Here is a 275,410-nt window from a genome sequence, read left to right as displayed (position 1 = left end):
GGGTAGGCTTTGTGTTGATTTAGATTGCCAGGATCAGCGAACTAGATTCCATCTGACTTTGGATCAAGGAGTTTTATTTGGTTTGAAGTTTGTTCTCAAGGTGAGAAAAAGCAAGAATGAGAACAGGAGAAACCATTCATAATAAGGGGATGTTCTCTCAAGGTAGTCTCACAAAGTACGTATCCATATATATTTTGGCCCAGCCAGGGGTGAAGAACCACAATCAGCCACTCAAGCACTCACTCCTCCCTCTCCTGACAGGATGAAAAAAGAAAAGTACTGAGGGCCTTTGGAAAATCCCTAAGGACAGGGAGCGCTCACTCACCACTTATGGTCCCAGGTAAAACAAAATGATTTGGGGAAGAAAACAAAGATTCCTTTAATCCACCATAAACAAAAACCATAACAAACAGAAAGCATACCCAACCAAAACCAATACAGAGTAGGACAATGATGAAGAGAATGACCAGCCCTTTAAGATCCCCTTACTGCAAACCCTCCCCTCTTCCTGGGCTCAGATACCTGCTCCTGGTGTCTTTACCTCCTCCCCTCCTCAGCGGCACAAGGGTGCAGGAAATGGGAGTTTCACTCAGTCCTGTTCCAATGGCTCCTGCTGTTTGTCTCTCCTCAGGGCAGACAGGTTCCTTGCTGGCCCTTCCTGCTCCAGTGCAGGGTCTCTCACAGGCTGGGCAGCCCTACACAGGCTGCTCCAATATGTGTTCATCCCTAGGGCTGCAGCTCCTCTCCACCTCCTGTGGCAAGAAGCTGTCAACAATTGGTTCTTTGGCACAGAGCCCTCCTGGAGCTGTGTGCAACTCTCAGTCCTGCCATTGTCTTCCATGGTTTTCAGGGAGACATCCTGCTCTGTCGCCATGAGTTGCAGGGGGTTGTCCAGTCTGGAGCACCTCCTTCCTTCCTTCCATTGACTGTGGGTTCTGCATGATCATCCCAAACTTGTCCCATCCTTCCACCTCCTCCCACGCACTACAAATTTCCCTTCTTAAATAATGATAGTAGCGGCACCAGATTGCTTGCTTGGGATGGAGGTGCGTCCAACTCAGAGCCAGGGGAAGTTTCAGGAACTGTTTACAGGGGCAGCACTGCAGACCCCTCCCCCTTTTACCAAGCAAAAGCAGCTTCACACAAACACATCACAATCTTTCATGTGCATATTTGAATATAAAATTTTTTTAGGATTAATCATTCCAAAACACACCAGACATGAGGGCTGAGTAGGATTTTCTCACGCTGATTGTGTGTCTATGTGTGGTTATGTGGGTGTAAAGAAATGCAAAGGACAGGAGTCTATGCTTCATTTCCACATCAAAAACAATTCACAGTTTTGGCACATAAGATTACAAACCTTTGCAGTCTTCAGGGTTAAAGGTGATGTGCTTTGGATATTTCCTGACCACAACTCCCTAAAATTTCCCTAAAATTTCCCTAAAATTTTAGTAGCAATTCTTGATGCTTCTATCCATAATTTCCCCTGTCATCAGCTTCATATTTTAACATCTGAGCCTGATCTGAATAACTACAGGAGGTTATTACATATTCAGTTCTAGCCAGGGGAGGAAGTATCAACTCCCTAGTGCATAATACAGGAGGGATCAAAGAAGGTGTGTTTTAGGTGGGGAAATTTCATTACTCATCACAACACTCCCTCCAAGATCCTCGAGAAGGAAGAATGAAAGAGCAAAACGGGAGAGACAATTCGTCTCTGAGAAAATCTTCTGAATTCTCAGAGGAATCATTTCTTCACATATACTTTATGTCATATACAGTGTACTGGTGCAACCATTAGAACTCACCTTTATAGAACTGTCTGAATGATGATGTTGCAAAATGATGAATATTCTAGTTGCATTAAAAAAAAAATCCTACATTTATTCTTGGGCCAAAAATGAGAGTTGCTCTTTGGCAAATACTAGATTAATTTTTTTTCTGACATATAGGGCAAATTCTTGTAGTGCATCACACTTTTTTTGCCTGGTCCCTGACCACTTGTAAATGCAATAGGATAACACCTGGCAGTTGAGGAAGTACAGGCATAGTCTAGAAGCCAGCCATGTAAATCCCCTCACAGAAAATCTACTGCACGCAAAATTGTTGCTCAGACATTTGCAGAACTAGCACCCAGTTAAATATATGCTACAAACAAGCATCCCTGAAAAGGGATATTGCAAGCTTGTGTCTTATAGCCAGAGACAGAGCAGGGCACAAGGTATGAAGCCATCTAGCCCACGGCTCTTCCTCCAGAGAAGACAAGGGATGATATTTGAAGAGTAAGTAGAGCCTTCATAACTAGACATCTTGTCACAAGAAGGACAGCACAGAAATGATTGAGGCATGTGTCATCCTGCCCTCATGTGCTGCACAGGTAAGGCGTTAGCTCAGGCTGAGGCATTAGTTCCAAAGCTGCAAGACTGACCATGTGGTTACTAAGACAAAAAAACTCCTTCTTATAGTCCTTAGATCTCCTTGGCTTTTACTATTCTTTAGATTTTCATTTTAATCATCTTCCAAATTGTGAGAGGCATTGTAGGACTTCTGTCTTCCCTATGTGGGACACTGGTCTGTTTGTAGCAGTTTTTTTAAGTAGATTTAGGGAAAAAATGCAAGATAATTTTTATTCATGTTTGTAATATAAAAAAAGCAGCCTGCTGGTGTGGATTTTCTCAGCACTGAACAACATGTTTATGTGTGTAATCTTTAAACTATTTTACCTTTCCCTTTCTGAAATCCATTTTAATAAAACCAATATCAAAACAAAGTGCCTTGAGAACAAATGTATGGCCAGAGATATGCTGAAAAGTATACAATAGGTGTTACTGCTTATCTGGAGAGCTCCATTTAATTGGCACAACCTCCACAGTTGGGTCATTGTGACCTACAGATGAAATTTGGCTGATGAGAAATGCAGCAAAGAAAATCCTCCTGTAGCCTCCAGAGAGTTAACAAAGCACAGAAAGATATGTTTGAAACCTCTTAAACAGGTAACTTACTAGCACTGACCTATCTTTGTTTTAACCGATCTCTTCTATTAACTCACATTTCTTATTAAATACAATATAAACCTTTGGAAGAACTTTGACAGGTATTTTTTTTCCTTTCTTATATATATATATATATATATATATATATATCTACATATAAATGGCTCTTCTTATGTGATGCACTCTCACATTCTTTCCTTTTTTTATTATAGCCAGTGCTTGGAGCTCTATTTTGTGAGTCTTCTGTTCAGACAAATCAGACAATAAGTGTGTGTGTGTTTGTACACATGTGTACACATGTGGGTAAGAGAGACAGGCCACAGGTAACAAGGAAATTGATCCAAAGCCTATCTCTTAGAGAAAAAACTTTGTTGTTCTAACTTGGAACCCATTGCTAGCTCAGTCTAAAGATCATCCAACAGTCAACAATATTGTAAAACTTTCTGGTTTTCCTCCCTACTCTTACATGGTGCTTGCATTTCATTATGCCCCAGAAAATGCACAGTTTATTATTGTCTTTGTCCTTATGATGCCATCATCAGAGTGACATAAAGAGACGGTGCTGGCAGTGAGAACACAGTAACTTCTTCATCTACTTGATAGAAGCATCATTAATTCAGGCATATGCCTTGTGGAAACTTCATACCTGACATCCTTGAGAAACATATACCTAGTGTTGTGATGGGAAGTAAGAAATGGGGTCACTTTGGCTTGGCAGACTAAAGGCCACATCACAAAAATTGCCACCACTGGTAAAGGTGATGGGAACAGCTAATCAAAAGCACCAATAAAAGCAAAACCCCGACTCAGTAGAGAAAATGAACCATGAACCATTCTCTTTGCAATGTTGCTGTGGGTTTGCACAGATATGCCAGGCAGGGTTTACTCATTAGAAGGCAGGGCTACATTTGAGCTTGTTGAGAATGCAAGATGAGGCTTTGCATCCCATTTAGCAAGTCTTCAAATCATTTGACAACATTTCTTTCCTGTAGATTCCCTCCTAATCATTCCACTGAGGACACAGCAGATAATCTTACATTTAATTTATGCAGCTTTGTTGTTAAGAACAGTTAATAATGCAAAATGATTTATCCTTGAGGAATAATTTAACCATCCCTCCCGCTTTCTGAATGAAAAAATGGGAAAAAAAAATGTAGATATGGTTCAAACTGTCAATTAAGCACATACAAACCTCCTTACAGATTTGCATCTTTAAAATGGGCATGTGTAATCTCCCATTGTGTATGCAAATGTGAATTGCACTTAGACACTCTTCTTCAGAGTGAGTTTTTGGTCGAAGTATTTGGTTACAAGCACGTATTGAAAATCTGAGCCGTGTTGCTTTAAAAGATCCAAGCAAAGGAGTAGGATTTTATAGCTGTCATCTGGATAATTAAGCTCTTCATTAACAGTTGTTCTCGAACCAGTAGGTGACCTTTAATTAGAGATGAAAGTACTCAAGAATGGATTTCAAGCATTAAGAAACTGCAGAGAACTCTTTGCTCCCCAATCTCCCCAAGCCCATTGAAAACCTTTTGTAAAGCATTGGCTTTCCAAGACAAATTATGCTGGGTGAGACAAAAATGTGTTTCCAGGTCCAACACAGCAGACAAATTCTTCACTTTAGTTACAACTAAAATACTGTATTTTCTTTTTTCTGTTTCACAAAGACTTTGCAATGTGTTACATACATCTTTGTTAACCCAACACGGACACCTGCACCAAGTTGTACCCACACCAAACAAAAGAAGAGGAAAAATCAGTGAGTTCACAATGAGATTTGTGCACAGATGGGAACGTGCTGTATTTATGAGTGGGTGGAAGACTGCATGACAGGACTGAGCAATATGGGCTTTTCTGTTGAGTCATTCAAATATCCAGCGCTAAAATTCTGTATTAAAGGGGCTATTTTGGCTGAAGTATAGTTCCCAGGGAATAAGCAATATCAATTTGCTTGGCAACATCCTATGAAGAGATAAACACGAGAGGAAGTTAAAGTCATGGGGTTTCACTTCATTGTTCAAGAACTATGATAAAGAAAAAAAAAATAAAAAGATTGATATAAATACCACATATATGTTCTCTCTGGAAGAGCAGCTTCTTTAGGGGCCATTCAGGCTCCACACTGCACCACCACCAGTTATCTTTGCATTGCAGTTCTATGTATCACATGTGCACTACAAATGCTTAATTAACTTTAAATGCTCCAAGTTTCTTCTTTTCTTATCTATGCTGTATAGACAAGCATGTGCCTCATGAACATTCATACTCTCATCTTTTTATTGCCTCAGCTTTATCACATCTTGGTCCTTTCCATGTTGATGATTCATGCTGCTTCTGCCTAGAAGTGCTCTGATTTTACCTGCAGTCATATATGAACAGAATCCATGTCCTTTAGAAATACTACTTTAGAAACAGTTAGAAAATCTGAAGTCTGCTCATTGCACCCTGTATACTGAGGTGCACATGCTTGCTTCCATGGCCTTCCAGTTTCTGACTCCCATTGTAGTTTATTCTTCAAGTGACTATTCTAAGGATAACTGGCCCTTTCACAATCTTAAAACATTGTGCTTTGAAAAAGTCAGAGTTTGAGCTAACCAACTTCAATAAATCATGGTGAAACACACAGATCCCTTCTCATTGCATCTGCACATTCTCTGGATTTTGTTGGTAAAAAAAATCCTTATTTTGACATGGGAGATTCAGAATTTTTCTTCCCCACATTGCCAGCTGCATCTTTGCCTTGTGGTACGGGTGTCATTGTGCCATAAGATATCCATAAGTGCCCTAGGGTAAGGCTGGGGAAGAGAAGAGAGGAAGAACAGCTGTGATACATTGGGGCCTTCAAAATTTAGAGAAGCACAGACAAATTATGGAAGTTTTAAAGTAATTCCCACATGCTCCAAGGACTGCCTAAATCCATATCAAGGAAAAAATGAAAACCTGTCTCTTTTTTTAAAGTCCTATGCCAAAGTCTGCACTAAGACAGGATTCATTCAATCGTGCGATCACTGTGTATGTCTGTATTGCATAAGGCCATGCCAAAATACCAAATTAACAAGGGCACCAGAAACAGTGTTTTTTCTCAATGCTGTTCCTGTGGTAATATACTCTGTTTCTCAGCAGAGGTAACTTGCTTGGACTAGGCAAAAATTGAGTTGAACTCGTCTTTTTTTGTAGAGGTTCCATATCCATAGCAGTGCATTTTTGACAATGTTAATTTAACAAAGGTTTGGGGTGTTTTTTCCAGCAACTTCAACTTCTCTTGCTACCTGGCATTACCTTTCTCCTGGACTACTTGTTCTCTCTTCTTTCAACAACTGCCGCTGTCCACACCACTGCTTTTAATATCTTTAGTGTATTTCTTTCCTTGCCTGGACAGTGGCATCTTTTTGCACGATTTCAACGAGTCACAGCTGAAACACTTATTAGTCATTGAAAAAGCTTTCAAGGCTTCAGTATTCTATTTTTTCACATAAAGGTGTTGTTTACCTCATTTTAACACTCTTCCTACTGAAAAATTTTCCACGCATTTAACACTATCTTAACTAGTGCTCAGCTTCAGCACCTGTCCTGCAGCATGTTGTTAATGAAGGCACTAGCCCTGAAAGTGCCTTTGGTCTCAGTTCCTTCTGCACCTGTGTTAACTACATAAGTGTTATCATTATCAGATCCTCAAAAGAGACTTCCCATTTTGACCATTGATTGTAGGTGATAGTCCTGTTTTGATGTTCATCAGTGCCATCAGAAGAGATCTGCTTTTGCCTAGGAGGAGAGCCCTCTGTGATGGGAAACTGGGGGGATGGAGAACAGGCAACCTGCGTTCAGAACAATCTCGTTGTTGCTTAAAGACCTCAAAGAGCATGTGGAGGGCAGGTAAATCACAACATATTTAATTACAATCTGGTTTCTCTCCTTAAAACTTTAGATAAACCTCTATGTATGACATAGCATGATGGGGTAACATCACCATTGCTAATCTGTGTCCCAGAACTCATGGTCTCAGAGCTGCAGTCTGTAAAGCACTGCAGGATCTCTCCTGTGAAAAAGGAATGCTTGCATTTGTTAATACAAGTTTAAAGAGGTCACTAAGATTTAACTAGTTAGGTAATCAGGAAACTAATTATGCAACTAATTAGTTCTGACCTAATTTCTGGAAAACAACCATCCAAGAATTCTTTAGTTTGTTTCCTCTTTAGGAATAATTCATTAACAAATACATATATTTTCTTTCTGTAAAGGGTCCCATGTGAGTTGTAGCCCAAGTGGTTTCTGATTACTTCTTTCATAATTAAAGATCCCTTGTCACTTTTTTCAAAAGGTGAGAGACAACAACAGTGTTCTGTCTGGCATCCTCTTGCCTACCAGACACAGATGGCAATGCCTAAGGCTGTGAGCAAGCTGAGGCTGTTTGCATAATGCAAGCTTCCTTTGTTCATCGGGTTACTGCAGTCCCCACACTTTCCTCACTTTCACAAAGCTCTGGTTGACAGTTGCATGTAGATAGTAGTGAAAAATGTAGGCAGAGATCTTCAGGGTGATCTAGGGAATTAAGTAGTCAGGATTCATGGACAATCATGGGGAGATCTCCTTTGAAAACTTGAGTATTTAGCATCCTTTTGCTCTGGAAAACCATTTGAGGAAGAGGTTCTGGTTTTACACGAGACAGGATGATCATTTGCACTATTTTAATTAATACTTACTTACATAAAGGCTGTTCTTCAGCCAGCAGTGCCCTTATCCTCCTGGATTTCTCCCTCTCCAAAAACATCACAAGAATAAAAAAGCTTTTGAGGGATAAGTCTGGAGAAGCACCCACTGCTAGCAGAGTGAGGAGAATCACAAATGAGAGAGGGAGGGAGAGAGGGATAACATCTCAGAAAACAAGATGCACTTAACAGGAGCTTTTGCCATATGTCAGAAGCAGAATGATTTTCATGAGGCTGCACCCAGAAACCAGACAGTCTTGGGGCAAAATCTTCCATGTTCTGTGCTCTTCAGCCAGCAAAGAGAAAATGGCTGCCTGAGGAGAGAGTCCTGGTGACATTTTCAAAGGCTTTATTCATTTTTTTAATGTTAGAAATCTCTGAAGAAACAGAGTTGAGGAAGGAGGCAGGAGGGAGACAGAGAAAATGAAATTTCTCTTACTTAAATCTATACAAATAATTCTTATGAGGGGAGTGAAAAGATTTGCACTGAGGAGGATCATAAAAAAACAATGTTTAATTTTTTTTAAGCTAGGCCTCCCACAAGCAATGGTCTGCACTGAAACTAATATTCACCCCTGTTTAGAGAACTAGCATAAGGAGTTTTTCCACAATAAATGACCTTTAAAATGGGGCTGACATGACGTGTGTAAGTTTTGTGCTGGCCTTCTGCACTGTAGCAAATTGCATCTTAGAGGAGAGAACACTTGACTTTTAGCTATGAAAAATTGTTCACACCTGCCCCAAAGCCCACAGCCACTCCTAACACACATTTGCTTATGTGCCCTGTTGGCTCTGACACTCTGCATCTCAAAATAATACCAGAGAAACACACTTTTTCAAAAATAAAGTGTAGTAAAATTCTTCCCAAAAGATAGGTCACTCTTGCCTAGTACCTGAGATCAGGATTTTGGAAATTAAAGTCCCAGAAAGGAGGCAAATAAGCCACAGGAGTGCCTCAGATCCTGTCTGGTCTAACTACATGGTGAAAAAAAACAGAGAAGAAAGTCTGGGCAAAGGGATAGTGCATTGGAGTTGGTTGCCTCAGCTCCTAGCCTCTCCAAATGAATACTTTTCCCTTTGCAGAGGTTGGTTGAAGAGCTGGAAGGTGGTGAAAGGGCAGGAGAGAGACAACAAAGTATTTTGTCCTCTCAACAGCCAAGCAGTTGGACTGGTCAGTGTTTCTGGCAAGAGTTTATATGTATTCTTAGATAGAAATAAACCAAATGGCTGTCAAATTACAGCCAAATATACACAAAAACCTTTGTTTCATTACCAAGCACCACTTTTACCACTGCTGAATGCAAGTTTCACACTGTCCCATCAGCTCCAGGCTCTACCTCCATCATGCTGCCTGGAGATGCACTAATGACAGAGTAAACTCTTCCCACCTCATGTCTGCAGAGCAACAAGCATGCTGGCATCCCATCCCAAAATGCTCCTTGGATGATAATGTCAAAATCAACAACCACGGCAGTGCCTGCAGACTGACTCAAGACTCTCCTTCACTCCTCTGAGGTCATCAGAGCTGCACAGTCTGACAGACATGCATGTATATGCAAGGCATGCTTTCCCCAGTCAGCATGTTAGGTGTTGTAAAACTAGAGCAAGCCCTCAGTGCTTTTGTAGAATTGCTTTTGATCACGTGCTGCATTAGAGTAACTTGCAGAGAATGGCATGTGAAATAACTGAGCATATATTGTCCCCCCTGTGCACACATTAAAGCAAAACAGATAGTAGGAGCTGCATGGAGGAGAGCAGACAGTGGGCTGGGGAGCCCCTGCCTTCCTCTTTCATACAAGTCCTTCATTCTAGTGCAAAAATGTTTTATGTAAATGTGTATGAGGGAGCAAGAACAGAGCTGAGGAAATAAATTTTCTGTGCTTTGCTACTACATTGTTCCTGGTATTTGTTAAGAGCCAGTACACAAAAATAAGATAAAGCCTGAACACCTGAGTTAACTACTCAACCACATAATTTGAGGGCATTGGGGGAGCAGGTTGAGCCTGACAGCTACTCAAGGCTAACCCCTGTCTCTTTGAGAGGTGAGAGAGCTAGACTCTCTACTTCTCCTCCAAGGCTACATATTCTCTATGTGTAGCATTTTTAAAAACCAGTGCATCTACCTGTTCAGAGGAGAAATCATCCAGTCCTGCTAGTTACAAGGGTCAGGAGGCACTTGCAGTGCCTATGGCTCTGCCATTGTTACAGCTCCTTCTTGTCATGCCTCATTCCTTACTTACCAAGTTGCACCACATTTCTCTTCTGTAATCCACTTCCATGTTTTCCTCCACAACCTCTGAAGGCATATGTGTCACCTTTCTCTTTCTCTCTTTTTGCTTAACTGATTTTCTGTTTCTGCCTTTCCCTCCCTGTTACATTTCTTTCAATGAACGAAGGAGTTTTACTTCTAATGGGAATATCTGGTACTCATTAAACACACAAACAGCTCAGGAGGGAGATTTGAGAGACTCGAGGCAGGAAGCCTGAGCTCGGTCAATTGTCGTGAGACAATTTTTTTGAGAGATTTAGTAGAAGAAATGGAAGGAGAAGACTTGGCCAAGCCCAAAGGATCCCCAAGAGCATATGGGCTGGACTTATGCAATCAAAGACTAAACCCTCCAGAAGAGCTAGGTTTAGATAGATTGAGATGGAGAGGTAGAGATGCTAGCAATTATTAAAACTGTTTGTCACATAATTTAGAGGACATTGGCTGGCATTTACCAGCTAGTAAGAGCAATAGCAGAGTAAAGAATTTTGCTGTGCTTTGAAAACGCTGACAGAGGGAAAAAAACTCAAACCAAAACAACCAAAACCAAAAACCAAACAACTGCTAAGCAATCTCTAGCCATAAAATCAGACTGTCTGGATGCATGCGTCCCACATTCTGCAGGCAGTCTGGCCAAGATCCTAGCACCTATCAGCTGCTTCAGAAAGCAGAAATGCCAATTGTTGGGCAATTGTTGTCAACGTGTATTTGTCTCTCTTCACATTCCCTAGCTCTTTGCACGTTTTCTCTCCACTTAGTAAGCCCAGTAGGCAGAGAGGAAGGGTACAGCATCTGCAAATGGAGACCTGGCAATGGGTTGTCCTTGCTGCTCATCAGCTCACACCAGCTGGGCTTAGAGGGGTGAGAGGATAAAGGAAGCTTGTACAGGGCACCCACACCCTCCCAGCCCAGGGATTTTGCAACCACCTATTTTTTTGTACTTATGATGCTTCTTCACAGTTTCCTAGCCATTCTCTTTAACGAGATTAACTCACAGTTCCAGGGAATATCCAGTCTCCACTCATCCATATTAATAATTCAGAAGCTTCTCTTTCCTCTTAAAGAAGAAAGCAGCTGTCCAGGATTTCTACAGCATCTAGTGTTTAGCATATGAATGGGATGGCATTAACTACCACTGATGCTAAATGCTGAAAGATATGACAGAAACAGCCCTGCTTTCTAGATTTGACTCATCCTTCTGCCAGGAATGGACTTCCTGCTTTTTTTCTCAGAGCAGTAAGTATTGCTTTCTCCTTTCTCACACCTGCTGCCTCACCAACTTTTTCTGGACAGCTCAGCTAACCCTTTCTCTTGCCATGACTGAGGGTGAAGAGACCATTATCCTATTCCTTCAAACTTTTTCCATTAGATCAAAACTGTTCTTCTTATTTCTTTTTCTGGTTTGTCTAGTAGAAGAATGTCAGATTTAATGAAGCATCATGAAAATATGTACATAGTATTAAAAACAAAACAAAAAAAAAAACAAACAAAAAACCCAGGACAGATATGTTGCTTTCAGTTTAGAAAGTAGTAGTCTTCACATTTTAGCACACATTCTATAAGTCAAGTCAAGCTTTTCTTGACCTCTAAGCCATTTTGGACAAATGGTATACATTTTTCTGCAGAGGATTAAGGTCTTGATGTGATGGAGATTGTTTTGAAGTAAAATTTAGTAGCTCATGCGGCTGTTCAATCCAGAGACCCTTTTTTCTTCTTGGAAAGTAAGATACTGTGGACATACAGGGAAGTTTTTGTTTAATTGGAAAAAAAATATACAATGGATTAGCAAATCCCATGCTTTCACACCTCAGGAAAACATGCTCATTATTCTGGAGAACGTCAGACTTTGCAAAGCTTTTAGGTACGGCAGTAAAAAAAAAAAACTCACCACAATCTCTTTTCCATAGTAACGCCCACACGCTGGCTGCTGTCAGGACACTGCTGGACGCCTCTTGTTCTCCTCCACATCAGTCCCTGGAGGTGTCAGCACTCCTGGCATACATACACCAGCTGGAAGCGCTCTCTCACCGCTCTGCTTCCCCAACATCTTTGATCAGGTTTAGGCCATCGTGTCCCAGAAGAATTTATCATGATGGACTCTCACAGCAGTCACTTTGTGATAGCAAAATAATAAAAATACTAATAAATTCTGATCTGGCTTTGTAGCAATACAATAGGTTTTTATGCTGTAGGCTTGGGCTCAGAGAAGGACATGAAAACCAGGGCTGAACAGCAGGAGATGACAGAAGTTTCTGAGTGACCAATAACTTTTGAGCCATCACAAAACCAGACATTTTGCCTATGGGAACACAGCAGACCTTGTGGCCAGGAAAGGTGGTGTACAAATGATGGGCATGCCCTGAGGCAGCATCAGGCTCTTGAGGTAATCCATACATAAATGGTGCACAGTCACAAAGAAGTGGGTGAGAAGCACCTCAAAGGACATGTTTAAAGTGCTTGGAAACATCAGGGTGCATAGACAGCTCACCCATGCTCTAGTCTATGGAAAATCTGTCCACATAATTTTCCACATCTGGGACGGTACATCTGTAGCTTCTGGCTCAGGAGAGAGCTATGGAGCCAAAAGCAAGAATGAGACACGTGAGACAAGTGAGACAGGGCCACAATGCTCAGGTCTGCCTCAGTTCACAGTATGCTCTGTGGAGAGGTTTAGCCTGGATTAGCCATCACTCCCAGATGGCAAACAGCAGGCCAAGCAGCCTCCAGCATGGCACTGTCTCTTAGCTGCTTCCTCCATCCAAGGTCAGTCCTGTGCCAGGAAGTCTTCTCATCACTGCTGCTCCTGAAAAATGAGTTACTTTGAGACTGACATTGCAACATGCTCCTACACAGCTGCAGAGTGAATTATTTAACTGTGTAATATTGTTGAAGTACAGAGAGCAATGCCTGTTTTCTTTCCAAAGAAAAAAAAAAAAAACAAACCAAAAAGGAGCATTACATCATGCCTATACTGAGAAATATTCCTTCCTTAAGGACAACAGAAAGCTTATCTGCAACAGCACTGGCAGATAGGGATGGGAAAGGCTGGCTCCTTGCATCCCAGTGCCTGTGACCTTGTCCATATTGTTCCTCTGCTTCCCACCCATGGGACATAGGTCATTAGACAGAGGATGAGTTGTGCAAGAGAAGTTTTGTAGTGCCTCCAGCTTCTCTGCTGCCAGTTCAGGAATCATACTGTGCCATAGAAATTTGCAGAATCTCCAGAGGGAGTTCAGCATGATGGAGACATTGAGTCCTGCCTGCATAAAAGGACCAAAGATGCCCAGCAACTCTGAGAGTTGTGAGGACAGCAAAGGGATATGAATCTCCTTACAATGCACATTCAAGTTTGACATGGAAAGATAAGATGGGACCTGAGGTGATGCTCACATAGCTGGCCTTGACCCACAACTAGTCCTGCTAGCCCATCAGATGGACCTTAGCAGGTGATATTGAATTTATAAGCAGAGTTACCAGCCTTCTGGAAGTCAACAGCATCTGAAAGGTACATTAAAAAAAAAAAGCTATAAACAGGCTGAGTCAGGTCCCTGACCATAACTGGGGTTGTAGTTTTTCCTGTGCTATGTAAAAGATCCCCAGATTTCATTTGTACTGTCCGTGCTGTTGAATCTGACAGGAGTTAGCCTGCATTAATACCAGGTGTAAAGTTGAAGACAGTACTGCACACATGGGTGAATCCTTACAGGAGTCTGACAGAAGAGATTCGCTCACAGCAAAAAAGGCAGACATTTGTCTTGTTATATCTTCTGTCACCTACTGCAAATATGTCATTTTGTTCCTCTTCCTCCTCCCTCCCAAATAAGCATTTCACCTAGAAGGCAATTCAGAAAAATAGATTAGTTTCTTTCCAGACCTATAATAGATGCACATTCACTTCTCTCTGTGTATTGCTAAAGATTTACAATATAATTTCAAGGATTTTTTTAAATGCATTTCCCTATTTTTTCATGTATGAGACAAAAGACTAATTATATCAATAAAACAACAATTATATGCATTGGTGGGTCAAGTCTGATATACTGGGGCAACAACTCCTGTATAGCGGCTGGGTCTCTAAGGGTCTCAGTGTCTCTTGCAAAATGTTCCACAGCTTAACTTCCTCCTCAGGAGGAAGATGTCTGAGTTGCCTTGGAAGGACCAATGAAATAAGTATTTTCCATGTGTTCTTGGACAAAAGTTGATGCCCAGATTTTGCTGATGCCAGAGTTTTGCTTTCAGATAGTTTAAAAAGGCTGCAGTGGTGGTGCTCACAGAAGATTTATGCCTGATTTAATGACATTTTTGAAAAAATTGAGAAAAGTCTGGAAATTAAACCTGCAGTAGCAAAACCCCCACAAAATGAAACTTTAAAAACCACCATGTTCCCAGAGCTATTCTTGGAAAGGTTGTCATATTTGTGTGAAATCTAAGGGAGGGAATGTATGCAAGCATTCTGCTCAGCATGAACCCCAAACACCCACCACACTGCTAGATTAGATGTAATAATGTATTCCAAAAGGAAGATACACTGCAAAGCAAATTACACAACCCTTCAGTGCATTTTGACACCCAGAAGGGAAGGGGGCCAGGAATGGGTTTTTTTCCACCAAACACACCAGATCCACAGCAATGAACCATGAGATTCCAAGAAAAATGTGCAGCCAGGTTGCCATAAAATATGACCACAGAAGGAAGAAGTCAGTCTCTGAGGAAGAAGGGGTTATCCATGGACCAGTTGCTCCCACCAGACCTGTAGCTGTCATCCCTGGAACTACAAGCTAAGGCTCTGCCTTTCAAAAATGTTTACTTCTTCTAAAAAACGATGTTATTGAGTATATGTTTGTTGAGAAATGAACTTATTTGTACGTATGATAGGAAAATCTGGATGCAAAATGGAATTACTGCAGTTAACTGCCTTTCTTACAGTAAACTGGAGTCTCATTTCCATGGGAGTGCCTGAATTTCGTTAAATAATGTGAAAGAGAATATCTGCAACATACAGTGTTCTTTGTTCATGTGCTCTTAGCATATGTGGTTTTATTTCTTAATATTTCTTTCCTGTCACTGATCTTGCAAGAGTAATGAAGTCTTGTAAATAAAGGACATCCTCTGTCATTGAAGATTTCATGGTAGATTTAATTTATGGTATGAACATACAAAGTATCACACTAGCAGTATGATCAGAGTAGGGAGGTAATCTTAACCCTGCAAAGGAACAAAACTCTGCAACTCTGCCTAAATCACAATGTAAATCATGACAAAACAATCTAATGCTCCATTAGGTATGTACAAAGTGCATTCCAGGTCCCTAGAAGACTATATTCTTCCTAGGCCTACTCAAGGCTCCTCAGTTGCTTTGTTGCCTCAAGGATGAGGACAAAAATAACCAATGTAGGCACAAAGCAGTACTGCAGTGAGAGCTGTTCAGCTCCACCCAGCACTGTTCCTCCTGGCTAAACCAAGCCCATATGATTCCGAAAAAACTCTTTCTTCTTTAATATCTGTTTGATTGAGGGATCATAGGCAAAATTAGTCTTTTAAAAAACATTGCTAGACATTAAATTATTGCTTTTTTTTTCTAGAATCTGAAGTGACTGGCCTGTCTTTATCAGAAAAGAATAACTAATTGTATCCCTACAGTTAATCAGCATGTCCTTTCCTGTAGGCAGGTTGGGGAACTGTGGTTTCCAGACCCAGGCAGCCTTCTACATTCAGCTCATGGAGGGACTAAAAACTACAAGGAAATAAAGAATCTGCTACATAACAAATATCTTAACAGGAACTGGCATCAAGACTATTTCTACCAACTCCTGTATGTGAGCTCAGAGAAATGAAGGCCCAGAATACTTGCCATGTGGCTTTTATTAATGATCTTGAAACAAATCAATGAGATTCTGACACCAAAAATTTGTGCTGCTCTGGAGGCAGCTGAATTATTCCATTTGCAATTTCTGCTGAAGATTTGCAGTCTGTAATACATCTCAAAGAAAATCCTGTTGGAGCTGGTCAGGAACCAGGAACCAGTTGAGTTTCACATGACTTTTGAGTATGATGGAAAGTCTTTCTCACTGCTGGGTAGAATGGAGTTACTGAATTTAATTACTTCAAGCTGTAATCAAAAAAAGAAAAAACGATCAGATATATTTGTCTTTGCTTCAACACACAGGGGGAGAGAAAGAAAAAAGGAAAATACTTAATTTGGAACTATTTCCAAACTGCACTAAAAGTTTTCATTAATGTTGTTAACTAAGTCTAAGTCAGGGTAAAGAGGAGTGCTCTAAATGTGTGCATAGATTCAGCACATCTTCATACGAGACCCAGTCATTTACGGTGACTTCACTGTAAGGACAGATACTTGGATGAGCTCGAGTTACATTAAGATCCAAAACCTTCTTTCCCAGGATGTGCACATCTTGTAGTCTCAAGGAGAGACGCTCAGCAGAGGTGCTCTGCCAGCTCAGAGGCAAAGGCAGACACATTAATGATGTATTAGTGAACCAAAGTCTGTTTTTCTAGGATTCAAAGACACACTCCAGAGCTGTGGTACAACCATAGGAGTTGAATATTTAGCTTATGCAAAGAGTTTTCTTTTAAAAATAATCTCACTCTCTATTTTTTTTTTCCTTATCTTCAGTGTTTTGTTGGATAGCTTTGGAAATAACAGATTTATTTTTTTCTTCTCAATTTCATAATTGGTCTGAAAATTTCTATTAAATTTGTTTCAGGTCAGTTCAGAAAGTTCATACTTTTACCTGAAAAATGACAAAGGAAAACTCTAAAAAAACATATAATCTGGATGAAATTTTTTAAAAAGCAATATTTGACCTAAAAATTGAATGCTTTGAATATAGTTTTCTGTTACATAATCAGGTCATATACTTTAAAATGTACTTTATATTCATTTTAAATGAAAAAAAAAAAATCTTGTGGAATTTTTAATAAGTAAAAGATTGAAATAAAACCTTTCAATTCCAAAATAGTTAATAAATTTAAATCAAATATTTAAATGGGTTTAGTTCTTCAAAACTATGGGGTTTTTTTCAGTAAACTTATTGTCAGGTTTTTTTCTTTTTTTTCACCTTTGCTCAGTTGCCTACCAATTAACAGCTACAGGAAATTTTTGGTGCTGCAAAAAGGAAGCGGTTATAAAAATTGCTGTGCCCTCTGTGGTAAGCACACAGCACAAGTCACTGGTAATTCTAATAATCTTAAGAAAAAAAACCACAAATTAGCCATTTCTTACAAATGGCAAATATGGGGCACAGATCCTTGAAATCACTTGCTGTGGTTGTGAATGACATCTAAGGCTTATCAGGTAGCACAGTCCAGGAGGAGGGGAGCTGTACAGAGGAATATATGAAGACTGGAGGTCCATGATATTTGCGTGCAGTTCACAACACCCATATGAGTAGTTCTTTCTATTTATTTCTTTCCAGTCTGGTTCCATAAAGCTGAACCCACATTCACAGACAGTGCACTATCTGCATGTCTCCAGTTTGCTTTGGAAAGGCCATGTGGTCCAAGACTACTCTGCAGTGGGAAGCAGAAGTAGAGTGAGGAGTGATGGTCAGGAAATTCATTTCAAAACACACTCTAGTTCTGTTGAAAAACACTAATGCAAATACTACACTGTCTGTACCAAGAGAGCCTAGGTCTCTGGAATGCTAATCTTGGCCCCGTTTATATCATCATCTCACTTCTAACTTGAAAGAGGTTGATTGTAAGATGATTTGAGTGTTTCAACAGTACTAGCCAAAAAATGTAAGCTCCTAAAGTACTTGCGGTCACAGTCAGTCAACAGTTACTACTCATTGCCAGAGGATGTGGGCTGTCCCACTTCCATTTTTTCAAATGTACAGGTTTTTTGATGATACCACAATTATAATGACTATAAATGGTTTTAAAACTGCATACCAAGAAAATAATAACTGCTTAAGAATAATATTGATACAAAATCAACTAGTTATGAGTGAATGAAGAACAGATTTTAATACATACAGTGTAGTGGTAGTTAAACAGGAACCTCCCATTGTTTTAAAATGAGGATCATAGAATAGTAGGGGTTGGAAGGGACCTTTAGAGAACATCTAGTCCAACCTCCCTACCAAAGCAGGTCCACCTAGATCTGGTCACACAGGAACACATCCAGGAGGGTCTTAAAGACCTCCAGAGAAGGAGACTCCACACCCTCCCTGGGCAGCCTGTGCCAGGGCTCCCTCACCTGAACAGTGAAATAGGTTTTTCTCATGTTTAAATGGAACTTTTTTGTGTTCCAGCTTCATCTCATTACCCCTTGTCTTGTCAGTAGATACAACAGAATAAAGGGATGCCCCAACCTCCTGACATCCACCATTTATATACTTACAAATATTAATGAGATCCCCCCTCAGTCTTCTCCAGACTGAACAGCCTTTCCTCATAAGGAAGATGCTCCATTCCCCTGATCATCTTGGTGCCCGTGCGCTAGACTCTCTCCAGAAGTTCTCTGTCCCTCTTGAGCTGGGGAGCCCAGAACTGGACACAGGACTCCAGATGAGGCCTCACCAGGGCAGAGGAGAGGGGGAACAGAACCTCCCTCGACCTACTAGCCACAATCTTCTTGATGCATCCCAGGATGCCATTGGCCTTCTTGGCCACAAGGGCACATTGCTGGCTCATGGTTAGTTTATTATCAACCAGGACTCCCAGGTCCCTCTCCACAGAGCTGCTCTCCAGCAGGTCAATCCCCAGTCTGTACTGGTGCAGACTGCTTCCTCCTCCTGACCAGGTGGCCTGTAACAAACTCCCACAACAGCATCACCTACATTACCCTGCCCCTTGACATAGCTTCTGAATGGCTGGGCTTTTTCCATTTTCTTCTGAAGTACAACAGCTTTTCCACAGGTGACAGTATAGTATGTTCTCAGTGATATAACCCCCACCTCCCCAGGTGCCCAGCTGTGGTGTTTCTCTCATTTGTTCAGGTTTAAATTAATTTTCTGGTTTGGAGTAAAAACTGGTTTTGTCCAGATAAGTTTGAGATTATCATTGTTTCTCGGCTGACTGGTTTTACTTTCTCTGCTTTCTATCTTTTTTGTTGCTTGGTACAGTCTACTTCATGACAGACAACTAAAAATCTCACTCTTGCAAGTCTTGGAACACTGGAAACATCCTCAGCTGTCCTGTGGTACACTGTATTTGGAGCCTTTGGTCTTTGCCACATTTCTTCAGTTTGATTTTTACCCGATGAGGAAAGGAACGGTACATAAGGAGATGTCCAATGGTTCTTTACAATAAAGCATCTAAAACATGGTTGTCTGTGATGGGAAGGGACTGGTCACACAGCTGGTTCCTTGCAGTCCCACCTTCCTGTATGGCAGCACTGACTCATTGTGCACTATTTCAGGCTAAGTAAGCAACAAACGTCAGAGCCAAAGGAGATGTAAGGACCAAAGGAGATGCTGGGACAAGTACTTACAGTTTCAATCTTGACTTTATGTCTGTGATGAGTGGAGATGAAAGACAAGATCCAAACAGTATTGAACTCTGGACAAAACCACTCTGACAGCAGATTTGTGATAAAGTGCAAGGGTTGGGTTTTTTCCTGTTAGAGCTATAGTTTATTCTTCATGCACCACTGCATGATACATTTCTCCTGAAAGATACTTGTACAATTTAAAGGCAAAGCCAATGAGGACTATGCACTATGACTGATGTTATGAGGTCATGCTACCTGAGCAAAAGGGACCTTCTTTACATTTCCCATGGATTCTGCCAGTGGTGGATAATATCAAAGTATCACAGAGCAATTTGTGCACATGCATTATTCAAGACATGCACTTTTTTTGTAATAACTTTTACATGTAGGAATCAGGGACTGGTAAGATGTACTATATAAACAATATGTGGAGAAATTATCAGTATGTACACAGTGATGATACTAGGCAATAAAGGTGCTACCAAAATTGATTGATATAACTTAATAATGTCTTTCCACTGTCCTAAGGGAGGAAGAATAAAATGGAACTGAGAATTTCCTCTGTCAGAGATTATATTTTCCAAGTTCATATTTCTTTTCAATCACTTTCTAGGAAAGGATTTTTCACCAAGAGTGTAATCTTCTCTTCAAGAACTCTCCTAGTGTGCTTCCCTTTATGAACTGACATTAACTGTTATTAAAGCACATATTTATTCATATGGAATTGAAAACACTCTTGTTTCATTTGGCTTCTACAAGTATATAGTAATAGTAAACAGTAAATGTATCGGGTCACTGCCCTCTTTGCATGATATTATCTCCTTCTAGATTCTGCTTGCAAATATAGGAATAGATTAGAGCAAAATATATTTTAATATGTAGCAAAACACAAAGTACTTCAAAATAAAATCATTCTTTTCCAACTGCTTTTTTTATGAGTTTTGCCTAAGGGTTTGGTTTCATAAAATCTAGATGGGTGTTCTGCAGTTTTTTGCCACTGAGAGACTTTTATTGCAGGGAGAGAGATTGTAAAGGTGGTTTGAGATTTCCAAGCTGAGCGTTTGTGTTCATAAGAAAGAACCACTTTCCCGTAATGGCAAGGTTAAATCTGTACAGGATCATTAAAATTCTGGAGGAGGAAAAAAACAATTAATGTGATTCTGTCAGTGTAGACAGCAGTACAAATGAACTGCTTTGTCAGAAAAACCCAGTCCTTCATTGTAGGGACACCTTCAATTGCCCTTAAACCCAAGCCTTCTAGCAGATCCCCACTATTTTGCCAACTGGGCTTACTCACCTCTTCAGGCTGAAGCCCCTGCTCATTTAAACCACTGAGACATTTCTCACTTCTAAGATTTTAAGGCTAGAAAGGCAATTTTGACAGTGGTGCCTGCATGTCACAGACAACCTCACCCAGCATCCTCTGCAGCAAATTTACAGCTTTGTTGAACTCATGTTGAGTCCCCTGGAAAGGTAACTTTAAAAAAAAATAATTGCAGTTGAAGCTGTCTGCACAGTGAATGATTGGGCCCTTCTGATTAGAAGCTCGCTTGTACTGCAGGTTTACTATCTTCAGGGCATGTTTTCAGACTTGCACATAATCTAGTCACTCTTTTCCAAACCTTTGCCAATTTCTCAGAGTTTCACAGTGAGGATATCAGGACGAGATGTGGTGCAGTGTTAACCACATCACTGCTGCTCCACAGAGAGCTACTGCCACTTCCCCATCCACTCACCTGTATACCTAACTGCATCCACCTGCTCTGCCTCAACAACTCAGCTGACATATATGTTCAACACACCTTCCACTACAAGCCCTGAGCAGATCTTGGTGTTATTGCATTGGAAGATACAATGCTCCTATATGAGACACCCATTATGCTTCCTCCCTAGATTCATCAGCTTGCATGACTACTGGTCTTCTTTCTAATATTATTGACTACTCCACCAGTTTCACCACTACTGCAACCTCTACAGATGGTAATTATTCCAAATCATTCATAAAGTTACTAAATAGTAATTGCTGAATAGTACTAGATTTAGTTGCTAAAATGTTAAACCAGTACTAGAATGAGTTCTTGTGGTGAGTCAAGAGATATACCCTCCTTTGGATAACAGTTTTCCATTCACAGTTACATTCTGCAGTTTAGCAGATTAATTAGCATATGATCCACCTGGTAAGGGCCCACCATGTCATTTGCAGACTGCCAATGTTTTCATCAAGACAGCAGATTTCAATTGTTTTTCAGAAATCCAGATATACAGATTGACATCATTAAGCTCTGATGCTTCATAAACCTAGAGCAATACTTCTGCTTTTATTTTTAATTCATCACTTATGGATTCTCTTCTATTTTTACATGATATCTCCTCCAGAGAGTTGCTAGATTAATTGGTCTATAATTTGCTGGGTCATTCAATTTACCCTTTTAAATTGTGGCATAATATTAGTTCTGGCATCCATCAGCCCCTATGATCCGAGACTTGCTAGAAATCAGTGCAAGGGGTTCATAAATCTCCTCAGGCAATCCTTTCAATGCTTTTGGATACAAGCCCTATAGTTCTGAGATTTTAAATGTTTTACTTCAATGATTCCTGTTTAACATCCTCCCTAATTAAGAATTGAAAAGAAAGTGTTTGTTACCATACTGACACAAAACCATCATTCTACTTCTTTCAGACCACAGAACAAAAAATTACTGAAAAATTCTGAGCCAAGGGTTTCAGAGAGAGATAATATCTTTATTAGACTAAAGCTTTGATCATACTGATAGCAAAGTCTAATAAAAGATTATATCACTTCCTGCAAAATTTGCTTTATCTACATGTTTAAACTATCATGGATTTAGCAGCACAATTATGAAAAAAACCTATTTTTTTTAGTATCAAAACTGATAATTTTATTATGCTTGTCTGCCGCTACACCAATGCAAGTAGCCTGGTGAATAAGCAGGAGGAACTGTAGATGTGGGTGCAGATGCAGGGCTACAACCTCACTGAGGTCACAGAGACGTGGTGGGACAACTGCCATGACTGGAGCACAGCCATGGAGGGCTGTGTATTGTTCAGGAAAGACAGGCCAACAAGGCAAGGAGGTGGAATTGCTCTCTATGTGAGGGAGCAATTACTGTGCATTGAGCTCTGCCTGGATGGGAATGAGGGGGTGGGTTGGATGCTTGTAGGTGAAAATTAAGGGGCAGGATAAGGTAGGTGATACTTTTGTAGGAGTTTGCTACAGGACACATGATCAGGAGGAGGACGTGGATGAGGCCTTCTACAAACAGCTGAAAGGTACCTCACAATCACAATCCCTGGTCCTCATGAGGAACTTCAACCACCCTGATATTTTCTAGCAAAGCCACTCAGCCAAGCACACACAGTCCAGAAGGTTCCTACAGAATATTAATAAAAACTTCCTGTCACAGGTGATTGAGGAACCAACAAGGATGGGTGTGATGCTGGACCTGGTACTGACAAATAAGGAGGATCTGGTTGGGAACGTGAAGGTTGGAGCAACCTTGGCTGCAGTGACCATGGGATGATAGAGTTCAAGATCCTGTGTGTGGAAGAGGCAGGACACCAAGCAGGACTGTGCCTCTGGATTTTAAACGAGTAGACTTTGACCTCTTCAAAGACCTGCTTGGATGAATCTCCTGGGATAAGGTCCTAGATGGTAGAAGTGCCCAAGAGAGCTGGTCAATTTTCAAGTGCCCTTTCCTCCAAGCCCAGGATCAGTGTGTCCCCACATGTAGGAAAATGGGAAAAGGAGGCAGGAGGCCTCCATGGATGAGCAAAGACCTACTGGGACAACTCAGAGAGAAAGCAGCCATCTATGAGAGGTTGAAAAAGGGCCTGATGTCTTGGGAAGAGTATAGGAGCTTTGCCAGAGCATGCAGGGGTGAAACCAGGAAGGCTAAAGCCCTTCTAAAATTAAACCTGGCCAAGAAACTAAAGGAAAACAAGAAGGATTTTTCAGGTACATCAGCAGCACAAGGAAGATGAGGGGGAATGTAGGCCTGCTGCAGAACACAGAGGGTGCCCTGGTGACAGAGGATGCAGAGAAGGCTGAACTACTGAACGCCTTCTTTGCCTTGATCTTTACAGCCAACACCAGCCCTCAGGAAGCCCAGTCCAGCAAGGATAGTAGCATGGCCTGGACAGTAGAGGACTTGCCCTGGGTGGAAGAGGAAGAAGTTAAAGACTTGTTGGCCAAGCTTAACACTCATAAGTTAATGGATCCTAATGTGCTGCATCCAAGAGTGCTGAGAGAGCTGGCTGATGTGATTGCTAAGCCTCTCTCCATCATTTTTGAACAATTGTGGAGGATAGGTGAGGTGCCTGAGGACTGGAGAAAGGCCAATGTCACTCTAGTCTTCAAAAAGGGCAGGAAGGAGGACCCAGGAAACTACAGGCCGGTCAGCCTCACCTCCATCCCTGGAAAAGAGATGGAACAACCCATTCTGAATGTTGTTAATAAACATATGAAGTAAAAGATGGTTATCAGAGGGAGTTAACATAGATTCACAAAGGGGATATCCTGTTTGACCGACCTGATAGCTTACTATGAGTGATGGTTAGATGAGGGGAGAGCAGCAGACGTCATCTACCTTGACTTCAGCAAGGCTTTTGACACTGTCTCCCATAACACCCTCACCAGAAAGCTCAGATATTGTGGTTTGGATGAGTGGATGGTGAAGTGGATCGAGAACTGGCCAAATGACAGAACCCAGAGGGTGGTGATCAATGGCACAGAATTGAGTTGGAGGTCTGTGGCCAGTGGAGTTCCACAGGGATCGGTTCTGGGGCCAGTCTTGTTCAACATCTTCATCAACAACCTGGATGAGGGGACAGAGTGTACCCTCAGCAAGTTCCCTGATGACACCAAACTGGGAGGACTGACTGATTCACCAGAAGGCTGTGCTGCCATTCAGTGGGATCTTGACTGGCTTGACAGTTGGGTGGAGAGGAACCTTGTGAGGTTCAACAAAGATAAGTGCAAAGTACTGCATCTGGGGAGGAACAACCCCATGTACCAGGGGATTGACCTACTGGAGAACAGCTCTGCAGAGAGAGACCTGAGAGTCCTGACATGAGTCAGCAATGTGCCCTCATGGCCAAGAAGGCCAATGACATCCTGGGATGCATCAAGAAGAGTGTGGCCAGCAGGTCAAGAGAGGTTCTGTTTCCCCTCTCCTCTGCGCTGGTGAGGCCTCATCTGGAGTACTGTACTGGAGTACTCATCTGGGCTCCCCATCTCAAGAGGGACAAGGAACTTCTGGAGAGAGTCCAGCACAGGCACCAAGATGATCCAGGGACTGAAGCATCTTCCTTATGAGGAAAGGCTGTTCAGTCTGGAGAAGACTGAGGGGGGATCTCATTAATATTTATAAGTATATAAATGGTGGATGTCAGGAAGTTGGGGCATCCCTTTATTCTGTTGTATCTACTGACAAGACAAGGGTTAATGAGATGAAGCTGGAACACAAAAAGTTCAATTTAAACATGAGAAAAACCTATTTTACTGTTCAGATGAGGGAGCCCACACACAGGCTGCCCAGGGAAGGTATGGAGTCTCCTTCTCTGGAGGTCTTCAAGACCCCGTCTGGACTCATTCCTGTGTGACTCGATTTAGGTGGACCTACTTTGACGTGTTGGTTGAACTAGATGATCTCTAAAGGTCCCTTCCAACCCCTATGATTCTGTTTGTATGAAAGAGGTTTAGGCTGTTCAGCACTGTCTTTATTCTCTTTTAGCAATATTCTCAATTATGTTATAATTTACAAGCCTGATATTCTAATTTTTTCTTCAGGAATATTCATGGACATGTATACATATGTTTGATTTCACATCTAATCAGTGCTCTCACTCCTAATCTGCAGCAGGCCATAGTCTGTTTTGCTCCTATTGCTGAATTGCACAGGTTTAGAATTTAAAAAGCCTTTCTTGAAGAGTCTTTTATTATCATTTGTAGTCTGGTGTTTCAATTTTTCTCATTATGATTATGTCTTTTGAGAATCATCCCTTATGAGGGTGGAGAAGAAGCAAGAGAAAAAGACTGATGGACAGATATATCTGTCTTCCAGTTAGGATCAGTAAATGCAATTGGGTTTTATCACTTACATTTCAATAATGCTTTGTACTTTCTTCTGGAGTAACCAAGTCGCCTTATCTAACAGAATAATATCTAATACAGCATTTTCTCAATGATATATAAAACATATTTTTCTATTGTTCTTATAAAACTACCATTTTTAGAAATTCTAAGGTCATGGTGTGAGTGGAATAATGTACGTGTGCTCTAAAATTTGACCTCCTCTGCTTATGCCCTCTACTTACCTCATTTAGACTATAAAGGGATGTTCTTGGTGACCTTAAAATGTCTTTCATTTTCACTGTCTCCTCCATTCAGTCACTGCTTCCCAGTCATTCTATATGCAGCCCTGTAACCGTCCGCATATAAGAGCTCTTAGCCTTTTAGAAATAAATCACTGTGGAGTAAAAATGGCATCTTTGATGGCGAGAGCTCCTCCCAGCCTACTGCAAGCACACAAAATATACAGACACCTCTACTGCCCGATTTTATGTTCCTGCAGAGGCTATGGCCAGTGTTTGGGCCCTCCAGCTGTCTTGGCCTTCCAACCAGCTCTTACTATTCCTGAAAATATCCAATTTCTTTTTACAAATAGGAGTGTGTAATTCCTTTTGTTTATTGCCTGAGCTTTTTGTGTTGGTAGAAAGGCTGTTAAATGATTGCTTTTCTTTAAATGCCTCAGTGCTTTGGTTCTTTATATTGCTATATCCTTGAGTTTAAGTAAATATCTAAGACAAACACACAGCATTACTATCTCTTAATTCAGTCTCATTTGTACGCTAGTTTAAAATCTTTGAGGTCACTTTAGTCAGGCAATTCCCCAGAAGACAGATAGCTTTCTTAGATCGAAGACAACTCACATGCTGTTCAGCCCTCCCACTGTATGCATGTCCCTGTCACCCACCTCTGGCGTGTCATCATCCACAGCTCTGCCATGCCAACATACATAGGTATAGAATGCTTCTTTCTTGCTTAACAGATGCTTAAAAGTAATGGTTTGGAGACTCATGCCCAAAACCTTTCTTAAATGTACTTCTTGCTGTATCTTCTTGTCTCTACATTCTCTGATGCTTAAACTCAGAGGTCCTCTCCTCCTCCCAAGCACATTCATGCAGAAAGCTCATCTGTATGTCCATATAGCATGGTGACATTACACCAAAATTATTATCCATGCAGGTTTTGCGGACTGCTATTTATGCAATTCACTGCTGTAGAACATAAGAAGTGTCTCCAGCCTCATTAATCACATAATTTCGCTAGGATGTTAGGCATTATGACCACTGAGTTATGACCTGCTGCTCCTCTGTTTATCTGCAGGTTATGAGTAAGCCACCTTATCACAATGTGAACTTACAGCATCAAGAGAGGCCTGAAAGACTAAATATTCTTCTCTAATACACAAATACACATGGAGAGCTCTACCCTCCCCCAAGCACTGCTCCTCCAGGTCCTGCTGCTGTTATAAATAAACTGCATGCTGGCTATTTTGCTTTCACAAACCGGTGTTCCTCAGGGGGTTCTGCACAGCCTGGGGATGAGCTGTAGAGATTAGCTCTGGGCGTGCAGCCCTTAGGGATGTATTGTTGTCAACTCTCCTCATTTTTTTTCTGCAAGGAAGAGGAAATTTGACAAGTGCATCTAGTCCTGATAACAAAGTTACTGTGGGAAATCGAGAGCGGTGCTAGTTGCTGTGTTGTGTGTCTCTCTCTGTTCCCTTGACACTTACAAGTCTATTTAAATTCTTTCTTGTGTCCATAGAGCAAGTATGGGGGACATCACACTTGCAGAAAACAGATTCCTTTTCTTTACGTGGTAAAGCATGACCAAGTCTCTGCAGAACATTAGCTGTGCTAGAGAGTGGTTCTCTGAGGGGAATGGTGTCTTGCATGTTTTAGCAGAGCCACCTGAAAATATATTTGCATTTTAGACAGCAGCAGGATAAATCTTCCCCTGACTCTCAACAGTAAACATACATTATCTTCAGCAGGACAGATTTGCAGATAATCAGTTCAATGTGAGCTCTTAGTACAGCACTGTGGCCCTGGACAAACACAGTCATTAAGAGCATAATTAAAGAGTACTGATAGAAGCAGGGAGCTAGGATTTTCTCTGCCTATGAGACTTACCCATCTGTGACAGAAATGCTGCATCTGTCATTCAAAAAGCTCTGAAAATTTAGAAAAGATTCCAAGAAATTTCCTGAGAATGATTGAGGAATTTGAAAGCATGTTTAAGAACAACCAGTTCCAGGGGTTAAGCTATCTATCCCATCAGCTCTGAGGGATTACTTGGATAGGTTCTAAAAATTCCTACCTGGAGAAAAGAATTTGGGCAGATCTCAGGCAGTTACCTAGCAGTAAAATGCATGAAAGATCAAATGGCTAGAATCTAAAGCCAGAAAAAGTAAGACTCAAAATCCAGTGCAGTTTTTAAACAGTGTTTGTACTTAATCACTGGACCACTTTATGAAGGGTAAATTGGATTCTCCATCATACAAAAGTGTTGCATTAAAGGAAAGGTTTGATTTGGTTCCACTAATAATTCAAATAAGAATTAACTCAGGGCAGTCTTGTGGCCTTGTTGGTTGCTTTCAGCTTTTCAGTCCCTCCGTGGGAAACCTCAGTAGACACAGAAAGGGATCACAGTCACAGTATCCCCTTCTCCTGCCACTGCAGGCAGTGAGCCACTCCAGATCATGACATTCAAGTCTATTCATGCCCTCATTCCCCTTTATTTCTTTTCCTACTGCACATAGCTCTCAGTCACTTCTGAACTTAAACTCCCATGGGATTCAGTTCCTTCTACACCTACCTCACACTGACATATTTTTTCTTGAAGTGGGTAATACAGACCTTTTGTCACTCAGTATCCCTGCTTATAGCAACAGCCTTGAGCTTATAGCTTCAATAAGAAAACTGGGCAACGTAAAGAGGCAAACAGCAAAAGTGCCTTTTAATTCCCACATGACTCTTCCTGAAGTAACCCTGGGTGGGAGAAATGCTCAGCTATCCTCCTTCTCTTGTTCACCTGGGTAGGACAGTAGCCCCTTTTTAGGGCCCTGTTTACACACAGACATACTCAGGAAGGTTAAGGCAACCCTGCTTCAGGCAGGAGGTGATACACGTAATTCAAAGTGCATTCAGTCTGCATTGTATATAATTTGAGACACGTTCAGTCTCAAGAAGAAGCTAAGATGGCTTCAGGGTCCTAACATATAGGTTCTGCAAGATTTAGCTGATGTTACAGAGGACACTGCCTTTTCCACCTGCCTGTCCTCCCTGCTTATTCTTGTCACCAAAGCAAGAGTACAGGAGATGGGGAAGGTCTAATTCCTAGTGCCATGGTTCATCGACTTGAGAGTTAATCCAAACTGCAATTGATTGTGCAAGCAATTAATAAGATAGAGTGATAACTGCAGCACTGTGGAGAGGCCAAATTATGACCCTGCTGGAAGAAGTCTCCAGCTAGAGGAGGGAGCAGACTCCTAATCGGTTAAATCTTCCCAACATGAATCACCTGAGTTTGTACAGCAGAGTCTTTAATTCACTCTAATTTAATTCTCTGGGGCATAAACTACAGAGATCTACAGCCACTTAAAACTCCCAAGTGAGAGCATCCAGGCATGCTATGAATTTTCCTCTGTCTTCACACCTTCAGTTCAATTTCTAGCTCTCATGCAGTTGCAGACCAAGAGCCATATAAGTGCTTTTCAGGCTCAGACTAATGCAGGCTACCAAGGAAAGGTTTGACCACACAGTGTCTCAATGCTTTGAAGAGCAACAGGGTTTTATAAAAGCTATGTATGCAACTTCTGACCTGCTTCACTGATTACATCTTTTACCAGTCTTGCTGTGAGAGAGGCATTTTTCACTTAACATTGGTTTTGTGATTAGGTCTGAAGTGCTTACCAGTCTCATTTGGACTTGATATTGTCTTCTGCAGAGAATTCTTTTATTAGATATAACAGAATTATTTTTATATCTATATCTATATATATCTCAGAGTTCCAGCTGACATAAAAACTCCAGCTCCTTGTATCTGAGAAGTGTATAAATTTTCAATGCATAAGGTCTTAAAAAATGAGCATCCTTAATGAGCTATGGGTCATCAGTTCTTCTGCTGTTTCTACATATCACTAAAAACTACTGTGAAGATTAAGGCAGCAAGGTTCAGAAATGTATTTTAATCATTATAGTTACTTTATGTAAGGATGGTTATTTGAAATGTATACTGCTGAATACATATCTAAAGCCTAGCTGGGTTTTAAGAATAGCATTTATTTTGTCCAAAACCAATTCTTTTATAGAAGGCTAAAACTCAAATTTAAGATCAGTTAAATCTTTTATATTTAAAATGTTAACTGCCAAAATTATCCTTATCTTGTCCCAGAATGTTGTTTCTTCCAAACTGTAAGATTGGTTCTCCCCTATACACTCATTTATAGAGACACAGTAAGGAAATGTTTAACTCCAGTAGAATTTCATCAAGCATATGAATGTTATGCTTTTATATTTACTTCAGAGATTTAGGCTGGGTATTGGGCTGCTTATTTTTAAGAATTTTTTTTTCAGACATCACCAGAATAGCATTCTGAGTTTGTAGAAATTACCACAGTTCAAAAGTGGCTGATTTGTACCAGTCAGGAATTTACACTCATAGACATAAATCAGCTGCTGCACTAATGTTATGAGCAATTCTCTCTACTCTTACTTGATCCTTTATTAACGAGATAAAGTTGAACGTGAACCAGAAATATCACATTAGAAATGTCAGATGTGATTGGAAGGCAATCAGCAGGCCAAGTTAATCAACTATTTCCTTCAACTGATACCTTTTTTGCAAAAACTTGATTGTGTACTCCAAGAAGAGGAAAAACAGTTTGGCCCATAATCTCACCAAAACCTGATGAGCTTATATGCTCCAACTCTTCGTAGTAGCTTTGGTGTCACATCAACTTCCACTTTTTCCACAGAAAAACCTGCAACACAGCTGTCCTAGTTGCTGCTAGAGAGCTAGAGAGAGGATCTGTACCACATTCACACTTCTGCAGCATCCACCCCTGTCCATGCTTTTGACACTTGCCTCTTTATAGCTGAGGACCCACTAACTTACATTTTCAATAGGGTGGGAGCATAGGTGCAGCAGTTACTAAAGTACAAACTAGAGCAACATAGGCTCGTCCTTCCTCTCCTTGAATTTATCTAGTCTTGCTGTTAACAAGCCTTCAGTAGCTCAACAAAAAAACATCTTTGGAAACAAAGATTCAGTCTTTGTCCTGATTTTGCTCCAGCTCCCTGCTGACAGATGCTGTGAACAAGCTCTTACAACTTGTCTCACTTTTCTGATTAAAAGCATTATCTTTATGTGAGGCTAGAATTTAAGACATCAGATTGGACTCCAGCCGTACCTAAGTGACAATGTTTGCTAGATAAGTATCCTGAAAGCTTTGCAGAGGGTTTGCTCTTCTGAAACAAACTGTAATGATACCATAAATAAAGAGTGGCACACAGGAGGGCTCAAATTGGATTTCAGCCTTAGTCAAGTGATAAAAGGGCAGCACCTTTTAACTAGGATACAAAAAACCTTTCTGTAAGGGGTCCTCCAGAAATGAAATCCAATAAACACTCACAATTACAAGAGAAAGAAAACAAGAGGCCATGCAAGGACAGTCAGTTTTCCCAGGTAAATTGGAGAAAGTAAGAGAATATGCAAAGAAACAAATACATAGGAGCTCATCGATCACTTCAAACCATAATCCTCAAGCAAATGCTAGTCTCTTTCTTACCTATAAAAATACAATGGGATCTTTAACCATGTCAGAGGAGTAGATAATAACCATCAGGAACCCACAGAGACTTGACTACCAGCATGGAGATTTTCCTCCGTATGAGAAACAGCACAATTTTAGCCTTCCAAACATAAATGAGAAATGGCATAGAGGAAATCGCAGTCTGCTGAGGGGAATACTTTTTCTGGGTGGGATAATAATAGTTTTTTCAGTCTATGTCACACATGTAACTGTTTCTCTTTTTTCATTAATGAATTTCTATCTCTGGCTTTACACTAAATTGGACCTCATGAACAAACAATTCTGAACTTTACGCTAGTAAAATCATCCATTCAAATGAATGCGTGTGAGAGAAAAAGCAGATCTGAGGAAAAAGGAGCTATTCACTCATACATCCATTTAAATGAATGTTTTTATTAATGTAAAGAGAGGTCTAACCACTGTTAAGCCTTGTCAATGAGATCAGAGACAGAGCCTTGCTGTCTGCTCCTTCAAGTATATTATTTTTTGTTAGATCACCTTTGTTCATAACATGGCCATTGAAAATTTAATGTCCTTACATATATCACTGTCAGACTTTATTGCACATTCACGACTGAAAGTAATTTCATCAAGTGATAGACAATGAAGGATACTAAATATAGATTTGTTGGAAATTCCTGTCAAAAGTGAGTGAATTCTTTCTGCCAGCTGGAATTGAGAGCTACAGTCAAGCTATTTTCTTACCTGTCTGTCATTCTCAGTATAGAAAAAACGATCACAGATGAGCTCTAAAATCAGATTACCACAGCAGTGCCCATAAGCTTATTTTTCAGTACCTAGTGTTTGTCTTGCCTCTGAAAGGAAAGCAGTTTTAGTTTCCAGACTAAATGCTTGGCCAGAAACTACCAATTAGAATGAATCGTTAGGAAAAAAATCCTCTTTGCACTGAGGTCCAGTTCCTACATCTCTAATCAACAGATAGTTCCCAAGGACAAACTCAAGTGTTGGTAATCAGCAAAGTGGTGGAGGACAGACTATAGCTCTGCACAATTAAAAGGCAAGAAAATCTCCCTACCAGTGAAGGCACCTCAGATTTCAGTCTGGGCATCTGTGGTAGAAATTGAATGGCCCACACACCCGTGATGCCATTCTATGAAAGGAAGACATGCACCAACTGACCAGAACAAGGCTATCAATGAGACATCTGGGATGTCACAAGTTGCTTTTGTTTCTGTTTCTCATTGCAAACCAGAAAGACTAGAAGGAGACACGTGGAGGCTGTAGCAGGCAGAGGCCATCCAAAGCAGACCTGTTGCTGGGAGCTGGTGGTCAGAGGAAGGGTTGCTCTTGCAGCCTGCTTGCCATGTTACTCCCGAATTCTGACTTTTTACCAAAAATAAGTGCATATATAGTGATATTCTTCTTGGAGCTCAAGGTGCCTACCACTGTCTGTGTAGTTGTCTCTCTTGCAAATAGTTCAGTTGTCACTGATGATTGTTCTCAGCAGCATTTATAATGAAGATTGGATGGACTTCAACAGATTAGATATTAAATTTGATAACTGTAATATTTTCCTTCTATGGTGCACCATGAGTTTCCTTTAAAATACTCACCAGCATATTTTTCTTCCTTACTTTTCTGCTGTTCATTTCTCATTATTCCCACTTTTCTTCAGCCAATGCCATATAGACTTAGATGTTTGCATCCATGACCTGCAGGTTTACTGTCCATGGGCAACTCCTGTAACAAGACACAGCAATGTACGCTGCACTGTAACCAGTGACACATCTGTGACTCCCAGGCATAGGAAAAGACATGAATAAAGAAGCCAAGTGTTTCATAGTGCTCTGACAAAGAGTTAACCAACAAAAAAGTGCAGCACCATGCTCATCTTCCTCTCCATCTGATCAGATAGCTGAACACAGTGCTGTCACCCACTCATTGCTGCTAGGGCTAGGGCTGAACAGCCTTGAGCAAAGCAACTTAACGCATCCAAGCCCAGAACCAGGGCTGCTGATGGGGAAAGACTGTCTTGCAATTGATTAGCAAGCACAAACAGAGGCAGTCTGAGTTTAGATTTTTGGAATCTGATTAGAGGATTGTGCTATTAATTTTGTTTTTTCATTATCTTTTTGTGTGTGTGTGTGTGTGTGTGTGTGTGTGTGTATGTGTGTTTGGTAGGGACAATTGTCCCTCTAATCTGAAAAAAAGCTGCAAGACTCAGCCATCCACTTGAAATTTTGCCTGTGTGTCTGCAGTTGAAAATCCTTGTGCAAATCCCCAGAAGCTCAGAATCTGACCCTTCCTGCCACTATGGAAGAAGTAACATGATTTATTGAAAGCTTGAGACCTCTCCAGCAGAGAGGATGCCCTTGCCTGAGCACTCTTGATAGCACAGCTCTGTTGCCCACTCGCAGGCAGTCCTGAGCCTAGCTTTGCTAGGGCCAACCAGAGGGCCATCCAGCTCATTATCTCTGGCAGTGGCCAAGAGCAAGTGCTTACAGAGGAATACAGAAACACAGAAAAGCAGAAAACACTGTTTCCCAGTCTCCAGGGATGTCTGGAGGAGAACTTTCTGAGCTGGCCACTTCCCAGTCAGTCAGCCTACCCATCTCCATCCCACCAGAGTAGCTGGTTGACTGATCAGCAAGCAAAGGAATATCCCATGCTCCCTTGTATGCCTCTATTTCTTCTAACATCTTTCCTGGAGACCTCGTGCAGAGGGAGAGGGTGGCTGGTATCCATTACTATCCTGTGGATGACAAAGAGAAGGTGAAGAATCACAAGAGAACAGATGTGCAGAGGAAAGGTAACCTGGAACTGAGCCACAGGGGACACAGGTAGTGAAATGTCATGTATGACAACAAAAAAACTCCCCTATAAAGCCAAAAAAAAAAAGGAGAAGAACAAAGAAAATCATGAAGAGCAAGAAATTAAGCTGCACAGAATGGGGTAAAAAGAATAAAAACCGGTATGAATGCAAAAGGACAGCATAAAATAATGAAGACTAGAGCTGTATTTGAAGAGAGAAGGTGGTGAAAGAGGAAGAACTGGTAACAGCTTTATTTAAATTGACAAAATTGCTGTCCTTAAACAGTTTGATAAAGTGATACTCCCAAGCAATTCCAGTCAAGGCACACTTATTGAGTGCTGGCTTTAATTTCAGTGTTTTCTTATTTGCATGGAAGACACGCAAAATTCTGTGGAGCAGCAGGCATACAGCGGCATCCAGCCAGCCTTTTCCCATGCTTACACACATCCAGTCCTGAAGCTGGACTCTGGCCAGAAGCTCAACCCACAGGTACCAATTTCCTCCCACTGAGTTTGGAGGGAGCCAAAGGTGCTTCTGTTCCTCCAAATCAGCCACCATAAAAACATGGTGTCATTGTTTACTGTGGAGCCAAATGTTGGAGCTGGAAGAGTATCTCATTGTCAGCAGTATCACACTCACATGTTTTGGTATCAAAATCTGTTATGTTCAATCATCAACCCTTTTACTGGTTGTTACTCAGATCAAGATCATGGAACTGAGGTTATAAGCTGATACATATAATAGGGAAGTCATTTTAAAGCTTTTTTTTGCTCGGGAATATGATTTTTTTTCCTCCCCTATTCTTCACACCTTTAGGTTTGATAAATGTCTTCATTTTGGCTGGGATAGAGTTAATTTTCTTCCTAGTAGACAGTATAGTGCTCTGTTTTGGATTTAGGATAAGACAATGTTAACACCCTGATGTTTTGGCTGTTCCTCAGCAGTGCTTACACTAAATCAAGGACTTTTCAGCTTCTCATGCTGCCCTGACAGCAAGCAAGCTGGGAGTGCACAAAAGCTGGGAGGAGAAACAGTTGGGACAGCTAACTCAACCTGGCCAAAGGGATATTCCATGCCATATGACATCATGCTCAGCATATAAACTAGAGGGAAAGTTGTCTGAGGGCCACTGCTCAGGAACAGGCTGGCCATTGGTCACTTGGGGGTGAGCAGTTACTTTTCATTTGCATCACTTATTTTTCTTGGAGTTTATTTCTTTCTTTTTGTTATTTGCCTTTTCATTGCATTTTGTTTTTTATTATTTTATTTCAATTATTAAACTGTTCCTATTTCAACACACGAGTTTTCTTACTTTTGTCATTCTAATTCTCTTTCTCATCCCACCACAGGGGGAGTGAGAGAGTGGCTGTGTGTTGTTTGGTTGCCAACTGGTGTTAAACCATGATGATAAAGAAACTTGCTACTTTTGACATACAAAGAGGAAACGTTTTGATTACTGATTTGGGTTTTATTGATGACACTCATTATCAGGTCTGCTGCCCCACAGTTCTTATTATCTGCTATTATCTAGTTTGAAAAAACTATAAAGTAGGATTAATTTTGCTTAACTTCTAAGAGCTAAAATAATTAAGTTCTTTATTTCACTCCATTTTCATCGACAGTGAGGAATATTGTCTGAGTGCATCTACCTCAGATTTTATTGCTTGAGTTAATTGGCTTAATTAAAGGCCTAGGCATAGCCTCTAAATATTTTTTTCACATCAGCAAAGCTAGTGGTTTATCCTAATGCTGCACCTTGGGTAACAGATGTCCCCACCCAACCACTCCATTTAAAAAACAAACTCTTTCACCATTGCAGTTGGCTCCAGATACCCTTTGATGGCTCAGTGTTATCTGCCCTTTTCATTGCACCAAATTCAGCTTTATCACAAGCTGTTGTCTTTCCATGGAGATGGTAAATCCATCCCAAACTCAGTACCTTTATTTTAACCACAGTTGCTGCAGCAAAAGGATCTCCAGAAGCTCATAAGTCCTAACACAGCTCACTGACTAAGCCTAAGTGGCATCACTACAGTAAAACATCAATTACAAGAGATAAGCAACATGCATTAACCACGTTAAGGCAATAAGTTCTTCTGTTTAAAAGTCAGTATTCAGAGTGCTCAACTTTACCCACAGGCTGTACAAGGAAGGAGTTCAGCTCCATCTGGACTTGTTAGGGCACAATTGAAATGAATGACAGGTTGACAGATAACCACACTGTCCTGCTAATACCAAGCCAAGTCTGAAAAAGGTTGTGATAATGTCCAAAGTGGTCTAATTACTCAGTGGTATAGAGCCATCCTTTCATCACAGCTCTCTTAAGTAGGCCCAAGAATAATATTTAAAGCATGCAAGAACAATAGATGCAGATAGTTTAGCTACCATATAGCTTTCATAGGTAAAATAGGAAAAGAATATGTGTCAGTTTAGCATGCAGTAACACAGCAGTCAGACTGTGTCAGTGTAGCACCAGACAGGCTAATTGGAGTTTGGATGAACAGGGAATACTAGAATATCCAAGCAGAGATGAGCTGGGGGAATTAGGTCAGTAAATAAGGAAAGGATTGACTACTTTTGGACAGGAGCCAAGAGAAATCATTTTTGCCTTATTTAGATTTATTTTAAATGGTGTGATCATATCTGATTACTTTAAGATACCTTCATAGTATTAATCAAGGAACCTAAGGAAGGGCCAGGGAATATCATTCAATTACTCTTAGGCTATTTATCCAGAGGTTCCCATGTGAAGAAGCTCAAGACATAATTGCTGCAGTTGTTAAGATTTCCAGCCTGCCGGGTGAATATTAGTGTTCTTCAGGATAATCTTTCCTATGGATTTTAAGTATCTATCCCTCATCCCTTTTACATTTATTTTCCTTCTCATTTAGTATCCCTGGCATCACTTACTGGAGAGGAGACACTCCTCTTCACAGCAGTATGGGATGATGCCATGTTGTGCAGTATGGCCACTGCTCGCTACTTACCCTGTGGGCTGCATGATTAGGCAGCCAAAGACCATCCTTTCTATCTGTTACCATGACAGCCCAGATATCTTGGGGAGGCATCCTGGAATTCTTGTATTTCCCACAAAATGAGGTCAAATAAGAATTACTTCAGCTAATGGCATCTACAATATACCTAGAGACCATTTCCAGCAGCACCCAGGGAAGAGTTAAGGTCTGCACAGAGATAAAAATAGAGCCTAAAATTCATAGACCAAATAAATTGCATAGTGCATCTGTAGGCCAAGTAGCTGAGAGGCTGTCTAGCCTGCCAGATTTCACATCCACTGGGTAGCTCACGGGGACATGCAGTAGCCACCAAATCTGACCTACACCCAGTCAGTGTCAGCTCGGATCGGGGAGCTGGCAGGAGCCTGGAAAAGAAGAACAAATGTTGCTGCTGCCTGACTCTGTCAAAATGAATTTTTGTCTCAGGGAGATGCGATCTGAGAACAGAAGATGCTTAGAAGTATTTTCAAAGAGAAAGTGACAGACACATGCAAATGCTCGCAGGAAGGAATTACGGAAGGGGACATGGGATGGGGACAGGGAGGAAATGGGACATGTGAGACATAGAATAGATGAGAGGACTCACAAAAAGGACAGAGGTGCAGATAAGGGTAATAGGTTAAAAATAACGTGAGGATAGGTAGCCGGGCAAGATAGGAAGAGGCACAGCAACTTTCATGCTCTATTTTTCTCTAACGGGTGAGCTAAAGGATGGAATTTTTTTGCATCATCTGAGACCTCAGTGTCCTTAAATCCCAGGAGGTTTCCTTTTCATGAAAAAGTTTCTGTTCTTGTTCCCTTTTTCCTGGCTTGGAAAAGCTAAGCCGTGTGACACTGCCTTTTCCTACATCCTATATGTGTGCTGGATGTGTTGTGTCCCCATGCTTAGAAGGTCCCTGAGCCTCATCCTTGTAGCCCCATAGACTTAGATTTGAAAAAGCTTTTCCCATGTGTGCAGGAGTTGAGTTACACTCCAAAGCCTCCACCAACCCCAGCAGCCTGAAATGAGAGTCTTGAAGACCTCCAAGGAGGGAGACTCCACAGCCCCTCTGGGCAGCCTGTTCCACTGCTCCATCACTCTCACAGTGAAATAGTTTTTTCTTATATTTAAGTGGAACATTTTGTGTTCCAGCTTCATCCCATTACCCCTTGTCCTGTTACTAGCTACAATAGAAAAAAGGGATGTCCCAGCCTCCTGACACCCACCCTTTAGATATTTGTAAATGTTAATAAGATCTCCCCTCAGTCTCCTCCAGACTAAACAGCCCCAGTTCCCACAGCCTTTCCTCATATGAAAGATATTCCAGTCCCCTGATCATCTTGGTGGCCCTGCGCTGGACTGTCTCCAGCACTTCTCTGTCCCTCTTGAGCTGAGGAGCCCAGAACTGGACACAGGAGTCCAGATGAGGCCTCACCAGGACACAGTAGAGGGGGAGAAGAACATCCCTTGACCTGCTGGCCACACTGTTCTTGACGCATTCCAGGATGCCATTGGCCTTCTTGGCCACGAGGGCACATTGCTGGCTCATATTTAGCTTATTATCAATCAGGACTCCCAGGTGTCTCTCTCTGTAGAGCTGCTCTTCAGCATTTTGACCCCCAGCATGTACTGGTGCATGGGGTTGCCCCTTCCCAGGTGCAGGACTCTGCACTTGTCCTAGTTGAACCTCATGAGGTTCCTCTCTGCCCAACTGTCAAGCCGGTCGAGATCCCGCTGAATGGCAGCACAGGTTTCTGGGGAATCAGCCAGTCCTCCCAGTTTGCAGCACAACATGTACATGGAGCTGCAAGAGGCAAGGAGGGAGGGAATTGCATCAAATACTCAAAGATTTACCACTGCCTCCTCATAGTAAAACAGGCAGAGCTGTCTGACACTGCACTGGAGAAACAGGTCTGTGGAGGACTGTGGCACCCTTTTCACTACCAGTAGAGTACAAACAGAAGAGGCGGGGAAACACTTGCAAATTACATGCATCTCTCATCCATGCCATAACGTGAACTGAAAATAAGAATGGCAATTACAGCTCCCTGTATAATCCTAACTCTTACAAATAATGCTTTCATTCCTGCCAGAGAGAAGGAGGGCTTGAATTGCAAAGTCAAGAGCTAAGGCTGGTTGATGGAACTTTCCAATTCAGAAAAAGCAGCATCTTGAAAATCAGAAACTGGTAAATAAATGTAAATCCACATAAAATCTTAATTCCACTCTGTCTGAATGACATCTCTGCATTCCCTTATAACTTTACTGTGACTCTGCTTTTAAACTGAACCAATCTGGAGCCAACAGCTCCAATCCTGTAGGCTACCACTTAACTTTCAACACAGAACAGCACAGCTGCTGAACTGTATAGTTCTCAATGCCTTTTACAGCCCTGCAGCTCTCTGCACACAAGGCCGCTTACTGCTACATTTTCCTCTGCTGTAATTACACTGGCAGCCCATGATCACCTCCCACCAAACTGCTGGCAGTCCCTCAGCTAGGAAAGCGCTGTGGCCTTTCATTGACACAACCCATATGGTTCAGTGGAGAAATTGGAAAAGGCACACCAGGTTCTCTCCATCGACATACCGACATCTTAATTTGCACAGAGGTCACGCAGAGGGCTGTGGCATTCCAGGGTCTTTTGAAATGGGACTGTTCCAAAATATCTACTCGATACGCAACACAACTGCTTCTGATGCTGTGAATGCAGCTGTGCTTGCCTCCTGCCAGGTTCAGGGAGGCCAACTCACATTTACATGTCTACGTGCCTTAATGCTTTGCTACTTAGCTTACAGAAATGTGATATTTGCAGGAATGGACCTTCTGGGAGAACCCAAGCTGGCTGAAACATTGATCAGTGTCAATGCAGTTCCGTATTTGTTCTAATTTGAAACCTGCTGTAAAAAAGTGTTGTCAAAAGTTTTATTCACACGTTAAGCTTTGTGAGTTTGTAGTCTGTGCAGGACTTAATATATGGGGGAAAAGAAGTAGAGAAGGGAAGTGTAAGATAAATTACAATGAAGTCTGATATACAGTCAGATATTTCATACACAAAGGCAGCAGTTGTGCTAAACTAACTTTCTGGGCACAGTCTTTTCCTGACACAGCAAATGCAGTTCTGATCACCTGGGGAGAAAGATGAGATTTATGTTATTTCCAAATTAAATTAGGAAGAAGAGATGAAGTGCAATTTACATTGGTATTGCAGAAGAAAGGGCTAGAGGCATGTCTTGCTTTGAAAGCCATGTGAACCTGGGTTGAGAATCCCTCACTGCTCTTGCAAAGTGCTCCGTCTGTGATGCCCCAGAAGCTGCCACAGAGGCAGAGGATGTCGATGTGCTACCAAAAGGCAAGAAAGGGATTGGGTCACTGAATGTCCCACTGTCCCAAATGTCATCCGTGTTGGAGGATGCTGGTGATAGTAGCTTTTACATTAGAAGCACATGCCCAAATTCCTGAGCAAAAGCGGGGGGAATCAGAGACTAATATCTCCATCCCGAGTTTCTGTGAATAAAGACTCATCTTTCCCTATAAAACCTTTGAAAAGGTTTTCTTTCCCCAGGATCACCTCTTTCTCTCTTCAGATGCACTGTGTGATGTCTTGTGTTGTGACACACAATGTTGGGTACTGTCTGTCAGGTCATGTTAAGCTAAAGGAGTGGCCTGCAGCAGACACTCAGTGCAATTCCCAATAAATTGTCAGCAGAGTGGAAAGCAATAGTTGCCCATAATTTGAATTTCATGCCAGCTCGTCACGGAAATCTTATGTGACAGTTTGATGTGCCCGAGAGCTTGCTCAAATAGATGCCTGCATCCTTAGAAAGTCTGTCCACTGGTTTGTGTTGCCCACACAGCTTGCTGGACACTCATCGCACAGCATAACATTGCGCCACTAGCATCACAAATGCCTACAACAAAAGCTTCATCAGTACAGGGCCCAGGTTCTAATTGTAACAGCTGTGTGGAAATGAAAACCTGGAAACCACTGAAATTGACTTTTAACTTGGCTACAGAAAAGAAACAAATTTAGACACTTTTGTCTTGGCTCGAACAAGGCATTTATACACATGCCATCCTTCTGGGCTGCCACTCTATTTTAGGCTCTTGTGCTGCCCAGGAGAGCTTCCTCTGACCTTTCCATAAGGTAAATAACGTAGGAGAAAATGTAGCGTTTCCTCAAGGAGGAACAGGAGCTCTGCCCAGCCCCAGCAATATCAAAATTCCACTATTCACACAGGAAAAGAAATGAAGTCAATACAAAACTATGTCATCTGACGGGAGAAAACACCGAGGTTCTCTCAGTCATTGCAGGGAGCAGCAGTCTCTACACCCAGTGGTCTGTTATCAAGGGGTTTCTCATAGGTATCATAGCCTGGGAGAGTTTTTAAAAGGGATTTGAAGGAAAATAATGAGGGGTTTTGTGAGGTTTTCTGAGAAGTTTATTCAAGCATGAAAGGCAGCATTGGGAGAAGATGGGAAACTGTTTGCAGAGTTAACAAGGCAAAGGTGTTGGAGGCTGCTGCCTTGGGCAGGAAAGAAGCAAGAGCAACATCTTAATGAGAGATAATATGGTAAGATACGTCATATATTTACTGTTTGACAGAAAATAGAGAGCTGTAGATAAGTACAAAATGAGAAACATAGTTGAAGGGAATGGTTAGGAAAATTCTCTCTGCAACATCATTCGGGACTGATACCTGTAAGTTGGAAGTAAAAGGTACTGTTTGCCCATCTCGCATACTTTGCAAGGACGTGAATGAAACCAAATATCTTTCCCTTGTAAAAATCCTTGATGAGTTCTGTCATTTCACAGGATAGATAAGAAACCTTCAGGACACTGGTTTGTTCTCCACACCTTTAGAATAGCATTTGTTGAAGCTTTTAATTCTAGCATTAGAGAATTCAGCAAGTTTCCTGCAGTGCGTTTTCTACACAGGAGGTACTAATGGCTTGTTTCAGCCAACATTTGTAGTATTAGGGTGTCCTCTCTAGTCTAAACTCCTTTGGCCACCAGTTGATAAGCTATTTGAGGGAGAAAGCAAATCCCCAAAACACCAAGAACCCATTCTCAAAACACCCACAAAATCTTTAAGCTTTGTATGAATACCACTGTAAGTTTAATTCACAAGTCAAAGTAAGTAACGAGGAACTACCACACCTCTTCTGGCACCTTTTCTGAAGTTTTACTTACAGAAAACTCCGGCAGCCTTGTGAACAGATCTGAGACTGGGTTTCCAGGCACAAATACAGTGCCACTGTTACTGTTGTGATGATTGCTTCTACTACTAATTGTTCAGAAAAAAATGAAACATCGTATGCATCTAAAGGTGTCTCAAATAAATGGCAATCTCTGATCTCTACTGCTGATACAAGGCAGAAAGCACATGCCAGCTCTTTGCTGATGACAATAAACAGAGGGCAAGTGGTATCTCCACATTTTGCCAGGGAATACAGAAGGTATTTTTCTCCAACATTGCCAATGAACAGGTTGAATCTGTTTATAATGCCTGGTACTAGGCAGGTGGTATCTGCTTAAGGTGCCAGTGAACAGGTAAATGGCATCTGCTCATCATGCTACTCAATTGTGAGTCAAATAACATTAGGGTTGGTGTTTAAAATGTTCTAAAACAATGAAATTTGAAGTTAATTGTTAAAATAAAAATAAAGCTACATTTTTATCCCAAATAGTTTCTCTAACACTTTGGAGACTATCTCTGACTCTTCTCAAGTTACCACAGGTAACTGTCTAAACCAAATTCCTTTAGGGTCACGTCCCATGAAGTTTTGTTTGCACAAGTGCACTGATGCACTCAAGAAATTGAACAATAGAGCAGTATCTATAGAAGCAAAATAGTGTAGGATTTGCACAGGGTAAGATAGCACCAAAGGAAGAAAAGTCAGCCTAGTCTGGTCCCTCTCTGCACCTTCCTTTTATTCCTAGTTCTGACATATGAAAGCCTGAAATGTTAATTGAACCTCATGCTTTTCCCCCTTTTTAGTAAAAAGTTGTAGTCTATAAAGAGAGAACTCAGTACTTTTCTAGCTACGTGTCCTTGCATTAAGTGGCTTTCTGACAAGCTCATACCCTAGGACAGAATGTAGTTTTCCCACTTATCCTCCTCTAAGAGCAGAAGCAGTGTGAGAATACTTCAGACAAAATTATACCAAGTAGCAATTATTTTTTTAAAAGCAAGATTGAACATTTCACTTTGCAGCCAAAGCTGCAGGTCTAGGTTATTTTGATCATTTATATCTGGACCAGTTCCCTTTACCAGCCTCCCAGGCTGTTTTCAAGAGGATGAATACACATATTCAGCCTGTCTCCTGGAAAGTGATTGCTGTTGTGAACACCTTGCAGTGCCCACCAAATCTTCTCTCCAAGTGTTTCAGTTCTGGCCAGGACTCACTTCAACATCTCCATGGGCTCATTTAGGAAGGATTTCCTTGTCCTAGTCCCAGTACAAACTGGCTCACAATAGAAGAAGTATTTAAAGGTATCTAAATAGAGGTCAAAAGTGAGTTGCACAAATACCATGGCAGTGATTCACATAGTCAGATACTATTCACGGCGCAATAAATCCTTTGGAGGGAGCAGGAGGCTTCAGTCAGTGCTAACAGATACTTGTTGAGGAGGGAAGATTAAGCCCAGTCATAAATGTATTGCTCTTAAAAGCTCACATATAGTCAGTGCTGAGACCCTATGGGAGCCCACTCAGTTTCTAAGTCCCTAGAACAAACATCCAGGAGAAATATTTATTTCAGTGAAAATAGACTCCCGTGGAGTATCTCATTACTACTTCATTGTATCGATTAAAAACTAGAAGCAGTCTCTTGATTTGAGAATTGTATAAGCCCCCAGCCTTTTCATTAAATGTTTTAGGTGTTAGCAAAACCACAGTTATTGCAGGAGATGGTTAAAGCCTTGACTTGTAATATTAGCTCAGGTCACCATCTTTTCTGGTCTATAAGTATAGACAAAAAGGATAGACTGCTTAAATTTGATAAAATCTAAAAATAGGTTAATTTAACCTGAACCTTCAGGTTCTGAGAAAGCTTCCTGCCTGACCTGTTCTCACACCTCTACCTCAAGCCAAACCAAATCTACATTTAATAAGGAAAGACATGTTAAATTATATAGGCTCAGTCTGCTATGAGACAGACATTCAATATAAGGCTGAATATAGCTGATAAAATCAAGTAGAAGTAGCATCAGCACTTCCTTTTCACGAAACATCAGTATGCACAAGCTATGCTTGTCTGTGATTTACAGTATAGCTGAATATTACCTGTATTTGACAAACGTGCATTCAAGTTTATCAGCTCAAATTAATTTCAATACCTTGAGAGGAACAACTTCATTTATTGTTCTTTTAATCTTTGGATATACATATTCTCGTAAGCTGAGCTACACCAAGTGCTCTTGAATATGCTGTTTCCTCGTGATTGTGCAGCAATAATTATTGCTGTGGAGTGCAAGTATTTCTGAAAGATGTTTTGATGTTTTAAGGTGCCGATTATAATTATGTGTTCCCAGCAGTTTAGCCAGATAACGGATACTTCAGCCTGCCATCGTCTCCCTTTGTCCCTTGCTCCCAGCCCCAATTCTCTAAACACATACAGTCACACTCAAATAAGCAGAAAACAAATCTTATTATGCTAGCAGGAGGTCTAGGGGGTTCTGATTTTTAGAACTCTAAGATGGTATTTAGGGCCTGAAGCAATATGTGAAGAGAATTGCAAGTTGGAATAGTAGTTAAAAATTCCCAAAGGCATTTAAAGGCCCTTTTACTGTTTAGGTTCTTTGAGCAAGGGCGACATTTTACTTCCTTTTTCAAGGTTTGCTTGTTTGTTTTACTGTAAGGTATTCTGCGCACTTCGGTGGAGTGGAGTACAACTTGAATTCTTCCCCAGAGCTGTTCAGAGCCATCGTTGCCTCCCATCAGTGAGGCTGATGGTAACATTGCCAGGATCACAGGGTACGAGAAAGTCCTTGGCCTCCCTGCCCTGTTCATACAGTGTTCTTCAGGTTTTCTCTCTTTTTCAGGGGTGTATGGAGAGAACAGGATACCAGAGGCTGAATCACAGTTCAAGCTCTGTGGCAGAAATCACCGCATGAGGCAAGCTCTCCCACCACTCCCAGAATTACATCCCTGCTTGTAAAGGCACAGGCAATAATATGCTTCCACACCTCTCATATACCAGAAAAATAAGCTCAAGGAATCCAAAGCTAAACAGAAATAAAATGCAGACTTTGTGCATGCAGTGAATTATTTATAAAAATATCATTATTTGAGGGTTGGTGCTGCATTCAGCTTGAAGTTTTAAGCACGCTCATTTATATTCTTAACAGCTATTCGTTGCAGCCATGTTGATTTCCCATGATGTTTAATATTGGCTGCAGCAAAGTTTTGTCTGTGCAGATTTGTGCAAAAGGATTGTTCTTCATGCAAGTCTCCATTTATCCTCACAAGAAAAAAAAAAAACCCTCCTGCAAACAAGAGTATATGTGATTAATTATTTAGCAAATGCTATCTCCCAATCTCCCATTTAAGAATTTTAAATTACCCGACAAGAAGCCAGAAACAATGCCGTTTAAGGTAGGTATTCTGTTACACAAAGGTAGCAGGAAACAGTGAGGCTGAAATGTCTGAAATCAACACAAAACCTACAGTCAGTTAACTCAGACTGGCAAATATGTATAAATGAATAATACATTCACATAAAAACTCTTTCATTTCAACTGTGTCATGGCTGCAAAAATCCAGGGACGCTAATACCACGTAGATTTTTCCAACAATAGAGGCACAACACACTTTTCAGCAAATCTTTATGATAGAACAGGATTTTCATCCAGACATTTATCCACCTATCTTGACCGAAAGTATCATGCCTCATGTTTTCATATGCATACCCACTGACACTGACTGTGGCTTGAAGTGCATGTAGAGCCACTTGATAAGCTCATCTGGCATAGAAGGCACTTATTTACCCACCATGCAGTTGGGCTGTAACAACACAAGAAGAACCACATCTCTGATCTCCTCTCTGTTAGCTGCCTGCTAGATACCTTTCCAGACGCTGCCTGCACTCATCATACTGGGAGGCCAGCTTGTTGTAACAGTTTGTACTACATCTGTACTGATATCTGTACTACAGGATGATCCCACTTTAACACACCCTGAGAAAGATCGATCTTGCTGCCCCAAGGCTGAAAGTCACCGGGATTTTCTTGGTGATGGACAAGCCCTCAAACACATTCCTGATTGGACCACTTGGCAGAGTTGATCCTCATTAATATTCCTTCCCTTTTCTTAATCTAATCAATCTTCCTGAATTGTAACTTGCTAAAAAAGTCATTAAAGATGAAAAGCCTCCTCCACATTAATGCATGTAAGAGCCCAGTTATCACCTTTGTGGTAGGAAGCACCTCTAACTCGGAAAAATGAAAGGAAGGAATTAGGTGCAGAACACTTTTATAGTAACAGGATAAGGCTGACAGTCTCAGAGTCTCAAAAACTCAGTTTTGACATTTATTATTTCTGTTTTAGCAATAATTTCCTTTTGTTAGAAATACTGATTGGTTGCCATCCTTATGCTGATCTCCCCTACCCTTTTAGTTTAACAGATAATGATGTGTCCTTATAGAAACAGTTCCTGTTCACAACTTCAGTCTAAAGTCTTGTTGATAACTATAAAAATTAAATGTTTCTTGAGAGACTATCCATGATTTTCTGGGACTTTCCCAGAAACCAACTCACCAACCACTTGACTCATTTCTTTGTCACTGACAGAAACATCTGTTCCTTCCATTGGTTAGAGTCAAAGCTTAGTAAAAGCCTATTCATGGGGGAAATAATGTATACTTCTTAAAAGATGATATCTGAGACAGAGGTTCTCATAATATCTTCAGACCTACCAGTCAATATCCTGAGGCATCTTAATCCCTCATCCATCTTATTTCTTTGGAGAAGGAATAGTCATAGAATTTTTTGAGGTTTTAAATCTCTTTAGCAAGCAGTCTTGCCACCTTCTGCAAAATATTGCTGTCCAGGTAGTTTTCCTCCTTCTTCTAAGCTGAGAAAATCATTTCCCTGCATAGGAGTGAAAGGTACTGTTAGTCAATGCCTGAGACACATGCACTGTGATCTACTTTTCTGGTTCTATTCAGGTAACCAGACCACACCTTAGACATTTGAATATTATTTCTGCAGGCCTCAGAATAATTCACCCTTTTGCCTTTCCTCCTCTAAGGCATATTTAATGTATTCTCCATGTAAGGTGTTCTAAATCTCCCAAAATGGCTTAGAGTCTGTAGGAGGCTTGCTGGACTGCAGAAACTGGCCTGAGGCCATCCATTTGGTGCTGTGATTTTGCCTGATTTCACAGATGAAACCCACATTGTGTTGGTGGCTGGTGGGAATACATATTGGTATATATATGCATCGATTATCAAGGAAACTCCTATAAGCAGCAGAACCTAGGGCAAAGTGTATCTCTAATATGAGTCTTATTTTTGTTACTTTTATTCTGTAATGGAACATTCAAAGCCTTCTCTAGGGTCTGGTGCACATGTATGTGAAATTTGCAGACATGAATTTTATGCTATATGAATTTTATTATACCGATGGGGAAGTTTCCTCTGGCAGGGTATCAATCCTTTGAGAATCCAGTCTCTGGATTTTCTGCAGACCGTGGTCCTGCAATAACCATATTAGCTTTCAGCTTTATGATTTCAGCAGTGTTCAGGGTGTTTATTTGGGAATGGTTTTTGCAGTGGTTTTGAGGGATCTAGCCATCAGGATATACTCATTGAGCTCTGAATACAGTATGACAAGAAGAGACATAGCAAGAGGCACTTTTGTCCTTCAAATTTGCTGCTTCAAAGAGCTGATCTATCATCGAGATGTGCCTAAATACAGAAACTATTTGCATGGTCTCCAAGGTCACATGCAAGGATCACCTTGATCCACGTCACACCAAATGTAGGCACTCCATGAGCCCAGTATATTTATTTCCATTCCTCTCAAGTATTCTCAGATTACCCCAGTCTTATCTGGAACTGGGCTACAAATCTGAGATGAAAACCAAGTGGCTAAACAGTATTGCAACATTGAGGCATCAAAGTAATGAGAGTCACCACAGACAGTTAATCTCTTGTTCTCCTGCAGAAGGGATGGTGACCCATGAAGTTGCAAGATCATCATCACATACATACTTCAGCTATGGCTGTATGCAGATGTACTGCGTTTACACCTGTGTTCCTCAGCCTCACCAACCCTGAGAGCCTCAAACAGAGCAATCTTCCTGTGCTCAAAGCACAGTTGTACAGATGTGACAGGATTGCTGGCATGGACCCTTGCGCAGCCCAGTCCCTCAGAAGTGTTCAAAGCAATTTTGAGCTCATGTCCTACTTGGAGAAATGTATTCAAAGCCACAAATCACATCCGACTATCTAAATAGCTGAGACATCCAATTATTAATTAACAGCTCTTTTTATACCCAGAGGGTGAAACCTTGCTGCTTCTGTGCATCTGTGAGTCTTCAGAAAAATCACAACTGGTTGGTTGTACAGATTAATTGAGATAGTCTAAAGTGCTGCAAGGCAGTGAGCTGACTGTGTGTTATGGCAAGCAACGTTGTCTTGTGGAAAAAAGAGAGCTGGGCTATCTTTGGACTGTGCCAAAAGTCGTGACTCATGGCAGAAGTCATGGTCAGACGATATGAGCCCAGGGCAGCTCAACACTCAGTTTCAGAGCCAGCACTGCTAGTCTCCCTGTCCCTGAAAGACTACACTCCCTCCCACCTCTGCCAAACAGGACTTCAGTGAGACTGGCAATGTGAGCACTGCCAGGTACTTAGCAAAGCTCAGGAGTCATGCTTGTAGGAGGTTGGAGCTTTTGCAGCAATGTACTGAATAGTCCTGGATGTGCTGGAAATCAGACCTCTATGCCTCTATCTGGGTTTGCAGACAGGGATATTTTTAACCTCTATCACTGTGTCATAGTTCCTGATCAGTAAAATGGAGTTAATACATGTCCAGGTAAGTGGTATAAAATTAAGTGCATTAATATTTGTGAAGCATTTAAGTACTGTAGCAATGAACATCAAAGGAGAGCCTGGGAGAAAATGAATGGTGTGTGAAAACAATTCATAGGACTGCACAGGGAACAACTAGGAAAACTGGACTATTGAACACCTGCTTATTTCTTGAGCATCTCACTTCTGTGCACTGAAGCTGTCAACAAGCTGGTGGGGAAAGAGTATGCAGGCATGTACATATTGCAAAAAAAAAGGCAATTCTCTAGATTTGGACAGGTAACTTAGTTCTCCAACTTTGCCTTCTGCAGAAGGGGCACTTATAAGTAGTATGATAAGCAGGAGAACAGGAAGAAATTATATTAGACTTACAATTCCATCACGCCTAAAACTGTTTGTGCTCATTCAAATCACCTACATGGCTTGCAGTACAGTGGTCTCCAAGAGTGCAGAACTAAGGTTGTTGCAGGTCCAGTTGTCTGGTACAACTGAATATGATACTATCCTCAAACTAGAAGAAATTAGGAAGAAAACAGATTTGAATCTAAAAAGGCACATGTCAGAATCTCTACTGACAACAGAGATTAGCCAAGGCCCTAAGATTTTTGATCAAGCAATTCAACACAGAGGAAACAGCTCAACATACATTAAGACTTTTCTTTGCCTTTCTAACTGGACACATCACCTATTTTAGAAAATATTTGAAGTGCCACTTCTTTTATTTGCTGATTAAGTAATATAATTCTATCAGTCTAGGCATCCTTAATTCAAGTAATTCTATTGAAAAAAAATAATAGATTTGCTAAAATATTTTACTACCAAGCAAGTAACACATGCTGTAGTAGGAAATCCAAACTAGGTATCAGTGCAGCAGACAGACCTGAAGGGTCATGGCTTGTTCTGTTTCATTAAAATCAATGGAAGCACTGGGATTGATTTCAACAGGAGCAGGCATGAACATTCATAGAGAGCAAAGAGGGCTTTATGCAACAGGCACTTGTAGGTCTGTTCTCTATTTTTAGCCCTGACACAGTCTCATTGCAATCCTGATTTAAGTCACTTAATCTGTGGAGAAGTGGTATTATTCTTGTTATTTATAAACTCACCTGGCTCCTGCACAAATTGCTCTAAGTGCTTTTACAAGTTTTAACATGTTTCTGGATATCAGTGATCACAGGCCAGGAAAAAATACACATAATTGAAAAATCTAAAATTTCAACTGACATGAGGGAAAAGAAAACATGTTGCAGGAAGAAATGCCAACTACAAATGTTTGTCGAGAGAAGCACTCAATTTTCTTCCTTTGGGACCTCTCTGCATCCAAACTTTGCCACCTCCCTCACTCAGCACATCTTTTGCTGTGCAGTTCTTGTTGGCCCAGGCCAGACACAGCATCTACCAATCTAATACCCACTGTATTTTTGTAGAACAAGGCAATAGCACAGCCCTGGAAGTATGATGTGAGCTAACACACTCTCTGAGTGCGTGCTAGAGTGTAAGGTCTAGTCTTAAACCAGCCTCACAGCCTTGAACTGTATTGATATCAATGAGAGGAACAGGTCATATTGAAATTCTCATTCAACATGTAAACCCACAGCACCTTCTCACTTACGGTTTGGTTTTATTTTTTTTTTAATACCACTTGATTTTACTGCATTTATCCACCGTTCCTTGTGCATGTAAGGTCCTGGCCAGGTAACACTCTCACATGTGACTTATGTCATGAGTCATTATTTCGACAAAGTGATGAAAAATGATCCTTACCTTTAGTCCTTAGCATCAGAAGCTCTGGAGTTGTTCTAGCATGGCACTTGTTGCTTTATAGACAGGCTTTATAGATAGGCACTCTAGTTTGTTTTATAGACTTAACATGAAATCACTCCTTCCAAGATACTCCAGATTGTCACATATTCCTCTACTCTTTTACCTTCCAGCTCTGAATGACTTAAATACAACTTTATAGGGAATGTAAACCAGTTTACTGGTTGTTACCCATTGCACAACATACAACTGGGATTTTCCTAGCAGGTTCACAGTCAAAGGATGCTCTCAGAAACACTTTGTTGAAGTAGATGAGGCTCATCTCATTTCCACCAAAAGAGCTGGTTCCTAAACGGCATTTATTTGTTGTTTTGGTTATGAACAGTTTGAATTTAAATATTTTGCTATCTAGGCAGTATATATGAAATCTATTCTTTTGTGCACAGTAAAATTATAAAGACCTTATTTAAACTTATAATGATGGTGGCTGTGCTAAAGAGAAGTAGATAATTAAACAAAGGCAACAATATATCTGCCAAAATAAATGGCAAAACCCATGACCATAGAGTGGCAAAATGACTGTACACTGACTGTTGTTTCAGTATAACAGCTACCATTAAACTGCAGTTTTATCACCAGCATTATTTATTTATTTTGCTGAACTTCCACAATACAGCCCTGTTAAAATCTTAATTGAAAGTGTATTTCTTTTTGTATTGGATTTGTGTGGCAGTTTTGGTAGCTTATTTAAGAAGCTTGGAGCAGAAGGATTGGGATGGGAGAGAAACAACCATGCAGACACCAAGGCCAGTGAAGAAAGAGTGGAGATATGTTGGAGCAGAGATCCCCTACATCCTGTGGCAAGATGGCAGTTGTTCCCCTGTAACTCATGGAGAGTAATGGTGGAGTCGAGATCCATGGAGGACCCCACACAATAGCAGAAGTCTGCACTGGAAGAAGGCTGTGACTCTGTGGGTAGCCTGCATTGGGTCAGTTTCTGAAGGACTGCAGGCCATGAAAGGCACGCACCTTGGAGTAGTTCATTAAGAACTTCAACCTGTGAGAAAGACTCATGTCAGAGAAGTTTGTCGAGGAATGTCTCCTGTGAGAGGGACCCCACACTTGAGCAGGATAAAAATGTGAGGAGTCCTCCCCTTGAGAGGGAAGGAGCCGCAGAGATCATATGTGCTGAACTGACCACAACCTCCATTCCTTGTCCTTCTGCACTGCTGGAGGGGAGGAGATAGAGAAACTGGGAGCAGGGAGCTGAGCCCAGGAGGAAGATAGGGGCAAGGGAGGAAAGGTTATTTTAAGAATTGGTTTTATTTCTCATTATCCTATTATGATTTGACTGGTAGTAAGTTGTGGGTTTTTTCCCCCAGGTGAAGTCTGGTTTTCCCATGGCCATGATTGGTGTCCTTGTCTCTAACTACACGCTTTTTGTTATATTTTCTCTTGCCTGTCCCACAAGGAGGGGTAAAGAATGAGCAAGCAGCTGCGTGGTGCTTTGTTGCTGGCTAGGCTTAAAACCACAACACTCTTTTGCTACTGCTGAAAAGAGGAGAATATTAGGAATTTCCATTTAGATCAGAGTCTGTGTCAATCACGCTGCAATGCAAAGAGTCCATGAATATAATTTTTGAGCTTTCACCTGTAGGTCGAACACTGGCCAGGAATTAGCCCCTTAGTTGATACAGAAAGTGAGAGGTACATGTGCAGGCTGAGCAGGTTCTCGTGAATGGCTTTGGCAGTAACCAGGGACTGCACTGTGAGCCCAAAGGAGCTCAGTCCTCCTAGATCCCCTGGTTGAGGTGCCCAGCCTGTAGACCTCCTGGCCAAGCTGACCAGAAGCATGATACAAGCCAGGACACCTGGAGCTGTCCAAAACGTGCAATGAGAAATGGCCAGTGACCCTTCCAGCAAAGGCTTTCAATAGACTTGACACCTTGGTGGGGGGGAGGTTCTTGAAGGTTTTTTGGTTTAACTAGTTAGAGTGGAAATGGATATTCAGTTCCTAGGGTCAATAGATGCTTAACTTTTGCAAAAACTCAGACATTCACAAACAAGGTTAATTTTGGTTGTGGATTCCTAAGGCTTATCATGCCTAAGCTTTGCATAGCTGTAGACGGAGCAATTATATCAAAGCAAAGAAAACAGAAAATTAGCTGAATCTATCATAAGCCCTACTTTTATATAAATACTGAGGGGGGAGGGACAAATCTTGCTCTATTTATCCCTGAGCATCTTACAGAAATCTGTCTCATTTAAACCACCCTAAATTTTCTATTAATAACGACAAAGCCAACAGTGTACCTATACAAACAGAAAAATTAATGAGTAAAAAACCTAACAGCAGCAGCAGCAGATGATAGATCTCTGCTGTTGTTATAAAAGCCAAAAAAAAAAAGGTAGCTAGCTAGGTAGGGCAGATGACTGCTCTGCCTTTGCTAGTCTTTCCATTGCAGTGCCCTTTATATATGCAGGCTGAGTGGAATGTATCATAAAAGGTGACATTTTATAACAGCAGTTTGTAAATTTTACAGAAGCTTACTGCCTGTAAATCACACAGCTTATTCCCTCACTGACTTTATTACTGCAAAACCAACCATGGATAAACTCCATGCCAGTTTACTTGAAATTTATCTTTTTTATTCAGACAGAACTGAGGTCTTTTAATATTCCTTTTCTAATGATAAAGCCATCCTGATAATCTTATATCCTCTACAGACATTTTAAAGGACTCTAATGTATCTTGAAAACGCAATTCCTGGTTTTGGTAGTTCCTGTATTGCTCCTATTTTTACATATATTTCTGCTGTCAAAAGATGTGCTTTCCCCCTTTATTTCAATTATGTGCATTTATTTTTATTACAAATCCTCCCCAGACACCTAGCCCTTTTTAGATCTAAACTATCTCCCTTTGACTTGCCTTGCTGTGCTTTGACATACTTCACAGCCAGACATCACAGACTGGGTTTACAGGATCTATGCACAAACTTGTTCTTTATTTGGTAACATCCACATTTATTTCATAGCAGAGTTACACAATTTACTCTCCCATCTGTGCAGAGATTTTTTTTCTTGGTATATTCACAGGCATTAATGGAAATTGATGGCATAAATTCCTTGTGCATCGGTGAGAGTTTTGTGAACAAGGTGGTTAGTGAATTAACTTGCTTTTCCAAAGATCTTCATGGAGCAGAGTGGCCCAACTAATGAGTTTCCCTCTGTTTTCAGCAGTTCTTATGGTCTGCTTATGGCCCTGCTAGTACTTCAACATTGATTGAAGCAAGCCTAGATTCTGCTGAAAACCCTGTTTCAAGGGTAGAGAAGACCATTTGGAAACCAGTGTGGAAAGCTGTTTCTTCGAGATGGTTCTTAATGCAATTGTTGGAAAGTTCAGCCTTATTTTCCTTGGCAAGCAAAACAAGATTTGTAGTCAGGTTAGACTTAGCTCAACACACTCACATCTGGAGCTCAGGAAGGTGTTATATGTGTGAAGGTGTTGATTGCAGTGGAAATCTGCCAGTGTAGAGTGTGATACGACCCAGCCCTTCTTCATACTCCACTGCTGGCAGCATTCCTGTTTGGAGTTCACATCATTTTTAACAAGGATGGTATGAAGTTTCATCAATATACCTTGATTTCCATCCACTGCTTGGCACCAGAATCTAGAAAGTGTCTGAAGACCCTCAAGACTCTAAAGAGTGGCTCATAGTCCAGGCCTCTTTTTGGCTTGCAACACACTTCACTCCTTAGCTGCGGAACATCTACAGTGTTGGGGGAAACGACACAATCTCCATTTGAGGCTATTCTAGCCAGTGACATCAAACTCAAAATTAAACTCTGTAGTGGCTTACAGTCAACTGGGAGGTAAGTTGACCAAAAAAACCCTTTGACTCACATTTGTTCCAAGACAACAAGCAGTTTCAGCATGCTATGTTTTGTAGTTCTATGGCTCAGTACAAATGGGTCTGTGAGACAGTTGAAACAATAAAAATGATTTGCTTAGCTACTTGAGAAGTCTGCTACAACTTTGGAGTGTAATGGGTTAAAGATAGCTTAATGTGAGATTTAAGTATTTTTATAGAACCTTTTGGTCCTACATATAGAGGCAAATGCTTACTGGGATATTGTAAATTCCTAGGAGTTGGGGAATTTTTGTGCTAACAGACTGAGACATGCAGATGATTTGCTAGGCTAGTGTGGGAGTGACCTATCTCTCTGCCCTCTCATCCATTGACCAATAACCTCAATATCTTGAAACGATGTCTAGCAAACACAGGAATCTCCATTTATTTAGTCCTCATCCACAGGGATGAGCAATCTCTTTGAACACACCACAGAGGACTTTGTAGACATACACATGGGTGTCCCTGCTGCAGCCTTATGTTACCAGTGAAAACACAAAGGTGTTCTGCAAGCATTTACTGCTGATTCTGAAATGGAGATTTCATTTCCCAGCAGAATCCCTCAACGTATCCACAAACAAAATCCATTTACTTCATCTTTGGTCCACAGAGATGCATCAACATATAAAGGCATTTAATTGCTGCATTTTAAATGCTCTGCTCAGAGATTAAATATTGCAGAGAAAAATGGATTCAATAAAATGGCATACAAATCATTACAATTCCAAACCAAAAATCTCTTTGTTACTTTGCATTACTCCTTGCTGCTGCTAATTGTTGGCATGTTTCATTGGAGCTCTTCTTATTTTTGCTTTAAAGCATTGTCCTGGTTTGAGCTAGGATAGGGTTAACTCCTGTGAGGAACCAGGAAGGAGTTCCTGTACCCTACCCTAGCTCAAACCAGGACAAGTATGTGCACAGAAAAGCACCTAGAAATCAGGTGGAGAGTGAGGGCATTTCTTCAGCTGGCCACAGTGAGTTGAGGAAATATACTTGCTTAACAAAATCAGATTTTTGCAGGGTCTTAGCTCCAAATGGGAAAAAGTAGGCATTGCATCATTTGGAAAGGAGTTTCTAAAGACATTCCAAAAGAATGAACTTTCGAGATTATCCATTCCATGTACCCAAGACATCTTCCTTTATATGAAATTTAATCAGCATTGTGTAATGACATTACATTTTGTATTGCAAATTACATATTGTAATTACCTAATTACACATTGTAAATATATGATTACATGAATTTGCACCAAAATTCATAATTACACTTAATTACACTAATTGCATCAATCTAAACTAATCAACTACAAAATACAAGGAAAAGTCATGCAAACAAAACCTACAGAAAAGAACATTTTGAGAGTCAGCCCACATTCCCAGAGTACCCAGAGACATAATGCTGCATTATATCTGGAAAATAATCCATAAGTAAAGCTGTCTGGGAAAGAATTTCTCTGACCTAAAGGTGCTTTTATGCTTTAAAAAAACTGCTTCTGCTCTGCACTGGGGCAAACACACCTTTATACCTTAAAAAGTTTGGAAGGTTATGTTTTTCTTTTTCTTTCTGCATAAAAATACAGGAGACTTCTCATTCACCATAGTCTACCAGTGAGTTGTACACCACTTGGGACAGGAATGAGATACAGCTGGCAGGAAACCTCAGATCAGCCCTGATCAAATGTCCCCCTGAGATACAAGGAGACCAAAATTTTCTTCTGAACTACAACAGAGCAGCTGCTTGAAGCAGAGCTGACTATATCAGTGATGGAGCCTGCAGTGCTGACTGTGTATCCCTCTGAATATCATCCTTGCTGAAGGTCCTACATTTGCTGCCAGGGAAGGATTTGGCTTCAGCAAGTTGCATGTTTCCATGCTGGAGTGTCTTCACTGGCAGTAACAGGTGCTTCACATTTCTTAAAATCTAGCCCTAAATCTCCACTTTAGGAACAGGACAAGATTTACTTCTGCTATGCTGTGGGCAATGGTCTGAGTAGCTGATTTAGCTCTGGACCACAGCCTTTGTCATAAGTTCAGGGCTTTTGGTCCAGCACCTTTACTTTCTTGTGGTCTGTCTTGCAGCCTTAGTCCTTAACACTTTCTTGCAGTACTTTCTAACTGCATTAGAGTGGCTATTGCCATGAATGATTATAATTTACTTTCTTTACTAATTAGTGGCCTATTTTTCTGTCAGATGGTTATGATGACTCTGGGGAAGGTTTCAATCATGGAAACACACAGTGCTTTTGATGCACTTCCAGTAATTAAATCTCATCTTACATATTTATATATGCACCCTTCCTTTGAGGAGCAGTTCTGAGGAAACTGATGGAAGTCCTGCTGATCAGAGATAAAGACAGGTATTTATGGAGTATCCCCTTCTTTCCTTTCCTTTTATCACTGCAGTATGTATAATTAAAACTGTTGTACTTTAAATATTGTTTTACACATCTCAAATGAAGAGGAACTGTTGCCAATGAAGCACACAGAGTGGACAGATAGTGTCATCATGAGGGAAACGAACAGAGATACAGTGTATTTCCCCATGGATGCAGTCTTGTGAATTCCATTAATGCTCATAATTTAGTGATGGGGTGGGTGAGAGAAGGCATTTAGAAGTGACATGACTCAACTGTGGTGTAGTAGATGTGCTTTAAAATGTTACATCCTTTCTCAGGTGCTCTGTTTGACAGGAAAATAATCTTTCTGGCAGTTTTTCTTATTTCCTGATAGATTTAAAAAAGAAAAGAGCCTTTCTGCTGCAAACAGCCAGAGGTGAACCTATGCCTCTTGCCGTGAGTGTCCTTTTCAAAATGTCTCCTTCTGAACAAAGACAGGGTTTCCCAGATGATGTATTGTGACTCCAGGAGTGACCCAGATGGCAAGTGGGGGGTGAAAACCAGCCTCTCAGTCTAGAGCAAAGAAAACCTCATGTTCCCATACCCATTATGTACTGTCATCTTTAAAGGCTTCTGTCAGACTCTTAAAATGCATCAAGTTGTACAATGTTATCCTTATTCTCAGTGATATAATCGTACCTCCATGTTTAATGAAAAAATGAAGGAATGGCATGATGCTTGCTATTCAACCAGAATACTACTGGTATTCTGAAAGGACTATACTGAAAGGACTCTACTCATACAAAATCGTTATAATAAATAGTGCTTATATTCAAAACTAGCAACATTTGTTTGTCTACTGCTTTCTAAATGGCATCAATCACACAAAATATTTCCAAATAGCTAAAATTTATCTTAATGTTTCTATTCAAGCATATCAATGCTAGGCTGTCCTGCAGTTAAACTTATATATGTAAGCTCAGTTCTTGCTGTGTGCAACACAGTCTTTAAGCATCCAGTTACACATTATATTTTCCAATTGATCAATCTCCTTGGAGGCCTTCAGCAAGGCACCACTGATTAGCTCCAAATCCACAAAAGGACTTAGTCTCACAGAGCAAAACATCACAATGTCTTCAAAATCCCCTCTCTGAGTCCACTTGGTTTGGGAGATGTCTCAGGTTTCCAGGACTTATTATACCATATCTGTCAGTAGATATCGTTAAAGCACTCGAAGCACTCCCTGAGGGATACGTTCATTCTGAAACCCCACTGGGATGAGAAAACTCATCACTCCCCAACCTGCTTCCCTGAAGATAGCTGGAGCACATTTACAATGGTCAATCTCTTCATGAATAAGCAGCAGAAGGGAAGCACGTTATTTACCCATGTATGCAACAGCCCTGGGCTGAGGTCTCACCCAAGGTACACATGGAGCAACTTCTCTGCCCAAAACCAATTTATTGTCTCCTTTCCCTATCATACAAACATTGAAAGTGAATGATGCAAGGGAACAAGTCATAGCTGGGCTTGCCCACTCTGTTTTATTTAAGCTCTTCCACTTTAAGTAGCCTAGTTTAAGATACATCAAAGCACACACAAAGTAACATCAAGTTTCAGCCTGTCTCACAGTGACACCTCCAAATGGGAATGGCAGGCAGCACCAGGCATTGTAAGTTGCAAGCCATTCCCAAGCTCTAGCTCTAGTGCTTCCAGCCTGATGAATTTTCTCACCACTTGAATGGAGTGAAAGGATGTTATTTCACTTTGCAAAGATGAGCAGTGAGACACAGAGATTAAATTATCCAAAGTGTCAATCAAATTCAGGTGCCTGATTTGCTCCTCTGAGTGTTGCCCTGTTAAGTCTAATCTGGGTTAATCATTTTAGGTCTCTCAAACCACCCAAGGTAGAATTATGTACAGACAAAATAAGGGAATATTTCTAGAAGTGACTTATTCTGCCTACCTTGGGATGCTCTTTACCTGTTCCACACACAACACACTAGAGTGGGCTTTTAAATATTGCTGACAGTGACTTTGTACAGAAGTGAAAACGTGATCTTTGCCTTTCCTTCACCTGGCACTTTTTACAATGTTAGCTTAAAGACCTCCTGAGTTCTGCCTCATAGATCAAAATGTATTGTGAGGTCAGGAGTGAAGCTGATGACTCTTGCTGAAGAAAAGGTTTCTGCAATATTCTGTTCTCATAGCATCACATTTCAAGCTGGGTAAATACAAATTGACTTTCATTTTAATATCTCTTCCTGAAAGAAATGTATTTATATACTCAATCAAATGAAACCCCTCATTGTGATTTTAAGCTAGCATAAATACTTTTAATAAGAAATTAAAGGGTTTTTCAAACAAATAGCTATTTATATTGAGAAATGGATACGCTTCCACTGTTTTCTCAGGTTAATTTAAAAATGACCAAAATATAAAAGTATTTTAGAAAAAGGTCTTTAATCACACTGCTAATCATGGTGAACCTTCAGACAGGTTTACAGTGCCTGTCACCCTCAGGTCTGGGAGTGATGGTCTCAGACATTTGCTTTATGCTATGGCCACTCCACGTCCTTCATTCCTCCTGAGAAACCCACTGGTAGAAAGCTAAGCACTCAGAAAAATCTCAGCAGCCATTTTTGTGTACAATCCTGTAGCAGTCTGATAATATTGTTATGAGATATGTAAAGTTATGTACATAGAGAAAACTACTCCAAGGATGCATGCAAAACAGTAGGGTATTAGCTAATTCTACTTCAGACTGTTGGCATTGTTCTCTGAAAACATCAACTCAGTTGTCAGCAGGAATCAAAAAGGCAGGTATAATATTGGGAAAGAAAATAGGAAGAAAGTAAACCCCAGCATTATGCCAAATGATATTGCTTCGTACTGTGCCTGTATATTGGATATCATACAGTGCTGCTATCCCCTTTGCTCTCTAAGGAAGACATATAAAGAACATAAAAGCTCATGGCTGTGACCAATGGCTCCACAAAGGAGATGTAAAACAGGTCAGACTTCTGCAGAGATATGGAATGACAGAGGAAGCATGTAGAGGAGGTTAAGCTTGGTAATTATGTTTGGCTGTAAGAGAGCCAATATGGAAATATTAACTATTGCTCATAATCCAGGAACTGGAAAGCAATGGGCTTAAAACACAGAGAAGGCAGTACTATCTTCACATAATGTAAAATTAAAGCACAGACCTCATTGCCACAGGATGTTAAAAAAGCTGAAGGTATAAATGGATCTGACCAGACAAATCCATGGTAGAAATTTTATCTGAGAGTATTAAATCTGAGGATTGAGAGCAGCCTATGTCTCTAGCTTGCTAGTTGATTAAATTTGGATAGGTATAGATATGTACTTTTTCTCAAAATGTTTTCTTAAGTCTCTGCTGTAGTCAGAGGAAGGGTGTCGGATTGAACTGGTCTGAATGTGTCCAAAAGGCGACACGTGGGGTGAAGGATGGTGACAGAGACAAGGTGCAACCAGCACAGCAAAGATTAAGTTAAAGAAGATATCAAGTGTCTGCTAATGCTAAGGGCATACCATAGCAGTGTTGAGCTGCAATGTGGTTAAAGATGGTCTGAAAGCCTTTTGTCTCCATGAGAAGGCAGCCTACTTTCATACACTCACATGCCCAGCCCACTGTATATGTCTCCAGAGACAGTCTTTCCAACCTCAGGGAGCTTTTATTCCTACAGTGAAGCTCACTCTCATTTTCTTTGTCACAACAAAGGCAGACGGCTTAATTTGCAGCCAGGTGTAATAAACAATCTGCCTTTCGGGAGAGCCAGGAGAGGAAGCACCTTAATTCTTCTCGGCAAGTGCTGAAAAACCCTGGCACCAAGGATGAAAGCCGCAGGAATGCAAAAGCACTCTCAGAACTTCATCTGATTAAACAGAGACATCCATGTACACTGCTCTCCATAACAAGCAGCAAAAAATGATTAGCCTACCAGTTAATGGGAGTGCACATGGCTCACTTCTCTGGCTCAGCCACAAAGGAGCCAACAGCAATTGCTGTGTTTGAATAGTTTCCTTGCAATCGCAGCTGGGCAATTAGACTCCTGCCTTCATTTGATGGCTAAGTTAGGAAACTGGGGAAGGAGGCAAAAAGGATTATTTTGGGACAGGGGAAGCATTTACTACAGAGTATTTGGGTTAAGCCAATGTTTGCTTTATGATTTTTAAATTGCATTAAGCCACATTTCTAAATGAAATGTTTAAATAAAGGTTCAAAATTCTTTTTCTAACACATTTTTTAAACAAATACCTCCCCCCCCCCCCCAATTACGTCATCCAGCCTATTTTTCACATTCACCACATATTTGTGAATAGCTTTAGTCAACCTAAAACTGTGAGTTTGGATTAATAAAATATTTTTCCAATTTTTTAAATCTGAATTTTCTCTAAGCTTCTTTACTCTCTTTATCTCATCATAGCTGGGTTGGGAATAATATGTCCATGCCCTTATTCTTTAGATTTATATATATATATCTATATATATTTAAAGCAAGTTAGTGTATTCTTTTTAACCCAGTGAAAAATCATGCCTTTGCACAGTGGCTTTGATCCAAAACTGATCAAAACAATGAGAATCCTTCCCTTGACTTCAATGGGTTGGGAACTTGGCCCTTATGCTTTTGCTGAAGAATAAGCAAAAGCTATTGTTTTGGCACTGTGAGATAATTGTTTCCTTCTTCTGTTGCTGTGCCCCAGCACATCAAGCCAGCAAAGCCAAGAGCACATCTCGTCTGACACAGTCTGAGATGCATTTCAGAGAGGCCTTTGCTAGGGCTTTCTCCAATCAAAACAACACACGTGAGACAAATGTCATTACTAGCTATATTCAGCCATACCAAACTCCACATTATTAGTACATGTCCAAGGCTGAAAAACTCCAGGGGCTTGAAAGTCAGTGTTGGTTTTAATGTACAATGCAGTGCAGAAATCGTGGAGCCACTGCCAGATGCAAAATAGAAACAGAAGTGCTTTTCGAGGCTGCTGGGGAACAAGTGGCGCAAGGGAGCACAGTAGGTTCATCATGGCTTGGGACCAGGAGTATGATAATGCTGCAGAAGCCAAACACTAGAAATGTGTGAGAACACAATAAAAATTTGCATTGTAGCAGATAGCAGGTGTTGTTACAGTGACTGGCACTCATGAGGCAGACATGGGCTCCATTTTACAACTTTGATTTGTTTTACTTACTCATGCAGCTCATTGTTTTAAAGAGGCTGTTAGTTTGATCAAGGCAGGGAGACTTAGGTCTGTACCAAAGCATTATCATAGTAGGGTTAAAAGAAATAATATGTCAGCTAAACAATTACTTCCTGGGGAAATAAAAGAAAACAAGAATTAAATCCTCATTTTAGAAAACATTAAAAACCACAAAAAAAAAGTTTTTGCAACAAACCCCTCATTATGAATATTAAGGTTCTGCGTGAGGCAACATACTGCTGTGTGATTGCACGTTTCTGCAGTTTGCTGCTCACATCAGGGTCTAGGCAGGTTTCATCTCTGCTCCTGGAAAATGTTGGTTGTAGGTAGCATATAGAAACCAGTGGGTATAAATCTGAAGTGAAATGTCAGTGAATCCATACCCCTCCATAAGTCTTCTGCTTGACTGGGGCATAATATTATTTGCTAACAGAAATGCTCTAAATCAGTATAAATGTTATCTTTGAGAAATGAATTTAGAGGTAACTTGGAAATGAGATGGTGAAAAGTAAATATGAAAGGTCTGGTCTGGCTCCAGCAATGATTTCACTTTTGGAACAGTTACATCAGAAGAAAGGTAGGGAAACTGAGCATCCAGGACAACGTCTTTAATAAAGAGGTCAAACAGAAATTAAACCACATTTCAGCTTTTGCATTCAGGTTGAGTTCTTTGACTCAGAAATTGTCCACAGCTATGTTTCTCAGTGTTGGTCATAGTACAACTAGAACAAAGCAGCCCTCTGACAAATTGGAACACTAAAGGCCTTTCCTCATATTTTTTTATATGAAAGAATAGATAAAAATTTCCAAGTATGTACACAGAAAGTACATACAAGCACATTTTCATCAATAATAAATATGCCCATTTTCTTTTTATTATAAGTCCTTAAATATTCTGACATTTTTCATCAGACTTCATGATCTAGAGGATTTTTTGAGGTCATAGGCATTACCTTTCCAGGAGATTTCCACATCTCTTGGAATCAAGCTTAAGCAGGGTATTTTTCGGTTTCAGAAGGTCCTGTTCCCCTTCCCATTTTCTCCTTTGGACAAATCCTGCCTTGAGGTAAAATAATATCAATAGCTTAGGTTCATGTATTAGGAAGAAAATGCTAACCTGCAGTTTATGCATACAGATTCTGTGCATCTTCTGAAACATCAATGACTGATCAGTATCTAAAACATTATTTTCTTCTACAGCCAGGTGAAGACATCACGCTTTGTCATTCATTAAGTAGGAGATAAGGATAGCCAGTAATTCCAGGAAAGTTCTCTCCATCTTTGTTTAAAATACACAAAATCCAAAATATACTTTTTTTCCCCCCAGTATGGCCCGTTTTTTCTTGCAATGAGGTTTGGAGCCCCTTGCTAGGACAGCAGATGTGCAGGATGTGAAGTAACTTGCAAAGTATAAAGATGAAGTTGCAGAAGGAAATACGAGCTAGAGGGAGGCAAGTGTCCACAGAGCAGGTGATCATAGAATCATTTGGGTTGGAAGGGACCTTTAAACCTTCCTACAATAAACAGTGGAACATCTTCTATTAGATCAAGTTGCTCAGAGTCCTGTTCAGCCTGACCCTGAATGTTTCCTGGGATAAAGCATCTACTACCTCTCAGCATCCTGTTCCAGTGTTTCACCACCCTCATTGTAAAACATTTCTTTGTTATATGTAGTCTGAATCTACCGTCTTTAATTTAAAACCATGACTTATCACTACAGACCCTTCTAAAAAGTCTGTCTTCATGTTTCTTGTATTCTCCCTCTAGGTACTGAGAGGCCACAATAAGACCTTCCTGGAGCCTTCTCCAGGCTGAATAACCCCAACACTCTGTATTTCCCCACAGGAGAGGTACTCCTGGCCTCTGATCATCTTTGTGGCCCTCCTCCGGACCCATTCCAACAGGACCATGTCTTTCCTGTGCTGAGGACTCCAGAGCTGGATGCAGTACTCTGTGCTGGATCTCATCAGCACAGATTAGAGGGGATTAAAGAGGTAGAATCACATCCCTTGACCTGCTGGACATGCTTCTTTTTGTGCAGCCCAGTGTTACAACTGGCTTTCTGGGCTGCAAACTCATATTACTGGCTCATGTCCAGCTTTTTATCCACCAGTACCTCAAAGTCCTTCTTGTCAGGGTTTCTCTCAATTTTTCCTGCCTTTGTTAATATCCGGTGTTACCCTGACCTTGCCCTTGGCCTTGTTGAACCTCATGAAGTTCACATGGGCCTGCTCCTCAAGCTTGTCCAGGTCCCTCTGAATCCCATCCCTCAGCTATACCAACCACGCCACTCAGCTTGGTGTCATCTGCAAGTTTGCTGAGGGTGCACTCGTAGCTAACAGAAAAATGTAGTTCAGTGTTCATTAGAGGAGAATAACTAACTCAGAATATATAAATCATAGGAAATAATAGAATCAAAAACATCATTATGCTGTTTTCTAAATATTTGGTCTCCCTATGTCTTGAACACTACACGCATTTCTAGGCCATCTGTTAAGAAAAAGTCCACAGCAAACCCTCAGAGAAGGGCAGCAAGGCTGACCACAGTCACAGAATGGCTCCCAAGTACAGACCAATGGCACTACAGTAGCACCGTAAGCCTGGAAAAGAGGAGACTGAGAAGGAATATGGCAGGAGTTCATGGAATCATAAATTGCATAGGAGATGGTAAAGAGGGAATGAGGGCTAAACAGACATCAGTCCAAATCAGTACAACCTTCCTATGTGCTCCATCTTCAAGGGGCAAATGAGGCATTACTGGCTCTTGCTTATCCTAAGAAAGCAGTTGAAGGGAAGAAAGATAGAAAAAAAGCAGTAAGACTTCTGGTGAGGCTACTGATAATGAATAGCATGTTAACATCAAGATACTTCCATAATGTATTCCATCCACATCTCAATCTGCTCAGCCTGAGGTGCCTCCATGACAGGTATTGCAGTCATCACTTTATAAAAGGAAAAATTGATACACAGAGATTTATTAATTGGCCCAAGGTTACATGGCAAGTCTGAGGTAGAAACAGGTCTGCACTCAGATCTTCAGCTTCTACCTACAACCCAATGTGAAATGCTGAGAAAAGGAAAATGTTCCCAGAGTGGTACAAATTAGGGGAGGGCACATACAGTGTGCTTCATTGTAAGTCTGTAAATGAATGTTAAACATGGATTTTGAATGCAATTATTCTGCCCTAGTCACAGAATATATTTGAAAAGACTAACTGGCCAATGTCAGCTTTCATCACTGAAGACCTCTGCAACCAGCTCACAAATCCAGGAATCTACTTAAGTGTTTAAAGGAACCTGGGGGGAAAAAACCAAAAAGAACCCAGAAACAAAACAAACAAACAAAAAAACAAACAAAAAACCAATCAAAAAACAATAAAAAAAAAATACCCCAAAACCAAACCAAACAAAAAAGAAAGAAAACTTAAAAATTCTACTCTTGGTCTCTCATAGGGCTCACAATTAATCAGAGCACTTTCACAATTTGACAAATGTGAGACAGAATGAATAAGCAGGAAAAGATCGTAGACTGCAAGACAAATCCTGCACTGTCACACACAAGAAGGACTGCATTGAAATTGATGGGATTGTACTGGTGAAGCCACAGGGAAAAAAACAACCTGACATCTCTACAAAATACTCTTTTTCTTGCAAAATACCAAGATATTCATGTAGCTTAGAGATGACGAATAAACACACAAACAAAATATTGCAATCAGTTCTTTACTGTTAAACCATAAGTGCTTTATATATCCCTACTATTCAATGCCTTCTCGTGTAGCAGTTTCAAAGTGGAAAGTGGGTACTCAAGTTGGGAAAAAAAAAAAGCAGCAGCAGGTATCATCATTGTTCATGCCAATGTCTGAAAGATCAGCTGTAATGTTTGCAAGAAGGCTGCTGTGGAATATCCTGATCCTTAACTCCACCCAGCAAAAGCCTTGCAGAGATTGCTCTGAAGTGCTTCCTATGGAGATCACGAGGTTTTGCAAAGGATAAACACAGTTTGGCAAATAGATTTGAAATTACTGATTTACTCATATTTCCATGTTTACTGGTTTGCCATCGCTATAATTTGTACCTGTTGTCATATCTCATCTGGCCGCATTCTGCACATTTTGTAAGAGTGGGTCCGGGAGGATTCATATTTTGTAGCTTTAGCACCACCATATGGTTTGCTGTGTTTAAAACTCCAGTTAGGAAACAGGGATGGGTTTTTTCCCCTTTCTTTTCCTTTTCAGTATTTTTCACAGACAAATACCTCCTTGAAACTGTTTGCTGCATGAAGCAGGTGCAAGATGAAATATTTCATTCCTGAGCAATCAAAATCTGAATTCTCTCTTAGGGTTGTAGCATTCCCATTATTCCCTACAAAGCCCTTAAAAGCAAATGTCATTCTGTGCTTAAATGTACTGGCCAAAAACATTTGTAATCTGACAGCAAAAACACCAGTTCCTTCCTGCTTTGCATATTTCTTGCAGAGCATTTTCAAAAGAAACAGGGTAATATTGTAATACACAAGAACTCTCCCCTTTTAAAGAAAAGAAGAAAGTTACCCATGCTGATGGCAGTAGTGGATGCTAAAGGGAAGAGGTATAGAGTTCACATCTCTAAACACAGTGAAGAATTTCCTTCCTTCCTGTTCCTAGCCAGGTATATGTGTGCACGATGAGACAATGAAAACCAAGGATTTCCTAACACGAACAAATACGATGAAGTTTTTCCAGTGTTCACATTGATGAGGCTATTTAACTACATTGTTTTTCTAGATACATGCCTGTAGCACTGGAAAGTGTCTATGTTCCTCTCCCTATCATTACATGAATAGAATGATCAATCAGCTCTGACTTAGCTGATGAGATGACATCTCAAACATCTAACATAAATTTCAAAAGAAAGAAAAGAAACGAGGTGAAAATCAGAGAAGCTGCACCAGGGAAATATTGATATAGCGGCCACAGGAAAATTTACAGAGCAGATTTTCTTTAGGGGAAGAAACAAAGATAGATAGGACTTACATTCTGCCTCTTTTGAATAATTAAAAGCCATCTCAAGCTGCAGAGTAGATGCAAATGGCAAAGTCAATGTATCATTTATCTCCAAAGTTTATTCCTTACTGGACCTATCTTTCCCAAGGACTTTTTTTCAGTCTTCAAAGGCAAAATGGATGATTGTGCTACAGAACCAACCCTGCATTGTAACAGGGATTTACAGCTATTAAGTGCCATAGAATGCTCCAAATCTGGCCAAGTTGTCATCCTCTGCAGATTTGAAACGAGGTGCCCTCATAGGTCAAGTAGAGCTACATCCTCAAACGAAAAGGCACTGAATGGAGTCTCCAGTTCGAAATTACCTGTGAAGTTTAATTTACCACCTCATTGTGTTTATTTTTGTTACATGATCCAAAAATAGAATGTCAGTGTCTAAAATCACCTGAGAAAGACCAGCACTGGGACCAAACACTACACGCAGAACAGTGAAATATGAAAAAAAACAACAAAAAAAGCCAAAAAAAAAAAAAAAAACCCCAAACCCTTCAACCTTGTATCATTTGAGGTTAAGGGGTTTTTTTTAAAATCAAAATGTATGAAAAACTACTATGACAATGTGTAGTACGAATCCAAGCCTCCAAACCCCTAGCTGCACCAGTCCATCCAGAACCACAAAGTGCTATTGAAATCAAAGGGGTTCAGGCTGACAGAAAGATCTACCCAGAGGGATTTGAATTAAAGATCAAGACCTTGTGTTTTAAGCTGACATCTCTCAGGAGAAAATTCTTTTTACTGAGGACCATAATGACTAACAGTGGTGTTTAGACCACGTTTTAGCATATCAAGTTAGCATAGTAGGTCATGTCTGCTGTTTCACAATCTATAATTCTTTTATTGGAGCATTTTCCCTCTATTCCTTGCAGAGCAGAGATGAGAGGCAACTTACATTTTATTCTACACTGTAATATTACAAGACTTAGCCAAAATCCTATTGTCTTTACTCTTTCTGCCAGCACAATTTGGACAAGCAAGTCAGCTTTGATTGATCCCCTGCTTGTCTCACAATATTCCTTCAGGTTTCATTTTCTTTATTTCTCCTCCATGCTTAATTTAGCATGGATCCATCCAGCTCCACTGAGGCAGACAGAGACATTGTGGTGTAGCAGACACATGACCAGATCCCACAAGAAGCTGTGCCCCTGGCTGAGACAAGGGGTCTGCAGAACAGCCAGAGCCCGCAACACAAAAAACTGCCAGTAGCTTGGAGACCCTGTTTCTAGCCTTTCTGATTTCAGACTCTTCAAAATACCACAGACCCAGCTCTCTTGCCCAGGATAAGCAACTTTAGTGTTTCCACATCCAGTTCATTACACGATGTTGCATCAATTTATGAAAAGACAACAAAGACATCATCCCAAGCATTTACTCTACTGGAGCATGGAGCATATCTGATATCTGTCTTCCTGTCCATACTGAGTCAGTACTGTGCTGGAGTAAATACATCTTTACTTATCACCTTTTTATTTGGATTTTTAAAAAAAAAACAAAAAAACCCCAAAAAACTCCACATATTAAATGTGCCATAATTTTCTGCTCAAAGTAGAAATGAGATCATCTGGATGATTATATCCAATATTTATTCCAAAGATTTTGCTAATTTCTAATGGAGAATGCAGGACTGAGTGCGTGTTTCAAGGAGAAAGGTGATATCACTAAGAAAATGAGCATGTCTGCAAATCCAGCATTTCTTTTGGTTAGATGTTTAGAAGTAACAAAGAAGGTTTCATATTTGAGTTCTTGAATGCTCAGTTGGAAACAGGCTATAGGGCATTGATACTTGGAGACTGAGTGATAAAACACATCACAAATATTGCTCCTCTAACACATCTCTTCATCTGCAATCAGCTCCTGCCCTTGGAAAAGCCTGAGCTTTATGTCTCATATAATAACTGCAAATTCCCATCATTGCATTTCTACCTTTAGATCTGAACCGTGGTGATGATGTCTACGACTATATACAAACACTGGACACCTTGGTGCTCAACAGAAGGCAGCCCTGCAGTTCCATGCCTTCCCAGCAGGCACACAGAGTAGCTGTCCCTCCAGGCCAGCATCTACCTAATCTGTCCTGGAAGCTAAATGAGGTGGTTAAAAACACTTATTCTAACTTCCCTCTGATTTTCCACAAAGCCTCTCAGAAGTTGTAATTCACTCCATTAAACACGCTATAATAGAAGAGATCTCTAGCTATAGGCAGCAGGATGAGGCATATAAATACCATCTCTAAAACATACATAGTAAATATGTCCATCAGGAAACAGGCTGTGGAAAGTCAAGGTTACTAACCATACAAAACCTGGGACAACAGCAGCAAACTGATGGACCAACTACAAAAAAGTGAGGAAAGAATAACTTTCCAGCACTTCAAAGTCTGCTTTGGTTCATTTCAACGAGAGAAGTCTGAAAAGAAGAAATAATAAAGAAAAAAAAACCTACACAAAAAAAAACCCTAAGAGTTTTACCCCTTTCCACTAAATAGTATAGTGATTTAAATAAAACTCTATAACCCATTACCGAAACTATTATTTCTCTGCAAAGCTTCATCATGAGATGGGCCTAAAAGCCATCTGCTTGATTTTCCTTTCAAATCATTTATCAAAAGACATTTTTAATGTTTTAGCCTAACTAGTAAAGACTTTTGAGTTTCAGCCAATCAGCGAACTCAGCCGAGTAATGAGGTGTCAGTGCCATGCATAATCCTTCCTCATGCAAAAAAAAATGCTTTTAAAGTTAATAGCGGCTGAAAATAGAGCAAGGAAATGAAAGTTTGGGAGTTAAACCCTTGGGGCATTCTAGAAGTAGCACAGCTGATTCAGACATACCTCCTTACCTGTGAAGGAGACACTGGGTGGATAATGATTATCTTATTGCCGTCGACATATGCACACTGAGGTCCATCCTCAGCAGGCTATGCAAATAAGGCAAAACCAATTGTTCCCGTTTAAGACTTCCACAGACATATACAAGCACGCTTTATATGCCTTCTGTTCAAATCAGAGAAGAAATAATTAAATTCAAGTAGCACACAGAATATCTGACAATTATTTTCTTGTTATGTATTACTGCAGAAAAGCTGGTGGAAGGAAGGCTTTAGGGAACTGCAATGCTATATTTTGCAGCCCACAGAGACCAAGATCGCTGGACTAATGTCCAGCAGTTGTGTGCAGTTTGGCCCTCTAACAAGCACTAGCATTGTCCTTCAATTAAAAGGAATGGGCTTTGATTCCTCTAATAATTAAACTAATCGTAGCAGTGCACGATACTATGAATAAACAGGATTAATATGTAGCTCTTCTGCACTGTTTTCCATACGAGCCTCTCAAAGCATATACATAAACATTTAATTAAACCTCACAGTACTCACACAACATAAACAGATACAATTAAACCAATGCAAAGCTTCATACCTGAACCCAGATATAGAGGGCACAGCTAAATGTTTTCTCCTGAAGATTGAATGGCAAGTACCAAATATGCTGCCACTCCTTGCAGCTCCCATACCTTCACTGGTGACCATCATTCCCTGGCAAAAACATCCAGCTGGGATTGTGAGCATGAGGAGTGACATCTCTTGCTACCCATACTGTCCAGAGACCATGCCTCTACTCATCCAAGTTCAGTATAAAACAGCAACTGTATGGTCAACAGAAGGTAGAAAGAGCAAATAATTTTATATCAGCATCAAAAGTCCAATCGTCTGCGTTTCTCGGATGACAGCTGAAGGCCCTATGACCAGGCTAACACTGCACATTTATCAACTAAATTGAAAGAAAGGTGTATCAGCCAGATAAAAAGTCACTTGACTGTAACTAATCACATTTTACACTCAAATAGGGTCTTAAATCCCAAGCAGGTCTGATGAATTTAGCAAACCTCACAAATGGTGCAGCAAGTCAAAGCACCATTATTTTGTAACTTGGCAAAGCAAGAGTGAAACCAGCAGACCCAGAACAGTTTATGACAGATTTATATACATTTATGTATTTATAGGTCCATGCACACTTATGGACTTCATTCAGCTGCTGTTTAGTAAGATTGAAGACAAATAGAATAGAACAAACCCAAAGAAAACCCCCATCCCTACCCAAGGATTTAGAGACACACCCCAAGTAGGGATCTGGCCAGCAGATCCTCGGAGCAGACACACTCAAAACCTCAGCTTCTCTGTCACCAGCGCTCTTTAAGGATTAGTTACATGCAACTATTCAGTTCCCACACTGGAAAAAGATTTTTAACCAAAATCTTTTCCTAAAAAACACATTTTAGGAAACACATTTTCCCACTGCCTGGGAATCTCAGGGATCACAAGCACAGGTAGTGTTCTCATCTATCCCTTTGGCTGCAGGAGAAGATGAGGTAAGTAACAGGAAGAGATAACAAATCAATACCTGGCTCCAAACCGTGTGCTTTTTGATCATGTGGTGGCTTACATGGCACCAGGGCTACTTCACAGAGATGGGTTACACCAGTCATCAAGCAAGAAAAGTACCATGAGACAAGACTGAGAGAGCTTTAAACTAAATGGAAAGGGGCAAAACCAGACTTGACAGAGATAAATCTCGGTGCAGCACACTGGTGTTTGAGGGATAATCTGCTGCCAGAATCCTTCAGTCTGCCATTTCAGTGGAAGCAGAAAATGGAGATCCTTGCAGCAACAGGGAGGCAAGAGTTAATGTGTTGAAAGCCATGGAAAACCCTGAAAATGGTCATGTGGGAGTCAGGAATTCTCCTCCCTAAAAGATGTCTGGATCAGTAAACCACCTGAGGTTCATCAACATCAACACAGGCAGTATGAGCACTGGATGGCTACAGGCTCTTCAGAAGGGACAGGCAAGGGAGGAAAGGAGGAGGGGTAGCCCTCTATGTTATAAAATGTCTTGACTGTTTAGAAGTCAATGATGGTGATGACTGGATTGAGTGTTTATGGGTAAAAATCAGGGGGAAGGACAGAAAGGATGCTGTCATGGTAGGAATCTGTTACAGATCACCCACCCAGAAGGAGATAGATGAAATATTCTAAAGGCAGTTGGGAAAAGAAGAGGAGGCTGGGGTATGACCTGATCCCTCCACACAACTACCTGAAAGGAAGCTGTGGTAAGGTGGGGGTCAGTCTCTCCTCCCAAGTAATGAATGTGTTGAAAGCCATGGAAAACCCTGAAAATGGTCATGTGGGAGTCAGGAATTCTCCTCCCTAAAAGATGTCTGGATCAGTAAACCACCCGAGGTTCATCAACATCAACACAGGCAGTATGAGCACTGGATGGCTCATACAGGCTCTTCAGAAGGGACAGGCAAGGGAGGAAATGGCTTCAAGCTGAACCAGAGGAGGTTGAGAATGGAGATTAGGAAGAACTTTTTCACCAAGATGGTTGTTAGACATTGGAACAGGCTGCCAAGGGAGGTGATAGGGTCACTCTCCCTGAAGATATTTAAAAGACATGTAGAAGAGGTGCTGAGGGACATGGTTTAGCGGTGGGCTTAGCAGTGCTGGGTTAATAGTTGGAATCAATGATCTTAAGGGGCTTTTCCAACCAAACAATTCTATGATTCTACAACTAGCAAATATGTCCTTTGATTATTTTTTTCTTAGCATGTGATTACCAGGTTTCTCACTGAGTGAAGGCTGGATAAGTTCTCAAATATCTGGCAACAGTTCAGTATCCAAAGACGTTGGCACCACGATTTTTTTACAGTCTGGTTGATTACCACTTAACATAAACGCTGGACACCGTGTCATGTTTAGTCAAAGAAGCAGATAGTTGGTTGTTTGAAGCTGTAATTTTTGCTTTCAAGGATGTCCTTTCGTATCTTTGCAGGATTGAAGGGATCTTAGTGTCTGAGGAAGAATCTCTACTCCCTCTGACCTGACAGCTAATTAATCTTTGAAGAAAGCTACCCCCTCACATGCCAAGAAAGAGCCAAGAGTTGACAAGAGAAAAGCTTTGAAACCAGGGGCCTCCTGGTGGGTGAGGAAATGCAAAGTATTCCTAGGTGACGGGTATAGGAACAAGCCAGTTTTTATATGGTGTTTGAGATAAGGTATTGCATTTTATTATTGGACAAACTACAAATCATTTATCTCATTTACCTTTACAGAGGTGGAGAATTATGCCTGTTCAAATTAAAAAAAAAAAAAACAAACTACACCATAGTTTGATAAGAGTATGTACATCCCCACCACAGTGAGTCTTGCAGTCATTTTGTTCAACGAATAAAATATCAGCCTTTTATTAAATCTATTACATTTCTTAATTTGGTTTAGACTGTGTTCACTTCCTTGTTATTGTTTTAAATTCACAAGGGATAATTTTAAACTAATCTTCTCATCTTTTGCAGCAAACCCTCATCAATAAGCAGTGAAAGGATGATTAAAATATCACTCCATGTAGAACAAACTAAGTCAAAATTACTATGGGGAGTAAATTACCCTAACAGAGATGTAATGTCAATGCCTTAATTTTATGAAAGATTTATTATTGGGGGTGGGAAGGAAAAAAAATCATGCCTAGCACTGTAAGCAGATCTTTGTCAAGATAGGTTTTTTAAACAGATAAATGGTACACTTTGGTCTAGTACTTCTTCATCCACAGTGAAAGAAGTGGGAAATAGCCTTATCAACATACTAGGGATTTACATCCAAGTGTCCATAACACATATTTTTCTCTCCTGGCCAGTCGTTTACTCTCCAGGCACCCACAGGGCTTGATGGACTTTCTGCTTGCTGCTCACCATTGACTTGCACCTTAACACATGAAGTTGCAGCACTGTCCATAAAGGAAAAAGCTCTTGTGGCTGAGAGACAGATCGTTCCCCTCACAACCAAGCAGTAAGGGGTTGAGAGTATGTGCAAGGCAAGTATTTAGTGAGGTTGAAGTTCACTTTCTCAGTGGGATGAACTCGCCTGGCCCTGCAGACAGAGCTGCTGCCTCTATCAGCTGCAGAAGAGGACTGCAAGTCCAGAGCTTCATGTGGGGCTTGAGTCTGCCTCTATTGGGAAGGCAGATTTCAAATGGACAGATGGACAGAACTTAACATGTCTGATTGAATCAGAGTCCCAGGTTACAAACATGTACCACTGCCTTTCTCTGTACTTCTTAACTATATCCTTGTAAGCAAGCTAAATCTTTACCCTAAATCGACAATTGCTTTAATTACAGCACAGACTTCCAAGTTGAATTTCCCTAGTTCTTTTATTATTTGTCATGGGCTTTTTTGAGGTGGGGGAGATTGTAAGCAGTGGGATGACAGCAGCTGAATTAAATGCAAAGCAAATAAGCTGCAAGAGATGGCTGGCTTTTTTTTCAGGTTCATTTCTACCCAAGGTTGGATTACATATAGTGCCACTAGTCACTACACAAGATTAAAATGCAAAAATTAGGCTAAAATCAGCACTGGCATTTAGAATTACCTCCTTTAGGAAGGCATGAAGCTTTTAACATGTCAGTAAAAGGTGATCAAACCAGGCTTGTATTTATGCACTCAAATTAAGCCTGCAGTGATGTTGAATCCTTTCATCATTTTATTTTGCTTTGATTTTGCTTTGCCATGTCCAGATCTGATATCTCTGTCCAGAAGCATCCCCGTTCCCACAGTCAGCTGTGCTCCTGGGGAGCACCATCCGACCCCATCTCATGGGAACCACAGCATCTTAGGTTCATTCCATTCAGCATGCCTTGCTTGCCTGGCTTGAGCCCAAAGTGGTCCATGATCAGCTACTGTGAGATGGGGTTGGCTTGTAAGTTAAACTTCTCACATTAACACAGGTGAAAAAGAGGGTAATGTGGTTCTAAAATATTCTGGCAACCAGGCTCTAAAGCTGAATGTTTTCTGGGCTCATCTTCCATTAATATCGTTGTACTGTGTTTTCCCTCCAGCTACAAGCAGGAGCCTATAAAGCTTAGATTTTTTTTCCTTTTCTGTTTTGTTATTGTTGTTTCTGCCTTTATTGTCTTTCTTTTCATTCCCTTCCAACAAATGTTCATGTATTCTCTTGAAATGCATCCAGAATATGCCTGCCTAGTTATTCACCTTTGATTTATATGGAATCAGAGGTACTCAGTCTGTATGCTTGTCAAATTAATTTTTGGCACTTGCTATATTAACCTATCAGCTTTAAGGATATTTTTAATCTTCTAATCTAGATATTAATATGTTTGAACTCTAAAGCTATTAAAGAATCACACAGAATCACAGAATCATTACAATTGGAAAAGAACTTTAAGATCATCATGTCCAACCACTATTATGGAATCATAGAATCACAGAATGGCAGAATGGTAAGGATTGGAAGGGACCTCTAAATGTCATCTAGTCCAACCCCCTGCTAAAGTGGGTCCACCTAGATCTAGTGGCACAGGAACACATCCAGGTGGGTTTTAAAACCTGCAGAGAAGGAGACTCCACACCCTCCCTGGGCAGCCTGTGCCAGGGCTCCCTCACAGGAAAGAAGTTTTTCCTTGTGTTAAAGTGGAACTTTCTGTGTTCCAGCTTATATCCATTACTCCTTGTCCTGTCACTGGACACCACAGAAAAAGTGTTGCCCCATCCTCTTGGCATACACCTTTCAAACACTTGCAAGTATTAACGAGGTCACCCCTCAGTCTCCTCTTCTCCAGGCTGAACAGTTCTAGATCGAACAGCCTTTCCACATTACATCAAAGTGTAGCTAACATTCTTTGAAGGTGCCTCACATTCTCACATTTCTTCCTGGTACTAACTAGGTGGCAAAGAGCTCCTTGACTGATACAAAAGAGCACACTTGGATGTTTAGCATTACAATCTCTTTGAGTTAAATTGTTTCAGTCATTGAGAGCTCATGCATTCATCTTTATTCTGCTTCATTTAACATGTATTCATAAACAGAGAAAGTCAAATGACCAGTGTATTTCTGAATCCTGACAGCCCCTGTGTTCATAAACTGACCAAGTACTAATTTAGCCCATTAAAGCAATTCTCAGCAGACCTTTCTTTTGCTATTATACAGTCAGTTTCCTGTGATGAACAGTTCAAAGACACCTAGGCCTGGTCTGACTCAAACACTGTGAAATATCCATTGTGGCTAATTCTTCTACAGGAGAAGCAAAATACATATCTGCCAAAAAAAAATTATTTTCTTTTGGTCTAAACTTCCTGCCCTTTCAGTTATTCTTGCAGTGCAAGAATGATAGTTGTCTAGCAGCTTCTTGGTGGTGTAGTCCTGCAAAAGCAGAAGTCCTCAGGCTGATCCTGCCTCACACCAGACCACTGAAAAAAAAAAAAGATAAATCTTGTCCCAGAAGACCACCATCACCTTGGCTACAGCACAGAGAAATAAGCAGAGCAATTAAATATCACAGAGCAAACTCCCAGGAGAAACAGAAATGAAGATACTGCATACAGTGCTCATACCTTGGTGGTAGGCTTAGTCCTGTTCTCCCCACCTTCCTCTACATGGATGGCCCTCGCCTTACCCCAGGAATATTCTTGATTCTGATATATTGAATTTCTCCTGTTCCCCTCTGTGAAAACAGACACATAATTCATTTATTTATTCAAGAATGTCTGCTGCTTCAGTTACAAAATTACCCTTTCCATTTTGCAGAATCCCCATTGCCTCATTCACTTCTTATTCTTTATCCACTTGAAGTCTCTCATTTATTTTTACCTCTTGTCCAATTTTCATTTTACCTTCTATCTTTGCTACTCTTATGCCTCCTTTAATATTTTCTAGTTTATTCTGTAATCTTTTCAGATCCCCTTTGAGTTTGATCTTTCATAATTCACTTGTCCTTTGCTGCCCCTCTTCCCACTTGAAAGTCCCTGTTAACTGCATCTGCCTTATTTTACTTTTACAGTAAAGTCTTGCTCTCACCACAGAACAATGGCAAAACTCCTGTTGATTTCAATGGAAAAGGGGCTCTTGGAGTATTTATGGCTTTGCACAATACACCTAAGCCCTGGGTGGGGAAAGACAACACAATTAAGCAATACAGCATGACAGACCGAGTCACACTGCCGATTAATGGCTGCACAGCGTGTGTAACAAACATGAGCCTCCAGAACACCTGAGGTACACATTAATCAGCCCAATTGTACAACCTGAAAACTTTGATCATCATGAAACAGGTATTTAAAACATTAAAATGCCCTTTTTTTTGTGATAGAAATCATTAATCAGAGTGGAAAAGTACTCTTATGTCTGTGACTCCATCAGGCAGCAGTGACTTTCCATCATTGTTCCTTATTTTGTTGCAGGAATAAAGACAAGATCCAGAATTTAGTTTAAACGGACAACTTATTTATCTCTATGCCTTTGTGACCATGTTGGCAGTAACATGGCACCATGGGGATCAGGCAACAAGTGCACCAGTAGGGCATAACCTTGTGCTGCCATTCTCTTCAGTGATGAGCATCACGTGTGAGGGAAGACAGTCTAAGAAGCCTATGGTATACAAAAGTTACTACAATTTTCAGGACATATGTGCCTGCAGGCGACTCTCCACTTGCCTGTAAGTATAATGGGGCATTATTCTTATGGCAGTGCAGTCAAGCCAGGCTGTGTAGGGTGGTATCCTGGGTGGCTTCTATCAGAAAAGATATTTGGCTGCATTACTGAGCAGATAAGGCCTGTTTGCTCTTGTATTTTACATCTCCTGACAACCTTAGTCATAGCTCCTCCACTTCTTGTGGCAACAAGGAACAGATAATGTATGAGCTGCTTGCCACCTCAAGTCACCTGAGAAGGGGCCCGCCTGAGCCCAGGGTGGACTGACTTACCCAATTAGCATCCCCCTGAATGCTATAGGAGCTCCTGCCTTGTACCACCACCAAAAGCAGATGTGGCCATGTCATACCTATAAGATGCTCTGGTCTGAAGTACACTGAGTGTGACCACGTTGCAACTCAGGTGCTGCCTGCACTGTACTCTGCGCAGGAGAGTACTGATAGCTAACTTCAGAGTCAACTACCAGGGGTCTTAAATCCATTAAGCTGGAAATCACAAAGCTGCTGAAACAGTATCAAACACATTTTGCTCTAAGGATTATGTGGGGTACTTCATCCCATTACCAATCCCCAGCACTGCATGATCCCGCTGATGCCCCACTCTTTCCCACATAGCCCTGGGCTCACGTATAGCCTCTGGTGCTTTTCTGAGCAGATGCCTTCAGATTCAGAATTTAATATCATTTTCCTGTAGCCTTAGCCTCCCAAATGCCTTTGATGGCCAGACCTCCCACCATCTGTGTGCTTTCCTGCAGAGAGGGGGTGATCTGTGGAGGGGGTGAGGAGGAGGAAATCCAATAACAGGTAACGATGAAACTGCAGGCACAGCTCTGCCATAACAGTCCTCCACTCCTGGCTGCACTTTGTAATGTTTTATGACAAACCCTCTCTAACCCTTTTTTCCCCTCCTGCTTTTCTTCCCTCTCCCATCAGACAGGCTGCACTCGGACAGCAAGAGAAGCTGAAATCCACATGCCCTCATTGGGGGCTGCATTGCACTAGCTGATGTCCTGATAATTCTGCTTTAAGTTATCAGACCTCCCTCTGTGAATCAGCTTTTGAGTACTGGAAAACATAAATAAGAAACGAGCAATAACAGCAACATCAGAAACAAGTCAGGAAGCATATCTCACTCAACAGACCGAAGTTTTCTGTTGTGTGGTGATTTTTTCCAAATACAGAGAGTGATGTAAAAGACCTGGTCCTCCAAATTCACCCCCCTTACTAAATAATTTCATTTTCTCTATTCGCATTGAGAAGGGCAGCTTGATGTTTATGTTTGTTTTCCAATTTAGGGCCCACACCAACATGTTCCAAAAGTGTTGGTACTTTCAGTTTTTTCAACCTAATAGAGGGTGACTAAAACCTTAAGCTGTTTGATTTTGTAAGCAAATCAACTACACACTGCAGCAGAGGGTGAGGCGTTCTCAAGATCTATACCAAAAACATATTTAAAAGCAAATTTCTATTTTTCCTTTCCAAAACAACCCAATTCCTTTTCAGTTGTGTTTTGTCTGCCCATTTCCTTTCTGAAGAGACCAGCCACAACCTCCAGACATCTAGTAGCTTCACATATCTTCTATTTCTTTTCTTTTCCTTCTTCTATTTTTCTTTTTGATTATTATTTCTTTTTTTGAATCACTGCTGCTTTCTTCAAACTCTCTCAAAGCCAAACTGGCATGGGTCTCTATATACTTTCTATGGCTGCTGTGTAAGCATAGTCAGAACAGCCACAGAGCACAACAAGAAGTCTAAGGCTTTCACATATCCAGTGGCATTTCTCCTCAGTGCTGCACAAGGAGCACAAAGCCTCGCTTGAGGCCCAAGACCTTTTGCATACACAGCAGGTTTTCTGCAAGTTCGGCAATGACATATCCCACTCCATCAGCCCCTTTGCTGTCATACCATAGAGTGTGGGCACACCAGTAAGTTGCAGATGATGGTGGTTTTTTTTTCAGTACCAATTGGCTCTGCAAATCTGTAGCACATTTAACCATGCTGGACCTCAGTAAAGATTTTTGGGTTTCTCTTTTTTCCCCATGTGCAAACTGCAATGTTCAGGGGAGGCAGTGGAACAGCAGAGACAGGCATCAGACATTTTGCAGCCAAATCAATGCTCTCCTCTCTCATCAGGAGGAGGAATATTCTACAAGAAGCTTATGTGCTGCAATCAGAAGCTAGAATCTAAGCAATTGCTTGTTAGAGCTGAATTTAGTAATATAGAAGAAAAAATAGTGTATTTATACAGAATACAACCTGAAATAATGGGTTTCTAGGCCTCATCAGAACTTTATAATTCCTAAATCGCATAACCAGCTGGTAGCTCAGTAGTTGTGCAATGCAAGTTGTGCAGTATTGCAAGAGCAAAATTCACTGCCATGCATATGATATTGGAACCTTCTTTGGAGACTCTGCTTTCAGCACAAAGGGAGCTGCACACCCTAAACAGAATCTGGGGTGCTACTGTAAACCACAGCAAACTATTAAAACCACTGTGACAGAATTAATATAAATCATCACAGGTCCACAATTTAAACGGCAGCAGAGGAGCAAATAAAGGCTCAGGCAAGTGACTTTAGCTAGAATTAGATCTGGAGGGATTAAAGGAGAAGCCCCACTGAAGACAACAATTTCTGGCTGTCTCTTTGTTCAGCCTCTACTCATCTAATCTGAAACACTCAAACCTTTTTCAAAGTATTAAATTTTGGTGGGTTTTTTTTTTTTTAGAACATAAGTGAATCACTCTTTTGGCTGTGACTCTCTGCTCTCCAGCTAGTAAGAAAATTTCTGAAGTTTTTGTAGTAAATAGCTTCCAGCAGAGAATGATTAGCATGAAGATTGATTGTGTGATTTGCCATAGTATATGGTAAATGTTTTCTGCAACTAAATGAGAAGAGCACGATCTTACTCTGTGGGAGGGCTGGTTTAACTGCTCAGAACATCCCAGGGAAAAAAAAAAAGATGCTGTTAAGAAACTGGGAAAAAAAGTACTAAACAGCATTTTCTCTTTCCACCGCCGAAGGTCAGAACGACCTAGCACTGTTGTGGTAACATTTTTAACTTGGACAACGATAATTACAGGTACAATACGTTTCCACCTTTCATACTGACAGAAAATACCAAACTTGACATTAATCACACCTTCAGGACCAAACCGTTGCGCATAGCTATTAGTGCCCTTCAGCCATCCATGGGACTAGCTGATGGGGCACAGTGTCTCCACCCGACCTGAGGCAGTGGTGAAGACAGCTCTTTCCTGAGCTCTCAGCCTTGTACAGCCAGGTTGTGCTTCCAGGTTCACCAGAGCTAAAAGAGGTTTATCTCATAAAACTGTGGATATCCTCAGAAGCACAATAAGCTGTTATATTCCAGACTCTACTTCTCACAGTTGCAGTCAATCACTAAAATGATGAAAAACACACCCTTTTCTTACTAAATACACAACCAGATACCCCCATCATACATCAGCTCAGACTACTCTCTTTACTAAAGAGAAGACATTTTAGAGGAATGGCTTCCATATTGTCATTTGGGACAAATACGCAAAATTACAGCATATTTCAAGATCTTTGCAGACATGATCCCATTTTCTGTGATTTTCAGAAGAAAGCATGCAGGGCACTTGTCTGAGACCCCCAGGGAAATAGGAAAACTTTCCAGACTGTCCCCAGGAGAAGAAAAAGATCCATCAGGCTCAGGTGTCCAGTTTTCAAAGAGCACACATAACATGATTTCAAACACTCCTGCAAGCAGCCTTGAATAATCTGAGCTGCTTGTTTCCGTCATCAATACTGCACCACTGCCAAGGAGAAAAGTGGGGAAAGGCAGACCCGTCCATAACTGAACACCTTCAGAGCAGGGGAAAAAAACTGGACTAAAGAGCTCTTGACTTTCTCCTCCATCTTCCTACCACACAAAAGGGGGTTCTTCATACCTGAGAGAGGACAGGAGATGAGATGTGGGCAGATGTTGGAATTTAAGACTGCTATTTGGCAGCAGGCTGCTTTTCACAGAACACTCCATTATTCAGTCTCATCTAGGGCTTTGCAAGCAGAGCTCCAGCCAACATGAGCTGGTGATACTGTAATTTCCTTTCATATGGTGCAGGTGTTGAGGAGGGAGAGGGATGGGTTAAAGGGACAGAGTGCAGACTGACAAAATACAGCATGTGCACAAGAACCCACATACGTGAGCGGAGGGGGAAATCAATCTCCCAACGTTTTCTTTTAAAGTTGGGGTGGATGACCTCAGCAGCACATCTTTTTGGTTGGCCATGCAAACTTCAGTCTATTTTGGCATGCTGTAACAGGTACCAGAGCTAATTACTGCATAGGCAATAATTCACCTGGAAAGGTCATAAAAAGCTCCAGTTTAATTAGCAAAAGCCAAGTGGGAAAGATCAGACTCAAGAGCACTTCAATCAACACTTTTGTCCCACCATTTTTCAGACAGCATTTCCACACGTACCAAAAAAAAAAAAAAGAAAAACCCCAAATCACCAACCAAAAAATCAGAATCAGTGCTGCAGAGACCCTGTGGGAAATCCTGGTTATGATTTCCCTACACGGTTTTTCATTTCTCTCACCCTTCAATAGCTGGTGGTATCGATGCACTAACATTGTTCTCTTTTCTGCTTTAATTTGGGCTTGGAGCCTTCTTAAACTGATTTTATGCTTACTTAAGAAACTGTGTTACTTCCAGCAAGAAATGGCTTTTATGGAGAGCATTTCCCTCAATGGCTTTTTAAGCTTCTTACCCTTGACCTTTCAGTTCAAAACATTAAACAAATCACAAGCTATTACTTGCATTTATTAGACCATTAAAAACCAACCCCCCTCCCCCCCCCCCCCCGCCTTGTGCCAAAGTTATATAGGAAAAGAGAAGCCCAAAGCAAGAAGGACTAGATAATGATAGTATAAAAGACCAAACATAAGTGAATTATTCTTGTGACATTTTCCATTCTTGTTACCATCTTCGTAATGAAAATGAAGTGTCAGAAGCTTCATTCCTCATACCCAAACTTTATGTGACTTCAGTTACGTGCTACATTACTTCGTGGTTTTTCACTATTTTCAAATTGGGCCAGCTAGCCATTCCTTTAAATTTCTGATTACAGACTCAACAATCCGTGGAAGAGGAACAGAAAGCCCAGCTAATCAATGCGTATTTCTTGAGCAGAGCTGGCTGCTGAGGAACGCATCTTAAGACCTAAGTCAGAGTCCTCAGATTTTATAAACCCACAGATATGGAAAATCTCGTGCCATAGCTCTTCTTGCACCGTGCCCATTAAAAGGCAGTGCACAGAGAAATGCCACGGGTTGAAGGTTTAGAAAGAAATTTTAGTGAAATAGAAATTCTCAGTTAAAAGAAAAAAACACCAGCTTCCAGGAGCCAGAGGTTTAAGAGCAACACCACAATGGCTAGTTTTTCTTTGCAGTGGAAGAACCTTGAACTTTCTCAGAGCTCCTGCAAAAGCTCAAGGTGATGAACAGCAGATGCACAGGCAGCGGCTGTGTATTTCACCCTTCCCTGGCAGAGGAAGGTCAGCTAATGTCCTGGCACAGCTTACATTACAGCTGGAAAGTGAAAACTCTTCTTTTGGCATGGTTCTCAGCCCAAAGAAATTTTGCTGTTATTACTTGTGTTATTGCTGCTGATATCTGGACAAAGATATTAAAAGATGATGAAAGGACTCACGCGTTTACAGGCAGAGAGCTTCCAAGCAACACTTTCACCTGACCTTTGGCTGTGTGCAACCCATTCTTATGAGACCTATTGGCATTTTGACATTACAAAGTTTTAGAGCCAGTCCCCTGTAATAAGGTGAGGACAATGAAGAATTTGCTTCTAAAACAGCAATCTCAATATTATTTTCACACCACTCTGTTAAGCACACATTACAGGACTGTCTTGGTCTCTGTTAATGATCATAAAGAGATATCTGACATTTCCTAAGAATCAAGTTACAAAAATGTAGCTGAGAGACATGCAAGGACATAAAAATTCCAATGAGATAAAAGCATCCCTGTTTACATAGCAATTCTGCTTCATTAGACTCAATGTTGTTTCATTATATTCAATGCCATTTAGTTTTGATGTTCGTTTCAAGGCTGTGTATTTATACTGAGGCAGAGCAGGGGAAACACAGTAAAAATTCTGAGTTGAATGCAATGTTAAAATGGGGTTTAATATGCAATAAAATGTATATATCGTGTTCTAGTTAAGGAAGTATCACTGTTTGCTCACATATGTTACTATATAAACTATATCCTAAAATCAAATTGGCCTTCAGATATCAGATGCTGAATCCTGCAAGGACAGATTGAGATTTCTCAGAGACTATTCTGAATAGAGAGAGAAATTTTTCCCCTATTTATGCATACTTTCTGTTAGGTGAGATTCCTTCATATTTGGGGCTTTAAAGAAGGGATTTTTTTCTCAGAGATGTATTTCGCTTATTAATATTAACGCATACATCCATATGGGGTCTTTTGCCGGTGGCAAAAACTCCAGGGGACATGGGCTGGTACCTTTGAGGCAGAACACACTAGCTGCTACATTTCAAAATTGCCTACATTCTTGAAATATTTTCTATCAAAATTTCTTGTATGTAGCAGCTCAAACTCACTAAGAGTTTAATTTTTCTTTTTATTGTATGCTATTTTGCACATCTTGCTATAGGGTTTCACTGAAAGTGCATAGACTTATTTTAATTGTTCCCAGTGCTGACACTCATTTAATTACTATAAGTACTATGGCAAGATTTATTATACAGAAGCAGAGACTTTTTTAAGGCAGTAATGGAACATATAATAGATGTGTCACATTTTAAAAGCCTAATTAAATCTATTGTTTCTCTATGTCCTCAGCATGTCTCTCTCAAGTGTAAGATACAATTTTAAATGGCTGAGATGTTTATTTTGATGATCGTATGAGCCAGATCCACATTTATGATGGTTGCTCTTGGCAAAGTGAAAGGAGTATTCAGCAAGAGCGTGTGAGGTATGGGGTGCTGAATGTAACTCAGATAAGTGAAAGGAGTAAAAACAAGAGGATGTGCTTTCCTCTTTGCAGTTCTCCTCTGATGTCCTTGGATGGGAAAAGGATCTGAATCAGGCTTAAGGAGGCAGGTGGAAATTTAGTCCCTTTCCCTCCCAACAGACACAGCTTTTCGAGGTTTCTCCCACAGCTCCAAATTGAGCCTGACCCCTTCACAGATGAATGGGCAGAGCTGGAAGACAAATGATCTTTCTAACCACACCAAAGACCCTTCACAAACCAGCAAAACACATGACTAGGGTGGTGCAGGGTCTGAGCAATACCTGCCTTTGGGCAGGGAGTAAGAGTGGCTCTTGGCTCAGCCAGTAGAACAGCAACGGGTGCAACAATGGCCGTGTTAGCAGAGGAGCAAGAGCAGGCACACAAAGGCTTTCCTTCAGCCATCCCTCATAGGACAGGCTGTTCTGCACTGCCCCTTCCTCCAAGATGTGCCCTATAAATAAAAGTAATTTATCTGGAGCTGACTGGGATAGCAGCTCTGCATGAGCTTCCCTCTCAGCTCACAGGTTTTGGTGTTTTGTTTTTAACCACCTCACGTGCTAGCTTTCAGATGCAAAGAGAAAAATTGCAGTGATTATTAGGACAGATTCAGACAGAATTTTCCAAAGAGCCCGGCATTAAGCAGAGTCTGTTCCCAAAATGGAAGCTCCCAGCACTTGCAGAGGTAATTAGGCTACAGCCTGCCATTATTAGAGAATTCCCTCCCTTGTTTGTGATCTCGAGACAGAAGAAACATGCAACATTTTAGAGACAAGCTGAATTCCAGTCGAGAGGAAAGGTTTCAGCCCATGAGGCCAAGCTCCTTGGCCCCAGTGCTGTTTCAGCAGCAGAGCAGACCCCAGGGCTTTGCTCAGAGCTGTTACTGCTGTGATCGGAATCATTGCATTTCATCCTTTCTGCACAGTTAATACAATCACAACTGATTTTAGAGCAATCAAATACTGCAGGTCCCTAAAAATGAGAATAATAAGAGGCATCGAGGGAGGCAAATTCCCTTAGAGATCATTGGAGATTATCTTAAAGAAGAAAATTCGGTACAAGCTAGACACCAAATATAATAACTCATGCAAAATACCCTTTTATGGAGAATCAGAAGCGTAGTGACTATTTAGTCTTTGGCGTTTATAACCCTTTATAGTGAAGAATACATTGTAATTATTTAGTCTTAAATAAGTAATCACTTTTTTCCTGCTTTAATATTCTGAAAATAATTATATTACTTAAGGTTCATTAACTGTTTCCAGCAGAATAACCAGCTTTATTTAATTAGCTAGATGAAGCTTTTTAGTTACTTTCTTTCTTTCCATCACTGATTAAACATTAGTTTCAGAAGATTAGCAGCTTCCAGTCAATATGCTTTTTAGTTTATAATCTCTTTTGGGGAAAAAAATAAAGAATTACAATAAATCAAACTGAAATTCTGTGATTACTTAGAGAAGACATCAATGAGAAATAGGGTTTGCTGAACTCTTTCATCTACTATCCTTCCTTAAGCGTTAGAAAAATTAAAATGCTCAAAAGTAAAGTGAATATCACTTGCAAGGGACAAGGTTCTTTTGGTACACCCTTTGCTATTCAGCAAGAACTGTTCTCTGGGTATCCTCAAAGGGACACTGCCATGAAATAAGCATAAACCTGACATAATACATCAACTGTGTGTTCCACTCACCTAGCTTTGCTGCCAAAGCACATCACTACAGGTTGAAATATGAACTGTAACTCACCCAATCAAATTCCAGCATGCAGAAATGACTGTCACATTATGGGCATCAACTATTCACGATTTATACTCTTTCTTAAATCTGACTTCAGGCACTTCCTGCAGCAGTGAATTCTACATGTCTTCTACACAAGTGATATGTAAGTCCTGTACATGTGAGACCATTCTGCAAAGCACAGCTCCATGTATGCTGCCCTAAAAGAAAAGGATGATGAATGGGAAGGAAATGATGAAAGTAAGGCAGAAAGCAGCTTGGAAACAGATGCTCTCCATATCTTTACTAAAACCATCAGCCATGAAGAAAACAGCCGTGCCACCCTCCATCCTACCAAGCGGATGGGGCAAAGGGTTGCAGACAGTAGTCCTTGGGCAGGAGCTGGGAGCAGTGTGAAGACAGCACAGGGAAGTATCTTGCTTACTCAGCAAGCAAGGAATGTTTTTCTTGAAAATTTACAGTCCTATCTGACCGGTCACTACAGTCATTAGCCACTCACCTTGACAATGTCAAAGATCTGGACTAGCAGAAACAAATGACCATGGGATGATAACACACATTTTACCGCATTAAGAAAATCAACAACTTTGTAGAAACAAGGTCCAACTACGTTATCTCTCAACTACTGTCTTATCTTTCTTAAATTTCAGCAAACAAAACCTCCACACCTAGAAAGCATACAGACAAGCATGAAATTTTACATTCCTCCTTTCAGTAGGGAAAGAAGCATCATCTCAACCTGCTTTACCGGTTAATTTTTGTGCCCTTCACAAATTGTATTTGCCTGCAGCAGTAAAAACAGAACTTTCTCATCTATCCCTGCAGCACACTCCCTTGGAAGCAAGCACAGTAAAACAAATGCATGTGGCTACTGCAGACACCAAAATGATGCACTGTTTTGATATGCTGTGAGTTTCAGGTAGCAGGGTTTTAACAGGAGGATCACGATCACTGAATGGATCTTTAGCAAGGATATACATCTATATATTTAATTACAAATAATAAACATCCAAAATTAAAATGTAATTGCTTTTAACTTAAAATTAATTTCTATAGATTATAATTTTTAATGATTATTCATTGTTACCTGTTCTGTGCTTAAGGCTTTCTTTGGCACGTCATACAAACACAGATCTAAACTGCTAGTTGCATCAGAAGATCTCTTTATGTTTGACAACATAAAATGTGAACTACAACTACACTTCTCAGGAGGTCTTTTAGGACTCAGGCATAAGGAGTCAAGTTTTAAGGTAGACCTCTGCCTGTCTCTATATTGACAATATATACTTGACTTGCAAGAAAGCTGCAGATGTGCCAAACAGTCAAAACCAAAACAGGGAGTAAAATTCTTGCTATTAACGTTTCTGCTTCTGAGTTGTTGCCATGCTATTTTTTTTGCTTATTTTCATGCTGACAGCTAATGTGAAGGCCACCTCTGATCTGCTCCGGTGCAGAAAAGGATGAGGGCAAGCCCTGCTCATAGCATCCAAATAAAGCAACTCACTCCTAACACAGAATCGATTATATGCCTTCATATAAATAAGGAAAACAAATGTGATAGGAATAGCTTATCTGAATTCCTACATGGCATATGCAATGGTTGTCCACATAATAACCCGTACAACAGAGGGAACTCTGCACTATAGATGACTGGCAAATCCTTCTATTTATTTACACAAAGCCCCCAACCGGACAACAGTCAGAATTCAGGCACCATTTAACACAGCTGTCAGTATAGTTGTTTACAGGATCTCTTTGGGCATTACATACATTTTCACAGTGGGTAAAATCTGTCCAGAACTCAACAGAATATGCTCATCTATTGTCTGGGTATTGCAAGAAGGAGGATGAAAGAGAGACACCAAACCATTTTTCTTTCTTTTTCATCAATTGATAGGGTCAAGAAGCAAGAAAATATTTCAGCATCTCATTTCCTCTCTGTGTAAGCAGTTACTAAGTTAGAGACAAGCTTTTACAAAGGAATGACTCAATGCAGGCTTACATAAAGGATGAGAGAAAACTGATAGCAGGTGACACTTTAGTTCCTATATTCCCAGAGTAAAATCAAAGCTGAAAGATAGCTGCTAAATTATGCCCATGAAGGGAAGTTTCTCCTTTAAACATAATACATCTAGGCAGGCTATTGCAATTCCATGCAAGAACAACACTACTGGGGTGGCTTCAGCACTTAATAGGCAAAAGAGTAAAAACAAACTCTTGAAGATTAAAGAAAGAGATATTTGGGTTTTTTTATAAACCTTGTTATGTTAAGTATGTTGTTCCATTTCCCTGCTCATCAAAATCTGGCTTGCAGCAAAACCTGAGGATGAAGCCAACAACTCAGAGTCAGATACAGCACTGATTTTAGACCCCAACTGAATTGACTCTGGTCCTGGCTACCACAATAAACTTGCACCAATAGCAAGTTCACTGCATCAGTTTAGCCAGTCTGTAAGAAGAGCTCCTCGTTAAGCAAAGGTACTCCTAATTAAGAAGTATAACTAAGATCTTGAGCCAGCATTAACTGCTAAAGATTTACTGACCATAACTTTCTCCAGACATCCAATTTTTTTTTCTAAAACTTGTGGGTTTGATGTCTATTTCACAGATGCCACTTACATCAAGCTCTGAGCCTCTTTCCTGGCTCTTCTCTGTTTTTCTATACTTTGTTGGCACATCAGAGCTCTGAAAATTGTCACTTGCTCTTAGCTTTATAGTCCCTGCTCATTGCCAGTGACTTTTGATGTTGTTGTTGCTCCTTTAAAAACTAGTGTTGTCATCTTGATTGACTAAATGGCAACTCTTTCAATAGCTTGTGTTTTTCAGCTCACCATTTATAGAGTAAGTCTCTAGTTATCATGGTCACAGAAAGGAGTTGAGAGAGCAGGACAAATGCAAACCCTAAAATCTAAAGAATAGAAAACAGATTTTAAAATTGTGGCATTTACTCCTTTTCATGATGAAGTGATTTGCAGGAAAGCTTCACAGGATTTTTTTAAACTGTTTTGGACTATCAGAACACATGCTCCTCGGTCTGCAGAATTGTGTCAGGTTTTGGCAACACAAAAAGGCATTAAAGTCAGCCCCTTTCATTGTCCACTCAAACATAACCATACTGGCTTCCTAAGCTTGCCTGCTGGTGACAGGTAGTCTGGGAAGCTTTTGGAAACAGCTGGTCACCAAGTCCAGTTTTCATCTAAACTGTTAAAGAGTTATTTTATTTTTTTCCCAGAGAGTTTGCATGACACTGCAACAGGGCTTCATTGTATCCAGATAATTTAGAATTCTCTTTCCATGCTGTCTGTAGTTATGGACTTTTTTTTTTATCTGTTCCATCTGTGAAGTGCAATGAATTTCCGTTAGACTTTATAGTGACTGTCCTCCCAGTTTAAATCTTCCTAGAGAACCTGTTTACCTGTGCTTACTATCCAGGCTGTGGTGTAATAAATCACTTAAATGGACTTACAATTTGGTTGTAAAACTTCAAGAGATGCTGACCAGGAATACTATTACATGATAAGCGGGAAACTCATGTTATAAACATTGTTCTTTTGTATTAAACGCAGTATAAGGTTAGATCTTTTCTCAGAGGACATTCTTTCTATTGGGCTATAGATTTCTCCTGAATATGACAATATCTTTAACCTGGCAGCAGGCCTGATTCTGCCCTAAATTAAACCGATTTCATTATGGTTTCTCTTGATTTTTGCTGGAACAGCTAAAACTGATTATCCCTTGGGAGCTAAATGCATGTATATGTGTGGGTTATATGTCATGATAGCATTTGGATGATATTACAAACATAATATCCTTCCACGGAGTGGGGCTACCACACATCCAGGGCTCACAGGTATTTGCTGGCACACCTTTCCACCCCCTCCCCCAGCCTTCCCCATAGCTCTCAATGAAGCTCCTGGACATAGAGATGTTGGTGGGACTTTTGACAGGATGTATGAAAGCCGTGTTATTTTATTATAGTAGCATCTAGAACATCCAAGCAGAGGCCAGGGCATCATCACAGTAGCTACATTAAAAAACTTAACATAAAAATCCCAAAGTGGATGGCACAAGGGAAGAGGTATTACCATCATTTGACAAGGAGGAAGAATTCAGATGGCAGATCCAAAGATTACCACACCGAAGCATCTGGCAGAGCCACGCAACATGCCCACACAATCTGGGTCATCTGTCTTCACACCGGGATCTGCCTCCTTCTCCTTATTCAGCTACAAGTCACTCTTCACTTACATTAAAAAAAAAAAGTAGTTTCAGTTCCTGAAACATCTTGTGAATGCATCCACATTATCTGGGAAGATAGTGCTGTTACCTCTAAAGGATGATGTAAGGAGCAAGAAGCATATCTATATGACACAGAGATCAGAGGACCTGCTAAGTTACAGAGAAAACAGAGCTGCATAACGTTACTGTTGAGTTTAGAAAATTCAGGTTTATGCTGCTTACCTACTAGCAGCCTGGAATGCTAGTGAATTATGGAGAATCTCATAGGGAAGGGATCCCAAAATACTGCAAGGAGTGGCAGTGCATTGCGGTATTGTGCAAGAATGGTTGCTCAGCTTTTAGTTAAATTTAGCCTTTTTCATGCAGCTATCAAGAGACTTCACCAGCCATAACAGAGATAGGAGTACAACCCACAGGCATTGCAAAACTTCTTGTTAAGGAGTCAAAGGAGAGAATTAGGTCAAAATGATCCAAACCAAAATCTAGCGATATGGAGGAGAGAAAAAAAGGAAACACATCCACACCACACACATCTTCAGACAGTGGGAATGCAAGAGTCACATAGAGATGAGACCCAGCCAGTATAATATTAAGAAAACAAGATTAAGGAGATGTAATCATGTGTGAAGCAAGTAGTTTAACAGCTGAGAAACAGATGGAGAGTGCAAATGACCACCATATCTGCATTACCACATGCTTGTTAACCTTCTGTTAGAGGTTTAATCTTACCTCCTGAAGCAAAAAATAATCATATGATCATTGCTTTTTCTTTGGCCACATAGGTAAAGCTTACTATAGACATCACAGGGAAATGGATGAGGAAAGTTCAAATGATCTTTTACATTGTCTAAAGAGTGTGATCTGTAGACTTCAGCACATTAGCCTCAACAGTCACCTGTCATAGCTAGCATCTTTATCAGACCCAGAAAGGGACATCTGCCTTCCCTCAACATTGTCTTCTGTATTTATAGGCTATGGACCCTCCATCCTGAGAAGCAGTCTGAGAAAACTCACACAGAAAAGCAACTCCTAATTACAAGGTTTCAGACAACACCATCCAAGGCCTTTTCTTGATGGACAGAAAGTCAATTTGATTTATACTTTCTTTCTTAATTCACAGACAAAACAAAAAGAGCACACCAGTGTGGAGTCCACTGATGATTCTCTGGGTCAAATTCTGCTCACAGCTATAAGAAAACAGATTTGTACATTCATGTAATTGGTATTCACATTTGTGTAACCGAGTGAAGAAATTTTTCAGTCAACTCTGATCTGACTCTCACACTGTGAAAATTCAAAGCACAAAAAACCTCCTACCCCTGTCTGAATAATTCTGTGCAACAAACAGCACTATAAGAACCTAAAGATCAGATCTACAGATGAAATTTTACCCTTTTTGTATGTCATGAAAACTATTTATTTGGAAATTTTAAAGAATGGATTTATGGGTTGAGGTTAAACTCAGAAAACTAAAGGCCAAATTCCTGCCTTTGCCTCCCTTCCCCATGCCCACAGACACAGCCAGCATGCCGCACAGTGACAGAAGGGTACACGTGGCCCAGGGAGTCCCTGGATTGTGTAAGGACAAGTAACTGTTCTCCCATCCCCTCTATGTCCTGTGCCATCCAACAGTGTGTGATGGGTGAACCCAGAAAGCTGCCACAGACCTGCAGTGACTCCACAACTCCTCTGGGCAGCCTGTTCCACTGCTCCATCACCCTCACACTGAAATAGTTTTTTCTTATATTTAAGTGGAACTTTTTGTGCTCCAGCTTCATCCCATTACCCCTTGTCCTGTTGCTAGCTACCATAGAAAAAAGGGATGTCCCAACCTCCTGACATCCACCACTTAGATATTTATAAATGTTAATAAGATCTCCCCTCAGTCTCCTTTTCTCCAGACTAAACAGCCCCAGTTCCCGCAGCCTTTCCTCATATGAAAGATGTTCCAATCCCCTGATCATCTTGGTGGTCCTGCTCTGGACTCCCTCCAGAAGTTTTCTGTCCCTCTTGAGCTGAGGAGCCCAGAAATGGACACAGGACTCCAGATGAGGACTCACCAGGGCAGACTAGAGGGGAAGAAGAACCTCCCTTGACCTGCTGGCCACACTCTTCTTGATGCATCCCAGGATGCCATTGGCCTTCTTGGCCATGAGGGCACATTGCTGGCTCATGGTTAGTTTATTAACAATCAGGACTCCCAGGTCTCTCTCTGCAGAGCTGCTCTTCAGCAATTTGACTCCCAGCCTGTACTGGTGCATGGGGTTGCCCCTTCCCAGATGCAGGACTCTGCACTTGTCCTTGTTGAACCTCATGAGGTTCCTCTCTGCCCAACTCTCAAGCCGGTTGAGATCCCACTGAATGGCAGCACAGCCTTCTGGGGAATCAGCCAGTCCTCCCAGTTTGGTGTCATCAGCGAACTCACTGAGAGTACACTCTATCCCTTCATCCAGGTCGTTGATGAAGATGTTGAACAAGACTGGCCCCAGAACCAATACCTGTGGAACTTCAGAGAAACCTTGTGAAAATCCTCAAAAAGAATGTTACAACACAAGTGCTCCCTTAGTTGTCCTCAGTTAGCATAGAAACTGAGTCTGCAGACAAAGGGATAAGAACAGATACTGTATTAGACGACTCTCTATCCTAGCAAAAACTAACTGCTTGTCTTTGCTTTCCATGCTCTTTGCTTCTGTGCCAAGATTATTTATCTATTTCCTCTTTTAGGTTACTGACCAGCAAGCTCTGCATCCTTACAGGTCAACAATACCACGTCTTATAACCATGCCCACTTCATTTTGAAGCACATACTTCAATGCTTTTTCCAATGGAGACCTTATCTGATGAGTTTCCTACACATCTCCAAAAGTCACTACATGGTCTTCCTTACAACCCCACCCCAAAAGTTTCCTGCAAAGCTAAACAACAAACAAAGAAACAAAAAAAGTCACAGCTACAGTTAAGCTGCTGGTAAACCATGACCCTTGTTGTCACGCATGTAGGTGCTCACCCACAAATGACCGCTTCTGCCCAATGTCTCTACCCATTGTCCACACTTCTACAAGGTCACTAAGATCTGTTTGTACAGCACTTTGGTAGGTCAGGTCCTCAGGTCCGTAGCCCATACTGACTGTTCCCAGTAACAAGTGTAACACAGATCACAAATAAATCATTAGCAAATCAAAAGGAAGTTAAAAAGGACCAGCTTTTAGCTGCTTCAGCAGACAAGAGGGAACTCCTGCTTTCTCCACACTTCTTAACTTCTACTCATACAATTAACACTCCTTGATTTTACTTTATCATCATGGGACATTTTCCTATTTGAAATTGTTTATTAACCTGAACAGATTTTTTTTTTACTATGTATTTACATTTAATCATCTAGCAAGTCTGATTATCTTGAGTACTAATAATAATCAACACATTACTAACATCTCTTTAGCTTTTAGCCATATGACTAAACATTGCAAATTAATTCTAAGTTAATCAGTTTCATTAGTTATGCAAATATTACTTTGGCTTAAAGCATTAAATCAGATTTAATTTTCTGAAACAATATTCATTGAGACTTCATGCAATCCATTCTTGCTTTCCATGTTGCACTGTGGGGTCTCTATGCAAAAAACAAAAAGGGAAACTAAAAAGACAAAATGTTTTCACTTGCAACTTTCATTCTATGACAAGATTTGAAAGCAAAAGAAAAAAAATCAAGTCAAGTAGACACAAGAAATCACAATTCCCCCTTAGAATGGATTTAGTTGTACTTAAATTTAGATACATCATAAACATTGTCTCACAAGATCACTCTGCTGAGTTTTTTCCTACTGCAGGAGTAGTAACACCACATCATAGCGTATAAATGTGATCTCACTTGTGCCTTTACAACAAAGTATTTCAGTTGAATGTGTGAAGCTAACTCACTTAAGAGAAGTGCGGATGCTAAAGTACAGAATTATTCCTTACGGAATATGCAGATGTACTGACAGAAGATAGTTTGCAGGGAATTAATACTGTAGACAAATATTCAGAGTTGGCTGTGCCTTTGAACTTATTTAGGCATATGTTTCCTTCACATCAGTGGACGTTTTGCCTGTGCAAAAACAGAAATATCAATGTCATTGAGTAGGGATTTAAGAATCTGGCTTACTGTGCAGGAAATCATTAGAGACTATCTAAACACCAGTTTCTTAATCCAAAAAGCAAACTGGGAAATTGAGTATGTGAGAACCACATCGATCAATAGGTCACTCTGAAGACTTCAATGAACTGCAGGAGATTCAGCTGTTGATATGCTCTTTGTCACATCATGTTGCATCACACCTGCAGGTGGAGACCTGAGCACAGAAAGTACCATCTCATCCAGAAATTGCTACTTACTCCTGTAAAAGAAGGAAGGATCAGTGATTGAATCATCATAACTTGAACTCTCAATGTACTTTTGATGAGTGACTTGGCTTCTAGATGCCTCAGCTCTTCATTTTCAGTAGCACTTTCCTACAAAGATGGATGCTTTAAGGACTGTAAAGTACTAGAAGTGCTAAATGTAAAAGCACTATATGAAAGTTTGCTATAGTTTTCCACCTGTCTAGGCATTGGCAATGTTGGATTTATCCCAATACCCTTGTGGAAACAGTAGATCCACATTGAGAAGATCTGTTTTCAGGAACACCTTGCTGTTCTAACTATGGAAGTGGGATCCTTACTGTCAGTCATGTGACCACCAATTTGAATGGCAACAGAATCACAAATACAGTTCAGATACGGTGAACAGTGCAAGTTATTACAAGTTAGTTATTTGTATTTTACATCCCTTTTTCACATTTCTGTACTGTGCATTTCACACTCTTTGAAAAGGATCCCATAACTACATAACTAAGGTCTGGCCACAAACCACAGTATTTGCATGTTATTGTATACACAAATAACATGGCTTTAGTGATGGAGAGCAAAGAAAGGGCAAAGGAAATAAGGTATTTAGATCTAATTTTCATTTGATTTACTGTAATTGTCCAAAAATTCTTCCATTTCAGACAAGCCTATATCTTGTAAGCCTATTCCGAACGAGTGCTGTTGATTTCAGAAAGAGTGAGATATGCTTGGCATTTTTCAGGTGTCTCTCAATATTCATCACAGTCAGACCACGACTAGATGTACAAGGTGCTACAACTTCCAGTCAGCCCACAGATTTGACCATACTACCATCTGTAATGACTTATCGTCTCCACTAACAATGCTCTCCCATAAAATAGTCCTTTGGGTAATGGATCAGGTTAAGTCTACATTACCTGAATGTGAAAGACAACAGAGAGGTCTTCCCTTTGCAGCTCTGGTATGTGAGACAAATGAAATAATACCATATTTGGGTCCTCTGTGTTGAGGTGCAGGTCTCCCATGACATCCCAAGGCCTTAACCAGAGTGGACAGGAGAACCTCAGGCCTATCTTCCTCTCCCAAATCAGCTTGCACTTCTCTTCTGGAACACAATTTCTGCATCAAGACTGAGCCTTTCCAAACCAGTGAAAAATTACTGTTGTTTTTTTCCCACTCCTGAAAGCCATTTCTCACAGGGCATCTGCCTTGACTTTGCTGTGTCTTTGGCATGAGGACAATCTGGTTTTATATGGGTTGGCACCAAATCTGTAGATTTAAACCAGTACTCTCTGAAAAAGTGACCTCTCAAAAGGAAGTTTCCTTGACCACCCATAATTCAAACAGGTTTCTTTTGTGCATCTAAATTGCATTAGTTATTAGTTATTAAACACAAGTAAAATCACATGTAAAGAGTCATGCATGACTGCACTATGCAACAAGTTCCACTATACCAGGCTCTGTGAACTTAAGAGTAATGGAACTTAGACAAATTGACTGGGTCATAAAATATAGATTTGACTGCTTCATCTGAGGAGATAAGAGATACATCCATCTCATGTAACAGCTTCAGCAAGTATTTACTTCTTTAGCAGATTTTTGCAGGACAGGAGTTATTGCTCCATGTATCCACAGACACAAAAGTAGCTTTACTTACACCATTCAGGCCTTAAAACACAGTGGGATGAAGACACATAACTAACTTCTGTCATGTGAGTGTGTTCAACTTGGTTTTTGTGGGACTGCACTCATCCATGCAATTTCAATAACTGAAAGACGTCCCAGAGAGCGGGGATGAATAAAAAAGGCAATCATTTCATGTTTTTACAGTACTCCTCTCTTAGCAAATACTCATAAATTTAAATAGTTTAGAATTGAGATCATTCCTCTCCTTTAGTCTTTATTCATCACAAATTAAAATAGTCACATTTCTTTTCAGTATGAGCCCCTTACTTTAGCAGAATACAAGTCTATGTAAAGGGCTCATGGATATATAAGGAGTATCATATGCTTTCTCCCTCTTTTAGGATTTAATCAACCAATTATTTCTTTATTAAATAAAGAAGGAACAAACAATGAAGCTTCTTTTTTTTTAAGAGATTATTCATTTTTTTTCTTCAATTTCTCAGTTACTCATCGAAACAACACAAAACTCAAAAATAATGAGGAAAGATGTGAAAAGTAACTATCTTGACCTCTATACTTCTCACAAATGAGAGATGTGTTGAATTAATTTCCTCTGTGGAGCTGCAGCAATTACATATGAACTCATAAGTGGTGCACCCTGTTCCTGTTTATTTTAACCCAAAGTAAAGTGTAGGCTTAAAGAAACCAGCATCTACATTGATATCATCTGGCCCCATATTCAGCAGCCACACCAAGTGCCCTCATGACAGCAAAGAAAGATTAGGATCCTGTGGCCAGCTTGCCATTGGGAAAGGACAAAGTATATCTGAGAAATTAAGGAGGAAAATGAAAGTAGGGGAAGCTCCATGAAATGTCTTTCTGGTATTTTTCTCATCCATATTCTCCTACTTAATTTTTTTATCTGGAGAATGCTCTCCTCTCTGGCAGCTACATTTACAGTCCAACACTTTTTCTGGGCCAAAAAGAACAAGGTGGAGACAGAAGAGTTGAGCCAAAGGGCACCTGATGTGTGGTCTGGGCATGCAGCAACTGCTGACTACCAAAGCCAGAGCTTTTTCAAGTTCCCCTTCATACCCACACATGTTTTATCTGCGCAACGGTGAGCCAGCTCTTGGCGAGATTGTTGAGGCATGGCAGGACTGCATCAGACCTGCAGCTAGTGCTGCCTTTGGCTTCTTGAGCTTGTATTGTGAAGGTAGAGAAAGGTAGGTGAGCATAGGCAGAGGAAATTCATGCTGAAGGGAGTAAGAAAGGAGGCTGTGCAGGGGCTGGAAATAAAAGGAAAAAAACACTTATGGACGCCAGAGACATAGGGTAGCAGTGCCTGCTCACAGCTGGCCAGGCAGCGAGCAGACCCAAAGAGCCCACTGGCCTCCAAGACCTGCTCTTCTGTGCATCTTGGGCTGGCCATGCCACAAGAGGAGCAAGACGACTGGAGTGAGCTGAAATGTGCCAAGGCAAGCTTTTCCAGCACAAATGAGCAGATTGCCTCTAGCAGGGTGACAGTAACTTGTTACAAGTCAGAGAAGGTCAAGGGACGGGGTATGGGGCACGTGAAAGAAGGAGCACTTGAGAGGTTGTACATGGGAAAAAGATCAAGAAAGGCAGTGGAACATAACAAATTAATATATAAAAGCAAGCAATGAGTCCTGATCCAAGCAAACAAGCCAACAAATAATCAGAAATGTAGAACTAAGATGTCATCTGTGGTCCTTCTCCACTTCATTGGCCTTTGGTAATGCAAGCCATTACCCAAAGATTTGCTTTTATCCTCTTTTGGCTAGTATTCAGAGAAAAATTTAGCTCTGATGAGCCTGAAAAAAATCCTTCCTTTTGTCCACAGTAGGCTAAACTTAGAAGAACAAGAGTACATCTGATGAGAAAATAAGAAGCCAGGTGCCTTGAAACCATATGGCATCCACCGTGCCTTGAGCAGAGTGGTTACTCCCACAGTCCAAGCATCCACTGACATATCTGAGTGGCATCTTCTGCCCTTCCAGCCTGGCACTAGCCACCACTCCCTTCAAACACCAACCTTGAGCAGTCAGAAAGCCCCAGCTTTCTAACAGATACCTAATAAACACAAATATTTTGGGAACAGTAGCACCAATGCCAGCAAAGAGCTGATTAAGGAGCTGTTACCATTTAACTCTAAGGCTACAGCAAGTTTGTACCAGGAAGGTTTTGCCATTGCCTTCCATGGGGTTGAAAATCAAAACCCTTTGGATGTACACTTAGGTCCTACATGGTATACTATCTCCCTGCTAATTAGGGGAGGTAGTCTTGACTTGCAAGTGTGCAAATGGAGAAACTAAAGCAAGTAGTGAGGTCAGCTGGAGAAGAGAGTGCAGAGATTTGAGATATTTTTTTCTCCCTTAGATCAACGAATACCTGGAATTCATCTTTCAAGATTTTCACAAAAATCTTGCAGAGAAGTGTTCCAGAGATAACTGGCAGAATACATGTCTTAGAAGGACATTAGGAATAATAAATGCACGGAACAGCAATAATGCCACATCAGCAAAGACTCCTCAGCTAATCTGAATCATAGAGAAGAGTAAGAGCAGGAAAAAAACCACTTAGCCACAGAAGCAAAACTATCTCTTACCTTCCTTTCAGCAAGGCAGAAACTTACAGCTGCTCAAGTCCCAACCAAATCATCTAGAAGGTGGGAGCAGCAAATCCAAAACCCCCTCAGAGCAGGAAAGGTACCAAATGCAGGCTCCCTTCCCCTTAGAGGTAGTAGCATTTGTTCCCCTTGTGGAAACTCTTTAAGAGATGGATGCTGCTGCAGTGGTCAGATAGATAAAAAGCTAAGCAGAGAAGTCTGGTGTCAGTTCCCGCTCTTCAGCCTCTGGTGATGCTATTAGCTTTTGCAAAAACACACCACAGCTGAGCTCAGGTAAGACATGGAAGAATCAGGATCAGTCACCTCCTGGGCCTGTTCCCAAGCATTACACTAACTCCTTACACACACTAGTGAAGCATTACTGAGAAAAAAAAAAAAGAAGAAAAGAAAAAAAGAGTATGAGATTAATCACAAACAAACTGAAAGTTCTTGTCATTTAAAACTTGATTCCTCTCTCACTTTGTGATGATGTAAATCAAAGTGTCTTTCATTTCTCTTGTGTTTCTGCCAGTAGTGATTAAAAAGTTTTGCAAAATAATCTCCCCGTAATGTTCAGGAAGATAGTCTGGTTGTCAAGATGGTTGATAACATTCATCTTTCTAGATTTTGGCGTCACAATGCGAAGCACACACATATCCTCCAAAAACATAATGTCTGCTCTAGCTCATTACCTAAACAGCTGACAAACTCCATTAATTTGACGTTGAGTTGGGAAAAAAAAACCAACAACAATAAAAAATGCTGTAGACTTTGTAAGTCATATAAGGACAAGCAGAAAACATTCCTACATGTTTCATCAGTATTAACGCATTTTCTGACCGGTGGCCAATTACACAGCGTCCTACACCCTTGGAGAGAATCACCCTGTGAAGTACTGACCTTGAAATAATGTAACCCTTCTGGGTGTCAGTGGAAGAGGTAAGAAAGTGAACAAGCTGAGGATGGCTAACACTATTCCTTATTTAAATGGACACTAAGATTTGGAATTATTTCCTCCTATAAGTCTACATATATTTATCTAGTTCAGTAACTTCTACTTTAATCAACTCCCATGGGAAAAAAAAAGTATTAACCGCTTTCCAATCCACTACACAATGTTCACCCAAAAAATTGTATTCTTTTAATCAATAGAGTATGGGCAGTTCTGATTTTTTATCAACAGATTGTAGGCTATCATTTTTATACTATGAACTTGTATTAACTAATAAACCAATATTTAATAATTGAAATTACTGCAGTCTTTTGAGACTCTCTCTCCTACCCATCATCGGAATCCACAAGCTGGGCTGCATTACGTAGCAAGAGAAACTCAGTGTAATTGCAGCCCTTTTGAACCTGAAAGTCCATGAAATGCTTGAATTGAAATCTCAGGATGCAGGCAATGTGCCATTATTTTTTCACACAGTATTCAAATATCATGGAAACAGCAAAATGTAGAAATCCCAGTGTAATTCTACCAATCTGTCCATATCTAGCATTAGCATCACAAATACCTATTCTGTCCAGGACCATTAAAATAGAGCAAATGTACAATAGATGAGGTTTTTTTTCCAGGGTAGCTTGCCAAAGCACAGTCAGTAAGAGCATACACACAGATAAAATGAACAAGGTCAGGTGCAAAACTATTTCTTACCTTATGAACTTCTGAAGTCACATTTTGATCTCATTTGCAGCAATGCTAATCCAGACTTCAATCAAATTCAAATTTATGCTGTCATAAAAGAGAGAATTTGGCTTTTAAATTACAGCAGCTAAGCACAACAGATTTTGTTTCCCTTGGAGTGTTTTTAAGCTCCTGATAAAGAGGCAGCTTTTATGTCTTTAATAATCCCTTCTTCCTGAATTCAACGAGGTAAGCATCAACCACACATGCAACATGCAGGGCTTCCTTCATTCCTCATGATGGCTTTAATGTATTTTAAAATAGTTTCTAAATCAGTGCATAATAAATGCTAAAAGTGACAGAGGAATGAAGCTCAGACCTGACTGTAAATGGCTGTGCCCCCCCTTTTGACATTTTGAGACAACAGACAAAAGATAAATAAGAATGTGAAAGAAAATCTTTGGAAGAAGGACTAGAAAACTACACTGCTCTTAATTATTAGATATATGTTCCAACTGACATGCGGATTACTGGATCAAAGACATGGGGTTTTGCCATCCAATGAATAAAGCTCACAACTCTTCCTACTTCAAACCTTATTGAGCCTTTAGGCTTTTGCTGTAGAACACGAATATGTATAAATTCACAGGCTGCCTTTTCAGCTCAGTGCCCCTTCCAGGCACTCAGAAGTTCTTGCACACAAGGAGCTCCACCTGCCTCATTTAGTATCTGCAATTGTATGCTTATGTACAATTATAAGTAAGACTTCAAGTGACACGTAAGTCAGGAACCTGACACTATGGCCCACTTTAGAAAAACTCCCATTTCCTTTACTCTCCTGATCTACTTTTAGCCTCCACGGCAGCTCTGATCCCACCACTGAGACCCCAGGTTTAACTCCCCATCACACTCACAGCCTCCACATAAGAACACGTAATTCTCACAAGAAGGTCACAACCCTCTAATTCATACAGATGTGTGCACTAACCACAGGTCATCATATTGAAGAAGGACTCACAGCTCTAAAACTAAACTGAAAGCATTCACAGTAAAACACTAAGAGTTACAGTCACACAGACACAAGACCAGAGCCCCACTCTTTTCCAACTATTTTTGTCTTTTAAAAAAAACCAAGAAAAGCCACAAGCTTCTTTGCCTCTTAGCATCCTTCCTCCTAGCTTTACTGGAGGTAAATCACAGACTTATACACCTTAGCTTCTTTTGTCAGGAGCTGCCACAGATCACAGCACAAGACTGTCAAGAAAACTGGGAAGAGAGAATCAATAATTAAGTAATTGGCTCAACAACAGAGACACGCTTTCTATAAACAAACTCTCCTGTTAGTCAGTACTTAAGAGGATGGATGTGGCCCAAGGTTAGTTACTACTTGCTGCTTTGGAACAACATCATATTTTTTAATAACATCTTTTAAAATGTGTTTCTTTTTGGAATTTGGGGCCTGGCTGAGGAAAAAGATAGTGAAACATTAGAAATGTGACCAAAAAAAATATCAAAGTAATGGAAAAAGAGTAGAAGCCTGTGTTAAATTTGAAGCAATATTTGACTAAGCTGGCTCAGTCATTGTCAGCTCTAGTTCAACTGTAATTGCCACACTGAGCAGTATATTACCAGGGCAAACTATTCTGGAGTGCTTTGGACAAGGCAAAGTTAATCTATAGGATAGAAAATAATGAGCCATTTTAGGTTTAGTTCACTAAACAGTACACAGAAGAGTGCTTCAGCTTTCCAATATCACAGTGAAAAATAAAAAACACATCAAAAATGAGGAGAAAGAAGCAGTTCATCTGTTTTATATGGTAATTCAGTGAACAATGAGAAGTACCTGAGAGCTGAGCACAAAACCATGCAATGCCATATCGCCAGTTACTTCTATACTGCTCTTTTAAAACACCTGTCCTTGGGATGAGTATGCACTCAGGAACAATGGGATATGAATTACCATTGCATCATTATAAGACATCTGCATAAAGGAGTCTGAAGCCCAAAAATCACAATTGATCATGACAGATGTACAGACAGAGGTACAGACATCAGACATTTCTAATGGAGTTTGGGTGTAAGAAATACTGAAGTATCTGTGGGCAGCTCTGCTCTTCAGGTGGTAAGCACAATCCATGGCAGTGTACATGCCCACTGCTATCTTCTGAAAACTAGAAAAGCACATTTTAAAGCAGATGCTGCACTATGATTCCTGCCCCACCCTCCCCCATGCCCCGTACACTGTTAAGGGCATTCAGCTAACTGTATTGCTGTAATTAGCTGTGTTCTGTCTCTCAAAAGCAGTTCTTTACACACACGAGCATTCCACTGGCACTACTTCTCCGAGGATCTGTAAAAAGGCACGTTAAGGTTAACAAATGGAGAAAGAGACAGAAAGATAATAAATCAGAATAACTGGCCTAAACTGGGTCTACAATGATTGCAAGTTCTGGGTTGCTCCTGTGCAAAGTGGGCTGACAGGTTGCAGCTCTGCTGTCAGATGTCAGTGAGAAATGTTGTACCCATTCCTTTGAGCCAGATCTCTCAGTCCTTGCTCCATCAACCCCACATTTCAGATCAGCAGGAGATCCGATGGAGTGAGGACTATGGGGGTTTCCTGTTTACATTTTTCTCCCCTGCAGAGCAAACCTACAACCTACAGCTGCAGCCTCCATGGCTGTTATCACTCCTGCAGTTTCTGTGCCCAGAAGGGCTCACATACATTTCTGCACAGTGGCCTTGAGGCAAGGATTTGGGAAAGCACTCCAACATGTGTAAAGCAATCCCTGCGTATGCTGGTGTTTGAGTAGAATAACATCAGGCATGTATTTAATTCCTTGCTACTTCAGTGAAACTTCAACCCACCAAAGTTAAGCTCCCACTTAAGTAAGTACACTTAAGCACTGCCAGAATAAAGATGGTTCCCTAAGTTGTAAAATATGTCATGCCATTCATTCTGATTACATAGCTGTGTATGAATATAGGTGCAAAACTCTTTGTATGTGTGGCTACAAAGCTGTATAAAGGCTTCTCCACTTGTAAACTGCTAGTACTCTTGCATCTGTGAATTTAGGTTGACAACATGTGCATATATGCCCATACTTATGCATAACTGCTATTTCATTTTGGATAGATACTAGCTCACGATCGAATGTGCAAGACTGTCTAATGATCATGTCTTTCCACCAGAAATAAAAGGTTTTGCTTACAATTGTAATTTAGGTGTGTTAAAAACAATAGGGCATCAAAATATTTTTATAGACACAGCAAAAATCTCTCAATGATAGCTTCTGGGGAGGGAATTTCCAAGACAGCTACACTTTCAGGGGGGTAAATTTGCTTCTCCCTACAATGTGTACGAGATTCCCTATGACAGCTTGGGTGAACTGGTGGGCTGAATGCAGATCAATAGGCTGAATGTAATTAAGGATGTATGATTGTTACAGATAATTAAATGTTTTCTGCAGTTGGTCACAAAATATATACTCTGTACACACAGAAGCATAAGGACAGTTAAATAAAAATCTGATTTATACTTACCTGGCTATTTGCAATGCTCTTCTTTGATAACGTTGTTGAAAGGAGGAAAGGAAGGCTCAGTGGTCTGGTACATATGTCTTGTTATCATCACAATTCCAGCCCTCATTGAGCCTTAAGTCACAAAATACCTCAGGGCCACTGGAACTTTATCTGAAGGTCAAAATACTGAAGGCCTAGCAGGTAAGGAAACAGAAATGCCCCTACAGTCCGTGGTGTGGTGACCAAAGATGACACTGCAGCTCCAGGCTCCTAAAACTGCAGCAGGCAGCTCAGGGCAGGTGGAGTACTGCCCCACAACCAGCACTGCCTAGAAGATCACTTTTACCCAAAATGGCTAGATCAATGTTCAGTCTGTCCATACAATTTGCTATTACAACCCAGCTGGAGTGCAACAGGCCCAAAAGGCCACAAGGGCCATTCACTGTGTCATGTCCCCTGCAGCGTGACACAGGCAGAGCAGTGCCACCACCCCTGGCAAGCATTGCACTGAGTGGTTGGTCATGTCGTCAAACACCACATATTGTTTTAACACTCTCGTTAATAAGATCCTCAAAGGCATCTGAGCACCAGCAAAATACTGAGAACCACCAAATTCTGCAGATAATGAGGGCAACTCACGGCACCTGCCAGACAAAGAGTGACATCAGGTGTCACTCAGCATTGCTGCTCACCAGGCTCTTCCAAGATGGCTTGTCAAAAAAAAATCTTTTTAATCATTTTGGGTTTTTTTTAAGCTGCACTGCTTTGCCTTACTTTGGGTGTCTAGGCATCTTTTGTAGACAGGCAAGCTATCTAGCCCCAGGGAGTTTGCTTTGTGATGTACAGTGGGCATGCATCTGATTCAGGAACCAAACTGTTCCTCAGGAACCATTGGCTTGGCAGGAGGAGTCTGAGAGAGGGACATTTTTGCTTGTTTCTTTCCCAAATCAAGGTATATGAGCACACGTAAACAATGCAAGTATATATCTGGGTTTTTCCTCACTGGCTGCTTCTTCCATGGGAAATGAAGCTGCGGGACCCCAGAAATATGCTACTGCCCATGACACCAGAGAGGAGTGTCAGGAAAGGGTCAGCAGGGCCATACGGACAGACCTCAAGGAAACTGCACTTCACATGAGCAGGTCCTCGCAAGCGCACAATGCTGCCCTATGTTTGTCAGCTGGTGTGGTTCAGTCAGTCCCTTACTTTCATAACCTCCCCACTTTGCTTGATTTCAAAGGCGACAGGGAGATGGGGAAGAGGAGGACAGGGCAATATAAAGACACATGCTAGATGGCATTAGGTAGGCCATCCATCAGAAGAACCCTGCTGTAGCAGGGGAAAAAATGGGTATGCTAAGCATAGTGGAATGAAGTGACAAAGTACATCTCATAACCATTGCAAGGTCAGAATGAAAGCTAACATCAATACCAGTTAAAGTGGAGCAGATGATGCTGAAGGAAGACAGCTGAGGGGACAATAGTGCTCTCGAGAGAGGCAACAAAGAGCCTACCCTTGTGTGTGACGTTTGGTTCTAGTTCCCAAACCAGATGGATACAGGTTATGCTGTTGAAGCCAGTCCAGGGGAGTTGACTGGCACTTCCTAGCTGTCCCCAGCTCTCAGCCCCCACTAAGAATCCCGTCCCTGCACCTCATACATCTCACACAACTTGTTCTTTTCTCACATTTTAGTCCTAAACACAAAAACCTGCAAAGGGCTTTATTACTTGATTCCAAGATTTTAAAGCCATATCTTGTCTCAGGGAAAACCCATGTTGTGCTGGGTCATTTTCCCTTCTGCCCTTTGACCCTTCCCTGGATACACGATGAAGGCAGAAGGTAGCTTTTCATGACGTACTCATATCCTCATATTTAGTTTGTAAATCCTGCTCTGGGGAGCAATTATCTTTTTGGTGGTTTGCTCCATCACTCGACAGAAATAGGGTCCTGATTTCTAGCTAAGCTACTAGAAGCTATAGTTGTAGTAATAAATAGCAATAACAACAACAGCAATAATGATAGTTACAAGGAAAATAGTCCTTTATAAAATAAATGGACCTTTGTGAAGATAAGTAGTCCTGAGAACATGATCGATTCTACCCGGGTATAATTGATCATAAAGCAACAAAGTCACGCACCCTGAAATGCCTCTCTTTGATCACTCGGCAGGCGAATTATAATCCTTCATCAGCAATATGGCAACTGTGCGTGGAGCCATAAGAGAGCGTTTGACAGGAACATTTGTATCTCAGCCATTCCCATCCACTAACAAGGCTGCCGTATCTGCACAATAAGCATTTACCTCGTTAAGAGGACTGCGACATATTTTCCCTAAGATACAAACTCTCAGAGCAGTTAGCAACCAGAAAAATGGGAATTTCAAAGGCCCACAAGTCCACCACCTCAACCACTCATTAGCCTGTGCACCGTGCATTCTGATCATAGAATCATAGAATGGTAGGGTTGGAAGGGACCTTTAGAGATCATCTAGTCCAACCCCCCTGCAGAAGCAGGTTCACCTAGATCAGGTCACATAGGAACATGTCCAGGCGGGTCTTGAAGACCTCCAAGGAAGGAGAATCCACAACCCCTCTGGGCAGCCTGTGCCAGGGCTCCCTCACCTGAACAGTGAAATATTTTTTTCTTTATATTTAAGTGGAACTTTTTGTGTTCCAGCTTCATCCCTTTACCCCTTGTCCTATTGCTAGCTACTATAGAATCTTTGCTGTTGGAAAAGACCTTTAAGATCATCAAGTCCAACCACAAATCTCACACTGACAAAGCCCACCACTAAAACATGTTCCTCAGCACCTCATCTACACATCTTTTAAAAATCTCCAGGGCTGGTGACTCCACCACCTCCCTGGGCAGTTTGTTACAGTGCTTAACGTGAAACAGAGAAACATGGGAGTCGTTCTGTGCAGTGAAATGGATGCACTTTGCACAGACACCACTGCTCAAGTAACACTTCTAGGAGCTGAGAGCATCCCTTGTTCTCCCCATCCTCTTACGACGGATTGAACTGGTCACAGAACTCTTGAAAGTCAAAGGAACTCTTCTGCTTGCCATCTGTAGACTTAGGATCCAACTTTTCCAGTCACTGCTGGAAAACGCAGAGGAAAGCCGCTCCCCTGGGAAGTCCTGGGGGGCGGAGGGCGGCGAGCCCGCCCGGGGGCGGGGGCGGGAGGAGCCGGGGGGGCACCGGCCGCGTCCCGCGGGCCGCAGGCGGGCAGAGGCAAGGAGAGGCGCGGTGCCGCCGGCCATGGTGCCCGCGTTGCTGCTGCTGCTCCTGCTGCTGCTGCCCGCGGCGGGGGGCGGCCGCTGCCCGCCCCGCTGCGCCTGCAGCCAGCCCGCCCTGCGCTGCCCGCCGCCGCCGCGGGGGGCGCGCCCTGCGCCCGCCCGTGCGTAAGTACGGGGCCGGGAGTCGGAGGGGGCCGGGGGGCCGCCGCGGTGGGGCTGCCCGCTCGCTCCGCGCCAGCGGCAGAGGGAGGGAGGGAGGGAGGAGTGCGCGGAATGGCAGTTCCTTCCCCGTCGCCCCCGCAGTGGGCGTCGAGATGCGCCGGCCGCTCGCCCATCCGCCTCAGCGGTGGTTTTGGGGCACCGCTTGTTTCGCAGAGGTGAGGAGGATCGGCAGTGTCCTTGGGGCTGAAGTTTGGCTTGAACTTTGAAGCCAGCCGCGCCCTGCCTGGGCATCGGAAGCCCGACAAGAAGCTGGTGGCGGTTTTCTCCTTGGGAAGAGGATGCACATCCTTTAGGGATCAGTGGCCAAAACTTCACACTCCCAAAACCGCACGCGGTATGCCATCAGCGTCCATGGCAGAAATAAGCGCTGCAGTTGCCTTTCTGGATACTTCCCATACTTTCTGTATACTTTCTGTACTTTCTGTATACTTTCTGTATTCTGTCTCTGCAGCAGAAGGCAAAAGCAATGTTTCCTATTCCAAAAGCCACACCTTGTAGTGGCATAGTTAACTTTGAAGAAACTCAATTTAATGTTTCCTCTTAAACCTTCTCTCCGGTCTGGGGATGAGTTTGGTTTTTGCTTTCACAAATCCATCAGACTTCTTTCAATCTTTTCTACCAAAGCTTGTGCAATTTAATGCCCCCTGTATTAAAGCATCGAAATTCTCCCAGTAGTTCTCATTGCCTCTTTTTAAGGTCCAACTCATTGACAAGTTAGTTGCTAATCTTTTTTCCCTCTCTGGTAGTAAAAAAGCTGCTGTGAGTTTTGACAGCTGTTTGGATCTCCGTAGGGTCATCTATCACATCTTTCTGTCTCATGTCTCTCTAGGAATTAGGATTAAATTATAACAACAGGGAATCTCAGGCATTCGTTACCCCACTCCCACACTACACACCAAGCTCATCATCTAGTAGACAAGAGCAAATTCTGGAAATACATGGGTATTCAAGTGTTGTTGTGTTGATTGTAGGCTCGATTACGGCACTGATCTGAACAATGTTGGAGTCAAAATACAGGATTAGACAACCAACAGATAACATAGTTGCCATTTCCAGGATCCCTTGGTTATCTGTGCATGAATTGTGCTGGGGCTTTTTTATTATGTCCCTTTTGGTAACAAAGCCTTTGTTTTCCATTTTCATCTGATTTGTTTGTAAATTTAATGTGCTCTTGAAATTCCCCAGGGATGATGCTATCCGTGGTCTCCTTCCTTTCTCCCTAGCTCAAAAATTGATAGGAGCAAGGAATACTAATTTGTATTCATCCACAAGCATGCGAGATGTTCCTCCAAAGTCAGTTTTTAGAAAAAAATCTCTGTCCTGAATTTGTTTCCACCCCATTTCCCTGTGTTACCTTACAGAGAAAACAGAGCCCAAGGATGCTGGAGAGACTCTCTATAGTTAATGCAGCAAGCATGTTTCTTCCCCAGTGTTCATACCACGTGCAGATCAGGGAGTGGATCAGGCATCACCAGAGAGCCCTGCAGCAGTAGAAATAAATAGGGAAGTTAGTTTTTCTGGAGATTTAGCATGTTTATTAGGATGGTGCACAGCCCAGAGAGGTCATCAAAATCTCAAAACTTACACATTTTTTTCTTTCAGTTTAGTTTACCCTTTGTGGTGGTTTTGCTCCACTCTTTTATTTTTTTTTTTTTTCCATCTAGCACCCCAAGAAGAAACCACATCTCAACCTCAGTGTTCAGTTAAGACAGACAGTGGGCTCATGGCTGATGCCAGTTATGCCTCACTGAGATCACTGGGGCTAGATGATGGGCAAAAATGAGAGGAATCATTTTTCCCTTCAACCTCCAATATAACATTTAGTCTTTATTATTGTACACAAAGTCTAGCTATGAATCTGACCATAGAAAACCAGCTTTACAGAGTTCAACCAAGATTATTCTCAATAAACCTTCAGAGAAGGATGACAGATGTCAAAAAAATCCCTATTTTTCACTCTGCATTTGCAGACACATTCAGCTACTACTTTCAGGCCACTTACAACATTGTTTATCTTGAACTTGGAACTCAAATATCCATTTCTTTGTTGGGTTTTTTGTTGTTTTGTTTTTGTTTTTAATAGAACGCTTACCTTGCGAGACCTGGGGCTGTTTAGTCTAGACAAGAGAAGACTGAGGAGGGACCTTAAAGTACCTAAAGGGTGGATGTCAGGAGGATGGAGCGATGCTTTTTTCTGTAGTGTCCAGTGACAAGACAAGGGGTAATAGAAATAAGATGGAAGACAAGAAGTTTCACTTAAACGCAAGGAAGCACTTCTTTCCTGGGAGAGTGAGGGAGCCCTGGCACAGGCTGCCCAAGGACATTGTGGAATCTCCTTACTTGAAGGTTTCCAAAACCCACCTGGGTGCATTCCTGTGTGACCTGATATAAGTAAACCTGCTTTAGCAGGGGAATTGGACTAGATGATCTGTAGATGTCCTTTCCAACCTCTACCATTCTGTGATCATCCAATTGCAAAGCTGTACCAATGAATGTAGTCACTAAAGCTACTGCTCTTGTTGGGTTGGGTTTTTTCCAGTGCTTATTCAACCTCTTTTACTTTCCTTTTACGTCTTTGATTTTTACACTAAGGTCTTCTTATGCACTTAGCTGTTTTCTTCCCCTCTCTCTTACTCGTGTGGCTTTTCTGTCTTTATTAGTACTGACTCTCTCTCTTTCCATACTTTACTAATCTTTTTACTTCTCTTCTGCCCCTGCACAGCTCTGTGTATGAGAGACAAAGCAAGAGAAAATTACTTTTGTCTCATTGTAGTCACATTTGTACCAGTGTGCACCAGGGGGACTGCAGTATAGTCCTTGCAAGTGCACTAATCGTTTGCTGCTACAGGTTATTCCAACACAGTTCCTGGTGTGCTCATGTCCTTCTGTTGGTGCCACTATAACAGAGAAATCAGACCTCAGAAAAGTCCTTCTTAATACTATAGTCAGTCAGGAAAATAAACAGCAATACATAACTCCAACTATATCTGAGTAATTCAAGCCCCGATGCTGTAATGAGCTCTTCTTCCAAGTGCACTTTTGATAATTTGTTATATCCCAAGTATATATCCTATAGGGAAATTTAAGCCATTTTTCTTTACCCGAGTTATTCTTGCCATGCCACATTATTGCTGGAAGAGTTTTCAAAATGATTAGACTTCCAACAGGTTGCAGGATTATGTGGTTTACAGTCCTGAATTGACCATATTTTTCTCAGGCTCTTGTTTTTAATTTAGATGTTACATAAACACTATAGAAACTCCATTATCCAAACACCTTTGTATGCCATTTTGACTATAGCAGCTATGCGTCTTCTTAGTCTCAGTAGAAAAATAGTCTTTAATACACCATTGTATTTTGAAACAAAACATGTTTTTCCTTCTTTTGAAGTCTCATATGTATTGTTGGGTCTTTTAGCAAAGTCTAAATGGACAGGCACCTAACTCCAGCTGTACAGTAACGGGCACTGGATACCTGATGCCTCTGTGACCCTTCCAAAACATTTGAGGTTCATTTTGCTGTGCCTGTGTGGCCCTGTTTGTAGGGCTTCTGCAGTTAGAGCGAGTGACATGTGATTAGGCACCAAATTACTGAGCAGAAAATCCAAAACTTTGTGACTAAAGCCTGAACAAGTAGACAGTTCTACCGTGTCTTCATTAAGGGCATATTTGGCTCTTTTGGATTGACAGAGGAATTCAGTTTCAGGGCCAAGTTGTCTTTCATAGGAGATAATGTATCACCCATCATCACCTAGCGGAAAGTGCTCTTTGGCACTTTCTGTGATATATCCAGCATCATAGTTCACACTTCAGGTAGATAAGGCTCGATATACAAGGCTTTAAAAATCAATGTCAACATTTTACATTGCCCACAGAGGCTGATAAAAAACCTAAGAAAACAGTGGGGCTTCAGTCTTAGTTTCAATCAGTGTTCCCAGTCATTCTGAGTAAAATCCAAGGACATCACAGAACAAAATGTTTGCCAATCCCAGCAACCATCTGCCTTATGCATTCACTTTTTAGGCACTAGAAATAAGAGTAATTCTATAAAATAGAGATAATATAACAGCCAACCCAGCTCCAGTAGCACATACCTATTGCTATAAGGCATGTGTTGGGGTTTTTTTTTCTTCATTTATTAGCAGTTCAACTAATCACTTTTTGCAAAAGGCAAATACAGAGATTTTCTCTAGCACTCTGAGTCAGCTTGAGCTTTGATTCCTCGTCAACAGGACTGCAAATGGTCCTGAGGTCTTTGGACATCTAGACCTCTCAAATTCTTCCCTTGGAGCCTGAGTCTATGTGGTAGTGCAGGAGCAAAAGAAGAGGTCCTGCTGCTCCATCTATACATTCAAAACAGGGGAAACAGAAGGTGGATTGCTGTCCTGGTCCCTGCTGGCCACAGTATTCCTAGTAATATGAAAACAGCCATTCCTGTGAAAAATCCACTCTTAATTTATTATTTCAAAACAAAAATAACAGGAAACAAATGCCAGCTGAAGAGAGAAAGAGTATATTTTAGCTACCAGGCAAGGACAGGATTTGGTCAGTCTAAGTGCTGTTCCCATCTTTCCCGATGTTCTTGGATAGTCTTACACATATTACTGCCTAGAATGATGTAGCTTGAAACCCAAGTTTTATTTATAGAAAGGCTAAGGGCTGATGAATGCTAAGAAGTCTGTCTGTTCCCCTGCTCCTTTCTGTCCATCTTTTCCCTGAGGATGAAAAGTCACGCAGCTATCTGGAGCTGCAGAATAGCATGAGTGAGTACAAGTATACAAGCTATGATGTATTAACTATGAAACAAACATTACAGTGTTTCCTAAAAGTGCAGAAGTTCATCCTTTAACTAACAGCAGTCTTTCAAACTGATATTGGTAACTTGTACTAAAGATGGATGCATCCCTTTTTTTATGAGCTATAGAAATCAGGCTAGTAGCATGTGCAAGTTAGATATTAAAAAGCCTTTTAGCTTTGTAAAACCCAATTTATTCTTTCTTCCTTTTTTTTTTTTTGGTCAAAGGCTTCCTCAGCTCTGAGAGATTAATAACAGGTCACATCTTAGTGTCAATCTGAGTGCTATTAGAAATAAATCAATATTTAATTCCTGACAGTACTTGATAGAGTTTCATTGTGTGCTATCAAAAAAATCAGTCATTTTCAATAGCAGAGACTTCAACACATAAGATAAGGCCTCACTTGTCACTTTCAAAAGAACTAAGCCTGCAACAAACACTTCAAAACTCTGTTAACCTAAATGTTTATACATATACACAAACATCTTCTTCCAAATGTTATAGAAAGAGACATCGAAATGAATGTTTCCTTTTAAAACATGCAGAGTTTGAGATACAAACCACAAAGGTAAGGTGGACAAGAATAGGGATAGGAACATTCACCTTTTTAGGGAATCTAAGATGTCTTTATTGATGTGGACCTCTCTATGCGTGTTATATCAGTATTTTGAGGATTAAGAGAGAAGGCCAATTACAAATTGCCTTTCTCCTTTGTTCTTGATGTTTTGTGAGATGCTTAAAGGGACAAGATAATGTCAATGCAATGAGTTCACAGTTCCAGCTATCAAGGTGAACACAGGAGAGTTAAAAATCAAAAACCAAGGAAGTTGCAATAGAGAATGGATTAAGTGCCATCATGCAGTTTAACTACAGTACATATTAAAAGCTCTGGATCATCCCGCTTAAATTAAATGGCATTCTGAGGTGTGTAAGCTTGAGACACCATTACCAAAGGCTTTCTGCAGGCAGGAGGAGCAAATCGCTCTGAGACAGACCTTATGAGAATTTACAACCACCATACTTTTCAGTGGAGCATCTCAGGGAGTCAGGAGGTTCTTTTGATGAAGATTTTGATGTAATTAAGAGTCAAGACCTGGTTTTAATTTTTGTGCTTTCAGCCACATTTCTATTGCTTTTGTAAGTGATGGTGTTTTTTGCAAACAGTTTCACAAAAGGTGTGTTTTATTTTGCAAGGAGCCCCAGCCAATGGTGTAGTTACAAGTAGGTTCATGCTGCCAGGATTATAGAGCAGAAATTTCTCAGCTTCTACTTTTTACTTCTTCCTGAAGCTGTTTTCCTTTTGACTCAGAGTATTGAGCCCTACCACACGATTATCTCTAACCTTGTGTCCCCTCAGGGACAAATACATTTTTCAAGACAAGTGACTTAGTTTCACTTCTGGTTTAACCAAACCTCACATGCAACATGACAGCATCCATCTAGAGGTAGATATGACCCAATGACAGCAGTGTGAAAACCATATATATACTTACAACATCCCTATTAGGTAGCGAAGCATTGTTATTCCTTGTTTACTGTCAGGGCGTCAAGGTGCCAGGAAACAACATTATTTGCCAAAGATCAGAGACTGGATCATATCTAGGAATTGACTGCCAGGCTTCCTAGTGTATCCCCAAGACATGCACATCTGTGACAGCCTGCCACTATATTAAGTGGACACGACATTTACATATATATATATATATATATATATGTTGATGAACATTTTTTATTGTCTTCATATAGAGGATGATGACAACAAAGGGAAAAAAAAGGCAGGTTTTATGAATAACACTCAAACATTTCAGTCAAAAAACCTTGAGAGAGGGTTTTTAAGGATGGGAAACAAATGTCTCTGACTACATATTTGTAATTAAAAAGCTAAATAGAGCAATTATCTGTTTGCACAGAGATAAGGTCTTGAAACATGTTAAATATTTTCCTGTGGCCATTATCAGGGAGAACACGGTCATGGCTAGATAAACTGGCTGGTAGAAGTACTGTGATTCAGATGTGAAGTGGAACAGTAAAATGTAAATCTGTCTCCTACATCAAAATTAACTTCTCAGAGTAATTTAAAAATTAAAGAGGAAAATACACACTTGATGCAATACATTATTTTAAAAAATGCAACAACAACAACATAAACCCCCACAAAAATCCACTACATCAGGCTTGATTTGGATCTCTTCTATATTTGTACACAGCCAGAGCATTGCCAGTGAATTCAGGGTACCATACTGCAGCATTACAGGGATGGATACTGCAGAAAGGAGAACATAGTCCAGAGAACACAAGAATACTGATTTATAGGGAAAAAATCCACACACAAGCCACTTTTTCTGCGAAACTAACTTTAAATAGCCTATAGCTTCCTCTGACTGTGAAGGCAGCAGACCACTTCCATCAGGCTATTAATTTATTTAATAAGTTATGATTATTATTGATTCGTCAGGGATTAGTCTCAAATTTATGCTGTCGAGGAACTGACCCAATATCCTTTGAACTCCGTTTAACTGAGATCAGTGGTAAATGGATCTGGCCCCAGAGGTACCGAGCATTGCAGGTGAAATAAAGCAGCTTTGTGCTTTTTTGGTTTTCTAACCACCATAATGGTACAATCTATAAACAAGGAAATCCCATGCCTTACAATCCTTTTCTCCCTCTCTTCTTTTTTCAGATCATTCACTCACCTGCCTGTAAAAGTAATCCCATCACATGCATTTGAAGGACTTAGAGATGCTTTCATCATGTAAGTTGACAACATTTTCCATAGGTTTTTCCTTAATTCCTTGCTAGAAATTCTATCGTAGATCTCTGTCCCAAATAACATCTTTTTACAATAACATGAAAATGTGTCGCTCAAACATACAGTTGGTGAAACAAAAACCCACTGGGGAGAGATAAACATAGTATTTCTTTTCTTATAAGCATTATGTAAAGGAGTCTTTGAAAAGTATGATTTTTCAGCAGTCGTTTAACAGATCACGTTAATTATGTTGGAGAGAACTGGATACAGCGTAATAAGTGGTCATAGGTGCTTTTGATTGGCAGAGTAGATAGATTTCTATCATAAAACGTTATTACTCCTATGATAGCTGTGGCATTCTGTGATTATACATTTATATGGTACCTGAATAAGACATTTCTTTGGCATTTTGCTCCAAGGGATAAGCGTGGCAGGGGATCAGTAGGACCAAACATTTTCTTGGATCTTTCAATTTACAGGTTCTGTAATTTTGAGTACCAGGTCTGTGCTGCTTCCTCTTACTTGGCTTTCCACCTATTTTATAGCTGAAGGTCTCAGACCATAAGGTTCATATGACAACTTTTACCCTTATTTCTGCTCTTATTCCAGCTGAAAGGTGGCAAGCTTGGGTCTCTATTGTTTATTATTTTATCTGCATTGAGTGGTCTCTAAAGGACCAAGTTGACTATCAGTGCAAGGCAGAACAGGAGAATTACCTCCCCCAGAACCTAAGCAGCAGCACAAATTTTCTCTTCAAGGTGCACTTTTTCTACTTCTTCACCTCTGAAAAGCACATAGTGCATCAGATATTAAAATATGTATTCCATGTTTCATAATTTATTTTCAAGGAAACAGAGAGAGTAGGAAACTCTTTTGTGGTGCATCCTTGAAGGCAAAGACTGAAGGATGAATGTAATGCAAATGCCCGAAGACACTCAACTGGACTAGTTTAGCTTTTAGTGCTCATTTGTTAAGCAGTGTTGGCCAAATTGTAAACTTAAGTGTTCCTGTAGCTCTAGCAAGTAGAAAATAAGCTAAAGTCTGCTGCATTTATTCAACTGCAGTAAAGTATTACAGTACAATGCAATGGTGCTGTATTCTTGCATTCGCTTGCACCTGAATGATTAATGAGAACTTGCTATTTTCAGATGGAAGACCAATTTAAATGTACAAAGTTTCTCTTGCCTGTATGACTTGAGGCTAAACTTCCCCAAACTGTATGCATATTCTGCACGGAGTATGTTTTGTTCGTTGACATTTTCCCTTCTGTAAAGAGAAATTAATTGATTTCTTTTGTGTCCTTTTAAATGTATCTCTGCAAATTAACAGCAGAGAAATCAATGTTATTTCTCTGAAGTAAATCTATAGAACACTTCCTAATTTTATTGAGATTTAGTGTTACCTTAAAAAATGTACATTTTTCAATATGACTCTCTAAATCATCTATTTGGCAACTCATCCCCATCTGCAAATCAGATGATAAAATTATTCTCACATCCATAAGTCATTCCAACATATGTAAATGGTAAGCCAGCAGCAGACAGGAAGGATCCCATGGAAGGGCCATGTTTCAGACCCCAGACCTGAAAGGGTCTTCAAGTTCTGGGAGGAGGCACTGACATCTCGAAGCCCACAAGTCTCTGAGGATCTGGCATTCAGCAGACCACTTGTTCTACAGCCATCTTTAATTTATGAGTAACTAGTGCAATATCAAAAATAATGATCTTACTGAATTCTGATTATGGAAAAAATCATTAATATTTCTGTAAGAAATCCATACATGTTTAATATAATGGTTTCTAGTGTGTATCTCCCTTTCCTGCTACAAATTAAAAAGGCAATTCATTCTGGTCTAAGCATTTTTATGTCAACACCAAAATGAATTGTTTTCTCATAATTATAATTGGAATAGGATAACTCTCAAGATTGTGACAATACTCTCATTTTGTAGATGAATTCCAGTTTAGAAAATACATTTTTTGTGAGAGTATATAATGTTAGGTTTGGTTTGTGTGCCCTTCCAGTAAATTCTGTCAAGAAAAGCACTTGTTTTTAAGATCTTTCCCCTATATATGCATCAATATATACTATTCAATTTCAGGAGTCTATTTTATGTATCCCCATAAATCTAAATCTAGCAGGCATTTAACAAGCATCAAATGAGGGGATTTTTTTTCTCTGCATACAGCATTGATTATTCTTAAGTACATGTGTAGAATAGGAGCATCTGTATATCAAAATCAGACAGTGCCCACACAACTAGTTGTGTAGGTCAGTGTAATGATGAAAAAGAGCCACTTCCTCTCAGTTTTCATGCATGTAATGAAAATGGCATTTAGATGCAAAAATTATTCATAAAGTGCACTGAATACATATTTGTGTATTTCTACATCTGTGGATTAGGTGACCATTATTCTGACTTAATAATAGCGTATGGAGCACCATGAACATTATCTACATCCTTGCCCATGCAAATAAATTCACTAAGTGGTACCAATGATAGGAGCAAAAGGCTTAGGGGCTTTGGCTCACTCTGTTTACATTAGTTCTGTCCCTTAGTCACTACCTTACCTACAATTTACTGAGAAAATAGAGATTGGCTGCTGCAGAGATACTTAATAGAAAGGGTTGGCATTCCCTTTTGCCAAAACAGCTAAAGGCTGGTGTCTCTCAAACCCCACTGGCACAGGCTCTCCAGATGTCTGAGGGGAGGCATGGACACTGTTGCCAAACAAGAATTACTGAGCAACTATGTATAAAACAAGGAAATACAAAGTGGAAAGCTGATTTCTGTATGTTTTCCATTAATGTATTGCTTTGTGTCTGCATTTTTTATCATAGTGAAATCTCTCAGAGCGACTCCTTGGAGAGAATTGAAGCAAGCGCATTTGACAGCCTTCCCACTTTGTCTGAAATGTAAGCATCAGTGAAAAAAAGGCATCCAAGTTGTGATTTAGAATCTTAGAGGAGAAAACAGTCTTCAGAGAAGTATTCTTGGAGCAAATCTTTCTCTATTGCTTTGGTTAACTTTGGATTAGATCTATGATGAGAAACATTTCTCTCCAAAGTACAATATAAAATAGCAAGCACTCAGTAAGGTCTAGCTTTGGAGATCTAAATCATGCAAAGATACCCAAGTGTATGAAGTCCCACTGCTTTCAGTGAGCTCAATTGCAGGAGCAAAGCTCCTTGCCTACTTCTGCTGTCACTGTCAAGATTTTTAAGTGGGGAAATAATTCAAAATGGCAGCAGATGAGAAAAATCTTCCTTTTCAAAGATGCAGTTTTCAAAGCCTTACAGTATTCATATACAGCTGCTTAGTATGCATAGCTCTTCTTTTGAGTGCTAAAATATTACTCAAACAGAACTTGTACTGATTTTAAACTTGACCTGCTAGCACAGGCATCTGAGAGAGAGAGTTAAAAGCAATGACTAGGACTATGCTCTGAAATATTTAATGAAATTGAAAACTATAAATCTGATTCAACATCTCATTACTGCCTTTTTCACACAGAATGATCAGCAAGTGGCTTAAAAATGGTGCAACTAAGTGAGGACAAATCCATCTTTTCCATTTTTTTTCCCAATATGTGAACACCATTGAAGCCAGTTACATAAGCAAGAGATAAAGATTTGTCCACCTCTGACTGGGCTAAACTTCCACTAGAGTAAAGGGTGGTTTTAGGGAAGGAATGAAAGATTTGACCCCATGCATTGACCTACAGTTTATGGATAGCTTGTCATTTGCCTGTCTTCCAACACTAAAAAGCTAAACAAGATTATTAAAGAACTACGGGAAGGTAGTAAGAAAACTTGTTTTACTCTTGAATGCTCTAGATGCCTCGTGTTGCAAGGGCTTGACATCCCAAGCTGCACTCAAGGCCACTTTCAGGGGATGATTAGGGTAGGCGGGTTCAATGGCATTCTTGAATTTGAACTCTTGTTGCAATTTCATATACTACAACCTTTTACTTTTGTAAATCGTACAGAGGGAGGGAGCTGAGCTATGGGTATTGGGCTTTTGTGCAAATATAGAGGTTTACAGGATAGTATAGCTGCAATATAGAGGTTTACAGGACAGTACAGCTTCAGAAAGTGCTCTTTGAGAGGATTTGCCCACTTTGTTGTGCAACCCTTATCAGATAGTGTTTCTCACAGACTTATCTTCATCTCTCAATTCCCGGAGACCTAAGGAGGCATCTGCCACTACTAGCCACTGCTGTAAGGAAGTGCTCTAAGAGGTTAAACCATGTAAAGAACTGCCTTTCCTGGCTAGGCAGAGCATCAGTAATAGAATGGAAACAGGGATGATGCAAAGGCATATGGCTGTGTGGCAGGACCAGGCCTGCACACAGATGCGCAGAGCTCAGTCAGGCTCCTTGCTCAGCCCCACCTCGAAGACCAGCCGATGAAGGTACAGTCATGGTGATGGTAGAGTGCTCATGCCTCTGAGCCCCTGCAGTAAAGCAGCAGCTCGCAGCATTGGGCACAACATAAGCCCACAATGCAGATCCCAAAGAACCAGTAGATTATGGCAAAATGCTAACTCCCACCAGCAACCAGGATGTCCAAACTAGATCATGTCAGCTCAGTGAACCAGAATAATTCAGGAGCTGTTTTCTTTAGTTGCCTACTTAACAATTACAGGCCATTTTTATTACCAGTAGTGCTTCAAAGTGCACTTGTGGTGTATTTGTAGAAAGTTTGTTCACAGCAGGAGAGCCTTCTGCTATATTCTGCACTTGACTGTCTCTTAACAAGGCCAATCACAAGCAAAATTCAGGACCCTCCCAGATGTAAATGATTATAATACTCAAATATTTTCCCTCATTACAGATTAATCCTGAACACGAAAAATCTGTTGCACATTGAGGACGGAGCATTCAGAAACCTTCCGAGGCTAAAATACTTGTAAGAAAGTTCTGTTTCTTTTATGTTTGCCTTTTTTTTCCCCCTCTATAGGAGTAGACAATTTACAGAAAGGATTATAAGGAAAGAAGTTTTTCATGCATTACATTACACTAGAAGCACATGCGTCATTTACTGCTTTAATGTGCAGTTAATCAATAGTGAGGTCTTTCAGTAGGGAAGAAAATAAAGTAACCCGGACAGGGCAGTAATGGACAAAACAGTAGTAAAGTCTGCAAATTAGTTCTGCTAAGTGCTTATTTCTAGAATAAAGCTTTCAGATTGACAAGGTACTACATAAAATGGGTAACTAAAATCATTTCCTTGTGCTCAATGTAGAGAGAGCATATGCTGCTTCTCCAAGACATTTGAGGATGCTACAGAACTTTTACAGGTCTTACAAACACAGTTGGAGTCTAATTAAAAATTATTATATGCCACTCACCTTTTAATGCGTTATTAAACTCATACCTACTGAGTTGGCTTCTTGTTACATCCGCCCTGGTTATTCTTTCTCCTGTAAATAGGATCTATGCTTTCTCTAGGAGCATTTGTAACACTGGAATAAGACAATTCCCAGACCTGACACAGATCTTCTCATTAGCAGCTCATTTTATTTTGTAAGTAGAGACCCAACCTAAACCAGCTGTGAGTCTTTTCCATCTTGTTCCTGGATTACTGACAAAAACACTTCTTTTTTTTGTTTTATCTCCCAAAGGGAGCTCTGTGATAATTTGTGTATGACAACTATACCACAAAATGCTTTCCAGGGGATGAGCAATGAATCGCTGACACTGTGAGTAAAATAATCCTAGCTCCAGTTCCTTCTGTGAGGATAACGCTTCTGCTTGAGGAAAGCAGGCTGACTTTATAAAAAAATATTGAAATTAAACCTCATACAATAGATGTCTGCATTATGAGTTACATTTGAAATGATTAGGAAAGGCTTAGGGGTGTTCTTCAAGCTGAAGAAGGAAATCCTACAGCTAACTTCACTTAGGAAAGAAAATGAGAAGGAATCCAAAACCTCATCTTCCATGCAATGTTGTTTATAAAAAACACCATCAACAGGACATAAACTCCAAAAGCTGCACTGGTCGCCAAAGTCTGCCCTTTTCCCACAGGGATGTGGCTTCTTGAAATAATGCTTTAAAGGACTGACCAGTCTGATACTACCGACCTAATGCTGCTGAGCTTCAGCTGCACAGGGTTCCCCCAAAGAGCAGGAAAGATTAAACTGGTACAAAGTACCAATGCTTGTTCTTACCCACGTTTCTCTTCACTCAGCTTACACGGATTCCCATAAATCTCCACACCCAAGACTTCAATTTTAGCAAACTGCGGAGTCAGTGCTACAGCCACCTGTGAGACAGGTGGGTTTGATACTGAGTGAAGTGAGGTATCCTCTGCCAGCACAGCAAGAACCATGTGTAGATTTTGCAGCACCTGTGTCCTCACAAAAACTTCCATCAAAAAAAAAAAAAAAAATCACAGACAGCCTTTGCAGAATGTGTCTGAAATTCAGGTCTCCTGAGGAAGGACCAGCTGAGTCATAAAGGGCCAGCTAAGCCAACTACTTTGTATTGTAGCCACAAAAACTGATGTGGCGGCCAGTAAAGCCAACTTTTGCAGACCAGACTGATTTGTAAAAGGCAGTACACCTCCAAATGGGGAACCTTGCCTTGAGGCAAGTGTGTATCAAAACCCCTGCACAAAATTCCATGAATATTTGTACCTGCAAATGAGCTCTGCACACGAGCAAGAGCTGCAGTTGACTGAAGTGGGCCCTTCATCAGGCTGATGTGCCAGCATGACAGTAATTTCAACACAGATTTTATGTATTGACCAATACCTTCTGAAACCATTAGAGAAAATGAACATAAATGTGACTGAAGACTACTCCTACACAGTGTTAAAGAGGTGCAATTGCTTAGATTGGGACATCATTTCATCTTACGAGCTGCTTTTCTACCCACAAGTTCTCAAAATAACTTCAGCAAAATTATGATTCTGTTAATGGTGCAAGAAAATGAACATACGAGAGGTGGAGAAAAGTGCTTAAAATTTTTACTGTAACCCTAAAGTATATTAAATGAGAGGGAGTCTGACTCAGTCAGGAATCAGACAGCAATCATTTTTCTCCATCCTTTTGTGATAGGGAGCTCGCCACAAGAAGAAAAGAATTATCTTATCAGCAGCTTCCTAATTGTAGAGCTACACGTTAGCTCTACCCCATGCAGCTAACTGTAATTAGTCTGGTGAAACAGAAGTAATCTATGAAGGTGTAAAGTCAGCCTGCAGTCATACGTTGTGCTACGAATAGCTAATTTAGTCTTTCCAACAGTTAGCATTTCATGTGGATGGGGAAATCGATCCTACAGATATGTGGGTTTTAAGGAAATCACTCATTTCAGCCTTGTGTTGAGATCGATCGCTTCTTCTATCACATGTAGCCAGATGCTCCCCCCACTTCAGCTTTTCTTGGGAGCAGGTTCCAAAGTTTCTGCTCTCCCAAAAACAAATGGAGAAGCAACAACAGAAATTTTGTGTATTTGTAAACAGCACCAAATTCGCTATTAGGACCTAATGTTAAAGAAAAAATACTATCTAATGAATTATTATATTGAAATTATATTGGAAATGTGGGGTTAATATCACAAATTGATTTTTCTCAGTAAAGTCAGACTCATAGGTTAGACCTCTTTATGAAGGAAAAGAGATGGCCTTCAGGTGCAGCAGAGACTGGTCTTTAGGTATGTGGCCCCAGGGTGGGGAATTGAGAATCATGGGTCCCATGCAGTGCAGGGTACAGCAAGGTTTCCACTGCACAAATCAATTGACTGCAGTACTTTGGAGGAGCTGATAGCTCAGTGACTGATGGACAATGCCCTGCCTTTCTGCAAAGCAGCCTCTTGGGCTGCAGGAAGATTTGTCTGTCCACAGAGGATTTGCAATCCAGCAGCACTCTCTGGGCTTTGGAGTCGCTTTCTCTCTAACAGTGCTCTAGCCCTTGCAGCCTTCCATTTACACATGCTGACACCACAAAATCCAGACTTTCTGCCTCCAGGTTGTCATCTGTGTGCCAGGAGCTTGCCTGGGCTAACATCTTGTTTCTGGATCTTAACCCAAAGTGGGCACAGGTAAGCTCTTCAAAGCAGTGAGGATCTGTACATTAACAGAAGTTCCATTCAAGAACTGAACAGGAAAGTGCTCAGGAAATTAAAGCTGCAATTTTAATTTAGAGTTAATAAGTCGTGCAACAGTTACCTTTGTTCTTTATAAGCAGACTCTCTAATCATTAAAATGAATGCAGCATTAAGATTTGAAACATATAGTACATAACATAATCCTGTCTTTTCCAAATCTTTTCCCCTCACGCCTTTTTTAATCCCCAGCAAATTGTATAAAAATGGATTTGAAGATATCCACAGCCATGCCTTCAATGGGACAAAACTGAATCAATTGTGAGTATATTTCCCCTCCTCAGTACATTTTAAACAGTAAATAATAGTTCAGACACCATCAGAGGCTCTTCCTTCAGCTTAACTGTCTTGCATGTCCTGATATCCATAAGAAAACCACATGTTCCAGTGTTGTTGTGGCTCAGTTTTTAACCCTGCAGCACTTACTGCTTTTCCTGATACATCATCCCTTAGAATGATGCAGTTTTTATCAGAAAGACTCATAATTTTTAATAAAACTGGGAGTTGAACTAGATGATCTCTAAAGGTCTCTTCCAACCCCTACCATTCTATGATAAATTCTTAAACTTAGCAGCAATAGGGGAAAGCTTGAAACAATATCCCAAACTGAGGAACCTAAATTTTACTTCTGGAATAGTGAACTCACCTTCCTACCCTCTGAGACTAGCCTCTTGGTTTAGGCAAAACTTCAGCTGCATTTTTGTACACTGCTACTGCAGCAAATGAACCAGACTCGTCGTTCCTGGTTTAAGTCAGAAGAAATGGGAAATTACGAGAATTAAGTATAGATGATAATGGCCTGATGACATCAGCAGAGGGAAGGGTTGCATGAGAAATACAAGCACTCTGAGGCCAGATATTGCAACAGCAACCACTGTGGTGGGAGAAAGGATTGAAATAGATGGGAAGAAGAAACAAAACAAGAAAAATGAGGTTCTTTTAAAATACAGATGTAAAGAGAGTTAATGCTTGATTCCACAGAATCCTGAAGGACAATAAGAACCTCAGGCGGATACACAATGATGCCCTGAGAGGGGCCACAGGGCCAGATGTCCTGTAAGTATCCACTGCTCTGTTACCGGGGTTTATCAGTGTCCCACGGGAACTGCGCTGTGCTACGTGGGCTGCATCATCTCAGCAAATACAGGCTTTGAGTCTGGAAGGAGACTGAATCTCTTACCCTCTGCTTGTAAAATAGAAACATGTCAACAAGACACCATGAGATTACAGGGCAGAAGGCTCTGTTTGCACCATGACAAATCAGCCAGTTGCAGTGTTGGCACTGACCTCCGCCTCTTTGATATTTCAGCCTTTGCTTTATTCGTGTCAGATCCTCCTGATCCTATTTCTGTGCCTTTATACTCTGACACTGCAAACAAACTTGTCATTTGGTAGGATGAGTATGTTTTCACAATATATTATTTTAGAATTTGGTTATAAAAGTGAACTAGCTGATTGCATGCTACAAGCCTGTGATGAATGAAACACATTATTATCATCCTCATGCTTTATTAATCACGTACTTACCGGAGGGCTGCACTGGCTGTAACTCCATGCAATAAAACACAATGGGTGGTTCTGTAAATAGCATCTGTGCTGCGCGTGCCGTTTTGTTCCTTTTATTGGTGCTTTACAATATATGTCATTACTAATATCATTTTCACAATTGTAGCCTTTTTTCCCCATTTAATGGCCCAACTCTGAAAATCCTTAGTCATGTCAATGGCCTCTCCTCACACAAACAGCTCCTCTGAAGTTACTCTGAGCCAAACTGCTTAAGTTTGTCTTGGCAAGGACAGTGGATTCTTTGATGCATTTTAATTAGTAGCCACTTAACTAAAACACCTAGAACAGCCTTTTGGAGCCAAGCAGAGAGCCAGGAGGCTGCCCTACCTGTTAGCTGGCTGGAGAGTCGCATTTGCCCATTCTCTGGCTTAAGGAGTTGTCCTCGTTTTCAAGCAGAGGCTGAGGCTCAGTCCCTTGAGCAGTAGATTTTGGTTTCCCCAGGCCAAGGGAGCTTCTTGCCTCACTGGGGCTCTTGGGCTGCAGGAATGCCCTTACCCCACTCCTCTGTAGCTTCATAGACCATGTTTCTGAGCTGGGTGTAGACCTTTGTGAAAAAAAACAAGTCGCTGTTACCTACCATCATCCTTTGGTGGCATTTTTATACATATAAAAAGAAAAAGAGAATGTCCTCTTTATTTCACAGGGATATTTCTTCAACGGCGCTGGAGTCCCTTCCTAGTTACGGGCTCGAGGCCATTCAGGTCTTAAATGCAACATCATCTTACTCATTAAAGAGACTGCCACCGCTAGATAAATTCAGCAGTCTTCTGGAAGCCGTTCTAACGTATCCCAGCCACTGCTGTGCTTTTCAAAATCTAAGGAGAGAAAAGTAAGTGCAAACAGCATGTTATTGTATTGTAATACTTTAGAAGCTCCAAAATGGCAGTTCTGCTTTATTCAGGTCATAAGGTTTGATTATCCTTCTTCCAGTTAGAAGAAAGCTGTGGTATGTAGCAAGGCCTCACACAAAATAACAGATCTCTGCTAAAGCCAGGAAAATGAGCTCCATTTATTTTAGAACAAAAATGGATCTCATCCTGTGAACAGGATCTGCCAGCTATAACCTTATTCTAAGTTTGTTTAAAGTTTATGTTTTTTCTTGGTATCTCAATTAAAAAGCTTAGTAGCACATGGAAGATAGAGCTCCATCAATAGCATGTTTCCCTAAAAAAAACCCCAAGACCCTCCCGTGGCTTTTAACTCTGTAGCTTATTGAATGTAGGTGATTCAAAATCCACCTGGACAAATTCCTGTGTGACCTACTCTAGGTGGTCCTGCTCTGGCAGGAGGGTTGGACTGGATGGTCTTTCGAGGCCCCTTCCAACCCTTAAGATTCCGTGATTCCATGTGATATGATGAACTAGTAGCAAAGGCAGGCTTTCAACTACCTACTAAAGTTAGGTCCTGACACAAACTTAAAGAAAGAGGTTACTCAGTTCAGTCCCTGTCATTTCAGGTAACAATAGACAGTACTGTTCTCCCCCCAGCTGGAAACCACAGCACAGAGACAGCTTTGCATCTGCTAATTCCAGGCAGTCAGTCTGAGGCAACTGGAGCTAATTTTTCAGCATTTTTGTTTCAAAGAAATCAACCCTTGGTTGGCCTTAGGCATCCAAAGCAACTCTAAATGAGTTTAGTGTAAGCTATGAGAATACTTCACTTCTCTGTCTCAAATGAAGGCTATGGAAAAGATGTACTGAGCAGTCACTTGTGAGGAGCCTGATCTGTGTGACTTGCCTGCCAGCACATCAGGACTGCACTGCAGAGACAGAAGTAGAATCCAGTTCTTTAGGGTAAAACTAGTGATGATGCTATGATTTCTCTGCTTACCTCATTTTACTGACTACAAGAACAGAGCAAAGATTCTACAGTCAAGGGTTTCCATTGCTACTGAACTCCGATTCAGTCACAGATCAAGTCTCTGAGTGTAGTAAATACAGAAGCAATCCTGGAACAACAGCAACAAAAATATTCATTCTGAGGAAGATAACTACAATTCTGATATATTAATTTTCAGGTGCTTGACTTTGCCATGTGATCATGCTGTACAAAAACAAGGGTGCTTTAGTAAGTCACTTCCTTATATTTTAGTGACTCTTTTCTTAGTAAACAGAGGGGAAAAAAAAAACCCAGAAACCTGCAAATCAGGAAACTAGACTGCGCTCCTAACTGGGGCACAAACAGGGTTCAGACCAGTGCTGATGCATTCTCTATCTGCACAGCCCTGGCCAATAGAAAAACCTATACAAGCAACAGGCTGTTGTCTTCTATATGACCAGCTACTACAAAGAGAGACAGATCTCTTGTCTGCTTTCCTTGTCATTTACTGATGACAGCAGAAGACTGGAGAGACTGGGACCTCCCAAGACTTTCCCAGGTAACACAGGGAAGATTCTTTGTGGGGTTATTTATTCTCATGATCAAACAGCTGCAGCCCTTTTCTGTCTCCTTCTACACTATTCTGTTTCCCTATACTCTAGACACAGTTATCCCATCCAGTTTTTACTACCACTGCCCCATATCCCCTTTCTTAGCATGCATAGACTACACTCGCTGATCTGCGAGACATGGTGAAAAGGTCTTAAATACATCTGACCAGTCAATCAGGTTCACCTAAGTCAGCATCACAGACCAAATGTTCTTGAGATCTGTGGGGTACAATGGTAATGTGCTTATTCCCTAAGCTATGTAAGAGAGGTGGAAGGTAGCATTCAGTTCCCTAGACTTTCTTCCACTGGTCTGAATGGGGGAGTGGGGGTAGAGCAGGTTATACCACATCTTCACAAAACTACAAAGAAAAAACAAGTTCTGTTGCCATCCTATTATTTAAGCACATTTCTCTCATTATACATAAAACTTTCCATAAGCTCCCAGGTGTCTGATTCTCCTAAGAGTACACAAAAGAGCTTAGTGTTTTTGCTGGCTCTTTCTACTGTCGCAGCAATGAGATCAGACAAAGCCATTTCCATTCACATACTTTCAAAGCCTTGAAACCAGAGTTTACCAAGTATGTAATCTTTCAACTTGTACTTTTCAAATTGCTTACTTTCAGCACATAAAGTCTGCCTCAGATCCTAAACAGTTTTTAAAATAGGGTATCAAGGCCAGGTTCCAGCATAACTGCTACCATTCCTACTGATGGAGAATCTGGCCCTCTTCAATACAGTATTTCATAAGGCAAAAGCTACATTTTAATTCCAGCTCAAGTTATTTTACTGTTCAAAAAAATACATTGTAAACAGAGCTGAAATACCATCCTTGTGTCCTCTGTGAGGTACTGCTTACTGTTGCAGTATTTGAAGCCATCTCCTCCCCACTTCCGGAGGTCTACATGAATGGTCAAAGTGCCAGGATGCCAACTCTGGCTTACCTTACATGTCTCTGAAGATCTTTTGCAGAGAAGATGAGAATTTGGCCAATATCCAGACTAAAGCTCAACTTTCTTTTTATCCTTCTTTCAGACAGAATTCCTTGCTTTCTATTTTTGACGCCTTCTCCAAAGAGTGTGAAAGCACCATGAAGAAATCAACTAATGAAATATTGTAAGTACTTTTCTGCATACAGATGCTGGAAGTAGCTAATATGGACCTCCCCCTCCTGCTGTTTGTGGGTGTTTTTTAGAACAGCATGTCCTTTGCTGCCAATTCAGTTACCCTCACAAGTTGCACAGAGGTAGTTTCACTATCATTAAACCAAGATCTGCGATTTTGATGTTCAAAAGGAAAGGGAAAAAAAGTGCATCATTTCATGAGCTTTATTCACTCCAGCTTCTCTTCTTGAAAGGTTTTCAAAACAGTGATTACATATTTAAGAAAGTTAATGGCCTACGTGGAGACTTTTCCCACCCTGAGATAATTGTTTGTGTGATTCAAAGAAGAGCTGCTACTGTTAATATTTTTTTGCCTATAGAAAGGATAGTTAGAAGTCTGTATGTCAGTAGTTTTCCATTGTAGAGTTACAAGTTTGATGGCCGCATACGATTGTTTTACCCTCTCCTAAATGAGTCTTTCCATATCATCACAGTTCTGTTTGACAGTGTTCAGTGTGACAAAGAGAAAGGCTAACACCAAACCTGTTGAGTTATCTGCGCTGGATGACGCAGGCTCTGAACCATTATTTAATGGAGAAATTGAAGTATTTGCTACTGTTGATCCCTCTACAGCTAAATGGGAGACTTTGGGATTTATCAGCTCTAACGTGGGGGTCAGAACATTGTCAAGTCTAGAAAAAACAAGGTTGCAGTTGCAAAATTCCAACAGCTAAATACAGATGAAACATGACTGATTCATTGGTATACTGGCTTCCTTCGACATTACCCTGTTTGCTTGTTGATGCAGCCTCCTACATGTACCATTTGGTTTAATTCAGCTTTTTGTACAGCAGCAGCTGCCTCAATTCTGTTGCTGCCACTTCTCAGTTGCTGCCTGCCTGCAGCTCCTCTGAGCACCTTGCTTAGCCAGTTATGCCCACTCTACTCCTAATTGCAAAACTAAAGTACTTCAGGACTGCAAAAAGGCAAAATCGAGGCAGGCAAAAAGACCAAGAATATATTGCCTCTGTCAGGGGTGGCTTTGGGGAGAAACAAGATGAGGGAAGGAGGTAAACACAGAGCATTAGATCACGTTAAAGGCAAGTGAAGTGGCAACCCAGTGAGAAATATGATCACACAAATCACCGGTGCCTGTGCCAGAGTAATCCCCCTGCTTTGGATTGGCATCTGTTGCATTCCTGCTGTGCATTAAATATTGCACCCAGTCTATTGGCTCCTGAACCTTTTCACTTTGGCAGGTTCCAGTCCCAGCAATTCTCTGAGTAGACGTTACGTTAAGCAAACGGAAGTAAGTTCGTGATCCATGGACTGTGTGGCTGCAAGTTGCAAAGTTTGGGAACCACAGCAGAAATCAGCTGAAAGTCCTGAGCTCTTATTAGGAAAAAAAATCACCATCTTGCACATGGGAATATGTTTATATGGCTCCTCAGAAAAATCACATTCTTTTTTTAATAAATAGAGTCAAATATATTGACTATATCACTGCTCTTCAAGTTTAAGACAGGCAAGTAAAAGCAAGACATTGGGCAGTTTTTCATGTAAGGAGAGAAGGAGATAACAAGGTTGGGAAGTTACTTGCCTAACAGCAATAGCTGAAAAGCTGCCCAGCTTCATTTGCCAGTCAAGACCCTGCTCCAGAAAAATACTTAATTTATATACTTCAGTAGATGTGTAAGTTTATGTGTGTATTTATCTCAAAGCTACCAGTTTTCTGAAGAGCTTTCCTCAATAGAAATGCTTTCCAGATCTCACAGGGGAAATTGTTTGCCCACCAAACACTTGTGGTCAGGATGATTGAGTAGTTGTGAAATGGGTACCTGTTCTGGCAGGAATCAGAAGAGACAGAGTTTGCTTTTCAAATGTTTCCTCTTTGCTAGGCTTATCCCCACACTACTGATGACACAGAGATTAGAGAGGTCTATTTTAAACACATTTATAATTAGGCATTAGGTCTGGTCTAAACTTAATATATTCCTAGACATCAACATTATCTAGTTAACTATGCACTTGTACTCCTTGATTTATAGTACTGCAAACATCAAATTCCTCAGCACTTCCCAAATCACACGTAGTCTCAGAAGTTTGTTTGGTAAGTGCATTTCCTAAGGGAGGTAAGGGTGCACAGTTAAAATCCCGAGGGTATTTGAGTTCGGCTTCTACAACTGTCCGATAAACCTACACGCATCAGACCTACAATCCGTCCATTTGAGTGTTACTGTAGTTTGAACTGCAGTCTACTGGCAGCACAAGAACAATGGCTCGCTTACAAAGCAGTCGAGATAAAGTACTTACCAACAAGTAACCCTTATTAGAAAGCATCCCCGGGGATGTGACTGTGACCTCTGCTGCGCACCAAGGCTGCTGCCCAAACAAAAGGCAGCCTTACAAGGCTTCATTATATGTAAACATGGTTCAGAAATGCATGTAGGAAGTTAACTGTTTTAAAACAACAGTTATCTGTTGTATTTCACAAAAAAGTGTGAGCAGAACAGTTCATTTCTGTTCATGAGGCTTTGGGGTTTTCTTAATCATTACAGAGATGACTCTTACAACACATCGCTGTGGTCAGCAGACAAGAACATGTACCCATTCGCAGCAGGTGAAGAAGCGTCATCTTACAGCTACTCAGCCTTTTTTGATGACAGCGAAATGACGGGCTTCGACTTTGAGTATGACTTTTGTCAACCTAAAATACTCACGTGCACTCCAGAGCCAGATGCGTTTAATCCCTGCGAAGACATCCTGGGGTACAGCTTCCTCCGAGTCCTGATCTGGTTTATAAATATCCTTGCCATTGCTGGCAACTTCACCGTCCTCCTCGTTCTCCTCATGAGCCACTACAAGCTCACCGTCCCCCGCTTCCTCATGTGCAACCTCTCCTTCGCTGACTTCTGCATGGGCCTGTACCTGCTGCTGATCGCTTCGGTGGACGCGCAGACCAGCGGCCAGTACTACAACCACGCCATTGACTGGCAGACGGGCAGCGGCTGCAGCGCCGCCGGCTTCTTCACCGTGTTTGCCAGCGAGCTCTCGGTGTACACGCTGACGGTGATCACCGTGGAGAGGTGGCACACCATCACCTATGCCATGCAGCTGGACCGCAAGCTGCGCCTGCGGCATGCTCTGCCCATCATGCTCGCCGGCTGGATATTCTCTGTTTTGATAGCGGTGCTGCCTCTCTTAGGGGTCAGCAGCTATATGAAGGTCAGCATCTGCTTGCCCATGGATATTGAAACGGGCCTTTCCCAAGCCTACATACTGCTCATCTTGGTGCTAAACGTTGTCGCCTTCGTTGTCATTTGCACTTGCTACATTAAAATTTACATCGCTGTTCAGAACCCGGAGCTGGTGGCTGCCAATAAAGACACCAAGGTGGCCAAGAGAATGGCAATACTGATCTTCACGGATTTTACCTGCATGGCCCCCATCTCCTTTTTTGCCATATCCGCTGCCTTTAAAGTACCTCTCATCACAGTGACAAACTCCAAGATCTTGCTGGTTTTGTTTTACCCCGTCAACTCCTGTGCGAACCCGTTTCTCTACGCAATTTTCACCAAAGCGTTCCGAAGAGATTTTTTTCTGCTGATGAGCAAGCTTGGTTGCTGCAAGAGTCGAGCAGAGCTTTACAGGATGAACTATTTCTCTGCTTACACCTCCAACTGCAAGAACGGCGGCAGCTCAGCCACAGCCCCCAACAAAGCCTCGCAAGCGCTGCTGCTCTTGTCGGCGTTAGAGAAGCCGTATCCTGCAGTACAAGACAAGAAGCCTTACAACAAAAATTAAACTGGAGAGCAAACAGGTGCAGCACTTTGCTAGGCCAGCTTTGATTAGTCTAGTGACTAGCAATTATTTTATAGTGTCCTGAAAGTTTCACCATAAATAAAAATGCCAATCAATAATTCTTACGCAGCATAACTGTTCTGACATTCAAAGTGGTATTTTCACTTGGGCAAAACTCTTCTTTGGGGGAAGGAGAGGAGCCCAGGAGTAGCCAGTTGCTCTTGAAGTTAACAGGTACTGCAGTGATTGCAGTCTGGCTTCTTTTTCCATTCCTATCAGCTGTGCTGGCATTGTTGGGTTAAAGAAAGGGGTGCTAAACTAGATGCCTGCCTTCATTTCATCAGCAGAAACTTCCAATTACACAGCCACCTACACCCGATTAAAGAAAATTGTTCAAGCGGTAGGCTGTAAAGATGTCACCAAGGAGAAAAGTTGACCTGCTGAACCTTTGTTACTAGCAATTTTGCAGTTTACACTAGATCTCAAGGTAACTTACTTAAAAAAATTAACCCATACACAGCCCTGTATGATCTGGAAATCACAAGCGCTGCAGCAAGATAGCTGTAAACCCCCAAATGCTGCTCACAGGACTGAATTTGTGGATCATACATGCACACACAAATCACATAAGCTGTAAAGGTTCCCTCTCAGCAGCAGGATAGCTGCTTCCTGCACAGGCAAGTAAAGTCCACCTTGTTTTCTTTCCAGGGACAGTCTGATGAATTATTTTCATCTGTCCACTCTCTGACATCACCTAGTTACTTTTTAGTGACCATGTTTTCCCATAGAAAGCTCTCTTTTCTCTCACCATGCATTACTTCATGCTAAGGAGATGCAGATTTGTGTCTGGGTTCCTAATTTAAGTAAGAATTGAGCATTCCTTTGTTACTGCAGCATATTCACGCTGTCCACAGCAAATAAGCTGTCATCCTTAAGGCAGGTCACTTGCTGCTAAGCCAACACCTCATTGTATTGATGTTGGAGATTGAGATGTGCAACTCTTGCCTCTTATGGGCCATACAATCTGTATTGTGTGAGGAGCTGCAGATTGCACTGAATACCAGGCAGTATCCCTGCAGGCTCCTGCCCTCTACATGTCCTAAGGAGGCAACATTCTGTGCTGCCTGGTTTTCTGAAAATAAGGTGCTTAGGTATTGAAAAGTTCCCAGTCCTGTGGGCAAAACCAGATTAAAAACTGCAGACTGCAGATCAGGCCTCCTCTTAGGTTCCTTACTCTTGACAGGTTGGTTTCATTGCCTCAGATGAACACACGGGTGCTTACATTTCATCAAACCAATATGGCATCATGAGACCTACACATGGCAGTTTATGGTTCTCAGAAGGTAAAGCAAATATGTTTTATTTGGGCTCATAGTCAAAGTTTTAGCATCTTAGATCACATTCTGTGGACAATAGGGTATCTGAAGACAGATAATGCACACCTCCCCCACGCTCAGTGGAGCAGCATTGAGATCTCTGCCTACTTCAGAAGTCACAGCTTAATACTTCTTTATGGCCACCAAAACTGCAGACTCTGATACATAAGAAAATGGTATTACTACAATAATTTTAAACCTCTTACATTCTCCCTCTCAACTGAGTCCTTTGCTTTCAAGTCTGTGACAGCAGTAAAGACTCTGCGTTCCAAAGCATTCCTCTTGTTGCCAAAACACTGCACTGCAAATTAAATTTGCTTCATGTTAATGAAAGTGAGTCTTCGTACTAGTGACTGGTTTATAATTCTCTTATAATTGTGTTAATCACAAATAACATTTCTGACCCTTTCATACCTTCAGTTTAGTGCCATGATTCCAACCATTGTAAAAGCTCCACTTGTAAGCATAGCTGTACTCATGAGCATTTTGCACACAGGTGGGGAACAAAGCAGGATCAGGAACAGAGGAGACTGATAAAACTCTGCAGTTTAGTAATCAGTCAAAATACCATATGATGCATATCTTTATGCATACCAGTTCCTGAGCTCAGCAGATCAGCAAACAGGAGTATAATAGGATATTTAAATGTATTCAAAATTAAAGCCACTGGTAGGAAAAAAAAAAAACCTACCTGGCCTAAGGCTTCTCTGTTACTTACCTGAAAAATAGTTTTTCAAGGCCTGTTCCTTCACACAACACATGCAAGAGTCCTGCACACAATTTAGGACACAGCAAAACAATGCCTCGAGTGGGCAATTAATGATTTACTTACATTATGTTTCAGTTGGACAAGAGTTTGCAAGCTCATCATTCCTTGTCCACCTACCACATAACATCACCAGGAAACTATATGCAAGAGAAAAGGGTCAGAAACAGAAGCAACTGGTAGTATCTGCCTTACAATGCTGCTTAGGTAACAGCAAGGAAGTATGAGAGCTGTGGACTTTTTTCTTTTTGTACATGCTGTAAGTTGAGTAAAATCTACCATTTAGGAAATAATTGCTGGGTTAAGAAAAAAACCACCACAAACCACTACATACTGCACAAACAACAAAATTAATTTATATACTTCCAAGTTTTTCTACACACAAAGGTGAGCAAATAAGTAAAGGCAACACTTGAACAAAGATGGCCATTCGTACTGAAGCTTCTCATACAAATTGTTATTCTAGCATTATTTTTGGTAAACTCACCCACTTTGTGGTGTAAAGTTTAAGACAGCCATCAACTGAAGTATCATTGACAGCTGTAACTGGTATTACACCTCTTTCCATCACATCTGCAGCAATGTGTTTGCTAAACTGTAAGCAGCAGCAATCAAAAGCATTAATACGTAAACTATTCAGATCAAAAGCACTCTCATTTGATTACTGCTACTGTATTCATAGGCTGCAGTAATTAGCTAACTAAGCTTACATTTTAATAAGAAACATTTTTTCCAGTATAAAAATTCCTGACTTCAGACATATTTAGTTGTAAAGGTCTTATTTGAAGCTGTAAACAAAATAACAGACAATCTGTAGCTCTGTACTGGGAATTATCACTGCAAGCATTCCCAAGGAATATCTGCAGCATAGTTTAGAGGGAAACAGATGATCTGCAGTGTTATGAAGTCAGTAGCCATTTTCTCAAATATGGGAAGGGCTGGGATAGCAAGAGCAAAGTCCTACTCTAATCCCCAAAGCTTGTATATTCGATAGCTCAGGAAAACACTGAGGCACTCAGGAGCTGACATTAAGATTCCTTTATATCAAGAAGGTGCTGGGTTAGAAAATGCAACTAAATGAAAACCCAGGGGATGCTTGAAGGCATAGCTAAGCCATCTTCAGCAACCCTTTTGATGCAGGTCAGCTTTGACCAGGGGAAGCAGTCAACTACAAATACTATCAGCAAAGTTTCAGGAGAAAAAATAGCAAACAGTCCTTTGAGATTTTAATTTCTAATAGTAGACAAGATTTGTGAAAAAGCAGGAGAGGATGAAAAACATCACCAATGCCCAATCTGGAAAATTTACAAGCAGCTTGAGAAGTAAGTTAAGCAGTGTTTAAAAAATACCTCCAATCCCAGGTGTGCAGTTTTTATAGTCAGTATCATACTTAGACTGCACAGAGGTTGCAGCAAGCCAACATAAAAATTAACTCTCAAAACTTCACAGGAAGTGGAAGTGTTTCAAGAGTGGAGTAAAGAGGCAGGTATAGCTAGCAGGTATCTAATAAGTATGAATTGGTAAAGCTTAGAAGAGAGAAGGGGCTGGGAGAATTCCTACTCTAATACCTTTATCCCACACATCTCCGCACCCATTCACAGAAGAACATGGTCTGAAAAGGGACAGGGAAAGAGGAGATGGGCAGTTAAGGATGCTGAGCTCTGACTCCTCACCTTCACCTTTAACACCACAAGCAGAAAGGTGCAGCAAAAAAGAAAAAGTTGCCCATCTCTAAAAACTACCTAAAAATCAGGTGCTCTTAAGCCATTTCATTTTATCACAACTAGCAAAACCAGGTCCTATTCTCAGAAACAATATTCAGAGACTGCACGGTGCTTAGGGAATGGTGCATATCCAGTCGAGTCCCATGGTTTCCTGTGCTTCACTGCCTCTGCTTCCAGTCTTTTCTGGAGTTATTGCTCTGCTGCCCAAGTTGAAGATGGTCCCACAGTTCATAATATACACATTTATGGAGCATGAACACCTCAGAACCTGTGAGAGACTGTTGAAATCTAAAAGCATCTATCATGTGGTAAGAGCTGCATTTCCTGTGTACTTACAGGACTGACGTGTGGCACCACTGCAGCTACAAGTCAGCTGAACGAGGAGAAAGCAAGCACACACTGTCATATTTTAACTGTCTCTGATTATGGAATTCTTCACAGCAGCAGCATTTATAAAAAGACAAAAGAAACACCATAGTCAGGCCAGGCCTTTTTGTTTAGTCTTTGATACTGGACAGCAACAGATATGTCCAAAAACAAGCACACATAAAACCTTTAACATTTGTTAAAAACCTACGTCCTGAGTTGCACCAAGGGAGGTTTAGATTAGACATCAGGAAGAACTTCTTCACTGAGAGGGTTATTAAGCATTGGAATGAGCTGCCCAGGGAGGTGGTGAATTCACCATGCCTAGAAATATTTAAAAAAATCCACATAGATGATGTACCGAGGGATATGGTTTGGTTTAGTTTAGTGGGGGCCTTGGCAGTTTGAGGTCAGTGGTTGGACTCGATCTTAAAGGTCTCTTCCTACCATAACAATTCTATGATTCTACATATTCCTTCTCTTGAACTCTACCATTTCTTTTCCTTTTATTCCCAAGGCCTCTGCATCCTCCCAGGGAGCAGAGATAAGCAGAATGTCTTACAATGTTTTCTCTTGGACGACGTACTAGAAGCAATCAGGGAGAGGGGGGTGCCATACACTTAGGTGTGGCATTGCCCTTCTAGCAGGATTATCCTGTTCCAAGTCAGCCTGGCTGAGGCTTTACCATTTAGTTTCCAATATTGCCCTACAAGGAACAAGAGCCAAAAGAAGTTTTTGACCTCTATTTCTAGAGGAACAAATAAAAAAATTAATGTTGAGAACTGCTGGGAATGCAGTTCTCGTGGCAGAGTGAGCTACTGTCACATGCATGGCTTGTACACATTTCTTTAAGCAAAGTATAGAGAACAAAAAACTCTCTGCTAGAAACTTATATGAGATGACATTTTATTATTATGCACAATTTGTATCATTCACAGCTTACTGGTCTGTAGTCCTACAATGCAGTGGATATGTACAGAAGCAAACATAAATGACTTTGCATTGACAGTGAAAATAAATCACATTTTAATGTTAAACCACACTATTCATTGCATCTCAGTAGAGACAGAGGGTATAGAATAAACAATAATAACTCTCATATACTGAGAACTCAGGGGTCTTCCATCCACATTTCCTGACTCAAAACTAAAGTGCCTGCCTTTAAGCTGAAGTCAAAAACTCAGAGCAACAACAACAAAACAAACACAAGGGAGGAAGGAAATAGGAGAAAGAAGTACACAGCTGAAACAGCCACAGGTTTCATACCTGCACAGATGTGGGGTTTTTTTTTTCTTTCTAAAGAAAACCTTTGAAAAGAAATACATAGTATCACCAACAACTGGGTAGTTTTATATTTCAAGTCATACTTCAGCTCTCAAAACTGGAAAGAAATCCAACAGAACTGAAATTTACTTTAATATAGCCACTTAATATTCCATGACATTACCAAATTACTAACAGATTGAACATTTCAGTCTTTAAAGCTATTAATTCCAGTGACTTTTCTTGAGTAGAAAAGAAATAATCAGAAAAGAACAGCAACTGAGTAGCTAACAATACAGTGGTTTAGCTTGCATGTATTAACAACATTGATTTTGCATATTCTTCTCACAGCTTTGTTGGTTTGGTTCTTTGTGGCAAAACAATAGAAAGTCTAGTTGTTTCATAGAGGCTTATAAGGGAATAATGCCAGAGTCTTGAAAGCACATACTTAGTGAGGTTTCACCACTCCGCATCTCCAATGGCTTTTGCAAAAACATGGTCTTTACCCTCAATGGACATCACTCCATCTTTTAAGTAGAACTTCCACTTGTTCTTACTTCGATGTATCTGATGAGAAAAATAAAACAACGCAAATCAACAAATCAACTCCCCAAATATATTAGACTGTCCATTCAATAAATTAAAAAAGGTACTTTAAGGGCAACTTGGTTTACAAACCTTGTTTTTCTTTTACTGTGCCCAGAACACATGACATGCTGCCACTTGAATACATCACAAATCTTTCACAGAAGCAACAGGTTTCATCTGTTTATGATGAACTCCCTGTCCTCTCAAAGGAATAGCTTCCTGCATCCTAGCACGCACACACCCAAAAAAACCAAGCAAGCAATGGTAGATGTGTGACAGTTCCATGGCAGCAGGAAAAGAAGAAAATAATGGAGCAATTTTGCAAGCGTTATCAGCCCCAAAATACACTGCACCTTGCAAACAAGTATGGCTTAACTGAAACACAGTGGTTTCCCACTCCCACACACATTGCAATGTTGCACACACAGAGATGTTAAGACCAAGCTAAAAGCAGGAAAATTTTGCTTAAAAGCAAATACAGCCATGTAAAATGACATGAAAGGATTTGCATAGTCCATCTGTTTTAAAAGGTCTGCAAAATGCTCTATACTGCCAAAAAATTTGTGTTTATTACAAAAAGAAGGAATTTTAAACACCTCTAGAAAACTCATTGAATTTTAAGCATCAGTCTATTTTGAACTTCAGAAAGAAAAAGGGAAAAGCAACCCAAAAGAACCAGGACAGTAATTCCACACACGGCAATATCTTTATGGGTAACAAGGTAGTTTAATAGATAACTGTTTCCATCTACTTTCTACTAGGCCTTTTATTAAATCTATGTAGGAAAGGGCAGGTCCACCTAGATCAGGTCTCACAGGAACATGTCCAGGTGGGTCTTAAAGACCTCCAGAAAAGGAGACTCCACACCCTCCCTGGGCAGCCTGTGCCAGTGCTCCATCACCTGAATAGTAAAATAGTTTTTCTTATGTTTAAATTGAACTTTTTGTGTTTCAGCTTTATCCCATTACCCCTTGTCCTTCACTGGACACGAAAGAAAAAAGGGATGCCCCAACCTCCTGACATCCACCACTTAGGTATTTGTCAATATTACTGAGATCCTTCCTCAGTCTCCTCCAGACTAAACAGCCCCAGTTCCCACAGCATTTCTTCATAAGGAAGATGTTCCAGTCCCCTGATCATCTTGATTCTCCTGTGCTGGACTCTGTCCAGAAGTTCTCTGTCCCTCTTGAGCTGAGGAGCCCAGAACTGGACACAGGACTCCAGATGAGGCCTCACCAGGGCAGAATAGAGGGGAAGAATAACCTCCCTCGACCTGCTGGCCACACTCTTCTTGATGCATCCCAGGATGCCATTGGCCTTCTTGGAAATGAGGGCACATTGCTGGCTCATGGTTAGTTCACTGTTAACCAGGACTCCCAGGTGTCTCTCTCTGCAAAGCTGCTCTCCAGCAGTTTGACCCCCAGCCTGTACTGGTGCATGGGGTTGTTCCTTTCCAGATGCAGGACTCTGCACTTGTCCTTGTTGAACCTCATGAGGTTCCTCTCTGCCCAACTCTCAAGCCAGTCGAGATTCCACTGAATGGCAGCACAGCCTTCTGGAGAATCAGCCAGTCCTCCCAGTTTGGTGTCATCAGCTAACTTGCTGAGGGTACACTCTGTCCCCTCTTCCAGGTCCTTGATGAAAATGTTGAACAAGACTGGCCCCAGAACCCATCCCTGTGGAACTCCACTGGCCACAGGCCTCCAACACGATTCTGTGCCATTGATCACCACCCTCCAGGCTCTGTCATACAGCTACCTCTCGATCCACCTCACTGTCCACTCATCCAAGCCACACTGCCTGAGCTTTCTGATGAGGATGTTACAGTGTCAAAAGCCTTGCTGAAGTCAAAGTAGTTGACATCCACTGCTCTCCATCCAGTCAGCCAGTTATGCCCTCATAGAAAGGTATTAGGTTGGTCAAACAGGATTTCCCCTTGGTGAAGCCATGTAGGGTCCCCCCAATAACCATCTTTTCCTTCACATGTTTATTAACAACATTGAGGATGAGTTGTTCCATCACCTTTCCAGGGATAGAGGTGAGGCTGACCAGCCTGTAGTTTCCCAGGTCATCCTTCCTGCCCTTTTTGGCCTTTCTCCAGTCCTCAGGCATCGCTCCTGTTCTCCATGAATGTTCAAAAGTGATAGAGAGTGGCTTAACAACCACATCAGCCAGCTCCCTCAGCACTCTCGGATACATCCCATCCGAATCCATTGACTTATGAGCCTTAAGCTTGGCCAACAAGTCTTTAACATCTTCCTTATCCACCCAGGGCAAGTCCTCTGCTGTCCAGGTCATCCTACTATCTCTGCTGGACTGGGCTTCTCAAGGGCCAGCTGTGGCCATAAAGACCAAAGCAAAGAAGATATTCAGTAATTCAGCCTTCTCTGCATCCTCTGTCACCAGGGCACCCTCTGTTTTCAGCAGCAGGCCCATGTTCTCCCTAATATTCCTTTTCCTGCTGATGTATCTGAAAAAAACCTTCTTCTTGTCCTTTACAGTCCTGGCCAGGTTTAATTCTAAAAAGGCTTTAAGCCTTACTGGTTGCACCTCTCCATGCTCTGGCAAAGCTCCTATACCCTTCCCAAGAAACCATGCCCTGTTTCTACCTCTCACAGATGGCTGCTTTCTGCCTGAGTTGTCTCAGAAGATCTTTGCTCATCCATGGAGGCCTCCTGCCTCCTTTTCCTGATTTTCTACTTGTGGGGACACACTGATCCTGGGCTTGGAGGAAGTGCTGCTTGAAGATCAACCAGCTCTCTTGGGCACTTCTACTATCTAGGATCTTATTCCATGAGATCCCTCCAAGCAGGTCTTTGAAGAGGCCAAAGTCAGCTCGTCTAAAACTCAGGGTTGCAACCCTGCTTTGTGTTCTGCCTCTTCCACACACAGGATCTTGAACTCTACCATCTCATGGTTGCTGCAGCCAAGGTTGCCTCCAATCTTCACATTCCCAACCAGACCCTCCTTATTTGTCAGCACAAGGTCCAGCAGCACATCCCTCCTTGTTGGTTCCTCGACCACCTGTGACAGGAAGTTGTCATCAAAATTCTGTAGGAACCTCCTGGACTGTGTGTGCTTGGCTGAGTGGCTTTGCCAGCAAATATCAGGGTGGTTGAAGTCCCCCATGAGTACCAGGGATTGTGACTGTGAGACAGCTCTCAGCTGTTTGTAAAAGGTCTCATCCACTTCTTCCTCCTGATCAGGTGGCCTGGAACAAACTCCCACAACAGCATCACCTATATTACCCCGACCCTTAACATAGCTTGTGAAGGGCTGGGCTTTTCCACCTTACCTCAGCAGCAGATGTGCCTAAACATCCTAAACACCCCCTGCAATTAATCTGGATTAAAGCATCCTTGCTGACCAGCTGTCTGGGTGGATACATCAATCTTCACCAGGGCATTCACCACCTGAGCCTTGCCTTTAGCCCTCAGGCAAGTGCTCACCATCTTGCTGGCTTGAGGCAGGAGCACTTCTCTGACTTGCTGCTCTCTTTGTGGGCTTATTACAGACCAATCTTGCTGTAGATAACATCTAGTGTCAATAGCATCTGTAACATCAAACTGAGTTATGAAGCTTCAAAACTTTGTGTACCTTTTCAGTACAATACAGGCACTGCGGCTTAACCTCAGATGCACTTTCTACACATATCCCTCTAACTATACATTTTCCAAAATAACTAGTTTCAGAAACACTCAATCTGTTACACTTTAGTAGAGGCAATTTTCTAAACAGCTCACTGTTTCCTAAGACACAGACACCATAAAGGCAGGCCTAGTTGAACACACACAAAAAATTATCACTAGTCACTTTTGAAAGAATAAAAGCTAAGGCACATTCTTAAGCAAACTACAGACATATTTTTCCACATTTGTTTCAAAACAAAATATGCACTTTGTCTTGTTACTTCCTAAACTATTGACATGTAAGTGTACAAAGCCATAGCAAAGTTAGAAGTACTAAATTCAAAGAAGGGTTGAATTTTAAACATCAAAATGAAGGACAAAATGCCCCTTAACAACTGTTTTGTTTTTTTCATTCACAATAGAATTCCACTAAGAAAATCTCAGTAACCATTTCAAAGACAAAAAGATTTAAAGAAAGTATGTGCACTCCTCTTTCTGTTATCCATTTCAAAAGCCTTAATTTGTGCCTGAAAATGCATACCTACATCCATGGAGCTGTTGATATTACTTAAAAGTTAAGGAAATGCATAAGCCTTTGCAGATTTACTAACCTTAATCTTGCAAGATTTGGTCCCCTTTTCCTTTAATAGCATATTATGAACCTTTTGATTATCTTCATTTCAGAAAACAGCAGGTAAGACTTCAAGCTATTGTCAGCTAAATGTGTAATTTAAACAATTATTACAGCATTAGATATTCTTTACAAGGCCCTGACAGGAGACCAGACATAGATTTGCCAAAGATATTATTTAGAATGATGAAGGAACAAAACTATATACTGTACCTTGTCATACTGACAAACTATTACATTGTCTGTGTCAAACAAGTCAGGAGTGTCCTGTTCACTGACATCATCACCAGAATTTAAGGGGTCCTAGAGATAAAAACTGTATTTCATACATTCTTTCAGAATACCATTGAATAGACTTGACATTAAACACATCTAGAAAAACAAAAGCTACCACTGCAAAAGAAATCAAGACCTAGAGGCTATGAACATCATGTTGCACCAGACTCATTTATAATCTATGCTCTCAAAACCAAAAACACCCTTAACAAAAACACAGATCAAAATGCAAGACTGGTAACTGACAAAGCAGTATTCCAGTTGCTGGAATAGTGATCAAAGGGTATTTATTTGCAGTCCAGATGCTGCGAATTAATTCTCTTTCGAAACTCTAGAATACAAAACTGCACATTTTTAAGAAAAGCCTGTTCCCAGGAAACATACCTACATCATTCTCTTCTCTGTCTAATCCCCTGTGGTCTTTCAGAGGAAGAGAAACCTAGATTTTTATCCTGATCTTAAATAAATAAATAGCAGAACTCCATTTCACTGCGGCCAAGATTTTACTACACAACTTTAACTCTGGTAATTAAGTAATCATCCAATAAATAAATGACTTCTGAACATCTCTTTCATTTGTCCATGCTCTTCAGAACGAGCTCTCAAGTAATTTTCACCAATCCTCCCTATCTCAAGAGGTATGTAACTTAACTATGTATTCTCTCCATTAAACTTGCCACGAATCATTCTGGGTCCAACAACTGAACAGTCAAGATAGATACGCTATTGTAACAGCAAGGCTCAAAACTAAATTACCTCCTCTACTATATCTATTTGGGGCTCTTCGTTATCTCCACCACTGCTGCTGGACTCTGTGCTTGAAATGCTGTCACATTCCTCATCATCGTCTTCCTCACCCTCCAAAACTTTTAGATCTTCTGATTCAATAATGCCAATGAATTCATTCTCTTCCTTATCTTTTGTATGTAGTATTTCTTCCTTGGGAGATACATCACCAGTACCATCTAGCTGAATTATGTCTTCAATGTCACTGCAGATATGCTTCTCTGATTGTAAATTAGATTCCATCTGCTCAGTAGGTTCCATCTGACAGGAATAAAAGGGACCAGAGACAGCTTGTGAATTAACACCACACAGCTTTCATTGTTCAGTACAAAGCCTGAGATTTTTGTTTAATAAAGCAACAAGACTGGGACACTAAAATGAGAGTTTCAAGTTCTGGCCTACTTGTAAACCTTGAGTAGATTTGCTAACCTTGTTCCAACACCTAACCTTAAATGCAATCTATGCCAAATACTCCTCAGCGATACAGAAAGATATTTTCTTAGATTTTTTTTTTAAATACTAACATACTAAAACAGCATTTTAAGAGAGGATGACTGAGTGGGCCTTCAGAGTATCTATTGCAGAGAGAACTCTAAAAACAAAACAAACAAAAAAGGGAGAAAAGGAACCAAGATACTCTCCTGCCCCCCAAAATAGCACTTTTCATTTTTTAAATAAAAGGCGAAATCATCCGTCTCCCTCAACTCAATCAAAATGTTTTGTTTAAATAAGATATAAAAAGCTGAAAGAGACAGGAAATATTTCAGTACTTCAAGTCACTGTTCATAAAAGTGCTAGAATTCCTAAACAGAGTGTTCACAGGAGCATAAATGGGCTTTAAGCTTTCAGCCATCTTCAGTTTCTTGTTAAATCTTTATTGTAGCACTTAATTCACATCCACGTACACTTTATAGTTCAAAAAGCAACACTTTGGTTTGACCTTCCATTCTTACTAGGGACAATCTTAATCATCCCACCATCAAAGTTCAGATGAGCAACACTGTATGCTTTCCATTTACAGTCACTTGTCACTCCTGTCATTACATTTGCATTTAATGAAATTGTATCACATATAAGCACTACAACTCAAAGTCAGCAAGCCAGTCTGAACTTCAAACATTTGCAAATAATTTCTGCAGCAATAAAATCAGATGAGGTCAGGAAAATGGACTATTAATTAAAATCATTAGTTTTCTCACACAGCTCTAGCCAAATTCTAGTTTGTTCAGGATGTTTTGTTCCTAAGGAAATACATTACCTTCTAGGAGATTTTCACCTATCAAATCTGACTTTTCATACTCAATATGTATTCTCAATGCAGCTTAAATGCTCTTTGCACATTACAAGTTAAAACTAATCCCAGATGACACTGCAAAAGCAATTTGCCCCCAACTGGCCATATGCAGATTCAGTGTCAGAATGCCATGGAAATTGTCAGAGGGTCATGCATGTCTGCTCATTTGCAAAAACAAAAGCAACAAAAAACCCACACAAAACCACAACACTATTATCCTCCCAAAAAGTCAGTAAGTCTCACAATGCATTATAGGTATCCATTAGACTTTCAGCACTTTTTAGATTGACATTCTCTTTAACCCCAGTATTTCAGCAGTATTTGTGACATTCCTTATGTAAAAATAAGCAGCCATCTACTGCTATTCCAAGCAAGCTCAAGAATGAACTTTAAAATTGTAATAGTTATTACTATAACTTAGAGGTGCCACTTGTCACTTAAATGTGTGCAATCATGTTTCTTACAACACTTCAAACAGCCATCTCCAACTGATATATTTTCACCAGCTGAGACATAAAAGGTCTTACCTTGTCAGAGGATGCAATGCTGGACTGATCTTTCAGAACAGTGTTACCATCCAATCTTTTGCCTGTAACAATCAGGTCAATGATATCATCAGACACCTGCTGTTGTCCCGACTCCTGAGGCTCAATGTCTAACTGCTCCTCCATATCCAACAGTATGCTGCTCGAGTTGTTTGCCAAGGATTCTGCGGGAGAAAACCCCTCAGAGGATTCTGGAGTAAACACAGCTGTGTGAAGATTGCCATGCTGGGATTTTTCTGTTGAGTCTGCACACTGATTCAACACCGTGTTAGTTGCAAATTGCTGCTGACTCACAGAAGGCTGCTGGACCAATGCAGGATTGGCAGAGTTCTCCAGGTGGTTTTTTTCCATGACATTTGGTTGAAATACCTCGGTCTGTTGGACAGCAGTCTCCTGAGGTAGCAATGTTTCAGCAGCTGCCTGGGTAGAAGATGCATTCACTTGTGCAACGGTGGCAACGTTGGCTTGTAGAACTGAAGGTTGCCCGAGAGGCTGAAATATCTGCTGAACAGGCTGGTGTTGAATACTTGCATCTCCTGAGGTCTGTGTAACCATAACAGGCACATTTACCTTATAAAGGTGCCCTACAAAGAAAAGGGTTCAAAGCTGCTTCAGGTTCATCCAGGCCACTAATAACCAACAGCAAACCCTCAGGCAAACTATAAGAAACAGAATGTTTACAAAGCAGTACATTACCCAAACACAATTTCAGCCTTTGAAAATTAAGCATTCAGAGGCTTTTTGTGTTGAGAGCTTCCACCCAGATCATCACATTTAATATCCCTTTTTGGTTTTGGCCTCCACAATACCATGTGGCAGTAAGTTCAATAATTTAGTTACATATTGGATTTAAAAAAGGAAAATTCAGTTTTTGGTTTCCATGTCATTTCAGAAAGTAAGGAATACAAGATGAAATAGTAAAGTATTCCATATCTACAGGGCTAGTTCACTCCTTTAAGGACCTTTAAGTATTCCTTCTAAAAGAACTGCTTTATTTAGTCAAAAAAAACAAAACTAAACCCCAAACACAATGCTAACAAAAAAGACTCCTAGTTCATCTATCCTCAAAAACCATCCCAAATGTTGAATAATTAAAGTCATTTTTATAAGTGTTAGAACTAAAATGCCAGAACTAAGTTCCCAGTTTCTGTTATTCTTTTTCCCATATTGAAAATATGCCTGCATACATAGTCACTGATATTAGCCTATGGGTGTCATAACCTTAGGAATTATACCTGAAACAGGTATCTGGTGACATTAGTTCTCATCAAAGAACAGCTGTTTGAGGAAAGAGTCAATCTCTAACTGAAACAAGCCTTCCAGTCACCACACCCTAAGCAGTACAAGCACATTTTTGTACAAGCAGTACAGAGAATTTTACTGGCAAAAGAGCATGAAAAACTGGTAATGGATAGTGGGATTTATTTGAATGAGAAACCAATTTGATTCTGAAGCACCAGAATGTCTTTACCTTTTTAAAACAGGGATGACCTTCTCCCATATAGGAGGAGAAGATACCTACGTCTGGACTGACAAAGAAATACATTTGTGAGCGCTTGTAAAACAAAAAAAATGGCAGCACCCGGTAGCCTGTGTTAACTGATCTTGCAAATGTACACAACTGACACACTAACCAATCAATGTTAATTATTTCCCCCATGCAGCAATTACAAACACAAGCTACAAAGGAATAAGAGGATAACTGGCTCTACCCACCTATAATTTAACTTCACATTTGTTTTTCTACTGCACTCAGGACTGTCTTTCAATAGCCACGTACCATCAATGCACTGTAACATTTCACATCTCTTTAATCTTACCAGATGCTGTCTGCAGCGTCACTCCAGCTGGTACATGTATAGGATACGCAATACCGGGAGGGAGAGTAAGAGTTGCACCTGCTCGTGAAGCACCCTAGATACATAAGAGCTTTATTAAGAAATAGTACATACTTTATCTCTTAGAGACCTAAATGTCACATGTAACATAACCAGATGAAACATGAATGAGGGCCTTTTTGTGATCATCTTTACTGAAGAGTAGCTTCAGACTTGAGATTTTGACAGAGTACTCTGTATTGACAGGATGATGACTCGCCCTAAGTGTTTCCTATTTTCCAGTTATCACATTCCCTTTTTGTTAGCAGAATACTTTCCTGTTCCCTCTCAATGTACACGCCATCCAGAAAGGTATTGTTCCACTCAGAGGCACTTTTACATAAGCTTATACATTATTCCACATAGCACAAAGTCCTTGTCTAGGCCTATGATGTCACTTGTCTCTCAGAAAGCTGAAGTAGATATATGGCTCCCTTTCAAACTAGCTGTTCTGGGGAAATCTAAATTTTAAAAATCAAGAAACATGCATGTTACGTAAACATCTTCCCAATATATTTCAGCAAGCTACTTAGCTTGAGGCTTAGGAGGCACTCAGGAAATTCATCAAGCTCTGACAATTAATAGCCCCTCCCCAAACAATTCTTGCCATGCCCACAGTTCAGAACCTGTAAATTCTAAAAACTTTCATTTCCTTCTGGATGACTTCTATGCCTCACAGATAATGCTGCTCTCCGTTTCACTAGTGCTTTTCCCAACCATGCATTATTTTAACACACGGTAATTAAAAAACAAAACAAATAAAGAAAACAGATCCATAGATGTTCATTTCCACTGCTTTCATCCTCTGGGCTAAATAAATGAAGCTATGACTTCCAACACATTTCTGCCTGCACTGCTTGCAAAATCAACTGGTGGATCCTCATCCTTCACTGCTCAAATAGAAGCAGCAGACTTACAGCTCTCCTTCTGCAGACTCTTCATTTTTGTACAGTTTTCTTTTAAAAAGGGGGAGGGAGGCTAGAAGTAATAACACTGAGTTTCTTCAGCTGTTGACTTTCCCTCAGCAGGACTCCTGCTCCCTTGCCTATTCTACCACGTTGGACGGATGAAACTGTCACGAGAAATGCTACTTTTTCAGTCCCTAAATGCTGCCCTAAAACATCTATAAATGAAAAATATTTAATTCTTGCCTTAAGCTTATTAACAACTGACAAACTTAATCGTTTAGAATTCAGAGTAATCAAAATTGAAATAAAATGTCACTACAAGTACATACCAGATCTGCTGCCATGAAATGCTGAAAACCTCTGCCAGCTGGGATGACTAAAGAAGCTATACAAACAAGAGAAAAAAAAGCTACTTTACAAAAAACATTAATTTCTTAGACACAGATGCTCTTTAAGTAATTTACATCAAGCACTGACGAAACTAAAGCAATTTAACTTCAGTTCATGCTAATTCAATCAACAAACAAGTGAGCACATCTAGGTACAGCTCTTGAACATACTTCCCTTTATATTACTTCAAGCTTATGATGTACTCAGGGAGGAGAGTTTATACCCTGAATTTATAAAACTAAGGTATTGCTAAAAGTTAGTCTTGGACATTCCCCCCCCCCCCCCCCCCAATTTCTATTTAACTATTTGCTGTGTTTAAGTTGCACTGTAAAAACTAAGCATGCCATTTCTACTTATCACATCAACTAGAAGAACACGCTATTATTTTAACATGACCAAGAACATATATGCAAAACGTAGTGCCTTGCCAACTTGAGGAAAATGTGCAAGTATTTTTCAGCACCAGAGGAAATCCAATGCTGCTAATAGGAGGAACAGTAGGGTAGGATTTTCAGAAACACTCAATACTGACTTCAGTGAGAGAAGATAAGCCAAAGGGAAACCTTTTCAGGCTTGAAGAAGCAAACAATCTAGGTAGCCCTAACTGCTTTGAAAATCTCTAGCCATGAGACCATTCAAATCCAATTAGGAAAGAAAGAAAGAAAAAAAAGAAGTAGGTCACTGGCTTCAACAGATTGTTTTTTCCTTATATTGCCCTTCCAAAACTTAGAAGTAACAAGGTCAAGTTCATTAAATATAAAGCCTCCAATAGCAAACAAACCCAGAAGTATACTCCCTGTAACTACACACAAAAATAAAGCATCTGTCTCCAAAAGCACTCCATTCAACTATGAAGACTGTAAAAAAAGAAAAACCCAACCAAAAACATAAAAGGCAACAGATGCAGACTACCTGACAAACTTTGAAATACACTATGACAGAGATTCTCACTAAATCATCTTATATGGGGTTTTTTTTCCTTCGGGGGAAAGATTCTAAATGGCCCCTCACATGGGAAGTAGCCTCAGCTGAGCATTTACCCAATCACAACAGTACCATAGTGGTCAGCTGGACTTAATTCAGAAGAATATGTCCTGATGTCAGAGGCTGTGTGAAAGTCAAGTATTGCCCTGTAATAGGAATACTTCTTTTAGGAAAGCTAACTGAAAGAAAACAAAAAACTCCCACTCTTCTATTTGAACAAGCACTTACATTTTTACCAAGTGCAGAACTAGATTAGACTCTGACATGACAGCAGAGCTGCATGACACAAACATGCCATATAACCTCTGCACATATCATGCCACACATTAAAAAGAGACATGAAAACTTAACCCTAGTGGTGAATTTGCAATCGAAGGGTTACACTTCTGGATTGCAGATAAGATGGCTGAAATTCTTTTCATATTCAGATCAAGAGCATGTAGACATAATTGCATTAGTTTATCAAAGCTTAATTTGTTCTTTACAGGTCAAATCCTGCTTTCAAACAGTTACTGTTCCCCACCATGCTAGATTTACACATAAGCATCATAAACCAAGACTACTGCAGCACCTTCAAGTCTTTCAAAAAGATTCCTGAATCACTGAGCTATTCTTAAATTGCATCTGTTGTGTTCAAGACCATCTGACCTGCTGAAGTCTGCAGAACACGGTGAAAACTGTGTGGCAACTGCAGGGTAAACTGTGGATGGTGGTTATGCCTGAAGAAGCCTTCTGTTGCTTTAGACTGCATCACCTTGGTTTCCCAAAGCTGCAGAAAGATTATTATTACAGTCAACAGATAACAGCTTTAAAAATAAACCACATCTAAAATGATAACTGACTATTTCTAGTTTTTCCAAGAGTCAATTGACTGATTCTATCCAATAAAAAGGGTAACAATCACTACTGAATTTTGACTTGCAGCAGCATAACACATCATTCTCAGCACATTTGTAACTCTAAATTAGGGCAAATAATTGCATGTTTGGGAGGGCAAAGAAATAGACAGGTACATCATCTCAAAAGAAAAAAAAGAAAAATCACAACTTTTATTAATGCACGAGGATCCAACAAACCTGCTTCAAGTCTTTCAGAACATCGTTCTCTAAACCTTCTTCTGCAAAGAGTTCCCGCACACCTTCAATCACATCTTCAATAATGGACTTGTATAGTTTAGGCTACATAAACAAAACCCAAAATATCTTCAAGTTAAGATGAACATTAAGCCATTTGAAATGATAGCACAACGTCAAATCTTGCTGCATAAAGTACTGTTGCATACTGAACAGCAAGAACAGATCAGTGTTAATACTCAGTGAAGTGCAAAGATACGCAAGTCCACTCCTTCCTTTAAAACTGACATCCCTGGAACAGATATCCCTGGAAAAATACTGGATTCAAGCCTCAAATCATTGGTTTCTGTAGACTACAGAAATGCTTAAGAAAAGTCTAGAAACATTACCAAAAACAATTGCTGTGCTGTATTCTCAAACAAACATGTCTAAAATTGGCATTTGCCACTTAGCATCATTCTAGTGTTACCATCCCTAACTTAAAGGCCAACCAACAATGCAAGCTACTAAAAATGAGATGTACCAAATCTATCACAAGCATAATGTAAGTAAACTGCAAGAAATAACAGAGTTGGGCTTTTTATCCTCATCATAATGGTCAGATGTTGTGTAGTAGTTTAGCTATGGAAGTTTTAACACTACAGTTTATAAATACATATAATTCATCTTACATTACAACAGGACTCTGACACAACATTTTATTCTTTCTTCTGCATAGGTTAGTGATTAAATCCTAATCCTCCAGTCTGACCAGGACAACAGACATATTAAGAGTCAGCCATTCAGATGCAAATATAAGATAATAAGCGTTTTGTAATCTTGATTATCATCACCACCAGAACAGCCTACACAGGTGAAACACTAAAGGTGAAAGCTGAGATTTTTAGGAAACCTTAGAACTTAAGATATATGAATATTGACTTGGTTTTTTTTCTAATCTAACATAAATTTAGTATTTTACTGGTCTAAAGTTGTTCTAAACTGTAGACAATATAACAATGTGGGTTTTTTTAAAAAAAAGCTAGAAGTTATTAAGAACTAACAAGTCACAGTTTTTGCAAAGAGCTATCAGCACAACATAGCACTGCTTAAAAATAACCACAGAATCACAGAATCGTTTAGGTTGAAGATGACATTTCAGGATACTAGGAAGACAAAAAGAGAGTGAAAAAAAAAAAAAGAAAGAAAGAAAAAAGCCACAAACACAGAAGTTTACTCTTATATCACTACACTAAAAGATGCTGACTAGCCTGTATATCAAATGTTTTGTTTCGTTGTTAATCCTGAAGAGAAACTGATTTTACATCTTTCAACAGACCTATTCCTCTCCCCAAGACTGCCAAGCTGCAGCAAGTGCAAATATTTATTATGCTATATAAAAACTGTACATAGCAACTGTAAAACTCAAACACTACATGCCTCCAAATTAGAGAAAAATGGCTGCAGAATCTCAAGGGCTGGAAGGCAGACATTACTGTATTAGCTTTATCCCTTTACACACGGGCAGTCCTTTGCCAGAACTGGGCTGTCCAGACTGAGGACTGTCAGCTCCACAAATTAACAAACTCTCTTATTTGTATATAGCGTGGTGGCGGGGGGCAGGAGGTTTGTCAGCACCCCATTCCAGCAGAGCCAAAAGCAAGGCTAAGGGTGAAGCCTCCGACGCTTCCCTGGGATTACTGTCATCTCTAGGTCCATCTGAAGCCCCACCTAAAGGCAAGGCAGCAGCAGATGAAACCCAGAGATGAGTGGAAGCTGACACCTTTATCCCTGGCACCACTAAGTTTCCAGAAAGTCCCTTCACACCCTGGACCTACCCAGCTCACACCAACCCCTGACACGAAGCTTTTGCCCCAAAAGCGCTTTTGTTATCAAATCCCCCCAAAAGCACTGGTTTCCGAAGCCATTACGGCACACCCTGCGCCAGGGAGAGGGCGGCGGTACTTCCCGGTGCCTCTGTGGGGCGGCACCGCCTCCCGACGCACCCGCTGAGCCCATTTCCCCACGCTTCCCCCAGCCTCGTGCCCTTCCTCCCTCCCGTGGGCACAGGCAGCCAGATCACGCCAAGCCGGGCCACAGCCCCCAAGCCTGGCAGTGCGCCGCGGAGTCGGGACGGGACCCGACCCGACCGCCATCCCTCACCACAAGGTTTGCATGAGCCATGGCGGCAGCCGCCATCAACCCGCCCTCCCGCCTTAAGGCGCTATCGCCATAGCAACGGGGCCGGCTCGCCGCCGGCCCCGCCCTGGCCCTACTATGCTTTCTTCTGATGGGCTACCTTTCTGTTCCCATCCCTGAAACACCCCTCGCGGTGCCACCAAGCGCTGGGGCTAAACCCGAGTTGCTGTCTTGACACCAAAGCAGAGGGACCTGCCGCCGCACAAAGTGTGCGGCCACGGAGGGGCCCGGTGTGCAGTTCGGGCCCGAAGCCCTAGCACAGGGGAAAGACCCACGTGGAGAGACACGAGTCTTCTGTAGTGCAAAAATGTACCTAGGAACGCTGACTACAAAAGCATATTGTTTTGCTCTAATAAACTCTGAAGTCATTACCCCATAAGCTGGGAGATAGCTAAGCTACCAGTTAAGTAGCAGCAATCTGGTACAACTACTCAAATTATTGCTTACATTTGCAGCAATCTGTTCGTATGTTAATACAGAGATTTACCAATTTAGCAGTTACTCATCCAGAGGGGGAAAAAAAAAAGTTCATTAATCTTATAGATGTAGGAGAATACATACTTTGGTCTTTATGCATCTCAGTCCATCCATTTCTGAGAACCTAAAAATACCATCCTTTTGTTTCCTCCCCTCTTCATTTTTTTGCAGAGCTAGATAGTTACAGATCTATTTGGCTTGTAGGGACTACACATCCTGAGAAAAGTGAAAATATTTTAATGAAAATTCTGGCAGACCTTTAATTATATAGCTAGGCTTAACATCTATAACAACAAAAAAGAAGCCACATCCGTAATGATATTGTAAGTTGCATTTTCTTGAGTGAGATAAATGCAATTTGTATTCAAGTAATTTTTGCTCTGCAACAAAATATGTTTAATGATACTGTCTGGGTCTTGAATTTAAACAGCGGTTGCATATTCAGCTGTTCTGTATGCTCTGCATTATCACGACAAAAAGGCAAGCCATGTTGCTTTACTTATAGAATAATTTGAATAATAAACCACATTTTTTTAAAGCACAATGCTCATTTGAAACTGCCAGCGATATTGCATACCAAGAGCATAATTATTCTTCTCTGGTCTGGTTAGTCCTGTCATGTTAGCAGACATAGTAGGAAGGAGTTGCAGCCTTTAGGATCTCACTGGTCACTGAAGGTTGAAGATGGTCATCCTGCAGTTGGATGCTTATTTAGTGGTCAGATCTAAGAATTACAAAGTGCCTTGTAATTGAAACCATTTGTATACCTGACTTCAAAAGAAAGAGAGGTTGGGGAGCTTAATATACCAAATATTCTCAGCTGTATGCCACAGACTTCTCAGCTGTCTCAGGTAATGGTCAGGTTACTTTGGCAATATCCACAAGAAAATTGACAGACAGAAGCAAATGATCTTCACCTGCACTTTAAGTTGACAGCCTGTCTCTGTATTTGCACCTGCCTAGCACATCCCACCAGCACAAGGCACCATGAGCATACCCCATGTGTTATAAATTATACCCTTTGTCTTGCCAGTGGATACCACAGCTTCTCTCACCAAAGTTAACGTGTCAGCTCCCTTCATGCAAGGGATAGCAGACTAAGCCTACTGATAGTACATAGCCATTGTTGAGGAGAAGTAAAAACTAGGAATGGGAATGTAACATTCCAAGCTGCACAGGGAGGTTGCAGGTGGCATCTCCTGCTAACCAAGGCACTTACGCTGTCATCTGAGGTCTAGCAACATCCTTAATGTAATTTCCTTTATAAATTCCTAGAGAAGGTGCCTTTTCAACAAAGGCACTACAGTCAGTGTAACTGAACAGCATGAGAAAGGCTGGTATATGCTGAAAAATGTGTTACCTTCTCTGAGGAAAACGAAATCATTAAAGTACCTGTCCATAGCATTACTCTGACTGACTAGCTTTGATGTTGGTGGTCTTAACCTAGTATTATTAGTGTCCTGCAGGATAAAGTGCAGACCTGTAGGGATTTTCATGCTTATTGGTTTTGTTAACATTCACCTCTGCTTTTAAGAAAAGAAACTGAGGCAGATACACACCAAATTATCTTGCCCAGGCTCACAAATGGTGATTGGGAACAGCATCCAGGTTTCCTCAATCTTGCTTCAGTTTCCACACCAGCTCTCCTCATTGTGGTCTCTTTGACAGCTCACAAGAATTTTAGAAGTCAAGTTATTGAAAAGAGTAGCATGTTTTCAGAACCTTCCTGATCTTTTGGGGGTTTTGTCATCATTTGGGATAGTGCTGCTTAAGGGCAAACATTCGTTTGCTGGGCAGGTTTTAATTTGTAATTATTTATACTCCTCTTGGTACATGATGTCTAGAGGAGATTTATTTTTGGATGACGAACCTTTATTAATCATAAAAAAAAAATACCGTTTTCAAATGCCTTCAGTCTAGAAACGAAGAGCCCTCAGCAAAATCAGATGCTTGGTAATGAATGCCCTCTTCTGTTGAAATCCGGCATTGCTGCTGTGGAGGAACATGGCTACTCAACTGCAGGACTGCAGAATTCTTTCTCAAGGCATATCTTATAAATACCACGATGCCCTTCTTTCCAAGTAAAAGCAATCCTTCTTAGGAAGAATCGGCTGCAGAATCCAGGCAGTCCTCATGGAGATGCCTTGGCACGGGCAGAAATGTGGTTTCATTTTAAAGATATTCTCTAACATGCTCCCTTTGTTTTCTGCCGTTGATTCGTAGTTATATGACACTCTACTGTCACAAACAGTTTTATTAGCAGTGTGATTTTTGTTACAAGTGCCATCATTTCCATCAGAGATCTGAGACAGAAGACACTGAGACCTGTGATTTGTTCCTCTTTCATTTATCATGTCTGACTCCTGTTTCTTCATGGACCTCTCCTTTTTTACCTGATTTAAACCACTTTATCAGAGGAACTGTAGAAAGAGCTGTCCCTTAATTCAGTTTAATGACAAATTATCAGGACATTGGGTGGCATAGAAAGGGCTCTGACCTGTACAACCTGCTGTAAGAAAAATGCCAGTCCTGATGAATATAGTGAATAGTACTGTGTATCTCAGCTCCTTGGTAAGCCCAGCAATTTGTGTAGTATGAATAAGCCTAATTAAGGATTAAATAAGCATTGCCTCTCCTAAATACTCACCCTGATACATATGCCTTATGTGGAGAGAAAGCCTCAAAGGGAAACAGTCATCAGCCACTTCACTGTCCGTATTCCTGTCCTTGCTTTCTACGACACTCCTGCTGGTGCCCACCTCAGCACTCATCTCCTGTTCCCTCACCCCCTTTGCTGTCTGCCTTGTTTCCCTGGATGTGATGCACAGATGTTCATTGCACCTTCTTTCCCCAGAGAGACCTCATCCTTTTGCCCTATGTCTCCCAAAACAAAAGCCCCAATCCCGCTCTATCCTCTTTTGTCTACTGTCTTTGCATTCATTACTCTCCTACTACCTTCCCTGCCATCTTGTTTACCCCCCACCATCACTGGTTGAAATCGCACTCCCTTCTGTAATTACCTGTCTGTAATTGCCACTTACCTGCTCTGGGGCTGCCCAGCTCCAGGGGCATGCAGAACCACACAGAGGTAGGGATGCAGCAGGAGAATAAATGCCAGAAACATAATTTCTCCTTATTTGAATTAGCTGCTGGAAGTTCATAGTCGAGCAGAGGATTGCAGAAGCCCAGCAGTGTTGGTGCAAAGTTAAATAAGAGCAGAACAGCATGTTTTGGTCAAGGCCAATTTGCTCTGTCCAACTTTGCATCTGGTAATTTGGAAAGGAATAAAGCCGAGTGACCCCAGTAACCCCTTTCCCGAGCAGTGGGTTTTGTGGCACCAGCCATACCACTAAAATCATCCAGCAAGTGGCTTTGATACACTGAAGCACAGCATAGCAGCCAGGTTCTCCTTTTTACTGCCTACTGGATACCAATTTAACTCTACTAAAGAATAACCCATATGTACAGAGACTAACTTGCCTTGCCATATTAGGTCCTGGAAGCATTTATACAAGGACCCCAGTATTTGCTTGAAGTCATCTTCCTAAACTTCCCCTTCTGAGCGAAGAGGGTTGGTGGTTTTTTTCCCCCCAATTCTACCTTCGTGTCAGTCTACCTGATGCAGATCTTCTGCACATCCCTTTTGACGTTATAACCACACAATTAGCAGCAGATACTCAGTAACAGTTTTCCATGAAGAGGGCTGAAACAGCTTTCACCTTTTCTCTCCAAGCAGTGGATGGCTTCCTCCATTTCAGATGAACTGTCATCTAAATCTTGGTTATCAGTACTTAACATTTAGGCAGTAAAACCTCTTCAGCGTTACAGATGACTCGACAGATGAAGGTCCCTCCCTAGAGAGCAGTTCAACAAGGTTACAGCGGTAGCTTACCTCTGGGTATCATCAGGCTAATGCCTAAGGTCTTGCCTTAAATCCTCCCCGTTCCACTGCTGGGTTAGGTCTTGCCTTAAATCCTCCCCGTTCCACTGCTGGGTTTTATTTGACATTTTCGTCGCATCTCCTATAGCGTGACTGTGTCACTGGTCCCTTGCATGAACAACATCTTTCCGTCCAGGAAGATAGGTTACCATTGCTGACAGCTATATGAATGTGAGTGATGCTAAAGCCAGATTGAGCAAGTTCTTCAGCTTGGTGTGTAATGGCTGCACGTACTGCATGAAAGCAGGGCCAGCTTCACGGTGTGGGGCTGCCCTTAGCTGTGGCATGCCACAAGCACGCATCAGTTTGGCTTGTTCGGTTAAGACACCTCTCACCATGCCCCATCAGTCTCACAGCCACCTTGCTGTGTCTCCCGTGGCTCTGCCCTTCTTCAGATACTCCCAATTCCTCCTCCTCCTCACCCCAGTTCTTTTTTTTACCCCTATAGCTACTTGCAGCTTTGTTCTCAGTACCTTCCCTTGAAGGCACTTCTCTGCATGGGTTCCTCACACTTTTCTATTTCGGTCCCTTTCATAGGAAAATTTTTCACCTTGACATAGAGGCAGCAGTTCTCCTTAGCCCTCGCAAACAAGCTCTGCCCACTGCGCTTTCCTTCTGCCAGCTCCCTGCTCACTCACTGCCTCCTCCCTCTTAACCTCCACTGCCAGTCACACCTTGTGGGTCTCTGAATTCCCAGCACCTCCCCATTTCTGATCTTTTTTCCCCTCCGACTTTTATAGTTGAATATGCAAAGAGAAGTGCAAGTTATTTTGTGTTAAACTGAAGAGGCCATCGCAATGCAATGTTATGCTACTGTACCTACATACCTACCACCAGAAATACCTACTAATGCTGGGTTTTGTGGCATGGCAAAGCAGAATTTGAGATGGTGGGGTTTTTTCTTTTATTTCTATCAGTAAGGTTTCCCTCAGCATGAAGCCATGAACATCACTTACGATGTGTTACGATTGCCATTGTAGAAAACAACAGGTTGTTTTTACTAAGGCAAGAAAAGGACTATAAAATAGCACATAGTAGGAAACTGTCCCAAAACCAAACGTTTTCATGTTTTTACTTGTACTCTAGCAATTTACCATTTCACTTTTTAATGTACCTGAATCATTTTGTTCTCTTGATACATTCCAACATTCCAAACTGTTTAAGCTCCGGAGGGGGACTATACTTCTGCCAGACATCTGCTTCCCATTTGCAGGTGCTCACTGAAGGACAGAACACCAATAAAGTGAAAACGGACATTAGCTGTTTCACTGAATAGCTTACTGGTTTGCTACAGAGACAGCAGTATAGGACAAGGAGCATGGTTACTTTATATTATAAGGCCATTCTTTGAATGCTGCCCTGCAAACCTCTGCCTTATTCCCATATTTCCTCCCTGAGGTTTCCCTGTTTCCCTAGTAACAGCTCATTTCAAGGACAAACTGTGAAATTTGTGAGACCTTAAACAGTTGTTGCTACATTATATTCAAATATCCCAGTGAGATTGGAGGAAGTACTCAACAGGGAAAAACATGGTGTCCTTTGGCTTACTATAGTTATGCAAGTAAGGCAGGAAAAGGGCCTGCCATAAATAGTCATTAATGGAATACAGTGCATTGTTCAGCTTTCTGCAACTAGCTTCATCTGAGATGAGGAGTGATGTCCCCCACTCACATACAGAGTAGAACTGCTCTTTCTCATAAACTGCAATACTTGATGATACGAGGTCAAGCAGGTAATTACAGTAAACATAAAACAAGCTTGGTAAATCTCCAGTGAGGGGACAAAAAGCTGCTGATTTGAAATACAACTTTATTTTTTTAATCAATATGTAATCTACAAAATGTTATTACAAGATTATCAGCATGGTCTGTTTATATTTATAGTGACAAAAGACCCAAATAACATTATATTATCCATTAAGAATAACAGCACTGCTTCAGAATTATCAAAATTATAACTAAGAACTACTAACTGTAGCAGTTAGTTACTGTGTTTAGTCGACAAAAACAGGGAAAAAATGTAAAACAAAGGTGTGGACACCAATACTGTAGTTCAGAAGTCCATTGTGTAAAAGAAATGCAACTAAAAGCAAACATGTTTTCAGATGTAAAGCACTTTTGGACAATTAATATGGAATCTGGGGGGGTGGGGGGAAAGCAAGGAGGATAAGGATGACAGCAGCTTGGCATCATGTTCAGTGGAGTGCACCATCATCCTCCTTTCTTGCTACACAGGGGCAGCCAGACCACCGTTCCAAATCACTGCAAAGCTTCGGATTTGACACCCAGTAACACCTTTTTTCCTCTCTTTTCTGTGCTTTTCTGATTGGAATAAGCAATCATTGCAGGTTGCTTACTTGCTAGCATCAAGAACATTCTACAGTGCTATTTTTTTCTGCCCTTTACCACTATTCCTTTCTTCTTTTTTTCCCCCTCTGCTTTATTCTTAGAGACTTTGATGTACATCCCATTTATGTCAGTTAAAAGACTTCCACTGACTTCAATGGGTGTTTGAATCCAAAATAACAAGTACCATTTACCTACGGTAATACAATTGGCATGAGAAGGATGAATGCGAAGATAAAGTTTGTCAGTTTCAGTAAATACAACACTGTAAATAAGGCAAACACACTATAAAAATAACTGTTCTCATTGATTTCCATTTAAAATACAAAATATCCCAAAACCTGCTGGCCCTTTGTGAAAGAAACACAGATAATATCTAAATACTGCCCTGTATGTTAGCAAATGTTAGCAAAGATTATCAGCATGTTAGCAAAGTGTCAGCATCTTAAGTGACCCAAACAGTTGGAAGCATTTCAGTAACTGCAGGTGCTAGCTGTGGGAAGCAGAGATCAGTAACGTGTGAAACCTGGTTCCTCACACGATGCCAATGTACTTCATGGGTTATTTAAAGCTCAAATCCTTCTGCTAGCTAGACACTGAGCATCACAATAGCTTATAGCAACTGTTCCTCATCTCCATTCCCCTCCCAAAATTACAGTTGGACTACTTATAGCCCAGATTTCTGAAGAATCAAAGCCAATATGTCTATTTGCTGTCACCTGTTGCAGCATTCGTAGAAGATCTTAGCAAATGGAGCCTTAAACATTGAGAATATTTGTTCAGTGTGTTATACTCAAGGACATCAGACACTGCAGAAGGAAAGGGGAAGGCAGGGTGTTTCTGCTTTGGCAGCAGAACAAGAAGTTTGAATTTGATGGGGGAAAAAAAATTCAGACAACCCAAACTTTCTTTCATGAAACTGCAGCCTGTTCTAAAATATTTTGACAGCAAGGCATACAAACATCAGTTTGAGGTTGAACTAATTTAGGCTGCACTAATTGTCAGGTTTAAACTGAAAGCTACATATTAAACATTCTTTCGGTGTGGTGATATTTCTGTGGAATTAGTTCCCTATGATCCTGATCCAATTCTGAATAAACTTAATGGTGAGTCTTACAGGCCTCAGATGGAAATCCAAGAGCCTGCAATGTCAATGGCACTGTAGCTTGACCTTTTTGTGTTAATGAGTTCAGTAAGGCAGAATGATTGTTTGCACCATACCAGATATAACACAGACACAAGGAAGATGACTTGTAACGTGGCTGTTCATCTCTTGGGCCTTTCAAAACAATAGCTCATCTTTGGAGGTCAGCACTACATGGGCTTCTTGAACACATCCTGAGATACATCAGACACCTGACAGAAGAAAAGCAGCTGTTGCTTTTGCAAGACCCGGGGCACTACCAGGTACCGAATCTGTAGGAGATGAGTACTGCAAAAGGGCATCCTAAGATGAAAGAGTCCCTGAACAGGCAGTTGTCTCTCCTTAAAAACAGAAAAATAGGGGCCAGCTGGGCAAGACAGGCTTTGGACAATAACCACTGCTAACTGATATACCGAATTTGCTGCATTAGTGCCAATCAAGATGAGTCAGCCTCAGACAATGGCTAGTGCAGGTATCTGCAATACACATATTGCTTCCTCTACCTTACTGAGCAAAGATGCTAATAGATATTGTAGCTCTAGTTTAACCATGAACATCAGTGAACTGCAGAGCTCTGCCATGATGCTGAGTATAAACACTTTGCCCACGCGCACGCTGCGCCCCTTAGTTCAGCTGAGAAGTATATAAATCAAAATTAAACACAAATAAAACAAACCAAACATGACTTGAAAGTGCTAGTGGCTGCTCAAGTCAAAACACGGAGGGAGGATGCAACAGCTGAGATGTATTTGGATCACTACTACACTCAAACGCTTGCTTAGATTTATAATAATATAATCTGCTAATAAAAAGGGATATATAGAGAAGCCAAAATACCATAATAGTCTATTTGGGGCTTTGGCAATGCAATATCCATAAAAAACCTGCCCTCGGGGCTTACTATAGAATCTATTACCCATTTCATTCTCAGCTTCCAAATGGGGGGAAAAGTTTATTGTGATGAACAAGGTTCATATTATAGCCTTCTGTTTCCTCAGACTGGTAATTTCCTCAGTGCATATCCCACATATTTCTACTTTTGGGGAAATAACATTTATCCATATTTTTACACAGTGTTCATATAAACAGTTACAAGCCATGACAAAATATAAAGTGAGACTTAGTGCACTACTATATTTTGGTTCTCTACTAATTTCAGTTTGAAGTAAAGATAATTTTAGGAAAACTGTAGAGGAAAAAAAATAATCAGGACCATTTTTTTAATTTATCAGAGTTTTTTTCAGGCCTGGAGTTACAGCCTCCAGAAAATTACAACGGGGATAAATGGCTGAGGGGAAGCATTAAAACCTTTCCCTAAATGCCAGTAGTTTGTTAAAAATACAGTTTACATATTGATATGTGATTAGTAGCTCATGCTGCCTTCTGAAGCGTCACAGCTTCACATCCCTTGCCATAGTCCATTGTTTCCCCACAGAAAATGCCTTCAGAGCTAACAGCATGAAAACATCTCCCTTCCCAGGTATGGAAAGACTGTCTTAAAAGTTACTCAATGTAATGGCTCCGCAGTTTCCAAATCAACGTGTGGAAGCTGCATCCTGAAGGAGACCCAGAGCAAACAGCGGCAACCAGATATTTCTGAGGTTTGTGGGGAAAACCCCCCACTGGTGTAAATTCACAAAGCTTCACCAAATGAAATGGGTCTGCACTGATTTAAGTGTGCTGAGGATCTGCCCCTTGGTCACGCTGATATAGTGAAAAAGATTTGTCTAATGCTGGCACAGAAATTTCAGTCACATCTGCCATATGTCTTTTTGCCCAAGAGATTACTTTGAGTGAACCCATAAATTTCTGAGAAGGAAACACTGGCAGCCCCAGAAGAATGAAGAATATTATTGTGGAGGAGCTTTTCCCTTTTTACCAATGAATTTGCCCAGTTTCCAACTCATTAACTGAGGCTCTTGTCAAGAATAACATTACAACTTGCTCTGTTCACATATATTAAGGGGAGCAGAAACATAAGGGACTTTAGTTTTTCAAACACCACTAAAAAATGTAATTGGTCCTGCTGGACCCTACACAGATGCTGGTCTGCACATCAGGACTCTGGCGCTTTTTATCGTTGAATATTACATGTTCAAGTGACATGAACTCTTTGAGTAGTGCCATTAGGTTTCAATATAGGGTATGAGATTACTCCCAAGTCATAGACACAGGACAGGAAAATAATATATTACAATCAGTCAATTAAGTGTTCACATCCTGCAACTCTTTACAAGGAGACCTTACTCATACCAGTATTCCCAGGACAGGAAGTTTACTTGAACGCAGGCCAGTCAGACAAGTACTGATTTTCGGTGTCAAACCCAAAAGCATTAAAAAAAGGAAAATTCAATGAGCATGTTTATCCTAAACTAGGTCACTGCGCTGCTTCTAACAATAGAATTCCCTATGTAAACTGATTCCTACTAATATCCTATGACCATGCCTCCTGTGCTCTTTTACTGCATTAGGCAATTGCCAGCCTTATCTGGATCTTCTCCATCAAGCCTAATCCACTTCTTTTCAATTTCAACCTGTAGTTAGAAAAAGAAAACAAGAACAGGTAGAGTTAGCAAATAATTGGGCATGGAAGGCATGAACTGCAGCAACAGCATGAATAAAAGCTTTGACACAGAATCAAAACATTTCCAGACCCAACAGATTTCAAAACCGCTACTCCCAAAAATAGCTCAACTGAGCAAAAACAATACTGCACTTTGCAGTTCTGTTTTTCAACACCATCTTTGATCAGACAAGGAACTTTTTTTAAAATATTCTTTTGCTCTGAGCCAGTATCACAAGTATGTGCAAGATATGTTTAGAACACAAAGCACATTCGCTTTGCAAATACTGTATGGGGGAGAGGGGAGGAAGAAAACTGTGAAAACATAGCCCTGAAAATACCTGGCAATTGTAAAAAGCTTTCTGAACAACGTGCTTCTGGGGCTGCAGATCGCTCTCTATGCCCAGCGACTTCACTTCTGTTCCTGAGGCACAGGTATCATGAACAACGAACTGGACGGTAGCAAATGGATACCAGTCGGATGGTATTTCCTGGTCTGATCCGAGTTCCAGTTTGTAAGAGAGGCTGTGTGGATGATCTGAGCCTTGGAAAAGAAAAAGTTCACACCATGAGTTAATTATCTTTTCTTTGTTTACACTGCAAGGTTAAGCCACTTGCAAGAGAGCACAGCCCTGTCTTTTATTAATGCAGAGCTGTTGTTATAAGATTATAATCTTTTGCTATTTGGGCAAGAGGTGGCCCCTTATTCATTTTTTGTCTGCTTCTGCACACTTTTCACAATCGTTGCAGTTTTAAAAATTACTTTACCTAACATTTATCCGATCCTTCCAGCTTCTGATTGAGAGAAGAGTGTTACAAACTTCAGGACTGGTTGTGAAATTCAGACTATCAGGGAAGAATCTCACTTTTCCCTTAAAAATACTTTTCTTACTCTCAGAGAAAAATAAAACCCAGCTTAGCCGAGGCAGAGATGCTGCCTCGTGTCCAACAACCACCCTTACAAGAGCTCTCTGCTGTAGGAATTTTACTGGAGTGTTTATTTCAAGTACTACAGCTATCTTGTGTAGCATCATTTATTACAGTATGTCTATGGCAGGATGATAAAGGCACAGCTCAGAGTGCTGCTCAAACAAGATATATTCCATCTGCCAGGATAAGGGCTACCTGGACTCCCTTTCTAACTTCATTTGTTATGGGAAAAGAACATAACCCATTTCTTCCAAAAAATAATTTTACTGAAGAAACTGTCACGTTATAAAGCAGAGTCATGATACCACGGAGTGTAGCGCATTCTAAGTTACTTTAATCCAGCCTCAGATCCTAGGGATCACTAGCTTTAGCATTTCTTACATGTGGCAATGGTGAGGGAAAGCATTTCACCTTCTCTGGCACACAGGAACACCGAAGAAAGCAAGTTCATCACGCTCACTATGGCATGAAAGTAATATAATGTAATGAAAAGAATCCTTTATATTGTAACTACATCTCCAAATTCTTCGGGGCAAAAAAGTAGCAATTCTGCATTTTTCATCCTCTCCAGGATTTTAAGCATCAGCACAACCAACTACCACTTGGCTGCAGGCAGAGAAAAAAACCAGAGAAAACAGAGAAAGGATTGGCCGTATTTTGTCAAAGGCAAACCTGGCAGTGTGTATTTGGTTTTCATCCATTACGCTGAACAGCATCTCAAAGTTCAGGCAAAAACGTCCCATTCTTTATGCACTGGCTTTCTCCGGTGACAGGAATCAATTTTGTATCAGAATGAAGGCAATACTGGAGATGGAGTTAACATACATTGAGCTTTATCCAACTCATGGGAAAAATCGCTATAACACTTCACCATCCACAGGCTCACGGGCATTTCATAAGGCAAAAATATATTAGAATAAAAAGCTATTTCTCCGTTGCTCCTGGGAGCCTTGGGCTGGGTGCATCCTCAGGCCTGTGCTGTAGGTGTTCTCTACAACCTGCCTCACAGCCTGCCTAAGCCAGTTCTGATTTTAGAAGATTATTTACACTTGAACAGTTTGGTGGGCAGAGTTCTGTCACACGTGTCTCTGACTTAACCAGAATAAAGTCCAATTCAGTAAACCACCCTCCAGATTTCATCCAAGTCCAGCATAAAGTCAACGGGCCCCCAAAAATCGAGGCTTAAAAAGCATGAAATTCATCCTTGTCTTAATGATACTAAAACATTTAACATTTTGTTTTCCTTTTGACTAATTATATAATTAGTATAATGAATAATTCCTTCTCTCTTCCTTGCTGTTAACACTCAACAGCACTGCCTGGAAGAAAAAGTAAGGGGAGGGGGAGAAAGGAATGGGGATTGTCTGTTGGATTATTAGCCCCTAAACTTCAGATGGGGAAGTCTCTTTACTCGTTTGCTCGCCCCCTTTCTTTTTTCCATGATTAATAACGACAATAATCAGTAGTTTAAAAAGCTGTTTGCTGACTGCAAGTGTTCCTCTCTCTGTTTGGTTAACCTCAAGGGCACGCAGGCAGAAACACAGCAGCATTTACAGTCACCGCTTTGGACAAGAGGCATGTCACTGGAAAAGTGCAGTCCTCACCACCTGGACTCTGGCTGATTTACAAGCACCCCTGCAGGCTTCCAGCAGTACACCGCATTTGATTCTTAACCTAAATGCTGCTTCTCTACATAACTACTCGCAATGTTCAGAGAAAACCTCAACTGGATTTCAGAAAATATTGCTATATACACACCAGCTAGAATCCTGTACCATGGAAGAGTATCACAGTGGCCACACAAAGTCTTTAAAGAAATGGGTATCACAATGGAGAGGCAGCAGCTGCTACTCAGGTGGGACTAGCTGCTTCATTCTACCAAAGCACAGCTCTAACATATGCTCATAAGAAACTGGTTACAGCAGTTAACGAAGAGGTAATACAACTTGCACTCATAAATGCAAGGGCAGATCCACAAAAGGGATTGGTAGGGATCACTGCAACAAAAAAATGTGTAGGTCTTGAGTTTTGGGAATGAAGGTCTTCTTAAATATGTGCAGTATAATAGCAACTTTAGAGTGAGTGGGGAGAAGCAGATGCCCAGCAATGCCCGTCACCAAAACTGGCAAGTCAGGGAAACCAAACCAAGCAGGAGAGGCTGGTGAGATCAGATGGAAAAAATTCACCCCTTTTTGCAGACTTTGCAACCCACCTGCACCAGTCAAGGTACAATGCTTTGACATACACACATGCTTAGAAAGAGAAAACCAGCACTCAAACCATGGTCCACAACCAAAAGCGGCAGTACTGTCACCTTTTATGTAACGGCCTACCACTTCTTTCACTTGTCCATCAGTCAGGCTCAGTCACCCCACAGCTATACAGCAAGGCTGGTAAGGGGATGGAGATCCTGACTGCAATTTGTGCTAAATCAGAGCTCCCAGCACATGCAAGGAGCACACATGTCTGAGCACACTACGGGACAGGGTCCTTCAAGGCGCTAAAGAACAGAGATACGCAGTTTGCAAACCTGTAAAGGTCTTAGGCACTAAGTACAACGCAGCATGCGGCTAAAGTGTCAGGACAATAAGACAATACACAGAGACAGCTAAAATTATAACATGTCGGACTTTATTACTGAAACAGAGGATGGAAAAAAGCCAGAAACAAGTGTTAAAGCCACCTGCCAAATGCTTGAGAATGAAGTTGGAGCACTAAACAAGTGTGAGGAGGAGATGGCACTTCATCACTTCTACACAGTGACAGGTAGATCTGTATACCCCTGTGATGTGGGCCTTGTCCACGATCTGCTGCTGATCATTTTTCGATGTGTCCAAGCCCATTTCTCTTGCACTAACATTCTCTTATCCACAGTCCCTCTTCCAGCCTGTCTGGACATGGCAGAATGAGTCCCTGTTGAGGTGGGCCTCTCCATCCTTGAATCCACCATCATCCCAGTAACAGCTGCGGTGACAGCAGCATCAGCAGCGAAGGAGGCCACAAAGAAACATCCAATTTCAGAGCCAAGCTGTGAGAGGTCATCCCATCTGTGGCACCGCAACCCACCTGAGCTGTGCTCCTCCTGGCTCCCAGAACCTGCTCCACTCTCCCATAGTAGTGCCAGGATGCAGCTTGGCAACATGCTTCCTTGACTTGGTCTTTGTGTTGTTTGCTGGGTTGGAATGCACAGGCTGCCCAACATCAGCCACAAGTGTCTTGGAAAAAACAGCAGGGGTTGTGACACTAAGATGACACATCATGCCTTCAGCAGGAAAGCGGTGGTCTGCCTCTGGGGACCATACGGTCCTCTGAGGAGAAAGGGCATATCAAAGAATAGTAGCATCTTGCTTTGAGTTCATTTGTGGTAAAGGGAAACAGCTTTTGGAGATGAATTTCAGCATCTTCCTGTTGTGGAAGGGAAGCATACAAATAGCTTGGAATTTTCTTGGGCAGGTATCTGATGGTAAATGTTGGATCATAGGTATCCACTTGGGCCTAGATACAAATGGGCCATTTCTCTTAGTTTGCTGCTAAAGGCTCCAGTTAGACATAGCACAGTTGTATATAGCCTTTAAAAGAAAATCTCTGGGCTTATATTCCTGCTAACCCACATTCATGAGGTGATCCTGGTTGTTGGCATCTGATGAGTTCTGGGGTCCTTCCTTTTCTGGTAATCTGAAAAAGTAGAGACAGTAGTTTTGGGATCTTGGCAAAGTTACTGCCCTGGGTCCTCTGGAGCAGGGTCCACTGGACCTTTTTTGCCTACTCTCAAAACACAGGGTTCTCTCCAGCCCATCCAGCTCTTGTACTAATGTACTAATGTCAGAAGGAGGTACTCACCACTTCACTTGCAGAGTTCTTCCACCCACCACTGGGCTGTAGGAGCTTGGAGCAACTTCTTCCCATCGGCTGTCAGACAACAAAGTGATTGACCAGTACTTCGTAGGACTCTGAGTATTGCCACAGTTTTCACCTAAAACTGGCCAGGCCTTGTTATCTCTGCTCCATGAAGCTATTGTTTCCCAGACCTTGCATTACACTGGAGTTAGAAGAAGAAAGAGAACCTGCATGTACAAGATCCTCTTGCAAAAGAAACTGTAATGCTGAAAAGTAAGATATCCACCAGAAAGAGAGAAAAAGTAGTGGTGTGGAAAGACACGTGAGTTGGCACAGGCACAGCGTCTTACACCAAGGTAAGACAACACCTTCAGATGCAAGCCCAGTTATCCAAAACATGGCACATCAAGCATCATGGACATGTGACCACCTGGACTGATGAAATCAAATTACTCCTGAAAGGCAAGCAGATAATTTGGGGAGATAACCGAGCTTTCACTAGCTAACTCAGGAGACAGAAACCCTCAGTTTAGGTGTCTGGGCAACTTTGTTAAGACCTCTGTGAATTGAGAGATCCAAGTCTTTCCTATTTTACATCGGAAAATCTGTCTCTTAATTCTTGAAAATGTTCCAAATTATTGCTCTCTTCACACAGAGAATAATCTTCCTCTGAAGAACAAGAAGAAAGCCAAAACAAAGATCAGTAAAACTATGAAACTAGATTCCAATTGTCATTTAGATTTCGTATAATCCTTAGCAAACAATTAAAAAACTAACTTTGCTGTATCTACTCACACTATTTAGCCCTTATGTACCTGTACGAGTAGCATTCAAGCAACCTTGACCTGAGAAAGGCTCATGAAGCCAAGCACTTCTGGCCAAAAAAAATGTGCTGGTTATTTTAGTGAAGTGGTAATTCTACTTTTGTCAAAATAGCTCCAATTCTAAAAGTTTTCTTTTGAAAACATTGACAATTACTAAGAACAGGTTAACATTAGGATTGTCAGAAGTGAGCAACTGCAGCTACGTCTAAATGGGTACCTTTACCAAACCTTCTGGGAGAAATGCATAGGAAATAGGAGACTGGGAAGGTTCCACCACCAAGGAGCAGTTTGCAATGCTGCTGGTGCCAGAAAGAGGTGGCTGGGCAGGGACAGAGCCCTCCCAACCAAGTCATGGCTTGGAGTTTCCACCTAGGCTGTTTAGAAAATAAGAAAAGCAGCAGCTGAAGGTTGCTGGGAACCACATTGATAGAGTCAATGCTCAGATACTACAAAGGCAGTAGCAGGGGTGCCCAGGAGCCACTGGCTCCCCTAGCTCCCTTTCTCTGTGTTGCTTAACCACTGCTTCATCAGAGTGGCTCCACAATGCAAAACAAAAGGAGCAATAATCAGCTGAAGAATTGTTGCCTTAAACAAGGTACCAAGGATGGGCCTAGCAGGAAACACCAGAAGGCACAAATTTACACAGCAAGGGATTAAAACAGAGTGTTTCTAAGTCTAGTCTCTCCCCACCTCCCTGGGCAACACAGGTGCACATAGCTTTTCCAGTGTAAAGACTGGCCCCGGTATTGTGCTGAAATCACTTCCTTACACAGTGCCCTAATTTCACAAACATAGACTAAATTAGGCCGAAATGTCATCAGATCAACCCTCCAGGGTCTATGGCGTTTTAACTTCTGGGGTCCAGTTAGATAATGCTAACACTCTGGCTCCAAACTCTCTATTTATATATCTGAATAAGCACAGGCAGCTTTTAAAAATCTGAGGTATCTCGTAGCTCACATCCACTTCATTTGGCCAGCACTCTTCCAAGGAAGCACTTTAATAGAATCCAGTGGATACCAACATATTTCCATGACTATAAAAGGAGTTACAATATAACTGTAGGCAAGCTTTCCTTTTCCCTTCATTTCTTTTTGTTCTATTTTTTTTTTAAGCAGCCTTGGACAAAGGCTTTTTGAAAGCAAAAGCCTCGACATATTTTTCTCCCTGCAGTAAACATATTATGAACGTTTACATATTTCTATTACTTTGACCGTCTCCAGATTTTTGGCATGCCTTGGGACATCTCTATTTTTAAACTCAAAACTGCATGCAGAGAGGTTTACAATTTGACTGGGCAGTATTATTACCCAAATGTTTTTTTCAAATGCCTGAACATTTCAAGGATACAAATTATTTTGTAGATCTCAGACAGCCAGAGGAATTATTCAAACAACAAAAGTTTAAGCTACTGGTAGAAAATAATGTAAAGCTGTAGAATGCTACAAAAAAACAGTCCTTGCTTTCAGATAACATAAATCTGAAGTTAATTGTGCACATCAAATCTTAAGATGAATGAACTGTAGGGAATTAAAGACTTTGGAAGACTTGTAATCCTCTTTAAAATTGCCTGAGTAAATTGCTGACTCAATTTTGCAGAAGCAAACCAATATTAAATAGCAAAGAAAATTAAAAGCTACCCAAAGAGCCAATCCCATAAGCTTTGGGAAAAACACATGGGTCCCACCAGCACATGCAAATCCTTGAAGCCTAGACTGCAAGACATCCGTATCTACAGATTCTGCAGACCTGAAGAATCTTCTACCTGTTAGTTCTCCTACATATCTTCATCAAGTCCTCTGCCTTCCTTGTCCATTTTCCAAGTCTCTCCAACCTCCTTCTTACAGCTTCCCCCTATCTTCTCTCTCTCTCTCACTGTCATTTCTCTCCCCTGCCATTAATTCTGGCTTGGCTCCCTGCTTCATAGCAGCCCATCTGCCGATACTGCATCTCCTCTGCTCTCCCACTGCCTTTTGCTCGGCAGTTACTGGCAGCCTTTTCAAGCAGAGCACAAGATATCCACATAACAGAGTGTACAAGGGAGGGTTCAGGCAACTCGGGAGGAACTATATGGCATTATCCACAGGTCCAAGCTGACCACAGTTTCTTCCAAAGCAAAAGACGAGGATGTCGTTAACGTGAAGTCATTTCTGAATGTGCCTACAGCGCTGTTGGTGCTGTTCCTCCCGCGGTACACAGCACTAGAAACTGAAAGGCATGATTGATCAAGGATTGACAGACCTCATCACCTAAGCAAGACCCAGTGTGCATGCAAAAGGGACCAGTATTTACGTGCAGCATCATTAGTAAAAATACTAGCTCCCATCTGCTATTAGCCACACAATAATTCACACTCATGCTTTCGCAACTGCTGCACTAGCATCTTGATGTAGGATGCTTCCGAGTGCTGCTTTAATACCAAAAGCAATCTAGTTCATATACAAGCTCAGGATAATATTCCCTTTTCACTTGTTCCTGCCTCAGTTTTCCCATTGATCTGTTACTTCTGTCACTGAAATATCAAGCAGAACTTAAATATCAAACTGTAAAAATGTTTTTAAAAATGAAGTCATAACTACTTAAACAACAGGTCAGACAAATATAACTTACAATTAGTTAAAAATGAGGGGGAAAAAATCCTCAGGAGTTTTTTCTGCCTTTACTCTTTTTTTTTCTTCTTTTTTACTATTATTTTGAATGTTAACTCTCACCTGCACACACATCTAGCTGCCAAAACCTGGGAGTGGATACGGCAACCTAGTACTAGCATGCCTGAAACCAGGACTTGAGAAGGTTAAATCTTTTCTGGACATTTTAAAGAGTTAGTTAGTTAAGTCCAGACAGTTAGGATACAAGACTAGGCCAATCCACTTGTTGGTATTATACACTTGCCTCCTTCTTAAAAGTACAGATTTTACAGATATTTTAGGTAAAATGCTTTAATAGACAGCCCTGTCTTGCACAGATTTCCAAAGCCTCAAAAACACATAATGCATATCCAAGCAAAGGATCAAATGCCTTCGCTCTACAGAACTTGAAGCGGAAGACTGCATTCCTCAAGAATTTTTACACCTTTAGAAAAGTATTATATAGGGCTATTAATCTGGTAACACCACTAAAACTTGGAACTTTAAAACCATCTATTTATACTTTCCTGCTACAAAAAGTCCTATTTTCTCTATTAAAATAAGGCAAATTAACTATTCTACTCAGTGGGAAATTAACAATTTCCACATGCATGACTGTAAACTTTGGTGGTTTTACTCCTGCAAGTCAGGTATCGCCACCAGAGAGAAATAGGAATAAAGTGGAAGGCACTGTTTGTCAGTGCAGTTATTGCCATGAACATATAATCTCACTACACAAACCCACAGGAGGGGTAATAGAGTGCAAAAACCTTTGCAAAAGCACATCAGCTTCTTACAGTGAGTTTGACCACAGTACGTTCTAGTTATGTATCATACCTACCGTTTCTTAAATGATACTAGAAAGCCAAGACCCAACAGTTACGATACCACCGTTTCTATTAACTGTGTGATAATGTGTGGGCAAATTCTTTTACCTATGTGGCGTTTGCTTCCCATCCCATCACTGGCCAGCTGTTATACGTGAAGCATAAACCCAGCCTTTTTTCTTACTACAGACTTGAAGTTTACACCGAATTATGAGATTCCCCTTCCATGATACTGTACACATAAAATTACTGGAAATAACACACCTGCCTCCATCAAATAAATTAGCAAAAATCCCTTTTTTAAAAGAAAAAAAAAAAAGGCTATATTCTCTTTTTCCTAAAAGTTTACTCCAGCTTCTACCAATACCACCTCACAGATAAAACCCCAGACTACAGGAGCTGATGGAGGTATCCAAGCAGAAAAACAGTGGAGATGTGCACCCAAGCCCATAATTTTCCAGCACAAATATTTACTTGAGTTTTTATCTGGAAGCCTGTCTATCTTCCACACAACAGCCCTGTAGGCACTCTCGTATTTTGCCGTTCCAATTGAGACTTGTATTACAGGATCGGATTCGACCTCGTGCAAAGCGCCAAGGCACGCTCTCCTGTTCATTTTGGATTTTAAGGACTTCTGCCTTTGGAGGTTCATGGTCCAAAGTGCTTTGACCCACTGCATGGGAACAGGAAAGCGTATCATAACATTTTCACAGTATTTCACAGAAGGTAAACGCGTCGGTGTTGAAGCAGTTGAAGACATGTTTATAAAAGCCTGAAGTTCAATGTACGCCCCCTGAACAACTACCGCAGCCTTCACAGAAAAGGGAAGGTCTTGCCCATTGAACTGTGTCCTGAAACGCATCAGTTCCAGCCTACAGGCATCTGGAGGTGTAAACTTAACAATTCGTGATTGTTCGAATTCCTGCGCTTTGACGCAGTTATGGAAATGGCAATCGAGAATATCAATCCATTTCTTCTCCTCCTCCTTCTCAAAGTAACACTCATTCCTCTTCTGGAGCTCCAAGTCGTTCAGGGTTAGAAAGCAGTCGGCACCTCCATTCACAAAACACAAGCAGTAAACGTGCGTGATGACAGTACTTTCTACAAGTTTTCCTTCTGCCTTAGTGACTTTCCCCCAAAAGTCATCCACTATTTCCAGAGACATTTCTTGCTCTTCATAATTTCTCTTTTGTCTACAAACAGTGGGAAGTTTCATAAGCTCTTCCTCGACGGTTACAAGGAAATCAGTGAAGTCATTATAATCTGTGGTGCCCAGCTTTAACATCTGCTCAACCTCTGGCTCATGGATCACTTCTATTTTGGGGTGATACCTCCTTTTCTCTGTGTAAGACACGCACTCTATCTTCACAGTATGGATTTTTCCCGAGACATTATAGCTCTCCAATTTGGGTTCAGACAACTTATAGTGTGGCTGCAGCTGGAACTCCTTGAAAGGTTTCTCTAGGCCCTTTTCGTAGTACATCTGCAACACACCTCCAGCCAGGACGCTAAGGTAAATAGGGCCCCACTGCCGAGATGACATCATGTTCTTCTTCTCGGGAATCCTCAGCATGAACGGCCACCCCTCTGCTTTCCGGCTCCTGAAGAGGCCGCGTGGGATGGCAGGGGAGGGCTTGTGCCACGCGTGGGCATTGGAGATGGGAGTGCTTCCTGCGGCGCCGCAGCTCTCAGCTTGCAGGTGTTCAAGCCTCTCGCAGATGTAGCTGAAGGAGCCCTGGTTAAGGCTTTTCTGATTGTGACAAGTTTCTTTGTCTTTAGGATGACAGACACTCCTGTCGAGGGCCTTGTCCTTCCTGTGCGCGCCAACATTAGCCAATGACGTGCTGAGTGAGCACTCTTCCTTCCAAAAAGGACTGGAAAAAGCACAGTCGCTCTGGAAGTTTGGGAAGTGCCCTGATGGTGATGGCAACTCTCCTGACTCCTCGTAGCTTCCTGGCAGATTAGGACTTCCCTCGTCTGTTGATTTGGAGACCAAAGTCTTAACTGGGTGATCATTAGGTGAAGCGTTGAAAGGAAGGCTGCTCGGTTTCTGCGAGGTTAAGGAGGAGGGGGTCGCAGGTGATGGAAGAAGGTTAACATTTGGTGGCCACTCAGGGATGGGATAAAGGAGGTGAACACCAGGCTTTGGGTAGTCTCTGGTAGGTGTAGTAAGTGGAGAGTTGCTGGGGGGTCCGGGACTTAGGTAGAAGTCAACTACAGGAGATGAGAGTGGAGTGCTGCCTGTAGAAGATGACCTACTTGAAGACTCATGCAAGCTAGACAGATTTAGTTTAAGGCCATTTGCTTTACAACTGCTCTGATTGTCAACCAATTTCTGAGGTGACTGGAAGAGCGGCTCATCATCAAAGGTGACCCAATTTGCTGGATTTTTGGAACACATCTTGTAGGAGAAACTTGAGGCACTTGCACACGTTATCACCCACAAACCATCTACAAAGAAACAACAAACAGGAACAGAAATAAATTCTCTTGAAAGACAAAACAAACCCAACCCTTATAAAATTCAAACCACACAAAGCTCAGAATTGGCATGCAGTTCACAAATCCAATGTACTTTGTGTTTTACATGTATAATCTGAGATATTCGTGTAGAAATAGATAAGCCGCCCATGAATCCCTGCTGCTCTGCCAGGCTGGGGATCAGAGGGAGATCTAAGCTTTGTAGGCTGTTCAGAGTATCTGATGTGTTCAGCCTCTAGATCAGAGAGTGCAGAAAGTCCCACAGTGGTACAAGACCACTTGCCTAATACTTTCCACACTACAGCTTACATGTAGCTTAGAATATGGACAGAGATTTTCCATCCTAGCTGTCTACCCCAGGTGAGGTTTCCCCTTCTTACCCCATTAAACAAAACAGTATTTTTACTAAGAATGGTACAGCTTTTTCAAAAAACAAAATTAGGAGGGTGAGATGGGATTTATGAGGGTTTTTTTGCTGAAAAGCTGTAGTAACTCAGTGCTGATGACAAGGGCGCATATACTACAGCCATCAGGCTCATACAACAGCCCACCAAGATAATACAGGCAATGAGCAGCCAGTTCCTGAGGCCTCAAGGCATACAACCTCCTGCTGTGATGTACACAGGCAACAGGGCAGTTGCATGAGCATCCCCAGAAGAAGGGCAGTGGGGAGCGTGTTGTGACCACCAGAACTGGCCTGTGACTCATCGCCCACTCCATGCTGCTGTCTGAAGTGCCTCCTGCCAGGAGTGGCACTTGTAGGCTGGTCCCAGGCACCTTTCAGACCTGAGCAGCAGTCACTTCACGTCAGTTCCTTCAGGCTTTTAGAGGTTGGACACAATAGAGAGAAGCGTGCAAAAGCATTAGACTTATAAACAAGAAAGTTAGCCCTCAGGATGAGTGATAATTCCATGTTGAAGGGTAGACTACAAGCATCCACCGGAGAGATAATGCTGGTGGAACACAAGTCAAGGCCAAGTAACAATGTACACATCTGTTAAGCACTGAATTGGCTGGAGGCCTGGAAAAAGTACGGGTCTTTAAACCAATTAATAAACTACACTTCATCAAACAAAGTATCTTTGGTAAAGGGCTCAGCTAGATGGCCTCAGAGCAGGAGCACGACCAGTAAATAATTAATCCTGCCTTCATGGTTTTAAATCATGCACTGAAATGTAAATGCTCACTGTATCCTTATGCAGGGTAAGTCATCCCCAAAGTTTTTCCTCCCCACTGCTCCCGACTGATGAAGAAGTAAGCAATAAATTGCTAATGACTGAGGAGAAATTGAGTACAATGAATCACCACAGGGCACATATAAACATCATTCGTCTGGGAAAAAGTTACTCTTGTTATGTCAGAACACATTCACATTTGCCTGAAAGCACAAGGAAGGCTGAGTTCATATAGACAAAACCACCTGCACATATATTACCCCATTAATTAAGGTTGGATGGCAATGACTTAAAGCTACTCCCCTTCAAGCATAGACAGCCGTAGTTAGGCCATTTATTAATTGCATGGCACTACAGCATATAATGATGCAACCACAAAAGCCATTCCTTAGCTGTGGCATTCAGAAAACTGTTTGTTTCTGGAGATGCCAAAGATCAGCCAAGTGAAATCTTACGCGAGTCATTATTTTTACCCTTTCCCCATTATTTCTAGGGCAGTTTATAGCTGTTAAGAAAGTACCATAAACCATGGCACAGCCCGCTCACTCAGTGACCGAGCAAACAAGAGTTTGCAATGGAGAAAGACTCTGGTCCTTCATTATTTTTTGAACTCTCGACCTTTTGGTTCAGCAGAAATATTTGCGCTATGCTAGTTATTTTATAAGCACTCTCCTCTCTGCTTACAGAGAAAGAAAAGGAGCAAACAAGCTACAAATGACTATCATAGCTCAGACACACACAACTACCAGTGTATCCTTCACCCACACAATCACTTCATCAAAATAAAGCGTAGCAATGGAAAGAAAAATCACAGCTATTTGGTCTCTGACTTGGTCATCATTTTTTCCTCCCATTCCACACCCTTCTCCTCTTCACCCTCTGGCTACCAGCATTGCTTCTTCAGCAGTATATATTGATTATTTCTATGTCAAGAATTTTCATAGTTTTCAGACCTTGCTACATCTTAACAAGTCTCATTTGTTAACAACAGCTTCCGTGATGCTAACTCTGAGCATGGGTTTTTTCTGTAATGGCCAGGACCATGGGGCAGGCAGCTGGTAAATAGAGAGCATCAGGAAGCAGCCTCAAAGGCTGCATTAAAAACCCTTCTGGCATTTACAAGAGATAAGCGATCTCCAGCAAGGGAAAAAAACCCACACTGACTGAGAGGAAAGAAAGCTTTTCTCTGCAGAGGGGCCCCAGGGACGATGCAGGGCTTTGGCGTGAAGCTCAGTGGCAAAGCCAGGGAGTTCAGTGATCCAACGAGGCACAGCGATTCTGTACAGAACATCACAAAACACAAGTGACAAAGACAACATAAAACGGGAATGCAAGTGAATACAAATGCTGTTTACAGTAGAGCACACATGGTGCAGCCTGTCTCCCTTTCTCATTAGAAATTACATTTCTCGGCATCCTTTATGATTTCCAGATGCTGATTTTTTTTCCCCCACAACGTCTGTTACTATTCACTTTTTAAAATGTGATCTTACAGATTATCCAGCAGTTTTTTTCCTGTTACAGAACAAAAGGAAGTTTGAAATTCACCTGCCAAATATTTAACTTCACTCAAGAAGTGTCTATGAAGACAACCACTTTTGAAGCTCTCATCTGCAGCTACAATGCCTTCAAATGTAACTGTCAGAGGCTGTAGCTCTCACTTTTTTCCAGATATGCCTTTTAAAAAAGATATGGATGTTAACAAAAACACACATGCAAGAAATACGTGTTGAAATAGATAGCAGTTCCCCTACTATTGCTCACAGGTCCCCTAAACCAACTCCTAGGAATGGAGGCAAAAAGTCAAAATGGATGTTTAAGAGCTGTTTGCGTGATGCCACGCTAATCAAAGGAAATGCACCCTCTTGTGTGTTATGGGGGGTACCATTTATCTAGTGCTTAAAAGAAAAACTGGCCTTACACTACTTTGTGTAGCTTGTTCTCTGATGATTTCACAACACACTAATTCTTTCTCTCAAGTTCTTTTTTGTTTCAAAAAGGTCTCCAAATTCCTTCTTAAGAAAGTTCTTCCTCAAACTTGCAGTAAACTCAGGCTTCAGGATAGATGTGTTTTGCCTCCAAAAGGCTCCCATGAGACCAACATAAATGTAACCCAAACGTTTTGGGTTAAGAGGAAAACGATTCAAGATGCCATTGATCTCCATTATCACATATGTTATGCAGCCCATAACATTTAAATTACAAGCATGTGTGGTATCTCATTCAGATATGCGACAGGAAATAGCATTTTTGATGTTAGAAATACAAAAACTGCAAACAAAAAAGCTGCCTGAAATAACAATTGATCCTAAATGCATCAATTCCAGCGAACTCAAAAGCTGCGACTCATCTCAATTCATCCTCTTCTGCCTGAAAACAATCTTCCCATTTATGAGATTAACTCAGTCCTTCAGCATTTAGTGAACAGTAGTTGCAGCTTAATTTCTTCATTTTCATACCTCGAGGATGTAAGGAAGAGAAATCCTAGCCTATTATTGAGAGATTTTATAGGCTGTAGCTATTAGTGGGTCCTTTGTTGCTTGGAAAATCCCAGATCAAATCTGCAGCAGAAACACTGCTCAACTTTTGTGCTTTGCTGAGGGATAACATTATCTCTTCCTATGGTGAAACAGAGTAATAACAGCTTTCTATTCACTCCAAGGTACAATTCAAAGTATTGACTTTGGCACTTTTAATTCAGATACATCTTGGTCCTCAGCGAGCTGAGGATGCTGGCTTGTCACCCAGCAACATCCACCACCACCCCAATGGAGCGGCCCTGCATCGCCTGGACCACCGCAGGGAAAAGCAGCAGCATCTGAAACAGAACTGGGCACAACTGAACCCCTAAAGCATCTCGCTTTCAGAGTTTTCCCTAATATTTGTCACCAGTTCAAACCCTCAAGCACATCCCTCCAGACTGAAACACCAAGGTCCTTTTTTAAAACAGTGGAGGAGTCTGAGGTCAGCTAATGGGGAATAGTAAGGAACATCTCCCTACTGCAAGGCACTAAACAATGTTTAATAGGCAGTACTCACATTCCAAAACACACAGAAAAGCCTTATTTTATAAATACACTCCTTATTTCTAGCTCGAGAGGCCATCGTGGCTTCACAACTTTTAAGCTATACGTCCTCTAAATAAATTCTTCTTGTGAGACCTGAGCGTATATCCTACACGTGCCACTTGTGTGGAAGGGTCTTATTGGACAAATATCAACCTTACAAATCGTTTTGTGCTCAAAAAAAAAAGAAGATTTACCTACATACAGTGTGACAAAACAGTTAAACTATCCCTTCAAAATAAGATGAGCTCTTCACACAAGCTACTCTGTGGACAACACCCGGTTGTTACATTTCCACCCTTCCAGAATGACTGTGGACCACACACACTACTACACATCGATTTGTGTTTCCAGGAATAACGACGTCCGTTGCACATCAGCTACACAGAAATTTACTGCCAAACTCTGCATACTGTGCAGGCTGTGCCGAAGCTGTCCCATAACGATACCATATGAGTTGTTACTGTTTCTTGTACAAATATGTAGACGATTCTTCAAGCATTTTGCCATGAAGTGTAATAGTCTCACAGGAAAGTACAAATTCCCTGCAGTTTAAGCAATAAAGCACATATGGTATATAAAATACTCTAAACATTTGTAAGCCCTTGTGATATCCAAGTGAAATATGGCAGATTTGTCTCTATTTTACAGCCATATTCCTTGTATCACCATTTTGTTTATTACTTAACTACCTTGAAGCACACCTTCTATGTAAAATACTCCTTGATTTACGTTGATTTGCCTCCAATTTATTTTGATAATACATATGGCTGCATTTTTATTTAACTTTGCTCTACCTCTCCTAAACATACGCACAAAAAAAGTTCTCCAACCTATACCTCTGAAACAAACATAAGCAAAAGGCACAGCCGACAGGAAATCGGAATGTCTTGGCTCTCCCTTTTATTTGGGATATATACGTGGATTAAGTCTCCCACCACATTACTCATTTCATTCCTTTTAGAAAATAAGGAACTGGTGTAATAGTCAAATAATATACACCGCCTTCAAAGTGTAATGTGAACTTACAGTAACACTGCTCACTCTCTGGGGCACAGGCAGAGCTGGGACAAGTTCAGAGCTCTCAGTTAATCTGTTTTATTTGGAATTCCTTTCTCTTAGCCTCGAGAGCTGGAGGAATGAAAGGTCTCAGCTTTTAAGAGCGTGCATGGCCCCAGAGCACTCCTGCAAATGCTCCTCACTATCGCTCACTTCTGCCTTGAGTCAAAGGGGAGGTTACAAATCAGGTGGTTGGTACTCGCAGCCACAAGCATGAAAATAACGACATTTTTAAGGGCATCAGCACAACAGACCGCAGTAGGTTCCCAAGTGAAGACAACACTTCCTTTCCTCACTGGAGAAGAGGCTGAAACAGCCTCTCGTGAGTATGGTGTCCTCCAGTGTGGGACATGGGAGACTCCTCACTGTGAGAGTATGTACTGACAGCTGCAGCACCTACACTCTGCATGCCAGGAGAGCGCTCTGTGCTCAGGAGGGATGCGAAACAGAGGCCCCGGACAAGGGAAGACTAAAGAAATGCCAGTTCCTCTGACTCTCAGAGTCACATCTCATGTTTTAAAGGCTGTAAACAGATATGAGATTCATATGGGAGGGAAAACCTACAGGAAGCTCTCAAATGAAAAAGGAAAGAAAAGCAGCAGTGCTGCCAGATTCATTATTCTAGCCTGCTCAGCTGTGGTTGAAGTAGGTCTTACCCAAAGTAGTTCTTCTTGCTCACAGCAGGAGGTTAGACAGGTGAGGACCTTCCCATTTATATGAAAATTTAATGTGGATATTCAAAACAATTCCCACCTTTGCCATCACCCAAACCTCAGCTGCTTTACACTGTAAATAAACTCCTTTTCACATCCAGATCCATTCTAGGAGACCTTCCCTAATACTCAGACATGAAGTCACTTCAAAGCCGCCTCAAAAAGACAACAAAGCAGCGTGCATGACTGGTCTTGTGTGTAACACGATCAGCTTCAGCACATCTCCCCATATACTGTAATCCCCAATTCCCACACCCTCCCTCACCCTGCTCCATTGGTCACACCACCACGGGTGAGTCAGACCAGCTCTCTCCTTCAGTGTTTTCTTATTTGGGAATAGAAATCAAGGCAGTAAAACCTAGTGATGTTTTACTGGAAGTGCCCGTAGGATTTTGCAGGGACATGCCAAAGATGCCTTCTACAGGAACTGAGAGATTTTCATAAATCACTGCAACACGAGCACCTGGGATATGCACTGACATTCCTCTCAGGCTTTTTTACAGTTTGTTATCACAAATATAACTTTCAGAATGGGATACCGTGAGCTAAATAGAATAAACTAAACTAAACTAATAACACAAAACAAAACAAAATAAAAATCTAATTTGAGTGGCGTTGGGAAAAGACGCCAAAATAAAGACCTGAAGCCACTCTTGGAAGTCACTCAAGAGTTTCTCCATCAGCATGCGCAGCCAAGCACCGAGCTGTAAAAACACCAACAGTCCTCTCACTCCAATGGCCACCTTGCTACCTGAAGGGAACCATAAAGTTACTTGCAGACATTGCTATACTGCTTGGTGTGACTTGGTGTGCTAGTATGCAGGCACATTACACAACACATGAATTAATGAATGCAACAGCATAGAGAAGTCAATCAAACCTACAGATTGTTCAAGAATCACAGTGTTTGCAATGAGACCTTTCTAACATCAAAAAAAAAAGTTTTCCCAATCCACGGCTACATGTAATTACGTTGTTTCAAGAAGACACAGTCACGTCTTGCAGCACACTACCAACTCAGGATCATTCTAGTACATATGAAAGAGACAGAAATCGGTACACTTTATAACCTGGGGGAAGTAGGGGTGGCTAAATGTAACTAAAATGACAAGAAGGCATTTATCTCTGGTATTTCCTAAGGTCTAACCACAAGAAAGGCAAACACCAGTACTCGACACAAGCCCAAGCATCTTTCTCGTGTACATCGGTTCTAACTTCTCAGCCAGGTCCTCCAGAAGAGACTCCCAAAAAAAAGCCCCATCTCAGATTTCCATCATTTTTCTGTTCTTAGGGTAGATTCCTGGGTCAGAACGTGAGAGGCTGTGCCAGGACTAAGGAACATATGTCTGGTAGTACACGTTTCTGTGCTTTTCTAGACTCCAGGTTGGTAACCAAGAAGGCAGGACAGGGTGTACCAATGCTCATGCCCCAGTCACTGGCAAATGGGATGGTTGGGAAAAAAACCTATCTAAGGCAGTAGGAGCTTTTCTACTAACTCAAATTAAACCACAAAATATTACTCTGAACATCTTTAACAGAAGAAAACTCTCTTTTCATAGAAGAATAATAAAAAGCATGATAAAATCAATACTAACTACCCAATGTTTTTATTCTCTTCCTCCCTGCATATCACAGTGCCTTCTAAGACACATCACTTGTGTGCAAGACATGACTGCATCCTCTTGAAACAAAATAGTTACATGTAGCTGTGGACAAGGCAAACTTCTGGATTTTGATGTTAGGAAGTGCTCATTGCAAGCCTGTGATCCTTAACTGGTTTGTCGCTGGAGATTGGCTTCTGATTGACCTCTCTGTGCCACTGCACTTCATTTCTTCCTGGTTAGACAAGATACATAAATCATCTTTAACTCACTTCACTATGGATACACATTTCTCATGTATACAACACACCTCTCAATGGGGTCTTTCTTCTACCTACAAATGAAATCCCCCAATTTGAAGATGGATAGGGAAGATGCATCAGAGGTTTCTGGACTTTCATGTTACAGGGAGCAGAGAAAGTGCACCCCTGAAAGGTGCTTCTGTTCCCGCTCCCATTCAGTTTACTCGGCCAGTCCTGCTTTATCCTCTCTGAATCACACTCCACTTCAGGATCACCATAGTGACTGCATAACTTACACTCCATAGGCTGATTTCAGAGAGCCAATGGACAGTTGCAGATGAATCTCATGTAAACTGTTTATTGACACTAGCTGACGTTTTACTGTACAGAAGGTTTGGTTTGGGTGCCTTTTAAAATCAAAAGAAAAAAAAAAAAAAGACAACAAGCCCTCAGCACATTGCTCTGGCCTAGAAGAGACAGGAAAATAAATCTATTTTTGTTTACAGTACATCTGCAGGTCATTAAGTTAATGGAATGTTACAGCATCTACTGAAGCAATTTTTAACTGTGTTTAGAAAACATGTTAATATTAGGAACACATAAACATCCCAAAAAAGTACTCTGGTCATAGCAGCACTGCAGAGGGCTCTGGCAAGCAGTTTAACATCCCAAACCATTCCCTCTCCCCTCCTCCTGAGCTGAGGCAGGGATTTGTTATATGCTACCAAGCAGCAGAAATACAGTAATGAGTGGCTGTCCCACTTATATAAAATCAACAGCCTTTATTTATTTTTTTTTAAGAACTAAGCAGCACTTTAGAAGAAAGAAAAAAAAGCCTGAATGCTTTGACATACAGATCAAAATCACATCAAACTATTAAACTGGTCATGGTCAGAAACAAATTTAAACCTGGTCCTTTGCTAGTGTTTGCAGTGTCCAAGGGAAGCAGTGGATGAAATGCCACCGATTTTACATGAAGCAAAAGTACACTTCAAAAACTCTCACCACTAATCTCAGTAGTGAAAAACAAAAGTAAGGAAGTTAAGTACTATATTTAGCATACTCACTGAGCTAAACTGAATGAATATTCAATTCATTCTCATGTGGGTTTTTTTATGCATATTTAAAACTCTCATGTTTTAGTGCCCAACAAATGAGGCAGTTAATGGAGACTAACACATGACACAAGATTTGCAAAGCTCTTCTAACCTGAAAGTACTGCCTGACAGCTACTAGTAACATTTTCTGACAGACTAACTCAAACTGCAGGATGCTCCTCTTCTCCCAGTCTTACAGCCTTGTAAGAATACTAGCACTAATGAGAAGGAAGATCACCACTAAATTCTTCTTTGTTTATTTGGGCAGAGGTAATTTTAATAGCTAGTAATGACAGTCACATCAGAAAGTGTTATTCACAACACAGTCACCCCCAAAAAGGTCATTTGGGTTCCTCTCCTCCAAAAGCTTTTTAAGACAGGCATGTGGGTAGCCTGGCTTTTTGAGGTAAAACACATCAGCTCATATTTATACCTGTTCACCAAAACATGAAGTAAAACACTGTCCATGATAGTGCATCTCTACTCTCATAATTGGGTGCATTTCATGTTGGAGTTAATATTTACCCTCAGAAAAACTTTACATTAATTTGCTATTTAGAGACCTGGATTTGGGCAGTGATATCAAAAAGCTATGATGCCTACCAATCCAAATAATTTTTAAAGACATAGAAAATAACATTTTTATCTGTGCAGGAGACAGGGATAAGAATAATCAAATTGAAGTATGAAACAAGGACATCATACCTGCCTTCAGGCAGAATTTCCCAGTGGTGATTTACAACTCCAGTCACACTGTTGTTCAAACTGCTTCTGTGCTCAACTCTGAGAAGTTACAGAGTGCAGTGCTAAGCTCTCCTCTCCATGAGGTTACCCACATATACGGTCAAGAACGCAGCTAGGTTTTTTTTTGTAATGTTTTCTCACTGTAGGTGTGCTTTCAGTGCACTAAACCAGGCCACTCAAGGTTTTGTCTGCAGCTACCTTTTTCTTCTTTTCTTCTCTTACAGACATAGCAGAATCTCAGCCTCATGGAAAAGTGAGTTAAGAGCGAAATGAACAGTTGGTAACTTCTGTTCCCTCCTTCCCCAGACAATCATTACCACTCTCCCAAAAATAGCTAATTCCTGTTTGCAAACAAATCAGTGAGTGGTTCTAGTGTGTTCCACCTCTCAGAAAAAATACTGGGAAAGGCAAATGTAAATTTCTGTAACTTAACTTTTGCTGAGCTCTCATAAAATACCTTAGTCAGTATTGTCTGTAGCACATTTCAGAAGTGCTCCTATTTGCCACAAGTATCAGATCATATACATCTTTTAAAAAAAACCCTAATGTAAAGTACCCTTTCAGGGAATACATATTTAAAGCCAGAAAGTGAAAGCTTTTCATATTCTTTGTCATCTGCAGTATGCTTGAAACAACACTTCTAGAGTTTGTTCTAAGGGTATATTTGGTAAGTGCAGTCTAATCATTTAATCCCTGTGCTGCACATCCTTCTGCAATCGCTTCGGCTGTTTTTCCAAAGCTCTGTGCCTCGCTCTCTGTATGGGAGAGATTTCTGCAGCAATGATTGCAAACACCATCAAGCCTATGTGTGTAGTTTTACATCATCAGCTGAACCGCCAGAAAATATGAGAAAGGCTGCAGGAATTCATTTCAAGTATTAAATAATAATAATTAAAAAATTCTCAATTCCACCAGTCTCTTCCCTAGCAAGGCAAAATTCATGGGAACTTGATCCTACAGGATGCCTGTCACCCACACCCTACTGATTTCCACAGCAGTTCAAAGCTCTGGGTATCCCATGCAAAGATGTCCCCTTTTGACCACTTCTAAATAAAAAAAGAGAAAGAAAAGAAAAGAAAAGAAAAGAAAAGAAAAGAAAAGAAAAGAAAAGAAAAGAAAAGAAAAGAAAAGAAAAGAAAAGAAAAGAAAAGAAAAGAAAAGAAAAGAAAAGAAAAGAAAAGAAAAGGAAAAAAAGAAAAAACGAGAAAAAGATGAAAGAAAGAAAGAAAAGAAAGAAAGAAAGAAAGAAAGAAAGAAAGAAAGAAAGAAAGAAAGAAAGAAAGAAAGAAAGAAAGAAAGTCTAAAAAGAAAGGGAAACAAAAAGGAAAGCAAAAATACAGAAAGAAGGGAAGTGAAAAGAAGAAGAAAAATAAAGAAAAGTAAAAGAAAAAAAGCAAATATTCTTTTTTTCCCCTTTAAGTCCTGTTCTCAAACCAAAACAAAGCAGCCTCATCCACCGTCCCGTTTCAAGCCAGAACTTCTGCGCTTCGCCTCCGCAACGGGGAAAATTCCACTCTGAGGGAGCGCCCTCTTTTCCCCCGCCGCCCTCCGCGCCCTGGGGGACCCTTTGCCCCGCCGCCGGCACCGGCAGGAGCCGTCCCATCACCCGCTGCATCTCCCCACACCGCCCCGGACCCTCTCCTTACCGGCCGGCCGCCGCCCCGGGGCCAGTCCGCCGCCATGGAGGCGGCCACAGACACCGGCCGGGCCGGGCCTCGCCTCGCTCCGCCCCCCTCCCTCCTCACCGAGGCAGCGGTGGGGCGCAGACCCGGACCCGTCAGCTTAGAGTACTCCGCCGATCTCAAGTAAAGCGTCACTTCTTTTTCTTCAAGGCCATCAAAATTGCCGAGCCTTCCTCAAAACCGGCGGAGCTACGAAAAGACCAGCTTGCAATGTGGGGAGATCAAATCCAGGCCGGGTCTCGCATGCTGTTGCAGCTCTGCAAACACCTCCCGGCTCCGAGAGAGAACGGGTTACCTCATGCTTCCATGTTCTTCTGGAGATAAAAGTTCCTCCAAAGGCATATAGCCTGAGGCTTGAAAAATGGCTTAGTTATCAACAGGACAATAGCTGTACTATCTTAAGAAATTCCTCCTTATCCAATACGCTGGGCGCTTTTAAAATGCACCTAGCAGAGATGACAAGGTACCATGTTTGCTCCTAGAAGGACAGAACACAAGATATAATGGGTAGGATGAAGTGGGGGAAGCCACTTCTAAAACCCTCTAGACAGCTCCCAGGGGCAAGCTACTGGCAGCAGTGATAGCTCACCCATGGCAGTGAGCTCCAGTTTCTTACATAAGGCAGCCAAAATTCGTTGTAAAGCATCACTCCTCCATACTAGCTCCACTGCTTTTCAGTGTTGTTGAACTTCCCCTTATATTGAAAAAAAAACGAAAGGAGGGATGTGGGTTTGTAAATCGCTTTCATTTGTCCTACTTATCTCTCTGAAAAGTTATGTCTTCTTTGAAAATTAAGTAGTCCTACCTCTTTGCTGTATGCATGGGAAATACGATTCAGGCTCTGTCTGTCTGCATTTGCTATAAAAATGCTCCATAGAGTTTTGCCGACCAGTAAATTCTTCCTTAAGCTTAATGCCATTACAAAAATTGCACTAGAGAGAACGTTCTTGGTTTAAAAACAAAACAAAAGCTATGTTTATTATCTTAATTAAAAAACCCCTCCAGTGCCCAATATAGTTAGCCAGGTCTTTGTTCGTGAGCATTTATCATCTCAAACCAGGTAAGCTACTGGTCGTTAAAATCATGCTCCCAATGCATTTTACATTGGTAATACATAATTTCACCTGAGGGCTTGCTGCCTACCCATTTCTGACGGAATCTTGCTTGTATTTTCTTCTCAGTATCACAAAAGAGATAGCAATGGCTCACAGAGGAAGGATTTGAGGATCTCCTACACAGAAGAGGGGAAAGAAAGGGTAGTGGTCTTCTGATAGCATGGAAATTTTCACCATTATTTAACCTGTAACTTGCAAGCCAGTGAATGGTTACATTTTTCTCTCATTAATTAGAATGTGTTTTTACAGTACTGGCAGCCTGAGGCCTCTGGGCTCAGATCAGAGAACCACAGCCCTAGCAGGCATAGGGTGAGGTAGCTCCATGTGCCACCCTCACCCCAGCATCTTGCCCTGGAGGTGCCAGAACCCATCCCAACCTCTTCCCTCTGGAATTCCATCCCAGTGAGTCTTCTGCCTTCTCCCAGGTCACACCCAACCTCTTGGCAGAAGATTTAATACCTCATTTTGCTAAAATGCCAGGAAATTAGAATAATTTCTGATGTTTTCTACATATTCCAAAACAAGTCCTTCAGGCTCTCTTGTGCTCCTGCACAACATTCAATAAGTCTTTTTGCCTGTTATCTTCCACATTAACCCTTTCTAATGGCTTTCAAGTGGGAAGGGTCCTTATCTCTCCTTACCAAGGTCAGCATTTGTCTAAAAACGGGGTATTAATTCCTTATTTCTCCTTACCAAGGTCAGCATTTGTCTAAAAACAGCTCAGATTTTTCCTTTGCTGAAACAAGTGTATACATTTTCAAAACAAGACTACTGTTCTCCAGTAAATTCTGCTATCATTTGCTTTTCTTCCAAAATAATTCAGCGCGATGTAAAGTCAAGTAGCAGAGGGGAAAGAAAAAACAATCTAACCGATACTGAGATTTAAAAGTCCTTAATGTAATTCGACTTTAATGAATAGCATATGCAGAACAAGTTAGAACTATTAGAGTTATTTCTACTGTAAATACACTGAAGAGCATTTCACATATACAGGCAGTTATTAAACTCACTCAGCATCTTACAATGCTAACAAAGTCGGTTCACGCTGCTATTTGTTTATCTTAAAATAATTTGGAGTATATTATCCCTTTTATAAAATGCTTACTGCTCATGACAATTTTGCTAAAAGCGAAACCTGTCAGCTCATCTTTCACAAGAAACAATCAGTCTTGGTTGGAGACAGAAAAGCACTCTTTTCTACACTTACGTTAACTCTTTGCTCCACTACTGTGCCTTTTATTTCACCAATAAATTTCTGCAAAGGCTTATTTTAACTGAGAATTCAAAACCAAATGCAAAACAGTCAAATTCTTCTCTCCTCATTTAATAAACTAATTTTTCACTTAGTACTCTTGCTATTAAAAAGTTTTCACAAGTTTAGTATATTCACTATATAAAATTGGTTATACAAATTTAGCACACTCATGTCCTTTCTGTGAGAGACTGAGCATTTTGTTGGCTTCAAATACTTTTGACCTCCTGGGCTAGACAGATAACCTAAGAGAAACTTTTTTTTGTCTATGCGTTTGAACTGAAAATTAAGCAGACTTTCAAGATGTCAAAACAAGCTTTTGATAAAGTGGATTCCCTCCTCCCAAGGAGGGAATGAATGAGTATTTATGCATGCAAGTATTCATACATGAATACTTGTTGTGTCCCATGTTGCACGTTCTACTGCGACCTGATCTAGGTGAACCTGCTTCTGCAGGGAGGTTGGACTAGATGATCTCTCGAGGTACCTTCCAACCCCTACCATTCTGTGATTCTACATGCAAATTGAAAGTCACCCGAGCAGAAGGCCTGTGAGGGGTGCAGCACCAATTCCCGTACCATGGTTGTTCCTTGTGCCAAAGGCTGCAGTCAATGAAACTGTGCTGAAGCTCTCAGCTCTAACTTTCTCAAGCTCATAACTTCATTAGTCTTTCTTAAATAAAGTGTTCTGCATTTACTATTCACCAGTTGAAGCCTTCCAAGTCCAAGAGGAAAGGAACGTGGAGCTCAAGTAGGAGAGCAGACAAGGACGAACACACTTCGTGCAGTAGAAAGGGGTGTCTGTGTGGAGACTTAAGGTTCCCTCAGACTCATTTCAGAAACATTTCAGAGCTTTACATGGATTTGCAAGAAGCTATGTGCCATCACACACTAGCTTACAAGTCAGTTCATGAAAAAATTCACACTGCCTAAAGTGACTGGAAATTCCTTGGACTCTTTAATTTTGTGCGTTTAACTCTTCTCAGAATGAAGCTGTGGTGTTTATATGAGACCACAAATATAATTTTGATACCAGGCAGGCCTGGATTTCAAAGACTACTTCATTAGTTCATTATCAGCTTACAAAGTTTCAGACTTACAGGGTACATTAGAATCAAAACCAGTAGAGAGGAAGTACAACTTCTACTATTATCCCTGCAATTTTACACATAAAAAGTTTAAAATCAGAGTTGCTGTAGGGCTGTGAGCATCGTAGCTGTCCATGCAAATTAAGGCCAAGAAGAATCACATAGTTATTTGGCAACTGGGCTGCATGACCTTGGTATTGCAACTATGCATGTGTTTGTACTGGATGCTTCTGTAAGAAACAGTGATTCTGAATTAACACACACACACACACACAGGGAGCAGAGGCAGACAATGAGAACTGCTCCCTCAGGCAAGTTTCCATGTGCTGCCTTCCCGTAGCTCTCATCAGGTCTTGGTTAATAAAAGTCCCCAAAAGCCCTTCTCTGTCCCCCCTCTATAACCCAAGCTAGCAGTTCTGCAGACACAATTACAGTTCAAGCAAGTTTCTAACTCTCTGATTAAAAGAAATATTCCGGAATGAGGGCAAACAACCTCTTCTATACAAACATGGTTTTAATTCACTGCTAAGCAATACTGGAAGCAGTAGCAGAAGCAGAAAATGAGCAATAAGACAAAATAAGCATTCTTAATAGAGTGGCATCCGGCCACTGTGGGAGGAAGTAACCAGACCTCAGGTAGCAACTACAATTTTTTACTGAATTAAGCTTTATTTTTATGATGACTCTGCTGTTGCTAAGATGTTGCTCTCAAATTACCTTACATACATACAGTATTAAAGAACAATAGATGTGACTATTTTGCAGGGACAGATAGTTCTCCAAAATTTAATGTATCTTTGAATTTGTATTAAAAACACCAAACCAACCAACCAACCAATTACATTCACATTATTAAACCAAGCCAGTAAATAACTTTTCTTATCTCTAGGTCATATGTGGATATTTAGGTGATATGTAGATAAAAACTTTCTTTCCTTTCCTGTCTGCAACTGATGCCTTGAGTGTCTGAGCAAATCTGTTCTTGGGAGTTGTAGTGAGCACCACTGAGCTGTGACAGACCCCAGCTGTGCCCAAAGTCAGCATCAAGGAAGTGTGCTGTGCCTTTCCTCACCAAAAACTCGACTCACCTCCCAGTGAGAGAAGAAAAAGTAGAAAGAACACAGGATTATAAGTACATATTAGAAATGAAGCTGGCTTGGTACGAAGGTAAAATACCCTGTATGAATAGTCAATGCACTTCAACAAGGATGGGAAAGCCAAGTGTTTCAGTCCCAATACTGATGCTGCTGCAGCACTACTAGATCGTGTCCACTGTATAGATCCTGGCACCACTACTATTCAAATGTTGAGAGCTGCTTAAGAACAAATCTGAAGGAATTAGCAAAAGACATCACAAACCATCATTTTAAAATCAACACTTAAAGACAATCAATGTTTAAACCACAGAGGTATAGTTATGTATGTAACAATTTAAAATTCTGACATTATTATTTAAACAGCAGTGAGATAATGCCCTTGAGCAGCTTATGACCATCTCAGTCTGACTCCTCTTTTCAAAGTTAATCCTCCGGGCAGGGAAACCTCTGACCTAGAAAAGCTTAAAGCCTTTTAAACCAGTCAATGTGTTTGGTGCTTCTTGGGTACCTTCAAAATTTGTGAAGCAGTAGTTCTTAATGGGAGCAATCCTGAAGTTAAATTCATCCTTGGTTACAGCAAATATTTATTTTGAACACACAGAATAGTTATTGGGGATGTTTGTTCAGAATCTATGCTCACTAGACGTTCTGAAATCTTTGAAGTGTTAACATGGGTTTAAAGCAAAGTTGAGAGAGAACCTTTGAAGATGCAGTTACTAAAATCATTATTAGGAAACATTGTTGCTGATTTGGTTCGTTATTCATGAATAAGTGCCAAACATTATGAAGAAATTAAGCACTCCAAAAAGGCTTAAAAAACCTTGTATTTGATGTGACAGTTTAATGAATTTTCCATTACGAAAAACTAACTAGCAGTAGGACTTTTCTTTAACCCTGGTTTTACATTGTATTGCTCTAAAGATTTTCCTACTTTACAACAGTTTATCATTAGTTTCCTGATTAGCCAACTAGGAAGTAAGTATTCACACTGTAAATTTTTTGACATTAATTCCAGTATTAGTGCAATTTTTTTGCCCAAGTTTTGTGTATTCTGTAACAGTTCACACAGAGCATTTCCTATAAACAAAGTTGTTCAAATTTGTGTCTGGAAAACTTGGTCTCAAAGATGAATTCTTTGCTGCTCTGTTGAAGACAGTCTTAAGCTTTTTAACAGCAGAGCGTTGTTCAGTACCAACTTAGATATTTAAGAGCATCTGAGATGTGCAGAAAGCAATTCAGAATCCCTTAGTCAGCGGATAAGCACAAGCCAGCTGGGCATTTCCGCTTGCTCTTTTCTAACGCTACTAAGGTAAACATACTCTGCCCTTGCACAGCATTCTACAGCAGTACCCAAATACTGTTTTACATCTTTTTCTGATATTCTATTTTTATGTATTGATAGTTTACAATTGTCTGGAACTTACTTGAAAACATTTCCTTGAAAATCCGATGGCAGCCTGAGTGATCCTAACAATCTCTTTCCAAGCACATTTACTGCCGATTGGTGAGGAGGACATCCAAATACATTTCCAAATAGATACTGTGAGGTAAAAAGTGCTCATAAACTAATGTACATTGGAATTATACCGAAATATCTATACATTCTAGATTAATTTCAGTTTTGATGTTGGGGGTGCACCCTGTTGTAAAATCAGTTTGAGACACACTGAATTTTTTTAATGCACTTTTTTTAAAATGCTCAGTCTCCAAAGCCTGTCTAAAATGGCATAGAGCAAAATCTTTTTCTGAACACAGCCACTCATGGGAAAGAGCATCAGTAGCAAGTTCAGCAGTTTGGTTCAGAGAATTAAAGTATCTGAATATGCACCTCTACTGCAAGATGAAGGTCCTCAGAAAAGGCAATTTCAAAAGAATTGGAAAGAAGCTTCCAACCCTAACTGAAACAGCTGAAGCTGCATCTGCTTCAATGAAATGGTTAGAGAGAAAGTAAACACTTCTCAACCTTCATTAGCACCACCATGTAGTTCTTAATTCAACATGTTCCTAGTTGGAAACCATGTAAGCTGCCCCCATCTCTTCTCCAGTTTCATGACCACATCCATCTTCTCATTAAAAGGAAAGCTCTATCATAACAGATCCACAGCTGCAATCATTACAGATCAGGTGTTTGTTTACCTTTGAGTAGGTAAGAGTGTGAGAAATGCCAACAAGGACTTGGTGTACTTTGCACTCTACAGCAGTAGGTACAGAAATGCAGCCTGTCTTGAAGAGAAGCACTACTAAGAGTAATGAAACAGGTCTAATTACTCAAGCTCATCTCACTGTAAATAGCTGTTAACACCTCACCACAATACCACACTATGCAACCTGGGTAGAATTAAGAAAAAAAAAAAATTAAGCTAGTTTCATGTAGTTGATTTTATTATTACATACTGATAATACATATTGACACAGCTGATACCAGAATAAACCCTTATGGGACAAGTAAGTGCCATAATGCAAATTATGGAACAGAAGATCAATGTAAAGCGTGGAGCCACACAGCATCTGATTAAAGATAAAATAAATCAAAGCTGTGAAAACTTGTGGTATTAGGCTTAACTTTGGAAAAAAAACAAAAAAAAAAGAGGGGTCTAAGGTTAACAATCTTCCCAAAACTCAGAAAAAGCCCTGTGTATTCCCCCAGTAAATCCACCAGGACTGAAATTCCATGAAGACTTTTTGCAAATCCATTGTTTATATCTTGTATATATTTCGTATTCTTCTTTACTATACGAGAGCACAGTAAACTGACCTATTCTACACACATATTGTTTCACTGTTTTGGGGCAAATTATGATCACAACTTCCTCTAGCTTTAAACTATTTCAGCCAATATATATACATATATGTGTAAACAAAATGCCTAAGTAAGGGCTTAAATCAATTTCATAGAAGTATCCCAATTCAGCTATTTGTGCTCTTCAAAATCCAAAGTGCCAAATACAAGCAGCGAAAGTTTCCACTATAGCGGTCTGAAATAACTATCCCATTTACCTTTGTGAATTTATAGAAGTCATTTAAAGCCACAATTCCAATTAATTCAAAAAGGTTGAGAAGAGGAATAACACACTTAGAGTAACTGCACAGCTTGCATGACCCAATAAAGGCTGGAAACTAGTTTAACTGTTTTTAACAAGGAAAGGAATGTACACATGTTGACAATTTAATGTACAACTCAGAAATGGACAACTACTGCACAGATCCAAATTTGTTAATGCATAATCGTATTTGAAAATATACAAAATCTGAGGTTATTACATGAAATTAAAACCCAGTTGTAAAAAGTGCACAGTAAAAACTGAAGGTCATCACTATATAAATTATCCACAGAGTGTGTATTTCCTCATTGAGAGCCAACATCTAAGTTCTGTTTTACCTGTTACAAGTTCTAATTATTTTAAAGCCATTTACAGCACCAAGGCAGTTTTTGCTAGACTCAATAGGACCCTCTGCATCCTGGAACAAACAGGAATTGGACAATGAAGGTTCTCTATCTGCATCCTGTGCAGCAGCAGCAGCAGCTTCTGACGACCCTTGATTAGCTGTAAGCTATCGATTTTTGTTCTTTTTAGAATTTCCCTGCAACAAGAAATAAACAAATAGAACATAATTCAGATAAGAGAGTCTAGACAAATGACACAAAACTTGATGTCTGATAGTTTACAGCTACATCAAACAAAGTAGTACAGTCAAACTGAAAAGAAACAGTCCATAGTAGACTTTCAAAAATGGAAGCTGGTAACTGCTTGCTCTGAAAATCCCTTTGTCTTTGCAGGAATAACAGAAGTACCAGATATTTCAAACAAGCACAACAGTAACTTACTTCAACTGAAACCCATGGAAAAAAGACATTTGAGTTACATTTCAAGACACTTGATTGTATTAACATCACTGATATTGCAAGGGCAGTGAAGGCAAGTCAAATCATAGTTCACCCTTAAGTGCTTTCAAATATAAACCTTACAGGGTAATTGCCTTACATTAAAATCATTTTGTTGCCAAACAAATTTAACTAATTTGGTCTATACAGAGTATTCCTAGTTCAGAAAATATTTTTTTATACAGCTAACCAACTCACATTTAACTTGCAACAAATCTACAAAGCAAATGAGTAGCTTAAAAGAAACTTTTCTGCAATAATTACTTGCTAGCAATTTTGTCTTCCTATTTTCTTAAAGTAACATATGTTTTTGATCTAGCCAACAACTGCTCTCTTCAAGTGATTATGGCTTGAATTGCATAATTTTCATTTCAACTGATTCACCTTCTATGTTCAGTAACACTTGAAAATCCGTTGTCTCTCTACTGTGGTGAGACTCTGAATTACCTCCTTAGGGACAGAGTACCACCGCCAGTCTTAAAAGGATGGCAAGTGAAACATTCCAGAAAACATTTTATAAAACCATCAAGTGCAGTATGCAGCCAAGGGCTTCCCTCTAAAACACAGGAGGTTATACAACAAAAAGTAATTTTAAACATTACAATGCCAAATCAAAACCCTCAGATATGTGAGGAAAACCAGTTCTCTACAAGGGGGCAAGAATTTACTCTAAAAAAAAATTAAATTGCCATCACAGGACCTTTATTTTTTAAGCCTTCAGTGAAACCTGCTTCCCTGCATTCCACAGTTAAGGAGAGTAATGCTAGTTCATTACTTTCACAGCCAGACAAGTGAAGGCTAAAGGTCTGTTCCTCCCTAGAATCACCACAGTAAGATACAGTTTTATCACTGCTTGAAACAGCAGACTTCCGAACTTTTCATTGTTAACTTCAAGTTAAAAAGTTGTTTCTCATAAATAAGTAGACTTCTTTGTTGGAAAATAATTTAAGTTTGCATTTTAAGTTAACCTAAGAATACAAGTGGCAATCATTCCTACATGAGAGACAGATAAGACAGAATATAGAAATATAACAGATTAAAATAATAGGGGGCAAGAACAGAGTATGCAGCAACTGAGAGAAGTGAAGAAAGGACACTCCTACCAATAAATTAATTATGAACACCCAGTATCACTAGCTGGATTTGCAAATAGTTCCATTTCTACCACATATAAACAAACAAACAAGGTGCTGATCTTCCCTCAGGGGGTACACTTGGAAAGCCTACTTTGAAGCAGTGACATCAAATGTTTTGTTATGTTTTGCAATAATTTTTTTCTTCACAGAAATATACAAGAGCAGGTTTGGAGCCTTCTTTCTAACTGACTAAGAACAAGAACTGTAGCTTGGGAATTAGTTTGTTAAAGGGGAGTACTGCAGGAATGCCAAATGCAACCCACAGGCCTCTAAACTACAGCCATTGCTAATGTGAACACCTAGCAACTTACCTTACTAGCCATCTTTAGTGTATCAATTTCTTCCCTTTGCTTAGTTAAGGTTTCATTCATACTGCAGAGGTGGTCACTCATCATACTTAACTGATCCTCATAACTTCTCTTTGTTGTCATCAATTCATCCTAAAGGAAAAAAATAACAAGCCTTTGCTCAATATCAGCAAAAACTGGCAAAGCAGCCAACTTCTATCTCCACTATGAAACATAGTCAACAGCTATTTTTCGTTTACCTGAAGTCTCATGCATTATCTCTTCCCTTTATTATTGCTCTGTTTCCTTTATAATTTCCCCCCACTTTTTACGGCTTACATAAAAGACTAACAGCTAAACTTTTCCAACATTGCTTCCAGCCAAGAACAAGTGTAGTTGACAGGATTAGAGCATGGCCTGTACATCAACACATGTGGCATACAAGCTGAAGGAATCGGCCATCCACATGCAGTTGCAGAGCTACAATCTCTCTGGGATTAGAGCAACACAGTAGGATAGTGTGCATGACTACAACACAGCAATGAAAGGATACAGACACTTAAGGAAGGACAGGACAGAGGGGAGAAGTCATGCTTTACGTGAAGGAGTGGTCTGAAGGCAGTTAAGACCTCACACGTAGGGATCAGAGGAGAACAAGAAGGGTGATATGGTAAGCATCTGCTACAAGCAGATAAAAATCTCTCAACCCCAGAACCTGATCCTCATGAGGGATTTTAACTACTTTGACATCTCCTGAAATGGCAACAAGGTGGAATGCAGGCAATTCAGGAGTTCTTTTGAATGTGGTAAAGAACTTCTTGATAATAGAGATCAGAAGGTCTAAGAGATGCTCTCTGCTGGACCTGTTACTCACAAATAAGGGAAAGCTGGTCAGGGATGTGAAAGCCAATGGCAGCCTTGGCTGCAGCAACCATGAGTTAGTAGAATTTAAGATCCTGAGGGAAGCAAGCAAGATGAATAGTAGAATTACAGCAACCCTAGATTTAAGAAGAATAGATTTTGGCTTTTTCAAGGTCTGCTTAGCAAGATCCCAGGGAGAACTGCCCTGGAAGTTAAAAGAAAGCTGAATGATCAAAGACAGAGCAAAGAACCGTCCAATGCTTAGGAAGTGGACTAACTGTGGCAGAAAGCCACAGCTATACAGGAAACTCCTGATTCAACAGGTTGATCTGACCTCTCTGCTGTGACCAAAGGACAGGACCTGATTACTTTCAGAGGATCCTTCCAATCTTAACAGTCCTATGATTCAATATTATATAGACTACTAAACACATAAATGGTGCGTCTGCTATCTTTTCTTAGGAAGTTTAATATGTAATTGGAGATGGACATCTCATGCTGAGTTGGATCAAATCAAAATAGCGCTTTGTGTTTATGAATAATTCTTTTAAGTGTATATCATTAGAGTCACTTCCTCTATGGAGCATTTTAGGTACTCACCAACTCAGACAGGTGAGCAATAAAGATGTGAGCTAAATATAAAGAAAACACAAAGGCATTCATGAACTGAATATTTACATGTACTTTACTATTGGCTCCTCAGCTGTATGGAGGGGAAGGACCAAGAGACAGGACATTCACAGGACACCTAGCGGAAGAGTTTATTCTCTGTTGTTACCAACAGCTTCTTAAAGATTGCCCATAAGTTATTTTTGCTTAGTATTAAGCTATCAGTGTCAAAAAAACACTGACATTTCTAGGACTTTCAGCCCCTGGTGCTAGTAAGGATTTAAGAATTCACTGTATCATCTGAACTCAGTCACATAACCACACCTCTTGACATTAAAAAAAACAAAACATTTTCATAAAAAGCCTTGACATTAAATGTGCTAAAAAACACAGCCTTGACTCCTATAACCTTTTCCTTGCAAGCATGTTCCCATTCACCTTAATACCTGGGATTTCAAGTATACTCCTTAAGTGTCTTTGGTACATACCAGTCAGGGTTTTACATCACTTAACTAAGGACCTACTAAAGGCATGATCACATTTGATGGCTGTGGTTTTTCTCCTCCAGCTTCCCCTTATACACGACCACGAAATGCATCTGTTACATTATATTACATTTTACTTGCCTGTAACCTACTGATGTTTTGACTGGCTAGTTTCAACTCTTCTGTGAGGGATTCCTTGGACTTCTCGGCTAAAGACAGTCTTTTGGCAAGTGCTCGACACTGTCAATCAGAATAGGACAGGGAGGGTAGAAGGGAAGAAAGTTAGTTCCAGAGCATTGCCTTGTGCCATCTTTAACTAACTGCTTTGGCTGCTTCCATCTTTCTGTAACCCTTAGATTTTCAAGCAACTTAGTTAGATCTTACACACGTTTTTAAATGCCAAGGTGATGTTACAGTTAACATTATTTTTTTTGTTTCATTTTACAGAATTACCACATTGCTAGTCCTCTAAAGACCATATTTTTCCACATAAAAACTAGGAAATATTTTACAAGTAAAAAGCAACACAAACAACTCACTTCATACATTGTTCAAATATCAAAAAAAACCCCATTCCTTCATACTATGTCATCTACCATTAGAAAAAGTATTTAAGAGGATTCGCTCTGTCAACCTGGAGCTTTTGTATATTGTACATCACTTAATTACACACATCAAAGCGGCAACTACATTCAACAAAAATTACCTCATGATTTGAAATTAAGACAGGAAACCACAGATACAATATATCATTCTGTTAATTCTCAAAGTATAACTTAGGCATAAGAGCCAATTTCTCAGTGGACAGCTGTTTTCATCACTTTGTGGTACACTCAAATATTTTTGAGTATCAGCAACACTTCAAGTCAAAACTAGCTTGATAACTAAAGCCAGCTGCTTCAGGCTCCATGTACAAACCTATACATGACACACATACTTCTTCAGACACCTGAGACAAGACTACTAAAGAATTTATTTTAAAAAACAGACTTTCTACAGGATCCACTTTTATCCAGACTAGACCACAGTCAAAACACATATTCCAGAACAGATTTTTATGAAACATTATGTTATGTATATTTAAGCTCACTGTCACAACACTCGCCTGTGGAAAGTTCAAAACCAGATTTACTGTTTTCAGTTCAGACATTGCCTGAATGCTTACCTCAGCATGAAAGTGTACTGATTTGCTGTCAGCAAGCTGCAGATGAGATGTAAGTTCTGCTATCCTTGCCATATAGTGGGTTTTTATCAGGTCTTCACGAGACTCAACATCTGGAGCCTGGCAAAGCAAAAATTTAAGCAGACAGATAGTTATGTTTAGTGGATTGAAAAACTGCATCACAACACTGTACTCTATATGGTTTTCTCCTCTTCTGAGGCTTGGCTACTCTATCCAAAAGACATTAAACTTCCCAAACACAACAAATTACAGCAGATGTCTCTGCAATTTGTCACTGATGGTGACTCTGAATTTCAAACTTCCTTAAGGACAAAGAACTGAATGAGGATGTAAGAAGTGAGCTTGATTAACACATCAAGTCTCTGATGATGATCAAGTCAAAGATGAAAATACACTGCAGAAGTGAACTGCTTTCACCTACATAAAAATTTACTGTTTTTTTCCCCAACAAGGAAGAACTCCTTCACATAACTAAATTTCTGAAGGGCACAACAGTCAGAATTTCTAACATTGCATGTTCCAGAAGTTTCTTTAGACATTTGAACTTAAAAAAAAAAAAAACAAAACAAAATGAACACAACTCATTGGGTTATTGCAAGTTGCAGAGTAACCCACTACAGGCAGCTCTTACACAGCTTGCCATTACCCTCAAGTTCAGTGCCATGCAGTAGCTTCTAGGAACTTCTTACATCTGTTATTAACTGGGCTCCACCCCCCTCTTAACCATAAATTCAGAAGAAAAGGAGGAGTAAACTAAAATACACATCAGTTCCCCACAGTATCAGAAAACGGAAAGCACTGAATCTTACTCTGCTAAGGTCCTGCTGGGGCAAGCGTTACACAGAAGTGCTAAATAAAGAGTAAACATTTAGTCACGTGGTTCAGTGTGATCCCTGTTTTGGGATAGTCTGTTCTTAAAGTGTTAAACACCAGGCACTACATTCAGTGACTTTTTTGCACCTTTAGCACTTCTCCAGGAGTTAAGAATTGAAGCTTGGAATGCAGTTCAGGTTACTGAAGTACAAAACAGACCAATGCATTCCTCAAATTACAGAGGATAGACCTGGTCCACAGCTCACACTGCTCCAAACTGTTTACAAGAACAAAACATAACAGTTCACTAAACCGAAGAAGAAAATGAAGAAATAGATTTCAGAAACTTGAACCTATAGTATACGGACAGTGTGTGTATATATATGTATATACATGTATATATGTATATATATGTATATATAGACACACACATACACATACACTATATATATAGTATATAGTATATATAGTGTGTATATATAGTATAGATACTATAGTGTATATATATATAGCATATAGTATAGTATAGTATATATATAGTATATATACTATGGTATATATAGTATACTATATATATAGTATACTTACATAGTTGACTCGTGCCACTATACTACAGTGTTCTTGGTAATTAGACATTTGGAATAAGTTTAACAGAATCAGAATTGAAGTATTTACCAGATGTACTTTGATAATGTTTAAAACAGCATACCTTTTCATTATCAGTAGTTACAGTCAACATTCCAATCTAGAATAAAGAAGAAAATACACTTAAGCAAGAGCTCCAAAAATAGATACCATAGCTGTAAGTCGTTTCAGCTTCAGTCACAGAAGGACTGTAAATTAAAATACCTTGCAACAGTTAAAACTGAAACCAAATTTAAATACTTCTACCTGTAACATAAACAAGGGTAATAATATACATGAATGCCTTGAACAGAATTAAAGCTGGCATCAACTCTCCAAATATATCCTTTGCCTTATGATGTACACAGGGAAAAAGCAATAAACATGACAAGACGCAGCCAGCTTGTATGATTACACAGCTGCTTCATTACATGAAATTCAGGGGTACATTAGTACACTGAAACATTACTTTTCATGTTTAAGAACAAGGAAACCCAGCTGGATTTCTTGAGTACCTTCTGAATTACTTTTGACAGTTCAGCATGAAGCACTGACACAACTCAAGCAGAGAGGTGTGTGCCAATAGCTAGTTCCATGAAATAATATCTTCATTAAGAATCGGAGAGGTTTCCTCTGATCTCAATGAGACTATGGATTTAGGTTTATAGGAAATATTTATAAAATATGTTGACTGATGAGTTACATTGGCTCTTTCTAGACACAGTGCTTATTCTCATCCAGCACCTAACGGATTGAATAGAGGATCAAAAATCCAATGTGCCAGTTTGCTTCAAAGTTCGAAACAATCCACTGGCCATTTTTACAATGGAGCAGGCAAGGGGGGAGAAAAAAAAAAATTTGTTGAGTGCTGAGTAGATTGGTTATTTCTTACAGATGACAACCCTGTTGCTATCCCTTCAGAAGCAGCATTTTAGAGAAAATGTCAACTCCTTTTAAATACTAGTAATAAATAGGAAAAGACCATTTACCAACATAGAAGAGCAAGGACAGAATGTATGCCATACCCAAAAGTAACTTTTGAACCCAAGTACGAATCTACAAAGGTTATGTAAAAATTAGCATTCCAGAGAACATTTAAAGCTTCAATACCCTCCTCAGGTTAAAATTAAGCTATAGTAAACTGACTTGTACTAAGTCTTATAACCTATTTAAGAATACTAATTAACTACTTCTGTTTGCTTTAACATACCTAGAGACCAATAGAGCACTGGAAACTCAAAGCTGACTTGAAACATATGCTACTAGCAAGGCTTCCTAACTACAGTCTGAAAAACCCACAAGTTAAGCACCTATTATTTCCTTCTCAGTCATACAAGTACAGGACCACAAAAATCTCCATGATACTAAGTACAGAGAACAAAGTCTCAAAAACCAACTAGTTCTAAATTCTGCAGAGTATTAGCAAGCAGCTTTGCAAATACAAGAGCCCAAGTGTGAATGCATTTCAGCATAGTCAAAAAGCTTTCATTATTAGTGCTCCACTGATCAAACAGTACTAAAGAAAGTGGATTTTTCTCTTTTGAAGCAAAAAGGTCGCTCACCAGACTAGTACTCTCAATAGGTTCCCTTGGACTCTTTTCTGTGTCTTCCTTCTCTTGTTCAGATATGTTTGGCAAAACAGAACGCTCTTGAATAGTTTCAGTTAAATGTCCACTAAGAGAGTTCTTCAGCTTTTGGTTTTCTTTCTCTAGCTTTATTTTAGCTAGCTGGGCTTCCAACATCCAGTGTTCTTTTTCTTGTTCAAGTTTTGCAATTTTCTCCAAACTCTGCTGGACCTTTAGGGAGGAAAGTTTACAGTCCAAGTTATTGAACACAACAGAATAAAAAGCCACACATAGGAAGTTTTTGAAGACAGTATTATTTTAAACCATTACTAAAGTTAACTAATGAATAACGCAGCAGGGAAAAAACATCAATTCAAGCTGTAAGCCGAACTGTGGTCATGTGTCAAAAACAGCCACGTTATTTAGTTAGTCTGAAACATGCACCACAAAATTACAGGTCACAGAACCTGCAGCATCATATTACGTGAAAATTCAAAGGAGAGAATGATTTTATGAAAACTCTGAAGATATATGCCTGGCACTATGCCAGAAAGACAAACAATCTCTCCCTTCCCAGCCATCCCTTGTCACACAGAACACTTGCTCAAGTAAAAGTCAGCTGTGGAACAGTACACATCATATCACTCCACTTTTCTGTTGAAATTCCCTTCTAACTCACTTAGAATATTGCCCTCTATGAAAAAAAACCCCCACACTGAAGTCTCTCTTCTGTGAAAGTTCAATGACAGTGTCCTAAGCACCACCTGAGCATTCAAGCTAATTAAAAAAAAAAAAAAAAAAAATCAGTTTCATAGATATAATGAGATAGGCAAATTATGTAGGTCTTTTAAATATCTTTCAACCTCCCTCTGTCTCACCTTCCAGAAAAAAAAAATGCACACTGCAAGAATAAACTGTAATCTAATAATAGGCTCTAACTGAAAAAACATTGTTCTTAACCAGTGCTAAGATGCTCTGCATAATCCAAAAAAGTGCTCAAAACAATACATAACATTAGAAATTAATACTTCAGTAGCCCTTATTCTTCTTTATTTTGCCTTTATTTCAATTATTAAAGATTGCCTGACTTCTTGCAATTATAAATGAAGACATGAACAGTATAATCCTGTCTCATATAACTACATATACAAGTGTTGGATAACCCAGCCTGACAATGACTACTTTTTACTTTCAAAACTCTGCAAGTAAGACACCTGCTACAATCTAATTTTAAGCTTCAGTATATACATGTTAAATACAACAACAAACATAAACACAGAGACTATTTCATACTACTTTACCTTTATTAAACCTACTATATGCTAGCAAAATTTACACCAGAATACCTGTTGTGCAAGACCTTCTCTACTTTCTGTGGAACTCAGAAGAACTCTGCGATTGGCTAAAGCCTCTTCATAAGGCACCGAATCTGAACAAGGCTGCAGAAGGACAAAAGAAACGTCAAAACACGTTTCATAGTAGACCAGAATATATATTCTACCTTTTCTCTTATTGCCCTCCTTACGTCAGTAAAAGGGAAGAAAAATATTTCTCAAGTATTTACCAGTCAGTAGGAAAAAAAAAGTGGCTTGCATTCACAAAAAATACTGTCCCAAAATGAACAGCTGATTGAAGAATGCTCACAAAACTCCAGGTTTTAATTACGGATTAAGTGCATCTTAAGGTCCACTTTACAGACATTAAAGTGATCTAATAACAACTGTTAAGCACACCATCACTTGATTATTTGAGACAACAGGGAGATCTGGCAGTGTTCAGTGCTTTGGTTCAGCACCTTATCTCCAGCACACCTCCATTCGAGTTGCCTTTTTTTCCTGTTGCTCTCTACTGTCTTCCAGTGTATGCAAGTATAAAAGTATGACGTCACTCACTCCATATTCCTGGTGAATATGGGAGGAAATTTAAATAAGCAATTACCCTCTTCTCCTTGGAGTCTTGGCACAGAAATAATTAGGGGAAATGAGTAATGTCAGAACTGCCCTATATCCTCCATTCTGAGAGTAACTACACTCTCTAAATTTTTCAACAGCGTTATTACTTTAAGGGTTCCATTTCCTTAGCCAAATATTCTCATCTAGAAAATCTTATCCATTCCAAATACTGAAAATCCTTAGTTTGTATTCTCTTTGGCGTAATCAACTATCAACAGAACCATGCTTTCTCTGTAGAGGCATGTTAGCTGAACAAACCTTCTTCAAAGACTTCATGTAGGCAACTGCTTTTTTCTTATACTGCAGCATACACTCAGCTGAAAGAGGGCTGATGAACTCTGTTCCTCCTTTGGGGCCACAGCTCAAGGAAGTAGTGAAGTGATCCAAGTTGTTGCTAAAGAATGAAGCAATCTAGATATATCAAGAAAAGTCATTTTTTAAATAAAATTGACCAGAAAGGTTCACCAGAACAATTACTCTTCCAAAAGAAAAGGCAAGTATTTAGGGAAACCAGATTTCACAACAAAAACATCAATCAATCTACAGGCTCTTACACATAACTTAGACCTTACTAACACAAAGCATCCTCTTCATATTATCTACTTTTATCAAAACCTATTCAGTTGTTTTTAACTTGGAGCCTGAAAATAGCTTAGAACAAACATGGCACTACAGATTATTAACATAAAGAGGAATCCAGACTTCCCAAATCATTCAACTAGAATTTTTCTTTAAAAAATTAAAAGAAAAAACAAATTAAAACCCCATCAAAAACCTGCACAAGTTAGAGTATTGTCTTGAAGCAAAAATATTCATTACCTTGCTCACTCCATTTGTTAAAGCCACAACAGAGGATAAAATACAGTCATTTGTAGTTATGAGTTTCTGTGTGGCAGTTGGAATATCTTGTTCTAAAGTAGCCTTCTGACTGTAGTGCTTGGAAATATCTGGGAAAAGAAAACACACGCATTTATGTCCAATCACAATTTTTGTCTACCTCAGCAACCATTTTCAAATTCAGCTTATGACTCCTCCTCTAAGTAAGTTGTTTAAAAGCGTAGTCTGGATACTCTTAGTTCTTCAGTATACTGCCTTAGACAACTGTTTATGACTGTACGAAACAGACGTTACACCAGTTACACAAGGCAGAATAAAGGTGTATATTTAAGTGCACTCTGTATCCCAAAAATCATAGCTGTTTAGGGCATTCAAGCTCACACTGAACAAGCACTCTGTTTCACAAATACACTTTGCATTTCCACATGTTTACACTAGTACATTTAAAAGTAGAATTTTTAGTCATGTTCAATATGAGTGTTAAGCTTACATGACTTATTAGGGAAAAGTATTCTAAGTCTGTCAGAGCAAATCTAAGACACTACCAGAAATTCAGAATGTTCCTTCCTATGTTCTAAAATTCTGTCAGGCAAAATTAACAGAACAATCTTCAGAATGGAAAAAAAATCCCACAGAACTGTTTAAAGCTCACTCACTAAAAACATCTTAGCATAAATATACTAATTAATTTCAACAGCATCAAAATTTAAGACGACTCAAGTATTTATGGTGTAAGAACAAACATTCTCTATGTAATCTAATTAAAAATATATAATTATTTGGCAAGGGAACATTTTGCACCTATTTTACAACAAAGTGCTACAGAATGGAAATATCTCACATCACCACCACAAGTTATAATTTGGAAACTAGTTTGGGTTGGGAAGGAAAGGAATAAAGAAGTGATAAACCAAGCATTTTAGAGTATCAGAGTGTCAGATATTAAGCACAACGTTTCTGTCACAAGCTAATGAGGAGGCATCTTATTTACAAGTACGTAAATGGTGGATGTCAGGAGGTTGGGACATTCCTTTTTTCTGTGGGGTCTAGTAACAGGACAAGGGGTAATGGAATGAAGTTGGAACACAAAAAGTTCCACTTAAGTATAAGAAAAAACTATTTTACTGTTCATGTGAGGGAGCCCTGGCACAGGCTGCCCAGGGAGGGTGTGGAGTCTCCTTCCTTGGAGGTCTTCAAGATCCACCTGGGCGCATTCCTGTGTGACCTGATCTAGGTGGACCTGCTTCTGCAGGGGGGTTGGACTGGATGATCTCTAAATGTCCCTTCCAAGCCCTACCATTCTATGATTCTGATGGCATTCCACTCTGTATGCTAGCTTCACTACAGCTATGAAGTTCAGAAAGTAAGTGATATTGCTCAGGAAAACCTAGAGCACCACAACTAAATATTACAGCAACTTAGGAGACCAAAGCTAACAGAAGAGAGTGAAAAAAATGCACATGTCCAAAACAAGTAGTTAATAGGTTCAGTTTAATTTCTTTGTAATGGCAAGATAAATCTGATTTATCACATACTATATGTTAAACACCGTTAAAGAGATAGTACACCTGGGTTATGTTAAAGGGAAAGAAACAGAGCTGAAACATTACAATATTCCTGTACACTTACCCTTTAAAATGTCATGAAATCCATGAAGACTTGTAGCAATGTTTGTAAACACCAAGTTGTAATTAGTCCTAAGAAGTCCTTCTGGTTTTGTACCTAAGGGTACCACATAGAGAGGAAAAAACAACCACCACCACTGAGATTTAACCATGAATGAAAAGCTTTGAAAATAATCTAATTTCCACCTACTAGAAACATTTGCATGGAGTATGAAAATCATAACAGATTCATTTACTTAAACTTCTCCTCCAATATCAAATGCATATATAGTAAATATTGCTAGAGTAGGTAGGTAAACTTCCAAGTTTCCTAAATTTCACTCAGATTTTACAAATATCAACTGGTCTGATCTCAAAAAACAATCACGCATACAGAAAGATTTTCATGTTCATTGCTGTAGGAAGGACCATCTGGGTCTTTCTAAAGAGTAAAGACTGAAAAAACCTGAAGCTATACAATAACCGTTTCTTCATTTTATTTACAGTATGTATTTCCCCATATACATAAAGTTTTTATCTGATTTTATTTAGTCATTATTATGAGAGTTCTAGTTTAATAACCTTATGAACAGGAGGAGCTGGAAATGATAATAAGCAATAAAGTGTAGCTTATTAACAATTTCACGATGAGATGACAAAGACATACTGTCATTCATAGTATAAAAACTACAGTCATTTCTTCTCCTCTGCAGTACAACTATCTAAAATGCAGTACATGTGACTGCTTGGTAATTTCCAGGTGTGCACCACGCCACATCTATCCAGAAGGAAGAATATGGAGCATGAAAAAACCCTCACTCTACAGCACACTCAGTCTCCCAGCCTGGATAAAAGACAGTTCAGTACAACACAGAACACTGGACAACCTGCCCTGAAGTTTAAACTGTACCTAAAGAGTAAAGGTAACTTTGTTTTCTTCTGTCACAGCAGTAGCATTTAGTGTGTAAGTGTGTATGGTTTCAAACAAAACAAGAACCAACACTGATCCAAAAGGAAAAGTAGTACCTCCCAGTCACAATGTAACCAACTGAGCCAAAACTAGCACTTACTTGGTAAGGCAAGAAGACTAATGTATGTATGTAGCTTCTCAAAGACTGCAGTCAACCTTTTCATGTCTCTCTGTAGCTCCATATTTCTAGCTCTTAAAGCAGCTGTGCAAAGAGAAGACTCACACTCTTCTTCCAAACTAGGAATATATGAAGTATTTTTTTTAAAAGAGCAATCCTCTTAAAACACAATTTCATGAGTTACGGAGTTGGTAACTAGCGTTCTCTACGTCCCCAGTCCAAAGTAACAATAGACTAGGAATTTTAGGGGAAAGGGAAAAAAAAGTTTTTAAACTACATGTTTTGCTACAATGCCCACCTGAAAAAAAAAATGCATAACCATAAGGCTCAAACACCAGCAGGCAAAAAAATAAGTTCTGCCTTTTAAGCCAGAGTGTTTTAAAGGTTGACTTAATATTTCAGTTGTAGATGTTACAATGCTGCATGCCTGATATTTAGCTCTCCTTTAATTTGATCTATGGAATCAAAAGTACCTTTTTAACTGATAAGGAAGAATCTTTCTTAAAAAGCATAAATATGAAGCTAAATGTTCTGAGAAGACCTTCAATTTCACAGCTGTTTCCTAGGAGGAAAAACAACAACACGTAAGCATTTTTGCTAGGCAAAAATCTTTTCCACTACTACAAACAAGAAATCTTACCAGGACTGTCACAGTATCTTCTGTAATACTCTCAAACAAGTGCAGCATTCCTTCCTCCAGAGGGCGAACGTACGAAGCGTTTTCATGAAGGTACTGTGAGAACTGAGCACAGAGAGGTTTTAAAATGGTGCTTGCTGAAGGCTCTGGGAAACTCTTTCAAGTTAACAATTGAATAGCCCACTTCAGCAAAGCACCTGTCATCTGAAACGATCCCCAAGATGTCAAAAGTAAGACATAATAGTCCAGTGACATACAGCAACCTCTTCCACAGGACACAAATACACACCTTGAGGAAAAGTAAGGAATAGCAAAGACTACAATGAAAGCCCTGACGAAACCCCATGGGGGGCTTTGTCACAGCATCCTATCTCATTTTAACTGCCACACATGGCTCACCAAATTCCTGCTTTTAAACATTCTTGCATTCTTTGCTCAACTCCATTACATTAAGGCTAGATCCACGCATAATTAAGCCACCAGAATAAACTATCCTGCCTTCCTCTGAGCTGTTGTTTTGCCTCACAGTCCTTGTCCTGTGCATCAGCACAATCATTTGCACAGCTATGCTGTACAAAGTATTGAAGATTAAACAGAGCTAAATCTGAGAACAAGGGATACATTTTAATCTTTATCTGTATCCATCTCAGTTTTCAACATGGGGCAAGGCATGCTTATGCCAACACAAAAAGGATGGATCTAACCAAAAGTAGAGTTCTTACTTTCAAGAACTATGGTAGGTTTGGACAATTATGAAACTTTGACCTCATACAACTGCTTGGCTTTGCTAAAAATAGCTCCGGTAAATTTGGTGGCTAACTTCGCCTTCCAGAAAAGCATATTTGAGAAGAAAGGTGTTTACTCTTGGACACAATCAAAACACAGCAGTACCATCACTTTCAGTTTTGATACCACAGTATCACAAAGTTTTTTCCATAGATTGAAATAGTAGTAAAAAATTATCTTGGTTTTATTTTTCCCCACAGAAACATACCTTCACCTCTGATTATTTATATCACAATAGTAGCTAAAGATCCCAGGCAAATAGGGTATGAGAAATTTTAATTATTCTTGTATTATTACAGTGCAGTAACAAAGTGTTAACAAGAAGAGAGAGATGCCAAGCTCTCGTTCAGGCATGCACAACTCTGGATGGAATTAGGGAAAATTCCTAAGTGTAAGGAGGAAGAAGTAACACATGCAGAATGCTCCTGACGTGTTGTAAGAGAGAGGATTGGAGTTATCTGGCACAATGCTGAAGACCCAGCAGAACCCAGCAATCAAAAAGAGAAAAGGAATACTTGAACCTGGAAGAGAATTGTCCACATCTACTTTGAGTGTTTGCTGGGGAAAATAGCTTGAAAGCGCCAGACAAGACCTGGAGTTGGGGAAAAATAAATCAGTGCAAACGTGCTAACGCACTACCTGACACTTGTCTCATTTTCTCTACCACATTAAAGGGACGTTTTCAAACTGCTCAGTGGAGGAGCTAAGATCACACTGAGAACACTTGCCAAGAAAATAGATAAATTAATAAAAAATATAAGAGTAACAGCTGCTTCAGTGAGTGATAAAAGATGCTTCACTGCTGGGAAGTCACAGAAAAAGCCTGAGAGGTAGCATGCACTGAGGCAATTAGGTCATGAATACACAACGGGGCAGACAACAAGAGCCATAATAATGAAAACAAACAAAGCCTGAACTATTGAATCAGAGTTAATTATCAGAAAAGGAGAATCAAATTATAGTTCTGATTAAGTTGCACGTTTCAGCTGTGTGAAAAGCACTTGTACACTGAAAAGCAACAAAGAAGCGTTAACTGGGACACCAAGAAAAAATGTATGAGAAATGATAGAAACTGCAGTAGTGTCTGTAGAATCCAATCATCACGCTGGGTCACGTAATCAAGGAGACACAGCTCCTGCCCTAAAGAATTTGGAAGCTGACAAAGCTGCATGGTTTTCAAGAAGGATGTGGCATTTTGAGTACATCTGGTGGCAGGAGCAAGGAAACATTGCTCTCAAACTAAGATCTATGCCGAATCTCCGTAAGAGTGTATTCCTGATTCAAAAAGTTGAAACAACTGGTAAGGTAAATAGAATGAGATTTCTCTGGTGGATAAAAACCTTTGCAAGTCTATTTGTTGCATGTAAAGAAACTATAGGAGGATTTCCCAAGAACAGGAAAGTTTTGTAACAGTTAACACTGCCACAACATGCATTGTAGTCATCTGATGAATGCAAATCACATCCAAGTAGCTTATGTCTGAGCCCTACAAACTACGAAATTGAAATTACAGTCTGAATTAGAAAATATTGTCATGCAGCAACTTAAATGCACACACATACCCTCACACTACAAAGTCAACAACTCTGATGTTAAAGCAATTTTATTCCCAAGCATACATATATGCAGTTCCACACAAATTCCTGTACACAAAGTTCTTTTCCATGCTCCACAGCATAGGAAGTCAAAAGATGCAGCCTAACAGCTCTGAATGATACTCTCAGAAAAGTCTTCTCAGAGTTGCACAAAAAGACATGTCATGTTTCTTGTAGTAATTTCAGCGTGCTTTACAGACTTGAAGCTTCAGAACACTTACAGGAAAACTCTTCGGACAAATCGGTTGACCTGCTTCTGCAGGGAGTTTGGACTAGATGATCTCTAAAGGTCCCTTCCAACCCCTACTATTCTATGATTCTATGAAATAGCCCAAAGTTCAGATTATAATGTTGGCTTTTGACAAGGGAACAGAGCCTAAATTCTCTCCTTCATAAGCCTACCTTACATTCAGTTTGCATACTGGAGTTAAAACACAACACCTTCTGTTTCAACATCTCCCATGTCCCTGTGCATGAACTAAGACAAGCGTCTGTTTAGCAGTGCAATATTCATGTATCTTAAAAGTAGTCAGATGAACTCTTAAAAAATACAATTCAACTTAGCATTAAAAAGCAATGCCTTGCTTTGACTTGCACATTTTTTTTGGAGCTGAGGCACGAGGGAAAAGGATTCTCTGCAGCTACACCTTTGTCAGCATTCAGAGAACTGACCCAATAGAAAAGACTTCTCAGGCAGAAGAGATTGCCTCTCAGGAACACATTCACAGCAGTGTGAGTAAAGGTGGGAGAAGTTTCCATGACTTTGATAATTCACTCATGAAAGTCTACTTGTTGTCAAAATCTGAAGCTTTACCTTCTGATTTAATGGTGATATAGTGTCCGTTGCAGAATCAATGGGAAAGATCTGTACCTTCTGCTCAGTGTATGTATGGAAGTTCAGAAGAGCTGTTACGAGTTCCTGAACAAAAGCCAGTGCCTGGCCAGCAAGGTCTCGCAGCTTCAGCTGTAAAGACAGTTATAAAATGACTATATTTGACACGTCCTTATTGAAATCTGAAAAAAAGTTCTATAGTTGGATATAAAAAATTGCTGTCAATAATTTCTTTCATGTTATTAGTTCAGTCCAAAATACACAGTAGCAATTACCTTTCACTTATTTTTTAAAGTTTATGAATAAAGTACAAGGCCACTCAGAAGGACATGTTATTCTATGACAACAGAGTACGTTTAGTTCATACAACAGGTGATGATTTGCCTCTCCTGCATTTCTCAAACTACAGGCCACAAGAACACTTATAGGTTAGTACAATTACAGAAATCATATTTGAAGTTAAGATTCCTAAGGACCAATAGTCTAATTTCTGACAATAGCTCAGTTCTTTCAGTGTGGCAACAGTGAGAAACTTTTAACACCTGGTTATAAGGAAACTTATCCTTAACAAAAAACAATGAGGTTTTCTCCCAGATTAAGAGGTGTCTGCTTTTCCAGCCAATAACACTCCATTCTTATTCTCCCACCTGGACAGAACTGAGCTACTGCTCATGAATAAGGCAGTTCTGTGGCTTTAGTGCAGAAGGAAGGTACACAAGAAACAAATCCAAAATGGAACATTCTGAAAAAGCAAAGGCAACAGAGAAGAATACCACACCGTTGTGATTTATGAAGGCTATAATGAGGTAAAAGTGACATTTCAGCCAAGAATGACTTATCCTTCAGAGATGTATTCTTAATATTTAAATGAAGTGTTAAATCAAATGATTCTTGATTATTGATCAGGGATGAGGGTGAGTAATTAATGCAGTCATTACACTCAGTTTGCATAAGTTAATTAGCCACGCAAGGAAGGAAAACAGACAATATTAGTGTTTTGCTGTCCTTTACAGTGCAGTCTGTGCTAATACACTAGAATTTTGCTTTTACTCGCAAAGCTAGTCATAAAAATCTGTCCTAGAATATTATCAAGACTGCAGATGTTGAAGCACAAGGCTGACTGACATGGAGCTCATAGAAAGTAGTAAAGGGAGAATTCTCTATGCAGTTATTTGAATTTTTCTTAGAATTCAGCAACGGGTTGATTTAAGGCTACTTCCATTACAAAATTGGACAGTTGGTCACCTGTCCTCCCAGTAGACATAATAGGAATAAAGTCTGTTTATAAGCACTTCTGAAGACAGGAGGAAGCAACTATTAGAAATATTTCTACAGTCGCCTCTAAATGCACTAACTTGAAGGTTCAAGACATAGCTTAAAAGCAGAGAGAAAGCACACTGGGTGCTGTGGCCCCCATCCTCAGTGGCAGTGAAACAGGAAAATTGAGTGAAGTATCTGATTTACTAATATAAAAGTGTTAGCATATTCAGCTATTTACAGAAAACTGACACTATTTTTTCTATACTGGGTAAGTCACATTCCCAAGGAAACTGATGAAATTACTGTAATGAACAGAAATTATTTTATTAAAAATTATTTAAATTAATAAGGGTGATTTGGCTGCAAGTAAGAGGTGCTTTGGCAAGAAGTGTCCCATAAAATGTAAATGAACCATGCAGAGTTCTGAAAGATATATGATCTATTCCTTAAAAGGATTATGACTAGTGACAAGCAATATTAGCTAATACAGTATACTAACACACACACCAATGGATAGTTTACAAACGTAAAGATCCTTTGGGGCTCCAGTGAGTTGACTAAATATACTCACTTTAATGGAAAAGGAATTTAACATACCAAAACGATCTTTTTTCAACAAAAAGCTTAAGACCTCTAAAATAACATAATTTTAACTTTAAAAATTAAACACTCAAATTCTAATTTACTGCACACTGGCATGGTAAAAGAACATTTTGTATCATTTTAGTAAAAGACAAATATTAAACCTTTTTGCCATTCTTTTTAGAAAGGCATATCTGAGTTAATCCTACAGTGATCATAAGCCAGTAATCAGTGGATTAGCTCTAGTGACATTCTGGGTCACTAAAGATGACTGGTCTTATTCAGTATCTGTGTAGAAAGTTGTATCACTACATAGGAAGCCACAAAAAGTTTACCTGATATCTTCTGTTGTGTAATGGTACATTCAGAGCATTGTATCGATTAGATCCTACAGGATAAAAATTGAGTTATATGCACAAATTAAACTGTGAGGTTTTAAGACACATATTGGTAAACAGTGATTTCTTTTTAACATGAAATTTCACTGCAGTAATATTAGAGCTCATGTAAACAACATTAACTAAAAATAATACTAAATAAAAATAAAGTGAAGTAAGCCTAAATATCCTCACTTAAGAACTGTTACTATGACTAGGTGAAGAGAAAACAATTCCATACTTGACTCAGACTGTAAGTTAAATTTAACTATCTGATCACTCTGAATTTGACAGGTAAGACCAGAATTCTATTGCCCAAAAGAACGGTATTCACCACGAAGAGTGAAAAATCTTTAAAAAAAACCCAACTAGATAATCTTCAATTTTCCACTACATTCCACTCCTGTTAAATAAGATTAATTTTTGGTTTTAATGCTTTGCATGTTTTAAAAAAGCTCCTGTAAGTACTTGATTTGTTGATAATATAGAATGAGATGTATTCTCCACATATTTCAGCATTCTGTTCCAGTTACAGAGTAACTAGAAAAATAATTCAATTACAAGCAAGCACAATTTTTAGAGGCAGAGGGACGCTTGAACCTAGACAACAGCTTACAAAATCTTACAAATTTCAAAGGGATCACATCCATCCTCAATTAAATGGAATTACAGTGCTTTAGTTTAAAATCTGTACACAAAGGAAATGTATAGCTTGTTTTTCCTTTTGTATCGTTTACACTTGGCAAATAACATATGGGAAGAGGTAGTTTTATCCAGAACAAAAGACCATCTAAAAATACTAAACCCTACTTGTAAGTAAATGCTTCAGAAAACTTTAACTTTATCCTCTCAAAATCACTCTTAGACGTCAACATTTATTGGTCATTTGATTGGTACCAAAACTGAAGCCAGCAGCTAGTTACACTTGAAATCAACTACAGAACCTAGAGCACAACAGTTGGAATCCATAGCAGACAAACATTTCCCAACTTTCTCTCATTCTTCCATCACTAAAGAGCTGCCCACTATTTGTAAAGTTTTCTACACATGTGAAAACATTATGCCTTGGCAGCTGAGTCAGCAGATAAATTATTTGCAAAGTTCTCCCTACAATGATTACCACCTGTAAAAAAACAAATCACCTAAGAAGCCAGAGAATTAGAAATAGGCAACAGATGCCAGGCAAAGTGATCTTTCTCAGAATTAAATGAAAAGGCGATCAACTGAAGGCACTAACACCTAAGTATAACATGCTGTATGAGAGTCAGTATTACCTAAAGAAAAGATGATCTGGTATTTCTAAGCCAAGATTCACTGGATTGCCAGCCCAGTAGAGAACTCAACCCTGCAGTAGCCACCAAATCAGCGTCTAGAGAACCTAAGGCCTTGTCGGCAAGTTTTGAACTGAATGAAACATGCAAAAGTTACCAATAAAGCCTATCAGAAATGCAGCAGCCTGTTTTCACTTCTCTACAGCTTTCAGCTTTTTCACTATTCCAGGTCCTCCTAGTTTCACTGTCAGAAGAGTAAAGCGCTTTCTGCCTAAGTACAACCTTGTGTTCAAGCTATTTACAAAAGTTCCCAGTACACAGCACTGACCTGGCACATACTGATTCTTGTATCAAAGCAATTCAAAGGCTGACTCCTAACCTCCTTATATCCTTTGCACTTCCATTTATCAGTTGGAAAAGAAGCAGAAAAAGGTTGCTTCAGGAGGAAGTCCCCAAACTCAAAGGCTTTTTTTTCCCCTGAAAAGATTAACAAGTCTGAGACCAGCCACAAATAAGAACTAGATTAAGTGTTATGGATGCAACGCCTCCCTAAGTTAGCATCTCTGCAGCTGCTTTCAGCCCCATCTTGTAGCTCTACTCTTGCAACTTTTGAATATACTCTGCCAAAAATAATGCTGAGATGAGTAACTAAAAAAAAAAACCCAACAAAAAAACCTTTGTGGAGAAATCAGTAAACTGTCAGTGCTACTTCATCTTCTACAATATTCTGTCAACACTAAGCAAGACAAGTGGCAAATTACTCAAAAGCCTTCAAAGCTTTTGATTTTCATTAGATACACATAAAAAAATAAAAACTTAGCATTTTACAATCTAGATAAAGTAGATAAAATTATGATAAGTGTTACAAACATGTAGTACAATTACCTCCAAGAGTCTGTTCAGACATCCAACATTTCTTACACCTAATACAATTAATAATGAGTAATTCCTCCAGATGGATACCCAGAATTAAACAAGAAACCCAGGCCAAGGCAATACGTACTTGTGTCATTAAAAGGTACTTTCTCATTGATTATGCATAGAGATTCTTCCAGTCTACTGCCCAAAGCTGCTTGAAGATTCTTTAACTGTTGCTGGCTAAATAACAAAGAGACAAACAAAAAAACCACACACACACACACTTTGTAAACCTTTGCAATTTAATCTGTATCACTGATACCATCGCTCACCATAAGCATCCTCTGAGTGTACAGGTATCTGTTTCTTTCTAGAAGTTTTATAGAAATAGGACAGTAGGAATAATTTTTCTTTTCTATCATATTTAATATATGACATTGCATTGTAATTCCTAACAAATGCAGTGAAAGATACAATAAATTGTTGTAAATCCTAAGTTCCATTCTTCAGAAGCTCCAAAGTAAGTTGAGTTAATCTTTGCATTTGTTTCCAATTCCGCAAGTATCATATAAGCTACAAAAAGATATTCTTCTCTACTGGAATTTGAATGGTAACACCAAAGGGCTTTTCAATCAGTTGCTCTATATCCAGTGTGGTATTCCAATATGCAAGTAGCAAGCTGACGATTAATTTTGTTAACTGTCACACCTCTATTAGAAATACCTCAAAAGCTTTTCAAAGCCCCGTATTTAGACATTGCTATGATAGGGCCCAATCCTCCAAGACTTGGCAGTTATAATTCTGATGAACTCCCATGTGATTTTTCTCTAAATCTGCTTCACTTTCATCATTTGTATGTATAGAAGTGAACTTAAGTTATTAAGACTACTAATATTAGGTTCCTGAGATGAACAGTAACACAAAAAGTTCCATTTACACATAAGAAAAAACTATTTTACTGTGAGGGTGACAGAGCCCTGGCACAGGCTGCCTGTGGAGAGTGTGAAGTCTCCTTCCTTGGAGGTCTTCAAGACCCACCTGGACACATTCCTATGTGACCTGATGTAGGTGGACCTGCTTCTGCAGGGAGGTTAGACTAGATGACTTCTAAAGGTCCCTTCCAATCCCTACCATTCTATGATTCTATGATATTTTAGCTTTATGCACATGTCAACAAAGACTACTGCATACTGATTCCACGCCTTACCCAACTTAGGCCCCCCACTTCACTATTTCGTTTCCTATTTGACATCTAGAACTTCTCCACATATAGTGGAAGGTGAGTGGGGAAAGTGTCAAAGTAACAAGTTTTTTTCCCTTTTTTTCCAAAGGCATTTGATATGTGGAAATGTATCAGGACTAACAAGTAAAAAGAATGTAAAATAGACAAGCAAGATATGGAGAAATTGGCCAATAAGTAGCTCATGCACATTAACAAAGTTTTTTCTTGAAGTGCAGCTCCAAAACTGCAGAGAAACTGTACAGCATGAACCACAACAGCACTGTGTTGATAGAGAACAAACTCAAACTGAAAAAGTATGGATGTGTGTGACCTACTCTAGGTGGTCCTGCTCTGGCAGGGGTGTTGGGACTAGATAACCTTTTGAAGTCCCTTCCAACCCTTAAGATTCTGTGACTGGCAAACAAGTAGTTTGATAGGCCTTGTTTTACATTCTGCACTTTCATTTTCAAGGCATGCAGGCTGTCAAGTCTCATATTTCCTGGCTTTCCTGAATAAAATATGGATGTCAAGAGGTAAATGGATCCCTTCCCCTGTGAAAGGGTGGGTAAAACAGAAGAAGAGTACTCTCAAAGACATCTTTTGTCCTGTGTTCATTAGATACAGATATTCGTGTTTAAAGTAAAGAAGTGTCAGGCTTTATTAGCTTTAAAAATCCTCCCTTCTTAAATGGTAGGGTATTCCTTACAATGACGCTAATTACCCAGTCATCATAGAACATGACAGAAGAGCTCTGAACTGAATAGTAGAAGATTAAGGCTACTACACTGGTTTTTGAACACTAGAAAAAAAGCAAACAGCAGCAAAATGTAGCTTTTATCCTCTTCTGAAAGCATTCTTAGTGAAACCTTGACCTGTGTTAGAGAAGAGTTATTGGAATCCAACTATCTTTGCATCTATCAAAATTAAAAAGCATACTTTAGTTTACCATCTGAAAGAAGGACCTCTCGATCTGATCATTCCCTGTGCATTTTATCCATTACATTGAAGATCTATACTGCACATTTATCTTTAAAAAAAGCACCTTTAATAATGAACTTCAGAGAAGTGCACACTAATTTGATTTAGTCCAGAGCCTTCAACTTCTTCCCATTTTCTACAATCTGTCTTCAAAACAACAAAGGTATTCCAAAACTAACAACGAAATCTCGCAATAGAAACTCAAATATTCTAGCTGAGTGTGTTGTATCTGAAGCAAAAGCAATTGCTCAATAAGCTTTCCAGCTGGTTGTCTAAGCACACCTTACTCAAGCTTTGCTTTTAGAAATAGTTTGTAAAAATTTCACATGTATTTGTTTTATACCAGTTCAGTACTTTATTTACTTTTAATAGCATTCCACTACAAAGAAATTCTTCAAGGTTTCAACTTCATGCTAGTTAAAATATCTTGATGACAAAACTGCTCTTACTGAAAGCTGAATCTGTGTAACAGATTGTCTAGTTATGTATTCCGCTGAAGAAAAAGGGGTCTGACCTGCAGAGCCTTGACATGAATGTGTTGTTGCCCAATATTTTGAGTTTTATCAGGTTATTTTTTCCTTCCTTTTTTTAAGGTATTATTCTTTAAAAATAATCCTGTTAATCTTTTACAGTAGTTACTTCTTTAACTCAATTTTTCATTATATTAAATAAAAACACTTACCATTCTTCAGTTCGATGCCTACAGTCCTTAGCTTCTCTTTCTAGTGTCTGAGACTTGATCTTTATGCAAAAAGATAATCTCACAATGTAAGTACTGACACAACAAAACATTTCATTTCAAAACTTTTCAATCTTGCAAGCAGGAGAAAACCTCCTTACTTCTAACTTGGCTTTATCATTCTGCAGCTTTTCTATGGTATCCGTGTACTTCTTCGTTAAGCTGTCCACCACAGCTTGATGCTGGGCAGCATCAGTTTCCAAAACGTCAAGTCTAGTTCTCAGCTCTGCTTCTAAACGTTTGTGCTGCTCATCTGCTTCAAAATACTGAAAGAAGAAAAGCAGAGCTCGTACAAAGGCTTCATTTTAGTATGGAATCTACTTCTATGAGTTAGATCAATTTAATTAGCCAGTCCACATTATTAACAAATACCAGTTTCCAGACAAATAGTAATTTTATGACTATATGTACAGAGAAAAGATTCAGGAATAAAATACTTGGTGTTTACTAAAGTTTTGTAATGCCAAGCAATCCTTAAATATATTGCTGATTAATAGTAGACACCTGAAAAACTCATCTCGATCCAGAAGGTTTTTCTCAAGTTTTCTAAACCATGGTGAATCACGCTACAGTTTGGTAAAGTAATTCATGACTTCATTATGGCAACGTGCAGAAAATATTTTAAGCTTTAAGTCAATTCGGAAATGGTTAGTGAAGTAAAAAGAAGTTTCCACTCAGTATTAACTATATGGCTATTTTTAGAGCAGCTAAGCATCACCAAAAGTTAAAAATCTAAATGAGGAAACACACATTACTTCAGTTATCCCACACTCTCTTAAGTCAAAATGCTTTCATTTGTCCAGTGAACACCTTTATAAACAAGCTATCTGATCTAATGTAGTGGTTTGTGTACAACTAAGTTTCTAAACCCACTAGTTTTCAGAAGGCATTTTATTTTCTCTTTGTTCATGTGACCAGCTTTCTGAACTAAAAAGAAAGGCTAAAAAAAGTTTCACTCACAAGTATATGTAATCGCTCATTTTCTTCTATCTTCTTCTGAAGATCTTCATTGAAGACACTTTTCTGCTCTTGACTCAACTGAGATGAGGATTCTGCACTTTTCTAAAAGAAACAAAACGCATTCATTACCTCCAAGTTTCTGGGGCTAACCCAAAGCACACTGCCAATTCTCAAAAGATGCAGATGAGTATATATCCTGCATTGACTAATACACCAAAAGGTATACACATTGCACACAGCACGAATCTAAAAGCAGCACTTTTCCTTCAAACTGTTGTTACTGCATCATAGTAGAACGATAACTCAACAAGGACTCAGGAAAGCCTCTGCTCGGGTGTCACATTCACAAACACACGAAACTGCTTGTATGGGCAGATGGCCATTTGACATCATTTGAATCTTGCATGATTCCACACAGTCAGTAATATGAAACACTACACACACAGGCTTATTTGGTTTGGTAGCTGTGCATAAGGCACATCTGTCTGCACCAAATGTCCAGGTGTAAGCCAGTCTGGTCTCAGCAGGGACCAGGAACAATCATGGAAAGTGTACTGTTTATTATACAGTAGGCTGTAGCACAAGGAGGACGTTGCAAAACACAGTGTCTTCACTGTCGACCAACTTCCTTGAGAATACAGACATCTCTCAGCCAACTGGTTCCAGCTTTTTCACCCATTTCATCCAAAGAACATAAAGACCACCAGTGAATCCCACACTGTTTCTCTGCTCTACCACTTTGCTGAACAAATGTATCACCATCATCAAACAAAAGGGAGAACATGTACATTACAAACTGAGCTTCAGGTGCTTGGGACACATAAGACAGCTAAGCCACCTCTGCATTTCATGTCAGTCTATGAGCTACAGCACTTGAGATAAAGGCATACGTTCTCCTCCTTCTAAAAGGATTGCAGTCTGACAGAGTTCACCTATTCAAATCTTAATCTAAATAGTTTTGGATATAATTTACTTGTCTCCCAATGGCAAGTCTCTGAAACAGAAGTGACAAGGAATTCAGTGGTGATGTGTTCAATACAATGTACTTGCTTGGTAAGGTTCTACACGTAAAACTAAAAGGGAATACATTTAGAACACAGTACAGACACTTCTTACAAAGGAAAAAAACCAGACCTGTGCATTCTGACAACTGAATAGGAAATAAAGTCAGTGGCAATGGTTTGCAAAGCTATTCAAGACAGACTGAGGTACTTCAAAATCTGGAAACATGTCTAGTGAAGCAATAAAAGTTACATAATATGAAATAAAAGAAGGGTCAAACTGCATTTTGAAGAATAATCTGCTATGGTGCTTGAATAACATAAGTCAGAGACACTATGCTTGTCAAGGAACTGGAGAGAAAAAAACTGCACACGCGTCTAGGAGGAAGAGTAAGGAGGATGATCACATTACTAATCAGTTGAATGATTTCTTTAATGTCAGTCTTCATAGCTACAGCATTTTGAGAGCTAAGCAAAAAGAAAAGATGACAGTAATTAAGAGGACTTTCCCCCATAAGAAGGTAGCAAAGAGCGCTCAAGAATTATTTAAGTCTAGACATACCACCCCTGGAATTCTAATGTTACCTACAGAAGACACGGCTGATATTAAACAGAACATCTTATAACCATGTTGAAATCAGCAAGCATTTTGAAAAGCATTTGGAAGATCACAGTACTGAAATCATTATGTCATTTTCAAGTAACATAAATACTAACTAAAAATTTAGATTTCAAAACATTTGACAAGATTCATATGTGAGTTGATCAGAGAAGCTAAAGTCATAGGCTGAGGACTTAACCGTTGTACAAAGCAAGGAGACAGGGACAGAAAATAAGGGGTGATTAGTTCTCTTCACAGCAGTAGATTAATCACAGAGCTCCAAGATACTTCTCGGATGTCTGAACACTTAATAAATACCTGGAAAGGCAGATAGCAATTCACTATCATTAGTTGACACACTAGAAAGAAAAGTACAGAACTATCTCCCATATATTACATGTACCAATATCAGTTTTGTGGGTATTTTCACTGTATTTCACTATATTAACATCAGTTTATAACACAAATTCTGACAAAAACATTCAGCTCAACACTTGACACAAAACAGCTCCTGTCAGAAATCAGGATAAAACAGGCAAGTAGCGACATCTGCTAAGCAAGGTCTTTTTGACTTTGGCACATACCTTGTTCTTCTTGCCCTTAGCTTCACTTAAGGCAAGCTCATCTTGAAGTAACTCCACCCGCTTGGCAAGCTGCTGATTTCGGAAGGTCAAGCTGTCCATTTCTTGTTGGAGTTTTCTCAGGGATTGATCCTTCATTTTCAGTTGCTCCTGGATCATACAAAAGTATTAAAATTAGACTTTCACACTTACTTTCACACATGGTTTTGATAAGAAATATCACATTTGAAAAATGAGCACATTAAAAATGAACAGAAAGCAATTTTTAAAAGATTAATTAGATTAAAATTAAATTGCTTTCTAGTGAACACTGAAGAGCTGAAAGTATTGTCTTTAAACTAAAACACACGGGCAACCTTGAGCTGCCCACAGATCACACTCAAGTAGGTACTTCATTCCATACCTTAAACATCAAGAAGCAACCTTTCACTTTTACAAAGTCAAAATCGACAGACAACAATACAGTTGCAGAACAGAAATACTTTTACAAAAATCAAGTTCCTTCTTTATTCTTTTATTCACAGTACTTTGAGTAAAAAAATATTCCCCTTTACCCTTCTACCCATCTATCTGTTTTGTCAAAGTTTGATACATCTGCCATGAGTAGCTTTCAGAGATTACCTTCAGAGATGCAGAGTTTGCTTGCTCATCTACAACCCCTTTTTTCAGTACTTGGTTCTGAGCTCGAAGCTGAAAAACAAGAGATGCAAATAACTATGCCAGATGAAAGAATACAGAAGAGCCATTCATTAGAATATGCGTAAAGCATTCTTTTCTCTCATGAGAGGACCAGATGTGCATGCTTTTAAAGTATTCTGATCAGGTAGCTAGTAGTAGTGTCAGGTTGAAAAAAGTATCAAATTCATACCCTGAATTGCCAAAAAAAAAAAAGGAGTTACTTTACCATCTGAATAGTTTTGTTAAAAAAGAATATAATTCTCACTCAAATGTGTTGGACGATTAGTTACTTAAATATAGTGAAGGTCTGAAGAATAGTTAACAATTTTTTTCCTAGACTAATCAAGTTCTTACTCCTATTCAGTGCTACTTTCGTCTCTCCACTCCAGAGCACATCTACCCTGTAGCAGTGAGAATATTGACAGTTCCAACATCCCATTCCTTGAGAATAGCTTGAATCCTGGTTTCCTCAATGGCAGTTTGCATTCATTTGACATGTTTGAGTTCAGCTGTTGCAAATCTACACTAAAAGGGGCTCTATCATGTTTGGGTATACCTCTGGCAAATACATAAAAGGCAAGATTCAGTGTGAAATAACTAACCATTTCAGTCTGATAACTGCATATATTTGAAAGGTCAAAAGCCAGTTGACATTGCTAAGCACAGGCTTTTGCCTTGCAGTATTCTCACTGTGTTGCTCAGGTATTACAAAGGCAAAAAAAGAAACTTGCAAGAGCACTATAGAAAGACTTCCAAGCACAGGGTATCCCTAGAAAGAAAAAGCAGTGTAGTGGTTTTCTGGGTTTTTTTTCCTGCCACAGAATCACAGGATCTCAAGAGTTGGAAGGGACCTCGAAAGATCATCTATTAGTGAAGGAACATGCCAGGTGCAGTGATGAAAGACAAAATGAACTAGCTCAATCGTGCTGCACAGAGATAGTTAAACTGGAGTGTGATCCACCAAAGGCTGTCACAAGTTGATTAAGTGCCTTTTGACTACTACTTCTATCAGGATTATGTGAAAAAGCCGGAAGCTGCAATGCAAGAGGAAGAACAGACTCTGAAAACACACATTCTCCTTCTGGACTGCTCTGAGAACTGAGGGAGTGCAATCCTTTGGCAGCAAATCTTCTTTGGCTTCCAACATGATTAAGCCAACAGGCAAATAGCTTCCCAAGGCTACTCTTTGTTTTCAGATCACACAACAAAGAGCCAATTGAACAACTAATCATTTAGACAAAAAGAAAAGTTATCTGCAAAAGGGATCCCACAATGCTCTGCAGTTGTTGCACAAGAAGCAGAATGAGATAAAAGAATAGTTCCCAGAAAGTGTAATTGAAATAGGCTGAAAGTTGCAAGATGAAGTTCAAAGAAAGCTTTTGGACACCATGATAGTGAAAGAAAGAGAATTCAGCAGTTGGAATTTTCAAAAGGTATAGTCATAAGTCCACATTTCAAAGTTTCATTAGGGAATCAAGCAGCAAAATCCCTTGACTATCTTATCCTGAGCCATTTTTAATCTTCAAAGTACAGCAGAATCACTGCAGAAAGCCATAAAAAATATTAACTCTGTGACCTACAAAACCCCAAAGTGAATACAGTTTCTTAAATGATTTTGTGGAACGCTTAAGAAGTGAATATCTGAACAGTTTAGATTCGATATGGGTTTGTTTTCTGTTTTTAGGGGTTCTTCTATTCACAGTTCCAAGGAGAACAGTCTTTAAAGATGCATCATTCTGTAATCTAGGAAAAAGTGTCAAATACAGTCAAGAGCCTTCTGCCAAATGCTACACAAAAATAAAGTGCTGGCTTTCTTTCCCAAGGCTGCTGAAGAACCAATATCATCCAAGACCAATGGTATCCTATTCCTTCTAGTGAAGAAACAAGAACAAACAGTTCTGTATTAAGCAATACTCGACCATTTAAGACATTATCTCAAGCATCTTGGAAGGGAAAAGGAATTCTCCACTACCAGACAGAAGTCTTTGCAAATGCTCCCTTAAGCAGCACCAGACATTGGAAACAGAGTCACTTAGTGCGGTTGCAGAAGAATGGGAACAGATACAAAGCAAGTGTGGAATCAAGTGTTCCTCACTTCTCAGACACTACAAGGCCACTACAAGCAACACTAACACCACTAACTCCCACATCTACCAGTCAAGGCAAAGTCAGCATCTATGGGTGAGATACAAGACCTCAAATGTTCACACTCAAAAATTTAACTGAACCTCCTCAAGCCTGTGCAGGAAGTGGAGGAGCAAGGGAAAGCACTGCTAGTTTCACTTCCCTGGAATGCTTGAACCCACTATTTGTCCTCCTCGATGCTTTGCAGACAAGGCCACTTTGCTCCTCAGGCTGGCTTGCCCTGCTAGCACTCGGCATTCCCTTTATTCCCTCGGTCCTTGCGATCTCGCACCTGCCCTGACTGCATAAGCTTGCCTTAACCTCATCCTCAAGAGGCAACCTTTGGCTCCAAAGGCTTCACGCCGCCACAAAGACAAGTGTTTCAGCCTCGAGGCGCCCTCCGCTCCGGCTGAGGCTGAGCGCTGATGGCAGCCGAGCCGGGCGGCAGAGCCCAGGGCGGGCCCCACGGCGGCACTGGGGCGGCGCGGCCGGCTCCCCGGGCTTAGCGGAGACAAGGGCAGCGCGGCGGACCGAGGAGGAGGGCCCCCTCCCCTCAGAGAGGCGGCCGGCAGCCCGCGCGCAGGGAGCGGCTGGAGATGGGCGGAACCGGCGGGGGAGCATCGGGGACGGACTCCGGCGCCTGGTACCTTGGAGTACTCCTGAGCCAGCTTCTGGTATTTCCCCTGCAGCTCCGCGGCGGCCGCCATCTCCTCCTCCTCCCTCCCGCCGCCGCCGCCGCCACGCTGGGCTCAGCGCTGACACGACCACCAACCCCGCGCGCCCGCCGCGGGAAGACGCACTTCCGGGTTCGGCCGGCGAGAGCGCGGTGACGTCAGCGCGCCACCCACGTGCCGAGGTGAGGCGAAGGCAGAGGGGGCGGAGCCTCAGTCGCCGGCGCCACCATCTTGACGCAACTTCCAAGATGGCGGCGGGGAGGCGAGGCAGCAAGGACCACGTGACGTCGGCGAGGCGCTCCTTGCCGCCTCTGTTGCCATAGTAACAGCCGCCGGGCCTCGCGCGGCCTCGAAGCCGCGGGGCTCCCCCGCCCGACGAGCAGCGTCCCCGCGCGCGGCCAGCGCCCACCCGGGAGGAGGCGCCGGGGAGGCGGCCGGTGACGTGAGCAGCAGCCGGCGGTGCTGCGGCGACGGCCCCTGCCCGGGCGTTTGTGCCGGAGCCGGAGCCGCCGCTCGTCTCCCCGGGCAGGATCGTCGCTAGGGGGAGCGCCAGAGCCGGCCTGGCGGCTGCGAGGAGTATCTCTTGCCGGGACCCGGCGTGTGGGTCTGTTGCGGGGGGAGAGTATATGGCATGGGCAGTGTTCCCTGTCTGCGGGGGAAGGAGGCCAGCAACACAGAGTGGTACATTGTTCAGAGTGCATTACAGTTGTCGACTAACATAATACACGTCATACTCACAGAACCTGAGGCACATACATTTTTTTTCTGCAGATCCACAGGTGAAGAAATGAAACAAAAGGTTGTTATGTAATTTCATAGAATTATAGAATCGTTTCAGATGATAAAGACTTTTAAGATCATTGAGTCTAACCACTAACCTAACGCCATCAAGCCCACCACTAACCCATGTCCCTCAGCACCTCAGCTATGTGTCTTTTCAATATCTCCAGGGATGGTGACTCCACCACCTCCCTGGGAAGCCCGTTCCAGTGTTTAACAACTCTCCATGAAAAAGTTCTTCCTAATCTCCAATCTAAACCTCCTCTGGCGCAACTTGAGTCCATTTCCTCTTATCATCCATTACTGGAGAGAAGAGACCAACTCCCACACCCCTACAACCCCCTTTCAGGTAGTTTTAGAGAGAGATCAGTTCTTCTCTCAGCCTCCTCTCCTCCAGGCTTAAATAACTGCAGTTCTCTCAGCCACTCCTCATCAGACTTGTGCTCCAGACCCTTCACCAGATTCGTTGCCCATCTCTGGACATGCTCCAGAACCTTAGTGTCCTTGTCCAAAACTGAAGAGAGTGTGGCCTTGCCAATGCTGAGTACAGGGGGACAATCACTGTCCTGCAGGCCACACTATTTCTGATACAGACCAGAATACCATTGGCCTTCTTGGCCATCTGGGCACCCATCTCTGCTGCCTCCAGCCTGTAGGTCCTTTTGTTTCAGAGCGTACTTTTCAGCTTCTCCACCATTCAGCCATCCTCCTTTAGAGATTACATAGGCTGTGCTAATTATCTCCTGGTGATTTTCTTCTTTATCCTTAGATGTGCCAAACATTTAAATGTGTACATACCATCAACGCTCTTTAAGTAGAAACTGAAGTCATAACAATAGGCCACATGACGTGGTCCTGCCAGATATCCAGGTGATGCACAGTTTTGTTTCTGAAAATGACTGGAAACGGATGTGTACAGAAAACAGTGATAAGGCAAAAATGCGATTATACTTTACGAGTATATGCTGAGCACCTGGTGATTTGCAGGTTAAGAGCTTCCTTGTCTAGGATAGAAACATATGAGCAAATTGTTATTTTTGTTCAGTTTCCATGGTACGATTTTTTTTTGCACTTGATTTCATCATGGTGTCTCCACAGCCTTTCCTCAGTAGTGGGTAGTGCTAGACATGCTAAATCATCATTTTCTTACTTCCTTTTGTCTTTGTTTCCCTTGAGTAGGAGTAGATTGTTGCTGCCTCTAATAGAAGATAATCCTTTTCCTTAGTCTAAAGACTTCCATGGTGTGTGCTATTCTTTTGCTTATCACAGTAGTGGAGTTGGCAAGTTGAATCCTTGGTGGTCAGATTAGTAAATATGTTTGTATCTCCACAGGAAGTCCTAATGTTGGAAGACATGTTGCTGACTCATATTGCCAAAAACAGAGACTGCACATTTTTTGGAGGTCTGAAAGGGGAAAAAACCAAAACATATCTTATAATTCATCCAAATGATATTACTGCTGTTCTGCATGACCAGAAGAGCTTAAATAGCAATGCTGGCATAAAAACTAAGGAAGTTCTAGTTTTTAATAGCAGAGACATGATAGACAACTCCTTCCACTCCATTTTGTATTCCCTACAGAAGTTCCTAATGAAGTAAATGGAGTTTACAATTGCTGTCTGGCACACCAGGGTTAACAGCAGCACACCTTGCACAGTATGTCCTCACACATCAGCACAGTAAATTTTATACTGGGAAATTACCTAAAACCCTTACAATTGATTTTAAGCCTGTATTTTTTAGGTGTGCATTTTCTTTCATGAAATGTTAGATTGAAATGCTTTGAACGTACTTTGCAAAATACAATATTCCTGGTTTGTGCTGTGTTCAAAGATGCTTTTGTGATAAAATTTTCTCCTTGAGTCCAGTGCAGTGAATGCTGGCAGAGAGGTTTCACAGCTGAAAGCTAAGAAAGGGAGATGAGGGAATTACAGTGCCTAGTTGTAGCAGAATGAATTGCTTTCCCACTGACAACAACGTTTCTGACTGGGCAGCTAGCATTCAGGGTGGAGGAACACAGGATTTATTTGCCTGCGTCCACACAGAAGGATGAGATCAAAATGTACACTATGTAGGGCATTTACCATACGAGGTAATGCCAGTTTCTTAAAACACAAGCAGACGGGGTGAATCAAAAGCTGGGTGCTTTTACTGCCCAAAGGCTGTAAGGCTGAGAGCAGATTGCAGGATTTTTAGGCTCATGAGAACAGCTCTATTTCACTGTATTTTAAGCATCAGGCCAGCTTCTTGTATTGTAAAATGGACCCTTCTCTTATTCAGTTTCTATAACATGTTAGGAACATGTAGTGTTTTATCACTGTTCCTTGGTAGCACTTGAGCTTGAGCCAAAGTTTCCCAGACATCCAGGTAACAAAAGCTACGTGGCTTTTTTTGTTGTTTTGTTTTGTTTAATTTTCTTATGGGTAATTCTCAGATTGATCCTTTTGATTGGTCATTGGAGCTGCAGTGCTACTTCCCCTACTTGCAGCTGGGGAAAAAAAAAATGTGTTTATTGTGGTGTTTCCTCACAAACACTTTCTTAACACTTGCCTCTCCCTAGAGAGCACGGGTGCCTAACCACTGCATTGGAGAGGCGTGCGGCAGTGCTGTGTCGTAATGCTTCCTCGTCAGTGACTCAGGATATAATTGCAAAGCGCTGGTCCTGTCATTAGAAGTTCAGAGAGAGAGAGGTCAAGTGAGTGGAATGCCAAGCAGTGTGGGGTGGTTGCCAGAGGACCCCCAAAATACTACCTTCTGCAAATCCACCCACATGAATCTAAGTACACCTTACAGCAGCAGAACTTAATGCAAGCTGAAACATGACGTGTTGAGCAAAGAGATTCCTTACCAAGGTCACAGCACTTTTGCTTGTCTTGTCAGCTTTCACGGGCAAGAGTGGAGAGCAAAGGGTATACAGGGGAACAGAGGCTGTCCTTTTCTTATGCCTGTGCTCAACTGCTAGAATAATAGATGTTGAATTTCAGATGCTGTCGCAAGACAAATAATTTATTCCAGAAATACAGTGGTTTTCAGGCTCATTTGTCCTCTCTTCCCTGCTCAAACAGTGCCTTCCCCTCTCTCTCTGAAAAGTCAGAACTTGTACTGACATACCCTGTGAATAGGTGCAGGTAGAGAAATAAACAGAGAATATATTTTGAAATATCCAGGATGTTTTCTGTGCTTTGGGAAAATAAACTTCATTGTCATCACTTAAGACGCTTAAAATTACTCACAACAAAAGGGTTTCTAGGATCCGGGAAAATTTTGAAAATGCTTGGAAGGGAGCCATCTTCAGTCATCAGACTATCACAGGCAATGCATAAACCACATCCTCGGAAGCTGCAAACACCCTAAACTGGTGTTTTGTTTCTGTTATCTTAGCAACGGCAAGTATGAACAGCAGGGTACATGCTCAGGATATGTGCTCGTTTATTTCTCATGGCGACTCTGTAATAAACCGTTTGTTACATATAACCTTTAACCTCTTTCAAGATCTGATTGTTCTGAGGTAAAAAAAAGCCAAGTACTCAAAAGAAAAAAAAGTATATGAACGTACAGAATGAATCTACTGAATGCCCTTCACAGAACAGTTTCTTTTAATTATTTGTAGTCTTCATTATCATAATTTCAGTCTTTCCATTGCATTTTAAAATAGGAAAGAAAACAAGTCTGTCTCTTGCGTCCTTTCCCAGCCCATAGGATAAATAGCTTGAGTCATCTATAGGGTGTGTGCGTGGCCAGGGAGTGGTGCCTTTGTGTAAAAAGAAATTGCTGAGCAGGAGAAGATGGAAAAACTGAGCAGGCAGCTGCCTGTGATAATTCACAGAGTTGACTCTGCAGCTCACATTCCACTTGCGTACAACACATACCAGCCCATGGTGCAACAGCAGAAACTTCTGTATCTTCACAGCAAAGGTCACTCCATAAACCAGCAGAATTTAGTAACAGCTGAAGTTTATCCTTCTTCCGTTTTTTTTTTATGTGGAATTCCCCCTCTTCCAGGAAAAAGAAGCCCCTTCTCTAGCTCTGCCATCTTTTGTTGAAGATCAACACATCTCCCACAGCCTCAGTTGCTGATTTTCATCTCTTCACACTTGCAGGGGCCACAGCTAAGAAATGTTGGCTCAGTTAAGACTGCTTATGCTCAGATTCTACCGTCTTGCTTGTTTGCTGGGGAAAATAAAAGCAATGCACGTTAAATCCCAGGGGACAAATTGTCTGATTTCATAAAGGCAAAAAATTGAATTGTACAGTGAGAAGCAGGTGCTTTCATGTACTCCAGGTATGGACACAGACCTGCAAGCCTCCAAAAGAAGTCCTGACTTGCCCATGCGAGTAATGTCAACAAACCAGGAGCTGCAGCAAAGAATGCATGGGTTTGTCTTAATTTTCTCAGATCTCCAGAGATAGATACATGATCAGAGAAAAGAGAGAGATCTGTCAGATTTACCAATAGTTTAGGAAACATTTTCATCAGAACTGTACCCGTTCCGAAGCATTTTTGTTTTTAAAAAGATTGTAGCACCTCCAGAAATAATTTGGACTTTTGGAATGGGCTAAATCCAGGCCTTTGGTGTGTAAAGGCTGTTGTGGGAAGAAGGATAGAGGAGATGTGGGGGAAAGCATGAGGAGAAGGCACAACACACCATGTGGAAGAAGAAAACAACAGTTATTTGTACATGACAGGCCCAGTGCTGGGAAATACAAACTTGATGCAGTGGAAGGGGAGACACCCCGGGAGGATCGAAAGGCAGCAGGGGAGCATTACAATCAAACCAACTGCTGTAAACAGGGCCTTAGCAGAGACAGGTTTGTCTTTGCGGATTAGTATGAACTGGAAAGGAGAAACAGCATGAGGAGTAATACGGTGTCGGTTTTGAATCCTAACAATGGGAGGAGAAAGAACCATAGGGGGGATTATGAGGCTGAGATGAACTATATTAGCATTTTTTAAATTATGAGTTGTCTACTTTTTTCCCTTATCTTTTAAAATACATTTTACGTGGGTTTTTTTGTGCAGTTCCCAGTGGTTTGGTTTGGGTGATTTTTTTGTGGTTATGATACTGACCAAAAAAGCAGAATTATTTCAGCTGAGTGAAATATCACATACCTTTCAGAAGCTAGCAGTGAACTTGAGTGCACTTACAGGGACAAGTGTTGTAATTAATCAAGGAATGACATGGTCAGAAATATATACTTTCTCTTTTTTTTTTTTTTCAAAATATGGGAGTAGGCTTCTAGGCTTCTGCACTTCAGAAAGAAAAAAAGATGGAGGAAACCATTTAAAAATATCCCTGTAAATTTTCTGTAGTGATTCTCTGTAGTGATTTAAAAGAGTTAAAGTTTTCCAATATTAAAAAAATCCCAAATTTCAACATGACAGCAGTTGTTTGGAATGCTTTTAGACAAGAAGACAAGCTTCTTAACCTAGAATTCAGCTAGAAGTAAGAGGACACATAATATCACTAAGAATTGAAGCTCAATTGTTATTGCCAGCCACCCATCCATAAACGTTCATTCACTCGGAAACCAGCATCCCTTAGAGAGAAAGTAAGTGCAAGCCACTGAGGCAAGCCAGCAAAGAAAGGAAGATTCACAGGACGAGGATGCACTATCTTCCACCTCTAATTGCATCCCACATTGCTGCGTATAGATCAGCACTACAATGAAATTTGGCACCGCAATCTACCTGCGGTGTTTCCGCTTCTCCTTGTTATGAGCTGCTAGGTGTGATAAACAAACCAGCAACACTACGAGGACCAGGGTATTTGTGATGTTGGACACCAACAAGTAGAGATTAACAGCCGTATCAGAAATAATGAACCTTGACAGATCTAGGGTTAAATACTTTAAAATTAGATCCTGCTGAAAGCAGAATCTTGTCGCTTAGCAACGGCTGCATGGGATGCTGCTGTCACTCAGTGGCCGCTTCTCTGGGGAGCTCACATTATGCTCACAGAAAATGGGTTATGATTGGGTCAAGGTGACATCATGCAGCACGGCAGCATCAGTTTTTTTGGAGTAGCATGCAACACGCTCGCACTCCAGTTCATACCCAGGCCTGTGCAGCCAGTCAGGGACTGAAGGAAACATCTTTTCTTTTTGAAAGGGCTCAGCTCTGCCTACACCTTACCCACTCTCTGGAAGGGCTCGTGGAGCCTGCGTGAGACAGCAGGTCATTTCAGCCTGCACACCCTAGTCAAACTCAACAGGTGGATTTTTAACCTTTTCACATTAGTCAGAGCCAAAAAAGCCCTTAATTTGTGGAGGCCTGACTCTGTATTCAGGGCACCTTCACTAGCAGTTTGCAAAACATGCACAAAGTGTATTAGAGAGAATAAAATGTACCCTTACTGAAAATAACTGAAAATTTAGTTCACCAAGCTAATTTTAGCAATTAAAACAACTGGGAACCTACTGGATCTTAGTAAGAAACCAGGATACCAAGTTAATTAAATCAAAAAATGCCTTCTGAAGCACAAAACATGTTTGTAAAAACGATGCTGTGTAAAGGTTGATACAGGCATCTAGAGAGATTTTTTCTGAACACCTGCCTGCCAACTGCAAAGCATGTAAGTACATCAGTGCTTCTGCATTTCCAGGCATGAAAATACTCCAAGTGCTTGACTGCTACCAGTGTCTTCGGAATGAATACAGAAGTTAGGTATACAGTCCAATCTAGTGTGCTGCCCATTAAGGCCTGGAAAGTCAAGATACTATGGAAATGGAGATCATGGCATAAAAGCAACACTCAGGTAGACACATCTAGTTTTAAGAAATTGGATGCCCTTCTCAAAACCTTGGAAGAGCAGAGAGAAGTACTTAGTTGAGGGTAGTCATTCCATGTATCATACAAAGTGTGACAATGGCAAATGTAACATCTCCTGTTAAGACATGAGGCAAAGAAACCTGTGATCTGTCCCTGCTCTTTTAAACAAAAACCCCTCAACCCCATAGATAGCTACAAAATGAATTGAATAGCAACACGCATTGATGGAACACATATTATGGATGATAAATCCTGTCCTTTTGCACTTGGGCAGGCTGCCACAAAAAGGAGTTCCTGGTGAGCAGGAGAAATCACAAAGAGTCAGGGTTAGGATAGAGTTCATTAAATCAAGGTCTGGGCCACAAAGTACCAACTTCTGCTGACTGGGGCCTCAGCATTTGTCAGTGATGGAGAAGAACGGAGACATGGACATATTGTTGATAACAGATTTAGTTGACTGTACGTGACTAGGTACACAAAGGCCTTGACAAGCCTAGGACCTTGCTTCACAGTCACAGAACTGTTAAGGCCAGGTTACAAAAAGCACTAGCATTCTAGAAGAGTGTCTATAGCTCTTCTCGTACAAATGCCAGCAGGCTCAATTCAAACTGGAATTGATGTACAGAGAAATGCTTAAGAGGAATGAAGATCATGTCTTCCAAACAGAAACCAAGTAATCTTGGTTTGTTTAATAAGTCAAGAGCCTAAAGAGGGAAATGACTGCTTTTGTACCGATGCAATAGGAAAATCAACACTATGATGTTTAACAAAGAGCTGTTTGAACTAACACTGGCAGAGTATAGTTAATCATTTTACATTAGCTCTAAGTAGTTTATAATGCTAAAGGCAGGCAGCTTTCAGGAGAACCTTCTGAAAGAAAAGGGAGAATACGAAACCCAATTGATCTGAAGAGTGAAAATGCAAGCAGAGGCAACGCTGCTTTGCCATCTCAGCTGCAGGAACAATGCTCACAGGTAAAAACAGGGAAGAGAGTTCCTATGTCCAAACATGCTGGGAAAGTTCACAGTAACATTGCTGGACTAATACCGATATGCGATTACCTCTGCACCATCAGATTTTCACAGCTGCATGTATTTACTCAGACTATTCAACTAAGAACACTCAGAGGTATCTGGAAGCTCAGGATCTGTGAAAGTATAACCATATTCTGTGTCCAATTTAGACAGCAATTTTTTTCAAAAGAAATCTATTAAGTATTTCCTCAACAAATATCCTTAAAATACAGCTGGTATAAGTAGGTAATTGCTTCAGTTAATGCTTTATTTTGAGAGTTGTGGCTCCATACAGAGGGTAATTTCCCACAGAGTTGTAACAGAGGAAAGCACTCTTGGGAAATTTAACAATGGACTTAAGGCTCTCTTAGCATAATGCAGTGAATAACAATTAGAAAGGTATCATTAACATACGATACATAGCTGTGATTTTGTCCAAACTAATTAGGGCAGTTGTTCTCTTATCAGTATATTAAGGTGAAGACTAAAGCAAATACATTAATACTGCATATTTATTCTGTAATTTGTGGTTTAAAATTCCTTTGATATGGTGGTGAAGGCGAGGCTTTGTACCAATCTGCCATATCACTTCAACAACTGCAAAAGGAACTGCTGCATTTCCATCAGATCCTATAAAGGAAACTTAGCTCAGTGATAGCAGTGGGTTATAAAATTGAAGAGACGGACCAATGTCTGCTTTTAAGAGAGATAAGCATCATGTCACATCTTGCCTTCCTCCTCTGCTACTGCAGCCTCTCAGGCACTGGAAGGGCACACATGTTGTGTGTGAACTCAAGGGCAAACTTGCTGGCCCAGGAGCAGCAAGCTGAGGCAAGCAGAAAGTGGCAAAGGGAGTATTTCACTCCTGCTAGTGAAGGGGAAGGGGTTGTTTCTGCCTGTGTGCTCTCCATAAGGCCTTATCTATGAAGACCTAACACACACCCATAAATCCTATCTAAAGAAAGTAAACAGTGAAAAAACACCAAACAAGACCTATGCAGCTTTACCAGGGACTCATATTTAAAACTACCTGTCCTGTATCATGCTGATCTTTGTATCATCCAAGCAACTCAGCCGCAGCGATACAGAACTGTACATAATCACAGCTGTTTCATCAGAAGAATATTCACCTTGCTTCTGCTTAAACAATTGCTTGGCATAGGAGGGCAAAAGGTATGCAGCAGTATTTCAGCAATTTCCAAAACTGTCAAAACATTCCTCAAGTTCCAGGTTAAAGGGTGAAATCTTGGCCTTAATATCTTGGCTCTTCAAATACTATGGGCCAGCTACCTGACAACTCTAAGTAAATGCTACTATGGATTAACAGGGTATTTCACAGATTACTTCCACATGCATGCAAGCATCTTTACCGACCTCTAATGAATGTCCCATTTGGCTTTTTACACTAGTCCAGTCTCACAGAAGAGGTTAAAATGGGAAAGTGGGGAACTCAGAGCAGCCCCTGAGAGCAGAATCGGGGTCTGTAGATGAAGAGAGTACACAGCACTTTCTGTTTGCAATGCTGTTTATTTTAGAAAAGCCCCTTTGATCATCAGACTGAAAAATGTGGGCAGAAAAGTCACAAACATTATAAAACAAAGTTTATTCTGCAATACTTTGTCATAATGAATTGCATCTCTTTGGTAAAAATAAACTTTATAAACATTTTAATTAAGGGAGATTAGCATACAAAAAACTAAACTTCTGTAAATCGTCTTTAAAACTGGTGAAGGACTAAACTGGAGAAAAAGGGTTAGAATTGGTCACCTACTGGCAAAATTATTCTAAACAAACCCAAGGACATTGCTTATGCTACATTAGAAACAAGCTAACAGGAACGGTTTAAAAACAACTCTGGTTCATTTGATCAGAAAGCATTCTTACAATTCACTTTAAAATAAATAATAGTTACAATGAATTGGCAATTATAAAATGTTTTATATCACTATATGGCAGTAACATAATACTTTTAATTATGCACTTTTTAGTTTGAAGAAATGTACATTTATGAAACAGACTTGATAATGGCACTGGCAGTTAGGTGTGAAGAATGTGCTTTAAGATACAATGGCAGGTGCAACATTTAAAATATTCTACCTTTTCTTTTCAATAAATATTTTGACTACACCATTATTAATGTGTATGAGTGTACTTTGCTTTAACCAAAGCTTGCACTTACTTTTCAGGCTGATGAAAAGCTGAAAATCATACAAGTTCCATTTTACAGCTGGATTTTGCAACATTTGATGTATGTGACTTCTGCAAAAGCAGTACATTTAGTATTGGAATCTGAAAGGCCGACACAGGTTCGTGCAGCATTCACATCACATTTATCCTGAACAGAGCAGCCTCCCTCCCTTGTACATGGGTCTCATACACTTCTTCACTGTATTTAAAGAATTGAATGTGGTTCATTAATACTTTTCTTGCCAAAATATATCCAAGTCAACCACTGGCATGAACATTTTACGTATGTCACTAAAAAAAAACCAAACCCAAACCCCAACAATCAAAATAACTTTTAGTTATACTCCATTTATACTATATACACCCAGGTCTCCAACAGAGGTGGCAAACCAACCCAAACCCATTGCTAGATACGCAAGTGAAACGAAGGGCAGCTCTTCTCCCACTACCTAAAAGAGTGCTCCTGGCAGCTTCTGCCTGTCGAAATGTGTGGGCAGAGGATGGGACAAAGTGGGGGAACGGGTCAGGGGCACAGATCGGCTGCCTTCTCCTCTGGAAGGAGAGTGGGAAGGCTCAAAGCATGAAAAGCATGGCCTTGCCACACCGCTCCGTGTCCCAAGGAAGAGCTGCTGTTGCTTCCCTCCTCCCACAATTCCAGCTCTCCCAGGCTGAAAGCTGTAAGGATGGATGCAGCTTTCACCGCCAACTTCCCATTAGTATAGTTTTATTGCTTGTTGCATATGGTAATTAAATGCATTGTTACCCCATCTCTTCAGAAATGCTGAAGTCATTATCAGTAACTTCAGTGTTAAAAGCGGCACAGCCACACTCCTACTAAGTATTAACCCTCTCAAACTTTATCTGAGGCAAAAAAAACCCTATTCAGAACCAAACGAAACCAAACCACAGAGCCGACTATGATCACAGTTTCCAGAACACTTGGGGCCTTGACCCAGCTTTCGCTAGAAGCTACAGAAAATCTGGAACCACCTTCAGGGGAGCCAGGCAGCACGGCACCCCTCTTCAACAGCATGCGACTGCAATCGTGGCACCCAGCAAAATCTTGGACAGTCAACAATATCTCTGTGTAGCTGAATCCTTGTTTTCACATTGATACAAACTCCGCCCTTTGCAGCCTTCCATCAAGTTGCAAAAACAACCTGTGATCAAAAAGTAGTTCTACCAAGTACTGATAGCTCTAAATCCCACAACTCTAAGAACCACTGTGTTGGTACTTAATTTGCCTTTAACTAGCAAGTTTTACCCCTACTACCCATCAGTAACACATCTGATATCAGGTCTAATTGGCTAATGCACCACTTGAGATATCCAGAAGACATACAGGTCTGCACACAGGTTTCCCTGTTACAGGTGTAGGCTAACAGATGTTCCACATAAAGCAGAAATATAGCAGAGTATTTTTTTTCCCTTTCAGAAAATAAACCACATCATTCTTACAACTGAAGTAACTGGGGACCCCCCCCTTCCCTAACTAACACTTTTTTCCCTCGTGTTTGTGCTTTAAAAGAAAAATAACATTGGCTTTAAATTCCAAAACACAAAGAACCTCAAATATTTCAGGCTTGATCCAACAGCCATTGAGTCAGCGGGAGCACCACCGTTGTCTTCAAGAGGCACTGGAATAGGCCCTCAGAGCAACAGACCTTCAGCAGCATGGCTGTGTTCATATTTAAAGTAGACGTTTTATGGCAGTATTCATAAGAGACTGACAAACAGGAAAAAAAACACCCCAATAATCAAGAAGTAAAACAAAAAAAACCCCACACTGATCTAAGAAAGGCCTTCAAATAGCCAGAAAATACCCTGGTTAGGGAAAGGTTAACTTTTGGCTGAATCCAGCACTGTTTTCAACAACCAAACAGTGGACATTGGTTTTCTATGTGGCTCTGCTCCTAATTTTCAACCAGCTTGCCCAACACCTGCTGGAAGGAATAGCTTCATGTGATTGTGAGAATGTTTATGGCACATCATGCTAAGTTCCAGAAACAGGAAAGATGACCTTCGACAGTCATATATAATTCTGCAACATACTTAAGGCATCCTTATATGTACGGTATTGTCAAAACCCACTCCAATGGAACTGCTTACCCATTACTGTCAAAACCCACTCCAATGGAACTGCTTACCCATTTTTGAACAGATTTTCTGTTTAAAAAAGCCATCACCTACAGGAAGATGTAAGCAATTACCTCTGATTTTATAATGGAAAAAAAAAAAAAAGAGGAAAAAAGTTGACCATAGCACTAAAACATTTTTGGTTGAAGGATATCTGGGAACTACAGAGAGATTCTTATTGCAAAAATGAACCGTGAAGGAATTCTTCCAAAAACAGAGAGGTCCTCCTGAGCTATGATGTGCATCCAAAGGCTAAAGACTAGCCTTGCCAATTAGATGCCCCATATGCAGCAGGAGGCTGACAGGGTCTCACATAGCACAAGGCACAGTGATCTGGGAAACAAAAGGTACGGACAGCATATGTGACAAAACAGCAAGCACTGGAGGGAAAGGGCAAAAATTCCCAAAGCAATTCAGGGTTCACCGATCCAAAAGGAAGCCATTTTCATTTGTCTCAGATTAAGGGGTGAGATGTTCCCTTTTCACCACTTAGCCACCTAAAACCTCCACTTCATTCATGCTGTCATCACCATCAACTGTTGGGTTTTTTTTTTTTCCTCTCCCAAATCAGTACAGGGGAGCAGAGGGACAGGTGTTGTAGGACTATTCTTCTACTACATATTCAGCAGTGACAGTAATGCAAGGATGACATCAAATTTGGCAAGTGGCAGCTTTCACTGTTGCCTACATGTGTATGCATGCATCTGCATGAAAAGGACACACCCCTTCCCAATGGCAAAAAAAGGACAATTTGTCTTAATATGGAAAAAAACCCAAACTGTTTTCCTTCAGGAATTTGACGTGCACACAGCAGATTTGGACAAAGGAGGAGAAAAAAAGAAAACCGCAGGTGGAATCCACCGCAGGTGGAATCCACCTCAGCTGCCTCTTATCCCCACTTTTCCAGGGGGTACTGAGCATCTTGCTGAAAGCAGCTCCAGAAGCACTACAAGTTTTCAGATGGGCTGAAAACTGCAGCCACTCAGAGTTGCTTTGCCAGCATTTCCACCGGGGCCTGTCTCAGAAGGGCAAGGAGAGGCCAGGTGGGAGGAGGCAGCCACGGCTGGGACCTTTTTTTAATCCCCTTTCTTTCTTGTCCTCTTTTTTTAATCCTTTACATGGTAGTCAGAACCCTTATACAGGGCAAAATTCACCTCTGCAGTTGGGCCCAGCAGAGATGTAAATATGATCCACAATGTGCATCTGAACAAACATAGCTCTGGAAAAAAAAATAAAATCAACCATTACAAAGAAAAAAAAAAAAACCCAAACAAACCAGAAGTGATCATTAAGAAGTATGCTTTCAGGTTTTCACAAGTCATGCACCTCTTCTAATTAGAGAAGATTAAATAATAATTTTTTTTCCTTTTAGGCAGTGATTTAAAAATAAATGGCTAAATTATAGTTAGCGCCAAAAATAAAAAAGCAATGAGTCCTCTTATGGCTTTGATCTCCCTTGTGAAGGGTAATAGTAGAAGAGTATTGCCACAATTAAAAAAAATATATGTATATATTCAACACTGACAAACATACTATTTTTTTCTTTGCTTGTGACAGTGGGTCTTTGCAGTACTTATTAAGGAACTCAAGCACGTTTGGATGCCAGCAAGGTGGAGCAGAGACCCCGCTGCTTCTTTCAACTCTTCATCGATTTCTTGACATAACTCCTTGAGTGCTTTGTTGCTAGGCTGACTTTCCTCAGAGGTATCTACACAAGGTTGTGATGCATAGCCACTGTCTCCAAGAGGATCATCTTCATAGTCAACGTCTGTATCCACTTCGCTGTGGAATCCTTCGCTGCCATCGCTTCCTTCACGGCCCCTCTTGGAGATAAATTCATACACCTCATCAAGGGAGGACAAGGAAGACACGCTGGACCTGGATGCACAGCGTTGGGAACCCATACTGCTGGCACTGTAGTTGTGATCCTCCTTCGGATCGATATTGGTGGCCACAGAATCATTTTCCTGCAAATTCATGGAACTGGGAGCATTGAATGCGCTGCCATAACTCCTCTTCTTAGGTGTCTTCAGAGGCTGAGGTTTCTCACCTATTAAAAACAAGATTAGTCAGTAAATATCTCAGTGAGATCACCTGCAAAATGAGCACACTATGGCTGGCTGACTGCAAATTAAGCTGAACACAAGCACTTAAGAGTCATTGTATCTTGTGCACATTTACTGTCATCCATAAAGGACAGCAGTCTTCAGCTAATCGTAACTCAGAGCTGGAGAAACAGAGAAGCAGATAAGAAACTCTTCTCACCATCTATCACAAAGTGGGCAGGAGAAGAACTTTGCAGAAAAAAAAACCCAAAAAAACCCCCAAAAAACCCAAAAAAACCCCCAAATTTACTGGGGAGAAGGGGGAAGAGAAGGTGGTTCTATGAAACTGTAATGCCGCAGAAAGAACAATCAAACCAGAATTCCTTCCTGACTGCTCTTACTTGAAACTAGACCACATGAGTTTCCTGAAACTTCATAGAGAAAACAGTTAGCTACTGGGAAGAGAAGAAAACCACAGTAAAATGTGTTACGCTTACAGTCCAACATCCCTTGTTGAATGGAAGTATTTAACAGCATCATTGCAGTAGCAGCATCAATATCGGACTCTGTGAAGGAGAACCAGCAAAACATTAGATCTTGGGTAAGCCTAACAAAATGAGGTCCCTAGAACATCAGAAGAATTTGTATCTGCACATATCAGCCTCCAATAAAGAGTACAGGGGGAAAAAAAAAAAGACATACAAATTTGGACAGAGCATGACTCTTACATGGGGCAATATGGTTATAGAACAGTCTCATATCTTAACTATGATATTCAAAAGCCAAATTCTCACATTACACTTACTGAAGCTGAAGCCAAGAATCGGAAACATTAATTAGACGTTCATATGACGATGCTGTGGCTATACTTATCAACAAGTGGCTTTTGTTTGTACCAGTTGAGAGAGAAAGATTACATGTATCACAGGATCACAGAACCTTAAGGGTTGGAAGGGACATCAAAAAATCATCCAGTCCAATCCCCTTGCCAGAGCAGGATCACCTAGAGTAGGTCACACAGGAACTCATCCAGGTGGGTTTTGAATGTCTCCAGAGAAGGAGACTCCACAACCCATTTGGGCAGCCTGTTCCAGTGCTCCATCACCATCACAGTGAAGAAATTCTTCCTTGTATTTCTTTGGAACTCCTGTTCCAGCTTGTACCCGTTGCCCCTTGTCCTATCATTGGACATCACTGAGAACAGCTTGGATCCATCCTCCTGACAGCTGCAAAGCAAAGCATCTCCACAGATTCGTACCCTGGTTATGTGAATAATCAAGGCTGAAAATGAAGGTTCCCATTAACACAGCACTAATTTGGTACACTTCTCTCCTCCAGCAGTATTTTTCACAGTAATGACAAGTCAAACAGAAGAAATCGAGATGACAACGGGAGGAAAGGGCACTGAACTACTTGATCTAGAAAGCATAGGGATCTAAATAATAAATAGGCATTTAAAAAGGTTTAGGTGAGCTGTGGTGCTTTCAGCTACAGTGACAAGCGCTGCTGTAACCATCCCAGAATGGATTGCCTACAGCTCAGAAAGTGCACTGTGAGGATATTATGGCAGAGTAACAGTTCTAACTAGAAACAAGCAAAAAGGAAATGAAAACAGTATACTTTTCCCACTCATTTCAATCCTCCTGAACTGGAACTGGAGTGGCAACTGCTCAAGTAAAGCACCAGCCATATCATTTTTAATGGCATTTCCACCTTTCTGCCCCTTTAAGTACATTAAGTATATTACTGAATTTGAGAAGAGAGTTAGTATTGGGAGGGGGACTGCAGAACTGACAGTTTAGCTTCTTTATCTTGTATACTTATTCCTAACTTGATCCCTAGTCAAGAAGAAATTTGAAGAACATGACATCTTGGGAATGTTGTACCAACACATGAAGGGGACTGAGAGGCTGTTTCCAACACAGGCTGATAAACATACACATCCCCTCCTTGTTCCTACCGTCTCTCATTTTAAAATGAGAGGTCTTTAAGGTCTATCCTATTGCATTCATGAGTGGGGTTTTTTTTCACTATTCCATTTTGTCTTAACGTGGCAGCAATATAGCTCCTGAAATTACAAGTCATATATATCCAGCTGAAAAAACTTTGCTTTTAATAAAAAAAAGCATGCCTAACATAATAAGAAAGTGAAATATTCCCATTCCTTACTTGCTATCACAGATATTTTACTTTAACATCTGATGGTGGTATATAAGTTCCATCTTGTTAAAATGACAAGCAATCGGAGATATTAATCCAACACTGAATTAGTACCTGCAAAGAGCATTTCTGCATCTTAATATCCCCAAAGAAAGGAGACACTTGCACAGTGACTTTTCAGCAATACTCTGTGTCACTGTTAACATGTTTGGCTTCATTTGTGATAGCTCTCTTTGACAGAGTGCTATTTCCCAAACTTACACTTCCCCAGTAGAATGGCTGAGGAAGTACCTTATTACAAGGATTTACTTCATCTGCAAAACAGCTGACCTCGGCAACATTTATGGCTTGCCTCTAAAGCCAGGGAGGTGCTGAACAGGTTATCAGGATGCAGAAATTAAATAACAGTACCTACACTTCTGGTGCAGCAAACTGGAATAGTTATCATCAGATTAGCAGTCTCCAAATCTGTCACAGGGTGCACCAGTAAAACCATTGAGAAGAGAGGAATTTCTTGTACTCTGTAATAAGCACTGAGAATCCCAGATCTAGCAGCCTTGCAGCAGCCAGCCAGTCAAGGATGCTTCCTTGCTACCTGAGTACCACCATAAAAATCTCTGTCTGGATCCATCTGTGGACCAGGCAGATGCTTAGTCTCTAAAAAAAAACTTGTCTTTGCTGCCTAACCAATGTTTCTGGTTTGTGGCTGAAAGCTAAAAGCAACCTTCTCACCTCAAAAGCCTGCCATGCTAGCAAAATCAGAGCTGGGTGTCTGTTATGCTGCCCAAATCATACTTCACTGGTGGCTTTTCATTACCCTTTCTGAAGAGCTTTAACAACACTCCTCTACAACAAACTAACACAATCTCTTTTCTCAGTATCAGCTCACTAAAAAATTGAGCACAATTCATTTTTTATTATTATTTTTGACACGGACAAGCTTTCAATGTATTAAGTTTCAGTAGTGCAGTGTGAAACCTGTTCTTGACAGGCTTTTCAAAAAGAAATGCCGTGATGCCCAGCATGCTGTCTAGCTCCTTCCTGATACCAGGGCCCACTAATACATTTTAAACCTAAGAAAACCTTTTTAAAAGTATATATGGGAAAATAACGTAACCATCTTCTCTTCAACAGCTGTCACTACCTTCTATTTGCATTTGATTGACAATAAAAAACAGATTTTCATCCTATATTCTTTCTTTTTGGACTTAAATCTGAATCTCTTTGTCTGTTTTTCCTCATGGAAAACAAAAGTAGAAATCCCTAGGACAGAAGTATGGTCAAACCCGTGTTCCTCTAATGCTCATTAACACTTGTAAGAGTAGGTAGATATCCCAGCAGTTCGAGGAAGGTGGCACCAGAAAGACAAATGACGCTGCACTTCATCAGAGATTTCCTGAAAACACTTCAGGAGGAACTCCCTGAAAGTAATTATCAGGTCTACAAGTGCTAAACGACTGCCCTAACAGCAGTGCCAGCTACTGCAGAGACAACCAGGAAGGAAAGAAACCTTCTCAAACATCATATACAGACAGCTATGTTTAACTCACTAGCCAGGGAAATGTGATGTGCTACTGAGTTCCTGCCATGGCTAGGAGAAATCATTCACCCCCAGTAATACCCGGAGTATGACTCAGTCTGCCCAAGGCCTGTAGCATTGCATGGCATCGTTGTGGCCCAAGGGCAGGACCCTGAGCATGATAGGATTTACAGGGGAACATGAAAGCATAAGTGTGCTTCAGATGAGTGTTTCATGGCTGTGTAGTACTTTTCTCTCACTTGACAAGAAGTTGGGCTGGCTTTACTGCCAGGGTAGTTATGCAGGAAGACCAATGTTCTGGATATTATCCCAGTTAACTCATGAGGTTAAACTCACGAGGTCTGTTTAATTTAAGGTATCACATAAAAAAATTGCAAAATGTTCATTTTAACTCTTGGGAGAGAAGAATAGGATGGGTTAAACATATGGATGTGAGTTTAATATATGGACCTTGAATACAAGTCTCAATATTGTAGGCTTCAGTGGTGCTTCTCAGCCAACTTTATAACCTTCTGTGTTTCCTCCACTAGTAATGAATCCAGAGCAGGAGAAGACAAGTCAGGTCCACAATCACAAGCTTTTATGTTGTATAAATATTATTTTAACTGTAGTTACTAAAACTTAGTGGAGAAAAATTGGATGTAAAACAAAACAAGCCCCAGCACTGAGCCCTGGGGAACACCACTGGTGACTGGCCACCAACAGGATTTAACTCCATTCACTATGACTCTCTGGGCCTGGCCAGTCAGCCATTTTACCATCCATCGCAGAGTGGGTCCATCCAAGCCATGGGCAGCCAGTTTCTCCAGGAGGATGCTGTGGGGGACAGTGTCAAAAGCCTTACTAAAGTCCAGGAAGATCACATCCAGAGCCTTTCCCTCATCCACTAAGTAGGTCATCTTGTCATAGAAGGTGATCAGGTTGGTCATAAAGCCATGTTGACTGGGCTCAAACCCTTGGTTATTCTGTATGTGCCTCAGGAAGATCTATTCCATAACTTTCCTCAGCACTGAGGTCAGGCTGACAGGCCTGTAGTTCCCAGAATCGTCCTTCTGGCCCTTCTTGCAGATGGGGGTCACATTTGCCATCCTCCAGTCCTCTGGGATCTCCTTGGTAAGCCAGGACTGTTGGTACATGATCGAGAGTGGCTCAGCGAGCACTTCCACCAGCTCCCTCAGCATCCTCAGGTGGATTCCATCCAGTCCTACTGACTTGTGTGAGTCAAGGTGGAGCAGCAGGTCACACACCATTTCCTGGGGACTAAGTGGGCCTCATTCTGTTCCTTATCTGTCTTCTGACTCATGTGGATGAGTGCCCAGAAAAGAGTTGGCTTTAGCATTGAGGACTGAGACAAAGAAGGCATTCAATACCTCAGCCTTTTCCTCATCTTTGTTCACTAAGTTTCCCCTTCATCCATTAAAGGGTGAAGATTCGCCTTAGGCCTCCTTTTGATGCTAATATATTTGCTAATATATTTTCTTATTGTCTTTTACAGCACTGGATAGCTCAAGTTCAAGTTGAGCCTTGGCCCTTCTAATTTCCTCCCTACATGATCTCACATCATCCTTGTAGTTCTCCTGGGCTGCCTCATCTTTCTTCTAAAAACTGTAAATTCTCTTTTTCCTCCTAAGCTCCAGCAGGAATTCTCTGTTCAGCCAGAGTGGTCTTATGTCCAATTGGCTCGTCTTCCTGCATATCAGAACAGCTTGATTCTGTGCCTTTAAGATTTCTTTCTTGAAGAATGTCCAGCCTTCCTGGACTCATTTGCCCTTCAGGACTGTCTCCCAAGGGACACTGGCTACCAATTTACTAAATGAGTTGAAGTCTTCCCTCTGGAAATCTAAGGTGGCAGTTCTGCTGATCCCCCCTCCTTGCTCATCTGAGGATTGAGAATTTGATCATTTTGTGATCATTATGCCCTAGACAGCTTTCAATCATCACATCCCCTGTCAGACCTCCTTTGTGAGCAGCAGGTCCAGCAAGGCGCCTTCCCTCATTCCGTAATGGCAATTATGTCCCACTTCCCTTGACGCACAATGGCTTCCAGCTCCTCCTGTTTGTTGCCCATGCTGCATGCATTGGTGTAGATGCACTTCAGGTGGGTTACCAATCCTGTCACCTTTTGGCAGGAAGATGTCCTGTCTTCCACATGACCATTTGCAGATACTTCTGTGGCCTCTACCACATTAATTCCCTGCTATCACAACAACCTCCATCTCCAGCCTCCATCAAGGCAGCAGGGTCAAGGATGTCAACAATAGACCATCCCTCAGACTATGAACTATGCATTCTTTAAGAGGTCATATTTGCGAGTGATGTGTCTGCTATATATCTTGCTGGCAGGACAAGATACGTCCCTATGGCACCTTGAAATTCATCTTCATAATTTCAACTTAATACACAAGCAGCTAATAAGCATGCATTTGTCAGGGCTTTTTTGGTAATCTAACAGACCTTTCAGAGCATGTCTGTATCAGCTAGGCTCCAGCACATGCTTGTGACTAAAATTAGGGGAGAAGAGTGAAAGAAAATGAAATGCTTACCTTTGAGAGATCGGCCATGACTCTGCTGAAGAACTGAAGTTAGGTAGTGAGGGGACGCTGACCTACTGAAAAGAAATTCAACAGGTCAAACCCAAACCCTAATTAACTGAATGATTTGTGTAAAGTAGACACAATACAATGATCATAGAAAAGTAAAACAGAAACCAACCCAATCACCGTGTTTGGTGAGCAAACAATTTCTCTTGACCTCAACAGATGGCTTGACACATTGGTTGACAATTTATGTAGTGCTATAAGCCCTTAGCAGCACTCAGAAAACACCTCCAAACACACACAAAAGTCTTACTGGCAAGAGATACTAACTTCTGTAGATTTCATGTACCTGTCTAAATGCTGCATTTTAAACAAAAATATGTATTTTTACTAAGTAAAACCTACACGTGAACAAAACAGTAGGTTATAGTGGGATGCTTAAGAGCCCAGGAGCAACAGAACAGGTAAGGATTAGTTATGTCTGCTCTTTGGAACGGTGCTGTGAGATTAACAAAGATGAAAGGTAGTGTTGTTCAGAAAGCTGAGAAACAACAAAAACATTTGCCGATTTTAAAGTTATCGGAAGCTGGGCTGTTTTTGTGGTGGTGTCTGCTTTTTAGTGTTATCAGACCAGCTTTGCACCTGGCAAAGTACTGCTTAATATCTTACAGAACAAAGAGCAAGTTAAAGCTTTTATATCGTTTTCTGCTACACCCAAGTCCTGAGTTCATTACAAATATACTAACAAACACTTATAAGTAAATACAACAGAAACTGTACACAACTACTAAAACTGCATGAAACACGGCAATGTGCATCTTTTATAGTATCATTGGAATAATATAAAGGGTGATAAACAGAATTTTCAAGCCCAACCTGTAACTGCAACCTCCAGAGATTAATGGGGTGATTTCTATAATTAAGATGTGTTTACCTTTTATATTTATCATATTCAGGCAGGTCTATTTTCCAAAATAAGAAACAGCCACAAATCCCCCCCAAAATAAAAAAGCTGCTAAGTGCTTTATATTTTTTTTAATTACTTGTCTAGATCATTAATTAAAACCCAAACAATTACTTCAGTTTTTAAAATATCTTTCTTAAATTAAAATCTTCATTCTTTTAAGTTGAATTTTGAAGAAAATATTTTTTTCACTGGTCACTGCCAGTGCTGTTGCAGCACACATCTCAACAACCCTGAGATCAGCTACTCTGCACAGCTGCTAATGGGGGATGTCCGTTTAATACTCTCCCAGCTCCAACTTTCCACCACATTATCCAAACTTGGCTGGACATTGGTAACAGTGCCGCAGGTTTGTAGAGTGCAGGAGGAAGAAAATCCCAGAAATATCAAAGCAAGGTGGCTAGAAACGCATAACTCCAGCTATGTAAGGAGCTCTTGTAGCACTGCAGCCTGCCTGGCACTGGTAACCAAAGCTACTGAAAAGGAGATGCATATTTAAGCACCTCCCAGTGTGGCAGCCAAAGAGAAAAATATCCAGCACAGCTGTACATAAAACTCAAGTTCACTGTCTGGTATGATTTCTTGTGGAGGTGATGGAGTACAAAGGGAACAGATCCAAAAATGTGGGGAAAAAAATCACGGACAAAAAAGAAGTCACAGGAAAGCGATGGACCCATCCCAACACAGCTGACTCTGACATCTGCAGTTAAACTGTACAAACAGATGCTAAACATCTTCATCCTTTTGTCTTAGTTCAGATCTTTCGAGAACCATATCCACATAAGGCTTTCCTAGAGCAAATTAATGCTTAGTATCAAGTAAGGTAAGCTAAGCATATGCATGAGGTATTTGCAAGACGAGAACCCTGGCTGTCCCCAGAGCCCAGGGATACAATATACATAGTACTGGAAAGAGAATGCAGCAAGGGCCCTCGCACAGACTTGTTGAACAAGCTGTGCTGAAATAATATGCCCCAGTGATGTCAATCATCTATGATAATACAAATTTCAGTGTACCTAGACACAGGCTACCACTTTTGAAAGCTTCTGCTCAAAGTAACACCTTAAGTTTTATTTTCAAATCCTGCTGAGTGATAGGTATATTCCCTGTGAACACATTGTAAAATAATTATGTACACTAGTCTTCCCACAGAAAAAATCAGGACTCTCAGAGTCAAATTCTACCACCACTCTATAGACAAATTTGGACAGTCCCTGCAGTCTCTCTCCAGCTGTATCTCTAGGCTTTCTCTTTCCACACACAATGCAGCCCCTTAGGGGCCCTTCCCCAAAATTAGGCCAGAATTTAAACCTAATCCAAGTCGTTTTAAACATGGAAGGAAAAACCCTAAATCTGTTTTTGTGTAAAACTGAAAGTCATACAAATGGGTTTTTTTAATTGTTACAGGAAAGCAAATCAACTTTCATTACAGAAGCTCAGTATCTTAATATGTTGGTTTTATTTTGTCATCCTCGTAAACACAAACACTGCAAAACTCATGTATTAAAGTCAGTGGGAATTTTGCCATGGGGATTCATTAGTACCCGGATTTCCTTGTAATTGTGATCGTTGGCAAGTGTGAAAGGAAAAATGTTACCAAAAACAACAGCTTTAAAGTCCTGATCTTGCAAGTACTTCAGCATTTGGATAAAATCCTTCTATTATTTCTTATGTAAGCTGTATTTATATAAGCTAGGTAAACCATATTTCAGCACTTGTATGGTTGGACTCATCTTGAAGACCTTAGAGATATTACAAGCTTAACTAGTCAAGGCTCTGAATCGTCTGCCCTAGGCTGAGACTGTCATAATCTTCTGCTCCTCTGGCTGGACAGACAACATCCAGAGTTCCCTTCCCATTTATATTATTCTCTAAATTTTGAAGTTTGACCGTGTTAACATAGACACAATGTGAACAAAGCTTTCGAGGACCGAACTTTCACTCGAGTTGTAGCAAAAGCCAGAAGTCCATGTGCCCCTATGTAGAAACATTAAAACCTTTAAAGGCCTTATCATCTAGAGTCCAATTACAGTAGTTTCAATAATCTTTTTTTCCCATGAGACAAAGCCTGGCAGTACCTCTAGCCATCTCTCAGTTTCCAATTTGACTATTTCTTAATACTTAAATGCTTCAGGGTTATTTTAGCAATGTGTCTATTCCATTAGAAAGCTGGAAAACAGGACACTTCCACCTGGCTCATTCAAATCCAAGGTGATCCTTTATACCTGAAGACAGCTGAGAGCTCAGAGACCACTGTTACATCTTGTAGGTTAGAAGCCCAACTGGGAAAGCTCATGCCACACAAATCTTCAGCTGCCACCAGACAGTTGAGGCTTGCACAGGGGTGCCAGCTCACAGGGTCAACGTCCCATTGGATCCTTAGAAATGTCTGCTCAATGTTATCAGTTTTACATCCTGCTTCAGTAATCCCAGTTCCTACTGTTTAACAAAATCCTTTGCAGTAAGGTTAAGGCACAGGTCAATGTACAGAGACCTTAATTATCTCTTCTCTCACCCAAATTCTTTGCTGAACTAGATTAACTGGCCACATGTATCTACCTAAGAACTGACCTGATCAACAGCAATGAGTTCTTCTCTGCTTTTCATCCTTTTAATCTGTCCCACCTCTGTAGGCTGACCCTGCTGGTGTTCCTCATCCTCTACTAAGGACGCATCATGTTGACTTCAAATTCTCCACAATCTATTGCCTAATCTTAAACTGTTGGATGAAGAAGCTCTGATTTCAGAAGTCTTACAGGCACCACCTCAGCATATGTTTATGGTAAAGGCTGTTTTTCCCATTCCTGATGCAAAATGCTTTTAACAGCCTCAGAGAAAAACATCCCTCTCTTAAACCAGCCTCTCTAAGCACTTCAGACTGCAGAAAAGTTGATTCTTTTTGACAACCACATAGAATATCAGATGAGTGCCTTACCAACGGCACACATCTCCTTCCAAGCCAGAAGCACCAGGCACCCTAGATTGGTCCTTGTGTACTGTGCTTGAAGGAGGATTTCACTCCAAGTCCCAAGACTGCCTGCCCTCCAGAGTGATGTGGCTCACCAGTAAGCACCCAGCACAGCCCCGATCTTCTAAACTCTCCCACAGTGGCTTGGACACAAACCCCAGATCTGCTACCTGGAAATCCTGAGCTCATTACATCTCCCCACCTCATCTAGCCAGTCTCACCTAAGCTCCACTCAATTCCTTCTCTGGTGTGGCATCCAGTAAGAATATATCAATGTCTGCATGGGCATTCATTCTGCCAGGTGGAGTAACACAACCACACCTCCTACTGGGATGAGAACATTCACCTACCTTGGTGGTGACGCCGGTGGAGTATAAAATGCAAGTGCTGAGGAAAAAGGCTGCTTTTTCAGTGCTTGGACCAGATTAGGTTTGTATTCTGGGTCAACACACCATAATGAACCTTTTCCATTCACCTGCAAGAAAGAAGCACTGCAGATTAGAGTATCCAGGGGCCAGGCTGTTGCAGTCATTTCTAATTTAATATTCCCAAGATGTAGCAAGGTACAACGATGTAGGCATCCACCACTGGACAGCTGATGTACATCATCCTCAGGTAGTTCCATCACCTGCATGGAAAGTGGACACTCCAAAACTAAGTGTGTGGTTCCCGAGATCCTCATTATATGGCATGGAAGCATCTGTCTTGCAGCTTGGGATAGCATCTCCAAAGCCCCTTCTCTAAAGCCCCATTCTCATTCACATTTGTCCACCAAAAGTTGTAAAGCTTATTTTAAAACTTGGTAAATACAGTTGTGGGTTTAAGCATCTGTCCAGTGAATTGATCAGCAATCTTTTGATCAACAAGTTTCTAAGTGATGGGGCAAATCAAAGCACCTTTCCCTTTGCCTAGATATGCCTACGTACTCATTTCACTTCACACCATCCTGCAAAAGCATATTGATGAATGTCCTGCAACAAAATGGATTATTACCACATTTTCAAAATCTGAAAACCTGATGAATGGATTTTTTATTCACTTAACATCATACCCACCACTGTGGTAGTCAATCTTGATGTTAAAATTTGATACACAAAGTTAAGCAAGATAAGTGACTTCTTGCATCTCTCAAGGGTTTCTTCACATACTTACTACATAAAGAAAATAGCCCTGTTTTTCAAGCCTGCTAGTTCTTGCAACATAAAGAGTAAGATTAAGTAGGAAGAGTGGTTATGCATGTGGCAGAAGGACAGGGCAGCTCTACATGAGACTGTGAAGATCTTTCTGGAGAATTTTTTGGTAAAAGTTTCAGCACAGAAACCCAAGCTTCATGGAACACCTCCTGCAAGTCCTCAGAGGCCAGGTGATCTTCTCCTGGCAACACCAAATGAGTGTGTTATTACCATTTTATGGATGGATGCTCCATGACTTAAGACTGAAATGGACCCACAAAGCATGTAAGTGTTTGGCCCTGTTTAAGTCATGAAGTATTTCCTGAAAAGAGGAAGTACTTCTCTACCAAATTTAGTGAAAAACCAAACCAGGGAGAGTTTCACCTGATAAAGAGAGATGCTGCTCTAATTTTAGTTGAAGACATTGCCTTTAATAAAGATTTCTGAGCTGCAGCATCTCTCAGAGTTGTCTTCTTTGTTTTTTTTAATTGAATCTTCCTTACACTCATCTTCCCATGCTAAAACGGAATGCACGCTTTAAGACATCTCTCAAGAATCATAGAATGGTAGGGGTTGAAAGGGACTTTTAGAGATCATCTAGTCCAACCCCCCTGTAGAAGCAGGGTCACCTAGATCAGGTTGCATAGGAACATGTCCAGGCGGATCTTGAAGACCTCCAAGGAAGGAGACTCCACAACTCCTCTGGGCAGCCTGTGCCAGGGCTCCCTCACCTGAACAGTGGAATAGTTTTTTCTTATGTTTAAGTGGAACTTTTTGTGTTCCAGCTTCATTCCATTACCCCTTGTCCTGTTACTATCTACTATAGAAAAAAGGGATGCCCCAACCTCCTGACACCCACCATTTAGATATTTATAAATGTTAATAAGATCACCCCTCAATCTCCTCTTCTCCAGACTAAACAGCCCCAGTTCCCGCAGCCTTTCCTCGTATGAAAAACGTTCAATACCCCTGATCATCTTGGTGGCCCTGCGCTGGACTCTCTCCAGCACTTCCAAAGAAGCTTACTTTTAATCAAGCAGCCATGGTTGCTGGCAGGATGATTTAGCCAGCTAGGTACTAACAAGAGGTCTTCTCCTAGCTGGCTCCATCCGTCATCTCTGTGACAGACTAACATCCTTGATCCCTTTCCTGCACCTCTCCTGGACTCAGATCCTTTCCTCAGCATCCTAACCTTCCCCAACTCTGGCTTCTTTTTTTCCTGCCTTTGTTAGTTTTGAGGCTGTTGCCCTCAGGGAGCAGGAGCAACTCCCCTGATACCAGCATATCGCTGCTCCTTTGGGCAGGTACTTCCACTTGACAGTTAATTCAGTTCAGCTGGGGCCTGGAGACAGGATAGCATTAGTTTCCCCTCTTCCATCTTCCCAGACATGTACTCTCACCAGCTTTCTGCCTTGACAACACAACACAAGGATTTTTTGCTGGGGGGGGGAGCAGCAGGTATTGCAACAGGAGGCTGAACAGAAGCACACTCTGAAGCCATACAAAGACTCAGTCCAGTGCTAGAGGCAACCACTTCTTTGGGTGGTTGGATTGGATTATGTGTAACGTGAAACCACACTTCCAGCCACCATTATTTACACTAAAAGCAGACATGGAGCAAAGGAGACCATGTCCATGCGGCTGCTCCTGTGCACCATTTCATGCCTATCTGCTGTTTAACAGAGATACACAGCAGAAATCCAACACAGGTCTGAAGTCTGTGTCATGCTTTAGGGGAAAGCTATGCACAACTGGAGCTGGAAATCCCACAGAACACAGGTACACCCACCAGCTTTAAAATAAACCGGCATTCTTAACCACAGCAACAACAACAAAAAAAGACTGTACCATTTCTCCTAGCAAAGATAAAGCCTAAGAGGATCTAAAGCATTAAAATGCTTTTGAAGGTTACTATTACACATGAACAGTTGAGCAACTGTTGAAGTGCTAGCTGAAAAGTTACATTGCTCTGAGACTATTTTTTGGCCTATCCTCTTTCTTCATCTTTCTAACATTTCTAATTTAACTTGCAAGATTTTATCTAGGGAAATAAAAGGAAGGAAAATAATTCCTATGTTTTGGACTATTTGATAAAGAAAGTAAGTTTCCATCCTCCAGCATTTCAGGGCATGATTATAGCAAGATGGGTTGGAAACAAGATGCCCCCATGGTGCGGCCTTGTCTTTTATCTTTACCACCATCCCACCATGGTCCCTCCTCTGCTAGCAGCAAAGTACAATCCTAAAAGAGGAAAAAAAACCCTAAAACACATATCAACCAAGAAGAAAGGAAGATCTCTAGAAGATACTCAAGCCCTGCCCTGCTCTGACTCCTACAGTAAACAGTGGCAGGGCCACATCCATGCAGGCAGCGCCATGCCCAATTGATGCTTGACCTGGATGCCATTCCTGCCTCCCCGGACTCTTTCTCCCCAGTGGTACTAATACAAAATTCCCGAATCCACAATTGTAAAAACAAAGTCTAGCAAAGAGCAGGAAGATTCCAGGGCTTCCAACTACTACAAACCCGTGCTGTAAATCAGATACAGCTCTCTCAAAAAACACAATTTCCCATTGAAGACCTCTCTCCCTGCAACCCCAAGGTTGCATGACAGTGTTTAAGATACATTAACTATGTCTTCTGTGGACTACTGGCTCACAATCACATCTCCACATCTTCAGGGGCACCAGGGCCACAGTAGGCACACTGGAAGGCTAGCAAGTGTCCCAGGGACTGGCTCCAGCATCATCCTCTTGCTGTTCATCAGCTCCAACTACCAACCAGCACTACCAGAGGACCACTGGAAATGTCATCTGTCTGGATGACCTCAAGGTCAACTCTAATAAGAAAGGGTATTTCAGCTCCTAAGTCTGTCCCCCGGGGTAAATCTCAATGAACCACTTACCAAGATGCTGCTGTGTGTATGTGCATACAGAAAGGGTAACGTGTATTTCAGCAGAGATGTGACATACATACATCCTGTTTCCACAGCAGGAGAAATTCCTTCTCTTAACTGCAGTGCAGGCTCACAAAGCGTGTCAGGGCTGTTACTTTCCCTTCAGCGCCTGTCCACTGATTGAAAGAAAACCATCACATACGATGTTTTTCGGCAATCCAAGAGAGGACAGCCTTCCCCCAGTCTCTGCTGAATGCTGTCCTAGACTCCGTAATGCCCACAGCCTGCTGCAACGGGCAGGGTAAAGGCATTTAGCCACCTGATACAGACATCCAAGTAAATAGAACGACCATCCAGGGCTGTGTCTGTAACACGATGCGGCACAGCGTGGTGGGAACATCTCTGTGTAGGTGCTGAGAGGTTATCCGCATGTGCCTTGGATGTTTTACTCAGTTCTGCTCAGAAGAGTCTTGTGGACAACATCCAGGAGCAATCAGAGCAGAGCCAGTACAATCCTGTAGCACCTTTTCCAGGTTAGCAGTGGCTGAAATGAACCCAGTTCACACGTCCTGAAACTGCTTGGCACTAGTTCTTGTGAGGTAAGCGGGAGAATAAAATCAGGAGATGCAGTTCCAAATGCATTCCCAGTCCAAATCAAAACTTCAGCATTATGGCAATCACAAGGACAAACTTTTCCTACTTTGCTGACAGACTTCCAAGAGATGATTTTGTAGCTGACAGCTGGCAGCAACAGCCAGGGAGGTGTCAGAAAGTAGCCTGTCACGGGATGCAGGGGCACAGATCCTTCCCTCCTCTCAGATATTTACACTCTTCCACTACAAGAGCCATGATTCAGCTGAAAGGCTTTAAAAAACTTCTTAACCTGACATTAAAAAATAAACCATGCTCTTCTGATGCAACGTGCCATGGGCCTCTCTGCTTTCCACAGGCACTTGGCATAGAAGGAAGCTGACTACACGCTCCCTTCAAGACACAAATAAGGTGCCAGGAACAAAGAAAAAAAATCGAAGACAACACAAGATTACCTTGCCCTTTCTCAGTAAAGCATCCAGAGGCTTGGCTGGCATATGGTTAGAAGCAACACGATCAGCAAAATAAGCTTGTAAGCAACCACACTTGCCCCAAGAAGTGACACCTGAGGAGCTCATCTCAAGAGGTCTGCAGCACTCCTGTCACCTGCCAGATCAACTCCTGTGCAACCTGCATGTGCTGCTGTGTGCCACAAACCTGCTTTGCAGGAAGAAGTTGGATCCGTACCATTATCTGGTCCTGTCCAAGCAGGACAGAGGGTAAAGATTTTAATAACATTTGCTGGAAGTGGGGAAGCTTCATCAAAGCTTCAAGAGGGGCCTTTTTGGGGTGAGGGTTTTTTTGGTAAACACAGTTTCTGTTCTTCCCAGAGCTCTGGGAGAATGCTGACAGACCACATCAGCATCATTTTACTGGTAGTGGTGGTAGCCATTGTCCATTTTGGTTTTCCTACTAGAGGTGTCACATCTAGCAGCAAGCCGTCCTCTGAGTCTAGCAATACTGGCAGAGTTGCCAAGGTAAAGCAGAGGTACAGGGCAGTTTCAAGCTCCTGTTGCCCAAATGTCAAGATATGAGGTTTGACTGTTAATTCCCAAACCATGGGGGGTTCCCAGGCTGGAAATCACTTAACTTTAAAGGGCAGATCCACAGACAGCAGGAACTCATACACCAATTTAGGAGATTTCCCTTCCCTGCCCTAACTCTTCATGTTTTTGTCTTGTGTTTTTCAGGGCAAAGCTGCTGCTTGGAAAAACAACACTAAATTTAATGTAAAAGCTGGGATATTGAAAAGCAGTCATGTTCAGTCCTCCTAGCATAAGGCTGTCCTTCCCAATGGCTGCTAAGCTTCAGGACCTCTATCTACAGAGAGAGGCTGTCCAGCACGCCAGGCATTGCATGCATTTCTGATAACAAGCCTGTTACCACTTAGGCTGACCTCCAAGCATATGGGTCGAGGATTTGTTTGTTGACTTTTGGTATGTGGTTTGTTGGTTTATTTAAGTCAGAGACAGCTCTTTGAGGAACGGGATAGGAAATTAGAGAGAGAGGAAGGAAGTCACTAGTAAAATCATACAGGTCAGAAGAAGAAAGAATTTGTACAGAAAAGTATCCTTGACTTCAAGAAATTAAGCTTTCGTCTGCTCCACACAGAGACACGCACTCTTATGTTATGACAGAGGTTAAAGCAATACAGTACATTAAATGCAGGAACTGAGATGGTTATTGGAAAGCTAGAGCTTTGCTAAGTGTGGAAGATCATCACTGGTGAAAGACTCAGTAACATTCAAGACAGCTGTTGGACAGAGAAGCAGTCACATACACTCAGTGCGCCTGCAAGCAAGGGCACCTTGCAGAAGGCCACATTTGCACCTAAACAGGCAGCACCCACACTAGCCAACTGCTTGGCATCCTGTGGTCTCTTCTGCTTCCTGGTGTGATTGTAGCTGTGGCCGTGCTGGAAAGGCAGGGTAGGATGCACACACTCCAGAATCTCAGCATTGGAATACAGAGAAAGCACCAGCTTTTGGAGCTTTAGCAAAAAGACATCGTCTGACAATTCAGGGTGAGTACTGTAGGCTAACAAGACTATGAGTAAGTGGAAACAGAGTCATTTGCAAGCTTTAAAAAGGATGCACCAGAGCTAGCTTTACCCAGGTCAGCACTAAATAATAAAACCAAGTGATTTTTGTCACCCTGTGATTTGTCAGAAGTGGCAATTCCAAATCATCTCCAGCTGTAAATACAGTGGGTAAGAAACATGAGGGGGTAAGAAACAAGAACAAAACAAAAAGTCCTTAAGAACAACAGAATGTCCTATATTTCCCCATGAACTTCAGCCTTGATCCACCTCCCTCCCATCGTGTCTCACCTTGCCATGGCTTCTCTCCACCTTTCGGAAACACTTGTTCAAGGACAGGTTGTGTCGCACCGAGTTTTTCCAGCCAGTGGGTGCCGTGGCAAAGTAGGGGAAGCGCTCCAGGATCCAGCTGTAGATTTCCTTGACTGGCAAGCTCTTGTTGGGGGAATGCTCGATGGCCATATAAATGAGAAGGCTGAAAGAGTAAGGGGGTTTAGAAGTCGAGGATTTCTTTTCAGGGTTTTGGTAGCAGGACGGTGAGAAGGATGGCATGCTGTCGCCCTCTATGTCATACAAGGGACTAACGATCGGAAGACCCTCACTTCCGAGGCTGAAGTTTGTTAGCAGGTTAGTGCTTTCATGCAGCCAGTTCAAATTCGTGAGCTCGTCGTCGTCTGCCGAATCTCTGTCCATCACCCTGGCCTTTGGCCTGTCAGCACCTCCAGCATGGGGCATGCTTCCCATCCCGCGACATTGCCATAGCCCTGCAGCTTTTTGTGCTCCCGGCGTTTCAGCTTTCTTATCTGGAGTCATTCCAGTGACTGGACCCATTTAGCTTTATTGGTCTGCAACAAAGAAGACAGTCGATAATCAATGTAAACCTCCAAAATCACATTCATTGGCAACCTACCAAACCTAAACACAGGGCTGTACCATCCCCATGCTGTGCAACATTACTGTAGTCACTGATGAGAGCCAGGGTCCCACACAAACCCCCCAGCAATCTCCTGAGCATGTGTTAACTGCCCCCAATTCAGAACCAGAACTTATGGTAAGCCTTGGAAACTGTTGTATCTGTTTTCAATTGCGAATCTGAACACAGAAATAACAGCCATTTCGATATCAGCATCTGAAATTTAAAAAAGACCTTAATAGGTAGGACCTAATCCACTCAGCTCTCACATTAACTCTGTAGTTATTCTCAATATATTGTAAATTGACCCTATTTAGAAGTGTTTGCCTTTGGTGCCCAAAGAGCAAAAAATAAATTGCAAAACTTCAATGAGCATAAAGTGCATTTGCGGTCTCAGCAAACAGTCTTTACCACCCTCTACCAGTCACAGACGTTCCCAAGTGCTGCCTCCCATTTCTACCAGGGAAAAATCTAGCAAGCCTATCAGTTCATCATCTGAGTCCTGTTGAGCTGCCCAGGTCCAAAATACCTTTTTTTGCCCCTCCTGCAAGTGCTTGCTCCTCCAACCTGGGTTCCCCTGCAGAGCAGAGGGTGCGGAACTCTCAAGAGGAAGGGACCATCCACTAACGTGGCAGCTCACACTTGTCACGGCAATAGTGGCTGACCACTTTGACTTTTTCCTTCGACCAAAAAAAAAACCCAACCCCAAAACAAAACACAAAACCATTAAATTACCACCTGTAAAAAGCTGCCACCCAGAATGCACAGTCTAACAGACTACTCATGCTTTAGATGCATTACACTAACAAAAACTGCCATCCTGTTTGTAAAGTTTTTAAAGGGTCATCTAGCAAACTATGTATGGCAAAAGCTGTTTTTTTCCTGCTGATACGACTGTATTAGCCAACAAAGCTACACCAGAAGTCTAACAAAACCACTCTACAGATGTGTATGTATATAAATACACATACAGTGTAAATACACATACAGTGGTTGTATCAGCCTGCTATAAAGATAAGATACTCCAACTATGGATGCAGCTTACAAGAAAAACTGAGGTCCATATTAACTGCAAAAAAACTCCAAGCAAAAAAAATGCAACCCTAACTGAATTCAGTTCCCCATCCCACTGTATGCTGTCATTTTGATTCCATGCTCCAACTCCTACTGCAAGAGCTCAGTTGCAAGCCTGGGACAATTTCAGTATCATATCTCACCAGATAGCTCTATACAGTTACCAGATGTCTTCTTTCAACGTTTTTTAGTAAACATGTGGCTTCATGCACTTGCACTTTCCGCCTACAAAGCGGAGGCAAGGTGCTGGCCAGTTTGTGCGCATGGTCTGTCTGTCCCACTACAAAACCACACCACTCGCAGGCCCCAACCTGACAGCCTCACCATGTCCATGTAATTATACTGCCCAGCCTGCCTGCAGATATATTTGTCCAGACTCTTTATTTAGGAGGGCAGGAGTAACAGGCACAATGGGGGCGTGATGTGGCGACATAGAAAGGCAATAGGGTACATCCATTTCATGTCCCTCAACAGGAGACAGAGTCCTGCCAGCCCCTGCCTGATGCTGGACAGATGTGGAATACTGAATTTAATTTAATTTATGCCTCACCCAGAAGATACACCAGGTTTCCCACCTCTTTTCTTCTCCTCTCTTCATCTGCTCTTACGCTTTTGCACCAGCTATTGCAAAGCTGTTTTGACAGTAACACCTGCACCTACATTTACCAGTACTATTGCTGGAAACCATCCCCAAATTTTCTGTTTAAGTGCAGCTACAGGTATTATTAACTACCAGCTCAGTCATTTCAAAAAATAAAATAAATAAAGCAAAGTGACCTGCTCAAAGAGTTGGTCAAAAATAGCTTTGCTCTTCCTACAACTTACTTCTCCCCGAAGCCGTCAGAACAGATTTATATTGTCGGTGATTGCTGGCTTTAAACACAGCAATATATACATATGCTTATATCACTTTCTCAATCCTTTCTTAAATTAAAAAAACCAAACCAACAAAGAGCTAGTGATATATACCCTGAGGCAAACACCAACTTTGCTGCAACATGAGTTGCACCGTTTCCATTATAACCAGTAACTTTACCTTCTTGTTCCGCGCCTCTTTAGCCAGCTACATAGTAGCTGACACCTCTCGGCTGTGTATTAGTAATTTTAGCACTTGGTTCATGTTGCATGAAATATCCCTTTGCAAGTCATCAGTCAGCACAGTAGATCAAGAACACGCATTTGTACACACTCACACACATGCGACTTTCAGGTCACTATATTTGCTCCTTTGGTGAAATGTGGCAATAAAGTGTGTTTTACATGACAAAAGTGGCCTGGGCATATCCAGTGGCTCCTCAAAAATACAGAGGGAATAAAAACATACTAGCTTACTACACTGACACTTAAAATTGGGTAGGCTTTGTGGTGTCAATGTGCTATTTGTTTGCACGCTATTATGTGTTAGCAGAGAACCATTAGCGGAATTGATACCCTACCTTAAAAAAAATTAATTATTTGCAAGCAATATACTTAAGAGTAAATAATATAGTCTAGTGCCATGCTTCTCTTAGTTGAACCATCACAAAAATCCACAGATCTTATTACTTTCTTAGTACCCAGTTCACCACCTCATTTATCTTCTCCATGAACACATCAGCAAAAATAAAAGTATTTTTGCTAGGAAGCTAGAAAGGCAATTATTAGACTATTATAATCTAATAAATAAGAAAAAAAAAAGAAACCAATAAAATTCCAGTTACTAAACTACTGCACTTTGCAAATGGTGTTTTCTTCCCACCCTCCTGGAGCCACTTGTTACTGAAGGAGGATGTCAGAGGGCAACCATTTAACCAGCCTCTCCAGCTGTCACCTTGAATGCCCAGAGATCCACTACAAAGCTGTGGGGACAGCCCCATCCCAGCAAGCAGAGCTGGAAGGCAACCTCCAGCCATGCAAGATGCCGACATAATGTGTTTTATGCACAGGTCTGAAAAATATGCAACAGTTTATGCTCTGTCCCATGTGGTTCGTCCTATCAGTATGTACACAGTAACACAGCATGCTGCTGTTAATTAGTATTAACCCCTGCAACTAAAAGTGGACCATCACATATGCAGACCCAAAGGAGCTCAAGCATCTATCTCCTGTAAGCACCTCAAAAATGAAAGGTGACCAAAACATCTGCTCATCAAAAACAGAGTATCACAGTGGAGGTGCACATTATTTTTCATGGTAACTACAGACAGCAGACTACGTCTCTAAGGTAAGAAGATTAAAAGGCCGTAAAGTCAATCGAGGTTGATCAAACAAAAGTTGGAGTGCATCTGAAAAGAGGCAAGAGAAACAACCTTCTTCCCACCAGTCTTGTGATTTTTGGTATCACTCAAGAGCACACATAAAAGCCTAGAGAAGACCTCCCTGCTAATAAATGTCAGACCAGCACCCAAAGCCCAGTGAAGTCCCACTCTTCCAGGCCATTTGTGAGCCAAACAGCACAGCCCAAGTCCAAAAGGGCTGATCATGGCTGCAGGTGTATTCAGGTAGTAGTTAGGTTCAGAGATTGGAGGGGATTCAACGTCATGAGATAATATTTTTTGCCATCTTCTTTCAAACTCAATGAAAAGTTAAGTTTCATAAAGGTTTTGTGGCTGTAAGGTCCTCAGCCTAGCAGAGTACATCTGGGGTTAAACAAGGTTTACATGCTCCCATAGACAATTCTAGCTACAAAGATGTTGAGCACCACTATGTTCCGCCACAGAAACGAATGCTTTGATGCATGAGCAATTTATGAAGACAAAGCTGTTTTAACACAGGCCAACTGGAAGCCCATTTGGGCATACCCTCAGGCAAGCAGGGAAGTATGGTTTTTTTGCAGTGGCCCTTCTTTGCAGGGACCACCTCGCGGGACAGGATTCACAGACCACGCATCAGACCAATATGATCAATGCAGAAGCCTTTTATTGTAGCATTCAATCACATTACATATGTTATTCTTTTCTAAATACATGATGTATTCTATTATGATTGGATAGCTCAGTCTATCATGCTCTGTTCACACGCCCAATAGTGGAACATGATTTGTTAAGCTTAACTATGTTAGTATCTTGATAGTAGCAGATAGTAGCCTACATTCTTTTACCTAATTCCTTCTCTATCTAATTTCTATTCTAAGATTACACTGTCTCTTTCCCACACACAGCTACCTTCATACGTACATTCTAATAAGCAACTCATCCTTGACTATTCTTCAGGCCCACTGTTCACTGTCTGATATAGCTAAAGCCTGAGGTCTGCATTTGAGTTCTGTGTCTGAGCCTAATGCAGCTTACGGTCTCATATAACCAAAGTCTGGGTGGGCCACATGTCCATTTTCCTTCAGGTACATTGCTACACTTGAGACATTGAAGTCTCAACTCCAGCATGGTCCAGATCCAAAAGACAAAGCCATAGCAGATACCTCTGCCCCACCAACAGTAATCTTCTCCAAAACGAGCAGAGTTGCAGGTAAGAATGCATAGATGTCACTTTAGTAGTACGCTTGGACTCCCTGAACTGGTAAAAAAAAATCCAATTCAGCCTTTTCTATAGAAGACACCACAGCCTTTTCTGTGCCAGGTTAGTATGTGAGCCAAGCTGCTGCTTCTGTCGCTTGTCCTTTCTTTAGTCTCCAGTGGCACCAGATGAAAGGTGCCATTTGGCACCTGCACAACATCAGTGCCTCAGGTTAGGTCAACCTTCTCCACAACTAAATGTACCTGTTTACTTCTGTAGGACCAGCTGAGCAACTCAGTCACCTCTGCTGATAGTAAGAAGACCTGAAACCTTCTAAGCTTTTGGTAATTTACCTCCAGATTTAAAAACAACAACAATAATAACAATAATATCATCATGCATTGTCTAAGACTGAGGAGTGAAATATGGTTTTAATCCAGGACAGCAGATTTTCAGGTATATCACATTTATGTTAATCACAGCAGCTCAGCAATGAACTCAGCCTTAGTTACAGAGTCAGGGCATTTGTGTACTCCATACGTAACTTTTATACTAGCGTAAACAGACTTTGTGAGACAATTTTAAAAGACGGGTATGTGCTTTTGCATGCAAGCAACCATATCAATAGCAAAGTAAACTCTTCTGTTGATTTTTCATATTCCTTCGCATTTATCAAAGGTTACCGACACCAGGGCTTGTCCTGATTTAAATACACCAATCAATGTGTGTACATGACTGTCGCCATTCACCTACACAAGTTTGAGACAGACTTCCAAGGCAGCAGGCACATACCACAGGACCAGCTACAAGTTTTCGCATGCTAGAGGGAAGAACAGCAAAAAACAAATCGTTGCACAACTAGTGAAAACCCGCAGATAAAAAGCATCACATCTGCTTGACTGAGAGCATTAAAAGCACGACACCAGACCATTTTTCCCCCTGTTAATTTAACCTTCCCCACCCCCAACCCTTCTCCTTTGTCCATCCCCTAGCCCACCTCACGCGGGTGGCTTGGCAGGCTGGAGGTCAGCTGAATTTCCGGGGAGCGGGGCGGGCTCTGGCCTTTCGAAAGGCCCATATTTGATTACACCACCATATGATGTCACGTATCCAAGACAACTAAAGGCATTATGGTCTCCAGAGGACAAAACCGCCTCTCAGCCATAGATTTCGGCGAGCTGGGCCCGTTGTCTGCGGAATAGACGAGCCTGAAGCTGCATCCCCTGGTGACAAAAGGCACTCAGAGATGCTCCTGGGGGGCAAGCACCCATGGCAGGCAGGGCCTTTCCTGCTCCTCTCGTGGGACACAACTAAAAATAGTTGTTTAAAACCCCATTAAATAAAGGCAGTTAGCAGCTTCTCAAAGCCAGCCTGAAAAAAGCCCCAACCAACCAAAGCACCAGATAAGCATAAGTGCAGGGGTTTCTTTTAACCTCGGCATCAGTGGGCTGCAAGAAGAAGAAAGGTCTTCTAGATACTTGCCAAAAAATGATAGATTCTGGAAAGTATTAATGTCTCTTTAATATCAATATTCTCCCTCATTCTCTGATCTAATTAAAGGCAGTGGAAACCAAAATACAAATGGTAATGAAAATCAACTAAAAGGTCCAATATTAGGAAAAGTTAAGAAATGCTGTAAAATTTTAAAAGGGAAGGGATTGAACTATTTCATAGGCCAGGCAAGGGCAGGGGTTGAGAGAGATATTTTATCTGAGAACTAACTTGTACAGAAAAGTTAATTTTTTAAGTACACACATGCACACATAGAAGTGGGTTTTGTGACTGAAATAACTATCTGAAACAAAAATGGTAAATCCACTCATGGACAGGCCCAGACCCCAATCCAGACCCTCTACATGGCCCAGAGCCCTTGGGCCATTCAGTGCTGCCTGCAGAAACTTTGTGAAGCCTTTCTAAAGGCTACAGTCAGTGTTGCATCAGGCTTCTGTGTTTCAGATTTAAAACAGTAAAACTGAGAAACTCTGAAATTCAAATTTTTAAAAAACCAAACCAGGAGTGAAATCTAATCTATTAAGAAATGCCCTTGGTCTTACAGAAAGGGGAGAAAAATTTTTAAAAAGCTGCTTTAAGAAAAGTGCTTTACTGCCAATATTAGCTTTTCAAAAGATGCCTTCAGGTCATGTTCCCTAAATTCACTACATTGGTTGCTAAATAGATTAAAATGCAAAAAAATGTAAGGCATTGATATGTTCACAAGCGAGCCACTTGAGCAAATAGCTTGCAAAATAATTCTGATGTTAATTCCCTTTCCAGGGTAACCCTTCCACATGTTTCTCTACTATCCTCTTGAAACAGAAGTGAACATAGCTATATTTCAGCTGGTGTCAGTATCAATTTACCAACACCAGAAAATACCATGTTACCTTTTCCATCCAGCTTTTCTGCCTTCTTCAGACTCAAAGTACCAAAAATCCCAATTTTCAGCTGCAAACCAACAACTTGAAGCTTTGCCCCAAGCTAATCTTCTGCAAGATTTAATTCAAAAGCAAGATGGGAGCTGTAGCACAATAGCCACCGTCACATTGCCAGTACAACTTTGTGATCGCGAGAAGCTGTCACCAATTGCTGTCTCCCAGCTCCTGCTCTTGATGCAGCAGAGTTCTCCTCCAGAGCCTGGGGCATGGCAAAGCAATGCTACTCTCCTATGCTCACCTCCCTGGCCAACTTGCTCTTAATTTTACTCTGCAACTGTTGAACTTGGCTTTTTGTTTAAAAATTACTTTATATCAGATTCATTCCTCTGCTCATAATGGTTGTAGCATAAAATTGTCTTTTCTTCTCTATGGTGACTGCACCGGAATGACTGGACCAAGCAGGTTTCTCATACAGAAAACTGGCCCGCTTTAATGATACAGGCACCTCCAGACAAAAAGCTACAGAAAACACAAGTTTCACTAAACACAGAAGAAAGGCATCCCTGCTAGCAAAACCAGACTGTCAACAGTACAAGATGCCATCTGATGCTACTCATATGGCATGGTCAAAAGACCAAAAGCACACCAGCTCATACTTTCGACTACTCGACATCCCCAAATGAAACCAAACTGGCTGCTAACCCATCTGGTGATGGTTCTCGCAGTCCAGAGGATGAGGGATGTGATTGCTGCTGCTCCTTGGCAGCAAGTTTCCCAGCTCCCACTCACTCAGTTCTACTTTGTGCAAGTTTTCTAGTAGCCGAGCTCTCTCTACATCCAGTAATTAGCTTTTAGACAATTATATACTTGTCCCAAATCTAAGCACAATGCAATCCAGTAAGAGTGCTAAAACAGAAGCAAGCAGGGGACGGCACGTGAACTGGAAAACTCAAAGTAGCTACAAACTGCAAGATAGGAATGAAGTGAAAAAACCCACAATCCGCGAGAGAACAAAGCCCAAGTGTGGTACCAAGACAAGGTGCTCCAGGAGATAGGCTTTGGGAATACATCTAGTTGCTCATTACAAAGTCCACAATAAAAAATGCAAAGGCAAGTTATATGATGCACACCAGCGGGACACCCAGATGCATAAGCAAAATAACATGAGGATTGAGCAGCATCACCCATGTAACATCTATGCGGCACTTCACAGATGGGAAACAGCGGTCACACTGATCAAGTCAAAGGTACCCAGTGATGTCATTCAAAGGCACATCAAAGCGCATGGGTCTGTAGCTGTCATGCAGAGATCAGGTTTGTCACCAGCTGGAGGGGAAGGCCTATATGTGGCCATAAATGCCACAGCTGGAGGCTGTAGACCTGACCTCAGCTCAGCACTGTGTTTCAAATCTGCCCCATCAGTAAGTTCAGAGAAGAGGCACTGGCCAACTTAGACCACAGTCACCATCATCCTGCAAGGCAGCAAGTGTACACATGCACCACTGACCCGACTAAATTGCATTAGGATTTCCTGTCAGTGGGAAATGAACCAAAACATGCCCAATATACACTCTAATCCTTACAGAGGGTGCAGAAGAGCAGGGATGGGGGTGATTTCTGTAGCAGTAACAGTCAATTTGATGGAGCCTCTAACATACCCTACCCCTTGAGGAAAAAGTAGGGAGCTCTAAGTTTGAGCATAGCAGGGGAAAAAAAAGCAAATGCACTAGGGGGAGAAAAAAAAAGTCAACATCCATATATTTGACTTTTGGTGTAAATCTTACCTGCATAAATTCCCAGCTTCTCTCAAAATCGTCCTGGTACATGAGCAACCATTCGGTAACACAGGTGTTTCTACCCCAGACAACTGCTAGGTTTCCCAGCTGCAGACTCTGCAGACCTCTGAGCGTTCAGAACAGAAGAGCACTTACACTGCTCTCCAACATGTGCAATGGAATGTTTTACAGGGAGGAGGCAGAGTACCCGTGGTCACATAAAGACACTGACTAGCATCAGTCATCACATCTTCTGTACAAGCAATGTATTACAAAAGCATGGGCACAATGTCTCCCTCTTGCTGACTTAAACCACACTTTGCAAGTGTCCCAGAGCATCACTGTGTGCTTTTAACCAGCACGGAGTGGATGGGACAGAGAGTTCAACATCATCACACAGTACGAGGACACATGTAATATGACAGGGCACAAATAAAACCATATCACATGTGAGGGTCCAGCCAGACAAAACAAAAGTGAAGTGGCATCTCAGGGTTTTCTTACTAAACTTGTGGGAGTCTCCTCTGGGAGCTGAGGAAGCTGCTAGATCAGGGAAGAAACATGTTACACACACCTGAACTGACCCTCTCAGCTGCTGCACTGGGATGCGACAGGGTTTGTGGCCTACAAGCATGCACTTGTCAGGAGGCAAAGCTGAGTGTCGACATGAGTCACCAAGTGCCGCTGACAACAGCGTCTCGGCGCAGGAAGTTGCCCAACACCAGTTTTGCTGGTGAGCAAGCAGGGAGGCACACACACCAGCATGAGGCACTTGCTGTCTCCACCTACTTCCCTCAAAAAAGTTCCTGTCAGTGCAGTGCCATCCTATATACAAGCTTATGGGAGGGAGAGAGACAGTGATAACCACAAAAAGAAATCTCAAGAGGCCAAATGGAATATAAGGAACAAATTTTACACCTGTGCTAAAAAGGTAGTGAGTGTACAGCTGTACTGCCGAGAGCCTTTGCTTATGAGGACTAAAGGTTGCATTTCATCGATTTACAGCCGGGCATGAAAGCTGTGTTTCACGCAGCTCACTTTGCACCATGGGAGTGCAGTTAAGATTACCCTGTTGAAGGGAACAGCATAAGAGATGCACAGCAGCGGTGGCTGTGGACACATCAGCACACCTACTTTCTTTCATCCCATCAGCTATCATTCCACTGTCTGGCTTATTCAGCTATGGTAATGTGAACCTGCATTTGGAAAAAGTCTTCTGAGTGCCTAGATTACTTCCTCTCATAAATACTGTCTCCTTTCAATCCCAAAAAACAAGTAGCCAAGGGGTGACGACGCAAGAGGAAGGTGGAAGTCCAACTCCAGAAAAACCAGCATGAAAACTTGCACCGTTCTTATGGGAACCAAGTCTTACGCACAAGAACTGCATCATTTTCTCACCAGTTTAAACTAAATCCATACATGGGATCTTCAGGTCTCAAACTATCTTGTTCAACAAAAACTTTGCCTTTGCTGCATTGAGCAGGCTGAACTTGTGGTTAATAAAGACAGTAAAAATCAGCCTGACGTGCCCCTAAGCTTCCATCTTCTTTCACAGGCAATACACTCACTTGCCAAGCAATCCCTTTTCTTGTTTGACAGGGCCATTACACATCCCTGTGTCTGCTCCATTACTTACTGGACTGGCACATCCTGACACTGAGATAGCTGCTGGCAATACTGGTGCCTTCCACCCCAAGCTCCCCAAAGGACACAGGAAGGCTCCTTGTGCAGAAAACCTGTGCCAGTTGAAGCTACTGAGACAGCACACTCATCGGCTCAGGTCCCTTACAGATGAAAATAAATCAATAAATCTTATTTCTGGGCTGAGCAATCCCCGAGGAGCTCCTTCAGGCACAGCCAAAGGGGGTCACAACTTCATCCTCTGGTCAAAATGCTGTCAATAAAGACATCAACTGAGTTTTCTTCCAGCAAGGTGCCCGAGAGTACTTGAGGTGCTATAGGTCCAATGCCACCAGCTCCCTCCAGGCCCTTGCTCTCCAGGGCAGTGCTGCAGCTACAGTCAGTGCAGTGCCTCCACCACTCTCTGCAAGACTGAACACTGTGTATGGTGGCACGGCTCACGTTATGGGCACATTACAAAAAACAACCAAACTAAAGAGACTAAGAGAATGGAAAAGTCCTATATGTATTTTAGGCAACTCAAACATAGAAAGTGAGAATTACCATCTCCTCCTTATTTGTACAAAACTCAAGTCCCACAGCAGGACACAAGTGAGCCCTCAGCAGAAGTCGAATGCTGTGGCAGCACACAGCAAAACTCAGAAATAACATACCCTGGCACTCAGCTAAGTTCATCAGCTCAAGTTCTGTGACATGTTAATTGCTACTATTAGCCTTCAGTTCGGAGTTATGTGTCCAACTATCTTCCACAGAGTTTAGGAAATGTGAGTTGGCACCTGCCAAGGAAAATTAAAAAAAAACACCAAAAAAATAAACAATAAACCCAAACAACCGCAAACTAGTTCAAGTTTTCTGACATAACACCAGCTTTATTTTTCTTGCATAGATGTAGAATCACAACAGACTTCTAGGAACAAAAGTTAAATTATCCACATGCCTATATATTACAACCCAGCTGTTACCAAAAGTCCATCAAAATACAAGTCTACCAAGAACTAGATTTGGAGTCTGCGTGTATATATATGTAGCACATTATATATATAAAATTATATTGATTTCACAGCTTAGCCACAAATCCAGCCAAGTTATCTTCACAGCATTCAAGTCCAACGTAATTCAGCATTCTTAAGTTTACACTTTGCATGTAATGTCCACCCCTAGGCAGGCACCAAGGTTGTGCGGTGAGTTCATCGGGCCCAGTTTAAGGTGATTCTTCATTTTCTGATTTTACTCTTTGTATTCTTTGTTTGTAGAATCCAAATCGACATGCACAAAAGCCAGTTTCCACTCCCATATAAACTGTGAGACTTGGGAGCATTTGTGTGCCTGTGCAGGACCAAGCCAGGTGGGCAACAGGATCCTGCCCACCGTGCCTCAGTACCCAACTCCACCAAAAACACCTGAACGAGCCACAAAACTCCGAAGGGCCACGTGCAGATCCCAGCCTTGCCTCAAGCACCTCATGAGCCATTCCCAGTGTTTCACCCCAAAACGCAGGAACCCCAACACGCGTCTCCCGCTCACCTCTGCAAACCACAGCCCCTTCTGGACTCCCACGGGAGCTTCCCACCGGATCCGGGGACAACAGGGCGCACCCGAATAACTCCCAAAGGGTGTTTATTGAGTTAAATAAACCGCTGGAGGGTTTTCTGGCGGTAACCCGAGAGCGAGGGCCACGGCAGGGCCGCGCCGCCGCCTCCATGCCCGCGGCGGACACCCCCTGAACTCCGTTCTCAGTTGGGAGCGCCTCAGAAGCGCGGGCCCGCGCTGCTGCGGGAGGTCAGCGCGGGCGGGCAGGCAGGCGGACGCTCGCCGGAGCGCGCCGGCAGGAGCTGCGAGGGCAGGTGGGTGCACGGCCGCCGCGTTGGGGGGCCCACGCCCCGTGCGAGGACCCCCGCGCCCCGTGGCACCCCCCTCCCCACGCCCCGTCATCGACACCGCCTGAAGAGGAAGCGCCGCCGTACGAGGTTCCCACACGCGGGGGACTGGGGGGGGTGTCGCTTCTCCGCCTCCACGCGTGGGGCGCACCACCAACACTCCCCCCGCCCCGCACCCCAGCACGACCCGCCGCCCTGCTCCCCGCGCTTTCGCATTCCCTCATGAAATCCTTTCAAAACCTTAAAAGCAAAACAAAAAAACCACCCTCAACGTCTCAAGCCCCCAAAACTAAACCTCAAAAAAAGACAGGGGAAAAAGAACACCAAAACCACGCGTGGGGACTGAGCGGGGGGCGGGTAGCGGGGAAGCGCCGGCTCCACTCACCGCGGTCATGAAGCCGTGCAGGCGGCAGCGCGGACACAATATGGCAGCGGGGGGATGTGTCAGGGAGCAGCTGCTCCCTGCGCAGCGGCGGCAGCACCGCCCTCCCCGCCTCGCCATGGCAACCGGGAACAACCTCCCCTCCTCCTCCTCCTCCTCCTCCTCCGTCGGTGGCAACGCCTCCCTGCACCGCCCCGATGACCCCGCTGCCTCCGGCACCGACGCCACGCGGGACCGTCGGGGTGGTGCGCGGCTGCAAGGCTCCGCATCCCACCACAGGCATCTTCGCTGCTTGAGAAAAGCTTCCGTTTCCTGCAAGACACCCCCAAAAAAGCAAATTTAAAGGATAAACCCTCCCTCTGCTTCCACTTCCCTTTCCCCTCGCACGTCCACAGTTACCCGTGCACTGGTGTGTTTTGCCTAATTTCACCCCCCGCACCTTTTCCACGTTTTCTTCATGCCTCCTGTGTCATTAAACCTTCTCTCTTTTTGTGCGTGTATGTGTGGTTTTTTTTCCCCTCGTCGTTTTAACAAAGAGGAAGCCGTCTCCGTGTTTGCCCTGCCTTGTGTCACATTGTCCTCCACTCGTGCCTTCAGCTTTAAGCTTTTCAGGGTGGTGAGAACTTTGCTGTTTGCTTAGCGGGTTTTTTGGCAGTCCTGCGTACACTTTCAGTTTTACAACATAATAATGAGGACCTCGGGAAGTCGTTCACGGGGACAAATATTCGTTTTGTGGCCAATCTGCCAATGAAAAAAAAAGAAAAGTGTATTCACCCTTCCAAGGTTTTCTTGCCTTCTGAAGGACACTCAGCTTTTGCTTGCCTTGTGATGCATTGCAAGTAATTTTATTTACTAAGGAAGTTGGGAACATGTTTCAAGGAGATCTCACCCCATGTTACCAGGAACAAGTTGTTGGTTTTTTTTTAATGGAAATAATTTCAGAGAAAAACTTGGGGTTCTTTGATTAAGGATGAATCAGCCCCAGAGTTATGGCAGGTTAGAGTATCCTCCCAGGGGTAGAGGATCGAATCCAGTGCCGGGGAGGCTCAGCCCTGCACATACAGCCTCCTTGCACCACATCATGGAGCATGACCAGCTTTGGAAACAGAGTCCAATCACAGAGTTTTGACCAGAAAAAGTTGTTTTCAGCAACTTTCACTTTGCTCCCACATAGTTTCCACTGACTGTACACAGTACAATTCACTCTGCCCTTTCTTTTTCTTTTTACAGCTTCAGCAGTTAGCCAGGGCCTTGCCGCCCTCTCAGCTGACAACAGAAGTGCACTTATATAAATTATGTATTACTAAAGCTATCTAATGTTGAAAGCACCCTCCGTTCTTAAAACATTAAAAACAGACCTAGCACTGCTGGTACCAGCAATGCTCTGCCCATAAGAGGCTCTTTTGCCCGAATTCCCATCCTTCCACCTCCCAGAAAGAGTGTTCCCTGCACCTTGCTTTGCTGCCCACCACACCTCAGCTGCTGCCAAGGGAGGGAAGAGCTAGGGGAACCCAAGGTCAGCATGGTTTGCCTGTTTGAATCAGGGTACATCGCTTTGCCTTTTGCCCAGCTAGGCGGCAACCTGAAAGAGAGATATTTGGATTCAGGATCCCTTTGACTTCAATTTGTTACATGAAAGATTTGCTGTGGGCCAACAAGGATGGTATCCATCCTTGCCCCTTGGTTGCATTTACATCCTGGCCTTTAAAGCAGAGCTGCTCAAAAATTCTCTTGTTTACCCTTTGTAACCACAAGTTGAGTGCAGCAGCAACATATAACTTCTCACCCTTTATATTTTAGTGGAAGGGAAGAAAAAACAAAAAAAACCAAACAAAACTTAAAAAGATAACAGCTGAAAGTACCCCAAAGTTGCCACTCCCTCACTGAAGCAAAAACTAAAACTTGGGCTTTGAACGGGCATTTTATTTAAATTAGGGTGCAGCAATTAAAATGAAATGTTTCTACATCTCCTGAAAAGTGTTCTCATCTTTATCCTTCTTGATCCTCTTCTCAACGTGATCCCAGATGGGGTTTTTTTGGCTTTAAACTGTACTATGTTGTTAAAAATCCAGTAACTACAGAAACCAAGATTTGAGGCTTTCCAGAGAGCCTGCTGAATCAGTCTCTTGCCTCCAACACAGTCGCCTTCACTCTTCTGCTGCCTGTGAAATGACCAGTGACTGCAGTAGTGGGCTTGGGGAGGTGGGCAAGGGAGGTCAAAGAAAGCCCAGCACGTTCCCTATAGAAGGGTTCAGCTTTCCATCTTATATCACACACTCATACTCAGCACAATGCAGAATTACGTCTTCAAGATGTGCATACACAGTTGCAATTCTGCTGCAGCTTGTCTGTGTGGTGTTGGAGGACCTAGAGCTGACCCAGCTCAACTGAGGCACAGAGGATTTTGAGCAGCCCTTGCTAGGTCAGGTACTGGGTACAGGACAGGCCAGTGCCACAGATTTATGATTCAGCATTTCTTGCATTACAGACACTGGGGAATGAGTCCTCAAGGGTGTTCACTTTCTGGCCAGCCACAGCCCCCAGGAGTAGCACTACAAAACCCATTCCTGACAGAGCACTGTTTGCACCCCAGGGTGACATTTCATCTTCACCCTGTCTTCAGCAGCAGCCTGGATCTGTGCCCGCAGCTGATGCAGAAGCCAGGGCACTCCAGGGCTCTCCTAGTCCCCACCAAACACAGGGAGAGAAGGGTATGCAGCCTTTGTGGGCAGGCAGTCTTCCACCACAGGACTTTCTTCCCAGGTCATTATGTGGGCAGCTCACACCTCTCCAGACATTTACTTGCTCTGTCTCTGTCCCTGCTTGTACTGACTCCTGACTCAGACCTCAGCCTGCATCAAGTGCCTTCATTTAGTGCCCAAGTAACTGCTGGATAATTCATAGAATCATAGAATGGTAGGGGTTGGAAGGGACCTTTAGAGATAATTGAGGAACCTGTGTTTCTCTCTGTTCAGTACCTGCACCAGGTTTGATCCCTGCTTCCTTACCATTGTGCAGTTTGCCCACTACGTCCTGCATGTAGTTTATGAGAGAGAGAGATGGTGGAGGAGGGTTGGGAGCAATGGTGTCAGACAGAGCCTAGGCTCAGTGCCAACCTGCTGCGTGTTTGCTCACTCCTGAGAAGCTGGAGAGCCATGGTGTGGAGGATGCCCTGCTAGGCTGCTTTGGGCAAAATCCTTAAAACCTGGTAGTCCAAGCCCAGGGGCTGCCTTGGTCTCCGCTCGCTCCATTTGATCTTTTTAGTGCAGGCAGGACGAGCACCAGAGCTACTGAAGGAAACCTGCTGCAAACCAGAAACCAAACAAAGCAGAACTTATCCAATAAAAGTGACAAGGACATGGTGCTGTTTCCTAATGTACGCCTTTAAAACAAGTGGGACAGACATTAGTCGTGGTGCTCCACCACGGGGCTTGGCACAACCACCCTGGATGTCCATGCAGCACCTTCTGCAGTCCCCCAAGGCAGGAGGCATGGGAAGATGAGCTGCAGAGGTGGAAGCTGAGGAGGTGACAGGAGGTGTCCTCCACCCTGCCCTTGTCACTTCTTGCTCAGAGCCAAGACAGCAGAGGCTGCTGGGGCCTCCTGGCCTGTCTCCAGGGATGCCCTTGAAGGTACTACCCACTCAAGGATATGCTATGCCTGCTTTACTCTCATCACTGTAGCTCTCCTTCATGGATCCTGCATGGTTCCTGCCAGAGGATAGCTGTCCTCTTCTCTTTATGGCACAGTCACAGCTCTGCTTGCCTTACACTCACCAAAGATGTAGAAATACTTAAAAAAACTAAACAAGCTAAACAAAACAAAACAAAACAAACAAAAAAACTCCAACAAAAACAAAAAGAATAAACATTGGGGGGGGGAGGTCTGCTCTGGGCAGAAAATAAGTCTTTCCCTCTCTCATCTGTCAGGACCAAAATCCTCAGACTTTTTCTCTTATTTTGATCCAAGGTGTTGATGGTAGATGGCATTTATAAATGCATCATGGGATAAGGCTTTCCCCAGGCAGAGAGGATGGTCATCCAGGCCTGTTATGTAGAGAACAAACCCACTGGGAAGATGAAACCTGCCCTCCAGCAGCTGTAGTCTGCCTCTTCTGAGAGCAGGGGGCACATCAGGGACTCTCTGAGGGCCATATCTTCCCGACCTGACCCATGCTGCTCAGAGCCATGAAAG

The 275,410-nt window shown here is 41.1% G+C and overlaps 5 protein-coding genes across 8 annotated transcripts; 1 reads left to right on the top strand and 4 right to left on the bottom strand.

Annotated features, from left to right (window-relative positions):
• The first annotated feature begins 107,939 nt into the window (after nucleotides 1–107,939).
• LHCGR (luteinizing hormone/choriogonadotropin receptor) lies at nucleotides 107,940–132,693 on the top strand. Its single transcript, XM_061990194.1, has 11 exons — nucleotides 107,940–108,082; nucleotides 115,615–115,686; nucleotides 118,525–118,599; nucleotides 120,520–120,594; nucleotides 121,137–121,211; nucleotides 121,310–121,387; nucleotides 123,987–124,055; nucleotides 124,776–124,850; nucleotides 126,004–126,189; nucleotides 128,822–128,902; nucleotides 131,448–132,693. The coding sequence occupies exons 1-11, from the start codon at nucleotides 107,940–107,942 to the stop codon at nucleotides 132,691–132,693; spliced, it is 2,175 nt and encodes a 724-aa protein (XP_061846178.1).
• Nucleotides 132,694–138,644: 5,951 nt separating this feature from the next.
• GTF2A1L (general transcription factor IIA subunit 1 like) lies at nucleotides 138,645–153,329 on the bottom strand. Its single transcript, XM_010209995.2, has 9 exons — nucleotides 153,309–153,329; nucleotides 151,170–151,271; nucleotides 150,742–150,862; nucleotides 149,049–149,104; nucleotides 147,755–147,848; nucleotides 145,917–146,518; nucleotides 144,066–144,356; nucleotides 143,247–143,336; nucleotides 138,645–138,752 (listed from the first exon to the last, which is right to left on the bottom strand). Exons 1-9 carry the CDS (start codon nucleotides 153,327–153,329, stop codon nucleotides 138,645–138,647), a joined length of 1,485 nt encoding a protein of 494 aa, XP_010208297.2.
• A 6,293-nt stretch (nucleotides 153,330–159,622) lies between these two features.
• On the bottom strand, nucleotides 159,623–186,763 carry STON1 (stonin 1). 3 transcript variants are annotated; one of them, XM_061991557.1, is made up of 4 exons: nucleotides 186,682–186,763; nucleotides 173,333–175,309; nucleotides 164,155–164,357; nucleotides 159,623–163,784 (listed from the first exon to the last, which is right to left on the bottom strand). In XM_061991557.1, the coding sequence occupies exons 2-4, from the start codon at nucleotides 175,257–175,259 to the stop codon at nucleotides 163,710–163,712; spliced, it is 2,205 nt and encodes a 734-aa protein (XP_061847541.1). In that variant the 5' UTR covers nucleotides 175,260–175,309; nucleotides 186,682–186,763; the 3' UTR covers nucleotides 159,623–163,709. The 3 variants fall into 3 exon arrangements, 2 of the variants coding, with proteins under 2 accessions (XP_061847541.1, XP_061847542.1); XR_009818327.1 differs by lacking the exons at nucleotides 159,623–163,784; nucleotides 164,155–164,357 and adding exons at nucleotides 167,340–168,418; nucleotides 168,584–168,782; XM_061991558.1 differs by lacking the exons at nucleotides 159,623–163,784; nucleotides 164,155–164,357 and adding an exon at nucleotides 167,338–168,782.
• A 4,010-nt stretch (nucleotides 186,764–190,773) lies between these two features.
• On the bottom strand, nucleotides 190,774–226,065 carry PPP1R21 (protein phosphatase 1 regulatory subunit 21). Its single transcript, XM_061991556.1, has 22 exons — nucleotides 225,925–226,065; nucleotides 223,097–223,165; nucleotides 222,479–222,625; nucleotides 220,293–220,394; nucleotides 219,434–219,598; nucleotides 219,276–219,334; nucleotides 216,539–216,633; nucleotides 214,223–214,275; nucleotides 212,028–212,177; nucleotides 208,836–208,937; nucleotides 208,669–208,757; nucleotides 208,178–208,314; nucleotides 207,133–207,225; nucleotides 205,486–205,613; nucleotides 204,925–205,077; nucleotides 204,061–204,153; nucleotides 202,712–202,945; nucleotides 201,235–201,270; nucleotides 199,695–199,811; nucleotides 198,671–198,769; nucleotides 196,599–196,727; nucleotides 190,774–194,850 (listed from the first exon to the last, which is right to left on the bottom strand). Exons 1-22 carry the CDS (start codon nucleotides 225,982–225,984, stop codon nucleotides 194,821–194,823), a joined length of 2,340 nt encoding a protein of 779 aa, XP_061847540.1. The 5' UTR covers nucleotides 225,985–226,065; the 3' UTR covers nucleotides 190,774–194,820.
• Nucleotides 226,066–236,035: 9,970 nt separating this feature from the next.
• On the bottom strand, nucleotides 236,036–271,265 carry FOXN2 (forkhead box N2). Of its 2 annotated transcripts, none has more exons than XM_061991554.1 (6): nucleotides 271,220–271,265; nucleotides 258,039–258,592; nucleotides 251,401–251,525; nucleotides 247,125–247,189; nucleotides 241,379–241,447; nucleotides 236,036–240,886 (listed from the first exon to the last, which is right to left on the bottom strand). In XM_061991554.1, the coding sequence occupies exons 2-6, from the start codon at nucleotides 258,576–258,578 to the stop codon at nucleotides 240,369–240,371; spliced, it is 1,317 nt and encodes a 438-aa protein (XP_061847538.1). In that variant the 5' UTR covers nucleotides 258,579–258,592; nucleotides 271,220–271,265; the 3' UTR covers nucleotides 236,036–240,368. The 2 variants fall into 2 exon arrangements, with proteins under 2 accessions (XP_061847538.1, XP_061847539.1); XM_061991555.1 differs by having other exon boundaries at nucleotides 247,125–247,186.
• Between the last annotated feature and the right edge of the window lie 4,145 nt (nucleotides 271,266–275,410).

The sequence above is a fragment of the Colius striatus genome, chromosome 2, assembly GCF_028858725.1.
Source record: "Colius striatus isolate bColStr4 chromosome 2, bColStr4.1.hap1, whole genome shotgun sequence".
Classification (NCBI taxonomy): Eukaryota; Metazoa; Chordata; class Aves; order Coliiformes; family Coliidae; genus Colius; species Colius striatus.
The sequence above is the reverse complement of the archived record's forward strand: the minus strand, read 5'-3'. Positions and strand labels throughout refer to the sequence as shown.

Excerpts from the sequence above, each read along its gene's own strand:
- LHCGR (XM_061990194.1), top strand. The coding sequence starts at position 107,940 with ATGGTGCCCGCGTTGCTGCTGCTGCTCCTGCTGCTGCTGCCCGCGGCG. Across the intron at positions 115,687-118,524 it reads CTTAGAGATGCTTTCATCAT|TGAAATCTCTCAGAGCGACT; the intron begins GTAAGTTGACAA and ends TTTTTATCATAG. Across the intron at positions 128,903-131,447 it reads AAATCAACTAATGAAATATT|AGATGACTCTTACAACACAT; the intron begins GTAAGTACTTTT and ends TAATCATTACAG.
- GTF2A1L (XM_010209995.2), bottom strand. The coding sequence starts at position 153,329 with ATGGCTCATGCAAACCTTGTG. Across the intron at positions 151,272-153,308 it reads TGGCTCATGCAAACCTTGTG|CCTAAACTATACAAGTCCAT; the intron begins GTGAGGGATGGC and ends TTGTTTATGTAG. Across the intron at positions 149,105-150,741 it reads TGTTCTGCAGACTTCAGCAG|CTTCTTTAGTCATCCCAGCT; the intron begins GTCAGATGGTCT and ends TTGTTTGTATAG.
- STON1 (XM_061991557.1), bottom strand. The coding sequence starts at position 175,259 with ATGTGTTCCAAAAATCCAGCAAATTGGGTCACCTTTGATGATGAGCCG. Across the intron at positions 164,358-173,332 it reads GCTTCCAGATAAAAACTCAA|GCTCAGATCATCCACACAGC; the intron begins GTAAATATTTGT and ends TTCTTTTCCAAG. Across the intron at positions 163,785-164,154 it reads AAGCTTTTTACAATTGCCAG|GTTGAAATTGAAAAGAAGTG; the intron begins GTATTTTCAGGG and ends TTCTAACTACAG.
- PPP1R21 (XM_061991556.1), bottom strand. The coding sequence starts at position 225,984 with ATGGCGGCCGCCGCGGAGCTGCAGGGGAAATACCAGAAGCTGGCTCAG. Across the intron at positions 214,276-216,538 it reads AGTACCTTTTAATGACACAA|GATCTAATCGATACAATGCT; the intron begins GTACGTATTGCC and ends TTTATCCTGTAG. Across the intron at positions 205,078-205,485 it reads TAACAAATGGAGTGAGCAAG|ATTGCTTCATTCTTTAGCAA; the intron begins GTAATGAATATT and ends TGATATATCTAG.
- FOXN2 (XM_061991554.1), bottom strand. The coding sequence starts at position 258,578 with ATGGGTCCAGTCACTGGAATGACTCCAGATAAGAAAGCTGAAACGCCG. Across the intron at positions 251,526-258,038 it reads TGGAGAGAAGCCATGGCAAG|GTGAATGGAAAAGGTTCATT; the intron begins GTGAGACACGAT and ends TCTTTCTTGCAG. Across the intron at positions 240,887-241,378 it reads TCAACAAGGGATGTTGGACT|GTGAGAAACCTCAGCCTCTG; the intron begins GTAAGCGTAACA and ends TGTTTTTAATAG.